Source organism: Dermacentor silvarum, chromosome 3, assembly GCF_013339745.2.
Source record: "Dermacentor silvarum isolate Dsil-2018 chromosome 3, BIME_Dsil_1.4, whole genome shotgun sequence".
Classification (NCBI taxonomy): Eukaryota; Metazoa; Arthropoda; class Arachnida; order Ixodida; family Ixodidae; genus Dermacentor; species Dermacentor silvarum.
The window spans coordinates 180596137-180856588 of NC_051156.1; the positions used below are offsets into that span (position 1 = coordinate 180596137).

Sequence of the window (260452 nt, forward strand, 5' to 3'; positions counted from 1 at the left end):
AGGTAAATAAGGAAACATTTTTAACGTGCATGGCCAGAAACATTAGAGGTAAACGCTACATCGAGTGCCTTAAAAAAATTTGCAACAGCTCACTTACTCACCAATTATCTGCAACAGCAAGTCCCACGAAGGAGGAAAAAAAATAATATTTTTTCGAGATCGATTCGCAAAACTAAGCGGCAACCGCAGCAACAAGGATTTAGAACGAGTTCAAACCTTTCCACCATAAGAGAAAAAAAGTGCCTGAGAGCACACATGAGTCCCATTCACAACAGCAAATCCAACAAACAAGAGCAACAGTACTAAAAAACGGAATAGGAGCAGCACAAGACCACACTACCAACCATAAACGCACTGCAAGGCATAAGGAAACGAGCTCCTCCGGGTTGTACCCAAGTGGCGCTCGTGATCGCAAGCTCAGAGACCATCCGGTTCTTCTAGCACAAACGACTACAAGTATATTCTAGCACACAATACATATATTATGTTGGCGTTAAAAACGAAAAAAAAAAGTAAACTAAATTACCCAGCCCGTTCACTTTTTTCTTACGGACCCATGGTCTAAGATTTCAGCAGTGGAAGCAGCGACGAACTTTCTTAATCTTCAAATTTACCGAAAAAAGCTCCAAAGTATGAAAATACACAGAGATATAAAAATTTTGTCAGACGACGAGAAACCCGAGGCCCCTATCGCATGGAACCTCGAGAACAGGCTTCTCGGCGGTACACCTTCGTACAAGGCTTGCAGCCAGGATGCCACGCTGTTGGCTCGGACTCCCTGTTCTTCAAATCCAAGTTGGTGAAGAAGGCCCGCAAAGAGATGACATACAAGCATGCCAACTCCTGCAGATGGTGAGAGAAAAAACATGGCGTCAACATGGTCAGCATTATCAACTTGAAGCTGCATGAAGGTAGCAATTAGTAGGGGCCACTCTTAAAATCAATCTCGAGTTCTAGATCACCCTTCTAGAAACTTCGCAAGGTATGTTTTATGCAAATATATGGTTGAATTGGAGACAAAATCGGTAATAAAGGGTGCTCACAAAATCTTATACAATTCAGGTGTTGGTGCATGGCTTAATTAAAAACATAGGCTGCATCGGTGATCTCGACAATCGAGATTTGCCAGTCACTATCGCGCTTCTGCAAATAATAAGGTACATTCATACAAGTGTGTAGGCATATAAGATATTTAGTGATCGCGTCGACAGAGCAGTACGGATAAAGGTGGCCCTTTCTTTCTTCCTATGTTTATTCATGTAATGAAACTACACTGCATCTTATTAACCATTCATAAACAGTTCAGAAATGTTATTTTGTACAGGTGCTTATTATATATATACATTGAATTCAATCAGAAGCGATGCATTTATCACAATGTTAAGACATAATACAGGCACGCCACTGATTCAGCCAACTACAATGCTATTTCAAATACAGGGCTTTTTGACAACTTCTTTGAACAACAAAAAGAAAAATGCATTCAACAGCTTGCTAAACCAAAGCCCCAAACAATAGGCCCTTTAGAAAAGTCAGCGCTCCAAGTGGCGGAAGCGCGAACTATTCTCGTCCGCCATTGGTTGTTCAGCCCAAACCACTGCCCACACGGATCAAGGCCTCTCCGCGTGGGGCTGTGCTGTTTTTCCGTCGTGCCAGGTTGATTTTCAAGGGTGCCAGCGCCGAAAACGCAGCTGAATAAGTAACGGCCTTACTTCAGCACACTACTGTCGTCATGCCATCGTGCTGTTGCGTGCGCTTCTGCTCTCAGCGTGGCGTAAAGGACGCGAATGGAAACAAGGTACATGTACGTGTACTTAACTACCGCGGCCTGCCACGGCTGCTCGATGAACGGTGCACCTTCGCGTTTTTGTCGAGCTGTCGTTGCTCAACCTAAAGGGATACGGACAAAAAAGATGGCGGGTGGTTTTTTTTGCCTCGGAACAAAAGTTGAACTGTTGAAAATGACGAATACAACAAGCTGCTTTGAAAAAAAAAAAAGAACGAGAAACATCTTTTTTTATTTGCGATTTTGTGTTGCACCTTGCCTCCAAGCAGCCGCCGACAGAACTGAAATTTGACGTCATAACACCCACGCGCGCGCGCGCGCGGCTAAGGTCGGCCACAGCCGTCGCAGTGTTTCCGGGGATGTCGGTTCCTTGCAGCGATTGTTTAACCCCTTTCGGCAATCTTCGCACACGGTCCTCTGAAACATCATGCCTGTCGGCGCTCCACGCTGGTGGTGCGTCTTACATGCGCCTTCCCGCGGTTGTCGCTCGGTATATTGACGCATTCGTCGCGGCGGAAGGAAGGAAACGCCCAGACATTGCTGTTATAACAGCATCATCGGTCGTGACACGCCGTCGCACACGTTTCCCAGAGACGAGAAGGTGCGTAAAATTCGGATACCTGCCATCAGCCATCACGCTCAGCCTGGATACCTGACTTCATTTGACTTCATTTGCGCGGACCACTTCGTCGACGGTGATTATGTGACCAGCCCGGCTCTGCTGAAAAGCCTCGGCACGCCGCTCAAAAGGCAACGCTTGAAGCCTGACGCTGTGCCATCGGTCTTCTCACGAAAACGCAAGACAGAAATGATCAGCGGCGCGTTTGAAAAGAGGAGGCGAAAAGGTGTCAGTACTGTTTTCGTTCAATTGCAGCCGTCTTCTGCAGTGTGAGGGCGAGGCTGGGGCGAGATGCCCGAGGCTGGGCACGAAGGCAGTAATGTCTTTAAAACTGTTGACAAAGCATAGTAAAACAATACAAGGCTAGTGCGCGCGAGCGCGACTCACGAGATCAGTCCTACATGGCAGCGGGGCAGACACACACACAGCTCTGCTTCTCCACAAGCTAAAAGCGGGCAAAACTGGGGAGAACGCCAGACAGGTGCTGCCATCCGTCGGGCGGCTGGCGAAGTGTACGTGAAAGTCCCGGAGGTACTTATAGCTCACAGCAGTTGCTCACGCCGATGGCATAAACTACTATTCAGTCATCCACGCAGTGCTGAAGTACCCCGCAGCTGGCTCGCCTGCGTGCGCTCTTGAAAAAGCAAGTTTACAGAGGAAAGGACAAATAATTCTTGCACAAGTGTCTGGTGCAGAGCGAAATCTTTGTGCTACGGTTCGCGAAAACCTGACCGGCACTTCCATGGCCGTCTGCTCTTCTTCGTCGCTTGACGCGGAAGGCTCGTAACCGTAAGCAGTGATATCTCTTGCCAAGTTGTAATGGTACTCGTCGTCAGACGTGTACTCATCGCTGGTAGAGGCACCAGAACTCGAATCCATGCTCGCGATGGCGGCGTCGGCGCGCTTCGAATGACCGCGGTTGGCCGGCTGGCTATGCGACGAGGGTGTCGTGACGTCATGCCTTCCAACTCCCGCGGGGCGGGCGGCGAGGCGCGCGCTCACAAAAACGCCAAAAATAAAGCCATTGGCTTAAAAATCAGCTAAGTGACTACTTCTTTTCAGTGTAATCACACACTGCGGATTCCTTTTCAGCATTTTCGTAAAATTTTCAGATTTTGTGTTATATCTTATATATTTTATCTTTTGTGTTATATGATTTTGTGACACAAAATCTGGAAATTCTACGAAAATGCTGAAAATGAATCCTCCGTGTGTGATTCAGTACCAGCATCTGACAAGTGAACGAAAACAGTAGCGACATCTACTCGCCTCCTCTTTTCAAACGCGCCGCTGATCATTTCTGCCTCGCGTTTTCGTGAGAAGACCGATGGCACAGCGTCTGGCTTTAAGCGTTGCCTTTTGAGCGGCATGCCGAGGCTTTTCAGCACAGCCGGGCTGGTCACATAATCATCGTCGACAAAGTGGTCCGCGCAAATGAAGTCATTTTTTAGAGGTCTCCAGGTTGGGCTTGATGGCTGACAGGCAGGTATCCTAAGTTTACGCACCTTCTCGTCTTACGCACCACCTGCGTGGAGCGCCGACGGGGATGATGTTTCAGACGGACCACGTGCGAAGGTCGCCGAAAGGGGTTAAACAAACGCTGCAAGGGACCGACACCCCCGGAAACACTGCGACGGCTGTGGCCGACCTTGGCCGCGCGCGCGCGCGGGTGGGTGTTATGACGTCAAATTTCAGTTCTGCCAGCGGCCGCTTGGAAGCAAGGTGCAACAGAAAATCGCAAAAAAGATGTTTCTCGTTCTCTTCTTCAAAGCAGCTTATTGTATTCGTCATTTTCAACAGTTTAACTTTTGTTCCGAGGCAAAAAAAAAAAAAAAAACATCCGCCAACTTATGTGTCCGTATCCCTTTAACCATGAGAGCACCAAGACGTAGGCGGCTGTTTCAAGAACTACATGACACGCACGTCATGACCTATCATTTATGCTCATCATACACTCTTGTCATACTATGCCAATTTTGGTACACACCAAGTTAACAAAACGACCATGAGAGCACCAAGACGTAGCGGCTGTTGCATGACCTACAGGACGCGCATCCCATGACATTCATGTCATGACCTATCATTTATGTTCGTCATACACTCTTGGCATAATATGCCAATTTTGGTACATACCAAGTTAACGAGACGACCATGAGAGCACAAAGAAGTAGGCGGCCAGATAGATAGATTCAAAGTGGCAAATGTTCGCCAAGAAATGCTTCGCATTTAAAACCCATGTGGGCTTACTGGACGGAACCAGCACAGGGTGTTTGTTTTCCGCAACCGAAACGCTGAGCAGACGATCAGGTAGATCTGGGATTGAAACATGCAAGCTGAGACGTCGTTACGGATGTATTTTTTGCTAATTATTAATTCAAATGTGTTTTGAGAACGTTTTGGTTTCAAAATGCAGTAAGTGTTGCACAACATCTTTAAATTTCGCGCGCTAAGCACACCGGCCGATTGCAGCGTACTCTGGTGGCGTCATTGTAGAGGCGTTCCACGTAGGAAGCGTCCCCAGTTGTCCCATTATTTTGCTGTACGGATGACACACTGCCCAGTTCCAGTACACTATGCTCACAGTTAATTGCAAATGGGCATCAAACGTCTAGTAGTTCGCGAGGCAGGACCGTCGCGCAAATCCGTCTCTTCAAATTTTGTAGTATGGCTGGTTTCCTGACTTGTGATGTCGAATCTTTTATGTGCCCTTAATCGCTATATATGCAAACTGCGAAGTTTTGGAAAATAAAGAGACCGTACATGAAATTTTATTGTATACTTTCGTCAATTATGTCTCCGGAAAATTTTACTCAACTCTGTGATTTCACTTGAATTGTGAAATCGCGTGCGATGGCAGCGCTAAAACGTTCATAGCGACAGCGTTCCGCGGCGAACCGCATACGCCGGTATATCTCAACCAGTGGCGCAGCTTGCCTCTGCGCGCGCCGATCATTGCCATCGGCATGGCCATCGGGTTGCATTTCGGCATTCCTTTCAAGCTCGGTAGTCTCGTGTTCAGTGGTTTCGTTTTCGTCTGCACGAGCTAAAAACACAGAAGTACAGTGATCGAGGAATCTCGTTGCTGTTGACGCTTTCGCTTCTCTTTTCCGGTCCTCCGATAAGCCGCCCGTTCGTTTCCGAGCGCCAGGTCTGAAGCCAACGAGGCACGTTAACACCCTGCGACCGTCCGCTGCGTCTCCCGCAAGTACGAAGAATGGAAGGTGAGTCAGTGCCTCGCTGAAAAGAAACGCAACGGCGCAGCCTGTGCGTCTTACGTTCATTTGTATCGAAGCGTGAATGATGGCTGATATCTGCCAGTGTGTGTGATTTGCGTGTGCCGTGTCGTTTTACCTGGCGGCAGTAGGAAACCGGGAGGCGGCAAATTCAAAATTGTCAGTCCACGCCCCTTACTTTACTTCTTGTCATTCGCATATTTCGGCGTGACACAATGACGTTAAGTAGTGCCGTAATGGGATTTGCAGACAATTTGTTGAGCCGTCTAGAGAACGCAAGAGAGAGAGAGGGAGCAGTTTACTGATAAGATCATCTGTTAGTTACATCGGAAGTCGTAAGAGGGCAGGCGTTTGTGTTGCTTTTATTGCAAAGCTGTTAGGGCGCGTTCACACCGGCGATGGACAGAGGTCGTGCGACCGACCGCGACTGGTGACCAAGGAGCAACTGAAGGCGATCGATGTTCACACCGGCAAGCTCGACCTTCCCGTTGCTACGCTGAAGTGTCTTATAACATAATGATGTATCGACGACGAAAACATCTATATTAGAGGTCGGAACACAGGAAAGCGACACAGTGCACTCTAATTTAGTGTATGTTTTGACTGATAAGAAAACACATACCGATGTGTAGAGATGTTATAGACAAGGAGTGAGGGAGAATGCGAACGATAAACATACCGCTAAGCTATTATCGCAAAAAGTAAATTTAGGCCAATTGCCCATTGCCGACAGCAGCTGTCTGGCATTTACTTTTTTGCGATAGGTTCTACTTTTTAACATCTTCAAGCGACGTACACGACCGAACTCTTCGACAGTCTCCACATAATGGCTAGAATTTTATAAAATGAGCAACTTAGGTCAGCCAGTCTCTTAATTCCATATGTATAATTCGAAATAGCGGCATGGTGTTGTAACTCCGATATATGGCATATGAGGTTGTATTGTGCATCGCTTGAGATCTATGTGTGCGCGTTTATATGTATGTGTGTGTGTGTCAAGGGGGAGAGGGGATTTCAGTGAATATAGTACCGTGAACCACTTGATCGGTGAGGAATCCGTCATTTCCCCTTTTAATACTAGTGCATCAAACTGTACAGCAGCTCGTCGAAATGATTACCCGTAAACTATCACCGGACGCATGCGTCTAGCGGCCCTTGAATTCGCACGTCCTCGACGCTTCGTGGCAGGATCATTGACCGACGCGTTGATACACATCCGGTGCGTTCGGCCGCCGGCTTGTGTTCCCGTCTTGCGTGAGAGTTCTGTGCAACACCAAGAGCTCAAGTCAACTGCCGCTGCAGCGTCGATCACCCTGCAACGCGCGCTGTTCTAAACAGGAGTCAAGTGATCGGCGAGAAGACGAACGCGAAACCACCACGCGAGCTTCCGATATGCTATAACTCAGTCTGATTAACTAGGGGCAGCATTACGGTAATGGTGCTAGGCAAGCGGATTATTGTGTAGTAGTGTCCTCTTCCTGCGCAACAATGCATTAATCCCAATTAGAGAAAAAGTTGGGCTAGTTGCGTATTTCATAATTAAGACATGATTAAACTAGCGCTAAGAAGACGTGGGACGTGTCTTGGGCGCTTCTCCTTCTCGATTTGAAGTCTTTCTTTTTTTTTTTTTTTTTTTTTTTTTTTTTGTTGCGGAGATGTTATACGCTAGGTTCTGGCGGTTTGTTTGCGTGGGCAAAAAGAGATGGCGGCCACTCCAGAGCTCACGACCGGCCGATCCCGGTGATAAAAACGGTGGTAAAAGCGTATCGCCGGGTATGCCCCTGGCCCCAGCTGCGTTAATCGCGAAAAGTGTCAAAAGGTATTGGTGATAAAAAAAAATATCGTAATAAAGAAAGTAAAACCGGAATAGACACTGTTTAGTATGGATTGCGGTTTGACGTCACGTGGTCTATAGGCAAGCCACGTAACCTTATCTCAGTTCCCTTCCACCCGTGCAATGAGTAGGCCGCGTGCGATGAGACTGTCATCGATGACGCGTTATCGGTCTTGTATAGACCTCACATTGGCCAAGAACCTTTCCAGTGTAGCCACAGAGCCACTGGCTGTATATCACAGCGATCATAAAGTCATAGTCACATTGGTGACCAAATAATAATTCCAAAAAAAGCAAACAACAGAAGGTTAAAATTAAAAAAAAAGCATTGAGTATGCAATTAAATAAAGCAACAAAAAATTGTGAAAAAAAAACTAAATTCATTCTGCTATGTGTATTTTATTTTCAATCAACATATTATCAACATATTTAACACCATATATACAGCTCCGCGGGTCATCGACCTTCACAGAGTGAAATGGCTCTGATTTTTTTTTTTTTTTTTAGCTGTCTCAATTCTGACATTATTCCCGTATTTTGAGAATATTATTCGTTGAGGCTCTGATGTTCCTGCGCTAAGAGAGTGTGCAGGTGAAAAGAATAAGGTAACTGCATCCAGTCGACGGAGTGCAAAGGTGCTGAGTGCTGGAGAAAGGCTCTGTGTGGCGATTTCTCCTTACGTTGCTTTCAGATAAGGCCGTGCCGTAGCATGCAGACCCAACAGTTTCGTGTCAGCTTGCCTCAAGGACCCTGAGTGAACGCAGTTTATCTTTCTAGTCAAGTTATACTTCAAGGGCAAAGCCGGCGAAAAAAAAAAAAAAAAAACCCTTGACGCGTTTTTAGTTTTCCGCGAGAATTGGTGCAATTAAATATTAAATGCGCAGTATAAAAGTGTGGAAAAAGCAGGTTGGTGAGCAAGCAATTGGCAACTACGGCATCGATTCTAGGGACACTAAAGGAGAGATGTTGGTAGAATTCGCGGAAAGCAATAGGCTCCGAATAATGAGTACCTTCTTCAGGAAGCGTAGCAACAGGAAGTGGACCTGGAAAAGCTCTAATGGAGAAACAAGAAATAAAATAGATTTCATACTATCTGCCAATGCCAGCATAGTGCAGGATGTAGAAGTGTTAGGTAGGGTAAAGTGCACCGACCATAGGTTTGTGAGCTCTAGAATTTATCTCAATTTGAAGAGAGAAATAGTAAAGTTAGTCAAGAAGAAACAGGCCAACTTATAGACCCATTAGCTTGCTTTCAGTATTTTATAAAATATTCACCAAGATAATTTTTAATAGAATCAGGGCAACACTTGACTTCAGCCTACCAAGAGAACAGGCTGGCTTCAGGAAGGGATATTCTACGATGGATCATATCCATGTCATCAATCAGGTAATAGAGAAATCTGCGGAGTACAATAAACCTCTCTTTATGGCCTTCATAAATTATGAAAAGGCGTTTGATTCAGTAGAAGTAGCAGTGGTCATAGATGTATTGCGTAAACAACGAGTGCGGGAGGCATACGTGAGTATCTTGGCAAATATCTGCAAAGATTCCGCAGCCACATTGGTTCTCCACGAGAAAAGTAGAAAGTGACCTATCAAGAAAGGGGTCAGGCAAGGAAACAATCTATCCAATGCAATTCATTGCATGCTTAGAAGTATTCAAGCTCTAGATTGGGAAGGCTCAGGAGTGAAGATCAACGGCTAATACCTCAGCAACCTTCGGTTTGCAGATGACATTGTCCTATTCAGCAACAATGGGGATGAATTGCAAAAAATGATTGAGGACCTTAACCGAGAAAGTGTGAAAGTGAGGTCGAAGATTAATATGCAGAAGACAAATATAATGTTCTATAGCCTGCCAAGGGAACAAGAATTCAGGATCACCGGTCAGCCTCTAGAGTGTGTAAAGGAGTACGTTTATCTAGGTCAATTACTCACAGGGGACCCTGATCACGAGAAAGAAATTTACAGAATAAAATTGGGTTGGATTGCATACGGCAGGCATTCCCAAATCCTGACTGGGAGCTTACCACTGTCGTTGAAAAGAAAAGTGCGCAATCATTGCTATTCTACTGGTGCTAACATATGGGGCAGAAACTTGGAGGTTAACAAAGAAGCTCGAGAACATGTTAAGGACCGTGCACAAAGAGCGATGAAACGAAAAATGTTAGGCCTAACGTTAAGAGTCGGGAAGAGAACTGTGTGGATCAGAGAGCAAACGGGGATAGCCGATATTTTAATTGGCAGTAAGAGAAAAAAATGGAGCTGAGCAGGCCATGTAATGCGTAGAATGGATACCCGGTGGACCATTAGGGTTACAGAATGGATATCAAGAGAAGGGAAGCGCAGTCGAGGACAGCATTAAACTAGGTGGGGTGATGAAGTTAGGAAATTTGCAGGCGCAAGGTGGAATCATCTAGCGCAAGACAGGGGTAAGTGGAGATCACAGGGAGAGGCCTTCGTCTTGCAGTGGACATGAATAGGCTGCTGCTGATTATGATGATAAAACGGACACAGACCGCAGGAATGAAAGTTTAAAGGAAACAAAATATGTGTCGGGCTCCAGTAGCCCACTGCTGTTAACAAGGCTCCCGTATATGGGAGCCGAAACGTCTTCTGTTTCTTTTACACTTTCATTTATATGGTCCGTGTATGTTTTATATATACTGTGCCATGATCGTCCCCGACCAGGCCGATTTTCTTCAAGCTCTAGATCTCATGAAATAATAAGCTTTACCCTTCCATTCGCCGCTTTATGCGAATACATAGATCGTATAATTCCTACGCACATGACCCCCCTAACAAACAAAAAAAGAAAAGCTTTGTACTCTCTCTGAGATTTGTATCCCAACAATAACCGTCATCGATTTTGCGTTAGCTCCCTTGATTCGCTGCGCTCGCTACTTTCCTGTCAGAAACGCTATGCCATGCTGACGTGCGCACGTCGTTCGTGACCTGAAAGCATAGCGTTAGAGTGCGTTATCAGAGGACTACAGTGCAATCTGATTTACACCCTTAATTAAGGGTCCTCAAGGGTTCAAATCGGTTTGCAGTCGAGATGAGCCCCAATAGGGGTAAATCTTTTCCTAGGATGTCATACGAATCACCGAGGTCAGTTTGCTGCGGTAACTGGCAGAGCTCGAAATCCCAGTTTCTTTCATTTCGTTTTTTATTTTCTTCCGTCAGAAAAGCCTATACCAGGGTTGGCCAGACAGGTATATGCAGAGAGGCATAAAAAAATAACCCTTTTGCTTAAGAGCCGCCGTAAGAAGGGGGGCGTGGCATGTATATATATATATATATATATTATATTATTCGTCCAACAAATTTGGTGGTCACAGTGAATGCTACTCATGCAGCGATTGTCAGCTGTGCCTCTGCATTGTGCTTCCCCATTCGTGAATGAGGCACCTTAAAGTTTGGCAACCTGTGTGTTTTTCTTTCTTTCTTTTTTTGCTTTGTGGGGGTGGGGCGTCCTTTCTAAAACATAAAGGAAGCTTGTCTTTAGGGGCAGAAATATGGGGGAAGAGGGGGAGGGGGGGTCTACAGATGCCAGAGAGTCGCGAGCCGCACTTAGACCCTCGAGGAGCCGCAGTTTGGCCACCCCTGGCGTATAAAATACCAAGTGGCGCCGCTGTAGCGTTCATTTTCTCTGTCCGTGGCCCCTGGCGTGCATGCAGCTGCAGCCGGTGACGGGGGCGCCGACTGTCCGACGGACACCACGCAGCTGCTGGACCGCGTGGACGCGCCATGCCTCAAGCACGAGGCGACAATGCGCTTTATGCGTACCCATGGCCGCCTGTTTGTCCTGGTGCGCGGTCCGCCCGGTTCGGGCAAGAATATCGTGGCCGCAGAGCTGGAAGAGCTGTACCCGGACAGCCGCGCCTACTGGTCCGACAAGCTGTTCAGCTCGCCCGTCGCCCCCGAGAGGAGCACCATCACCATACGCGAGTCGCACGACCTCTGCCTCAGCAAGTGAGTCTGCACACGCGCACCTTTGCTTTCGATGCCAGTGCTAGCTACCCAAGTTCTCCCATTCCCTAAGGTGGGCCACAAGCCGTTCGTTCGTACGTCAATTAATTCATTCATCGCTAGTTCATTAATGTATAAAATAAGTGAATAGAACTATCGGATTCGCGCAGGTCGTGTAAAACGATTGTAAAACGGCTGAAAGATGTCATGTAATGCACAGAGATTACCGGCGCTCTACGAAATGATCTACATACAGTAGTCAAACAAGAAATGTCACTGGTGCCAACGTTTGAACAAGGGGCCACTTCACTTTATTTGACAAAAACAAGCCCTCTTGTCGAAACATTAGCTCCAGCGACCATTACTTCTTCGACCGCAGTAAATCACTTAAAGCATCCATCGTCCCCTGAACTTCTGGCTTGCATCGTTGTCTACGAGTACTAAACGGAACGAGAGTGCTCTCGAGTCGGGTATGTAGACGGTTACGTAGTACTTCAGTAAACAGTTTTTGCTGAGCGTCGCTTACGCCAGTCCGCTCCGCTCACATTTCACGCGCTCAGCTATGCGCTGCAGAGAACTAATTTGATATCGCATATTCGATAAGCCTGTCTCCCGGATAAGCGAGCGACCCACAGTCAGCTTTACTGCGAAACCATAGAGAAAACAAATTCAACAAAAGCGGACACTCCCATCAAGTGCGTTGTCATCGAGCGGCCGTGCTCCCATAGAGCCCCGCGGTTGAATTGACTGTAGCGCACCAAGCGGTTGATGGGAACAACTGAACCACACTTCCGGTTTCGATTCTGGGCGCGCGCGGTTTGAACACTGGCTAGTACGTGTTACGCCGGCTTCGCTAATCAGCGCAGCATTTGTTTTTGCTTGTACTGCTCAACCGCGCGCTGTCTTGGGTCCGAACTGTTTTTTGATGCGAAAGCGTCAAATAACTCAGTGGGCGAAAAAGCCGGCGTCCGGTGTCTGTAGTAAACGCACGTCACGAGCGCGCCTCGACGGAGTTCCCATTGGCTGCGAGGCCATGGCACGATTGAGCGCGCCTTTACGGAGCAGAGCGGTCGAAAGAGAACACCTGCTGTACTAGTAGGACGCCAGGTGCTGCGTGAGGGGAGAGGGCATCAATCGCCGCGACGCATGCCGCGACACCAAACCACCCTCGCTCTCGCTCTTGGAAGCCTGTGTTATCCGCGCGTTCCTTCTCCGCGCAAGCTCTCGCCTGCGTCTAAACTGCTTCTCGGTAAGGCTAAATCAAAACGCGCCAAGCGTCTCAACATGCTGCCTTGCCCGCGAGGAGTTCATAACCCGAAGTACCCCTCAGCGGCGCTCAATTGGACATTAATGTTTTCGCATTCACAACTCATAAGTGCTTAGGTGTCCTTTGTGTGGTACAAAAATAGGATGCTTCGCGTCGTATTCTTTGAGCACTTGTTACCTTCCGGCAGCGCCAAGGCATTGAGCGTCATCCAGAAATAAACGCAATGTCTTGACGTGAGAGGTCATGGGTAAAGGCTTTCCGACGCAACTCATTCTGGAAATCAGAAGCTTTTGTCACGCATATGCAACATTTTTTCTGCTTTTTGAAATTCTTCAGCAGTCAATGGTCCACTGGCTTTGTTCAGATTTCGAATGTTGTGGATGTACCGATGGACCCATACGACTACTCGGTGCAGTCAGAAGAGCGCACTGATCGTCGTGGAGTTGACAACCGATGAAGTTGACACTTGTAACGCTACGGTCGCTGGCTGAGTCTCGTCACTAGCATCCTGCATGAATTCCAAGGAAGGATTTTGTTCTGTAGGCGTTAATTGACGGGATACAATCCGGGCCGGTCTCTACCATCAGGCTGTCGATTCTCGTGGTTAAGCAGATGAGATTCGACGAGTGAGTACTATTGAGCTGGGTTTTGGTATCCTGGAGATAGTCTTATTGTTCAGGTGAGGTAAAATTTCGGATTTCACGAACGTCTTCCAAGCGGAACCTTCCTTGCGAATATAACATTGATCAAAAGAGTCGGACCAAAGGTGCGTTTAATTGATGTTGAAGTCGCTGTTCTTTTGAATATATGAAATTATACGTGCATCTAGCGAAGCAGATGTCAGTGAACTGACATCGGCAAAGTTGCGCAATGTCATTCTGACTATACGCCCTCGTAAACCATGACCTAGAAAACGACGAATGACGAGTGATCTGACCTTGTCAAAGTCAGCGTACCATCGCGGGTCCAAACCTGTAAATTTGCAGCAAATCTATGGTGTTGGGCTGCTGAGCACGAGGTCGCGGGATCGAATCCCGGCCACGGCGGCCGCATTTCGATGGGGGCGAAATGCGGAAACACCCGTGTACTTAGATTTAGGTGCACATTAAAGAACCCCAGGTGGTCGAAATTTTCCGGAGTCCCCAACTACGGCGTGCCTCATAATCAGATCTTTGTTTTGGCACGTAAAACCCCATAATTTAATTTTTAATTTTTTGAGATATATTCTCTATAGTCTTGGAGAAGGACCTTTGCCACTGTGGTGAACGGACTCAGAAATCCTAGCAGGTCGAACATCTTCGCTCGGTTTGAACAGTAACTCGTTTTGTGGTCTTCTGTCCTGTCAAACACCCTGACTGAATTTTGAAGCAGAATGATTCATTAGTGAGGTCCCATCGCAAGCCAAGGACTTGTGTCTGAACAGGGCAGCGATACGTTGGAACAACCACCGATTGCTGGATCCAAAAACTTCTTGGCGACAGTCTTGTCATTCGTCATCCACTCTCTTGTGTTCATGGCATCCGTGGACGAGTGTAGCATGACGACACCAGAGCAATTACCAATTCGTTTGTTCAGTTTGTGTACTGAACTGTCCAGCCAGCCTTGCCTCAATGGCTTTCTTATTATACTCAATCGTATTCATTCTCACAATTGCGACGTTCCATAGAATCTGACTATAAAAATGGCGATGGTATCTGCAGTCTCCGGGGCCACACATAATTGAAAAACAAATTAGAGCGCAAATAACCCACCCGCCTACACACGCGATCACTCCAAAAAGACCCCTAAGATGTACGGGTGTGTTATTTGCGCTCTAATTTGTTTTGCCATAACGAGTTGCCAACTAACCCAACAGCAAGTTCGTTATACACATAATGGAGTTAACGTCGATTGAACTGCATCGCATTGCGTCGATGATCGCCTAGCTTGTCTGTGGAAAGAATCGGTTGACAGCACATTAAGTTTCTAAAGCTTCGATAAAACTGTACGTAGCTTCGCCATCCGAACTGTGGAGGAGAAAGTGAACTTTGTTCATTCAAAGTCTCGTGGAACTGTCTGCCTCCAGAAGCTCCTACGCTCAGCGATTATTTCTCAATTACTTCGTAGCCACGTCTTATGCATATGTGTTTCGTGAGGGAATTTCGCTGGCTTCCTCTGTCCAGAAGAACTCTTATTGGAGCAGAGCTACTCAATCCCCATACTTTTGTCGTGAGCGTCTGAAGTAGAACCAGCGTTCCGGATGTTTCGAGGGTAGGTTCACTGGAGCCGTAGTGACACGTTCCTCGGGCGCTATGTGTCAAGCACGCTCATGGAGGGCACGGGATGACGAGTGGAATGCTTGCAAACAACGCCTCTCTCACGCTGCTTTGAAAGGTGTCCTGGCGTCAAACATCGAAAGCAACGTCCCTTCGTTCTAATCATCGCCTTTTCCCCCCCGTTTTTTTTTTTCGCATTTACAGTCGGATTTACAGTCGTTTGCAAAATCTGGATTACTTGCGTCGACAAGTAATCCAGACTTTTCAGACTCGCCCAGTCCTCCGAGGAGACTCATGAAGTAGTGAAACTTTTCGGCGTCACTTAGCTCGCGCTTCGTGTGGACGGCAGGTTCAAATTGGCTCCAAAATTTAAGCCTGTCTCGGCATATCCCTCAAACTTAGCGAGTTCAAGCTTCGGTAGCTTCGTTATTCCGGAAGGCGCCGTGTTAGCGGTAGGTCAAGCTTCAGCAAAAGTTAGTAGTGGCTCACCGCTTGGCTCTTCTCTGGATCGGTAGTGAAGCTGTGTCGTGACCTGGACCTCCTTGTCACTGAATATCGTCGTGTCGGAAGTGTCTTGTTCAGCGAGGTCGTTAGAATTGTCTGCGCAGATTTATTCGTCGAATTTCTGGATGGATTGGAAAAGGCACTCGATCTTCTCCAAGGAAACCGCGCAGTCGATCCCCGCGCTCAAGTTCCCGGCTTCGTCCAGTGAGGCATTATTAGCTTCACTCATAGCTTAGACCTGCGTCGCAATTTCCTTTCCAGAACGGTCATCTTCCTGGAGAGAGGTTCGCGTCGGCATGAACCGTCGGAATACTAGCGGTCCCGGCCAGCGTTGATCTTCGCTGTCGTCGCATCCCGGGTTTCGCACCAATTGTGGGATTCGTTAGCCTTTAAAATATGCAGGCTTCCCTAATGCAGGAAAAGCGTCCTTGAGGTCCGATGGCTTTAAAGGTGACTTAAAACGGCAAGCGCGCATCGTCTTCATGCAGCAGCACGCTCCGATGGCTGCTGCGCTACTCTTGCAATTAGATTCTGAACCTCCTTTCCCTCTTGCCCGCTCATTTCGCTCTCGTGTGTGGTAGCAACGACAGAATTCAAAATACGTTGCCCGGCGCGCGCTTCCTCTCTCCATTACTGCTCGCCCCACTGATCTCTTCCCCAATCATGCGCGCCTTACCACCTCCTTTCCCCTGTCCTGGGCATGGGGAAGAGCGCTTTTCGGCCGATCGACGCCTTGTGATTCTCAATTAAAATATAAACGTAACATAGCTCACGAAAAGTTATTGGAGTTCATGTGGGTAGTTTAGCACTTTTGTTAATTTTCATTGCTCTCCTAGCCGGGCTGTCCGCGTGATGTTTGCAGCATTTCGTGAACATCAGTGCTCGCAAGTTACGATTCCGGCACGTATTTCTATTGCGATAGCAATCATATGGACACTCCAGACGAATTTCGTCGTCGCCGTCGCCGTGAGGTTCCGTATAAAGTCGAAGTGCGATAACATCGCGACAGCGCGCCTCATGTTGTAGGTGCGAGGGAAAGCTTGCGAGGGGGAGCCGAGAAGGATGGTGGCCATTGATGCGGCGGCGGTTTCTAGTGCGCGCATGGGAGGAAGGCCAGGATGGAGCATGCCATCTTTCCCCGCGTGCAAGAGGGGCAGCGGGGAGATGTGCGCGCGCTAGGAGAAGGCGTGACAGGTTAGTGGGCATCTCTTCTCCGGCTGCGGCCTCTGAGCGCGGCCGCCCTATCTTGGAGGTAATCTGCTTTATGTTCGAAAGCTAGGCGGCCTGAGATAGGTGATAGCTTCGCACGCGCTGTGTTCTCGCGCGCCTAGTTCGCATTGAGCCGAGAGGCAGCACGAATAGGAATTGACTCGCAGCTGCTGCCGCTCATCACCCAGCGTTCTGACAGCGAGCTTCCGTGGTCATCGAGTGAGATGTGCTCGTGTTTGCCTGTGCGCGCGTGACAACGTGCTAATTAATTTAGTTAGGAAGCAAATGTTTACAGCAGTTTATGCAGCTGCTAGGACTACTAACATTTACTTCGTATAGCTGTCTAATAATTCGCTATCGAAATCAGCATGCTTCGCCTTTCGGACGACACTGCGACATTTCTTTTTTCTTGATTTCTTTCTAATTTCAGAATCGAGGGTTTCATGAAGAGTGACGTGCCCATGATAATAAACAGAAACACGAACGTCATGGTGTGGGAGATTGCCAAGTTTCTGGTGCTGGCCTCAAGATACGGCTACACCGTCATTCTTGTCGACATGCCGCATCATTTCGTCTTGGATCCCAAGGTGAATGTCTGCGGAATTCGCAAGGCTTTTCGTACGTAAGGACGTTCTTGCCGTCGGCCAGCCGTCTTCGCTAATAATATGTCCAACATCACGATTGGCTGAAATTTCCTCTTACGAACAATTCTAGCGTAACAGGAATTTGTGAATACGGGCCCCGATTCTTATGCGTACCCGACCACCGAAGTTCGGAAGTTATCGTAAGCACCGAAGTCCCGTAAAGGGTGTATATCCTTGCAACTATAGTACACTCTCTCCGGATTCTCTATATGGGCAGTTTTAGTGTTCCCACAGGGAATTCGTGTTCACTGAACTGTTTCATTCTGTTGCGGGCATATTGGTTGCGAGAAAGCTTACTTTTGTTTCGCGGATCATTCTGCAGGACATGCTTACATCGACCAGTACCGTCATGTGTAGTTTAGTTTAGCCTTGTGCTCAAACTCCTTTTCTTTCTCTCTCTGTATAACTTTTCTTGGCCGTTGCACGTAACAATATATTTAAAGGGACACTAATGAGAAACAGCAGTCGACGAGAGGGTCCTCTTTTGCCCGCCGTCGCATCTGCCAGATCCGCAACACGACGCCGCTAAGGTTAATAGAGGCATTGCGTTACCTTTGGCAGTAGATACCACTGGCGTCTAACAGAACCGAAGCCTGATTCTTCGCAAGGATGCAAAGAAGGAATTGCCTCGTGTGCTTTCTTTGTATTATCTTTACTTTTGTAAATATAGATACTTTGGTTCAGCCTTCGTTAATAGAAACGTTTAGTCTTGAAGTGAACCCCACCGAGTACGCGTCGTTCTTATATGCAAGGCTCCTGCGTGGGTAGCTACACCTCCCAGTATAGAGTCTCGCGCTATGCGGGACGATCACCACACACGCGCAGTAAATTCCAGAGTTTTCGCTATAGTTCTCCCCACAGCATGCGCCAGCTAACTGAAGTTGGGTTGTTCGCCGTGCAGGTTCTTACGGCGACGAACAACAAGGGTCTGGGCGAGCCGTACATCACCAACCGAGTGAGGCAGTGGGAAGAGGTGTACCCGTTCGCCACGGGTTGGTCACCGAGACCGAAGGACGCGGCGCAGCTGCTGCTTCGGTTCCGGCAGCTCAGGAAGATGCTGCACGAGGAAGACCGTGAGTGAGACAAAAAAGGCCGTTGGCAGTACTCGTACATGCGGTAGTCTACATAATAAAGCCGGGGACGTAGACGATTGCAGAGACGCTGGTAACGTCTTGTGAGGCCGAGTTATAGCGCTATTGCAACAAGGGACTATGCAAACCTAGCTCCTGAACATAATTTTATACATTAGCTCTTTGTTATCGTTTTTTTCTTCGAAGGGAACATTTGTGTAACACAAGATTGTGCAACGCTTACAAGACTAGAACGATGCCGCCGGGATTGCAGCGTATTGCATGAACAGCGATATAATTAAAATATAAGTATGCATTGTTATGCCGGCTCAAGGCAGCCGCAAAGATACGTTTCACCAGCTTCGTTTTTATTTTTCGATTACCGGCCTGCCCGCGCTTATAGTTAAGAAACACGGCTTGCTGACGAATTTCCTGGAGCATATGTCGTCGCGACGGCCATGTGTATCATGTTTTCGCAAGGTTCTTCCGGCGAGTGCAACAATGTGATACGAGTACAGCTCGTGAGGAAACTAGTAGCTTCGATGCAGACGAATGCACCGAGGCGACTTTCCTGCTATAGTCGACGAACGGGAATCAACGACTATCTTGGCATGTTGTCGCTTGAGTGTATGCGACTTCCCGCGGGTCTGAGAAGACTTGTGCAGCCGTGTTATTCTGCGGCAGCGTAGAACGTTGAGAATTGAGAGCCATACATGCATACTCGTATTATTCTCTCTCTTGGAACTCCTATCTAATTATACACGGCTACGGAGAAATCGTTTTTCTTGGCAACCACTGCACCGATTTTGACGAGGTTTGTTGCATTTAAAAGGAAAACTTGAAATAAATTGACTGTGGTAAGTGTATTTTCAGTTTATGCCACATATTTTTCATTTAAAATCTTGAAAATGTTAAGCTAGAGAACCCAGGTGTCAAGTTTGCAACTTGATAACTACGTAATTTAAAACGATACCACAGTTTTGTCAACTGCGCCTACTATATTATACATTTAAAAGGGACCAGATTGATGGATTATACACCACTCTGAAGTGTACCACTAATTTATGAGTAAGTCTTTTACAAAACCCCCATAAACATTGTAAATTTCAAGTAAACTGTAAGTCCATAAATCAAATTTATCCGCTTTTGATGCTCCAACGGCTGCAGCTTACAGAACTGCGATATCTGTTTTTGATGCAGAGTTAGACTTGTAAACCTCGGGCATCAGTTCTTTTTCAAGCGAAGCTTGTATTGCCTCACAAGTGTCGGCGGCGGCGATGGTGGTGGTGGTGTCACGCTGAAAGCCGGCTGCTCCCAGAGTAGAGCAGGTGCGGGGAAAGCTGCGCCGGTGCCGGATCACGTGACGCGCGCTACCAGTCAGGGTCGTTTGGTGTGTCGCGGGGAAGGAAAGGGGGTTGGCGCGCACACCGCCGGGTGCCAACTGGCGCCCGGATGGGAAGGCATCGCGTGGTGCGTTCCGCCGAGGAGCAGGCTGCGTTTGAGCAACTGCACCGCGAACTCGCTCGGGAAAGGGCTCGTCGTCAACGTGCCGATTCTAGAGTGAGGGCTTTCGAAGCCCAGGCGAAGCGTCAGCGAAGAGCCGCGGACTCCGAGTTGCGGGAGCGCGATGTTGAGGCCAAACGTCAGCGAAGAGCTGCCGACCCTGAGTTTAAGGCAAACGAAGCGGAACGCTTGTGACAGCGTCGTCTTGCCACAAGTTTCGTTTACCCCTTTTTTCTTGACAGGGGGGAGGGCTGGTGGTTTTTTTTTTTTTTAGCCTGCTGGATTTCCTACAAGTTTTTGTGAGCACTTGCGGACCCGAAATCAACAGTTTGCTTACTGCATTCACTACAATTGAACTTTCTATCTCAAATGCAACATACTTAATTCAAGTCATTCCAACTGTCGTCTTATAAAAGCATTTCCACGTTTTACATGTATTTGAATAGGGAAGTAGGTCTCGGCCCCGAACTAGAGTCCCTCCCCCTCCTTTATTTGCCGGCGGTAATTCTACCGTTCTCTTTACTTTCCACGCATTTAGTGGAGGTGGCACACTTCATTTCCTCTCAACCGAAATACAGTGTGTGCGTTTGTGCACGTCACTTGAAGAGAGAAACTCTAATAAAAATTCAGAGAATACTACCCACGAGCCTACAGTCGCGAGGACAGGGAAAGCAAAAAAAAAAAAAAAGGGGGGGGGGGGGACAGATGAGAAATTATATGATTACTTACAGCTGAGACAAAGATGACTGCGCTGATTGCAAATACGCTAGAGCTTGTCAATTGAGGCAGTGTCTTGAAGGAATGAGAAAGCGGGGAGAGGCTTCAAGCTGGAAAAATTGCTTCCCGGCATTTCGTTTGTTTCGTTTACATTTATGTTCGTTTATTCTCATGGTCTTAACTAAAGTTTGGTTTTGCTTGTTTGTAGAATTATCTGCTGTGCGCTGCTCTTTTTTGTTCGCTGCCTTTTCTAAATCAGCCACTCTGGCCCCGAAAGACGTCGGCAGCAGCCACGTGTTTCCATTCTGCCTGGCAAGGGTGTGTGTCTTTGGGCGAACCACAGCGGAGGGCCATTACTGCAGCAGCGATAAGGTACAGTTCTTTTCGAAAGCTCCCAGACCCCCGATTGTGTTTCCGTGATTCCGCACCGAGCCGTGCAGTTAGGATTCGAATCACGTCCCCGTGCAACCTCTCACTATTGAGGGTGACGGCTCAAAGTCCTAGACATTTTCGCATTTCCTTTTCTTTTCTTTTTTTCTCCCGCTAGAACTGCCTTAAGAACCCCGTAAGCCACATTTCCCGGAAATTACATTGTTACAGGGCATGTTGGAGAGCGTTGCCGTTCTCTTTCGCGCGATTTGTACACATTACTGAAAAAAAGAAACGTTTTTAGAGCACGTAGGAATCGCGAGGAAAAAAAAATATCGCATCCGTCGCGTACATTGGCGCAATACCTTGCCGACGCGATCATCACCGCGTGGTCTACGCTCCGCGCTTTTCTGTTTTCATTACCCAAGCATTACGAGGGGCCTGTTAATAAATAAAGCCCCGGCCTCGCTTGACCAAGTACGCATAGCACAAAAGACGACGCACTTGGAGACTCAACTTCGCGTGGATAGGCCCGTTGCTTGGCCCATTTTCGTGCCCATGAATAGGCCCATTTTGTTTGCCGAGCATAGTGTGACAAACACATCAATGCAATAAGTACAGCTCCCACTCTTGTTGCTCATTTGATTGCATGGGCTCTCTCTGTGTCACGGTTGAGAGCGCTAAGGCCTAGACCTGACTTCGCGTTGTAATTCGTCAACGCACGCTCGCAGGTTAAAATGGCCTACGGGCGGAGCGACACTGTGCGCGTGTTCGGCTACGCCGTGACTGGCGGCTTCGTGTTCGCCATGGCGGAGCTCACCGAGGACCAGGCGTCGCTTGTCAAGGGCGGCGACGGCGGCGATGGCGGAGCGGGCGGAGTGGGCGGAGCGGGCGGAGCCGATCTAGAGGAGGTGGATGCGCTGACGCAGCGCATGCGTCTCAGTCTCAGCCCTCAAAACTGGGACGATATCGCCTGCATCGTCGATCTTGCCAAGTTCGCGCCGGAAAAATGCAGCGTGGACGGCGAGGAAGACGCCCTGCGCCGTTCTAAGGACAGGATTGATCTCAAGAGTAAGTTTCTTTGACTTCGTCAAGAACGTTCAGGACGTCATTCATCGGTTTGAAAATTGATGCTGCCTATACCAATAGTTTTTTTTTTTTTTTTTTGAAGATCGGGCAACTCGGTTCACGCCTGCGCAGCGAATGCAAACTACCTGATGATATTGTGCACGTGATGTGTCGCTGTCGCCGCTATATACCACCGCGTGGTGAACAGCAAAGGCTTTCCTTGGCATACTTGGACAGATGCATGCAGGCTAGGGATTTGTTCGGGACTTGCAACATAAGTGGGGACGTAATCCTTGCCACGGCCCCGTTGTTAATCTTGCACGTGTCCGGTCTTGCATAGACATTCTTTCAACCTTCGTTGTCAGCTGGGCTTGATTTGTTTATTTATGCTTTTTTTTTTATTTTGTCTTCTCAACCTCTTCTATTGTTACCTGTTTATGCCATGTCAAATACCTCATCTGAAGTAGCAAGCCCTGTATTTAGCAGGGCTAATATCTTCAGCTTCTATTACACACACACACACTGTCTCCTTGACTTCATTGCAATAATCGCAAGTGTCGCCCATGTGGCTACTGCTTCATTAATTTCATAGTTTTCCCAGAAAGCAATTTCACATCGTTAGTTCCCGTCTGACGCCTCTGCGTTGCTTTCACTGCATTGTGCCACTGCATTGCACAAGTGTATTGCGCTTTGGTGACATGCTTGTACAGTTTTGTTCGGAGTTCGATAAGATTTTTCGTTGCTAGCTTAAAAACTGCCCTTTAGTGATAGATCTTTTTTTGCACAGAAGACATACTTAGTGCCGCTCTTAGTGAAACATAATCAATGTTTTACTGTAAACAGCTCTTGTAAAGAGCTTGTCTATCAGCAGTCGTAAAGCCGAGTATCATTATTATATCAGAAAAGTATAATTTGTTTGGAGACATTTTTACGTTTCTTTCTACATGATGTTACGCTATTCTTGATGGTTCAGTGAAATTTAAAAGTAACGAAAAAGAAAACAGAAAGAAAAGAAAACATAGGTCGTGAAGTTTAACGTCTGGAAACCGCACAGTGGGTTATAAGGGGGACGTCAGAGTGAAGGGCTCTGAATTAATTTCGACAACTACGAGTTCTTTAACGTGCAACTAAATCTAAGCACATGAGCGTTGTTGCATTTCCCCTCCATCTAAATGCGGCCGCCGTGGCCGGTAGTCAAACCCGCAATCTCGTCCTCTGCAACAGAGCGTCATAGCCACTGAGCCACCACCTTGGCGGTTCGGCTTTGTGAAATTACTTGATCGGATAACTTCCGTGCTCGTGACCGATTTCTACAAATATTTTTGCAGTTATCCGCACACTGGAGCACGATGACCAGTCGTGGAGTGAACTATAATAACGTGAAATAAATTGTGGTCAGTTTTCAATTCGCTCGCTGCTGCGCTGACTCACTCCAGCGTTTTCACAGCGTGTTGGTGGTCAAGTCAAAGTTTGTGGTCAAGTTTGTGGTCAAATGCTGTGGTCAAGCTCAATTCGCTCGCTGCGGCGCTGACTCACTCCAGCGTTCTCACAGCGAGTTTTCGCGGTCATCGAGTGAGATGCGTTCATGTTTGCTTATGCGCGCCTGACAACATGCTTGTTAATTTAGTTCGTGTGCTTTTGTTTGGAAGTTTATACGGCCGATAAAACTACCATCCTTACATTGTATAGCTGTCCACTATTTGATATCGCAATAGATGCTTCGCCTTTCGGCGAAACTGCGCCTTTTTTTCGAACGAACATATTTATGTGGGCGAGAGCCGGACCGCTTTATATGATTTACTGTTTTGGTTGTTTCTACGATTTACTGTTTTGGCTGCTTCTACGAATGTGTTTTTAACCCGCCGGGGTGGCTGAATCAGCTAAGGCGTTGTGCTGCTAAGCACGAGATCGCGGGATCGAATCCCGGCCACGGCGGCTGCGTTTCGATGGAGGCGAAATGCAAAAACGCCCGTGTGCTTGCGTTGTAGTGCACGTTAAAGAACCCCAGGTGGTCAAAATTAATCCGGAGTCCTCCACTATGGCGTGCCTCGTAATCAGAACTGGTTTTGGCACGTAAAACCCCAGAAAGAAGAAGAACGAATCTGTTTCGGGTTCGGTACTATTACATGTGTGTCCTCAATGCTATGAATAGCGTTGGCCCTGTCGAATGTGAGCTAGCAAACAATTCGCTTTCCAGCGCCTTGAAACAAAATGTGGGCAGCTTGCACTAGTGGTACAAGGCTGGAGTGAAGAGCGGAGCTGGTGATTGACCTAGCTCCTTCCAGGTTTTGCTAGGATTGGCTAAGTTTTGCTAGGAAATGCTAAGTGCTGCTAGGCACGGTATTCCGAATCGGCTCGCCGCCGACGCAGAGAGTGTCGCTTGGCCGCGCGACGCGCTTTTCATGGTGAGTGGCTCCTTCTTCGGGTGTGCGGATCTTTGGTCATCCCATGTCAAGGCTGCATGCGCTCGGAAAGTGTAGAGGCCAAGCTACGCCTCCACATTTGCCGGGGCGTGGCTGGTCGAAACCTGCCGAGCCGCCGCCAGAGGCGCTGGCTGCAGTTTTCCCGCGTTCGGCGCGAACGCGGGGAAACGCGGGCGGCGTCGGCAGCAGCTCTGCGCGTTACCTCGTTGGTGCTGCTACAGTTTCTTTCTCTCTCGCTCTCATTTTCTCTTTTGCTCTTCCGAGCATAGCACGTGCCGCGCGCATGTTCTCCTTCCCAATCCTTAACGGCCCATGTCATGGCAACATGTGCACGGCACGGAGAGGAGGCGAAGCACACGCCGCTCCGGGAGGTGGTTGCTAGGCAACGTGCGGTGACATCATCGCCAGGCACGTTTGTTTGTTCGCACTACGTGGCCTAATCAAGAGCTCAAGCAGCTCCTTTGTTGTCGTAACTGCGCTTCACGGGGACATTCAGAAGGCGGAGCGTTGTGGGAACTCCCCGCTTCGCCGTAGCCTTCGCAGTGAAAGGCATTGAAGGAGTGGCAGCACTTCGGAGGCCGTGTTTGATTGCCAATAACTCCGTTTCTGCTGACCGCATTGAAGTACTTTTTGCGGCAAAGTATTTCTGAAATAGCCATTCCGCAAATGCATTTCTTCACTTCGATAAAAAGTGGTTCAGGGGGGCCCTTTAATTTATCGTTTCCACATTTCAGTTAAGAACTACGAATGACTTCCCCTATTGTTTTCTTGGCTTCATTATCTGTTGGTTTATATTATGCTTGATTAAACCTTCAAAAAAGTGTGGCAGCACTTCTTTGATGTTCATGTCCACCAACTCACCCAGCTCTCCGTTCCCACAAGGTGATATTCTGAATACGATGTAAAGGCGGCACCGCGCTTACACGTTTTTTTCACCTTTCAAGGCACACATCCGTCGAGGATCACCATCATGCCCCTGGGCTCGGTGGAAGGAACGGAGTACAGCTACAGCCGAGCCGTCGGCGCCCCGTGGGCTCGGCTTGCTTCGAAGCTGCGGGCCTGGACTACACCGACAGCGGAGGAAGCCCAGAAAAAGGTCGGAGACGTTCACGTCTACGCAGCTACGGCGGAAGCTGCCGACGAGGCCTGCTGCCTCCTGGTTGACGACACGACGGTGGAGCTGGACGTCGTCTTCACGGGCTACTACCAGCCACACACGACCCCGTAAGTTTCGTGTTCTCACTCTCTCTCTTCTCTCTGCCGCCAGTGTGGCGAGCTGCTGTGGTCGCGAGCGTGTTTCTGCAAATACAGATATCGTGTGCTGGTCTTATCTTGAAACCGCGCAAAATACTTCGAGGTGAGAGAGCGATAATTCAGCGACTGAATTAACGCAGCAAGCTGGGGGAGTTGGTAACTGAACATGTTCTTAGGGGCTCGCATAGTCTACTTCTTTGTCCTTCGTCCGGGTAGCCGCTGCTCACCGCTAAGAACAAATTCACTGACAACACACAAGCACAGATACGTGTCCTCATCCAGCGTGCATTTCCTGCAGCCTTAACGAGAGTTGCTTGCCACGAAAGCTGCAGACAGGTCTCGCCAGTGAGGTCTGCTTGCCCGGCCTCTTCTGTCCCGACGGTGCCACGCTCGATGTAAATCTAACGGGGGCTATATATAAACTGTGTTGAATGTGCCCAGGCTACTTTGCCAATGGCCAGTGAAGCCCGAAAGCGTTTGCCGGAGTTGGCTTCTCTACAATAACGGCCTGTGTGTGGGGAAGCCCGCTTCGCTCGTGTCCTTTCTTTTTTATTTGTACGTGGGCGCAACTTAGCGCGTCTTATAACAAAGGGTACGCTCGGTTCATAACAAATGGCGCATCAGGCAAAGTCAAACTAAATTCCAACGCAGAGTCAACTAAGCTAACTAAATTCTAAGGGTGTCGGCACCTGAATGCGCTAGAATGCGCTTCTGAAGATAGTACAGCTACGTTGTCACGTGATACATGATATCCTGACGGTACTAATGAAAGAAGGCGTACTCTATAACACGTGCCACGCGGCTGCTTGTAACATTTCACTTGAAGGTTACGGCAGCGAACTAGGAATTTTTTTGATAAACAGAAAACAAGGTGCACAGCGCCGCATAACGGGGTTGCGGCTACGTTGCCGTCACATTTCGTGAAAATAACTAAATTTACTGACGCGAGTTTTGATTGAAAAATTGGGTAATTCTAACCAAGTCAAATCGAAAGCTTCCCGACGGTTCACAAAAAGATAACACCTATATGCTAAATCACTTGCACACATACTAAAACCTACATAACAAGTTCCCTGTGACACCGGCCACATTGTGAACAAGGGATAGAGCCCGAAATACCAAGAAGGCATGGTTTAGACTTCGTCAGTGACCCACTTTTTCAACCATGTCTACCTGACCAGATGGTATTCCGTGAAACGCCTGCCTTCACCTCTTCGCTATATAGCGCCAGGAATTTTTCACGGACAAGGCAAGACACGACGTAATCGGCATTCAGCTCTCCTGAGGGGGCTAAGTTTCTTTTGATGTATGTCGTGCATGCGGGCTTGTGTATTTCCTCTTTTGAACACATCGCAGGTTGAGCCGAAACACCTGGTCACAGGCGCGAAACCTGGTTGGCGGGAAACCACGAAGGCGCAGCAGCTACGATCGTTACTTCTGAGCACGTCTCCAGCGCCGGGCGCCGAAGGCATACCGGAACCGTGACGGGGTAAAAAAAAAAAAATGTGCTACCTGGAAGGACGCCGTGATACCGCGGCGCAACAGTCAACTTTGTCCAGTATTCCGGGTGTTCCGGTCTGCTACAGCGTGCAATTGCATAACCTTCGTGCCTTCACTGCACCCTTTTTTTTTTTTTTTTCGCATTGACGACCCGGTCAGTTCTTCATTTTGCTTCAACCATATGTGCCAAATAAAATTTGCTTCTTCTTTGTTTTGATAATTTTTGTCTGTGCGCGGTTGCTGGTACTATGTCGCTGTACAGAAGCGTTTTTCAGGAGCACCTTCGAAGACGAAGTGATGACGTCGACAACGGGTTGCATATTTTGCGAAGCCCAGTGGCGTTAGCCATGGGCTATGACCAACGGCATGCGCTAAGCCTGAGACAAAAATGTACAGAGAATCGGCATTTCTATCGTAAAAAGAAATTAAGTATGCCTATGGGGCACGAATATTATTGCTGATAAGATGGAGATTTTCGAGATATATTAATGGGGTCTGTATATTGAAGAACAAATCTTGTCGGAATTTTAGGGATGTAGTGGTCGTAGTCTCAGGCACGCCAATCTGTTGCCAAGGTTGCGTTGTTGCAATTAACCTCTCAACTTTAACTGATGCCTCTTGGCGCTTAATAATTAAACGCTATGAAGTGATTTCCGTATGCCTTGCGCCTTTTCTTTAGCAGTGTATCCGAAACAGAAACTTGGATTAGTCTGTGTTCTGCATATATTTCCCCTTGCATTAGGCATTTGCACCCATTACAGTTATGACTGGAAAAACAAAAATGAAGATGTAATGTTTCCACTTTTATAAGGCTTGTGATTGGCTCATTCGCGACATGTGTGACGACGCTTCAGCATCACTTAGACTTAAATAAAAGTCGATAAATGGGTTTTGGCAGACTTTTTATCTGAAATAACATCGTAAACTCTCCGAAAGGTGTTCAGCAGCCGATAGCGTCCCCCTACTCTCTCTCTCTCTCTCTTCTTTCTTTTTTTTTTTTTTTTTTTTTTGTGCCACCACGGTAAAAACTCAGGCGCAATTACTACAAGATGGTCCGCTTGCTTTGACGCCAAAAAAGAACGCAAGCACTGAGGCTACTCAGAAGGGTTACTAAAAAAAAAAAGGGGAGGACAGAGTGGCTACTAAAAATTGCTGCACAGAACTCCCAATCTCTTGGTTCAAGTGTACTTTACAAACAAGGTTGAACGAGTATTGACATAAACATTTCGTGTCGCAGTTCTTTTTGTGTCGACGCCTGAATTCCTGTATAGCGAAACAAATAATGACAACAAATAATTATTTGCTTGCACCCAGTTTGAAACGTGCGCCAAGTGCAACGCTGTTCCGGACGTGAAAAGGCGTCACCAAAAGCGGAGGACGTGGTCACGTGGTATCAAAAACAACGAATGGGGGGATTAGCCAGTGCGGTGCGTTGATTTAAGTCTACACGGTGACCACGTTGCCGAAAGATGTCATACTCGCCGTTCCGAATGTGTGCTTCCAAGGAAACGCTCAAGAGCCCGCTCGCTGTCCGCTCTTGTCCCGTCGCGCTAATGTTGTATCTATTAATACGAAGTTTTGAAGACTGTGTATGCTACCCGGAGGCCGTGTTTTATTGCCAATAGCTCTGCTCTGGTGTTTAACTCCGGTGTTTAATAAATTTAAAAGAACTGCAGGCGTACGTAGAAAAGCAAAGACATTTAATTTCGACGTTTCGGCCGGGGTCCGGCTTTCATCAAGAGTGTGATTGCAAGCACACAGAGCTCAATTTATATAATGTCTCTGTAACGAAGGAAAAAAAAAAAAAACCTGGTCTATGACCACAAACACGTGCACATTGAGTGACGTCATGCATACCAACACATACACACATACATTGACTCATGTCAAACTTAACGGAAATAGGAGAAAGAGAAATCAACGTGACTACAAACTTCGGGCGCACATACAGTGGCGCTATAACGTGACGACAAACGTATGCGTGCATACAATGGCGAGAAAAAAAAAAACAAAAAAAACTTGGTACTTGGTTTATGACCACAAGCACGTGTACATCTAGTGACGTCATGCGTACCAACACGTACATCGATTCATGCCAAACTCAAAGGAAATAGGAGAGAGAGAGAGAGAGAAATCAACGTGACTACAAACTTGCGCGTGCATACAGTGGCGTGGGAAAAAAAAACAAAGGGAAGTTAGATAGGTAATCGACCAGGTACTGTGTGTGTTTCTTTTTTCTTCGTTACAGAGCCACTGTATAAATAGAGCTCTGTGTGCTTGCAATCGCATTCTAGAGAGTGCTAGAGAAAACAAGCACTCTGCATATATGCTATTCCTGGACATACAACAAGCTTTCGATTCCGTTCCCCATAAGGCGATTATTATTGCCCTTATGATTGCGGGAATGTCGGGTCGACTACTTCATTTCGTGCATAACTTTCTATCTGAGCGTAACATGAAAGTGCGCGTTGAAGGAGCAACAAGTGAACCTCGCCCTGATAAGTGCGGTGTACCGCAAGGCAGCGTCTTGTCGCCGCTTCTCTTCAACAGCGTACTTCCTGGACTTCCGAGCCGATTGCCTCAGGAACGTGACTTTCCAATATGCATAGTAATCTATGCTGATGACATTGCACTAGGGATCAGCGGTCCTTCGCACCACGGTCCACGTCTTCGTGGAATCTTCAGAATACTTGGAGGAAGTAGTTCTACAGATTTATCCACCTAAGTCAACCGCAATCGCCTTTCATCCAAGGCAACGCGCTCGTTGAAGCATGAGCGGTGCAAATCCCGGTCGCTGCTCAAGTATGTGGCCCCCTTGACTGCTAGGGGCGCTGGCTGCGACCAGACGACAGCACTTCAGGTATATCAATCATATGTCCTCTCCTACGTGATGTAAGCCTTGCCAGCCTTGAACGTGCCGCCAAATGTGATGTCTCAATTGGAACGGGACCATCGTGTTGTATTGCGAGTCATGTTGGCTTACCTCGTGAGGCGCAATCTGTTCCACTGCTCACAGAAGCGCACCAGTTGCCCCTGAGCTTGCAAGCAAACCAGAAAGCGCTACACCATGTACGCTTAAGTTTGCACCGAGCATCAGACGGCCAAACAGTCATTAATCGGCTGATTCAGCGCCCGTTCTCTCCCATGGGGAAGATGGCGGCATTGTTTGTGGACATTACTCGCAGTTCAGAAGACACGACTTCATTCACAACTCCTAAAAAGCACAACAAATGTTCCTTCCCCATTTATCTGCCAATTCCCTAAATGCACGAAAGGTCTAGCCAGCCTGTTTCGGCACTATTTCAATTGGCCCAGTCCCATCTATTTGAAAAATTTGGAGATTATATTAAAGTATTCACGGCCGCATCTGTAACCACGACGCTCAAGGCGCTTCTGCAGCTTTCTTTTGCCCTTCCACTGACATCAGACGGGTGTTTAGAACACTTCATCCAACCTCATCAACAACTGCAGAACTGGCAGTTATTGATGTTGCCCTGAAGTACGTACACGAAGAATTAAACGCAGACTCTCCGTGCTGCCCTCAGCAGACTGAGACAAGATGCCGATAGCCTACTTTTATGCAGTATCCAAGAATCTGCCGGCAAAATTACTTCGCATGGAGTGTCGCTCATTGCCCAGTGGCATTGCTCAGGGCATTGCCCAACATTGTTCAGGGGCAGCGATGCGCTCGCACGTGGGCATCGCTGGAAATGAAGAGGCTGATTGCCTCGCTTCAAGTTGTGCCCACCACGAATGTGACTGCCCTGACATTTCCTGTGTGTATGAAAACACTCGTCTTCTGAAACACCGACACCTCCTAATTAAGGCAACACCCAGACCGGCGTGTTGCAGACGGATCGTTCCCTTGCCCCGTCGTGCTAGAGCACTGTTATATAAGTTAAGCGTTGGATCTGTGTTGGTGCGTGAACGCCTGTACCGACAATGACGTGTGGACAGCCCGTCGTGTATACGTTTTGTGGCTCCTGTGAAACACTTGAACATCTCGTTTTAGAGTGTCCCGCATTTGTTGCGCAGCGCGCATTGCTAATTAAGGAATATAGACATATTGGACTAGAATGTGCGACCCTCGACGATTGCTTGTTTACAAGGGGGTGCGCTGTCGACGTGACCAGGCCCATCGAGCCCTGCTAACATTTCTCAAGGATACTAGCTGCCTTGGCCTCCCGTTTATAGCCATTACTTGTGCTTTTGTTTTGTTCTGCCTGTGTCTACGTCATTTGTTTATTTATTATTTTATTTCCTCCTACTTCCATTTCCTCCATTCCCTCCTCCTGAAAGAGTTGGCAGGCGTTGTGCCCCTATTATTATTATTAATAATAAAAATAATAATAATAAGGCCGGACCTAGGCCACAACTGTGAAGTTAAATGTTCTTGCTTTTTACGTGCGCCTGCACTTCTTTTCAATATATATATATATATATATATATATATATATATATATATATATATATATATATATATATATATTCTTTTGCGTAATCGACAGTTGCCATCCATTAGTAATGACTGAAAAACAATACAATACAAAATGAGAAATGTAATTTAGTGTAGTGTATAAAACCACTTTACTGAACCGTAGGAAGAACACGCGGGAAAGGCGGGAGATGGGAATTCAAGCTGATAAGCAAAGCGAGAACAAGGTGAAAGCAGGAGCCAAAGTTTGGACGAGTGGAAACGTGCGGTTCGCTCTTACGCGAGATGTCTGACGCGGCTTGCAGCATCAGCAGAAAAGTCAAGAGGTGGGTTGTGGCACAATATTTACCGGAAGGCTATCTCCTTTCCCAGCCTTTTAAGTCATTGCCACACGACCACGAAAGTGAGGGAACGTCTTTCACGCACGTCTTTGTGCTGTAGTTTTCGTTGCGGTTTGCTGCATTGAATCAGTTGTACCACACTGACGATACAGTTGGGACGCCTACATCATGGATACGCATCATGGATAGCGGATAACAAGTACACTTAGTTTGTACGTTTAATTTCCAACTTTGTTTTATAAATGTAAAATGCATCCGAGAGCGCGCGCCCGTGTGTGTGTGCGTGCGTGTGTGCGTGCGTGCGTGCGTGCGTGCGTGTGTGTGTTCGTAGCATCAATAAACTGCGTGCGTCCAGCTAGTTTGGCTTCCCAGTATTTCCCGGAAAGATCACGCCGGGCCGGTCGAGGAGACACACTGGGGTAATTGGTCGCTTACCTGCAGCTATTATTATTCCGGCGCGCCGCGGTGAGTCACGCGTCGGCCAGGCGCCCGGCTGTCGGCGATTGAGCGAACCCGGCGGGGAGGTGGGGGAGGAGTGCGCCGGCCGCCCGACTCCCACCCCAGTTTCGCTGGACGACGATGGGAGGATGTATGGGAAAGCCGCAGGTGTGGCTCCAGACCTCGCGGAGTATCGATCAAAGATGTTCATTTATCTTCATGATGGCCATAGCGGTTGATGAGAAAGTGATGGCCAGATTGAACGCGTCAGTTCTACCATTTAGGCCTGCAAAAAAAAAAAAGTAATGAATAGCCAGAATTCACGAAGCGGAGCGCTTGCTTTCGTAAGGGAGAGAAATCATTTAAATTGAAGCTTAAGATATTCTGGGCTGGCTACGTCACATGAGGTGTAAATTTGAATTAAGGCAAGGGCGAGAAAGTAAACAAAGGAAGACAAACTGGAATAAACAAACACATAAATCCCATATGACTGAGACAGGCGTCGTTTCATGTCTCTAAGGTTTGACTGGCGGAAGTATAACAGCGATTGAGTAAGAAGATTCCGGTGCGAACCTGCAGTCTACTACGAAAGCGACGCACACATTGACAGGGTCGGCTCTGCCCTGTCCATATGTGTGTATTTATTTTTGTGCTCGTCTGGTTCGCTTCAAGAAACCTCTTATTTATTGTAATGTTTACCAACTAGCCCAGCTGTATGCTCTTCTGGGCCTCCGTGGCTCGGATTGCGTCGACATTTCTGCCCCAGGGCTCTAAGGGTTTTCTCATCGTCTGGTCTGTTTCACTAGCATGTTCGCTATATTCGTTGTTATGAGCTGGTCTGCATTGCATAAAATACTTTGTGAATATGGGGGTTTCGTATTGCTTTCTCGCAAACTAAACTTTACGTACGTATCCAAGATAAAAGATCCGACAAGTTTTGTTGCCACAACCCAAATGAAGTTACGAACTCCTGTGCATTGTGACGATAAAGTACAAAATATATTACATTGAAAGTTATCGCGTGCTGTGGCGATGTCTCATAAGGATTATCTTTAATATTATCCCTTTTATTTATTTATTTATTTATTTATTTATTTATTTATTTATTTATTTATTTATTTATTTATTTATTTATTTATTTATTTATTTATTTATTTATTTATTTATTTATTTATTTATTTATTTATTTATTTAAAGTCCACGACGGTGTGCGAAACGTTGCAGGCTGTACACAAAGGAGATTCAGCGTCTTCGCAAAACTTGGATTTATCGTTGCAAACGAGATAAGCAAAATCATTAATTGCTCGAGCATGCAATTCACCTGCAGCAGGGCAGGAACAGCCACACAGAAAATAATAGGAGTGCAGTATGTTCTGCCAGCGTCTTTTTGGGCGTGTGCCCTTGATCGGCGCGAATAGGATAGTCTGAAAAGCATCGAGTAAGTAATTACCAAAAAAAAAAAAAATGCAGCACGAGAAAAGTCAAGTTCGTGACCTACACGGCACCCCCACATGAACTTCGACCCTGTCTAGGTTACACCCAATCAGACCCAGCCGAACAAAACGCAGGCCCTCATGACCGCGCCCCTCTCCGGCCACACCCTGTATTCCATGGCATGCCTGGTCGCATGCGACGTTGGTCGCACACCTGTGCCCTTTGATAGTCCCAGAATTGCGGGTTTCGGAGGCCAGGCAGCGACCTGGCATCTCGTTACTCTGGGCCTTCGTAGATGGCGCCAAGGCAGTGCTGCTATTAGTGCGCTGCTAGTGAACCTTTTTCTTTCCTTTCTTTTCTTTTTTTTCTTTTTTTGCCCCTTCTTTTTTTTTTTTTTTTTGGCCTGAGTATGTTTGAATACTGCTCACCCGTTACAAAGGGTACGGCCACAAGTTCAGTTCAGTTCAGTACTATAGAGTTACTGCATATTATCCGCTTGAGACCCAAGGGGTGCATGTGCATATACAGTATAACTCTAGCTAACTAATCCAACAGAAACAATATATTATATATGTCATAGGACTGTTTGAATAGTGAAATTTCCGAATGGAGTAGGAATATCCGAGATAGGCCACCTCCGAATATCGAATCGAATGTGGAATGTTTTATTAGGCCTTCGAGCCAACTCTTCATACACGCAATTTATCATGATTTCCGAACACCGTTACGTTGACGGCGGAGTGCCACGCGTTCCCGGCGTGGAAGCCCAGGAACCGGCACGGCAGTCACGCCTGCGTTCAAAGCCCAATACATTGACAAGTCGCTTGACACCACCTGTGGAACTTGCACCACGGGTGCGCCAGCCACAGCACACCACTTGCTATAGACATGTCGTGGCCTATCCTCACTGCGAAGAATCTGCCTTGCTGGGCTGCAGAGCTCAGTCGTCACACTCAATGACTGGATCCTTCCTAGAGGGACCCCTCAACACCGCAAAGCTATATATGACAGCTTGCTCACCTACCTTATAAAAAGCGAAACCATTAACTTAATCTAGGCACCTCACCGGAAAAACCACTGGGGTTGCCTTTTCATAGATGTACAATTTTCTATTTTTTTTATGATTTAATAAACGTCTTTCTCTCTCTCCGAACACCGTTAAGTCCTCTTGGTAAAAAACGAGTCTCACTGACATCATTTACATCGCTTATTTACAGGCATACACAGTGCCTAATGATTCCTTTTGCTCGATTCCTAATGATTCCTTTGCTCGAGGGGGGAGGGCTTCCTATAGCTGACATGGGCTGCTTGTATATACAGTCAGCCCCTTTATAACGAAGTGCTTAGGACCTCCAAAATCATTCGCTATTCAGGTACCTTCGTTGGTAAAGGTATCGTACCGCACCGCTCACACTGTATACAGCCAACTATAAGCACGTTCAACAAGGGTACACGTTTATTTAACGCGAATTCAAGAGGCGACCTAATGAAATAAGGTGTTAATTTATTTGCGCACACTTTGTCTGGCAGAATCGGCGACTTACTGTAGCCAACCTTAATGCACCAAGGTTCTTAGCATGCTCCGCGGCGAAACGTAGTAGCTATACGCAAATTAAAGCTGCAGATCGTCGAATGCTGCTATCGCCTGCATTCCAACCACATTCCCTGGTTCATTTGAGGCTCATTCACACTAGGCCGACACGACACCGATTTTGGTCTGCCGACTGTTGGCGACGGCTGTTTACAGGACGGGAAACGCTGTGACCAACGGTTTGAAGGAAGGAAAACGCTGTCGCCAACTGTCGGCAGTCCAAAATCGGTGCCGCGTCGGCCTTGTGTGAATAAGCCTTTACAGGATCTTCATCACTGTTGCCTTCGTTTACATTCGCGAGCTTTCCGCCTTAGCTGGCTCCGAATATGTCGTCGGCTGTCAGTTCCGATTACATCATCATCACGTCATCATCAACTGAGTCAGCCGTCGCACCCGCTGATGGGCTAGCTAAAATAAGCAGAGTACGATTTGAGCGATTCCTCGAGCAGTGCAGCCGGACCGTACTTCTGACATTGGCACGTTGTTCAAATTACATCGCTAGCGCTAGCGCAGATCACATCTTGGTGACGACTGCGGAGGCCAGTGACGGCACTGCTACGGGACGTTCCTTGTAAAGCAACAAGTCAACCGTCCGGGACGACCAAATTTTTTTGCTGTACACGCAAATTCGTCGTAGTGGTCTTCGTTGTAGAGGCGTTCACAGTAGTTATGAAAAATATGAATCCGACCGGCACTTAGTCCTTTGTTCTACAGATCATTTCGCTGTAGAAGCGTGCAACTGTACGGGGAGTTTCACTTCACTTGGGCCAAACTTAAAATATATGCAAATGGCTACGTAGCTGGACAGAACAAAGGTAACGTCGTTTGCCGTCGCTTGGAGGTACTCTGATTATTTCGCAGCATTTCTTGGCGAAAATTTTCCACTTTGTGAATCTATCTATCTATCTATCTATCTATCTATCTATCTATCTATCTATCTATCTATCTATCTATCTATCTATCTATCTATCTATCTATCTATCTATCTATCTATCTGTCTGTCTATCTATCTATCTACGTATTGGTGCTCTCATGATCATTTTCTTAACTTGGTATGTACCAACACTGGCGTAGTTTGCTTTGTTTTCGCTTTGTTTTCGCGGCTTAGTTTGCGTTGATGCGAGCGGCTGCACGAAGGTCAATTCGCTTGCTGAGTGATGCGTTTCCTCATACTAGTGTTCTGACAGCGAGTTTCGGCGTTCATCTAGTGAGATGTGTTCATGTTTGCTTGTGTGCTCGTGACACCACGCTTGCCAATTTCTGTTTCAGACAGCCATGTTTTACCTGTCAGACAGCCGCAGCAGAAGAACTGCTTTGGACTATGAGTTAGTTAGTATGCACATGTTTACAAGTTTATACAGCCGATAAATCTACTATCCTTACTTCGTATAGCTGTCCACTCGTGCCACTGCTCCCACGTTCGTCGTCTGCTACCACAGCTGACTGCGTTGCCGCTAATCATTCCAGCGTAGGATTTCACTTCTTTTCTGTCTCCGTAATGGCTAGGCCGCGTTTACGGGGGTATGAACTATTGCTTAAAGGGGTATGAACCATTCATTGTCTTACATAAAGGACAGATTCAATTTTGAAGCAATTTAATTACGAAGAATCGCAAGCGGCAATGGCAGGCAAATGCTGCTAACCACGCCACCGAGCAAACTCGAGAGATCGAATGCAAGCGACAACGGCGGACTGCGGGCGGCTGCGTTAGAGGGAACGACGTCACTGACGGTATGTCAGTGTGTGTGTGTGTGTGTGTGTGTGTGTGTGTGTGTGTGTGTGTGTGTGTGTGTGTGTGTGTGTGTGTGTGTGTGTGTGTGTGTGTTGTGTGTGTGTGTGTGTGTGTGTGTGTGTGTGTGTGTGTGTGTGTGTGTCAGTGACGTCGTTCTCTCCGTCGCAGCCGAACGTGTGTGTAACCTCATAATTGAGAAGTACTTTAATGAACCCTCGGATTTAACCCAGTGATAAACACCGGGGCCGCACGTTCCAGCTGCGCTGGTTAACCACCTTCACGTAGTGGAAGGGCCGACGAATTTTTTTTCCCTGTTGTATTACCTTATCTGCTTTTTTTTATCTGTGTATGACCCACTCCTGCCCAAGGTCTCATGTGAGAGACCGACAGTACTCCTGTCATAAATAAATAAATAAATAAATAAATAAATAAATAAATAAATAAATAAATAAATAAATATGAACACTAAAGCCGAATTTCGGCTGTCGTCGTCGCCGTGATGCTCCGCATAAAGTCCATATGCAGTAAAATCACGGCTGCACGCCGTATGAAGTATACGTGCGAGCGATAGCTAGCGAGGATGAGCCGAGTATGGTGGCTGGATGCGGCGGTGTCTTCTCGCGCTCGCAAGCGAGTCGTAGTTTTTGCGCCATCTTCTTACGCGTGCAAGGGTGGGAGCGGGGAGATGTGCCTGCGATAAAAGAGAGAGAAAGAGAGGGGGGGGGGAGTAGGTTAATGCGCTTCTCCTCTTCTACTGTAGCTGCCGCGGCTGCGGGCAGCCACGTATACGTCATATATTTTACAGGCAATCTGCGCTGGGTTCGAAGGCTAGCCGGCCGGATATAGCTGATGGTTTCGTGTGCGCCGTGTTCTCGCGCGCCTCGTTCGGCATTGAAGCGAGAGGCAGCCCGAAAGGGAATTCGCTCACCGCTGCTGCCGCTCTTCATCGCACCAGCTTTCTGACAGCGACTGTCCGCGGTCATCGAGTGAGGTGTGTTCGTGTTTGCCTATGCGTTTATGTAACTGTTAAAACGACTAATCCTACTTCATATTGCTGTCTAATAATTAGCTATCACAATCAATGATTCGCCTATCAGGTGAAACGGGGACTTCTTTTTTAGGCGAAGGCTCACAGGCTCACAAGTGTCGGCAGCGGGCGGTGGTGGTGGCGGTGGTGTCACGCTGAAAAGTGGGCCGATCCTGGCGATAATGCAGAAAGGGTCCAAGCTCAATGGCACATATCAGGGACAAAAGAGAAAGAGAGAGAAAGAGAGAAGAGTGAGAGATAGGGAACGAAAGAGAGAGAGAAGAAAGATAGAGAAAGAAAGAAAGAAAGAAAGAAAGAAGGAAGGAAGAAAGAAAGAAAGAAAGAAAGAAAGAAAGAAAGAAAGAAAGAAAGAAAGAAAGAAAGAAAGAAAGAAAGAAAGAAAGAAAATCACTACGAAGGTAAGATACACACACGACAAGCTTCGCTTACCCCCATTTTCTCGACAGGGGAAGGGCTGGTGATTTTTTTTCAATGCTGCCATCGGTCAGACGTTTCTAGAAGGCACAGGTCTCTCGACCAGGTTTCACCTGCCCACACATCGCCGCTCACGGGACCACGCAGTGACGTTCGTCTTGTGGCCTTCCTTTTCGTCCCCATCATACTTTAACCTGTTATAGTGGCATAGCAACAAAGCCGAGCGTGTCAAGCCTTGTCAACTGCTGCACTGATCGACCTTTGTGCTTAAGGGGGCTCACGGGTCAAGCCGCCGAGGTCGTTGACCACGCCGCAGAAGAGAAGAGCTCCAGGAATATTGGGAGTTCCCCACCAAGGGAGCTAAGGACAGTTCGCAGGCCTCCAAGTGTGTAAAGGTGAGCAGGCCCGTATCCATTTTCCTACACTATATCATCTCTCACCCTCACTGCGACACGTTTGGTTTTGCCGTTCAGCGACTGTACCTGCCTCATCGATTCGCACTGGGCGGCTGTAGCCAGTATCTCGCGGTCATCATACAACGTCGTAACAGACAGAAGTCTCGATTAAGAAGTTGGCGTTCGCGAATATTCGAAATTTCAGGTACGAATTCGGGAGTCGATCCTTTATTCGACTCGTATTCATTTCCGAGTATTTGACATTCCAATTCCTAAAAGTATTCTCGCTTGGACGAATATACGGTTTAGTAAGAAGCACAAATAAAAGGATAAATAATGGGACACTTCAAATGTCTGTTGTCAAACAAGCTTGACAGCGAACAAGAAGCCGTAACTACATTTCAGAAAGCATTGTTGCTAAGCAGAGGCACCGATTCCATGGTGTAACGCGTGCCTTCTCTTTTTTCTTCCTTGCGCTACATTTTGCGGTCCACTATAAGTTTAACTAATCAAGGATGTGTTTAGCCCTTGTGACTGTTACATAAACTTACGTGGACTATTCACCTTCACCGATGTTCCGTAATCTGCGTGGTCAGAACTTCGATCCAGGCCGATCTCTCAACTTTTACAGCCTAATTAACGCCTCCTCCTTCCTCTCTCTCTCTGGTTTTTGCGTCTTTGGTGGAGCTCTCTATGTTCGCATCACTGATGTGACATGGTCTGTTCTCTTATAATTAGTAGTCTATCTAAAATTTGAAGCCAGATTTCTGCCAATTATTTATTTGCGGCTCGAAAATTTCACTCGTCGAGTAATTCGAGTTGTTCACGGCTACAGGCTTGTTTTTGATGTATCTTGACAAGATCGCTTCTATTATTTATTTATTTATTTATTTATTTATTTATTTATTTATTTATTTATTTATTTATTTATTTATTTATTTATTTATTTATTTATTTATTTATTTATTTATTTATTTTGTTTTGTTTTGACTGTGGTACGTTTAAAATTCTCCCTCTAGTTCTCTATGTTGTTTTCTTGTATTCTCATATTTAATTTCTTGTATCCAAAGAACATCTAATCTCCTATTCGCCCCATCCGCTCTCTCTCTCTCTCCATTTCTCGTTCTTTCGTGGCCGCATCGTTGAGTGAAACAATCCCAATCTGAAAAGAAAACTGAGTTACGACGGCTCATTTTTATTTTCTTGATCTGCAATACTGCTACTCTCAGTTGAGAACATTACAGGTTCGTAGTACCAGTTGTTACAAAGTAATAAGCATGCTTGAGAAAAAGAAAAAAAGGAGGAAGTCAGATTGAGAACATCCGACACACACACACACACACACACACACACACACACACACACACACACACACACACACACACACACACACACACACACACACACACACACACACGCACACACGCACACGCACACACGCACACACGCACACACGCGCGCGCGCACGCACGCACGCACGCACACACACACGCACGCACGCACACACACACACACACACACACACACACACACACACACACACACACACACACACACACACACACACAAAACTGAATCACATCCGCCTGCGTTAGATTAAAAACAACTATAAGCTATCAATTCACTTCTAAGTATTTTTGCATCCAAAGAACATCAACATCATAAATAAAGGTGTAATGTTTGCTCATGATTTGCGATAATCCTTTAGCACGCTTCGTACATCACGCTACTCTATACAGGGATTCAAAGATAAATCTAATTCTGCAAGTTGTAGCCATGATTTCGGAGTGCATGTCTTGGCGAACTAAATACAGCCGCGTGCCACGCGCTGCGCGGATATTCATTTGGCGAGCTAGGAACTGGCCGAGTGGGGTAGGCCTACGCTATGAGCGCACATGGTGCTAGGAAGTGTAAGAAGGCTCAGCGAGGTCATAGAATTTCTGGCTTTAGTTCCTAATCGAAAACCAACAATGCCGTGGCTTCACTCACTTCATAGCCTGTCTGGCTTCCCGCACCCTGTAAATGGCGACGGTCTCAACGCATTGCCTGAATAATTGTTCTCCGCCAAAAGAAAATAGTTTCAGGAAAGAGCTCAGCAGACCCGACAAAAGTTTGTAGCAGCGCGAGAAAACCTGCACACTGTTTGCGGACGGACAACTAAGAGGGTCAGTTACTGATCCGTCTCGTTCCCCCGCTGTCGCCGTGGGCGCTGACTTCGTTATAAAGGAGTTCTAGTCGTCGACCGGCTAAGAAACTTGGGCGTGTGTCAGAACGGCCGTCACAGAACATTTAAACGGCTGCGCTGCTTCCAAATCGAGAAAAAAGGGGAAATGAAGCTATTCAAATAGCGGAGGAGCGGATTTCCTACAACGGAGTCCCGTTAGCACCCCTATTCATCGAAATTAGAGCTCACGAAGAGTGAATTCGTTATAACGGGTGTACCTCTCACCTCCATCCCCTCACGTCCTCTCGCTTCAATCGCGTCCCTCGGGGAGGCCGCACCACAACAATCGCACGGCCCCTTGCCACCGCCACTTCGACCGAACCTCGGGCATGGAGGACCAGGGGGAAGTGTTGTCGGAAGAAGGCGAAGAGTACGGGAGAGTTAATCGGAGGTGGTGAGAGAGGAGGAAAGGTCGCCTGGCGACTCGTCGTCGGTCGGTCGCCACCGCACCCCCTCGCCGACAACATCACGCCCCCCCCCCCCCCCCCCCCTTCGCTGCCCACCCCTCCTTCCTCTTGCGAGGTCTGCCGCCGCTCCTCCGGCGACGGCAGATGTTCCGCTGATGCCGTGTGCCACGGTTCGTACCGCCGTCGTGCTCTCGGCAGCGCCGTCGTTTCTGCTGACGCGCTGTGGCGTGGCGCGCTCCCCGCTTGGGCTTACAAGTTATCCGGGATCTTGTCCGATTTGCGCGAAGCAGAGGGACGGTGGTCTGTGTTAGAAGGACTCTGTCCCATGATGCCGTCTCGAAGGGGACCCATGATCGACGACCAACTCATTCTGCCGGCGAGGCCTCCGGCAGCCAAGCGGTGTCCAGTCTGCAAGGCATTCGGCTCCGAGCGGATGCAGGTGAGTCTCTCGCTTGCGACACGCGAAGGCGGCACAGGACGTGGGCAGCGCATAGTATTTTTCGGCAGCGCGTAGTCTGTTTGTGACGAACGTTATCCGGTCAGATTGCACGTTATCGAAGAAGTTGCGGTCACTGACCGAGTAGGGAATCGATGGACGTTTCAGGACTCGCCTGCGGTTTCTTTTCCCTCCCGTTTTTTTGATTATTTTTATTTCATTTTAATCCCATGGAATTTGCTGCAATACTATCAAGTGAAATAACAGACATATAATGAAGGTGTGCAGCCCCGTCTGATGCAACGATGACTTTACGAAATTGGTGTGTGACAAGCAATCGGCCTTTGGGCACCATGCTGCACTGACCATCACTGAGTTGTCACTTCAGAGAATCGATCTCCTTTCAGATGCATGCACAACTTCGCTGACTTACGGGTCGGCGCGTTCGATGCTGTAGTATTTCCCGCCTCTCGCCTTGTGTCGCATGTTCGCGTTTTACTGTCGTGTACATCCCTTCGACGGTTTTGCCATTGCGTCGCGTGCTCGTCGCCCTGATATCGCTCCGCTGTTTATCTCCCTCAGTATTTTCTCGCTACTTTCAATTTTTGACCAGTGAAAACAATTGCGAGTTTGTTAGAACTTGACAAGCAAACGTCTCCACACAGTTGTACGCGCGCGAACGAGAAAGACAGTGAAACAAGTTCACTTCAAAACTTCGAATCCGTGTCGTCGAGCCCATGCGCAGTAAAGAGGGCTATAAAGCATGAAAGATAGAATGAAACACCCTCATGGGACAGATGGAACGAAAGTTGCTCAAGCGACTCTAAGGTGCTTCTCAGACAAATGAATATATTTTTTCATAGGTGTACGAAAATTTCTCAAGAGTGTGCAGCTGAAACAAAAGCTAAAGAGCCATGCAAAGCAAGAGAGATGCGTTCACTCCTCGCCAACACATGTTCTAACGTGTTCCAGCACGTTCATTTATTATAGATGCAAATTCACTGTCACTGAGTATATATTCTGCGGACATTGAACCGTTTGTCAGTTGCCTAAGCAGAGGGAGTCGATGTTAACCGCTGGTTTACGGTGCTACTGCCTTTATGTCCATGAGCTGTCTGACTCTTATAGGCGAGCTTAATTGTGTTGATAGCTGGCTATTGTTAATCGTTCCCGTCCTCAGTTAATCCTTCTTTTTATGCACACCGTTCACCCCCGACAAGGATCTTTACTTCCCTTCACATGTTCCTTATCTACATATTTATCTTTGGATAAGCCACATAGTCTAACTGTCCAGTATACGCACTCCGTAACAAGACAACTGTTTATATACACTCTCCAAGAAAAATTGCCCACCCGTACAGGGAATGCACCCGCTACTGTGAGAAATCGATCAGCACGGAATGGGTGCAGCGACCGCCGCACAGCTGGCGCCCGAAGAGCCTTGTCATCCGGCATCAATTAGCGCTCCGCAAGGCAGACTCTCGGTCGCGCTATAACATCGCTCCACTCGTTTCAGACCGCCTGCGCGCCCATACAGCGCGCAGATGTCGCCTGTACATAAACACTAAAAGGCCGCACACGTCTCCTCAAAGGAAGGCAACGCAGCGCCTTTCTTCACTTGCGGTTTCGTTCGCGCCCAATTGCCAAAACATGTCCTGCGTCGCATCTGTTCGCAGCTGTCGCCTGCCTGCACGTAATTTTCATCAATGCCGAACACACGCGCAGCGTTATATTATTCGTGCCGTTTACGCGCGAAGCCCCGAGGAGAAATTTATGAGCGATGATAGCGCGCAGGAGCGACAAAAAGAAAGAAAGGAAGTTTGAAAAGAGCGGGTGCATGGCTCGTGGCGCCTGAGTATATAAGTTTATCCAGCTGTGGGGTTGCTTCGCCCACAGGAAGAAGAGAGGGTGTGGTTCATGGGGGAAGCACTGCCGCTGTTTCTTCTGTTATGCGTTACACACATTCATCCATCCATGCGGGTGCGTTCGCATACTCGCGACACGCGCACAGCGAACGCAGGAGGCAGCAGCCGTCGCTCGACAGCAGCAGGCCGGGACTTGTTTATACGGTTTCGGGGTCCTGCACTTCCCGTTCGTCGGCCCGATCGCCGGCCCCGCCCGCGTTCATCGGAGGGAGCGTCGGTAAACCAGAAAGAAGGGGCGGCTTGAAAGAGGCACGCTTGCTTCTTGTGGAGCCAAGACGTTCGGAAGCTCGCGCGCACGCGTTGTGCGGCAGCCAGCAGCAACGTTGAGCGAGCAGCTCGTTGGGCCTGCCGGAAGCGCGCTGGTGCATTCCGGGGCGGGAGACAGTAGTAGTAATAGTTGGCAGTCAGCCACCGGGAGCCGCTCTCTTTAACATTTCATTTCCGGAGAAGAGTGAATCTTATGGGAGGGCTGGTTCGGAGTTTGGGATTGGCCGGATGCTGTCAATTTGCGACTGATGTTTTGCGCAGTCATCCGCTCGTGGCTGTAAAGTTGTGTCTACTGGCGATCATCTTTTTTTTTCTTTTGCTCGTTTTGCTCGCTTTATGTATATATATATATATATATATATATATATATATGGCTGAAACTCATTACGTGGAGATCACCCGCAAGGAAGTTTGGGCTCGCGTGAGTTTTTGCAATGTAGGCTGCATGCAGACTTCCATGATGGCTCGCTCGCACGGGTTAGCTTGCTGCAAGTTCACCGAAGACACTTACTATTTCCGCGCTTTTTGGGCTGAAGCAGGAGAGAAACTCGCGAAGTCCGGCTATAGCAAAGCTAGCCTATAGCTCCGTTCGTACGTCAACTTGCGCACGAGCGTGGTCGGTTACATGGCCCCTTCAGAAAGTTCATCGCGACTGCAGGTGAGCGAAATTAAGCAATCGCGATTTGGGATTAAGCCGCAGAAACCATACTGAGTCCTCGTTCATAGCTTCTATTGCAGTTCTGAAGGTAGTTAGGTAGTAATTAAGCCACCACGTAGCTCTTCCGCCTGCAAATACCGGATGACCGTGACGACGTCATTGTTGTAGCCCCATAGATGCTCTACAGCTGTACAAATGGCCTCCGGCAGAATTCCGGCAGGAAACGGCACTTTCCGGCACCATCGTCGCTCCCCACCCCACTTTCCCTGAAAGTTCTCTAGCTTTCGTTATCTTCTTCGCTTCCTCTCCTCGTGACCAAGTGAAAACACTAGGCTCACGCCATCGTCTTCCTCCTCCGCGAGAGGCCTCTCGAACAAAGCTGCGCGCTCAAGAAAAACACACTCGCGCGCTCGTGCGTCGCCAGCAGACAGACGCGACCGGAAGCTGTTGGAACGACGACTTCCGGCGCCAGTCCCTCCAGCGAGGGCGAGCAACGATAATATTTATCCTTCTCTTTGTTTACGTTCCTTCCATCTCGCACTGCTAATTCTTCCTCGTCATCTGCACTATAGGTCGCACGTGCTGCCAGTGACGGCCATTACTGCGCTTTTGTTCTTTTTCTCTCTCTCTTTTTTTCTCTCGTGCTGCTTGCAGGACGTGGCAGCTGCCGCCGTTGCGTCGTCGCTCTCCTTGCCGAAACGTCGCTCTCCTTGCAGACAGAACGAAAACGCTCGTTAACGAAAGTGTGACCGACCTGTACACGCGGGTCGCACGTCGTGCACGTGGTGCCAACGCGACAACGACGGACACTTTTGACTCTTCTAACGGCGTCGTGCGTGTGCTTGACAGAGCGGCAGTAAGGGGGGAAAGAACGAAAAAAAAAAAAAAAAGGCATTTTCTGAGACCTCATCAGGCAGGATGTCGGACACCTCGCGTGTCGTGTAACGACCCTGCGACTTTCTTTTAATTTTTTTTATTTCGTATTTTTTTTCTTTTCTCCTTCGGTGAAAGCCGCAGCATGTGTCGCATACGCGAGGCATGAGCAGTTCGTCCTGCAAGCACTCGCCTGAAGTGCGTCTCGGAAACGAGATGCGAGACACAGCCTAGCAATTGACCGCAAATCTAAAATGGAAGCGGGCAAATTACGAACGAAAAGAGAGTGGAGCGTTGCTGGGAAAGTGAGTAATGAATGCAACGGCCCGTAAGGGCCTCCTCTTCGTCATCAACGCCCTGCCCCCGTGAAATGCAGCATGACCCATTTTTCAGCTTATACCTCGTTCTAGTATGTGACGTTTGAGGACATTTGCGAACAGGTAACGAAATGGCTCATGCCTTTTTTTTTTTTCTGTACTATGCTTTATAGCTGTTTGCCCAACAACATCCCCGATACTCGTATTCCAAGACAGTCATTATATGTGTAAGTATGTAGCGTTGTGGTCTGCGGACGAAGAGGTCGGAAACAAATTGCCTCTCAGGGCGTTTCAGGTGCACTTATGAGGCAAAGTGGTACGCGTTAAAGGAAAAAGCGAAATCAGAAAAACGGGCACGCATAGTTGCCAGTTAAAAAAAATGATTTAAGTGAGGGGGAAACAACGACAATTGCGAGTAATTGAATATACACCTTATAAGTGAGCGTGGCCGATGCAGGACTCTCAGGGTGTGCATTATTGGTCGCCTAGAACGTATATTCGTACAGCAATCGGCACCACGGCTGACCTCTGAGTATCACGCATGGCACGTCATGCGGTCGCTGGGATTTCCGCCGATACCTCGTCGTGTTCGCGTGCACACAGGGATCGATACAGCTGCTGCAAACTGCGACCTTCTGCTGCTCTGTGGGGTTCAACGCTCCCGGCGTAAACAGAGCTATAGTATTTAAGTACATATACGCATTCTTTGCTCTCTCCATTTAGTCGCCGGAAGTAAACGAATGAAAGGGGAGCGCCTTAAACAACACTAAAGGTCATTTTAGACTGCGACCATTAAATTGAGAACGTCTGCCGCGTTCTTCTCGAGTGCTCGAAATACGCCGCAAAAAGTAGAACGTGAAGGGGGGGGGGGGGGGGGGGGGAGAGGAAGAAAGAAAGAAAAAAAAAATCTTGGAAGTTCGGACACTCGTTCGCTTGTCAATACAGGAATTACTCGGACCGTGCTGACCAAGTCATCTGTAGCACAATACATTCCTGAAACGCTTTTTGGCGGACACAAGAGTTAGAATAGGCATTTGGGATAAGTAGTCTTTTGCAGTTTACGTATTAAACAGCGTTGTATGTAGGCTCCCTATTACGTATGAAGAAGTGTCGCGCTTATGTTTTGCACTATGAACGGAGCTGGACCGGAGGAAGAGTGTATGTTTCGACCTATATATATCCAATTAGTATACGTGGTGGACTCTTGCACTAATGTACAAGCACTACAAAGTGTATATAATATTCGGGATAGCGGCATAAACAGGCGTCCACGTGAACTCTCCGTTGCGGCGTTGCTATCTTTATTGCCGTCGTTGTCATTTTTTTTCATTAATTTATTTCAGTTTTATCATTATTTTTCATTTACTTTTCGCTGTATAACATATATAGCGAAAGGGAGTCGCATGCAGAAGTACTATTTACGTCAATCTATGATAGCAAGCCAAGTATAACAGAACGTATTTTTTAATGACTATATTCAATCATTTGGCAGTGACGGGCTTATTACTGTAGCAGATAAAATGACCGCCAGACTATCATGAATTTCGCGCCAAGAACTCAACGCCGGCGCGCCAGTGTTTCAAAGTATATTTATTGTGTAATTGGGCACTTTAGGCACAAGAGGGGTCATCGGAGCTTGTTATATAAGTTGAGTCCGGTTCATTTAGAACGCGATTCGACGCTTCTTCGCCATCCATTAAACAATTGACTATAACCCGAGTATGGACACTGTGACGTCACGACCATGACGTCACAGCTAGCTGGTTCTGGAAATGTCCGGGTGGCGTCACCATGTCCGTCTTCGGTCTTGTTGCATCTATTCAGGTCTATATAGAGCATCCTTCTATATAGGCTGCCTTATTGCTATCGCGGAATAATAATTTAGTGAAAAGATTAAAAAACGATATAGTTTCCGCGCCAACTCGCTGTGATGTCGTGTATTTTTGAGATCGTCTGCTCGATTTTACTATAGTCAACGTTTCCTGTGCCATAACGGGCCAAGTATACGAGCAAATATGCTGAAATCTGCAGCGCCACCGTTGATGTGCCGGCACTGCCGGGCATCGGCGCTACATTCTAGAAGGAAATAGTTTGAGTCCTCATTTTTTTCAACAGTTTCTTGCCAGATTAAAAGAATGTTTTGAAAGAACATGCTTTATAGGTGTATAAACTGCAGTTAGTACTGCTTTTTTGTTGTGCCTTTAACAACAGAAAGAGTTTAATTCCTGATATTTCACTGCAAATATAGACGCCGGCAAAGGGACAGCAGAGGCTGCAAAAATGAGCGCGCGGGGTCCGCGTACAGGCACGGTACGGAATTACGGGGCAAGAAAATGAGATTTAATTCGACACATTGAATCGTTTAATAAACGCGTATTGGGGCTGCTGTCATTGAAGTTTCATTGTCGTTATGGTCGTAAGTTGGGCGGACGAATGAAAAGCATGTTCGTGGGAACGATATATAAGGTTGGGCCCTGAGACGTGGCTTTGCGTTATAGACCATCAAAAACGCCGTGACAGCGTTGTCCGCTTCATTTAATGAACGGAGCCTTGCCTGTCAGCACAGCTTATTAAAAAGAAAACGAAAAAAAAAAAACCAAACAGCGATCAACCAATTTATTCGACAGGGGGAAAAAAGAATGTCGACAGGATGCTTCGGCGTCGGCTAAATAAAGAGGTGACGTCGACGTTGCCACAACATTCACTGCTATAACAGCACGCGATATACGGCAGGTCACAAGGATAGCCCTGGTGCGAAATATGCGCGAGGTGACGGTGAAGTTATTAGACAACAAAATAGTTTGATCGGTTGGCTACGTATGGCTCCATTGGAGAGTTAATATATGGTTGAAGCTGCTTTGGCAACATTCTGATGTTTTCAGAAGGTGATAGGAACAGGCGGGATGTGGGGAGACGTCGTAAACAGGTTACTTGACGTTAAGAATCGATGCACTAAGCTTTCGTGCGCAGGAGAAAGATGTTCGGTTCACCTGTGTAATTTCTTTTGCGTATTGATTGAGTAAGGTGTAGTTTTAGAGAATGCGCGTGTGTTTTGTGTACATTCAGGTACAAAAGTTTGTGAACCATAGGTATGCTGCGAAGAAGCCACGAAACGGCAGCGGCGACAGGCCGATCCCGAACTTCGAGTTGACCCCATGGCTGCTTCGCATACTACTCAGGGTTCCCCTACGGGAAGATGGTGTAATTTTTTTTATCTCTCCCTTCCTCTCTCTCTCTTTCGAGTAACACGTGGGTCAGAAACTGATGTCATCGCCTATGTATTTATTTGTCTCGCTCTTTTGCGCTGTAACAGCAACATCAACTGGCTCAAAACACAGATTTATGCGGTGCAGCATTGGAGATTGTATACTGAAACCATTGTGAGAATGTGAATGTGTTCCGTGGGTGGAAATGTCACTGCAACGCGACAGGTGATGACAGGGGCCGACGACGTGCAAGGGACTTGCACTGACCCCCCTTTTCTCTTTTTCTTTTTTCTTTCTATTCTTTTTTTTTTTTTTTGGTTGGGGGGGGGGGGGGGGGTGTATGGTCGCAACTTCGAAAGCCGCCGTTGACTGCAATCCCGCCTGATTACCGTAGTGCACGGAGAATATATCAACATTCCAACGCGAACATGCGACGTGCAGAGCTCGCCCTCGATACGGTTCAAGTGTATACACTGTTGCGTTCGCTCCTCGAGTTGAAGGAAGAAAGCAGGAGAAAGCTATATGCATGCTCTCAGCTCTCTACCGTATTCATTAGTATTCGCGCGCCATTGCGCACGACACCTGACGAAAGGTACAGGCGACATAAATTGCTCTACAATGCATGTCATGCCAAATCCGCGAAACAAAACTGAATGAGAAAAAAAGGAACGCAGATGAACGGATCGAAAGTGTGCCCTGCCTGGTTTGAGAACGGGTCAGACTCCGGAGGATGACGAAGTTTCGCAAGAACGTTCGTAATTCGACGTGCGGCGATCTGTGTACGAGGCAACGCGTGTCCAATGCATCATGGCCAATTGTCACGCGTCCATTGATCGTCCCAATGGGACGCACCGCAAAAAAACATTGCGACACGCAGCCTATATCTCTCTCGTTATCGAAATTCCTGTCATTTAACGACACCGTCGATCTAGCAGGCTCCGCGCGCCCTTCACCGCTCTATAGCAATTTGATGAGCGGTAATTTCTCGGTTACTCTATGCAGCATACTTTTGGTATAGTGTATACACGCTCTACTGCTAGACGTGCAGCCTTCCACGCACTGCAGGCAATGCGTGCCGCGATTCGACGAAGCAATAACTAAGAAAGAATGCACGATCTAAGCGAGGAATGGCGAAAGCGTTTTCAATTGTGTAGTTGATATCCCGCTTTTTCGTAACGCCCATGCGAAGATCTATAGATCTGTACGACTCCACACGGCGTGAACGCCGCCGCCGCTTTGCTTGAATGGCGCGGCTGGGAAAGGCGATCCGAGTCGCCTATACCGCATCGTTCGTATCGCCGCTGGTGCAAGGCGCGTTTATATACGAGTTGCGGCATATAGACGCCCTGATGTCTCAGTCACGCGTCATGCATCAACAATCCATATCCGTCGACCCATTCACTGGGTCATGAATGTTACAGCCGCCGTACAATAATCCGAGCCACAGCCAAAGAAGAAACGCAAAGGCAGAGAGAAAAAAAATGGGGGGGAGGGGGTGACAAGAGAGAGATACAATCCATCCGGAAGCCGTGTACTTTTATTGCAGAGAGTCCTCTTGCTTTCTTTTTTTTTTTTTTTTTTTCTTTTTTCGAAACTCCATAACGGTAGCCCGTCCCATGGTCGTTGTTCGAGCTTCCCCTTTGAGAGCGGTAGCGCAAAAGTGAAGGCGGAACCGAGACAAAAGGTTGCCTCAAATTCACTTTGAGGAAGTCTTCTTCTCTGCACACAGTACACCGAGCTTCGCGGGTTTGTATTATGCGCCCACGAATGAAGCCAAAGGAAGCGCTGCTGCTGGCGACGCAGAAACAATGGACTCTCCGCGGAGTGGCCCGCACGCGCGCATGGTACATGGGCGCTTGCGCGCGCACACACATTCACGATGCGTGTGCACGCCTGCTTTGTAAGAGAATAGAGTCGTCGTCGCTGGCCTCATTCCGGTACCCGGGGCGATGAGTTGTACGACCGGGTGACGTAACCTGCGCGAGACGGCGCTGCAACCTATGGGCGTCGACGCCTCCCAAAAGCAAGCCTCGCGGGAAAGCCGTGGCTCAGCCACGACCCGCTAACTGCAGCTGAGCCTCGCAGAGCCTCAGCACAGTCGCGAGCATGTCCTGTCAGCTGTGCCTGTATGACTGTAGTGAAGAAAACTGTAATGGTCTCTTTAACACGACGGACAGAACGGCTGATTCATTTCGTGAGCCGCGTGTGTTGTGAATTGGTGGCGCCGAATCCCGTCCCTATATAGCTGCTTGCCTTTGGAGCCCTTCTTGCGAGGCGTAAATTGGTGCCGATCAGGTCGGCGGAATGAATCTGCTCTGCAGTGTGTCGTGTAAGTGCGCGCTTTGTAGTTGATTAGAACGTAGCTAATGGGCCGAGTCCGGAATATTTTCTCCAAAGAGGAAGAGAAACAAGCTTTATTTAACAAAACAAAAGAACACTAGCCGGATTCATCTGTCTCCTCTCTTCCGACCAATTGCGCCAGCAGTTGCCGTCGTCAATTCAGTCGCCTGTATTCTTCGATCCCTTTGCATTCCGACTCTCTTCCGGCTCACCTCTGAAGCAACTTATACTTCTCAATCGCACTCTTTCTTCCAATAGTAAAGGAGATGTGTATAGTTCCCGACATCTTACATGATATATATATAGCTGAACATTGACCTTACATACGTGTTCTTTCCCCTGCGTTATCTTCGGTGCGTGACGCTTTAACTGGGGATGGTATATACTGCATCTGAAGACGCGTACCAGACAGGCAGACATACAATCATGGAGGCACCGGCTCGGCTCCTCTTATGTCGGCACTACGGGAGAATGGTTCGGCATAAACGACCTCGCGCCCTCGGATAAACACCGGAGAAACGCGCGCGCCAATCTATATACATAGTTTCGCCATGCTATGTAGTATGAAAATTTAACCTCGGCTAGCCATCTTTGTATCACGTGCACATACGTATCTCGACTGTCACGGAAGACAGACCATCGGCTGAATGACGAATCACCAGCGCGCACTTTTCTAATCACAGGGAGTCTTTCAAACTCCTCGGAGAAGAGCGCCGATAACGGGCCTCCATCAGACGCTTGACAAGCGCGATGTCTGCCCTGTCTGCAGCTGGCTCTGTCGCCACCAAGGACACTCTCAAGGACAGCGCGAGTGACTCAAACAGTTGAAGAGCTATAATCAGCTCGGTGTTTGCGCTTGTATATATGTGGTCAGCCGATGGTGCCACGGTGTAACTGGTTACAATGCGGCGAGAGTTACAGCCCACTAATTTCAATTCGCGCGGCACTTTCTTTAGGGCCGAACCAACGCTGAATTCCTCTGGGCTCTCCAGTGGCGGTCTGGGAAAGATCGCGGTATGCATGCAACGATAAAGACACCTCTGTAGCGGGCACGTACAAAGTGTTTGTGAAGGTCTTATCTCTTGCTGCGCCTGAGAAGCGTAACCATTACTCGGCGTTTGTATGCGTGGCATAGCTTTGGTTAAAGAAACGCTAAAGCGAAACAATAGGTCAGCGTTGTTGCCCTTGTTCCCGGCGCTTCAAGAATGGAGTGTTAGAGAAGACTTTCAAAAGAGCATTTGAGGGACGGTTTCGAAAAAGTGCTATGCGAAGTGATTCCACTCACGCCGATGTTCTGGGAAGGGCCGGCACCGTCTTCAGGCCAAATAGGTGTGCTTTATCTCGTGTTGTATCAAATTGTCTCATCTATACCGTCCTTCCCAGAGCCGTTCCAGACAAGAAAATATATAGGCAGTGAACCCGGAACACGGCCTTCGGAATGTATACGGTCCCTGCACGTGATGTACGCGAGGCATCGCAACGACCTCACCTGGACCGAACTTACGTATACGTACTGAAAGTCTGCGACCCCGGATCTCATTCTCGACAAGCTGGAAGACGACGATGAAGCCGTCACCTTAATTTAAGCTTGCGGACCCGCCATTCCTTGCCCGTGTGTGTCCGCATGCAGTTCTGTCGCAAGTTTATGGTTACACTGTTCTGAACAGAGGGGGGGGGGGGGGGGGTAATTTAATTGTAGGCTGCCTCGTGAACCAGAGTCCAACTGAAAGGCGGATATTGCGTGGGCGCCTTGTCGGCTAACGAAACAAAAAAAGATAACAATAATGCAAGGAAAAACAGGCTCATCCCCGACCGCCCGCTCTCGTATATCGGCGAATGCAGAGCGCTGCGCGCACAGCAGAGACGGGGGTCGCCCACACACAGCAAGCGTGCCGGCGCATGCTGCCAGCTCATCCATCTAGCACCAAGGGCCAGGCACCACTACGCGCAGACACGACCTCTTGCGGAGCACGCACACACGCACGTGTATAAACACGTAAACGCGAGGTCGTCGCATCTGCGCGCGCGCACCGCGGTCGGCGTGGGTTTTCACTTTGCCGCTCGCCGTCGACTCGGCTGTGACACCGTGTCCCTTCGTTTTTCTTCGCAAGCGCCCAAAGCTTTGTCCTTCGCGCCGAGTATACCGAAGCTGTTTGTTATGCTTCGGGGTGAGAATCCGTTCTTTATCGCGCGCGCGCGCGTTGGCGGTCGAGGTCGGGCTTGCATGAATATACGTATATACTGACGCCATCCAGGAATAGCCCAAGCCGTGCAGTGTTTTCGCTAACCCGAAACTCGAGAGACCCGCTGTCTCTTTCTCTTCTTTCTTTCTTTCTTTCTTTCTTTCTTTCTTTCTTTCTTTCTTTCTTTCTTTCTTTCTTTCTTTCTTTGCTTTTGTTAAGTGTTGATTGGAGAACTGCCGCGTGCGTGACACGTGGTTCGATTGCTTTGACTCCTACGCTTCAGCCGTGCGAGTGTGGTCCGGAGAAATTTCTTGCTTCAGGGATGGTGTGATTCAGGATTACTCGGTATTTGAGTCACAGATCGAGGAAGAACCGAAGAAAGGTGTAGGCGGACCAGCTCCAGATACTTTTTGTGTACTGGTACAAGGTCTGTCTGCACGAAGGACATGTACTACAATGGAGACGCGCTCACGGATGACGCGACGATGCTATATATGCTGTCGTTAGCAATGTTCAGACGTCCGCGCTCGGCATTTGCACGCTGGTGTTTTTAGATGTGATGATCGTGATAAGAAGAGTAGTGCCCCAAGCACTCGCCTTATGTGTATATCCTGTGAGAAAACGCTCCCTGGTTTAAGAGAAATGCTTGATAGTATTACCCCGAGACAGTCGTCCGTTCCTCTACAACGCGAAATTCTGTTTTAATAAGCTTCAAGTGGTCGAACTCTCAATATAGCGATCTCTGCAAACATTATCGCTTTTCTGAGCGTTTAGAACGTTAGCTTAACAATACCTTTTTTTTTTTCGCCCATGTAATAGGATTCGCGATAAGTAGGAAAAAGTTTCCAAACAGAGACTTTCCCATGTGTTCATATACCACGACACCGAACTGTAAGAAGTAACCGTATGCGCTTCTAATTAGCATCTGAAATATTCGCTTTTCACTCACAGTTTTCGTCGATGCTCACAGTTCTCTTGCAAACCACCAAAAGAAGCTTAGAGTACTGACAGATGTGAACTCCTCCGTTAAAGAAGACCGCAAAAGGGACTCGCAGCAGTGTCAGCGCAGCGCTGTAACAATCGATGGCCTGCGGTGGACTATTGTATGTACGATGCCTTGAAGTTCGTGCTGAGGGTCTAAGAAAATGCTGGCGTATGTCTTTACCGTCCACCCCGAGCGTGAAAGCTCGTGCGTCTATCCGCGTTCCTCGTCGCTAATACGATTTCCCGGTTTGCACACCAAGCGCGCGTACTATCACGCGTGCACCCACTGTCCTCTGTATACTCGCATTAGGAATCGGACACGCCCGCCAAAGCAAATGCACATGCACGTATATCGACGGGGCGCCAGGTTCTCCGTGTACATACATACACTGACGAAAGAGGAAGACTTCTGGGTACATCAAACATACTCGCGCAGCGTCGAACGCATTGTGAGTATAAACTGTGGTGAAGTGTCTATGTCGCGCAGTGTGTCGTAAGACTCGAAAGCGAGCAATTCTCAAGGCCGCTGTGCGGACGGCCGTGCACGCCAATATTCAGATCCACTGCGTGCGCATACATTGCGCCCGCTGACTGGAGACGACAAATACTCGGAGGCTGCTTCGAGTGGATTGCGTGTCAACGCGGAAAGTACACGGGGAGGCCGCGCCGGCGCCGACCGAGTCCGTGCCATTAGGCGCGCACATCACGTCGTCGAAGCTGCCGGCGTTCGCCGTGTAACTGCTTTTCCCGCCCACGTCGCGAACGCATCGAAGTCGTCGCGTAGGTGTGTCCTCGTCGATCGACCGCGTGCCCCGGAGAATCTCGCAAACAGCTGCTGGTCCGCGAAACGTTTCAGTGCGTGGTCCTCCTGGCACTGCGCGTGTTGGGTAAAGCGAGACAAAAGCTTTTTACGGGTATATACACGAAAGAACAGGTGGCTCGGTGACCTAAAGAAGGTGGGGGAAAAAAGGAAAGAAGGATCATAATAAGGCTAGCGGTGGGCTCTTGTTTCAGGGTCGTACAAGCGCTGCTGGGCTTATCCCGATATGGTTGCGGTGCTCCACCCGTGTTTCCTGCAGTGAGGTCGTATAGCCTTGTTTCTTTCATCCGCAAGTTATATTTGCCGTTTTGGAAAGAGGAGTTGTACTATCGGCACACATTCGAACGCCAAAAATTCCGAGACTATACAGCAATGCGTTGCTCCGTTTCCAGGTTCACCTGCATTTGTAACAGTGGCTCGATTCAGACTACAAAACGTGCACCTCGGGACCACTCCATGCTTAGGAATTGGGGCTACAGAGCGATTACACGTCGCACTTCGGTGTACTTACCTGTGACAAGCATTCTGATCGGTTGCTTGCTGTTTGCGTATACGTTGCAACTCATGCTCGACCATGGTACACAACGCGATAACGCAGGTGTGGAATAGATATACGACACTATATGCATATGCTTCCCTTGCTGTGTCCTATGTTCTAACCCTACCTATATATTTCAGTTGCCACTAATGCGTCGTTTCCTTGCGTTTAAGCCCACAAATGTGACACCTCCGAGAAAACGGACAAGACCATGCGCCGACAGGCAAGCTAGTACCCTGCTCCATTGTGAACACATTGCCAGTCAATGGAAGCTCATTCGGGGGCACCGTAAACAATATTCGCGACCATGTGTATAAGGTAACAATAAAACTGTCAAAACAGCCACAAGATAGCACAACCTTCTACGGGAAAAGCTTAAGTTCTTCGTTTTCGATGGTGCTTGGCGCCGCCAACGCACAGGCAAAACGCGTATGTGTACGACCCGACAGCGCACTACGCTGCAAAGCTGTCCCACTTTTATACATAGTCAGGGCGTCAGAAATGTTCAGTTGCTTGGGAGGGTGTAATGGTCACTCCCATTCTTCTTAGATGACTGGTCGCCGAGTGTCTGCAAAGCTTCTTGAAGTTGGAGTGGGTCGGAGGTCGGCGTGACCGACCGCTAGATCCCACACTTGCCATTACTCCCACGCATTCACCTTTTCTTGACTTTTTTTGTACTTTTTCTTGTGTGTCACGGCGCAAACATTAACGCCACAGTATGTTCTGTACATTCACAATCGAACGAAAGTGATACCATCAGACGAGCGAAGTATATACTACGACAAAGGTCTTACAACAAATATTTTCCGGAAGTGGTCGACGCTTTTATTTCAAGCGGATCAGGTCTGCATATATAGTGTTCCGCTTGAGCATCCACAAGGAAAAGCCTCACAAGCTTCACCCTGACCAGCAAGAAACCTACTCTCACACCCACGGAGCATACAGGCGCGCAGCAGCACCTGCCGTGAAAGGAAACGCAACAGGTTGCTGCCTCGTGTAGAAGCAGAAGCTCCCACGGAGTCTTCTTCCCTGTGAGAAAGGCACGTATAACGTTGCGCCAACCACGGATATCCTGAGGTTTTTCGCACGATGGCTGTACATACATACACCGGGTCAGGTGGCATCAGCCAACCGGAAGGCGGCCGGCCTGCCTCCTTTCTTCGATCCCAGACAACGCTTCCGGTCCCGCCGTATGCAGTGCGATTGTCTTTCCGGCGGCAATATGCATGCATATTCATGCGAGGCAGCCTCTCGGTTCTCATACGCGCAAATCAATCCCAGAGCTCCTCGGTTCGTTCCACGCCACATCGAGGCACCAACAAGGCATCCCCCCCCCCCCCCCCCCCCCCTTTCTACGGCAAGCGCACGTCTTTGTGTCCCGTACGCCGTGGGAAGGCTGAATAGCAGCTCTGCATTGCGACCATGCTTGAGGATGCCCGATCTGTGAATGTCTCTGAATATGTCATTTCTCTCTAGCCGCTCATAGATATAGCCATAACGCGGCGGTTTTGCGTGTGTTCCCTCCAATCTGATCGGTTGTGTTAGCGATATCTCAGCTCGTGGGTACGCTATATACGCGTCAAGCGTGCGGGACGCAGGGGTGCATGCTGGCGCAATCGCTAATTGCATAGATATTATAGTTCATCCAGCTTCGATTGTTTCGATCAGACCCGCTCACGTAGCGCCTGTACTAACTGCTATATGATACCGACCTGCTGTTGGTAAATATCTTATATATACATTCCCACATTTTCACGGAGAGATGAAAAGGAAGTTCTGTATGTTCTGTGACAACATCAGAACCTATAGTTAAAACGTTTACCCACAAAACGACACCGCATCCGCCGTCTGTACCTCCGCGCTCCAAAGCAGGTCCTGAGAACTATGCCGATACCGAAAGAAGTTCGACTATGCCGTAATGTCATTAAAGTGAGCGAACGTAATCGGTTGGCACGTCTATGCCAATTCTCACTGAGTTCGACAGCAGTGTATTGGCCGCTACATTCATATATGTCGTCAGGAACTATACATATTTCGCAGCATTTCCACGACACTGTAAGCACAATGTCCATATACATGGAAGAATGGTGAAAAGACTGAGATTTATGAAGCCGGGGGTCAGTATTATGGCCTTAACCTTAACAACCTCGGGAACGTCGTGATATTTTTATGGAACTGCGACTAGAATGTACGAGTTGCTCCCTGAAAATAAAATTAAAAAAAATGATAGGAAGAAAGAAAGAAACACTGAAGTAGCTCTCCTCCCCACGTCGTGTTTAGTGATCTTGATGAAAGCGCAGAAACATTTCTCTCAAGCTTCCATTTATTACCACAAAGTTACAAACACTTGATCCTCCGATAGTCAACCAGAATATAGAACACGACGGCCTGGCCTGATGGAGGCGTTAAAGGCATCGTGCGTGTCCGTAATTGCGCCCCCAGTCGAAGAAAACCCAAGTGCCTAAGTACGGATACGGTACCGGAAGCAAAGTGTAGCAAAATGTCACTCTTCTAGTTGTAAAGAGAGGTCGGAACCACTGTGCAAGTATTTTCGTGCATCATCTTTCTATCTCTGACACTTCATATATGTATACATGCAAAGATCGAAACATTCCAAATGGAGTCTTCGGCACATATGAGCTGCAGGCATCACACGGACTGCGTAGAAACTGTTTAACGGCTATCGCACAGAGAAGCTCTCGTCACCTCGCCGTTGACTAGTCTGCGCCAACATGCATTCGAAAAGTCTAACACCGCCTAATTTAACGAGGCGCGCCATAAGAAACAGGACGTCATTTAATTATAGTCTTCAGAAGGCTCGAACAGCGAGCAGCCGCGGTCCTTCGCAACCATTTTCTCCTTCGGTTGCCGGCAACTGGGACACCGGTCATTCCACGAGGCAGCCGTGGCCTCTCATGGCCGTGTGGGCGATTGAAAGAAAAGGCTACAGCTCGCAGTGGCGGCGTGCAGCAGAAGAGAGTGATACATTGTTCACTCGAACGCCTCGTCGACTGCCCCGATTAATAGATCGGCCCGCAGCACACACGGCGCCCCCTTGTTACACACACTCCGCATATATGCGCGGCTGCTGTGCAGCACAAAGCATGCCTACGGCCATGGACCTCTTCCGTTCTGGCCGCTCTACCAAGACCGATGATCGGCACGGTTCGTGTTCGTGCGGGCATGTGCCCGTCTGGCAAGCCAAAGCACGCGAGCGACCGATCCCATGGGGTCACTTCCTCGCGCCTTGGCCCCCTCTCTTGTCCCGAGAGACTTGTTGCGCGCATGCGCAACGGACGGCACCCTCCTCTTTAGACAAGCGTTGTCGAGAAAGAAAAGAGGTGCGCGATAGAGAGAGGGAGAGAGTCTCAAGTCGTATACGGTCACGGCCTAGGAGTCGTCGGAAGGCGAGGAGGGTCGGGTCCATCATCCGGTCGTCGTCGTGTCGATGCATTACGTGCGCGTGCTTCACCTTTTGCGCGTGCGCGTACGCTAGCTGTAAGTGAAAGACACGTGCGGTTGTCCTGGTGTGGACGCGGACGGATGGGTGATGCTTCCGATCCCGTTCCAGCACCCTCGCCTCGGATTCCTCCTAGCGGTTCCGAACGCGCGAGGAATCGTTTTTCTGCATGTCTTTCTTGTTCTGCGAATGCTTGATACGAAGGCCGACACGAAGGCGATGCGCCCGTCACGTTTTCTTCGTTCCTTTTTTACCAGGCGCTGCTGCTGCTGCTTGCTTCACGCGTGTCTGATTATCATCCGAGCTGCACGACACGACCTGTTTTTCAGTTGTAGCCTTGTTTTTTTCTTTATTGCCGATCACTCGTCGATGTTACACACTTTATGCGTGCCGCCGAATCGACGCGTAGCGAGAGGTCGCGGCGCCTCTGTTGCTCGAGCGAGTTGGGCGCGCGTGTGTGCGTAAGTGTGTGTGGGTCAGGCGGAGTCGCGGAGCGTGAGGCGATGAAGAAAGGTCCCGTTAGACGCGCAACGGGAGCGTAGAAAGGCCTTCGCGCCTGTGTGCACAAGCGTTTCACTGTTGGGAAAAAACGCGAGGCGCTGGACGTTTTACTTTATCTTCGGATGCCCTTACTTCCGCGCGCACTTTTTCTTTCTTTCTTACCTACTTCGTTCTTTTTTTTTTCCCCCTTTTTTTTTTCTGAGCGTCGTGTGTGTTCGTTCGCCGATCTCGAGGGTGCTTCCGCGCGCTGCGTGTGGTCAACCCTTTAGACGTGAATGGCGCGCTTTTATTATTTTTTTTTTTGCGCTCACTTTTTCCATTCAGCTTCCGCAATATGCACGTACGTAGCCCCAGTATCCGCACGCTAAGCTTATCTGCAGCTTTCAATAATAATAATAATAATAATAATAATAATAATAATAATAATAATAATAATAATAATAATAATAATAATAATAATAAGTTTGTGTGTGTTGAGAGAGAGAGAACATCAATACGTTTGCTGAGTGCAATGGGAGTTTTCAGTCGTTGCTTGACTGCGTATTACGCTCGGTGTAGCGATAAGACCAGAGAACTGTTAATGCGCGGTCCGAAGGCCCGCGCCCGATAAAATCACACATTTAATTGCGTAATAAAAGCAGCCGAGCTGCGCTTCTGCCGGACCAATACAAGGCCCTGTGCTATGAAAATTAGGCTACAAGATTGATCTAAGCAGTGAATATATATATTGTTAGGGGGATGTTGGGAGTATGGACTGGATGTACTTACAATATATACACAAGTAGGGTTAGCGTGGTCAAGATGGCTGGCCAGCAACAACACGCAGCAGCCAGTGTCTCTCGATCTTCTTCTACTTCTCTTTCCTCCTATCCTTCCGTAACAATATATATATATATATATATATATATATATATATATATATATATATATATATATATATATATAATTATTCACCACATTAAGACACAGTTTTCGACAGTCCAAACGAATAATCTTAAGCTAATCCCACTTTCTTTACACGCTGTCAATATATGCGCGCTACTGAACCCGCGTTAAGTCGTTTTGCGAATGGATTTGTGTCAGCCACATATGCCAAGTTCTACCGAATCGCCTTAGATTGCAACACAATCGTTATTCGGAGAGCTGTCGCGATGACTCCTTTCGACGGGAAAACTGGATTTAGAAACTTACATTCAGAAATTGAGAAACGCAAGGGTGCCTTCGCAGATCTTTAACAGCGCTTCTCCAATAAACATATTGCATTGCATGCAATGCAATGCAATATGTTTATTTAGCATCATAAGGATGTTGGGTGCGCCAGCAAAAAGCCAGTGAGAAGGCTTGACGAGGCCGACGTACCCTACAGAGGCTTCGCAGGGGTAAACGTACAAAAAAAAAACAAAAAAAAACAACAACATGAAAGCATTTTCAAAGAAAAAAAAACTTTGAGATAACAAAAGCAAGATAACAAACACCAGATAACAAAGTTGGCATTGTTTAGCTATACGCACATCGATTGGGATTCCCTGTTTAATAAATGCGGGAGAGTGTAGCCCAACATTTGCCAACCGTAATTTGTACGGGTCTTAGGTACAAACCATTTCAAACTCGTTCGTGTTGAGTACTTATGCTGCGTGGAGGCTTAGGTATAGTGGAGATTATGTATCAGGTCGCGTACGCCGCCGCTCCGGGCAGTTATTAGCGAGCTTGTGAACGAGGTCTCAAAAGCGGGCAGACTGCATCCGTTATAGACGTCTTGTTCTTCGTCTTTTATATCGCTGTACACTTCGAATCTGTTCCAGAGGGTCAGCTCTTTCCGGCGCCCTTATTTGGGTTTCAGAGCTGAATGGTTCGTCTTTTTCCTTTTCTCTCTCTCTCTCTCTCTCTCTCTGCGCGTTTTCTTCATATACGCTTCTCCGCGTGTGGTGAGTATATATATGTTAATATACTTGAGGCCACTTATGTGGGACTAACACCAGCACGCGAGTGTGGCCGGCCAGACAAGCGGTCCCACTGTGGTCCGCGACCGGGAGAGAAGGACGGATGTGGTGCTTGGAGTCGTGAGAACGACTTTCCCACGGAACGGAGGGAGCGTCGTCGTCTTCCATCGCTGCCGGCGCAGCAACAGCGGCGACACAAGTGGAAGCGCAAACAAGCAGCCGGCGTGTGATAATCCGCTGCGGCCGCGCGGAGAACGAGCTATAGTTTATATATGCCCTCGAGCGGTCGCTTGCAGCCCTTTTATTGCGGCAGGGTGCCGGGGAGACGGGACGGATTCGCGACGCAACCGTGTGGCTTTGGCGGTGAATGTTTCGAAGATACGAAGACCAGAGGCGCGAAGTGTTGTAACTATTCATCTCACTTTTTTTTTTTTTTTCATTCTAATTGGTTCGCACGGAGGAGCTCCCCTGCTATCGCCGAGATCGGGTCAATTATCGTGACGGATGATTTGTAAAGAATAAAAATATATGATAATAATAATGAATAAAATTTAAAAAAAAACGAGGAAGAAATAGAAGAATCTCTACCAAATACGGCCCCGAGGGAGCGTCGTATATGTTGCAACGAACCAGCTCGTTTTCCAGCCTTTTCGCTCTGCGTCATTGGCTTACAATAAATAGAAAAGAGGAGTACCTCAATACTGCCGGGAGGACACCGTTAAACTGTCTCGCTCATGGACGTACGCTAGGGGCCGAATTAACAAAGCTTTTTCGTCCTTAAGTGATGCTTGCCATTATATAGCCCGTCTTTGTCGCTATCAATATACATCCGACATCCCCATTGGCTGTCTGTTCTTACGAATTGTCTTGGCTTAATAATTTCCTTTTTTTTTCTTTTTTCTTTTTTAATGCGGGCGTTGCTCTTCTCGCATATAGAGTGGATGAACTTGTGTTTGCATTTGCCGCGGAGGACAACGCGCAATTTCGGGCTGCGCTTGTCTCCATACAGGACTCCTCCGAGACACGCGAGCGTTTCTCGACTATAAGTTGACCACAAGATCGCAATGCGAAACTCGGACTGCGCGAATGCCGGCTAACATCTTGCGAGGCCGTATTTCTTTTTTTTTTTTTTTTCACAGCTGCAAGATCAGCATGCGAGCATGAGAAAAATGACTGGAAAATGACTGGGCCTTTTATAAGATAGCAGTATAGTTCAGGTGAGCTTCAGCGCTGTTTGTCGCAGTGCATCCGCGAGGAGGGCTCGACTCGGTCGCGCGCCAAAGAACCCCACCTCTATATAACCCGTTTTGACTTATACGGTCACGCCAACCCCGCATAAGGCAGAAACCACGACCTGGCAGACGCGGGTCGCGGTGACCCTTAAATCAAGAACAATGGTCTTGTTGCCACTATATATGAACGCCTTGTCTCTGCACTGCAGTGGCCCCGCGCTCAAATTAAGCCAGAGAGGGGAAATAAGGAGAGAAAAAAAAGAAGGAGGGTAAGCTCAAGGACGCGCTCTTCATTGTGTTCACCTAATGAAGCTGGGAAAATAAAAGAACATGAAAGATGGTGCTGCATGTCGGGCACTTATACATTCCCATGCTGCGCACTTCGTAGAGTCGCGAACAGCAAGCCACGTTATCCCCCCCCCCCCCTCTACACACACACACATACGTGCACACACACATATATCCCTTCTATTCTTTCTCTATCGCTTCTAATCGCAGCATCTCCGTAACTTCCCTCGCGCTGTTGACCGGGCATATACACCGTGGTAGCCCAAATCGCAAGGGTTATCTTGACGTTCTACAGGAGTGAATTATACAGGCGCGCTCTTCGCCTCTATAGGGAGGCTTATACTCGTATAGTATCGTGACTTTCGCACGCCCCGAGATGCGTTACGAGAATAGCTGCGTGCTGACCTGCGAGACCATTATATTACATTGAGAGCCCGACCATGGTGCACGCGGTTCTCCTTTGGGAAGCCGGAAGAAGCTGCGCGCATGTCAAAGCGCTCGCTCGCTGCTGAGAATGCCGGCGCGCGTGTCTTCTCGTGTGCGAGATCTCTCAAGAAAGCCCCGATGAGCGCATCCATCTCGGGACGTTATAGTGAAGCGACGTGGTGTTCGAAACTTTTCGCGCGCACTTTGTGTCGAAAGTCAAACACGCGGCGTGGTGGAAGTTGTCGTTGAGAGTCGCGTATAGGCTTGTACTACTTCAAGAAGTGGGCTAATTATATGCACACAAGAGGTAGAGACCTCACCGAAACCGGATATATAAGTATTAAGTACGCAGCAAACTCGACTGCACGTTCGACTATACGCGTTCGATTCCCGTGCCACGTTCACAATGAAAACGGTCTAAGCGCGCGCGTGGTCATTATAGTCTTAGTTTTTTATCTTTTCGTTAATTAAGTTACCCGGCCCTTGACGTCGTGGAGTGCTTACAAGTAAAGATTATGTAACTCAAGTTGTCGCATACATTGTGCCTGCACGTGTTGCGCATGTGCCCCTGTCTGTACTGGCTGTACAGTGTATATGCACATTACTCGCTCGCTACGCTCCACTAGTGTATAGAGACCAATCACCGTTGCGTTTCCCAGTCTGCACGCATGGTGCATATATAGCAGCTGACGAGTCACTATATAAGGTCTGTTTCCCACCGTCACTCTTCGGCACCCTTGCGCGGTCCGCGCGGACAGAGCACGGATGGTGTCCTCCGTCGCGGCCCAAGACGTACGAAGAAAGAAACAATGTGCAGCTCGGAGAGAGACAAGAGCTCCTTGGACGTCGCCTGCGGCCTGTAGTAAGGCAGCGCATGCCACGTCTGCTTGCCCCCCTCGGGGGGTGTACGGCCACACACCGGTCGCGGTAATTAGGCCTCGTCCGTTGGCGCCACGACCAGCCCCAGGGGCGTTGTTTCGGCCGGGGTCAGGGACGAGCAAGAACAATGGGACGGCGCTCGGTCGAGCGGCCAGCCAGGCGTGGAATCGCGTCCGCCGACGACGCCGACGCCGCCGCGGCGCGGACCGACGCCTGTGCGTGCGCGTGCGTGTGTGTGCGCGTCCGGCGCCGTGCGCATCAAGCCGGCCGCCGGTATATGCCGGCCTTGCTACAGCAGCCCGGAGCAAAAGGTCGGACCGACCGCCGAAGACGTTCTTTTAACACGAAAGTGTTTTATTCCGGGGTCCACCAAGACTTCACTGACGTATTTCCGTCACGGAAATACGTCATAGAACATAATACAAAGAAAGAAACCAGAAGAAAAAGTTCCACAAACATGCAAAATTTGGGAATCGAACCCACGACCTCTCGGTCCGCGACGATAGATCGCCGAGCGTTTAACCCATTGCGCCACAAACGCATTCGCAGAGAGCTACACAGACGCGCCTTATATATCTAACACTCCTCCGTGTACCCGCGCTCTTGCTCGGGGCGGTGCCGCCGCCTACGAGCAGAAAAGAGAAGTACTGCATTATGACACTAAAGCCCGGGATACATGGAGCGAACTTTCTCGACGAACTTCACGCGTCAAGTAACGACGCGGCGACACGACGCAGGATGTTTGCTGTGTTGCAATACATGCGGCGAACGCCGCCGCGCGTTGGCCGCCGTGTTGGCGGCGGTCCCGGCCGCCCGCTTCGAACTGAATTTGGCGTTGTCCTTGTAGAATTCACTTAGTTGGAAGCAAATGACTGCGTAAACGGCTTTCGCTTAGTCTCAGGCCGCTTCGACGACAGAGTATTATGGATAACCTTGAGTAGTTTTCGAGATCGCTTCTCGTTTCGAACGCGTCTAAGCCTAGCGAAAGAAATATCCGATGCCAACGTCATCTATCGGGGAAGTCGGGAGATAGGCATGACGACAGCATGTGGCCTCTGAGATCAGAAGATTTCTGTTGAAGGTTGTTGTAGAGAGCTTGCACTGCTTGTCTGTTTCCTCGCAGATCAGCGGATATGGGATGTACAAATACAACGCGATTCCTGAGAGATCATACTAGGAACTACTCAATCGGTGCAGAGACATGCAGACACGGCAACACCAACGCGATTGCAGACGACGCGAAAAGGCGCGCGCGCGCGAAACACCAGCATGCATTGCGACCGGAACTAGTGCCTCCTGATTGGCTGTCGTCCACCGCTGCGCGCTAGACGCTTCCGGCGGCGGCGTTCGCCCGACGAAAATGTTTGGACAGGCAGATCGGCTGCGGACGGCAAATTTCTTGACGCCGGCCGTCGGACGTTCGCCGCCCGACGAAGTTCTTCGCTCGGACGCCGGTTATTCGCTCCATGTATTCCGGCCTTAACGCGCACCGACAGTGAACGCTTCGGTGGTCTCAGCACTACGACGCCTCGATGCCAGCATTCGAAGGGACGCTGGCATCAAGAAGCACTACCAACGCCATCTAGGTGGCGTTCATCGTACTCAGCACAGCGGAGCGTGGTCTCCGCAATTAGCTCTGAAAATGTTTCTGAAGTTGATCGCGGAGGCTGCAATTACGACGCGCTGTACGCGCTGATTTGACTCGGTGACGATTCAGTTACGTGCTTTGTCTTGCGCGTTGTATTATTGTGTCAGTTACGTGCTTCGTCTTTCGCGTTGTGCTAGCGTGTGCAGCGTAGTGCAGCTTCCATATGCACGACGGTTGCTCATGGTCATCGACGTTGGTAGTCGTGATGGAGGAGACGTGCCACCAGGCGTCAGCGTGGGTGCATCAACGCCTAAGGGCGCTTTAGCCACAAAACACCAATAGACATTATATATCAATGTGCAATAAACATTACACTACTTCTGTGAAGACACGTTTCACTTTCGTGTTCTATACCGATTCCTATATAAGAGGGATCAACCACATTTTTTTTTTGTCTCTTGATTCTTTTTTCTTCCCCCTTTATCTTCGCTCTGCTTTTCTTTTTTCTTTTTTCAATCTCCTAATCTTTTTCTTTCCTTTTCATCTGCGACAAAATAATTGGCGCCCGCTTGGTCGCATCCGCGTTCGCGGGAAGGTAGCGCGCGAATTTCTCGCGCATGAGCGTCGTGTATGTATATATATTTGAGTTTAAGCTGTAACTTGTTGTCCCAGACCGGCGTAGCGTGACGGATGCGCCCGGCACGACTGACCGCGGTCCTGCTGTGTGGACACGACGTGGACGGGGTCTTCTCGAGCAGCAATCTTTATACGATAAGCGATAACGAGTTCTCCGACAAACTGCCATACAGTTGAGCCGACTCTTCCTGTTCTTCAATTTTATTGCGATAGCAATTATATGGACACTCCAAAGCAGATTTCTGCCGTCGCCGTCGCCGTTGCCGTCGCCGTCGCCGTGAGGTTCCGTATGACGTCAATGGAGATGAAATCGTCTCCGCGCGCCGCCGAACGCTGTATGTGCGAGTGAAAGGGCGCGAGGGACGCGCGCTTTCACGGGGAGTGAACGCACGGCGGAGAACAAACGCGCGTTCTGTGCCGTGCTCCCTTAAGGGCTGCAGAAGTATGCGTCTCTTTCCTCCTTTACAATCACCATATATGTAGAGCAAACGCGCCTTCTTCTGACGCACGAAAGGCCGTGGGAGGGGGGGGGGGGGGGGGGGGCAGGGAAGGGAGGCGACGTTTAGCTGCGGCACCAAGTGCCTATTTATATCAGAGGCTCCGGCAACAGTCACCAACGCCGCACGCATTTTGTGCGAACGCGGGCAAAACACCGACGGCGTCGACAACAGTGCTGTGTGTTGCCGGTGCTGCTGCATGTCCAAGTTTGAACAGCGGATAAAACTACTATCCTTACTCCGTATAGCTCTCTACTAAGTTGCTATCGCAATTGATGCTTCGCCTTTCGGGTGAAACTGCGACAACTTTTTTGTTAATACCACGTTTTGCATAGATTAGCTATAATGGTCGCAAAAGATGGTCAATTCCTCGCGAAGTCACTGTCGGTCATAGCATACTTTGATGATTACAGACGCACACGCCTTCGTTCGTTTTGACTTTTTCAATAACTGAGCATCGCTAGCATGCGGCCTGCGGCTTTGACGGCAACGAAATCTTCACTTAATTGCCAGACAACATACGCGAATAGTGAACGTAGTACCTTACGTCTCCAGTCTGACAATTATAAATCTGCAAAATGGCATATGATGTGGGAGAGCCATTGCTGATTGACCTGAATCTTCACTTCCCGCTGTTTCTTCGATGGGGAAGCCCTCGCTCTTGAAAATTGCGTTGTTACTCTCCATCTGCGGACGGTCACCCAGTCGATGAAGACGGCGGCTTCACCACATCCTCAGCCTCGAGTTCTTGCACCTTTGCCGTCGCAAATAAGCACGCGAGTTGCAAACACCAGCTCAAGTTATTGCATAGGATGCGCTTGTCTGTCAGTTCTGAAAAGGTTAAACAAACACTTCCTGCAAAAGCAAACACTCACACACCTTCAAGGCGTCATAATTATAGGCACGATTTCATGGTGCCCACTCCGCTTTACCTAGTCGCGACTCTCACCGAAATGGTTTCAAGTTCGTCACAAAACCTGTTGCGCATTCCCTCGCTCATCCCTGCGTTCCCATCTCGCAATGGCGACGCAACATGGAATCACATTTTTGGTGCGCAAAACAAAACAAACAAAGCCATACAGCGTGAGTCCTCGGCTGCGGCTCGCCTAGTTTTCTTTTTCTTTTGTTGACTGCACCGTATTTCAACCCCATAATGGTCTCCGGTGCTTCAACATGCGCGCACGCCGCGAAAGAGCACTGATCGCGTGTCACGTGATAGCCGGCTACTCCCCGCTACCCGCCCCTCTGCTATAGGACATCGCTGACGCGGCGGCAAGGCAAGTATACATATATAACCAAAGTAAGCAAACAACCAGACAAGAAAAGCGGTGCCCGGGCCGGGAGACCAGAATAACCTCCTCCACGGTCGTCGATGCCGGCGAGACGAGAGCGAAGCGTTCAAGCGAATAGGCCACGCGAGCAGCCGAGCGAAGCCGAAATCGTCCGCATATGGGAGTGTACACATGCACACATGCACACTATGCAAGCAGGCACGCACACGTGCCGTATTCATGCGTGTTTAAGCAACCTCCTTCCCGCTTCCTGTGGTATTTTGTAAGCGAGCAACTGTTAAGACACAAACGCGACCCACGTCGGGAACTCTCAAGCGGCAACCATATAGAACGTTTTTTTTTTTTTTTTTTTCCACGCATTTTCGGTGGCCCCGTGTTGACCGGCGTCGGCTGCGTCTGTATTGCACTGCCTGTACGATGACAGTAGATATTTGTAGGTTAGTGGACGCAAGCCGCACCCAAGCCTTGGGGGACGTGCAACTCCAATGTGGGCCCTTCGCGCTTTTTAGTGCTCGCTTTGGGTTCTTTTGTATATACACCCGGTGGTCTGCGTCCCTCAACGCGTGGGTGCGTTTTGAGTCCCCTAACCGAAAACTCTCTTAATGATGTTTCTCCCTCCATTTCAAAATGTGTTCCTTGTGGTCGCCGATTAACCCTGCTGCACCGCAGCATGTTTCTCGGTGGTAATAAACAGCTTGTGGAAGAACTATTGAAAGCGTTAGCTTGGGACAGGGTTAGTTGCGAGGATTGACGGCGCATATATCTCAGGAACCTGGAACCTGTCTTGTTCAGCAAAGCTGGAAATTACTTACCACGAATTATCGAAGTCCAACAAAGTATGACAGGATATAGGTTCCAGTATTAATTAGGCAAAAGTCTATAAGGCAATGTTCGATAGCTTGGCAAGGGAACAGAATATCGCGATTTTTAGTCAGCATCTCGAAACTGTAGAGCAACTCCAAGCTGTAGGCAAGTCGGAACGCATTTGTTTTGAGAAGGACTTAAAAAAAAAAAAAAAAAAAAAAGGACACTAAGCAGGCAAAGACGTATCGCGGCGTCCTTGTTTCTTGTGTGTGTGCCTATCTCAACATGAATATATTTAAGCTGCGCAAGAGAACGGCTATCCATAGGGCAAAATAACATCAGTCTGGACATGGAAATTGACAAAAAGGTTTCTAGGGAAATAGAAATGGGTTATGAAAGGCAAGCATTTAGAAGTTATGCTATGACCGCTATTTTACCGATGTTCGATCTGTCCAACTTCACCGCAATGCGCCAGCATAAACAAATGGGCAACATTCTTAAAAGAGTGATATTTAATGAGATCGGCCGAATTTTAGCAACTTTCAATTAGCAACGTCCAGATGGTACTCCCTTCTGATAACATACAGATCATTTAAGGCACCTATAGACGTAGCAGTGTTTTGGTCAGGATTAATACCGCGCTATAACGCAGCAACAACTGGCATCGAAGCGCAGTTTTAAGCATTTCACACAACGTCTAACGAAAACTCGGCTCATACCCTATCGTTATTCGCGATGTCGCTAAAGAAAGAGCGCGTCGTGTGCTCTCCGAAGAGCAGGAACGCTTCATGCGCAACCGTTCTCAGAGAGATAAACATTCAACAGGGACGACGCCATTCGAATAATCGATCCCGACCTTCTGCATTCAAAGCATTCCGCTGCCGATACCGAAGTTCCCGGCTTTCCCGGCCACTGCGTGCACCGTCAATGGGCAGCCGATGAGGCTCGCCCGTCGTTCGCATATAAACTCAACTCGTCCTTGGTCGCCGCATCATCACCACACGGCGCCGCGCCCGTGTACTGCTGTGCTCTTATTATTATTATTATTATTATTATTATTATTATTTTTTTTTTTTTTTTTTTTTTTTGGGCTCCGTGCCGGTGTTCATACATGCGAACGGTAGCGAGGGCAAACACGGCGGTGGCAGTTCCCGGCCGTGGGAAAAGCGTCCGGCACGCGACGCCGCAACTTGCACATCCGCTTTCCGCGGCCGCAAAGTCGCCGTGCGCTGCTGATCTTCCGACCGGCTACGTGGTCTCAAGAAACACACACACTTGCACGCTATAAGCAGGAAAGGCCGCCGGCGTTCCTTTTTCCAATCTGCTTCTAGACCCATTAATCAGGGACGTTCAGAAACAGTCAATTTTTGGAACCGAATCGAATGGCGGGGGGGGAGATGGCTGTGTGATAATGGAATGGTAACGATGCGACGCAGAGGAATGGGTTGGTTCGATTTTGGCGCGGGCCAAATTGTATTCACGAACGTCTCTTACGGGAGCTACGATTTTATATGGAACTACTGGAGAAAATAATGTAATGAAGTGTATGTGGGCTTGTGGTGACCGAATGGCAACGATGCAATGAAGCAAACGAGTTTCATTCGAGTCGGGCACTCCATCTTACGAAAGTCAATTATAGGAGTTGCATGCACCGCAGGGCGTCAAGTGACACGTAAAAAAAAAATAGGCAACACAGTACATATACTCAATAATCATGCATGAAGGCTTTCTTCCATGATCGCCCATTTGTCGTTCGCAGTTTACTACTATATACACAAGCGAATTGCCTATATGCGAATTAGCAGGGGTTTCACAGCACCATTTGCTTTATATATAACTAGAGTAGTTTAATCTAGAACCACTTGATCGCGTGCGTCGCATAAACGTCCTTGCGGCGCCCAATTATTTCAGTATGCGTATACACACCTAGCAAGGTCATCTAAATTAAATTTGAGTCCGTGAGCCGTGACATTCCTAATTGGTTCGTATGTAATGTTTATAACCTTAACGTGGCACATATAGCCCATCGTCATATAGCACATATAGGCCATCGGAACGGCACCGCGTTGTAGCAGCTGGGTTCAAGTTGATCTTGAAAGACCCTTATTTCAGTGACATGTGCACCATTTCATGCTGTTCCCTCGAGTGTCCTCGTGCTACATGTTCTCTTGAAAGTTTGGGCGTTATTTTGGTAAGTGTTTTGCTTCGTGAGCGCTGTATACTTTGAGTGAACGCTAATCCCCTTGAAAAACCTGCCGCTTGCGCAACTGTCATTTCTTGCTTCTAAGACTCGCGTGGTACGTGTTCCGAGCGCATTTACGTCAGGCGTCACGAAGGCTGCGAATGCTGTATATCAACACTCGAAATGTGATGCGTATGAGGCAAACCTATCCGTTCCTGATTGTTACATCTTACACCTTCCCCGACGAAGTCCTGCGTGTTTTAATCCGTGTGCACGACTAAATACGAATCTGTATACAGTATATACACATGTAGCACTTCGAAGAAAGCCACGCTGCTGTAAAAATTGGCAAGAAACTCTGAAATAAATTACGGGGCGACTGGCATGCATATATAGGAAGCAGGCGACAACAGGAATATTGCGTACATTCATCGCAAATGAGTTGAGCACACGTTAGGTACGGGCAGGTATACGGAAAACACACGTTCGCACTCACACACCCACTGTCGTCGAGCCCGACACGACCAAAAGGCGCGCAAGTCATGAACCAAGGCCGCGTAGATGCGCGAGCGGCGGCGACATTTACTACATGCACCCGTCGCTCGTGCAGAAGACGCGCCCGGACGCCGCTAGCTGTTGACTCTTCCGCTGTCAACGACGCCCGCATCACGGATGCCACTCCCAGAGCATGCAGGCGCCGACGGATTCGCTGCATATACAGCCGACGAGTATAGTCGTCCAAGTGTGCGCTGTCTATAGCAAAAGGCTTCTGCGTTATGTGTAGGCAGGCGCGCAATTATTGCGAAGTGGCGCTGTTATATATACCTTCAGGGCTTATCGGGGAGCCTGTGTGCCGCTGTAGATTTTGCGCTATAGGCTCTCAAGCTTATGAGTCATAAGGCCTACAGTTGACGAAATGGGGTCAGGTAATGGCAGCCTGGCGACTTATTAATGCGCACACTTATAAAGCTGGTTATATGTATACTGCGCTGGGTCAAGCAACACGTATGAGGTCGAAGCGTCACGGCACAGAATTTAGCGCAGTTGTTCCGCGCAAACAATTGTACGAAACCAAGACCTCTTTGTACCGATATGCGTTCATTCTTTCATTGATTCATTAATTCATTCATTATGCCTGACGATTATGATGACGACTTGTATGATATAGTTACAGTCCGTCTGGATTCGCCTTGATGGTGCTCTGCGGAAGAGTGGGCAATCTCACGTAACTCTATCGCGAGATAGCTGTGTTTTCTTGGTATCGGGGGAGCATGTTAATGTGGTGTCCAGATCAAGGCGCCCAATTGGCGAATACTGTTGCCTTCTGCTTACAGGGCAGTCTTTGCCGCTTCGTTTTCACCCTTGCATGCTTCAGCAATGCGCTGCGACTTGGAAGTGCATGGAATGAACGGCAGGTGGCGCGCAGCTAAAGGTGATATTAGCACAGCAGTTGCGCTTTAATTAGCATGCTGCATCCGTAAAAATGCGTTGTTACCTTTGCTGGTAGTAGCATGAACTCACATGCACGCCGCCAGAGATCAGTCAAGTCTGCTCCAATGACGAAATCCAAATTCGACAAAAGGACGGGCAAACAGGGCGTTTGGACCGTTATTATACAACGAGTGGCTGTAGCACGTTCGTTCGTCATGCGATGCCATATTTAACATCGGTAACCCGGACCTCGTGCACAGGAAAAAAAGCGTTACGAAATCACGTATAGCGGACCACTCCCCGACACGGAAATCGATATAACTTGTGTCGCATACATCAAGCGTGAATCGCGTCACTGACTGCATGTGTGGATTAGCGGGCGCCTCGACTCAGTTGACTTCACGCGTTGCTGCATGCGACGGCCGCTGTGGCCTGTGTTTCAATGTCGTGCTTCTTGCGATGCGTGGCAACAGACAGGGCTGCACATTTTTGACAGCCCAAGCAGAGATGGAGCAGACCCTTGACTCACGCTCTCTAGCTGCCTGTCACTTCATTTCTCTATAGTTTTTAGCTTTTCTCGTCTATGAATCTATAGCCCTATAGAACATATAAAACCTATAAAACCTCCCTGGAAGTCAGAGAAAAGCTCATGATGATTTAAAAAAACTTCGCCGCCCCAATCAATTTTTTTTCTATTCTTTTGAATAGGTGGGTTACGACCATCATTACTGTAGTTATCGACACGAACGCAATCTCGTCAGTCTATACCAGTCATTGCCTCTATATGCGCTTCACAAATGCCATTCCTGACATTTGTATATATAGGTGCAGAATCAGGTGTACTTCCAGCGTCTGTATACTGGAACATAAACGTGTTTCTCGATCGATTCTTTATCTCAGACAGGAAGGGCTTGACCGACGGTCGTTATGTAAACGCGGAAGCGCCTGCTACCGTTAAGAAGCGGTTGTTCTCTTGCACTCTACATATTGAGTCGAGGAAGGACCTTGACTCGAGGACCTTCTGCAAATATCTCCCTCTGTCTCTGTTATTATCAGTGAGTGGCCAGCGACAGTACTTGAAACATGCTGACTAACGCAAAATTCCTATACACGACATTCAATTGCAGATCAATCAAAACTCAACTGAGGGCAGCAAAAAGTCAGTAGAAGAGAGAGAGAGAGCTAGATTGGTTGACAGAGAAGAGGAAAGCATGCTAACCGCATCGAACTTGTCTAACACGTGGCTGAAACCCGAACATCGGTCAGCAGTGTGAGAAAGCAGGAGAATTAAGGGACGGCAAGATTACAGAGATAGGGAGGAAGAGAGTGCTCGGAGCTGATAGCTCTATTAAAAAACACAACGAAATTTCTATAATGACTTTTGTACGGATAAGGTATGTTGCAAGCCGTAGAAGGAAAGAAAGAGAAAGCCCGCTAAGTCGCGGCTCGAGCTGACATTCTCAAAGTGAACTTACAATACGTGTCCGATTGTTCGGGCCCGAAACTGTGAACCTTCGCTGTTCATGCAAGCGGAGCCATCTCTACCGCGGGAAAAGCAACAACTCAGGCGGCGCGTTTGTTCGCCCAGCTTCCTTCCCGCGCACGTGTGCGCGCGTCGTTCTCTGCGGCAGCGATGGCCAGCCCAGTGGTTCCGACCAATCTCTTCCGCGTTCCCTTTCGTTTTCCCGCCCCATGACCTCACGGTGCGGCGGCGGCGGCTCGCAGGCACGTTCTGCTGCGAGCCTGCCTGTGTAACACCCCTCTCTGCAACCGCGCATCGACTGCGTTCAGGTTCTCAGTGAATGCATTGGCCGTGTGCAGCGAGAGAGTGACCCAGCGCGGCCTTGCAAGCGTTTCGCCCGTTTCTCTGCGATGGCGTTGGACGCTGGTAGGTGTGAGGAGGAGTAGGGGAAGGGGGGGGGGGGGAAGGGGGAAGGGGATCGGTGCCATACCTTGCAGTTTGCTGGATTATTTCATTAGTATAGCACACGCCCAGTGCTTCGGCAAAGCATTTCAAAAGAGTAAAATTGTTCATGCGCATCCGCTCCCCCTTTATCCTTGACTTGATTCCCCTATTTGCAACGTTCGTGCGACGACCGTATACGTCTCTGAAGTTAGCGCAACCTATAGCTTATCCTTGCTCGTCACGCAGCCACATTAAAATGCATTCCGTATTTTTAAGAGATGCCAGTTGTGCATAGCTCAGGGCAAGTGCCGAACGAGGTATCCAAGAAGTAAGAATGTTTGTTCTCTTACTTCGCTATTGCACTGCCACGTGAGTTGAAAACGTTAGCCGAGCTATTTCACGATGCGTGGGGCGCTGAACGCTTCCTACATACTGTACCGCTTAGCACGAATCGGAACACGCGCGCGTCTGATTCGACATCCTCGTATGAGAAGGCTTGGAAAGCACTTAGCGTGCAAGTGTTTGTCTATCTGTGATGTGTCTGTGAAAGAGAGGACGGGGTGCTCAAATGTTGCAACGCCACTACAAGCAACTCGTACTAGAGACCAGAATATATAGGAACACACAGCACGTCATCACCGTCCTTACAGCCAACAAAAACTTCCTTTTCTAGTGTTGCAGCAGTAGCACCAGCATCAGCAGCAGCAGTTTACGGCGAGATTAGCAGCAATCGTTTGCATTCGGATTCTCCAACTCTCCGTCATATCGGCGAATGTGCTTCTCGACTCGCATTACTGCCCTTCTCTTTCACCGCCGAGTTTCCTGTATGCTGTGTTTCACACGCACGGAAGACCTGCCGATAGATGGATAAGACTACATAGAGTACAGATGCGAGCCGTTAAATTTCGTCGTAAGAGAAACTGCGTACACTACACGAAGACCATGTAGAGTGGGGAAGGAACGGCTAGGAATTGCACGTGAAAAGAGATGCGAGAAAGAGCGGCTGGCGGAACTGCTTTCATATAAGCGCGCCTTCATTGACCGGGATTCCAAGCTCGCGCAGTGTATCGTATACCCTGACCCCCCAGCGTTTCTTTTACGCGCACGGCGGGTGCAAACAAACAAACAACCGCTCACAAGACGACGCGGAGTACACAGTCTCAATGTCTTCTGTGTCCCCCACGCACGAAAGGATACTGCATGAAAGAGCGTATCGAAGTGTGCGTCGCCAGGCTCGACCCGCTATCCCAGCGGCGTGGTTCGTGGCCGGTGGCGCGCCTACGCATTCATTACGCGCTCGGGGCGAGGGCGGATGCCCGGGCGGGGGCCATTCGAGCTCGGGGTGACCCCTCGGGCACAAACACAAACGCGGGCACACACACGCACCCGGGCGAAACGCTACACAGCCAGACAGATGGTCGCTCTGTGTCTGCCGGGGGCACTGCAGGGCATGGGCGGCTCGCCTTTTATTATTTTCGCCGCCCTTTTTTTTTTTCTCCCCCGGCTGCCTTTCGCCAGGTTCGGGCGGTGCGGCGGTGTGGGCCATTGTTGTTATTGTTGCGTCGGCGCTCCGTCTGACCTGCACCGACAACCGCGGACGGACGTCGGTACGGTCGTACGGACGTTGGTGAGAGCATAGAATGAGTGGTGAGTGCTGGGGCATAGGTTGGGCATGGTCTATGGTTGAGGCAAGAGGGAGGGGAAGCAGCGGTGTGTGTGTGTGTGTGTGTGTGTGTGTGTGTGTGTGTGTGTGTGTGTGTGTGTGTGTGTGTGTGTGTGTGTGTGTGTGTGTGTGTGTGTACGCGCGCGTGCGTGCGTGCGTTTACTGTGCTTCGAAAGAGTGGGGGTGGGGGACGGAGAGAACAGTCAAACGAAAGGAAAGCGTAGCGTGGCGACCCGGAGAAGACGGGCGGCGGTGAGAGGATGAGCGAAGGAGAGCCCTCCCCCCCCCCCCCCCCCCCCGGGCGACGGTGGTAATAATACGAGCGCCCGAAAAACCTCGCCCGCGCGCGGCATTCCGTTGGGCAACGTTATACAGGCGCGATCGGTGGAGCATAAGCGAGTGTTATGCAAGTTGGGAAATCCAGCCGGTCTCTCGACGGCTGATGCGGTGGTTGGCGGGGGGACTCGATCATCATGCATTGGCACGAAAGCGCGCTCCTTGGAACGCATTCCACAGCTGTCACTGCGCGTTTCCTGCCACCCCTCCCCCGTCTCTTATTACTTTCTTGTCCTTATTTCATTTCTCCCTCCTCTCTCCCGAGCCCATCTTCCTTTTTTCTTTCTTGCGTTTCTCTCTCCTCGACGTCGCTCCAGTAAGCGAGGTACAAGCGCAAGATGAATTAAACGCAGGCAGCGATCAAAATAACACGCCTGGCAAGGCATGGACAGATTAGCCTCGCTTCCTGTCACCCTCCCAGTTGCGTTGGTCGCCTGCATTTTTTTGTTTTGTGTTCGTAATCTTTCTCGTCTTCTGTCATTGTTCAGCTGGCGCGTCTCGAGCGGCGCTGAGCCCCTCGGGTGTCACTAGAAAAAATAAAAAGCTATTACTTTAGAAGAAGCCAGGAAAGAAAAACAGGAGCATATGCGGCGGTGTTCCAAGGAGCAGCGCATGCATTTCGCTGTAGTAAACAGACTTAAAAGAGAGAAAGAAGAAAGCTTTGCTTCGTTGATTTATTTATTTTTATTCACTAAATTCTGAGAAGTCTACAGGCGCTTCTTGCAATAAAAATATTTATACATAATGCTTTCAGAGGGGTGTATCGCCAAGGTCGAATTCCAAGCAATCGACCTATTTTGACACGGGGGGTTTGGTCGGTGACGGGGCACGTCGACGAGGTCGGTACGACTCTGAGTCATACTCAATGCACGGAAGTAATTTCTGAGTGAGTGAGTGAGTGAGTGAGTGAGTGAGTGAGTGAGTGAGTGAGTGAGTGAGTGAGTGAGTGAGTGCGTGCGTGCGTGCGTGCGTGCGTGCGTGCGTGCGTGCGTGCGTGCGTGCGTGCGTGCGTGCCTGAATAAGTCATTCAGTCGTTAGTGTACAGGCGAGGTTAGTAATGCAGAAACTGCCAACATTGCTACACCCATGTGTCTCGCGTTACGCATATGTAACAGTTTATAATGTTTACAGATGTTGAAAAAAGAAATCGCAATGGCAGCTAGTCAGCAAAATCGATCAACTTCAAGAACAACCGCTCCTACAATAACCACAGAAATGAATTTGTCGCCGTGACAAAGATGCAAAGTTTAAGACCTTGAGGAGCAGCTGAGGTAAATACGCTTTCACAAATATTATTCACCTGGCCACAAGTAACAACAGCGCTGGCAGTTTGAGGTCATCGCTCCCGCATATTGCTCCGAAGGACACAGCTTGCAGATGCGTAGCAGCAACCCCGCTGCTAGATCTCGTTGGTTTACAGTTTGCAAGCGCTATACGTTCTTCAAAATAAAGAGAGAGTGAGAGAATGAGGCACAGTACAACACACAGCAGCCGCTCTGAACTGTGTTCGCGCAGTCAAGCTTTTCGTAGATGTATACATACACGAACGGCCTCAGTTCTAGCCTCAGTACAGGTTGAGCTCGCCATAATGCATGAGGGTTATTAATGGCCTCCGCTGTGTGCGCAGGCGTGCGCGCTGTAGCCGTGACTCTGCGACGATGCATCGCGCATAAACAGTCAGCCCGTTTCACTCAGCGAAACAGCCCCCCGTATAGAGGGCGACTGTCAGCGTCCTGCCGGTCTTAAGTTCCTTATAACCTTGCAGGGTTCACGGTGGATGACTGGCTGCGGTGCGATGACGTCACGTTACATACTGGCTGAAGTTGCGCACGGCGCGAAGCAGCAAGCTAAACGATGGCTTCGAATTAATTCGTCACCATCAAGTTTGTTTATGATATAATTAATGAAGACATAGAGACGTGTAGGAAGGGTAGGGAGGGATACCACGCATGTCCGGTTTGCTACCCTACGCAGGTGGAAACGCGGTTAGGAGATGAAAACAAAGGAAGAGAGGGGAGAAATCACTGAGGGTGTTGCTTCGTCCGCAGGTGCACATCGAAACTACACGCAGTCGTTTGCTGAGTTTTGTTGACTTCAGGAACTGTTGTAATGCACGTGTCGCTTTCTGGGCTTGTCACGCGTGTGGCCACGGCCCAAGTACTTTTGTCACTGTGAATATGATCTTGACGAATCCAGGTGATAAGGCACTTGTCGTCATAGCGCGAGACAGATGCAACTGTCGCAGGAATGTGTGTAACTAATCCCAATGAGGAACGTTTTGAGGATGAATGTGCGAGCATGAATGAAAGCCTCTGTACGTCTAGTAAGGTATTGAAACCGGACTGGTGCATGCGCTTTCAGAGCTGAGACCGCATCCTTTAAATCAGCAGCAGAAGCGTGAATACAATGCGTGAGTAAATCGCGTCAGGTTATTTTCTTCGTTATTATTCTTATTATCATTATTATTATCTGTTCATTCATCCGCACTGGCATCTAGCCTAGGCTACGTTTCATTCATTCCAATACAGATTCTTCGCACGGGCGCCACGTAAACGTAACGTAAAACATGAAACGTTAACGTGAACCGTAAACGTGTGGAATCAAGATACATAATCTGTAAGCGGAAATTAAATTCGGCTAGGACACTCCTGAACTATGTATAGTATCCAATGTATCCACACGTGAAAGGGACGCAGAAAAACAGGAAATTTTTGCATTAATTGAAGTAACGTTTCAGCGTGCTCGTTATATATAGGGAGTTTTAGAAATAGGCGACCGAAAATTATGGGAAGCTATCGGCCTGGCGTACGAAAGAACACAAAATGCGCACAAAGTAGTCTTGTTTAGTACGCAAAGTCGCTCGGCGACGCTATTTCTAAAACTCTCGATTATCCGGCACTTATACAGGTATGTCGTACATACGTAAACGTGTCAAAATTTCGGGTAATATATGTAGAGACCAAACTGCGCTCGTATCTAAAAAATTATGAAGTGGAATTCTGGAACGGCAACATATACAGTGGTGACTGTACTTTTTTAAAAAGGGCTCGAACGAAAACGCCCGTTTGCACAGCCACGAACTTGGACGACAATTTTCTTGTCCCGCAAAAATTCTCTTTCGTGTCGAATGACGTCACACACTCGAACCAACTTCGGATAGATGGCGGGGGAGCGTGTGGCGTCGGTAATTCCTCACCTGGCAAAATACATGCACATAGAGCTGCAGTCTCTGTGCACATGCACGACAAAGTGCAGGTGCCCAATACACAGCGACTCCGTCGTGAACCGAAAATCAGTGGACCACTGCAACGGGCGGTGATCACTCTTCGCTCGCGCGCACTCCTGCCCCCGTAAATTATGCATGCGTCCGTGTGGGCAAGCGGCCGCGCATCTTAAATCAGAAGTTACGGCCGCTTTTATGTGCATACCTAAGAGAATGAGTGGCACTAGAAGGCAGAGAACACACAGAGTGATAATTAAACTGAGCATCTAAGACACTGGGAGAGTGTAATCCGAATGGTTTAGCCTATATAGGTCACTTGCAGCATAGTTGGCCGTAGCGTCTATAGCATATAGCGTGACCTCACCGCTCGTGACCTCACTCACTCACCGCAAAATCGTATCTTGCGCCGCGTTTCTTTAAATCTTTCTTTTTTTTCGTTGACCATCTTGGTTAGCCGTGACGTCGTTTAAAGTGAACGTTGTCTCACTTTCATTTCACGGTCCAATTTGCTAGCCTACACGTAGGAAAGGGGAGATATAGTTAACCTCCCTGCCATTTCATTCGCCCTATATCTCTTTATCTCTCTCTCCAGCATAGCTTATTTGCTATGTGAGTATACAAAGTTTCGCGTTGTAGTTCATTTTTAGCACAGCTTGTTCTGGTACAGTTCATTTTAGCGTGTGTCGTTTCAGCACGGTTTGGCATTCCACATAGAACATCGCAATACGTTGGGGCGAGAGGTCACGTGCCCATGCGCCGGCACAACTGCGCGTGCGCACTTCGCAGGCGGAGATCTCGCCGGCACTGATCGGGGTTGCATGCGCGCAGCAGGTTGCGCATCGCGCTCTATGCTAAAACGCTCTATTCCGTTTCCTTGGATGCCGCATTCCGACGTCGTCGTCGTTGCGCAAGTTTCCTAGTACACGAACCTGTTACTTTGAGCTGCGCAACGCACGAAGTGGGGTCTTTCGTTCCTCTATTCTACGTAGCTATGCTTGGTACGGCTGCAACAAGGATACAAAGCTGTACGCGAGGTTTTCGTAAAGAAATGCAAACACCTATTATAAGAGTTCGGCACCTTAAACCCGTTGCTCCGTGGCAAATATGCCGCATTCCGTCGCCTTTAGATTGACGCCCCCCTCGTCACTGTCAGCCCGGTAATTTGTAACGCGATCCACACACTCATTTCGCCTTATTCGGAGGCGTTGCGGTACTCGAACCTCTTCCCGCGAAAAAAAGCGAGCGGGCGCATCAAGTCATATGCGTCACAGAACGTTGCATCTGTAACAGCTAACAACCCCTTCTTTTCACTAGCTCACAATTCGCGCTCGTGGTTGTCTGAGAATTTTCGTCAACAAGAAGGAACGTGCCGGCGTGTTCTCAGGCGTGAACCGGAAGCCGTGGCTATATATGTATGTATATAACACAAAAGGAAGCATTCAGCCAAGCGAAACGTAGCAAGAAACGTAGCAAGTATATAACGCCCACCAAGATGACGACATCGCGCACTGCCTCGCGCGGTGGTGGCAGCACGGACGCGGGTTCGCCTTCCCGTCATGCATCACCCGGCTGACTCGCAGCTCCTCAGTGGTGCGCGTGCGTTACATAGAGGCACGCTCACAAGCGCGAATTAAGCCGTGACGTTGATTGCCCTTTGCGGGATACCAGGGAGAGGGAGAAAGAGGGAGGAGGAGAGGGCAGCGTATACTTACGCTGCGTACATGTACAGATAGAGACGTGTATAGGCCATTCTCGCGCGTTCACTGTCGCCTTCATCGGAAACATATGCAGAGAGGGGGGGGATCGAACTTATACGCTGGAATACACACTGCCGCTTTGACCGAGAAGAGCTGGGCTTGTTCTTTAGTATACAGGGCTTGGCAGCGCATGTCTTCAACGCGGCCTTGAACCACACAGTATACTGCTTGGAAGAGGCGGCATCGTCGTCTTCTAATCATCGGGGCCGCGCAAACGAGGCGACCGACCACCCACGTTGGCCGAGCGAGCGGAGAAAGCCGATCGGTTCCCCCCCTCCTTCTTCCTCCCAACAACGGACGCGCTCGGACTTGCGCACTCCTGATGAGCCGCAGAGCTCCTGCGGAGAGCGCCACGTTGATACAGTATATACCAGCAGGAAGGCAGTATATCCGGCGTCTCCGTGTATACGGATGTGCGCGAGAAAGAAAATGAACCTCTGGTCCTGTTTCTTATTGCGCGAAGTGTTCGCACACGTCTTTCCTCTATTGGCCGCGTGTGCCGGTGCGTGAGCGAGCTGGCAGTGATTCATGCTCTTGGCGCTGTGGCACGGTATATATGTGCACAGAATGTATATGAGAGTGAAACACGCAGCAATCTGGGTGACTACATATAGGCGCCTGCGGTAAATTGATCTGCTCTCTGCGAGAATCCGCTAAAGAAGATGTCGCGCACTGCTGAATACATTCTTTGGGCTTGAAAACGGACCGGGGGATATGTAGGTGTATAGCGTGGCCCCCAGGTTCCAGCGCGTTCCATTGGAGCGCGCGCACAGGGACACGGGGTTCCGTCGGCTTGCACAAATAACAACGGCGATGACAACATCTATTGCATGCATTCTTCATCGGAAGGACATCTGTAATGCAGTTCTGTATTGTTGAGAGAACAAGCATAAACAAGTTGCAAATACTCACTTCGCCTCTGTCTTGTTGATGTTGTCGAAGTCGTTTTATTTTAACGCTGAAACGGAAAGGGCGAGTCATGACCTACGGAAGTATTGAAGATAGGCGCCTCCAAATCCACTGCATCAGACTGTGAGGCTGATAAACTGCAGTAACTCTCTTATTCGGCCTAGATTTATTGATTCTATATCCATTTATCCAATATCCAATATAATATATAGGTTGGATTCCTGGACGAAAGACCTCGCCCGAGAGGCGTTTAGTTATTTCGTTTTCTGTTTTATTTGCCACTCGCATTGTAAATCCGTGGTGCCGTTTGCTATTACTTCCCCTCGATAAAATGTACATAGTTCCTGAGTGTCTATTGGTTATCTTGGCACTAATATGTATACATACACTTTTCCACTTTCCGGGTGATGTGTGATGTAAGGCCTGTATAGTAAAGTACAAACGCTGAATGAAACTCGTGCACACATAAGTCAAATCATATAACCACCGCTGGGTCCACCCGTACTCTTTCTTTCTTTTTCTTTCTTTGGGTTTATTAAAGGCAAACTCGGTACAAATTGCCTTGGGAGACACGGCTAAAGGCTTACTCATATTCACTTGTCAAGGAAAAATGACGAAATGGCAATGTGGCGTTGGCACTCATTATCGATACGAACTTCAAGGGCACGCTATTACGTGCCCCGGCCCACTAGCAATGCACACGTGCTGATTTTTTTTTGCTTATATTTTTAAAAGGCACGCCTAGTAGTAGACATCGTGAATAGATGTGACGTAATCGTTCAGGTATACTGTACGTATACTAGCGAAACAGTAAGAAGCAAAGTCGTGCCGAAACCTTTTCGACCGTACGCTTCACCGTAGCAGCTCCGCGGGGATCTGAAAGTTGCCGCACTGTCGAAATAGCTCTGGTCCGTTTTGTTTTCTTTCCTCCTTCGCACGGCCGCGCCATTCATTCAAAAGCCGGAATAAGCGCGAGATTGCGTAATAGGAGCGCGCGCGGGCGCTGCCCGCTTATACAGGGGTTGATTTCTTCTATATTCCTCTCTCTTTCTTGCCACTTGTTTTTCTGTCTCCGTGCTGGAAACACTCGAAAAGCTCGAAACTTCCTTCCTCCATTTTTATTATTTTTTTCCCCCTTTGTGTCGTGCGACGTGCGCAAGCTTGAGCGGCTGGCTGCCGGAGAGTTTTTTTACGTCGTGTCACGACTGCGAACCGGGTTAATGTTCGGCGCGTGTTGAGCGCGCACCCCGTGCGATGGATGATACGCGCTGTTCTTATAACCGTCGACGACGTGCATGCGACGTTATGTGAGATTCAAAAGAGAACGTTTAGCGCGCGCGCCTGGTAGATTATGGAAGCGGAACGGCTGCTATTTACGGTCGATTATGAATGGAGACAATGGGCAGTTGCAGCACAGCGGGAACCCGCGGTATACGGTATTGGATCGGAACTGTATACTGAGCGTGCAACGCGGGGTTGTGGAGGCGGTTCTGCGCATGCGCGATTACTCCGGACCCCCTTACAGGTTGTCTTATACCGGTACGGAGTTCGTGGTCCGCAGCAAGTGTTTAAAGATAAGTATAGGACATCGGGGCTTCGTACGCCATTTGTTTCCCGATGTGATCATGTGGCCGTGACGGCTATATATACATAGCGCGAGCAGAGACGGTATATAGCGTATAGTCGGTTGACATGACTTCGACGTGTGACATCTCGCAGAACGGTTCAATGGACATATTTAGCATAGTGGGGATATATACAAGCGCTGACGTATTCGGGAATACCAAATAGGAGCATGCAGGGCAAAGCTTCGTTGATAGCGACATCTTGTGGTAGTTGTGACGAAAGATAAATGGTTATATACCTGTTCTCGTGTTGCGTGATTACTATCTTCGATTAGAAGAAACACCTTTTTGTGATGGTTACGTTTACGATGGTAGATCAGTTTACGATGTGGTGGTTACGTTTAGATGGTGGATAAGTGGAGGACAGCCGGTCATTACAAAATCACTGTATAAACTTTGGCTGGACAAAGCGTCAAAAGGTGTTGCCACGGGCACTGCCGTTCGCGTCATGGCGATATTCACAGTATATGCTTACATGTGAGCATGTCCTTCGCTATCATGTAACTCCCAAATAACAAGTGTATAGTTTGTGGAGTAACTAGGGGAGAGAGAGAGAGACAGACTTCATCCACCTGCGAAAGATAACGGGGAACAGAGACAGACACACGGAGGGAAGGCACGCAGTATCCCGACGGGGAAGGGATTTTTGGGGATAGGGCGGCTTTTACACATTCCTCACCTGGGCTCTGGGGTTCAACACCTGTGTGCAGCTCCAGCATCTGCAGCGGGCATTCGCCACCCGTTATCACTTTGCCCAGGAAAGAAGGTATACTTGGGATATAATTCTAAGAGCTGCCAAGACTGTTATAGGCATTGGCTTATGGTCAATAAGATTGCTAAACCAGTAGCTACTACAACTTCGACACGAGGAGGGCCTCCCTCTACGCTCTTATTTAAGTACACATACACGCTGCAGGGCAACGTGTCTTCAGTTCAGAACGTATAGGCGAGAGACACTCACAGAAGGCACTATGTAGCTTCGAGGCATTTTCCTCCGGGTCACGGATGTTAGTTTATTTCCTTACGCCAGGGTGCATCCTCACGATCGACTGCCGCCGCCGTGAGCAGCTGGCAGGCGCGCATGACTCGTGGCGCGCGCACGCTTCGATCACCGCGGGGCGCGTGCCTTCACGGACCGGCGTTGAAGCAAAGCACTGCGGCGCGTGGCAGGCTCGAGCCGGCCCGCTGCCGCATGTGTGAACGCTACCTCTGAATTATTAAATATATACTTTTTTTTCACCAGTTCTCGGCACGGTCGTATCCTGTAATCGCTATTTTATTTTTTGTCGGAGGAGAATACGCTGTTCTCTGCGTCAGGCACCTTGCTTTAAGGACCCCTCTTGACTGAAAAAAAACAGAACAACAAACAAACGAACGCTTGCATTCCACACCGCTTCAAACCTACATGTTTCGAATCAAACGTTTCTGCGAAAAGAGAGAGAGAACGCGAAGGATGCGGACAAGAAGTCACTACACTCGACGCGCCGAAGGCGCCCATAAACAAGGGTCGGCGCGCGCCTGTCGCCCGCTCGCCCGACGGCCATCTGCCTCAGAAAGGACCGGCTGTGTTCCTATGCGGATTCAACAACGCAAGAAGAAATGAAGAAAACGTATAACATAACGTAAGGCCGGGGCGCCCTGGAGACAGGTGGCGCGCGCCGCCTCTCCGACAATTTTCCTTCTCCCCCTCTCTGTCTTCTCGGCACGCGTGCATTGACTGGTGGGCCCCGGCTTCTGTCTTTCACCCGTGGTCGCTCTTCGTTGTTTGTTTCTCTGTGCTTGGCTTTCTTCGTTTCCGACGATACCCCCCCCCCCCCCCCCCCTCACCTCCACACTAAAGCGGACCGAAGTTAAACTTCCTCCCTATACCCCTCGACAACAGTCGACCTGGGCACTTCGTTTTCCTTCTTTTTTTTCTCCTTTTTTTGTTTTTCTTACCTGGCAGAAGCAGGAGCCAGGATGCGGATGCTCGTTTTGTCCAGTGCGTGGCGCGTGGGGCACGTATCTTCGTGCCGTTTTGTTTGCGACCAGGTCGGCGCGACCGCTCAGCCGAGGAGGGAGCGCGACAGCGCGCGCGAGTGAGCTTGGAAGTGGTATCCACCTGTGGCGCAGCCTGAAGTCACCCCTCCTTTTGCCCGAACCAGCAGCACCATCACCGAAACCATCACTTGGGACCGCTCTCCTTTTGACCGAGCACCCAGCGATCAGCGAGTGACCTCCGCCGTCCGGTCGGGGGAGGACCGTTCTTGAGGCTCTTTGAATACTGCTTGCTCGTATGTGCAGTTCGAGGTTGTGCTTACACTCCGCCGTGTCACTAAAGAAAACGTGCATCATTGTGGAAGGTAGAGGAGGTGACAAAGTTGAAACCCGAGAATGTTGCGTCCAACTCAAGAGACAAATCGCATAGATGCACCAACCAATTACATTCGCTAATTTTGGTGGCGTCTCAGCGAAGGCGATCTTCCTTCATATCGGCGTCTCTCGGGAATCTATGTTTTGGAGCGAGCGTAGACACAGAGTACAGATGTAGTGTGGTTTTGCGGCCAAAGCTTGTACTGAACTCTTAGGTCGTCACCGAGAATAGTGACGGTGAGAGCAGATCAAAGTTTTGTGAACGTTGCTACGAATGCGCTCTTTGAACAGTCGACGAGTCGTAACGTTTTTGCCTCTCCCAATATCCAACGTTATCAAAAGTGGGGGAATGATGGTATCCTCAACCTGGAACCAACGCTTCGACAAGTGAACTTGTCTCCATGAAGAGTTACGAAGACAAGTACCGTTGCCGAAACGTTGGCTCCGGGCTGACGCTTCCCTTGTCGGTACATAGTTGATAACTTCGATTTCCTATGTTCCCGTTAACCCTTTGTGTTGTTTTCAGTGTCCAACGGCGCGATATAGTAAAGCTCGCGGCTTGTCCCGGCCAATCGCGACGTGTTTTAACACGGGCAATCAGATTTTCAGTATTCGTATTCAGGATAGTGCGTCATGATTAATCTTTCACGTAGTGGAGAGAAAGAGAGAGAGAGAGAGAGAGCGACAGAATGGAGGTTTATATCATTAGGAAAATATTGAGAGGTCGGCCTGAATGTAATCAGCGTTGGAGTAAGAGGAGAAGGAACACGTAGACGAAGAAGATAATGACGCTTCTGCCAGGGACGTCTTATACGCGCATGAAAGCACTCCTTATTAAAATCCATCGTTGAATACGCTCCTGACTAGAAACGCCGCAGTGGCCTTTCACTTGCGTGATGTAGCTTTCACCACACTGCATCTATTTGGTGAGAGGAAGCGCCACGCAGGAGCGCCTGCGCGCGCGTGTTACCGTTGCTTTCTGGCGTCTTTATGGTTGCTTGATGAAGACGCGCTCTCCCAGTCACTCTGCAGCCGGTCGACGTGTTCTTATTTTGTTCCTTTTTTTTCGCAACCATTGGAGAGGAACAGCTGCTCCCGCGGCATGCTCCTATCCCGTGCACGGACGGTGTTTTCCAGCGGCAGCGCGTGGCACCCTGCTCTCTCCCTCTCATTCCCCTTCCCAACATGGCCACCTGGCATCCTTGAGGAGCCCGCTGCGTGTAATCGGTGCTCTAAAGGATGCCTGCAGCGTATTCGAGGAATTCCTTTTGTGCACGAGCTCGGCGGGAAGGCGGCCTATTTGGTACCGCTGCTGGGATTGAATAAGACTGCGGAGTGCACCTGGAGACAGAGTTAAGGTACTCCGACGTGAAAAGCTTTAAATACGGTGGCTAAAAAAGCACGCACTGTTCTTTTTTATTTACGATTTTTGAAAAAGTCACAGGTAAATTAGGAGATAGGGACAAAGAGGACAGGTTTTCGCAAAGGTGGCACGCGCCATGCCTAACACGAAGGAACGGCGCAATTGAAGTAAAGATAGCGCACCCTTTTAAAGAATACACAGCAGATATAGAAACAAATGAAAACGCATCTACCAGGCATACTTTCCCTTTCATTACAACTGACTACACATGACAACCAAACACATTGTCTAAATAAAACACTGCCAACCTGGTTGCTTTGAAGACGATACGATTGATAATCTATTGGATTACTTTATAATCGTTTTAAGTGTGCACGAATTCCAGAGGATGTATGTTAGTAAAAGATTGCGAAACAATGAAGAGAATGTAATCTGTAAATAGGTAACGAGTCCCAATAACTTCCCCTTGAGCGGTTGAGTTGTAGCGGGGAATGGTCAAGTCCGCGACCGTTTGTACGTTTCAGGAACGTTATGGGTGATTATGTAACTATAATGAAGGTGGAACTCGGCGTGCTTTGTGAAGTACCTATCAGTCAGCGACATGATCGCTATTTCGTACTATTATAATTAACAAAAAAATTTCTAGCCAATTTCTCGCGCGCGTTAAGGAGCAATTGGTCGCCCGAGTTAATGGGGATGGTCTTTCCTGATAGCGAAAAAGAAGGAATAAAAATAGAGAGAGCGAAATTCGTCATCCGTAATTTCTGTACTGCTAGCGCAGTTCTCAATTTACTTTTTTCATACACGCTACAAGACAAATAAACGGCGAATTTATGCGTACGCTTGCGACTCCATCGTGAAAAGAAAAAGAAATAAAAACAGCCCTTTTAATTAAACGACCCTCTCGGATGATTACGCAATATATCGCGTATACTCGCCGCAATCGTCTCGTTAACCGGCGTTCACGCATAACATTAGGCGGCCACTTATTCCTGCCTTTATATTTTCCCGACGAAAGCAATTATACGAGACCGCAGCGGCGGCATTCAACAGACTCCACGCGTATACACAGGCACGCTATATATGCTGTATTAAGGCTGTCGAGGTGGTCTTTTGGCTCCCAAATGAAAGCAGTATTCGCGAAGTGGCTCTCCCCCGCGAGGACATCACGTCGCCACAACACTCGTCTAATCAACTCAACAAGGGGGGAGCAGCTTTTGCTCGAGCCTCCCGCTCTTCCTTTATCGCCGCCTCCTCCTCCTCTTTCAAGAGAGTTTCGGCGAAGAGTGGGCTCCGCGGTGGTTTTCCCTCGTCCGGCGGTCCCAGCGAATGACCGCGTTTCTAATCGACTGGGCCGGTAGGATGGTCGCGCTCTCCATCGTTCCATGCGTGCACGTGCGTGGCGCCGAAGCTATATGCTGCTGCTGCTGATTGTTTCTGGTGCGCCCTGGGTGCCGTATTTACCCACGTATAGGAAGCGCTCGCTACTCACTCACTCACTCACTCACTCACTCACTCACTCACTCACTCACTCACTCACTCACTCACTCACTCACTCACTCACTCACTCACTCACTCACTCACTCACTCACTCACTCACTCACTATCTATCTATCTATCTATCTATCTATCTATCTATCTATCTATCTATCTATCTATCTATCTATCTATCTATCTATCTATCTATCTATCTATCTATCTATCTATCTATCTATCTATCTATCTATCTATCTATCTATCTATTACAATATCTGCTTCCCCGTGCCACCCCTATTTCTCGATAACCACTCGAGGACCATCCCGTCTACGTTCGGGACGCCTGCGCAAATCAGACAAACCGTGAAATTCTGAGCGCTTCGCTGTTCTCGTCAGACCTAGATAAGTGAAAACGAGCAGTATCGAGCTTCCGCCAGACCTTGAAAGGGAAACCAGCGGTGACCTCCTAGTGCTGATGACCCTGATTGATTTATTTGAAATAAATTGGAAATTTGGGAAACTGCTTGTATTCACAAACAATAAATCGTTGATTAATCAAAGGATTATAACGTGAGGGGATGTGAACCGACAATAAAGCCCTCTCCGCGAAGCTTAAGCAGTCAATATCAAAGAAAGAAGAAAAAGAGAAGAGATAGACAGAGAGATGGAAAACAACAATAAAACGACACATTCACATATGTTGGCTGGAATGAAATATGACGACACAGAAATAAACAGACACTACGCGACACGACGAGCCATGGCGCCCCCCTGCATAGTGCCTGCCGGTTTCTCCGTGTGCTTGCCTTCAATCTTCGTCGCCAACGTGTCTCCCAGATCTATTGTTTTCAAGAATGCACGTAATGTCCAAGTCTCTGTGCCAGGATTCTCAGCCCTCTTCCGCAAGTTCAATGGCTTCCCAGCCAGGAGCTGCATGTGACTGTTCGACAGTCATGAACAGCCAGCACCTATGACAATGCATGGATATGCTGAAAGGGTGCATTCCACTTCGGCCTTGGTTGCCGAAAGCACCTAAACGTACCGACTTGTGGTTGCTAAACGCGTACGGAACTGCTTACGAGCGACCCGCAACGTACGTCGACGTGTGCAACTTGTCACGGAGGTGAATCATTGTTTTCACTGCGATGTTAGTTCGGTGGCTGCTACACCAACCGCTTGTGACTGCACGCCAAGCAATCACTCGTTTTGTTCCGGTGCTCATAGGAGGCTTTGAACTACAGAGGCATTGCAGAAGATTCCGATCACTGATGGTCTTCTCTGCCGACTCTAAACGCACGAGACGGCGGGGCACGTAACGGTTCTCCAGTGAATAACTGTCCGCGTAGAAAATCCATCTACGCTGGAGGTATCGGCTTGATGTCTTCGGTCGTTGCAATGTTGCATCTCCCGTTGTCGCTGCGGTCACACGGCATGCATTGCTATGTATCGTTCGTCGTCTCGGCCATGATTCACAGTACTATGTCGTACAACTATATACCGAAGGAACCGAAACAGTTTGCTATTTAACATTTGATAATTGTTTACTGGAACTGTATTAAGTTACTGCTTGGCTAACTATGCAGTAATTATCTGCCTCAGTAACCATTTACCGAACTTTTTTTTTTGCCCCGTGAAAGTTAGGTGTGCTTAATTTGCTCAGTGGCATTTACGTATAAATGGTTATAGGTATACTATCACGCCAGAATGAAAGGCGAACGGGATGAAATAAAGAGCACGTCTTACGACTGATTACTTCAAAGTGCGATGTACGCGTGATCGGGACGCGTATATAGCGGGGTTGCTAAGTGCGCGCTGGCCTCAAAACTAAAAGTTTATGTGAAAGAATCGCTCCGCGGAGTCACACACACAGTTGCTGAACGTGGAAAGGTAAAATTCGCCTTGTAGTTCACTTTCTCCTGTTCTTGCTTCATCCCGGCGTGACAGTTGGCGCCTGTGTCCGCGATGTGTTACAGCAATATGGTGCGATGGTGGGCATACCAGGGAATTAATTAGTTGCCGAAGCGCGCGCGTAACTTTCTAACCGCGCACACCTCGCCTCTTTCGTGCGTCTTCCACAATTGAGGCAAGGAAAGCCACGCGTGTTTCTTACCGCACTTCCTCGAAGCAGTATACGCACGTCTCCCGCGGACCTTCCCGTTCGTTCCCGCCCGTCAGCCCGCGTGTAGTTATACGCGACCAAACACGGCACGCGCGCCCTCCGAGTCGAGGGCATGCTCTCGGCGCGGGAGCGACAGAGGCCGCCGCGGCTGCAGCTGCATTTACGCGTTCCCCGCCACCCGCCGAGAGACGACGGCATACGTATATCTATCTATCTATATACACGGCGCAGCGCGCGAGGGCAAGGCGAGGGACAGCGGAAAGCCAAGCCGAATAAGAAGAAGAAAGACAGGAGGGCAAAAACTCGCTCGGAGAACTTGAACTCTCTCGAGGCGCCGGAGAAAGAAGGGCCTGGTGATGTAGCGAGAAAACGCGGCAATGCCAAGGATGCAGGGATAGAAAAGAGGAAGCCAGCGAGGAGATCGCGAGTGGTCCGACCGGCTTCGCGGTTCGTCTACGAATCTGCGGCTGTGTCCGTCGGTGCGTGCGTGTGCATGTGCGTGCAATCCGGTACTGCGCGAAAGGGAAGCAGCACGTATACGCACGTATGGAGGTCGCCGAAGAAAGTGAAAGTGCTGCACAGTGGAAAAACTACGTAGTACACGTACAAGTGGCCGGAGGCACGAGCTGTGCGGCTTGCGCAGTGTATACTGTATAGTATACCCGCGAAACATCGGCGCGAGATGGGGGGTGGGTAGTAGCTGACGTCGTAGGAGTAATTCGTGATCGCTCACTGAACCCGTAGAAGAGTCGAGTGAGCGATTGTGAGTCCCAGTGAGCGATGCCATGTCGGCCACGGAAACTGTGATACGAGTGCTTACGGGTGTTTCTACGCCTTAGAAAAGCAAGAACAAGGTAGGCAGTCCATATGACTGTGTGGGCGTCGTCATATACGCTACTTTATTTCCTTGCAGATTTTTCGCCTTGCCTCAGCAAATGAATACAGAAATCCCGCAAACAATAGTAAATGTGTGAAGTCATAAGCTCAGTTTTTGATGAAGGAAAATAAACTGGACTGTCCGCAGGTGAATCTATTGCCTTATAGTGTCCGTAGAAAACCACTGCAAACAATCTGTCGAGGCTTTACGCAAATATGTCCTGCTTATGAGAGAGAGCTTAGAGATAGAGAGGGCATTCCTTAATGAGTGCTCGAGATGTTGTTTGCCTTGTCGTGCGCCTAGCACGCTACCCCAGATGACACTGGGGATGCATGAAATGACCCTCTCACATACAGTATACGCACCCATACAACATGCTCAACATGCACAAGCACCCACCAGCACCTAGAACTTTCTCAGAACACTCAACTTACACAGGTACAACGTTTCATCCGCGTTGCCTTCATATATATAGGAAGCCGCACGGAAGCAGCTCGAAAACGTCCCATTTCCCGAGCGAAAGTTCCCGCCGCGCGTCGGGACGTCCCGCGCGCGCGCGCGGCCCTCAGCGGGTCGCCATCTTTTGCCGCTTCCTTCCCACGGAAAAAAAGCACGGAATCGGGTTGCCTCGGGTGATGTCTTTCTCACGTGCAGCACGCTAAACGACGCACTCGTATGTGCAGCCGTGCCTCTCGGCGGTTGAGGTAAGATAGAACGCCTGCGGAAGCACCTGTAGGGCATCGCGGTAAACGCTAGCTCGTTCTTCTGACAGGAGCGAAGTAAAGAGAGAAACGTCGGGGAACGCGAAGAACGCCGAAGGCGAAACGGATCAGCCGAACAGTGCGACTCCACTGAGGTGAAACGGGGCTAATACACTTTCTGTGAATACGCACGCGCGTGTGTGCTGCGTTCGTTCGTGCGTTCGTGCGTCGATCGCCGTTGGCGCGTACGGCCGTCAAAACCTGCAGACGCAACATGATTGATGACCCGCCTGTCGAGAAAGCGGCGGCTCTTTTGCTGCTGCGGCACTCGGAGCGCTTTCGGAAGCCGCTTGAGGCCTCTTTAGAGAGAGAGGGGGAGGCGCTACCCTCTCCCCACTCTTATGACCCTCGACATAGACGGTCACTTGCCCGCCTGAAACTGGTGTACGTTGCTCTTCCGTTATGCTTCATCGTTTTCACGTCGTCTCGTATAGTAGTGATTTCTGAAGACAAAATGGGAAGGTAAGCAACCATTATAGAGCCCGCTCCCGCAAGATACCTTGAAGACATTGAAACTACACATTTCGCCATAACTGCGCGCGCACACACATACCCCAAACACACACTAAGCACAGGAGGTGCTTTTTATATGCACCGGCATGCTTTAGGCAAAACACAATTCCGTGTCCATAATGCATTAAGAATAAAACAAAAGCTATTATACGCGTAACATACGAATTTCATCGTTCGAGTAGTCGTGACATAATACAATCGTACAGTTTATAATAATCTACAAATCAAATCAAACTATATAGCTTGCTGTCTACAAGGAATTTAACAATGTAGGCTAAAGCTCTTTGGGAATGTCTAAACAAAACGGAACAGGGAATGGGAAGAAGAAGAAAGAAAAAAAAAAAGGGGGGGGGGAAGGGGGCAGGGGAGGCGGAAAGGCGGGGGCGTAAAGAAGCGCTGAACATGCTGCGAGAAAGAAATACCCAAAATATCGAAACCACGTCTGCGTGATTTCCATTTAGAAATTGTCGCACAAAATATTAAAGGTTTATCATATCCTAATAGTCCATCGGTTATCCATCCTACGCATTACGTGGCCTGCCCAGCTCCATTTCTTCCGCTTAACGTCAACTAGAATATAGGCTATACCCGTTTGTTCTCTGATCCACACCGCTCTCTTCCTGTCTCTTAATGTTAGTCCTAAGATTTTTCGTTCCATCGCTCTTTGTGCCGTCCTTAACTTGTTCTCGAGCTTCTTTGTTAACCTCCAAGTTTCTGCCCCATATGTTAGCACCGGTAGAATGCAATGATTGTACATTTTTCTTTTCAACGACAGCGGTAAGCTCCCAGTCAGGATTTGGCAATACCTGCCGTATGCACTCCAACCCAATTTTATTCTTCTGTAAATTTCTTTCTCGTGATCAGGGTCCCCTGTGAGTAATTGACCTAGACAAACGTACCCCCTTACAGACTCTAGAGGCTGACTGGCGATCCTGAATTCTTGTTCCCTTGCCAGGCTATTGAACAAGAGGACATATAGATATGCAAATGGCGGAATAGTGTGATCGTCAAAACGAAAGCGGAAATTGCAGCAAAGCTCACTTTGGGCGCCATCTATAGGAATTAATGCGCCATAGTTTATACCGCGAGGCCGTTTGAACCGTTCTCTCCCTTCGCATTTCCTAAAGCTTTCGTGAAAAGTTGTAGCACGCTTCGTTTCCCAGTCACCACGAATGCGCGCTAATGCACCCATTTCCACCTCTCGTTCGCGTGCGCTCACCTGGCGCCGTCGCCTTTGCATCGCGTGCCCACATCGCTTCAAATACTCGCCGATTCCCAGAGCTGCATTAGCTCGTGTATACAGGGCGGATTACACGAAAACACAGCGACGCTGTCGAGAGCTGCACGCGGGCACGCAAGTCTTCCATCTTGCGCTCTGGCATGCAGGCGCGGGTCCTTGGACCTTTTAACAAACGCGACTTAAGTATATACGGCCGCCGCGCATACTCTTAACTAGGCGTCAACGTCTCCAACCGGATCCCTTTGTTTTGCACGCGTGAGAAAGACACCGATAAAAAATGTAAAAACAGTATACAAAAAAAAAAAAAAAGATTGCTGCCAGAGCTTATAGTTCCAAGCTACGTTGTTCTGCATGCTTTCAAGCGAGTATAATAAACGAACTCGCGGCGAAAGGGTTAGGACTTCCAGTCGAGATAACGATGCTAATGACCGCATCTGCGAAAGCAATGTGTGCGCGCGCCGTTGGAGGGCGCCGTGAGCTGCGTTAAAGAGGGCGCGCGTGTCGCTTTGAGCGCTCGCGTCCGCGCGTGCGCCGTGAGCGTGCTCTCCGTGTTTAAACGGTGCAGCAGTGTGGAATCCCAAAGTCTGAAAGCAGAAATTGTGCTACTCGTATATACGACCTTCGAAAAGTTGTGTTCAGTGTTCGCACCGAAACATACGGGCATGTTTATTGGCGTTGTCAGTCAGGACATCTGAGGCGAGATTATAAATCACGGAAAGGAACTTAAGTAAATTATACGAGTGTAGTGCTAAGCAGTGATTCGATTTATCGTTGTGCGTATTATCATTGCCTGATAAGCAACTTAACCTGGAATGGAAGTCAATTCTGTTGCCGATAACGCAAATCCCATTACGAGTCGTCAGTTTGCTTGACTTGCCTCATCGATCGACATATATCGAACTCCTTGTCGAAACGTTGACGCCAGCTATATTCCTTGTTCGACCACTGTCGATCCCTTCGTCTTCATCTTCCCGTTATCTTCTGTCTTGCTAGAACAGTAACTGTAGTTATTCCTCCGAACAGTGATTGGATTTACCCCGTCTTTGGACTGAACGGAATAGAGAAACACGCTTTCCGCCGTCGCACTGCACGTAACTAGAGTGTTATTCATCGTATACTGCACATCCGGTTATCTCCACGGCTTCCTATACTGAAAGCTATTCGCGAACGCTTCCGTTCGGGTAGGTACGTGTCTTAAGAAACGTCCGCGGGGTTCCAGAACGCCCGACCGAGAATGACGCATTATACTTTCGTTGTTAAGGGGCGCCTCGGTCTTGATGAGGCCCGTGCAGAGCTCGGTTTGGAGGCGACACGCTCCGAAGGTCGCGTTGATGGCGTCTGCCCGCGTGGTTCCGCCGTCCGTCGGTGTGAGACAATGGGGCGTTTAACTGCGAAGGCTGGACGCGAGACGCTATACGCGCATCCGCGTGGCGCGCGCTTGTGCGTTGTCGGCGCCGTCGTCGAAGGAGGTGAAGGAAGAGGAAGGGAGATGGGCGATTAGCCCGCCATAAGTCGACCGCGTGCACAAGAGACTCACATGCGGGCTTTGAGGAAGAGGCCGGAAAGCCGCGACAACAACAGAGAGAGAGAGAGACATTGACTCGCCATCCAGGCCCTGCGAACGTGGATGTCCAGCGAAGCTCTTGAACACCACCACTGCAACTGCTGAGAGGGTTATGCAATGCTTTGTGACTTTAGAGTAATGGTAGTAATGCTATTTTAGAGTAATGGGAGTAATGGTAATTTTGACAGCACGCCGCCGCCAAGCGGTGCTGCAACAACATTGAAATCAGTTGCTAGGCGCTGGTTATGTTATATGCGAAAGGCTAGGGACGTCATTCCCCACGTCGCAAGCTGCCGTCGCCGCGGCAGCTTGCGCAACAGTAATCGTTACCGGGAAACGTATATGCAGGGAGCGCTACGTGCTTTGCATTGTTATCGGGAGCGCCTTATCAACAATTAATTATGTGGTTCGGATTATTGTTTTGTGCTTCTTCTTTATTGAAACGTATATATGCTGTTCTGTGTGTCGCATGCGTGATGCCAAAGAATGTATGCGCTGTTCGCTTTACTTTGCTGAGTGCTTAATTGTAGTCTATGCTTTACGGGGGTATGAGCCATTGATTAGTCACTGCTTGTAGCCTCTGCCTTAGGGGGGTGTGAGCCATTGCTCTGCCCTGCACTGTCGCCGGTATCGGCCCACCATTGTTTTCTGTCGACTTTACGCCACGAAGAAATCCCGGGAACCTAGCTATAGACAGCTTCGCTATAAAAGAAAGCAGCGATGTAGGGGAGGGGTGTAGTTCGAGGGAAACTGACGTAAATATAAGGCGGTAGTGGAACCCTTCAAGAAGCAAATAAAACGAAAGAGGGGCGCCGTTTAACCATTCGACGCCAGGCAGGCACAAATGAATAACCAAGGACTCAAGCGACAGGTGAGGTATATGGATGATATAGAAGGACCAGAGTCAGTTATTAGGGGTTCTGGCACCGATTTGTGCGCACGCGCGTATTCTATAATTTCTAGCATTGTTCGCGCCTATTGGTGTGGTATGTTTTCAACGACTGCCGCAGTCAATTAATGATTTGGTCGATAGACGTTTTCCTTTCAATGTTACGCGTGTACAGATTAGAAATGTTTACGCGTGGTGATTATATATGTACAGAGGAGGAAGGTGCAAGTCGCAATTGCGCTCGCACTAATATTTGTCTTTTAACTGAACTTAACCAGAGATATTATACGTATACTGATGTATCACGCAAAGCGAAAAGCAGAAGAGAAATTAAACAATCAAAGCGGGAAACACCGAGTGTAGGAGCAGAGCGCTAACGAAAGAATGAATTGATGGCGGAAATGAAGAGGCGAGTGAAAGCGACTATCACACACTTATCAATCATGTTCACATAAGGCTGTGCTGTATGGCTGCACTGCTGAGAAGAGCGGAAGCAGAAAACCGCGGAGGCAATCTTCTTGTGGAAAACCTCGTGAAAAACGAGGGCGCCTGGGAAGCAGGGCCAGCCAGGCATCGCGAACCAGGCAGCGTGAGCATCAGGCAGTGGATGGATGTATACGGGGTGCGCTGCGGCGAAGCGTGCCCACAGTGCTCGCCGTGGCGTGCATAACGAGAGAGCGCGCACGCAGTTTGCGCACGCGAACGGATGGATGCGCCCTGCTTCCCGTCTTGGTAACTCGACTCGATAGCCAGAAGAAGCTTCCGTCCGCTGCCTATACCGCTGCCCTAGCAAGCTGCTGGTACCCTGCTCGTGACGACGGCTTCTCAGCCCCGGTTTATAGGTACTGCCTGCAGTTTTGATGACTGCCATTACGGCGACTGTATATAGCGAATAAGAGACTTGAGGAGGGGGGGAGGGGCGACGAGAAACAAGCGTATAGAACGAGCGCGCATGCTCGCCATAGCGTGCGTGGCTTGCTCGTTGCATTTGTTGGCGGGTAAGAGTGGCCGCGGTATATGTGCTGGTGTATTGCAAGAACGAAGAGCAAGACGACGACAAGGGCCGTCTACATGTGGTCGATTCCGTACAGAGCCGGCGAGTCAACACGGCTGCTGCCGAACTCGAGCTCTGTAACGGAAGGCTGTACACGGACTGCGTCGTTTTGAGGCTCGAGGTAGTATAGGTCATCACGATATAGCCTATATATAGCGTGCTCAATCACGAGCAACTGTGGGCGCTGTTGTACTGCATTATTCGTGCTCGAACCCGACCTTGGAAATCGCAAGATCGCGTGAGAACGCGCTTTGATCCCAGACTCACGCATGTTCACGGTATGCAGTGGCGTAGCCAGAAATTTATTTCGAGAGGACGGGAAGGCGGAGAAACGGGGGAGGGGAGCTGGGCAGGTCGCATACTATAGCATAAAAATTTCAGGGAGGGCGAGGAGGGGGGGGGGGTGCACGTGCCCGATGTGCCCCCCCCCCCCCCCGGCTACGCCACTGACCGTACGCATTTCGTGTGCATTAGTACACCGGCACATGTCTGCACAAACAATCTTCACGATATACGTCTTTTAAGAGCACATACGTGTGGCACGGACAGTCAGTTAAGTTATGCATTATACACGTTGCATAAGAAGAACGCGTTGAGGTGCGAGCGCGCCGTCGCCCGTGCAACCGCACGCATATAGAAAGTGGGATCACGGCTCCGTGAAGCCGCGTCTTGCACGGACCTCGAGCGCTGCGGCGGTTCGGCGACTTTCAACGACTTCGTATGCGCGCGCACGCGCGGCTGACACGCTCCGCGACCATACGCGTCTGGTCAGCGACTGCACGCAAGCGCGTCCATGTAGCTGCGATCCACTCGCGCGCCGCGCTCGCGTATAAACGCGCGCGTATAGCATGATCGGCCAAGCGGGCGTAATGAATTTCCTTCCTGCCGCCTCAGAAAGGTGCGCACCAACTCCGCGAAGCGTTGCGCACGCTGCAGCTCCACCGACGCGTGCATAGGAGTCCGCGCGTGTGTGTGTGCGTCGAGAGAAAAAGCGGCGATGATGCGCAGGAAGTGGCTTGCGACGCGTCACTGCTCCGAGATGAAGGCACGACGCGGCCGGTCGCCCTCGGCTGGTCTCGAAGACTGCCGACTTCACAACTGCCCTGCCGTCGCCCAGCTGTTGTTGCAAAGCAGGCGGACGTGGTGCTTTCGACGATCGTTCACCCACAACCAACGAAAGTCTCGCTTCCTTTTATTACGACATTTTCAGAATATCGCAGTGGTCACAGCTAGCTCGCCGTGCCATATATACGCGCTCTTCGAATGCACGAAGCATCCGGACATCCTTTCTTTACTTTCTTCTTCCTCTTCTCTTTCTTTAATAATTCGAAATTTTGGCTCTGCGGCAGAAAACGGGTTAAGCATCTTGTATGTACAAATTGTACATGCAATTTGTACTCTGTGGTGGACCATAGATCCACATATGGTAGTCAGGCTGCCGCTTGTATGCTGCCCCATGCACTTTCGACAAGTAGTGGCGCTTTGAAGATCGCAGCCCGGGACAGCTTCGCAAGGGGGCGGTTAATGTGCGAGGTCAGAAGGGTCAGGCCGCACCTGAAAGCTTGCCGACGGTCCGGAGCCCATAGACAGGCTGCAGCTGATGTCAATGCAGCACCCACGAGGATACTTGCGGCTCCAGGCTGCTAACGATCGCGTGACTCAGCTGTTCTCATTTACAAGTATAGCCTCTTCCCGTAGGCTATCTTACAAAATATCCCCTGAGCTCAAGCCAACACCCTCTACTCGGGTTTTCCCATACTTCTTCGGGGATATATGCCCTCGCATATCTATAGTCTCTTACCTCAGTGCAGGGTATAGCAAACGATATTCCTTCCAGGACATACCCTACTCCTTGCATTATAGTTGTATTTTTGTGCGCGCTGTACATATTATCGAATCCTCATTGCTCTGTGCTGGGTGGCAAACCGGACGCGCGCCTGGTTAAGCTCTCTGTTTTTCTTTCTACTCTCTCTCTCTCTCTTTATGTACGAAGCACGAAGTAGATGTACAACAGCGGCAAAATAATTCTTCGTCGGTGTATATGCGCCTTATAACTTGATATACCCAGTTAGCCGCACTTAATTCCTCTGACTATAGTTCAAATAAGATAGAAGGTCTACTTCCACGAAGAATACTATGACAAAAAAATGCTTAAGAGGACGTTTTTGTTTGTTCTTTAGCGTAAAATTATTGCATTACCGCGATTCCTTTATACCCCACCGGAAAGCTTCCGTGACGTGACACATACGTGCCCATGGGACACAACATTTTCACCGAAGTCGGGCACATACGATGGCGTTTGCATTATGACGCAAAACCTGAACCACGAAGCGAGCGACGAACTCTTGTAGTACGCGCAGTCTTGACTCGCTGCAGTGAATCATCCGCGAAGGGGGGGGGGGGGGGGGGAGGCAAAGGCTTCCGTCGTGTGCCGAAGTGAGTCGCCGAGCGGGGACGTCGTATACGCGAGGAATGCAGCGGGTGACGAGGAAGCTTGCGCCCGGCCGCACCATAATGTTCTTCGCTCTCTCGAGCATCCGATGTCACAAGCCCGGGAAGCGACCGCGTTGTCCCGGGAAGCAGTGCCGCGAGCGCGCGAGTGCAGCGGTGACAGCCATAGCCACAGCCGTAGCCTGTCTCGTTATCTCGGAGGCCACGTGGCAGCCACGGAGTACTACAAAACATTACTAGGGCGAACCGTGGCGCTGCGGTCGTTCAGCGATCACGGGAGTGAGGAGTGTATAGCGCGTGGACTCGTGGAAATCTTTGTTCTTGTGACTTTTATATGCGTTCTGGTGGCATTACTTATAACGGTTTGTCTGGTTTAAAATTCCAAACAATCACAATTTCCTAAATACAGCAACTGGCAACAAGTATATGTGCACATACATAGCCAATGCGAATTGTTGCACTTACACGGTAATATCCTGTTGGGAATTGTCGATTTTGCTAAGTAACAACGTCGGTTGAGACCAGGAATAAGTTTGACAAAACTATACTATATCCATAACTCTATATTAGATCCATAATTGACGTGCTTGTAGCTCCTGCACACAGTGGCGCCAGAGCACCATCTAGCAATTTTTGTACTTCCTTCGCAGATGATCCCGTGTTTGGAAGCTCGTAAATCACATAACGCAAGCGCTATATATACGACACCGCTCTTGCTGAGGACATGTGGTTGCTGGTGTTCCTTTTTTTTTTTTTTTTTTCTTGTGCTTCTTGGAAAACATCGTCGTCGTCTTAGCGTAGGCTGGAGTAAGCCCACGCGGAGGCTCACTAAAGTAAGCATCCAGAGGCGTTCTGAAAAATGAGTCATCCTATTCCCAAACGAGGGCATATACGAGCTAGCGCCTGACGCATCGCAGACTGCGCCATTCGCTTCACACGAGGAGGAGGAGGCAAAGACGGTGCCATCGCGAAACTGGAAAGTGACAGCTAGGCGTTGACGTGTTTGTTCCGTTTTTATGGGGAACTATAAACCTGAGAGGTGTATTTCAGTGACCAAAATTAATAATAAAAGGGGAGGACATGAAGGAAGGCTTCTGACGTTTGTAAATGTCTATTCCTGCGCCACATGAGAACATTACGCACTCATGACAGCGAATGGATGTAATACTCGTGTAGCATCCCAATCTAAAGCTTTCTTTCTTTTTCGAAATGTACCGCTGTAGAAGTTTCTCTTTGGTGTCCTTTTAGTAGCACCGTAGAGACGTATATATACATATACGTATATAGGAGAGAGCAGAAGGATGTGGTAAGCCGCAGGTTCCAAGCATGTATGGTACGTGCTTTGCAAATAGCACGCATCCGTTACGTATACGCGAAGGAAAGGAGAGACGGGATCGACGCATCAGTGACAGATTATACCGCAGCGGCGACGTAGAAGGATGCGGCTTTCGGCCGCGCCTATTTTTAACCAGCAGCCACATATTATCCAGCCAGCCAGCCAGCCAGCCAGCCAAGGAACCACGACCAGCTGTTCCTGCAGTGCTAGGCGGCAGCGCAAATGGACACGGCCATTTGCGAGAAGAACCGGCAGCCACGCGCCGCTTTCTTTTTTTTCCCTTTCTTTCGAAACCCCGAGGAGCCAATGACGGCTGTGTCTCGCGCCCATGCCAGGCTGCTCGCCTCTTTTGGAAGCCCCGCTGTATATAGTCGCCCGTTTCCATCTGCCCCTCTGGCACGCGGCGTGAGGCGACCATGAAGGAACGAAGAAATGCGCGCCGCTCGCAGATGCCGCCGCGTGCGTTTAGAAAGCAGGGAAGCGAGATGGTGGCATCACTCAGCTATACAACCACGTTACGCAAGCGCTATGCGGCCGTCGCTGAAAGTCACGGATGATGCCCTGTGCAACGCCGCGCCCATCCATACACGAGGTGTGTGCGTACGTATAGACGAGGACGTACGCAAGAAACGGAGAGCCAGATGCCTCAGAGCATATAAATAGCACGCCCGACCCAACCAATGCCACGTGTCGGAAGACAAATCACCGCCATCGAGTCACTGCACCTCAACCTCGAGGCTGCCAGGATCTCCAGCGGTTCTCGCCTTTGATGAAGATGTCCTGGAAGCGCGGCCCACAACGATATAGCCTCTCTTGCCAAGAGGCAGATGGTGATTCTTCATGTGAAAGTGATGTATCTCGTCATTCGATATAGGGCGTACGTTGGCCGAACCGCAAACACTTCCTATTCTATATATGCAAGCTTGTGTATAAATGCGAGTAGACCTTGGAACGCAAGAGTGTTGCTCGCATGGGGCTTCCACGAGAAGCAAAGTGAGCCAATTCGAAGTTGCGAGACATTTCGAACAATGTGACCACTTCTTGCGATGCGCCGCAACTTTGCGCGTCTCTCCTTGCAATCGCTATATAGCTCTTTGAAGATGCATATGGCACTAATGGCCCGGCCGATTGGAGGCAAGATGAGTAGGCCGTTTGGTCGCGGCCTCTATTCGGACGGCTGCGGCGCCGTACAGAGCGCAATCCGATGGCTCCTTTCACATCGCGGGGACGTTAGAGGGTGTCAAAGATTCGGCGAAAACGACCACGTTCTCTTCTGACCGCCTTGGCCCCGTCCTTGCGACTTTTTGTTGGTGCACTCGCGTGTGTGCGTGCGAGTGCGCGCGTCACTTAACTCGTTAACGACGCAGGGCGCGAGCGTGACGTCGCAATTCGAGAATACGGTGCAGTCGCGTGACTTTTCTCTATCTTTCTTTCTTCTCCGGTTGCGCACAGGCACCACGAAGGGCAGCTTGATTCCACCACAGTGAGAAAGAAGCGAAGCATTAAGCAGCAAAGAGCGAAGGAGAGAAGCTCAAGAGAAAGCAGCAGCTTACGATCCTACAGACGATGCCCTTAGGAAATGGGCGAGCAAGGAGCGTGGGAGAGAGCTCGCAAGAAGCCGAACGCAGGCCGAATGCGTGCGTACTTCACCGGCCGGCCGTCGCGAAGCTGTCGGGCGTTACGGTTAGTACTTTATGCAATGCCGCTCGGCAGGCCTGAACTGTGCGCCGAGACTGCTGCTATAGGAAGTCTGCTCCTTCGTGCTTTCCCCCTAGGGCGTTTCGTGCGCGTCGTTGGAGGCCACTCAGCTACTTGCCGTGCGCCGCAGTGACTAATGCACGAAGGAAAAGCAGCGGGCAATTCGTCACGGGCTTCTGTCGTTCCGAGGAAGGCTGATGCTCGCCGGTGTGAACGCATACCAATACGTCTGGGGAGATGTGTACTCATACGCGCCGTTGTTTCACCCTATAGTGTCCTAGCTTACTGAAGGATATTGAGAAAACACAAAGCAAGCGGGTCACCACCAGTATATACACCGTGGCTACAGAGTATACTTGAACCCTGCAATGCTCAACGTATGATATATTAAATGGAAAATGAGACATTCACCCAATCGTAGCAGTTGCTACAAAGGAGACCCATACGGCTTCCTGGAAAGAAAAGCCTCGCAGTTGAAGAAAAATTCGTCCTGGTCCGGGACTCGAACCCGGGACCACTGCCTTTCCGGGGCAGCCGCTCTAGCCATCTGAGCTAACCAGATGGCTAATGATATATTCTACGTCAAGTTCGATACCTCAAATTCTTGTTCAAGTGCGGGAAACCTAACGCATACCCTTATAGTATGCGTTGATACTCTGGGGCGAGCTTTCCGCAGGGGAGAGCTCAGCAAACTAATTACTAATAAACAATTACAAATACTATTCAAGTTTTAACTCAAATAACGTTTCATTTTTTTTTCTTTTACGAACGTACTCTCCGGAGAGTATGGCAGGAAATAAAGGCGTTCAACTATAGTTCTATTCTTCGTTAATGCCGGACACTGCAGAGTTAAGTGAAATGCAGGCGCTGATCCACAAAATTTAACTGAGACAGCTGTAATAATAACAATTGAATATAAAACGAAGACGTTCCGACTCCGCTCAGCTGAGACGCAATTACAAAAAAGAAAAAAGTTCAGTCGTCGAGCAGCGCACCGGACTTCTATTTAGGACCGAGTCGGAGGTATTGACAGCACAACAGCCTGCAAAGTGACCGAGGGAGGGGGCAGAAGTCGTGCACTTGCGTCTGTGTACCGAGGAGTTATTACGACTGGTAGGCGAAATGTACGAGAATAGCCGGCGAACAATGCATGGGGATGTTGCCAAAACTGACCTCCTCCGAACTCTCGTCTCCGCGTCGCCTCTTTTAGTATACTATAGTCACCACAAGGCCACGAGGGCATACCAGAGACCTCAAGGTTGACTGTCGGCTAATGGGGGACAAGTGCCAAGCGGAGAATGCAGTCCAGGGGGTCGGCGCTGAGGAACTAACCGAGCGGACAGCAGGAAAGAGTGGCAGAAAGAGATACAGATACTGGATAAACAGCTCTGCATCGAAAGTTTCGAGAAAAAAAAGGGAGAAACAGTCGCGACGCTCACGTGCGCTAGACACACAATGGACTCGAGCTGTTTCTACCCCGAGAGAACCTTATCAGCACTGCGGTATACGTCGTTGTCACGACTGTATGCGCGTGTGTGTTCTCCCGGTATAACACAAAGGACTCTAGGGGGCGGGACCGATGCGTGACCCCTGTCACCCACATGGCCGGACGACGACAATGCGTTCCAGTGGGAAAACGGCGGGGCCCCACGTGGTTCTTTTTTCCACAGCCCGCGCGCGCTATGGGCATCTCCGCCCGCGGAGAAAACTCGTGAGGATGTGACGACACGCATGACCGGCGCGCGTGCGTTGGGACTTGTGCCGTGCGAAGAACACCACCAAGATTCCCTTAGCCGTTTCGTCCACGCAGGAATGCCGCTCGCAATATGCGGCGCACTCCTCACAGATTGTGTATAGTGTCTGCGTATGCGCGCGAATGAAAGTATACACGTATACGAATGCGCAGCTGCGTGGCATTCACGGCCGTTTCTGTTGTGTTCGAGCAAACGAGAGAGAAAGATATTACGCACAAAGAAGGGGCAGCGCGCGACAGGCTTGGACTGACCTGGTGCCCTTGTGTAAAAGGAATGACGGAGCGTTCTTGCAACGCTGACGCTCTCTTGCACTCGAGGCGACGAGATTGGATCGCGGAGATCGAGGTCAAGTTGGCGCGCTCTTGGATTCAACCTTCTACATGTGCGCGGTGTGAGATAAAGGTTTACTTTTTGTGCATATTGAGCGTCGCAAGCGCTCGAAGGGAGAATTAATATTCCTTGCCACCTCGCATTTAATGCCGATGAATCGGCGACACGGTTTAGGTTCTCGCGAGTGATCGGGTATGTTCGCCAGTAAGCATAGCGAAACATCGCGCGCGTGTATCGTTCACTGAGGGGTTTCGTTGGTTGCATAAGGTGCAGACGACCATGGCAATGGCGCAAACCTGGGGACAGGCAGTCTGACCATGACCGTATATAAATTCGCTTCTTGAGGACGTCCAAACTGTGAGGTGACCAGCTGTTACACATGCAGCCATGAAATTTGCTAACTGGTTTCACCTTCGAGACGTCTTCGATAGACAACGCACCGATTTTGTGTTTAATATCACGTTCGTGGCTGTTCTGTGGTGTCGCTACTTAATCATGAAAGGCCAGCCTCATTTCCTTGCAGCCCTGAGCGCCAATCGTCATTGCGAACATTGTTGCAATTCTTGTCACGATTCATTCAAACATTCCGCCTGCCTTCGATTCCCCTCCACTATTTTCTCTCTCTCTCTTTTTCTGATAGAAATGACTGAGAAAAGTCTGCCGTCAAACGAACAGAGGCGTTCTTTTTCTTTTTTTGCGTGAAAATAATAGTTTTCGCTTTGTTTCGTTCTAGTTACCCAAAATGTTTCTCGTATATGCCAGCGCGTCAAAAACTGACCTTTCGCGCCCCTGTCTTGGTCCTCTATTGCAGCACGCGAGCCAGTGTCCCCTGGAGCCCGTGTACTGCGAGAACAAATGCGGCGTCAAGGTGTCGCGGCGGTTGCTGCAGGAGCACCGCACCAACGACTGCACCAAGCGGCTCGTGCCGTGCCCCTACTGCCGCAAGGAGTTCGTCTTCGACACGCTCAAGGTAACCACTCGCCACACTCCGACGGGCCCCGTGTGCAGTGAATAAAAAAGCCGTCGCTCGTCTAAGATGGCTTCTCCTCAAGAAGGGGCATTGTGGGGCGAAGCCCGCTTCTAGGCTTGTACTTGCGCGCCTAACAGAAAACAACGCTGCAACGACAACGGTAATTGTCGTTATAAATAAACAAGCGCACGTCAGCCGGAATCGAGTGTGCCCTCTACTCCAATTCCTTCTCTCGATTCGGTTCCGAGATCGGCGCTCGACCAATTGTGCTACCAAGGACATTATGCTTCCTTGTGCTACCAAGGAGGCATTAGAAAGGAGCACAAATTGAGAGGCTTCATTAAGTTTCGAATGAATGTCTACTCGATCAGACGAAAGCGCGAAGGAATAGCGCCTCTTTCAAACATATCAGCGACGTTAAATGTCCTACGCAGGATATAACAGCTCATTATCTCTTCCTGCATATTTTGTTCGCAGAACCACATTCCCAAGTGCCCGCGTTACCTGGTACAGTGCCACCAATGCGAGACAACGAAGATCCCACGCGAAGACCTGGAGCACCACCTCAAGGAGTTCTGCCCCGCTGCGGCTGTGGGTTGCGTTTTTAAGGATCTGGGCTGCAAGTTCAAGGTGATGGCGCGCCTCATGCACTTGCATGCTAGTACGCCTCTCTCTTCTCTCACTCGTGGCTCGCTGTGAACTTTTTTTCTCTCCGAACAATGAGACGTTTACTGAATGGCCTGGACACGCGCGTACCTTTTCCACTGATACTGCACTCGTGCATGCACTGAACATGACCACCAACCGAACGACTTACAAAGCATGTACACTATAATAGCAGAGTATCGCGGAATGTATGGTACCTCGAAGAGTGCTCCCTTGGCATCAGGCTTGCTTAGATCGAATGGCACGTGCTTGTGCAGCATGACGTCACAATGTTTCTTGTTTGACGAATATTCGTTTCTTTCTTAATACGCCTTCATGGAGATGCTGCGAAGTCAATGCCCGCGTTTCGAACAGTGCATCTACGGAATCAGTATATGTATAATGCACACCGAAAGTAAACGGGACACCACGTTCTGTGATGCGCTCATGCGCCGCAGCTGAGCTTCAAATTGCACAAGTTGTTGCGGCGACGACGCACTTCGATTCCAGAACTATGGGCTGTCTCCCTTCGGTGTGCATATAGTGCGGCCTTTCCGCACACGTCGTAGTAGTTAACATATACCGCTCTTTCACCTCTGCTGCAGGGTTCGCAGTTCGCGCTCGACCAGCACCTGGATGAGAGCAGCAAGAACCACCTGGGTCTGCTGTGCGGCATCGTGTCACGACAGCAGCAGCAGATCTCGGCGCTTCGCACCGCGCTCCACGGTCTTGTGGCCAACACCACGGGCACGCTTCTCTGGAAGATCTCCGACTACTCGCACAAGATGGCGGAAGCCAAGGCCCAAGAGGGTGGCCTCGAGATTTGCAGCCCGCCGTTCAGCACCAGCCCGTACGGCTACCGGCTCATGGCCACGCTGTTCCTCAACGGCAACGGCTCCGGCGAGTCGACGCACCTGTCCGTCTACATCAAGCTGTTGCCGGGCGAGTACGACTCGCTGCTACCGTGGCCCTTCGCGCACACGGTGTCGTTCGCGCTGCTAGGACCAACCGTCGACGCCCGACAAGGCGTGCCACATCGTTGAGAGCTTCGTGCCGGACCCGACGTGGAAGAACTTCCAGCGGCCCAGCCGCGAGCCGGACGCCCTGGGGTTCGGATTCCCGCGCTTCGTGTCGCACGAGATGCTCAAGAAGTGTCACTACGTGCGCGACAATGCCATCTTCATCAAGGTCACCGTGGACGAGAGCAAGATCATCGCCGTGTGATTGTGGTTGCTAGACTGTGCAGAGAGCAGACTGACGGTGCGCCGACGGTGACCTTCCAAAAGTGCTGAACGATGGCGTTGAAATGTGGCGGTGACTCGGCGAGTTTTAAAGCTACAATCGCTGCGCAGGAGAGGCTCTTGTCCCCCTTTCATGCTAGGTGCAGTCGGCCGCAAATGTTTACGAGACACGAGTTCCATGAGAATGTGGATTTCTGCCCTGTTGAGGCACGGCACTTTGGATTTAATGGATCACCTTGTAGGTCGCAAGAAGTGCTACAGACTGAAACTTTGAATTGGAGGCGCCGTGGGAACTTTTTCTTTCCGCAAAGCCCGCGTGCCGTAAACTTTTGTGGACGACTGTACATAAAGCTGATGTCTGGCGACATTGAAGATCAGATGCAGCTGCTTTTATATGCTAGAATGAGTTGCTGGGACCCCTCTCAGGTGTCAATTTTACACCTAGGCCGGCAAGACTCAAACTTTAAAACGGCGATGCTTAAACTGGCACGGTGAGTCGACAAACCTGAGAGCAACTATATCAAGCTATATAGCTGTGAAAATGGCTCACGATGAGCCATTTTGTTCTCGAGTGTACCGAATCATCGATGCCCGATTGCATTTAAGTTCGTGATGCGGCCGCTTCCTGATTATGCAAGCCAGCGTTGCACTGCTTGAGCATGTTGACACTGTCGGTCGAATGTCACACCCCTGAAAGTTGTTAAGGCAAGAACTACACATCGAGAAAGCATTATACACATTGCTCTGGCAACATATTTTTATGCTAACTGCTCACACCAGGATAAGCAAGGTGATTGCAGGCAGCAAGAGTATTGGAGGCCCTCAAGATGTAAGCAGCAATGAGTAACCTTATTACAGGCTGCAAATAAGAGTTGGTACAGTATGTCTTCTGAGAAAGCTGCAAGCCACTGAGATTACAATGATGCAGTTTGATCCAATTACGCTTTCTTCAAGGAAGCAATTCTGCCACTGCTCCTTGTATTGTGTCTTTTCCAATGTAAGCAAGATGGCAAGGTTAGGAATGACAAATCATTGAGCGGTGCACACTCAAACAAGCCAAGTCATGCCTTGCAAACTCCAGTGCACATTTTCACAGGGCAGCTTGCAAGCTTATAGGTGCAGACAACAGATGTGAAATGCTGGGACCATACGCAAGTGACCTAATGAGCACACAAAGTTGCTTTGTGCATGTTTTTAAGGTTGAAGGAAATATCTTTATCCACACTCAGGAATGTGCACAAGTAAAAAAAAAAAAAGGCATTGTAGAATAATGTGAACTGCTGCAGCTGTATCTGCTACACAAGACATCTCAGGAAAACCTTTCATGGGCAAAGTAATGCCGCCATCGAGCATCCTTTTCTTCTGGGCCTTGGGAACGAAGCTTAATTAAGTCTTCAAATTTCAACCATACTAACTTTACAATTCCACTGCACTTTTACACTTCCTACTTTTTAAGCACACTTTCAAGTAAAGTGGCACTATTTTGTCTTGGTAAAACAAATAAATATGTAACACATATTTACCTGTCTTACTAAAACAAAATAGTTCACTGACTGAGCACTATTTCACTATGAAACTGCAACGGCTAGGCATTTAACTTAACAGTGCTGTTAAAAAGGGGTTGTGTGTACTACAATTAGCAGCACAAGATGTCCTGGTATTACTTGTATGCAAGTTTCTGTCAAAACAATTATAAACTAGCTCTGTCATGTTTTCTCGCCATGTTGCTGTCATCTAATGAGTAGTATTTCTTTTCTTTAAATGATGCCCTCCTATTGACACTTTTCTCCTGACACTTGCACGGCCAAAGCTTTTTAATCACTATTTTTATTCCATAAACTGCCTTATATACCTTGTGCTGTTTTTTTGACATGCTTTATGTACAATTGATTTATAATAGCATACATATCCCTTAATATAATGATCTGTGTTTTTCTTCATAATGTATATACAAACAAAGGAATCTATACACATGTATGCCTTATAAATATGCATTTGTTTACAACGAAGCTTGTATGAAAACATTATTTGTACACTCCTAGTCACATGTCGTTCATCATGCTCATCCTCATCATCTGTAGATTTGTAGTCATATTGGAAAGTATGCACGTGCCTTCATTGTTCCAGCCTGAATAAAGACTGAAGATACTGAAAGTGCAAACAGCTCATATCTCTTTATGCCTTACTGCAGCAACAATGGACTTGTTGCTACACACAGGTCAACAGTTTTAAATGGCAGTCGAAACTCGTTACCTCCTGGTTGGCCATTGTTGCACTGAACTGTGCCGAAAAAGCTTCTCTACAAACTTTTGCTCAGTAGGGTGCTTCCATGAAACAGAAGTACGTGTTGTCGTGATGCTGAAAAATGTAGACATCGTATACAATTTGATAGTTATAATGATGGCTGCTAGGGCTATGTTGTGCAAGCTTTTGCCATTCTGTCCAGTAAGCACAGAGGCAATCATTGTGGGGCTTGTGGTAGTTGCCGGCTGGCCACCCATGGACCTGACCATCACTTCTACAATCATCAGTTCAATTCATGCCCGTGAATTGTAGACGATTACTGCTGAACATATTAGTAGAAAGCTACCAGCGACGGTTTGTCGCATGCCACCATGTGAATGGTTGCAAAGAAGGTCACTAGGCCTAACCAGCAATTTTTTTCAGGAGTCTGCATTTAAAAAAGCAATAATTTGGTGTTAAGCTGACAAGCTCTTCAGATTTTTCAGCTTACACATCACTACCGTCGGGACGCAATAGCATAGCTACAGCAGTGTATAGAAAGAAACTGAACAGCACAAATACCTGCTTTGTAACGGTTTTATTAAAGATATAAACTTTGTGCCCACACCCAAAGACCTGAGCTTCTTTCCATCGCAGTCTCTCTTTCATCATGACTAAGTTATTTCTCACTCTTCAGGCCACAGCATATTTTGTACACGTAGTGACATTGTTATGTGACACCAGCAAAGCTCAGAGGCTTGCTGTGACCTATTGGCTGTCGCAAAGCCACATCCCTGCAGCAGGCGCAGCTGCTGCTTTATAGTGAAGACATGGCCTTTGGAATAATTCCTTTTGCCTTTAAAAAATCTCCAGCGTTGGCCGCATACACAGTATCACCGCTATCACCCACCTGCAAGTGGACCGATATAAAGCGTAATCCCAATCACACAATGCCGTGCTCCTTGAGCAAGTTAGAAGCTATCACAATACGCTGCACTTCGCTGGTGCCCTCGTAGATCTCGGTGATGCGGGCGTCACGGTAATGCCGCTCTGCCGGCATGTCAGTTACGTAGCCCATGCCACCTAGTATTTGTAGTCCCTAAAAAGAAGACAAAAAAAAAAAGGCAACGATAAACTAGCAAGGAAGGAAACCAACGTTTGTGAAGCTTCCACACAACAATAAACAGTGCAAATGTGTGCATTTGCACTGTTGAACTAGCACGCATGCTCAGTGGTGTAACAGCACTTGTCAAATGAGATGACAGGTTTTCACCCGTGCAAATCACCAGGCACTGGTCAAGGATGCTTTAAATCAGTGCAACTTATTGTCCCAAATTGCCTATGATGAGACCCTGTCTATTAGAGTATTATTTTCAACACACTTAAGAACTTGCATAACAAATGTAAATGTAACAAATGAATTATAAAGCGAAAAGAAAGTTATTAGCAGTGGTTGAATAAGGGCTTTCTCAAGCTGGATCCAATGTTCTGACAAAGGGAGTTAAATCGTCTTTGTCAGGGCCCAACAGACAAGTATTCAAATCGAAATTTTAGCTGAGACATCATTTGCTCAACCACTGGTGATCACTTTGAGTCTCCATCTTCCTCTGGTCCCCTGTCTTAATAGGAAGCTTTAGCTTGTGGCCAACTCCGATGTTGCCTATTCAAATACATGTAAAACGCAGAAATGGTTTTGATAAAACATCAGGATCTATTTGAATTAAATTTGTTGCAATTGAGAGTAAAAGTTAAATTCTAGGAACTGTTCAAAAGTGGAATTTTTTATTTAGGAGTTGGAATTTTTTTTGCACAAGTTGCCATAAATTGGTATGCTTAAAAAAAAAAAAGCACAATGTTTACAAATGCGCAACTCCACACCCAAAACAGATATCGCTGTTCTGTAAACTGCAGCTGTTAGAGCATCTAAAGTGGACAAATTTGATATATGAATTTACAGCATACGTAAAATTGGTGCAATGTTTACGAGTGTTTTGCAAAAGTCCTACTCACGTAATATTGGTATATTCTATAGCGGCGTATAATCTACCAATTTTGTCCGCTTTAGATGTACTATTAGGTACAGTTTACAGAATTGTGATATTGTTCTTCATTGCCGAGTTATAGTTGTAAACTTGATAGTTTCACATATGTGTATTTTTAAAAATTTTGCAATATTCAAACAATTTTTTATAAGAAAACTGACGACCTAAATGAAAAATCTGTTTTCTACAGTCACTAGCTTTTTAACTTTTTCTTTTAAAAGTAGCAAAGCTCATAAAATTCAGTGCAGTAGTTGTCAAGAAAAAAGATTTTTCCTTTCCCACGTATTTAGAAATCAGCCCCCGAGCTAAAGCTTCCTCTTAAGTGACGTTCTGTCTTAAGAAGGAGTCACATTCTTAGTGAGGAGTACTGCATTTTGCTTTTAGCACCACTCAAGATCCTTTGAGACGAAACATTATTCTAGTGGAAAAAGGATGTGAGGAGGACAGGACACATGCTGACTCGTCATTTTCTCTACGCTAATCTATCCTTTTCCTTTAGTGGGCCCTGTTCCAGCGTGGGCCAAAATGAACCTCTCTGGGGCTCACGCAGACCTCAATTTACTGAGAGACGCTGCATTCTTGCTCGCGGAAGGGAACTAGGGGTTGGCTGTTTTATTGCACTTGGTGCTGTCCCGAGCACGATTTGTGACATCACGATGGTCATTCAATACCAAAGGCAGGCCTCACTCTGATTACCCGATGCTAGCAAATATTGAAAAAGACGCCATTCCCATTTCAGTTAACTAGTATGAAACGGAAAGAAAATGGTGTTTTCACCTTTAGAATGGATGTCTGCATCCAAATAGCAATGCTGCGAGTCCAGCTAATCGCACAACAAAGAATTTACCCACCAAGCCTGATCGGCAACTTATTTGTATTGTCCTAGTACAAAGCCTTGAGCGATGTCGTTGGTGCCAATGATGTTATGTCCGAAAGCCTTGATTGACATTTACTCCCGATGCACTGCCGTATGAGAAAATGCTTGTGAAAGTAGAAAAGTAAGGCAAACATACCGAATTATAGCGTCGGTTCGCAGGTGCTTCTGCCCGCTATCATTCAATCAAAGCCGTATTAAGAAAGTGCCAGGTCGATTAAATTATTAACGCTGTGCAAATCATGCAGTCTTGGTGTCGTTAACTTCATGAATGCATGTGGTGGTTGCGTGCCTTTTGGATCTGTTCCCAAAATACATCTGTACAATCTCACACCTTTTCTTTTTACTGCAACAGCAGTAGTGTGTTCTGTTTGGTGACAAAATTGTCGTTTTTCTCATCATACACACTGATTGCTGCACCAACACACCATCAATGTCTGAACTCGGCCACAGGCCACTAAAATCCACTAGCGAGCCACATGCGACTCGCGGCCTGTAGATAATCCCGCTCTGAAACAATGTTTAGTCGACCAGAGCCAACAATTCCAACTTTTCACTTTTACATCAAAATCCTCCGCCTTACCTGATGTGCTACAAAGGTCGCTGCCTCTGAAGCAGCTAGTTTTGCCATGGCAGCTTCCTGCAAAGATAGTGGACACATAAATGCTAAGTGGCATTCAAAAAGCATTGTGGGTATGGATAAAGCAGTATCTTGAGTGGGCAAGGCAACAACATGCTAAAACGGATATGCTGGCTGACAGACATAATGATGGTGTCAGGCATATATGGCAATAAAAGCTGTTATGTACTGCCATGAAATACATGTACTGCCAATCTCTTTATAGAGACCAAAGGAAGTGGGCCCAATACATGACAAGGAGTCTTAAATGAGAGTTCAAAACAATACAGAACAAGAACGCAGTCACAGATAACACAATGTGAACATAGTGCACAATCAGAACTACTACATAATCTAGTCGGCTCCAATTTAATATCTGATTTGTTGATGTGATTAAATGAAAAGCAACATGCTTGAAATTTCAATTTAAATCCGGGGATTCATGTGCTAAAATAATGATCCGATTAGAGGCATGCTGTAGCGGTCAACTCCAAAGTAATTTCGACAACCAGGGTTCTTTAACGTGTGCTTAAATCTAAGTACACAGACGTTTTTGCATTTCGTCCCTATCGAAATGCGGCCACCACGGCCGGGATCAAACTTGCAATTTCGAGCTTAGCAGCACAATGCCACAGGCACTGTACTACTGTGGCAGATCAATATGCCTGAAATAATTTCATTTTAACTTCCTAGTGAACTCATCACTGAGGAGGAATACATTGGTTTTGTTGTTGTTGAATGCTCTTATTTATTTTGGGTACCACATCAATATGAACTGTCTATATATGCAATACTGAGTTCAGCAGTCCTGTACCGAAGCATCAAGGTGCTGCTAATATTTGAAACTGCAATTTTTCTATGAAAATTTGCACCTGTCACATGCAAGTTTGCCGGGCAAGATGGTAAAGTGCTGAAATTTTTTCAATAAAATAGTTTTTTTTTTTTTCACATACAACACCTCAGCAGAAGTTTCAGGGCAGAAAATCCAGAATATCTGGCTCCTGCACGGCATTGGTCGTGGGAACTTTGACAGACTGTGCATTTTCACAAGTGCAAGTGGAAGGACCCACAAGTTGTTTTTGTTAATTGCTTGCAGAGATCTTGAAGCATTGAGTATATACCAAGCTAAGCAGTTTGTGTGACCATATTGCAAAGACACTAGTGGACTGCCCCAACCTTCCACCACCTAGCTCACCTTATAAACATACCTTACACCAGCACAATGATACCATAATGATTTCTTATTCACAGCTGTGTTTAAACCTGGTGTAACTTTTTCTGGCGCAATTTCTCAATGCGTCATACATCGCGTTTCATCAAGTGGCTATGGCTTTCTGCTGCTAAGGACAAGTCTAGCATGATGATGTGATTCAATAATGAGCATGCTACAACTTGTGTTAAATAAATGTGGCATTTACAACTAGGTTCCTAAATACAACCAGACACTTAAAGCACTACTCTGAAGCTGCGATCAATTATGGCACCTTGACAGTTTGTACACTAATAAATAAACCCAGTTGCGAGCACAATATTTTACCTACAGCCGTTTTCTTTTTAACCTCAATACCAGCAAACAAGTTGCCACAGGAGTGTACACAGTGTGAATGAAAATGGTGATTGTCCAACCTTGCCCCAATCAAAGGGACTGTCCAGTTCATATTTTTTAACAGCAAAAAAATTTCGTTCCTACTAATAAACGCATTATTTGATAAGAAATTTGATTGAAAACCGCCCTTATTGATTGACTGACTGATGGTGTCTAAGGTCCGAAGTCAACACAGGGACTACTGAGAGACACCACAGTTCTGAACCCCTTTGCCCTTGTTGTTAACATGCATCTACAGCTTCGCACAAGGAAAAGCATTTCTTCTTTTTCACTCTGCCTCCACAATAATGCAGCCACCTGGGGCTGGCAAGTGAGCCAGTAACTTCATGCCCAGCTGCAGAATGCAGTCATGACTGTACATAGAATGACATGCAATTTGGACATTGTTCCATGACTTCTTAAGAGGAAGCTCTAACTTGAGCCCAACTCCGGCACGGCCTATTCAAATATAGTCAATGTCCGATCTTTCGGATTCCCTAGGGGCCATGAAAACGTCCGAAAAAACAAATGCATGCCTTTTACTGCCCCCAAGGGCTCAAATCGCCACAGGCACGTCCTAAATGACTCTTAAGGCCTGCCAGTACATTTATTAGGTGCGTCAGTGCTCGCACTACGATAGGAGATGGCGGGTGTAAGTGTGTATAATTAAGGAATATATACCGTGTCCCATGACAATTGCTCCTTCCCACGCATGGTATGCTACAATGCAATAGTTCGTATGCTTCACTGCATAACACTGCTGTATTTAGGCAAAGTTGACTTTTGTAAAGCATTATGCAACACGCCGTGCTTTCCGAGCTTCCAATGCATTGGCGAGGATTACAAAGGCGGAGTGTCGGTGCGGTGCCATAGCTCACAGCACCGAACAGAAAGATGCTTGGTAACGAACGTCGAAGTAGCTAAGCCTAGCGCTGCCGCGGTGGTGGCTACGGCTGTCAGCGGATTTGCGTGCGAGAGCGCTGGCTCGAGCACGTGAGATAATCAAAATGGTGGCGGATGGTGGATACGATTAATGCCGTTTCGGAACTGCGGTCATGGCAAAAAGTCCAAAAAATTGAACGGCAAAGGTTATTTGTGCCATAAATTTTACACGTTTTTATACATTGACTCTATGGGGTATGGGCGGTGCCACGAAGGTGCCCGAATTATCGGGCATGTCCGAAAAATCCGGCGTCAGGAAAGTCGGCCGTTGACTGTACATGTAAAACAGAAACTGCTTTTCCGAGATAACCCCAGGACCGGACCAATTTTGATTAAATTTGTTACATTGGAGAGAGAAAGTTCAACTCTAGTGACTGTTCGAAGCCGAATTTCGATATAGGGTCTGAACTTTGTTAAAGAATTCTCAAAAATTCAAAAGTTAAAAAAAGAAGAAGCACGAAGTTTACAAATTAATAGCACTGCATCAAACAGATATTGCGGCTTTGTCAACGGCATCCATTAGACCATTCAAAGCAGACAAATTTGATATGTCTTACGTGAATTTGCTACGTTGTGCACAAGGGTTCTGCAAAAGCTGTATTTCCGTATTACTAAATTATTTTAGATACATGTGTAATATATCAATCTTATTTGCTTTAGAAGTACTATTAGATGCAATGCACAGAATTGTGATACCATTTTTCATTCCCGAGTTACAGAGTTGTGAACATGATAGTGGCGTTTTCTGAAAATTTGTGATTTTTGCCAATTTTTAATAAAACATTGACTAAATCAAAAATTCGAAACCAGCAGTAACGAGCTTTTAAGTTTTTCTTTTAAATGCAACAAACCTCGTCAAATTTGGTGCAGTGGTTGCCGAGAAAACCGAGTTCACCTTTTACACATATTTAGATAGGAGCACCAGAGCTAAAGCTTCCCCTTAAACAAAATGTTCCAACCATGCCTTCTTCCATCCTCTGTCACATTTCTCGAATTTCTTAAACTAAGCTTCACACCACATTTAATAAAGAGCAACACATGGAATGTGCGCCAATACATTCTCTTGCCGATAACTACGCAGTGTGTCCAGGAAGCCTTAGGTTCTTGAAGCAGCGCTGCCCACAACAGTGATACAGCCATGTGCTGCACTAACGAATCTTTCAGAGGATTTAACAAATGCAAGTGCTAGCATGCCCTTTCAAGTTTACCAGCGGCGACGCTACATAAGCTTGCCTACTACACAAGCATAGACACTGTATGCTTAAAATTTCATCTTTCTACATATTTGTACCGAAATGAGACTATCATTTCCACACACTATCTGTACGAATAATATGGAAAGCACTAACTCTAAGAATCCACAAGCATTTTCTTTAATACAATGTACATAGCCTACCTAGATGCTGTGTGTCAACGTTTGCTTGCGATGCAATAAGCCACCTATGACATTTCTCTTATGAACCAGTCCAGCCATATGGACTTGGATTACATACCAAAAACGCAAAGCGTGCTATCAAAGTTTGCAGGAGACTGGAAAAATAGCCGCTGGTTATTTTAGATTTAGAAAACCACGCACACAAAACTCTTGGAAATGTTCATGGTGCACCTACGTAATACACTCGCTTCATCTAATGGAACTCACCTTGGTAAACTTTTGGCCAGCATCTTTCAACATTGCTGCCCTCCACGTTAGCAGACGGGCACTTTCTAACCTCACTTCCATGTCTGCGAGCTTCATCTGATGGAAGCAAGGAAAAAGGTAGAAAACATCACTCTTGTAGTGCTACTGCCCATGATGACACTACTTGCATGCAAGTAGTTTGTGTTGATGTGTGTAGTTCTTGTTGTTACCTTTATTTTGCCTCCTCTAATTTTTTTTCGTTTTGGACTAGTTTATTAAAGATTATGGGAGAACTGGCCCTAAAGAAGCCTACCTTTCCAATTTGCTTCAAACATAAAAAAAAGGAAAAACCCTCACAGGTGTGTGCCAATTTGACCAACTGATACATAAAAGACAGCGAAGCTGTATAAGTGACTTCTCACACCCTTCCGAAGTACCAGAGGTCTACGTGCTGACTGTTCTTGGTAATGATTTTTGGTAATGATTTGGTAACGTTGCCTGTGCATTCTTACTGACACCATGGTCTGACGGCCGCCTCGAGGTTTCCACACTGGCAGCGCTACTGGTTGCTCGTTACCACAGCAGCCGTACAAGCCCCTAGGTGATCTCTAATGTTGAGTTCGTAAAATGTGATTTGTGAAACAAAAATAGCGAATTAGTAGCCAAAAAGACATGCAAAGAAGTTGTTGCCTATTTGTGTCAGGTAACTTTTATTAGGTAAGATAACGTTTCAAAGCAAATATTTGGGAATCCGATGCAGGATGTGTTGCCAACTGATACCGAGCACGCCACAACACAAGAACGGCTGTGAAACTCCCCTTTACAGATTCACTCTAAATAGGTAGGCATAAAAAACAAACTCACAAGAAAGATGCATTCTTTTTTTTTTGCTTCTTTTATAAGCATACCTCTTCAAACTACGGCTCTATGCATAACTGGTGCCACCCGGTAGGATGGCATCTCCCATCGAAAACTGAAAGTGGGAGAAAATTAGTTTTTTCTTACACTTTCCATTATTAGTATTACTACATTTATATTAAGAAAACAATGTCAATTTCCACCATGCTTTCTTTGGCTTCAGTGTCCCGTGCCTTCACATGGTTAGACAGCTCATGTTCTTTAAAGATCATTGCATGCTACAGGGCTTCATTAAGAGTGACTGCACTGTCATCCGTTGTAAAGATGGTCCAGAGGTCGTATAAGAATACCTAAGAAGGTAAATGTTGTGATGGTTCATACCTCAAGCCTTAGCACGCTAATGCTGTGCCACCGACATGATTCCTAGTGCAAATATGCATAGTAGATCTATGTATGCTAAAATATACAAACTAGCAGCATTCTTCACTGTGATTAGTTTTGCATTTTACGAGTTTCTCATTAAATTGAGCACAACCTGCAATCAACAACATTTTGTGAAGAAATAATAAGCAAGTGCAATAGCGAGAGCTTGTGGAAAGAAAGACTTTATAGATGAAAATAAAAGGAATGAAGAAAGAGTGCAGAAGCAAGCAACATCGGGAAGAGGAGGGATAAAGTGTATGTGCATACAATGGCATGAAATACAGCGTGTCACGTGTCTAATTAAACTATGAAATACATGAAATGTCTTGATACTGCACAGGATGTTATACAGAGTGCTTGTTTTTCTGCTATATTCAATTTGCGGTAGCCTCAACTGCATTTTCTGCAGAAATGCGAGTATAATAGATGAACCTGGTTATATATGCACTAGTTGCTTTTGGTCATCTCCACACTATCAGTGCCGGGTGACAAGCTTAGAACAAGAAGAAGACACTGCTCCATTTTGGATGCTTAGGCAGTTATCTAACAAAGGTGAAAGTCAAGCAAGGGAATAATAATACACACACGTAGAAACAAGCTGGGTTGAAGATGAAGAGGTTGAAGAAATGAAGATTTCAATTTATGTTTTACCTTCATTTTGCCCTCACATTTCATTTTCACTAGTGCTCTTCAAACTTTTTCACAACTTGCCCTTGTCTATGGACAAGTTCAACAAGAAAGCGAACAAGTCCCAATTCTTAATTCAACACAAATTTGTGTAGTGTATGGGAGAAGCCTAGCCACAATACAGTGCTTCTCTTAGTCTTGTACATGTTTCCTTCCAGGTTTGAAACGAGAATTTATATCTCAATTGTCATTATAGTGTCGAATGCTAGTAAGCTAAAAGTATCTTTTGATCTGCATCACAATTTTTGTACACATTTCTGGCTGCTTCCTGGTCCCGACCAGCATACCTGAATAGCCTGGAATTTGTGAAGGGGTTGATTGAAGCACTCCCGCTTGCCAGAGTATTCCATGGCACAGTCTAAGGCTGCTTGGCCAATACCAAGTGCCTGGCCTGCAATGCCAATGCGACCGGAGTCCAGCACGCTCTGTGGTTGGTGAGGAAAACTAGGTCAGTGGGCCATCTGTTTGTAATCAGAAGCAAAATCAATGGCAGACAAGTAACAACCTTTTAAAGAGCCCCAGTATAATGCAGACACCTCTTACCATGACCATGCTGAAAACAATGAACTTTCCTGCCAAAATAGAAAACAACAGCTTGAACACGAGATATACAGCAGTTTCTTTTCTTCTGATTGTATTACTATGTGCAAGCAAGAAAAGTTACCCTGTTGCAAATGTACAAGCAATCATAACAGCCCTTTGACTGCTGCACCATTAAGGTGCTCCTTCCAAGTTGCTTGTTGATAAATACTGGTGCAGGGAAGTTAACATATCCGCTGACAGTCCAGGTTTTGAGTTTGATCAGAACAAGGTGGCTTTGCCTTTACAGTACGTGTATGACAGGATGCACTTGACAGAGCCGGAAGACCTTCACAGGATGAAGCATGCTCACAGGTTGTAGCTCTTACAGTAATGCTATTGTCACGTCGTCGTGATGGTTAACAATTAGGTCGTGACACAAAAGCGAGTCACAAAACGAATTATTTATTGGGCACACCTGTGCCTAGAAAAACAAATTACACTTGGGCAGAACAATGGTGGCAAGCACATGAGTCGATTGATGAAACCTGACCTGCGGGTAAAGCGCGTCGGTTATTCCTATGCGGCTCATAAAGGTTCCAGCGTAATAGCTAGTGCTTGTGTGCCTTCCAGAATTTTCAACATTATTCGTGTTGTGCATGTGATCTGATTACACAAAGTTCGGTGACAACAGTTGAGAATGTTGCGATGGATGCAGGCATGCCTAGCGGCGAGTGATAACATAAATTGTTAGCAGGTGATAAACAATTCCAACAAAAAGACAAACAAGTACATGTGTCGCTATGTTTGAACAGTCTGCTACAGCAACAGGCTAACTTATGCATTATGGTTTACACAGTTCCTCCCAGTGATAAGTGAAATGTACAGCCACTGAACCACAATTAAAAACTAGCTGAGTGTGACAAACAGTAATGTTTTAAGTGCAGTCATGGACTTCATCGGCTTATTAACAACTGCAGATTAGGATGAAAAGCAGTCTACGTGGACAGCAAGGCACAATGCAGTGATAACATTCCTGTGAGTACATGCAAAATTAATGTGCACCACAAGATGCAGCAGATATTGTTCTAGCGCAAGCCAGCTCACCATGGCAATCTTGAAGCCTGCCCCATCTTCACCTAACCGGTTCTCCTTGGGTACGAGGCAGTCTTCGAAGATGAGCTGGGCCGTCGACGAGCCCTTAATTCCCAACTTGTCCTCCTTCTTGCCAAGGCTCAGACCGGGTGACGGCATCGGTACAATAAAGGCATTGATGCCCTTGTGCTTCTTGGACTTGTCCACCGTGGCCATCACCTGCATACGTCAATCAGTTGTTGCTATAGGCCACTTTTGGTATTTCGAAACAGAGACCCTAGGAGCATTTTTTTCTCGTCCTTTAAAACAAATTGCTAAGTTTGAACAGAATGAGAGACCTTAGTGGCCTCACCTTCCATTTCTTGCCTGCTAAATTTAAAGGGGCAATGACATCATATTTTCCACTATTCATTTTTTTTTTTGCATTAAATGAATGTCCTAGACCTTGAAACCCTAGAAAATATAGTGACAAGCCTCAGAGTGCCGTTAATATTTTCATATAATAGCGTTTCTACGGCCAGTTTCAGCTTCGTTGCCCAGGAGAATAGATACTGTCTCATGACATCACGACACAGTATGTGGTCCAGTGGGAGCTGGACATTGCAATGTTTTGACACGCACTCTGGCTCACTTGGTCGTCTGCTATGCTGGTACATTGTCCCTCCCTAGCAGCAGCACAAAAGGCAATCGAGTGAGCCAGAGCGAGTGTCAAAACGTTGTAATGTCCTGCTCCCACGTGCTCCTGGAAAACAAAACTCAAACTGACTGTAGAAAAGCTATTATATTAAGTTATTTAGGGAGCTCCGAGGCTTTTCACAATTTTTTATAGGGTTTAGAGGTCTAGGACCTTCATACAATACAATAACTCAAGTAGTCGAAAATAGTACAGTTAAACCTGCGTATAACAAACCTCCATATAACGAATTCCTGGATATAACAAAGTTTTTATATTCCCCGCCGTTATTCCACAGAAGCGCATGCATTTGAGACCTCTACGTAACGAAGGGGCAGAGGGAGACCCCCTCGAAATAGTGAATTTTCCCCGTGGACAACCTAGAGATTTCACCCCAAATTTTGTCATTTTTGCGCGAGCAGCAACCAGAAGCACCTTCTCCGCTGTGACGGAATGCAAAGCGGTGGCAACGCGCTTGGCGCGCTCGAATTCACGGCGACTGCGAGGTGAGAGCGAGCACACGTGTGTGAGCGTCCGCGAGGCGGGCATGCATCCCTCGTCCCGGTGATCTTACGGCCGTGGGCGTGACCTTTCCCTCTCCCTTCATTCAAACCTGGCCATATAGAAATGCCGATTGCGATATGGTAGCGAAAATTTAGGGTCGTACCCCTTAAATCTAACGCGCACTTTTTTTCGGATAAAACGGGTCCAAAAATTGCCTGCGCGTTAGAATCGAGTACGACCCTAAATTTGCGCTACCATATCGCCATCGGCATTTCAATATGGCCGCCTTCTACGCACTTCGAGCCTAGCTCCCGTAGCTTCGACCATGTGCTGTAGTATGTGTGCTTAGGCATTAGTCTACCAATTTAATTAAACAGCGAATGTTTACAAGTTTATACGGCCGATAAAACTACTATCCTTACTTCGTATAGCTGTCTGCTAATTTGCTGTCGCAATCGATGATTCGCCTTTCAGGCGAAACTGGGACTTTTTTGTTCATCGCAACTTGGGTGCATTGGGAGTAAATCCTGAGCGATAGTTGTATTTCTGTATGAAAGCATGAGGTGCGCGGTACTGTAACGGATTTTTTTCCCTCTCTTTTGGTCATGGAAAACGGGTGCGCGTTACAATCGAGTAAATACGGTAAGCATTTCTTTTCCAGATTTTCGTGCCGAACCTGCATATAATGAAATCCTCTTTATAACGAAGTTTTTCGGGAATTTGTCAATTTCGTTAGATCTAGGTCTAACTGTATGTCAGTAACTCCTTTAAATTTCACCCACAAGAAGCAAACTTTAGCTCCTGCCACCACTTTTGTATAAAATTTAATCAGTTAAGTGAATCGGCCTTAAAGCAAAACATGCAATGCAGGGAACATTAATGAGCTTGAGGCAGAAGGTGCAAATTTAATATTTGAGCTTGTTAAAGCATACCCAAAAGAAAAAAAAAGATTTTTTTTTTCTTGCACTTGAACACGTTCCCCTACCCTTAAAACACGAGGGGCTGAGGGGCAGAGGTCGGAGGCACACAACACTGATAAAGTGCGAGTCATAGGATCTATAATAACAAGCTGCATGGCGAGACATTGCAAACATGGAGCTGTACTAGCGGTAGGCAGGAGAGACTACTTTTCCAACTCACATACTTCTGACATAAGCTAGTGAGCATAATCAGTGCTGCTGTGACAATATTGAATTGACACGAGTTATCTCAAAGCCCAAGATTATCATATTGGGTTCAAATTGTTGGACAGCAAGAAAGACACAGAGAGTCCACTTATTTCTCTGCCTTTCTTTTTTTGCCTATACTCGTCTGATACTATTCAACGAAATATTTTCCCAAGGAATGCATTTTAGTGCTTTTTGAGAGCAATTTACTAGTATAAGTTCACAGTGTTTTGTTTTAGCGTCCCTTCAAACACAGCTTTAAGGATATACAGTCGATCCCAGCTATATTGAACACAAAGAGGATTGTGAAAGTTTGATATATAGTTTCATATATGATAACGTTAACGCCTACAATTTCTCGTTCCATCGTTCTTCGTGTGGTCCTTGACTTGTTCTTGAGCTTCTTTGTTAACCTCCAGTTTCTGCCCCATATGTTAGAACCGGTAGGATGCAATGATTGTACACTTTTCTTTTCAACGACAGTGGTAAGCTCCCAGTCAGGATTTGGCAATGCCTGCCATATGCACTCCAGCCCTATTTTATTTTTCTGTAACATCCGGTCTACAAGAAGACAAACCCAGCGGCACAGACATGTCCAGCTCTTTATTTCATGCCTGGAGCCACTCAGTAAAAAAGATAGTGTCCCCCACACTGGATGCATATCAGAGTGGGAGGCCTTTCGTGTTCCTGAAGCAGCAAGACAACATTCTTTTGCTGTTAAAGAATGGACGCAGTTTGCATGAGCCACCCCTATTTAAAGTGAGCAACACTGAGACATTGCTAATGTTTCCTCTATGGCATGTACTGCCCTTCAGATTAAATGTCTTGTTTGACAGCGTCTACGAAAACAGTGCTGTTTCATTGTCATGGACTACTTTTGATGGCATAAGTGATAACGGTACCATTAGGAGAAGTGCACTCACAGGGGCGAGGCGCAGCATTTGATATATTGAATGTGGCGATGAATGGATGTGCAATGCACATGTAGTACAGCACTATACTTTTGCACGGAATTCGCAATGAAATGTTACAACTGTTTAATATAGACAATAATTCGATAAGTCTGGGTTTGATATATGCAGGAACTACTGTAGTGTAATCAACACTCGAGAGACAAACTTACAGGTTCATTTTACAACATACCTACTATGCAGCACCATAACAGTAATGCTGTACAGAAACTGTTCATTTAGTACTTCACAATTTACTGCATAAAGACTAAACTAATGAAAAATGATGTTACTGATTGTTATGAATTTATTTGAGTTAATGCTAACAGCCATGTCGCATCACTCCTTTCGAAGATGCACTGACAGATAGTATAATATGTATGCAACATGTCTTACAATGGCGGCTTCACCTTCGTATGCACTTGTTATCCAAGCCTTGGTGCCGTTCAGCCTATAGTGGTCACCTTCCAGAACCGCTGTCGTGGAAGCTGCACCAGCATCGCTGCCATTGCCTGAAAAGAGTATATAAACACAGATAGCAATGAAACATTAAGCAAGATAAAACACATTAAGCCCTAGTTATTAGGCCCCTCTTACAAGTGGTTGCACCTGCTGTGGACATACTGCATCACACAATAGCAACCCCCAAGCTAGGCAGCTGCTCACAGGATTCAGTACAATTTTCTTAATCATTTAGAATATGCCCATGCACCTGCTGCAACCACTACTTGAGGCAGCTTTCAGTCCCCTGCAAAGCATATGGTTGCTGCCCACTTATTTGATGAGTGTACCACTTTGCCTAGGCATCACGATTGTCTCAAGTGCAAGATACTGTCTTTTCTGCGTATAACCCGCCCCGCATAACTATCTCCACTAACTACAACAACCTGGAAAGAAAAAAAAAAGTATATATATATATATATATATATATATAGTGCATATAACCTGCAAAATAGGTGTGTACAACAGCGCTCAAATCTTTCTTTAAACAGTCTCCATTTGCGGACGCAGGACTCAACCATATCATACATGGTTCCCCACCCTTCTTCGACAACACTAACAATTTCCAGCTTCTGCTGTAAAGGACTGCCATCGAGCGCAGCTCATCTTGATCTGAGTTCCGGTTTGCCGACACTGTGTGCACTGTTCGCTAACTACCAACACAACCAAAACGCAAAATGGCGACCCGAAAAAAAGGAGGAGAATAGGCAATCATGATAGGAAGAAGGGAGCTTCAACACACACGGATGGGCTTCCCTAGGAGATAAAAAAAACTAATTGGCTGCGAATTTTGCCTTGAGGTGTGGTTTTACAGCAGTGCAGCATAGAACCTACACCCTAAGGCAGAATTTCCATGTAACCCTATACTTCATAGCTAAATGAAAAAGAAATATTTGTTTCGGATCAGAGGCACATAAATATGGTAGTTGTGGCAGAAAACATAACTTCAGGGAGTGACGCTTGCGTCAATACCCCTTGTACAGCCCTTACTGAGAAAGAGCTTGAGCACTGTTATCTTCAGAGCATTGTGTCAATGATAGGATTCATCAAATTGCTGGTTCTAATTTTTACGTACCCTGTGCATATGTGATGACTGGATAGACAAATGCATACAGTGTGCTATGTAGCATCTTTCTGCAAATAAAATTGTTGGAAGTATGAGTACTGTGGTGTTCAGCTCCGTCTCTGTGTGTTTCGCACTGTTACATTTAGCAATGCAATACCAATACGCCCAAGCACCCTATCTTGTACATTACCTGAGAGCTCTTGGCAGGAATAAAATAATGCGTAAAGAACAACAACAAACTTAGTGAAATACCCTTGACATCCAGAAATGGAGAACAATTCTATTGCTTCAAAACAAAGTGGAGTGCAGTGGTTGCAAAAAGGGCCCTATCAAGTGCATAAGAGTTTGAGAAGATGGTGTTTAGAAGAAACACTCATCAGATGCTAGTTAAAGGGACACTGAAGGTAAATATTAGGTCAAGCTAAAGTGATCGATTAGTGCTCGAAAACCTCAGAGGTATCAACATTGTCACGAACAGAGCCTTAGCAATCGAGAAGTTGAGATAAATGCAGGACACGATTAGAGATTCCCCTGGGACATTCAAGTACTAACCCGATGACGAAGGCACTCATTATATTATTATACTGTCACTAGCACTCAAGCACTGGTAATAAGAGCATCACTGTATTGCATTAGAAGATGAAAGAACTCATTGACGTTACTCTTGACAACGAGAGGGGGGGATGAAAGGTTTGATTTCCTCCACTCTGCGCCGCCCAGGCTTTCGCGTTTCAGTAATTTCGTTATTGCGTAGTGCTGCGCTGGGTTTGCTAGCTCATGGAACTCACAAACTGCACTTAATTGAGAATGCCACATCCATGTGATATTGTGGGATTCCCAAACGATCAACACCACTTGACTGAGAGCAGCTGCAGCGGCAAATTCAGCACTCTGTCTTGCCTTGGTCACGCTATGCCTGCGCATTTGCATTTTGTACAATAAACAGTAGTGCCGTCTGTCTGGCGCCGCTTTCCCAAGTGACGGCAGCAAAGGGCGGTGAAGGCGTATGCAACATTACCAGTACCCTGATTGGGGAGCAGGAGATTTTAACTGTAGTAAAGGTATTCGGACCCTTCAGATGCAATTTTCTGGTAAACAATGTCTTTTCTTGGCACGAAACAAGCGCTGCGAGTTTTTTGGAATGGTATCTTAACAGTTCACGTCGACTTAGTATTTGCCTTCAGTGTCCCTTTAAGTCTATAGTTGAACCTCAATATAGCACATCATCAGATGTAATGAGGTTAGCCTACAACATTTGTTCCCATTATCAGCACATAACGAAGCTTTTTTTTTTTTCTTCTCGGATACAACTTTGTTATGGTGAGGTTTAAATGTGTTTTAACCAAAAGTGATGCTATGAAGTGACCACAATCGAATGCAGCTTTTGTTCAATATACATTTTATGAGCTGCTGCACTGCTAGAACACATTTCCTGTGTTATAAATGTTGCGGTACCAACGAAATACGGCATGATCCGTCCATTCCCTGTCCCGACAAATTAATCATATAGTCCACTTCCGTTAAATCAACCCTATCAGGACCAATGAAACTGATCGAATTAAACAAGGTGCAGAAGAAACGCAAGAACACACTGATTCATTTGCCAGTATTTGCTCGTTTCTAACAAGCCCCCAGAATTCTGTATGCCCAAAGTAGAAAACTAAAGTAGAAATGACATTAAAACTCCTCAACAAAGTAGAAAGCTAATGTGCACCTCACTTTCTCGCAAAATAAAAATAAAAAAGAATGTGTGTGCATGCACGTGTTTCCCAAAGGCAGTTTGCCACAGAATTTTCTAACCATTTTTAGGGTGTTCTATTAAGTTGACCAAAGGTGACCTTACTTTGCTTTTTTACGCCTTATAACTTCACTCCATCGAAAAATCTTCTAAAGCTTTTTCAAACAATTTGCTTCATGATTTAAGTGTGAAATACCTCATTTTACCTATTCACTATGCCATATACAGTATAGACCACTTATAACGTAATCGTTTATAGTGCAGAACTCACTACAACGCGGCCTTTTCTGACTCCCGTTTACCCTTCCATAGAACTCCATGTATACGCATACCGCTTACAGTGAAGCCGCGTGAGACGAATACCGGTTATAATGCAGCTTCCGCCGGAAAATCTCGCCGACAAGGGTGACAGCGAGCAAGCTTCTCAACAAGGTGCGTGCTGCCGGCCGGCGTATGCATTATTAATTGCAATCAAACTCTCGTTAATTCGGACTTATTTGGCCGCACCATCGGTTAATTCGGACTACTTTCGGAGCTTGGTGAGCGAGGAGCGTCGCAAATGTGCGACGCAAAAAAGCGTCCAACTGAAACGAAGCGGCGGAGTCTGCATCGCCACAGCAATCAGTTGAAATTGTACGTGAATGACAGCAACGCCAGAACTTTTCGAGCCTATTTCTGTCTTTGAAGCCTGTATTCTTGTGTTTACCGCCACGCATAACACCGCATTCGCCGCGGGCTTTCGTAACTAGTCGTCATCCACGATCGCGGGTTTCTCCGCAGCGGTTGCGGCGAACAGTAGTTTCGTTTTACTCGGTTCGCGCGTTGGCCGCGTGCCTAAAAAACTGCGTAGTCACCATCGATGATCGCATAGATAGCGACCGCAGTTTCGACTGCTAATTGTTGCAGCGAATGATAGTTAATTCGTCCAGACTCGGTGCGTGCGTCGGCCGCGTGCCTTCAGCAGCGCAAAGTCGCCGTTCATAATCGCGTCGATAGCGGTCACGGTTTTTTCCTGCAGCGGTTGCGGCAAACAGTTGTTTCGTTTTGACTCGGTGCAAAGCTGTCGAGGTTGAAGAGCACCGGCTACATCGCAATTATGTTTTCGCCAGCTCACTGGCAAAAACGTAATCGCGATGTGCACGCGATAGTACAAAGCGTGTCTACATGCTTGGTCTACATGTTTTGCATACGTGCAAGGCTTGAAAATCGTTGTTTTGGTTATAGTGTGGTACCGCTTCTAGTGCAGATATTCGCGACTCTGGCTACTTACGTTATAAGAGGTTTACACTGTATATGTACTTGTGATCGTCGAAAATGGTACAGACCTCATTGTTTCAAATATGCCAAAAGGCATAAATATTCCTCAATTCCAAGAACGTGGTCTTTAAGCACCTACAAAGTGTTGCCTTATGTAGTAGAAAACTAAGACTGCAATAAATGTGCCCCTCCAGCACTGACGAAATGGCTGCCATTGAGAACACGAAGACTGAGTCAACACAGCTTTCAAGGCACTGAAAATGTGCTGATGTCTATATAGTAAAACAAAAAAGATCGAAACACTAAAGATTTCCAACAATGGCACTGTAGCTGTCTATTAAGTAGAAAAGAAAACTACCTAAGTGGCCATGCTAAGTTCGTCTAAATAATTGTGAAAATGTGATTATTGCTATTGAGCTGAGCTCGTCCAAAACACTTGTGTGGTTAAAGTCAACTTTGCCGCAATAGATCTGTGGTGTGCAACAGAGCTAAGAACTTGGCGAAGGCGGTTTTGGTATTGTGTCCGACTGCACCGTGCCCAAGCAATTTTCAACCCAATGTTCTCGAAAAAAAAAAAGAAAGCAAATGCGTGCACCGTGCCCACAATTCTTTCACTCGCACAATAAAAACAGCCCAAACCAGAAAAACGCCTGCAGAAGCTATTTCAGGCTGACCACCTAGATGCACATGCGAAAATGAAATCGCGTGTATACCATGAACACCTGATCACGCAGAATGCACCTAATTTCCTCCCCCATCAGTCAGACTGCTGCACGTTCAACTGGGGTATAAAAAAGTTCCAAGTACCAAATTTTTAGTGCACCACAGGCTCTCAAATTCTGTCAGCTTGCTGTGGGATGCATACGGTTTAACATGCAATGCATAATTTAAACAAAAAAATTTAGTGTCATGGCACTTGACCTGACCATGACCCACAAGACACAAAAGCCGAGGAGACACATAATCTTCTCTACTTATGTGCAGTGCAAGCATCAAAGGAAGTGTGGTAGGATACAAAGGTCAGCTAGTTTATGAGGAACTGCAATTAAAAAAGCATGAAAACAGTTTCACCATTCAAATGTGCAGCGTGATTAGGCAATGACAGGCTGCTGTGTGTGTGTTATGTTCTTTCTGTCTTTTCGTCTAGCCATGTTGCACATTTTAATCATGACTCCGAACCAAATATCCCGCCAACATGCATTAGTGAAAACAGGACAGAAAGGAAGAGACAGCTCTGCATTCGCATCCTCGTTCTTGATCCATTTTTATGCCAGTCTTTTTTTTTTCCTTTTAAAGGAAGTGCACTCACCAGGTTCAGAGAGAGCAAAGCAGCCAACCTTCTCTCCTGTGGTGAATGGCGGAATGAACTTCTGCTTCTGAGCTTCAGTGCCGTACTTGAGGATGGCACCCAGGTACAAAGACTGTTGTCCAAATGAAAAACAGATTCATTCAGAGAAGTTAGATCAGTCAGTTATAGGAAACTGAACATGACCAGTTCCTTCTACTAATTTAGGAACCTGTTAATAGGCACTAAAGATGAATAAGCTGGACTAGTAAACTACACTTCTGGAATACAAAAATGCCTATGAGTCAGTAAAGTTGCAACTATGAAAAATGGGTAACAATGGCACCTAGAAGTTCCTACACTAGTGCCCTTTGACAGCGTTAATTTTTATATCATCTACTCGAGACAAGTTGATTGTTTATTGATAATCAAATGGCTACAATGCGCCGCTGAAAACATAGCTCCAAAATAAACATGCTATATTACAATTCTGCAAGCAGCACCTGTTATAGCACATTTAAATAGTCCTTTTAGAGCATTGTCAGAATGCTCCAATTGTTATTTATAACAATGATGAAGCTGTATAACAGATTCAAAGGACTTCAGCACCATTACCCTGGTTTTGCTAGCACTAGAGGAGCACGTAGACAGTCATATTAAAGCTTAGTTGTTTTGTTAAATCACTGCTAAAGCTTTTCAGCAGTGCTCAGAAATGACCAATAAAATGCGCCATTAGTGTGCTATGCTTCATCATTCGGTTGCAGTTCTGTCTGGAACAAATAGGAAGTGCATCATCTGCAGCAACGGAAGAAAAAAAAGTTCGCTGATATGAATGCAGCGCAATGGTAGCGCCATCTGTCATTGAGGGTCTGTCTCACTGAGGCTGCTAGTCGATCATTCGCATATAGCTGGTGGCTCCTCAACTGCCACTGTCCGAGGTCTCAGGGAGTCTTAAGGAGTCTCAGGGAGTCTAAGGAGTCTCAGGGAGTCTTAAGCCACTACCCAACTTAAACTCATCTTCTGAAATTACCGTCCCAAATTCTCAATGTTGGAAGCCTGCTTACATTGTTAACGCTCATGACGACCCCTGTGGAAGCACAACCCCGGCTGATTTCTTCCATTCCGATAGCATAGGCTAGGTAGTCCAAGCCAGCACCACCCAGCTCAGTTGGCACAGCTACAGCCATAAGGCCCATTTCACCCAACTTTTTGACCTGAAAACAGAGAAACGCATCCATTTTAAATAGAGGTGGGCGAATATCAACTTTTTCTAATATTAATAGTAAGTATCGAATATGGAATAGTCATACACAGACGGATATATTTATAGCAGGCATATTTATTTCAGTATAATTAGGTACAATGCTTGTAAAATGCAGTGAAAGAAGGACAGCCGACTTATTAATCACTAATTGTCATTAAAAAATGCACAAATAGCCTCTCAGCATCTTTAGAGCCTGCTTAAAAAGAAGCTTTTCAAGAATTAATTGCTGCTGTCTGAGTAGGTTTCCAAAAATGCCAATAAATGGCTGCCACAAAAAGGATAAAGAGTTGTAGAAAAAAAAAAAAGAAAGAGAAAGAAAGAAAAAGCTGCTGAAAGACCTGTGCCGTAGATACATGTAAAAGGGCCCTTTGCAAGGAAAACATCACTGGTTATAGCGTAAGAGATAAAACTGCTGCATAATTAGACTGCCAAAAACACTAAATGGCAGACTACAAGCAAAAATCACAGGTTGTCAGGTAGGCTTCCACCGTGCAACCGTAAACAAAGCCAGCATTACCCATTTTGTTCCGACACTGTTCAGACACGGTCACTTTATTGCATAGAAAATAAAAGCAGATAAAATTTTTTGCAAGCTCTGGCTGCAGAAGTGTAGAAATGCGAAGGATAGACGGATAGAAAGTAATGCTTTATATATACGCTGCGCCTGTCATTTGAAGCGCACAGAGGCAACAAAAAGCATGTAAGACCTGCACCAAGTGATGCTTTATGCCAGAAAAAAAAATTATATATATATATATATATATATATATATATATATATAGGAAGACAGTGATATATCACTGTAATCCATATATGTTCGTGAACGTTCAACAGAGCTTTTACCTGTCTAGCGCAGCTGGCAGGAACAGAGCTTTCACATGTCTAGCGCAGCTGGCGGGAGGTTGAATCATCTCGCTATTTCAAGAGCACTTTGCTGCTCCACAAGTTCAGGTAACTCATTCCACCCGCCGCGCAATCACAATTAGCCAAATTAGAATACTTACCTGCTCACGCGGGTACCGATGTTCTTTGTCAATGGTACCAGCAATAGGTTTCAGTTCCTTTTCTGCGAACTCCCTGCAGGTTTTGCGCAGCATTTCGTGCGTTTCTGGCAGCTGAACGTAAAGGTTCCGGACGGTCTGCCATCCTGCGTGTAAGGGAAGGAGTTCGGGGTCAGTAGCAATGACAAAGCTTGGAAATCTGATCACACAGGGGACAAACGTAACGACCGAGAAAAGAGTATAATGATATACGTTCTGAGAAAATACGTGCTGCGCAAAGCGCTTTTGAACCACTTTTTCGCTTTTGTTTGCATACGGACATTAGCAGTTACGCGTGAACGGCGAGTACCTTTTGTAAACAAGCGCAGCGAGAGCTCTGGCAAACTAAAAAGAAAGTAGACAACTCAAGGCCGACCGTCTCAACGGCGAGTTTACATGCTTTCATAGCGGAGCAACAGCAGGTGAAAATGCTAACCTTGTCAAGTGTTTACCGCACCTAACATTGCGGCACACAAAAAAATTACAAGAAGATGCTTTAGGACGCGTCGATAGCCCAAAATACACGGAAACGCTTGAACAATGTAGGCGTTACATTCAATCTGCTCGAGCAGTTAGGAGGCACTGGCTCGAGCTACCAGCGAAGTTCGATAAGTTCAGGAAAGTAGGCAGCAATAACCACTTACTATTGCACCCACTGAGGGGCCTGGACAGAACCTTGCGAAGCATTGCCGCTGACATGAATGACGGCTCCTTGTAGAATAATAAAACAGGCAGTCAAATTTACAGTTGCAAACTGTTTACCCCGCACCACAGTTCTGCGAAAAACCGCTTCACTGCAATGCTCACAGCGCATTGTTTCAAACCGAGATTTGTGTTGTCGCCGTTTCAAGCAAAAACTCTCCATCTATTCTAGCTCTCTATCAAATATAATCTCTTTGAAGTTTAGAAAAAAAATCTGAGCTCAAGTATCACATAAACATACATTTATGTATTGGACTACTTTAAAATTAGTTTCTCCTTCGTTTTCTAGTGTTCGAAGTCTGTGCTCTTGAAAGCGTGGCATGAAATACATAAAATAATTTTAAGTTGTTATAATGCACTTATAATAATTTTATTAGGCTTGAACTTTGTTTTGTTTCAGATTATTAAAAATAAATACAGTGAAAATTGTGCGGCAGTCATGCTAGTTTCGTAGCTTCGTCTAGTGAGCCTTCCGGTGCTCCCCAATCAAAATGCGTTTGTTATTGTCATGCGGCAGATTATTGTCAAAGTGTTTATCACGTCACTCTCGAGCAGGAGTTTGCGAATGCTTAGAGACGTTTCCGAAAGCACAGGTAGCGAGTTACTGCTGCCAGCCTGGGTACATAGTCTCTTTTGCGTCGCCAAGGCTAAACTTCTCACCTTTAGCAGCAGACGAAATATGCGACATGTGCGTATTCACGCTTCGCTTATCAAACTCATTTCAGGTCAAAACATGTTTCCCTCTCTTATGCATCGTACGAATCCACTCAAGCCGAGGATCAGAGGTCGCCAATTATCATCCTTCATGGACTTTTTGGCAGCAAGAACAACTGGAAAAGCTTGTCTAAGGCGATGATCAACGCGACCAAACGTAAGGTATGAACTCCATTTAGTACGACTCCGTGAGTGTCAATGGAGACTGAAAGCTGCGCTTTAGTTGGAAGTATGTGTATTACGTGGCACTCCCAGTCGTAATCTTTCCATTTGTGTGGTTGAAGGCAATAAATAAGCGAGTGCCGACTTTCGCAAGCAGTACCTATCACTTCGCGGAAAAGGCCGTCAACGAACATGCCGCCATTTGATCTAGCACTATGCTGATAAGCGCTCGAAGAACACGATCGCACGCTTACACGGCGACATAAAACGGGGCTCGTCATTTGTGCAGAATTAATCTTAGAATATTTAACTTTTAACGCACACAGTGCACAGCTGTCTTAGTGCAAAAATAATATCGCGGTTACCTTTATAGCATTAGCACGCCCAACAATATTAGATTGATTGGCTGAGTAACTTGCTGGTTGGTGGAGGCATGCGTATATACTAAGCTGCATTTTATTAAAGCTCAACCAATGTATTTGTGTTACTTAATTACTTACTTGTTTGTCAAATATACTTTTGTGACATCACACCAATTTGACTTTACAGCAAAGCATAACATGAAACTGGAGCATATGTAGAAATAATTAGTAGTAGAATTTATTTATGTGAAGGCAGATGTCAGCATTAGCTTGTGTGCTCTAACCGGCTACTCTGTATGCACGAAGAAAGGGAAAGGGGAATGAAAGAGAGATGGAGGGTGAGGGATGACAAGAATATTGGTACAGTGATGCTAGTCTTCAACACAGCAGCATATTCAATGTATTGAGGCGGTAGCCCTGTGTCGTGTAAAATTGGTAGCTTGGCCTGTTCTGTTATTGTAGCACATCTTAGGTGGGGCCAAGGGCCGGAAATAAAGTCCTCTGAGAATGACTTAGATCCCAGTTGATGTTGGCCAGAGAAAAAAGGCTGAAGTCCATTGGCTCCTGTCTGCGTTGGGGAGACATAAAATATATGCGTTAGCATCTGTGATACATATGGCAGCAGTCACAATCAAGGCTATTCTCACGGCCAATGAGGTGCACATAGTGTAGAAGAATTCCACATGAAGTTTCATCTTGTGCACCAAACTTGTGTCACAGCTTTTGTGTTTCGGTAGCACATGAATTCGCATTTTGGTGTCGAATTTATAGAGGCGCCTGTGTCGACGGTCTGGTTGGTATGATTGCATGTGAAGCTCCATATCACATAAGCAAGCAGGGAATTCATATCAGGTCTGGAAAAAACAATGTGTGCTATATGGTGCCATCATGCAGGGCAGCTCTTCCTTTGGTGTCTGCTATCCATTGCATTTTAGTGGGCAGCGCCCAGGTTACAATTGAAATTTAATTTCATGCATCAGTGTAGACATTTGGGCTTGAAGGTGTAACATGTTTGCAGATTTTCTTCTCGTAGCGCAAAAAAACACACGGACGTAGAAGAAGAATGAAGACACACACAGGCGCTATGCCTGTGTGTGTCTTCGTTCTTATTCTACGTCCGTGTTTTTTTAGCGCTACAAGAAGAAAATCTGCAAACATAATTGCGTGACTCATTTGCTGTGTGATGCGCTTAAGCTGTGCGATAATTTGTAAAGCAGGCTTAGAGTTGTAAATGAATGTAAATGCCTTTCAAGTAGCAACTATACTATGTCTCACAAGTAACTTGTAGCTCTACCGAAGGTACGACGAACCCACCACGGTGGCTTAGCATCTATGGTGTTGTACCTCTAAGCACTGAGGTCGCGGGATCGTATCCCGGCCGTGGCAGATGCATTTCGATGAAGGCGAAATGCAAGAACACCTGTATACCGTGCATTCGGTCCACATTATAGCACACCAGCTGGTAAAAAGTAATTCGGGAGCTCCCCACTACTGTGTAGCTCTACTGTTATTGTTATTTTGGTCTGGAGAGACAAGAAAGGTTTAATGATTATTAAACAGAACCCACCAGCATGTGAAATACTCGCTGTCTAAAAGATGCCATACCTGCCCTAACCATGATTACGTATAGCAACATGGCAGTGCCCGGACTGCCTGCTTCGATCTGAATTCGTACTTCTTGCTGGCTCTCCGCCCTGACAGCAAGAAATAAATGGTAAAAATTCCCCATCGCTTAGTCTCATCTCACACTGAGGGCAAAGTAACAGGTATGCTTTGTCATTTTTATTGCGATTAGCTGTTTGTTTTGAGGCTGTTAGTGGTGGTGCCGACATGCCTAAAAGTGGTTTGATTTCCAGTTAGCAGATGGCGCAACAGCATTAGCACTGGTGATGCCTTGATAATAAACATTTAATTGTGGGGTTTTACGTGCCAAAACCACCATCTGATTATGAGGCACGCTTTAGTCCAGATTAATTTGGATCGCCTGGGGTTCTTTAACGTGCACCTAAATCCAAGTACACTGGTATTTTCTGCATTTCGCCCCATCGAAATGAGGCCACCGCAGCTGGCATTTGATCCTGCGACCTTGTGCTTAGCAGCGATGCGTTGACGATGGAGAATGCTATAAAGGCCCAATTTTTCATTGCGTCAATATTTTACTACTCCACTATAGTATTGTACGTGATGACGGTGGTGAGCAAGGGCCAAATAGACACCGAGCAGATGACTTAGCGTGATTCAACATTTATAAGTTCGTTCGCTGTTACGACTGGCTAAGGAGGCTGCAAGGAATTGCTGAGAAAGCGTACAGATGAAGTGAAGCTCTGCAGTCACATTCATGTAAACGCAGCTTATTGTTACAACGCCAGCACATTTGTAGCGTCATGCCACCACCTGTGGAGCATCTATCAAGAGACAGAGAGAAAGGCAAAGGAAAGACAGGGAGGTTAACCAGAGATTATCTCCGGTTGGCTACCCTGCACCTGGGGAGGCGAGCAGACTCTGAGCAGTCAATCAGGCACGGACAAATCCTTAAGGTATTAGTCTCTCATGACAAAATATAGCTATAGTGAGAAGGTGCACTTCACTGAGAAGGTGCACTTATACAATAACCTGGATTTCAATAACCACTATTTTGCAGATAGTATTGTGTGCAATAAAATTATTCATTGTTGTCTGGTAACAGACATTAACGTACACGACATATGTAGTGTCAGGCATTTTGGAGGTACTGTATAGACGTTCAAGTTCCTGTAAGGTTACACGATGGTAGCACACTGTGCTGTTCATTGACAAATACATGCTTGCAACTTGTTCACCTGTCCATCTGAAAGATGAGTGCTAACTGCGCGTGCAATGCACATAATTTGTCACACTATCGCAAAGGCGTTAGTGGGAATTTGCCGAGGCGATACACTCAAGTTAGGAGTTAAAGCTTGTCTGCATATGCGCAATGCCTCTCATCTGCACATTTATGCAGGTCTATGCTTTGGATGCCCGTAACCACGGAGAAAGCCCGCACACTGAAGAAATGGACTACATACTGATGGCCAATGACGTAGATCTTTTTTGCAAAGAGCGTGACCTTCAGAAGGTTGCTATCATCGGACACAGTATGGGAGGCAGGACTGCCATGACTTTTGCCTTGACAAGAGTAAGAACTGTGGCTTAGGTACCTAATATGATACTGTGCTGAGAATGTGGGTGCATTTGTCTTGTAAATCTGTATATATGGGTGTTTTTGTCCACATTTTTCTCATACCCACTTTGCAAGTTGTTTTTTTCCGACTAGCATTGCTTATTTAATGGGAATGATTGTTACTCTTTGGTAGCTACAAGTGCAATTTCTGTGGGAATGATACTACAATATAGAACATTCACTTTTCTCTTGCAGTTGAACTTTCATGTTCTGACAGTTTCACTGCAGCATGAGAGTTCACTTAGCTACAAAAAACAAGGGGAAATCATGAATCAAAGCTGGAGCAAGTTCATACCATATCTTTAGAGGAGCAGTGGCTGCGAGTAGCCGGGTGGCCCCTACAAGAAGGCTTCTTGAGTTTGGCTTGTTGGTCATTCATCATTACAGGGGGAGCAGCACAGGCATCTGATGAAGACAGAGAGAGGCACAATGAAGACAGTGCTGTGTGTGCCTTCCTTGTGCCATTCGTTGTCTTCATCAGATTCCTGCAATGTTCCCTTGTTACATGAAAACATTACATTTTTTTTTTGTTATAGAAGGCAGGTGCCGGCATTGTTTTCGTGGAAGATTAGCTGCTAGGCAAAAAATGGATAGACAAATGTTTATTTTTGCAATGTTAAGCACCAATTCATGTACATATTGCAACTTGACAGAGAAGCTTAAAGATAATAAAAAACAAGTATTCGCAGGTTTCAATCTTCACTATTGGCAATGGTTAGGAACCTTATTGCAATACAGCTGAAATTCACATTCTGAGAGAGAGAGAGAAAATGATAAATGAAAGGGGGGGGCAGGAAGCGTTAACAAAGAAGCCATATGAGCTCTGAAACGTCACAGTGTTTCTAAACCTTGACTTGATCAATGATCACAGCTATTTCATCCTATCATTTTTATTATTTGTACGAGATGTTACAATTTTCAGAGATACTACAAACTTTAAGCTGTGACAGCTGATCTCTCTTTTCTGCTGCGTGCTGTGAAAGTTGTCTCAGTACTTCTCCTGCGAGCTGTGTCTTCCTTGGACATGCCTTTCATGCTTATTTCATATATGTTTAAACTTGCTATTTGCAGCCATCCATGGTAGAACGACTTGTGGTGGTGGATGTGTCTCCGACAACCATGCCATCCATTGTCATACACGACAACGTCCTTGTCAACCACATTAACTCCATGGATAGTGTTTTGCCTCAACTCTCACCGGACATGTCCTCCCCGGCAGCTCGTAAGGAAGCTGATCGTATCCTGGCGAATGATATACCTGTGAGTGTTAAATTTCTCTCTGGCTAGAATTTTGTGAAATTGATGAGCTGTTACCACTAACTGATCAAAACAAAGCTAGCCACTGTGTTGAACTCTTTTAGTTTTTCTATTTTCATGTCTCATTTATACGTTGCGTTAGTTTGTTAGTGAACTACTGTACCATCAAACACAATAAACAGCTTCGAGTTCACAGGCACGAAGCACACTGCTGCAAGAACGTTTTCAGAAATTATCTTGCTGTGCACACAGTTCAACATCAAACTGATAAAGAGCGTATAACAAATGCTGAATGCAATTCTTCATTAGCTCACATTATAAAGCTTTCTCACGCTAGGTTGTTTGTTAACATATCTGCATTTCTAGAAAGCATTTTCTAACGTAACTGGTACTACTTTGTTGTTAAGATAGGAGAGTTGCTTCAGATACAACCGCTGCAGCTTGCACAGTCTGTTCACCCTCATGTAAAATCCTGTCTGCAGGGTCCTTGAGGTATTTTCAATAAATAAATAAGTAAATAAATAAAAAGAAAATCAAGTAATGATAAATAAATGACTTAATATTTTCCAGGATACAACACCATAAAAGGGAAAAATTGTCATGCACCCAACAGTTGCACGAAGCTACAGTTCTGGATTATAATTTTTTCTCTTTTGTGAAACTTTGGGCCTTGTGGATTTCCACATAAATTATTTACCGTGACACAACCCCATTAATTTCCTCTTCACTGTAAAACTGCAAATTTAGTGGCACTGTGGCACAACTGGACATACCATTGCAACTGCTGCAGTAAATATGCTAAAAGATGAATTTATTTTTATTTACAACATTCTGCATACCCTCAAAACACCTCGACATCCCCACGTGGGAGGCCTAGGCCCAGCCAACTAAACTGCTGGTTTCAATAAAAGTTTGTTCCTCCTCCTCCTCCTCTGCATACCCTCAAGTTGAGCCCTTGCAGGAGGGACAGTAATCACAACAGCATAGAATAAATACATAGTATCAGGAAAAGTAGTAAGTCATTACAAGAGGAAGAACAATGAGTAACATACAGATATCAACAGCTAAGCAAGTGCCAATTAGGAATCAATGATCTCAACAGATTCAATGCTGCTCAGTGATGCTAATGGTAAATAGTTCCACTCATTTATTGTGTTAGGGAAGAATGAATATTTAAGAATCTTGCTCATGGCATTATAAGAGGTGAATGGTTGACTCAATGCCATGATTTCCTTCCTAGAAGGGGCTTAAGATAGTGCTGATGATTGATTGACAACTGTATGCTATCGAGAAAAAAATCAATAAAGAAACTTGAGTCTTTGCATCTTCAGGCACAGCTGAAGTACAGTGGAATCTCGATGATACAATCACGGCTAATATGAATTTCCGGATGATACGAATTTTTCTGTGGTCCTGGCCGAGCCCCATTACTTTGCAACGTGCTAGAGAACGGTTGTTACGAATCGATTTTCGCCCCGCGTCGATTGATACGAATAAACGCTGCCCCACCGACGGCCTCGAAAGAGAACAGCGCGCAGTCACGTGCTTTCTCCCTTTCTCTTTTGGTGCGGAGGCGCGGACGCGGCGCCGGACAGCGCGGAGGCCGCGACTGGGTGCGAAGAGTTTGAAGTGGTGGCACTTTTGTTGCTTTTGTGCTTTTCCTCCTTTTCCACGTGCCATCGGCCGGACGAAGCGGCTGCAGTGCTACGGGCCGCGTTCTTTGTGTTTGCGCCATTTTGCCTAGTCGCAGCGAGCTAGCTATGTCTACCGAGATGCGATCTCGGCTGATTCACGCGGCCGTACGCTGAGGTGCGGGAGCCTCCGTTGGCGCGTCTTCCGTCGACTGCGTTATCGGTGCCGATAGCACAGGGCGATTGTCGGTTTCGCTGCCGGAGTCACGAAAAATCGAATTTTCTCACGATTTTCGCGATCTGATCCCCGCATCCCCTCTTAATTTGGCTATCTTTAATTGCGTTTCGATGATACGAATTTCGGCTAATACGAATATTTTTCGTGACCCTGTGAGATTCATATCATCGAGATTCCACTGTATTTGTATTCCATGTTCATTAATTAACTTTGCTGGTGTGTCCGTAGTGTGATACTTAAAAAATCTAAACCTGGCACTCTTCGCTCAATAATTTCTAAGTGATAGTGAATGTTTTGTTTAGCACGTGGATCCTAGTGGATGCAAGCATATTTAAGTGTAGTTCTCATGACAGATTGGTAGGTTAAAGTTTCAGTTGCCAAGGGGCATATTTCAGGCTTGAAGCTTCAAAGCTGTTTCATACAGGGTGCGATTTTCCTTGTGGTTTATCACTTGCAATGCTGCAGGCGTGGAAAATGTGCTCTTGCCCTCTCCATGCATGCAATTTTTTGATGTTCAAGAGTGCTGAATTTCCCTGTGAAATAGCACATGTGTGCACAAGGAACCAATAGAAATGTGGATTGTCAGATGCATCACTGTGGCCTGCCTGCTTAATTTTTGCTTTCATGGAATAGTGAGTTAAAACAAGAAAGACTTTTGATGAAATGAAAACACTTCCTAGTTCATGTTGCTTTCTTTTTGCGAAGCATACTAAATAATTCCGTTTCAAGAATTAATTCAGTCTTGCACTAGGTGCTTGCAAATGCGAAAATTGCAAGTTCAGTGCATTTGAAACGGCAATGCAAACTCCGCATGTGTAAAAACTGCAGTGCAACATAGCTCTATGTGAAACTGTCTTAAGAAGATGAACGTACAGTTGACTTCCGTTAATTCGACTACAATTATTTCAATTTTTTGGTTAATTCGATTCCGACCTAACGTCCTAGCTGGCGCCCATGGATTTATATATGGGCCTGAGCTTTCGTTATTTTGATCCTAAAATTGGCCTTCCTCGGATAATTCAAACTTGTAATGTCATTACGCACACGCCCGACCCGTTGGGTGACTCCAATAGCGGCCCCTTCAATGGCAGCGTCTGTCTCAGCGGAGCTTAGGTGACAGTGAATGCGTTGAACACACGTCATCTCCCATCGAAAACTAACATTTTCGGGGAATATTTCAAGCAATAACTGTAGCTCACAATGTATGTTTACGATATTTACCCGATCATAATGTGCTCCTTTTTTTTTATTCCCAGGAAAATTGGGCCGAAAATTGCCTGCTCATTGCAATCGTATACGAAACAAAAACCGCCTTCGCGGTGTTCGCATGCTTCACCATATAACATGGATGCACTGCGGTAAAGGTGCTTTTAATAAAACTGTCCGGCGAAGCTGAGGTAAAAAAAAAAAAGAAATAATTATTCCTGTCGCCATTGTGCAACACATATTCCTTGCTAAAATAGAATTTTTAACAACACTTTTTCTTGCTAAAAATAGAATGCACGTTAGATTTCTACCTTGTTTTTGAGCTTTAATGTCATTTATATGTTAGTTTTCTACTCTGGGCTCTGTTGTGATCGGCCATTTACCCTTGAAAACAGTCGCTCACGGAGATAATTGTGAACGAGCCGATGACCCCGTCCAAGCCATCCCTGTCCATGACGACTCATGGCCGGCAGTTGGCTCTGCCAGGAGGGGACAGTCCTTCCCTTCACCCGTTATCCACCGACACTGCCGTGCCGGAGACGGGGTCTATGTGCTGCCCTCCTCCCCTGTTCATGCCCAGTGAGGTGCCTGTGTTCGGGATAAAGCTCTCTTTAGAGAGAAAGTGCTACCAACCTCCGGATTGGTGGGACATGATGACGTGTCTCGTGACACCAGATTATGGGAAGGCGACTGGACAAAGACAACGAAGGGGTTAAAAGAGGGTGCGGTCGCTTGGTGAAGGAGATCGGCAGCTTGAACTTGAATGCGAACCTCTTATGTTCCGTATTTCTTGAGAAACTTTTGTAAATATTGTAATATAAACTTGTGTGTAAATGTCTTGGGTGTCGGGTCCAGCCCTACGTTCCCTTACTCCACCTGCTGAATGGATAATACACACCTTGGACCCCCAGTTGCAACAGCACATAGAAAGTGGGCACACATTTGATTTGGGGGCATGTTAAAATCGCGCAAGTACTGCCAAATGAATCAGTAGTGTGTTTTGGCGTTTTTTATGCATCTTTTTTAATTCGACCTGCTGGATAATTGATCGATTTCGTCAGTCCCATCGAAGTCGAATTAACGGAAGTCGATTGCATATGATGAGCAGAAGCGATTATGTTGGATATGCTATGGGCATTACAACTCTATTGCCCGTTATTGCACAGGAAGTTGCTGTGCGACAATTTCTGCTGGCCAACCTTCAGAAGGGGGAACGCTTATACGAGTGGCAGTTCAACTTGAAGGCACTGAAGCAAAACCTTCCCAATATCATCCAGATGCCCGACTTGAAAGGGCTCACCTACGACGGAGATACCCTGTTTATCTGTGGTGGTGACTCTCCATATGTGAGGTGAGGAAAGCTGATGATGCCAAGCATGTTTTCCTGTCACACATTCTTGATTGTGCCTGATGTATCAGGTACTATGTCATTAACGTACTGTGCTAAGCAGGGTGGCCATATTAAGTTGGGCAAAAAAATGAATGCCTTCACAGAACAAGTGCAAATAAATAGCACAATTTGTCCTGGCATTGCGCCGCCTAAAAGTGAAGCATCTGATTAAAAAAATTCATGTAAATTTCCAGCCGGCCTGTCTGAGCTAAAGATATGATTTCTAGGTGATATTTACTTACATCGTTTGACGGGTGGCATAATTTGTTGAAATCATTGAGAAAAAAGGGTAAAACATTGGTCGCTGCGATCGGTTGGAATATTATCTTGTTTATAAATGATGGCAGTAGCTTTCTTGTTGCTTTTCACGTCTCTGGCAAGAGTTGTGTCTAATCAGATTTGCCAATCCTGGTTATTTAAAGTGTGACCACGTGAGATGTCTCGTTAAGGCAGGAATATAACTCAAGTTGCTATTCTTTGGAACAGAAAAGCTGTAAGCAATAACAAGTAAAGTACCACGTCAAGGCTGTTTTTCGAACGACACTGGGATAACCGAAAGCCCAGACGATGAAAGAAACGCATCGTTATAACAAAGGTCGTATCTGATACAAACATGCCTTCGTTAGATCCAATATTCGTTACATGCCGGTATCGGTGAGAAACCCCCAATCTTAGGCTTACTTCATTATTTCCGATTATTTGTTATATCCCTGTTTGTTATTTTGATGTTTGACTATGATAAGTCGATGGTAACACAGTCAAACCTCGTTATAACCAACTTGGGTCTGACTCGATTATACTTGGTTAAAAGACGTTGGCAGGCTAGTTGGTTAGAATCCATGATAGAATGTGTAAGCACGACTGAACGAGGACAAAGAAAGAAACAGACACACAGAGATAGCACTCTCTGTGTGTCTGTTTCTTTCTACGTCCTCGTTCAGTCGCGTTTACACATTCTATCATGGATTAATATAACGAGTTTTTCAATAGGGGCAGGTCGATGTTGGCAACTTGTGGTGGCCATGTTGTTTGGTGGCATCTGTCTAATCTGTTGTTTATTATTCAGTCACTGATGCCAAATCATCATGGCAAGTTAAACAATTGAGAAGCACGTCTAAATAATCAAACTTTATTATCAAAATGACTGTTCATTAGTGTAAACGTTGTGCGTTGCACCCGTTTTATGGCAGACGCGGTGGCCCTTCAAAGTCGACTCTCCGACGTTTGGTGGCCAAATTCGAGACGACCGGTTCGGTAAACAATCGGCCAACACCTGCACGTCAAATGAACGCCAGATAGGCCGAGAACATTGTCGCGGTCTGTGAAACTGTGCAGGAGAACCCGAGGCAGTCAGTTCCTCACCGTGCGCAAGAACTCGGCCTTTCGCAGACTTTACTTCGCAAATTTTGTGTCGGGACTTGGGCCAGCACTCACACAAGATCCAACTGACCCAGGAGCTCAAAGTTAATTACCAAATACAATGCCATTTGTTCGCTGAGTGGGCTTCGGAGTGTTTGGAAGAGGACCCCTTTGTTTTCCTGAAAAATCATCTTTAGCGACGAGGTCCATTTTTGGATGAATGGCTATGTTAACAAGCACAATTGCCGTATATGGGATGACGCCAACCCACATGAGGTTCACCAGGTGGCAATTCATGCACAAAAATGAACTGTTTGGTGCGGATTTTCGGCTGGCAGCGTCATTCGTCCATACTTTTTTTAAAACGATGTTGGTGAGGCCATCACCGTCAACGGCGAGCACTACAGAATGATGATAACCAATTTCTTTTGGCCCAAATTGAACGATATGGATGTAGATGACATGTGGTTCCAGCAGGATAGCGCTGCGTGCCACACAGCGGACGCCACAATGGACATTCTGCATGAACGATTTGAGGGTATGGTTATCTCTTGCAAAGGTGACGTGAATTGGCCACCAAGATCGTGTGATTTGACCCCGCTAGACTTTTTCTTGTGGAATTTTCTTAAGTCACAGGTCTATGCCAATAAGCCGCAATCGATCGATGCCCTTAAAGTCTACATAACCCAGGCCGTTGCTCAAATTCAGCTGAATCTATGTGGCAGATTCATGGAAAATTGGACCACTCGGATCCGTGCCGCCATGAGAAGCTGCGGCGGACATTTGAATGATGTTATAATCCATACATAATGGCATACATGGGCCTTTCAAATAAAAAAGGAATTTCGTTAATACCTCACACACAGCTCGTTTTATTCCATTTCAACATCGACCTGCCCTTATTGAAAAAGCTTATTTAGATTCAATTTTCATTTTAATGTATTCGTTACAGCTTACATCGGTGAGAAACATTTGATATGTATGTCGTTATCCCCGATGATTTGTTATATCCGTGTTCGTTAGTTGAACATTTAACTAAAGAAGAGAACAGTTTCGCCTGAAATGCAAATAATCAATAGCGACAGCAACGTATAGACAACTATGAGTATACGAAGTAAGGTTTGTTATTTTATCGGCCGTATGAATTGCAACAAACATTCGCTTACTAATTAAATTAACAGACATAGTGTCATGCGAGCACAGGCAAACATGAATAGGTCCCATACGATGACTGTGATCACTCGCTCCCACAAAGATGGTGTGATAAAGAGCACTAACAGGGAGGAGAGAATGTTTCTGCTGCTTTCTTGTTTCAACGCATCTTCTAAACTTCAGATTACGCGACCTCCAGCATACTGGGGTGCGAGAAGGCTGCGCACATTCAACCACCAGCCATCTTGGCTTACGAATCCTTGCTCCCGTCAGCCATGACCACCAAGATAGAGTGGGGGTGGCGCACGTGCTCGGCCGGTGAAGACAGCCATGCACAGCTAAAGCCGGGCTAGTGGAGGATAAAGTCCCTAGATTTTCTGCTCTTCTTAAAGCAAGAAATATCTAGGGACTTTAGTGGAGGAGACGCCTGCACCCCCCATTTTCCAGCGCGCACTTGACCGCAATACTAATTAGCAAATAATAATTTCTCATCAGTTCCATTTATTATCTTATGTGAATAATGCTGTATTGATTGACTGCACCGTGTATCACCGATCACCCTGGATCGAAAGTATTGATGATATCACATGGGTCTTTTGTAATCGCAGCGATTTGAATGCCCAGTATTTCTTCACATGTCATTGGGGAATTGCTGTCTCATCTCTTCTTTTCATTACATTGTTTCAGCAAACGTGATCATGGTGCCATCAAGGAGAAGTTCCCCAAGGCCAACGTAGTTTACATCAAGGGTGCCGGACATTGGGTTCACGCCGACAAACCTGCAGAATTCTTAAACTTGATCAAAGAGTTTATGGGTGACGGCACGTCGTAGTTGCTATCGTCATCTCGCACTGTTATGTTGTCACAGCTGCTGTATTTTGCCACTCGTTATTTGTACAGTAGTTGCTCGCTTTTTTTTAAGTAGAACGTATTGCTCAATAAATTTTGTATACAAAATCTTCGAAAGAACAAAAGAAGTCATATCTTTAGCATCATCGCACATGCATCTAGTAGTAAGACAACGCAGTTTATAGCATGTTTACATTTTTTTCCTCCGCGAGTACCGTGTTCGCGCAAAGGAACGCAACTTTTTTTTGTTTTCACTGCATACTTCAACGCCATGGTGTGCCTCGCGCGACATTCGGCACCATGAGCTTAAAACGAGTATACAGTTAAACTTGGATATAACGAAATCTGGATATAACCTGGATATACGGGACAAATTCCCGTAAAACTTCATTATAAAGAGGATTTCATTATATGCAGGTTCGGCATGAAAATTCGAAAAAGAAACGCTTGCCATATTCACTCGATTCTAGCGTGCCCTCGATTGTAACGTGCACCCGTTTTCCGTTTTCGTTAAGCACTCATCCTTGGAATGTTACACCAGGCACTGGATACGTGGGCGCGTGTCGTTTCGCACAAGCACGAGGTGTCGGAAACGAAGAGCAAGCGACACGATGGCGTCGTAGCGTCGTATAGTGTCACCTAGTGTCAGGTTAGTGAAGTGAAGCGCAGAGACTTGCGCAGTAACCAAAGAGTGGCGCTGCCAGCGCGTTGAAGAAAAAAACGTTTTTTTTTTTCCTTCGTAAACCTGAACTGGAAAAGGAGAGTGCCAGCTTGGCAGGCTAGGCCAGCTGCAGCAAGCAGCGGGATCAGGTTTGAATGAAGGGAGGGGGAAAGGTCACACCCGTGGCGGCAAGATCGCCGGGTCGAGGGATGCAGGCCCGCCTCGCGCATGCTCGCACGCACGCACAAGTGCGCTCGCTCTCGCCTCGCAGTCGCCGTGAATTCGACCGCGCCAAGCGCGCCACCGCCGCTTCGCATTCCGTCGCGGCGGAGGAGGTGCTTCCGGTTTCTGTTCGCGCAAAAATGACAAAATTTGGGGCGAAATCTCTAGGTTGTCGGCGGGGAAAATTCGTTATTTTGAGGGGGTCTCCCGCTGCCTCTTCGTTACGTAGAGGTCTCAAATACATGTGCTTCTATGGAGTAACGGCGGGGAATAGAAAAACTTTGTTATATCCAGGAATTCGTTATATGGAGGTTCGTTATAAACAGGTTTAACTGTATTTAACTGTATATATATATATATATATACTCGCGCCGTACGACTCAAGCCTGCCAAACATGTCAGCGCAGCCAAACAGAAGAAGAGTGCTCTGGCAGCGCAAATTCCGACCAATGACCCTCCGCTACCGCAAAATCTACCACATGACGTCCAAATGCTAGTGCATAAACGGCGCACTGGCTATGCTCAGAGAGAGAATGTGCTGGCCAAGTAGCGCTGTTACAAGAAGGGCTGTGCCATAACACCTTGGGTAGGGAGGAATCTGGATAAGTCCTGCATGCAAGTCGACGAAGCCACTCGGCTCGCTGGGCTATGGTGTTGCTGCTTCTACGACTACGGTCACCTGCTCGACTTGCCACACACCGAGTACGAAACACATGTTGTTGGAGTGCCCCAGGCTACAACGACATCCGGCAGAAATGCCTAAGGCTGCACATTACGACTTTTAAACACTGGACATTATACGCAACAGCGACGGTCGAGATCGCGCAATGCTGCAGTCCCTCTGGGACTTCGCACGTGAGGTGGGGATTGGCTGTTGTTTGTGATCGCCTCCTTTCTCTTATATTTACCCTGATTTATCAGTCAATCAATATATATTGCGCATTAGGCCCATCTGCCAGGCGCTCGTTTACGTGAACTTTCTCACACGACTAATATGCAAAGAGGCGCAGGGCTATCCAGTAGCAGCAGTCAGTCAGTCAATCAATGAATCAATCAATGTTTATTTGAATGCCCAGGAACAGCCGCGGGTATCGCAAATTGCTATGATGCTGTTATACAGTGCATGAAAAATGGTCATTTATTATTATTATTATTAATATTATATTGACATTTACTAAAATGATTCAGGCCGCTGCTCAAGTTGCGGTCTGTTATAGGGTCCTCCTCTGGATACAACAAGTGGATCTGTGAGCAAGACTAACATTTCAGGGCACCTTTTCAATTCCGTGCAACACATGGTTTCAAGTAACTGCACGCCAGCTGTCTTAATACTTGCCAAGGTTGAGGACTGTGCGTGTTGGTATAGCATACTAGGGGTTGGATTCCACAACATTTTGACGAGGCACACATATGGTCCTAAAGATAACTTTTATTCCACCATCAACCACATCTTTCAACAAAGCCTTCATGGAAATTGTTCTCGTCAGAAGTTTCTCTTCTGTGTGTGTTGTCGAAATGTTGCGCAATCCAACTCCTAGTGTTTCTTTATATACTTCGCTTTGTAGTACCCATTTTCTAGAAGAGAGAAAAATGAAAAACTCGAAGCGATGCAGAAAAGGATTGACGAGCACAGAAAAATAGAGCTTGAGCTGAGGCGCAGACAACTGCAATACTAGATACCGGGCAGCACCAGGAGTTGTGTTTTGTGAGGCAAGGAGCGCACAATGCACTGGCACTTGCTTGCATTGCGCGCATAAATCTGTTGGAGAAGCAATCATGGAAGTTAAAAAAAAGATGAAATAAAGGTTGCACGATATTGCCACAGACGTAGCGCGGCGTAACGGATCTAGTGCAGCAAGCGGGTGGAGGTGGAGGTGGGGTGTGCACTCTTAATTTTGTCAACGCAGAAGTCTAGGTACCTGTGTCTCGGGGGTGCAGGTGTGGGGGGAGAGGGGGATTAGGGCGCCTACTTTTGGATCCGTCAGTGGTACGGTTGCGTGCTCGTGCGCGGTCGCCGCGACTTCCCGTGACCGTTTCTTGCATTTTACTGTGAACTGGGGAGCTTATACAGGGACAATACTGTGAGCTGGCGCCAGCGTTGCTGAAATGTAGGAAGCTTCCGTCACCACGGGGGAAAAATAAAGGTGCAGTTTCGCCCGAAAGGCGAAGCATCAATTGCGATAGCAAATTAGTAGACAGCAATACGAAGTAAGGATAGTAGTTTTATCGGCCGTACAAACTTGCAAACATTTGCTTACTAACTAAATTAACAAGCATGCTGTCAGCGTGCACAGGCAAACAAGAACACATCACACTCGATGACCGCGTACACTGTCTGCCAAAACGCTGGCGTGAGGAAACGCGGCAGTAGCAGCGAGCGAAGTGACCGTGCTGCCTGTCGCTTCAACGCAAACTGCATGAGCGGCGAGAACGCTGCACGCACAAAGGTATGAGCCGTTGGTGCACTTAGACCCTGCCCCAACGCAGATCGCTTTCAAAAACCCGCATTTCCCCGAAGGGGAGTATGAGGAAGTGCGAAGCACGGGGTGATGCTATGAGGGGGCGCGCGCGACTAAACTGCAGAGCCGAGCGAAGGAGACGGCAGCGAGAGAGCACGCGCCAGCCGACCCACGGAGGTCTGGCCGTTTTTAAGTGCAAAGCACTTTTACTGATGATGATGATTAAGTGTAATAATGATTTAAAGTGTTGTTGTCATGATGCATTTGTACACACACACACACACATTTATATATGAAGTATTATTTATTTATTTTACACTTCACGCTTTTCGGAGACGGCAGCGATGATGAGCACGCGCCAGCCGACCCACGGAGGTCTGGCCGTTTTTAAGTGCAAGCACTTTTACTGATGATGATGATTAAGTGTAAATAATGATTTAAAGTGTTCGTGTCATGATGCATTTTGTACACACACACACACCATTTATATATGAAGTATATTTATTTATTTTACACTTCACGCTTTTCGTATGATGCATTAATGCACCTCGCGATGTGCGTCACACACACACACATACACACACTACACACGTCACTACAGACTCAGCACCTATTCGTGTATCGTTGTAGCTCACGGTTAGTACCAGCGCTTTGTGATCCGAGAAATGGACGGCGCGGACCGTACAGTTCCTACTGAACGACAAGTCTATGAAGCCACCGTTGACCGCGGAGCGAAACACGCCAGGCGGTTGGAGAGGGGGTGAGCGGTGGGGAGAGTACGCACACGAGGGGCTGTTACCGGGCGAGGAGGAGCTGTCAGCTCGAGGGGAGAGGCGACGGCAGAGGGTGAGTGCAAACTTAACGGTGGGGGGGGGGGCGAGGCACACAGCTGCATGGCGCCGTGACGTCACGGCGCGGAGAGGGTGCGAGGAGCCGGCGCGGCGCGCGCAGCCACGGCGCGGAGGCGCCAGCTGCACAACGCGCCGTGACGTCACGGCGCGGAGAGCGGTGCGGACCGCGCGCGGAGCCGGCGCGGGGCGCGCGCAGCCACGGAGCGGAGGGCGGAGCGCGCGCAGTCACGTGGGGCGTGACGTCGCTGCGCCGTTGCTACAGACGCTCCTCGCGCCGTTGCTAGGGGAGAGGAGGAGGAGCGCGGATGCCGGCGGAGTTTTCGGGGTCGCTTAAGAAGTGCATTCGCACTTAAAATAGGGCGCGCGCGGCATTGGAATACGCAGTTGCTGCCGGACATGGAGGTAAAAACTTCCTCCATGCTGCCGAAGTACAACGCCGTCCCCCCCCCCCCCCCCCCCCCCGGTGCCTGCGCGCGACGGAAGACGGCGCGCTCCCTACCTGCTTTCCTCCCTTGCGCGCGCGAGATTGAGCCGCGATCATCGTCTCCCCTCGCACGCTTTCACTCGCACATGCAGAATACGGCGCGCGGCGACGGTGTTATCGCCCTGTGACTTTATACGGAACATCACGGCGACGGCAAAAATGCGCCTGTAGTGTACATATAATTGCTATCGCAATAAAAAGAACCGGCAGACTTGTGCGCCCTTCCGGAATCGCAGCCAAAGTTCCAGCGAAGTAGGGTTAGAAACAGGTCGCGGCGACGTCAGATACATCAGATACGCCTCGGTAGATAGATAGGAAAGTAGACAGATAGATAGTGTGATGATGTGCGGGAAATCAACGTGGTCTAGTCCACGCCGCGCATGCATAGTCAAAGACAAAAGACGGCACCGCCGCGCGAGCTTTGTGCGCAGCGAACAACAACAAAGGCCTCAAATGAAGCTCCAATTATTCAAGCAAGAGCACGCGTGACTAGGGAAAAATAATAATAGAGAAGCATGAGAGAGCAGCTGGCAGGAGGAACACGTCATAATAAATGCATTATTAGAAGGAAATCTGAAGACACTATAGCAACAAACGTTGTCGGTTGCGACAGATACATCGAAACGTGGCCTGCAACATTGGAACATTTTGTCCCGCACTCGACTGGTCTTTTTCAGTAAGGCTGCCTGATTTTAAGCTTATTTTCCTGGCTGAGCTTATTGCAGTAATTCTAGCTCTAACGTAATAAATTAAGCCCTTCACAACTGCAATAGCTGATATTGTAACCGACTTGATCGCTATCTCCGTACGTTCCTCCCTTTCTGCGTCTTTAGTTATTCGCCCATGCTAAAACTCCTTCACATGCGAGTTCTTGCCCATCTACAAAGTGTTCATTTAATTTGGGTATACCTGATAATACAAGCTTTTGAATTAACGAAGCTGCCGATTGCGCGCACACAGCTGTTGTATTATATACGATAATGCAAGTAAAGAAAAACGAAATCAACTTTTACACGATATTACCGCCCAACGTCGGAAATTAAATATTTAGTTTTTTCCATGGGACAATAAATGGTGCCTCACACATAAATTAGAAATCTCCACAACAAAATTACGCTGCCGCATCCCACCATTAAATTTTCACCTGTACAGGTCCGGTCTGGCACCGTATACCTGAACACGTACGTTGACTACTTTCTGCTAACATGACGATTTAGAAACCACAGGAAAAAAGAATCGAATTTTAATTCGGAAAGCTAGGTATTTCTTTAAATGCTCAAAATATCCTCTCCTTCGGGGCTTCTTCATTGGGTTTCAGCCACAGGAACATATGTATGGCCATTTGTGACGGTCTTTTTGACACAAGAATGCAACCATGCTATTTGTCGAAGTCAATGATCGGATAGCTCATTAAATCGCTGATCGTGTGTTCGAAATTATTCTCGAAATTATTCTAATACCACCAAAAATACCACAATATTTGCGGTTTATATATAATTACAGTTAACTTCAATTCTGTATCAGCCAAATAAACCTATTTCCTAATTATCACAAATGTTCTACCTCACCGTGACGTACTTTTTCGTTTAAGTTTTTTATCTCTACCCCTTCCCTTTAACCACCGGCTTCTGGACCAATATAGTGGGTAAGCGCCACACGTGAAGGAACAATCAAGCAAGCAAGCCGCCCAACCAGTCGTGTTTTGCCACTAACAGCACACATCGCGGCGGCTAGATTTCGGATGCGTTCAATTATGAAGACATTATCACACCCACTATACTCATTGCTTATCCAGGTTATAAGCACTTGGCATTTTCCTGGCGTAACGAATCCTCCAACTCAAGGATGCTTGAGTTCTCCCTCGGGAAATTACGTTGCCGCATTCCCTATAGTTCCAGGATCTTTTACGTACTTACGCAGGTCAGGTTCAGTGCCTTCCATCTCTGTGCTTGTAGATCTAGATGTAGATCCTTGCGATGTACTAGCACGTACCCACTCTGGGGGGCTGGCCAAGAATCGGGTAGGTCAAGTAAAGTGTAAAATAAAAGCTCGGAATTTCATAATGGGTAAGTTAGAATCGAAAGATAGAAATTGGAGAGCCTGCATTATTTTATGAAAATGAGAATTCTACCATAACCTAAAAAAGAAAACAATTCAATTTGAGTCAAACTTGAGTGAGGCTTAAAGTTTTGTATTCAGAGTTTAAATGTCATTAAGCCTAAAAGGAAATCTTGGATGGCAGCGCTAATCTTCCCGGCGCTATGCCCAAGTGTAGAGGCACCCATTGATGGTACATTTTGAAGAGTTAAATCTAATCCAAGAAGGCGGAGTGGTCCTTCTAGGGTTCGTTTTCTTAAGCTAATAAATCGTCGACAAGAAATTTAAAAAAATGTTCTATGGTATCACCTTTTCTAGACATATGGCAGATCGGTGAGGGTGCCAGACTATTATAGTCCTGTGTAAATAAAAATTTAAAGAAGGTATGCGACAGCGAAGCCTACTAATAGTTACTTCAATTTTTCTTGATTGACAAATTACGTTTCCAGGAGCACAATAAGCGCTTAAAATCCGAGGAATTCGTTATAGATGGCACAGAGAATTCTCGCAGCATCATTTGCCTCTGAAAACTTGCAGCTATGGTCAATGGTGATATAGGGTGATTTGAATGGCTGGGCCAACTATCGACGCCTTCGCCAATGAATCCGCCGTTTCATTTAGAACTATACATAGGCCTGTATGCCCAGGTACCCAGACTAAATGGATATTAGTTATAAGTGTTGAGGAAGTAATGATTTAAAAACACGCAAAACCTGAGAATCATCAAGTGCTGTGAGTGAAATACACAAGGACAACGGATCAGTTACGATAACTACATAATCTATTGATGGGCCTAATTTTTGTAATAAGGACGAAACAATTCTGCTCTTCTTTTTATCTTGTCGCCGCTTTACTGCTCCGTTGGGGACTCTACTCCGGGATTCAGCCACAGGGATGTACAGTAAGCTCGCGGCTTACTGTAATCTCGCTAGTATGCGCCACAAGCGACACCTTCCCCGAAACTGTCAGGAAAGACGTCCTCTTCGGGGGCTTTGCAGGTATCCTATAGCTACCCCAAACGATGTCGTCCTCCGTGCCATCGAGTGGGTTCGATATGCAGCATTTCTTAAAGCCAGCCTTAATAATTTCCAGATTAGCTTTATTGAGGGTACGGCGGAAGAACTTCGTTAGTATGATACTTTTGCTAGCTTTGTTCACGAATACATATCGAGATTCTTCGATCACAAATATAGGTCGATAGCTCATCTTGGGAAATATTATCGAAAAAAAAAAGGTTGACCTATATTGGAATAAATACGATAGTCTACTTCAATTTTTCTTGGTAAATTTTCCACTTTACCTGGCTATATACTTTCCCTCAGGTCTTGTCTCCCCTCCTCCGTTTAACCGCCGGCTTCTGGTCTATTTCCCATAGTGGGTACGTATCCTATACAAACAAGCAAGCAAGGACACTTTACGATATATTATTCTTTCTTTTTCTAAGTTTATGTATCGGTCCTCTCAAAATCTGTGTCATCATTTTGTTGCCAAATGCTTCGTTTTTAATGTTCGCCTTTACTCATTTGGGCATGTTGTTAGGTGCAAGTTTCAATCCACCAATGTGGCTAGTTCCACTCGTGGGTACGAGGCTACGAGCCATGTTTTGAGGCAACAACAACAACAACAAAGCAAGCTCGTGCAGAGAAGAAGACCGCTGCTGGGGTGTGGAGGTGCGGTCATGACGGGCAACTGGACCCGAGCTCGTAGGACCTCCACACAGCCGCAGCGCAGCCAGGGGCGGATCCAGGTTTTTTCTGAGGGGGGGGGGGGGGGGGGGGGTCAGCTTCTGTCACTGATGATGATGATGATGACAGTAGCCTTTCTTATTTACCGAAATTCACCGTTTCTTCTCCCGACAAACCCGCGTTTCATACGGCTAGAGCAACACCTGTAGCCCGCCGTGGTGGCTCAGTCAGTCCAGGCGTCGCGCTGCTGAGCACGAGATCGCGGGATCGAATCCCGGCCGCCGCGGCCGCATTTCGATGGAGGCGAAATGCAAAAACGCCCGCGTGCTTCCATTGTAGTGCACGTTAAAGAAACCCAGGTGGTCAAAATTAATCCGGAGCCTTCCACTATGGCGTGCCTCATAATCAGAACTGGTTTTGGCACGTGAAACCCCAGAAAGAGGAAGAAGACCTGTAGCGGAGCCAGGTATCGGTTTCTCCGAGCTTATAGGAAAAGGACGTTACCCAATACAGCCATGTGCATGGCGGCTGTGCCTGATAATACAGGGTGTTCAAAACTAAGCTTTATGGTTTTCTTAAAATTAGGCACTGGGAGGCACGCGAAGACCACCGGTACAAATAAGTTTGTGGCCAGGGGGGAACAAAGTGAGATGATAATTATCGCTGTGAGCAGCCTAATTAACTAAAATTGAACAATTATTTTTTGTCGACTGCAGTAAGGGGGTATGTTTGTATTGAAAACTTAGAGGCAGTCGTGTTTCTACACAGTATCAGTCGGAAGAATTATTGTAGCGTGTCCGTGCTCCGAGATATCCGACTCCAAATTTCAATTGTTGTACTGCGCAGAGTTATCGAGTCGCCGCGAGAGCGGTTTATGGTTTCGTTGCTGTGGAAGGGAGGCATTTTGAACATTTTTAGGGCATTCACATCTTGATGGGTGAAGTGTTGTCATGAGATTTGTACATGACAACACCAAACTTAAAGCGGCAGTATGAAATATTCGTTAGCATAGCTAAAAAGGTTTCTGCTGTTGATGGTGCAGTTGGTGCTCTTGATTTCAATAAAACTTACCATACTTGGAAATCAGCAGTCACTTTATTTGCGTAGCCCAGGCAAGGACCATGCCCGGTCGTCTAGTCACCATTACGCACGCGCACTGCCCTCCGGCTTCTCCGCTCGCGCCATTATCTCGGCATGGCAGCTGCCGCCATCTTTACAGGCTGCGCGGTCGCGTGTTACGACAGCGGTTACGGGTTCTTCGATATATTTTTTTTTTCATTGTGCCAGCCGTGAGGGGAAGGGGGACAGTTATTATATTTGACAATGCCTCCGCCCCGTTGTCAGACTCAACGCCTCACGCAACAGCCGCGTCACATCAGGTAGGAGCTTTGCGCCGATCCTCACTCTCTTGCAAGTTGCATGCGTAATCGTGCAAACGACAATTAAAATTTGGAGTTGGATATCTCGTAGCACAGACATGCTAGAAGAATTCTTCCAAGTGAAACTGTGTAGAAACACGACTGCCTCTAACTTTTGAATACAAACATACACACTTACTGCAGTCAATAAAAAGTTAATTATTCAATTTTAGTTGATTCGGCTGCTAACAGCAATAATTATATCATCTCACTTTGTGTCCCCCTGGCCACATAACTTATTTGCGCAGGTGTTCTTCACGTGCCTCCCAGTGCCTAATTTTAAGAAAACCATAAAGCTTAATTTTGAACACCCCGTATATCTAGCCTGTATTGTTTCTTAAAATAAAATTTGGGATGATCTGTGGCAGGTTCGTTATAAATGCGTAAGCACGCGTCCGTTTGTGGAGTTCTTTTGGGACACCTTGATTTCCTTAAGAAGATCCTTGTGTTCGGCTGAGACACCTTCGTTTGCTTTGGAGGACTAACTCCCCTATTCTCAAACAGCCCTCGACTAGAAGCTCTTCCTCCACTCCACCTTGCTGAGCACAGCGCCGCCTCTCGACGGATAAAGACGCGACAATTTTAAAGAATTCCCGTGAATGGTCATGAAGCTCAGTAAACACTTCTTTGGAGGGATGGCGGTGCTATCTTTCCTCTTGAGTCGACGTGTTGTGTTGACTAGAGGAACGTTCTTGTATACGGGCGTAACGCCCCGCTCCAACGCGGCAACCACTACGCTGGGTGTTTACGATATGCGAATCACCGCGTATGAAGACTCACGACGCCATCTACAAGAAGAAGGATGTGGCGTGTTAGCCGAGAACGCGAGCCAGCGTCTTCATGTTTGTTTCCCACTCGACGTCATCCTTTTACACAAGGTGCGCATCTGCTCCTGTTTCTCTAACCACGCGACGCCATCCTAGACCAGCGCGCTCGCGTTGGCCGTTGACGTCACGCTCCCGCGAGAACGCTTCGCCCATGCTCCGCGAGAACGCCCACTCAGATAAAAGGATCCGGCGGGTTTGAGCCTCCTGTGCTTAATGTACGACAATAAAACTGCGAACTTACAATGAAAAACTTGTAGCGTACGAAAGGTACTGTGCTCGTGCTGGATATTGTCAACGTGCAACTGTGATCACAGTTTAAAAAATGTTGCCTATGAGTAGTTCTTAGTTTAGCTGTTAGTTGTTATTATTTATATATAAACACTTCAGCGAGAGATCTCTTTCATTAAGCAGGTTGGTCGCGGTACCGATGACATCCAATGAGGCAACCGATGACACCCGGGGGGGAGCTAAGTTAATCAGGTGCGAAGGCGCTCGCGCGCACATCGGCGTGCTTGGCAAAAGGGACGTCCCCTCGTTCATTCGACGCACGGCCGGCGCCAGGAGGTCCAAGGTGTTCATGAGAAACTACGGCAACTTCGCGACACCACACCCCTACGGAATACAACTAAGCTTGTGAGTGAGCTAGCTTTACTTCTACATGGCTGCTACAACTGGTACTCGCGAAAAATACTTTTGAAGAATGCTGGTGGCCATATTTTTTTGCGACAGGGCCATCCCCCTGTCAGCGAGGGGGCGATGCAGAAATCTGAGGGGGGGGGGGGGGGGGGTCAGGACATCCGGACATCCCCCCTGGATCCGCGCCTGAGCGCAGCTCCCCGACGACATGGGGCACGGCCCCTGTCTGTGAGGTGAGGTGGGCAGCGTGTCGACGACCAGGCAGCTGCGGGACTCAATCATTCTAAAGCGTCTGCGATCGTCGCTGTGTTGGCTTCGCCCTCCGGACATCTTCTCATCGGGAGGAACCTACAACCGGTGGAGTATTTTTAATGTTGCCATTTGTTGGGCGCCTTGGTTAACTGACCTTGAAAGTATATTTAGCGTCAGCGGACAAGGACGGAAAGGAGGCGACACCACAGTATGCGTTCCCTTCGTCGTTTTTGGCGCTGAGCCGTGCTCCCTCAAGGGCTGCAGAAGATAGCGCCAACCTTTCCCTTTCCCTCAAGAACCACTTATCATCGTCGTTTCCCTTCTGTCCTTGCCCGCTGGCGCTAAATATGGTTTTCAACATTTTTAATGCATTATCATTATTAGGGTACTTCACTCACTTTCCGGGGGCTATCTATCTATCTATCTATGTCCCATATGCATAGCGGAATCGAACCCACGTTACAAGGGTTCCTCAAGGACAGCAACCCGACGCACTAGCAGGCTGCGCCACAAATGCACCGGGATTATGCGGCTTTTCAAAGAGCGCGTTTCACGCCAACGCTTCAGCAAGCCGCGCCATGAATACACTGGGTACGTCATTATCAGCAGCCTATATTTATGTCCACTGCAGGTCGAAGGCCTCTCCCTGGGACCTCCAATTACCCATGTGTTGCGATATAGCTGATTACAACTTGCGCCTGCAAATTTCTTGATTTCATCACGGCACCTAGTTTTCTGCCGTCCTCGACTGCGCTTCTCTTGGCATCCATTCTGTAACTCTAATGGCCTACCGGTTATCCATCCTACGCATTACATGGCCTGCCCACTTCCATTTTTTCTATCTTAATATCCATTAAAGTATCGTCCATCCCAGTTTGTTTTGTTATCCATACCGATCTCTTCCTGTGTCTTAACGTTAGGCCTAACATTTATCGTTCTATCGCTCTTTGTGTGGGTGGTCCTTAACTTGTGCTCGAGCTTCTTTGTTAACCTCCAAGTTTCTGCCCCATATGTTAGTACCAGTAGAATGCAATGATTATACATTTTTTTTCAACGACAGTGGTAAGCTCCCAGTCAGGATTTGGCAATGCCTGCCGTATGCACTCCAACCCAATTTTATTCTTATGTAAATTTCATTCCCACGATCAGGGTCCTCTGTAAGTAATTGACCTAGATAAAAGTACTCCTTTGCAGACTCTAGAGGCTGATTAGCGATCCTGCATTCTTGTTCCCTTGCTAGGCAATTCAACATTATCTTTGGCTTCTGCATAATAATCATCAACCCCACTCTTACACTTTCTCGGTTAAGGTCCTCAATCATTTGTTGAATTTCGTCACCGTTGTTGCTGAACAGAACAATGTCATCTGCAAACCGAAGGTTGCTGAGATATTCGCCGTTGATCCTCACTCCTAAGCCTTCCCAGTCTAAGAGCTTGAATACTTCTAAGCATGCAATGTATAGCATTGGAGAGATTGTGTTTCCTTGCCTGACCCATTTCTTGATAGGTCACTTTCTACTTTTCTCGTGGAGAACCAAGGTAGCTGTGGAATTCCTCGTAGATATTTGCTAAGATATTCACGTATGCCTCCTGTACTCCTTGATTACACAATGCCTCTATGACTGCTGTATCTCTACTGAATCAAATGCCTTTTCATAATCTTTGAAAGCCATATAGAGGGGTTTAATGTACTCCGCAAAGTAAGTCTTGAAGCTTAGTGAGTCTTCCTAATTTGGTTGCACCTGTACTTGTATAGCCTCATTGGCTCACGCTTTTTTTTTTTTTTTTTGCTGGTGTTAGGCGCCACTCCAAGCCTGAAAATGTAGTGGACTGGAGGAGGATTCGAACTTATGATGTTCAGATTAAAAGCCCGGTGTTTTACCTCTGCTCCACGCCACCACACCTGGGTATGTGCCGCTCTTCAATACCCGAGGAAGCAGAGATAAAGCAGGCCGACGCCAGGCTCCTACACATGTGGGAAGCGAAGCAAGGCTACAAAGACGACTGAGCAAACAAAAGCTAAATCGTAACTTACGAAGACGCCTCGCAAGGCTAAATCAGGACCAGTGTTGTACACGTTTCTCCAAAAAAAAAATGAACGAAAGCTCGTTCGTTCCTCGTTCCTTCCCCATCTTGAAACGAGTTCTCTTTACAAGTTCCTTTAATGCGAGAGGAACGCGTTCCAGTTACACTTCGAACATTGGAATGTTTCGTTACGTTAACGTTACATTTTATGATTATTTAATTAAAATATAGTGCCAGATAATCCTGAGGTGAAATAAAATGAGCAATTTAAAACTCACACTGAACTATGTATGTTATATGAATTTGAACATCGCCGGCAGCAGACTATCTGGAAATAAAAATCAGGTAAGTTTGCACTCGGTCGCGCAAAGCTTAGGCGCAGCGAATTCTTGCTGGCTGCTACTGCTAGGTATGAACTTGGTTGCTGCTAGGTCTTAACTTGGTTTAACTTAACTGCGCATGTAGGAAGGTATTCTCGAGCGATCATTTTCGGAGGTACTATCGCGCTCAGTATGAGCTACACCGCGGGAGCGCGTGGCCAAGCGCACTGTAAGGTTGTACAGTGGCGCCGATCGGGACATGTTTTCGAGTTATCAGTGGAGGGTTTGGCTGTTCTTGCGAGTGCGCATCACCTCCACTTGCTTGCTTTCACCCTCGCCTTCCTTTATTTGGAGAGCCAGGCTAGATATCACCGGTCTTGTGAAGCTCGACTTGTCGAGCACGAAGTTTGGGCGTCAAGCCACGGCGTCAGTTATCATTTTCGAAGCTGGTATCACCACAGGGCGAAGCGAAGAAAGGGTGAAAGCAAGCAAGTGGAGGCGATGTGCACTCGCAGGAACAGCCCAAACCTCCCCTGATAACTCGGAAACATGTCCCGATCGGCGCCACTGTACAACGCGCTTGGCCCCGCGCTCCCGCGTGTGTATAGCTCATACTGAGCGCGATAGTACCTTCCCTTTCGCGACATTTCGCGTGACTAGCGCTGGACGCGTGGGCGCCTACGAGCGACAGCGCTCCTGGCATGCCGCAAACGCAGGCAGGCTAACCAAGTTTGCTACAGTGCCAAGAATGCTGTCGCTTGCCGGCGCCGAACGCGTTGGCGACATTTCGCGCGACTAGCGCTGGATGCGTCGGCGCCTACGAGCGACAGCGTTCCTGGCACGCCACAAACGCAGGCAGGCTAACCAAGGTGGGCACAGTGCCAAGAACGCTGCTGCTTGCCGACGCCGAACGCGTTGGAGGCTAGCCGCTCGATATCAGTCGGTCAACTTCGCTGTCTTTGAGCTTTGCGCGGCCTAGTGCAAGCTTTCGCGTTCTTTTTTCTCCTGGCTCAGCGCGCCGCGGAGAGAAGAGAGGCAGGAGTCGGGAAGGCAGGGATCTGGCGAGGAGGAGACCACGTCCTTCTCCTCTGGGTTGCCATGGCTACCACGCGGCTACGCACCACAAATTACGGCTGGCTTAAACAGCTTCGCTGTTAAAAGTATCCAAAGAAACATGAATTCTTTTAGGGAGCACCAGACATACTCCAGACATGTATAGTAACTGCAACTTTGGTGCTCGTCTGTTACAGGTGCAACCATATGGCACTTTCCACTTGGATTTTCAATTGCGCATGCAGTCAGGATACTGCGCTTCAGATGTGCAAATAGAAAGTTACTCACATTCACCAATATAATTAAATTTATTGCACAAGAAACCACATTCAAAGAAACAATAGATAGACGATTAATGAATACCAATTAATATTGCAGTATGAGTCGTAAAAAGAAACGGACGACAGAAAGGTTGCGAACGCGACTGTTCACCTCTCGGTGACGGCAAGTGGCTGGACCATTTCGTGGCAACGTCAGGATTCTGTGGCTGTGCTGCAGATAGTGGCTCAAAAGGGCTGCGCTCAATGCGGCGAACATGGCCAAAGGATGGAGTACGTTGCGGGAACGACCAGCGGTTGCTACAGTAGTGTGCAACGTGACCGACACGTACGGCGGCAATTAAAGCAGAGTGGCCGATCGTCTTCAGTTATTCAATCAGTGGGGTTCCGAGATCGTGGAGCGAACCGACGATAACGAGGGAACGATGTCAAGACCCCAGAAGCGGACGACCACGGCGCAAGCACCGTGAACCCCGAGATTCGCGAGTTCGTTTCGGCTTGGACGAGTGAAACTGCTGGTGTGTTTGAGTCGCCGGTGTTATAGTTGGTAAAGAGGCTATAGCTGGAGCCGGTACTTTCGATTTCGCGGAGAATAGTCCTCGTCAATTTGACTGAACGCGGTGAAAGGTGAGGTGGCGGCTGGTCTTCACACGAAGACGTCGCGGCGGTGTTGGAAAGCCGGGAGAATGGTCGTTCGATACGGTGGCTTTTGGCCTGCTCGAAACGCTGGCACTCCTCGATCATGGCATCATCGGTAGCACAATTTCTGCACAGGAGCAGATTGAATGCGTCGTTCAGTTTCCCCTTTAGGACGTGGCCTACCTTGTCAGACTCTGGCATGTCGCTACGGCATAGCGCCGACGCATCCTGTATGTACGACAGGTATGACTCCGTGGACGTTTGGGCTCAAGTTGACAGCTGTTGCTTCGCAGCGATTTTTCGACTGGAGGCCTTACCAGACACTTCACGGAGCTTTTGTTTAAACGTACCGCAGCTCCCAAGGTCGGCCTCATGATTGTCATACCACAACTTCGCCGCTCCACTAAGATAAAATAACACATTGGCCAGCATGACTGTCAGGTCCCAGTGATTATGATCGCTCACCCATTCGTATTGCATCAGCCACTCCTCAACGTCGGTGCCATCGGTCCCGTCGAACGTTCCAGGGTCTCGAGGGAGGGATAACGCAATCGTGGCTGGCAGCAACCCGTGGGTCCCGCTTGGTTCGTGGAAAGGGGTCTTCTCTTGACTCGCACAGTTAGCGGAGCGCGCCCCCACTCCCCTTCCGTCACGCATACACACAAAGGGTCCCGTAATCACTGCGGGCGCCAGCCAGACCGGGAACCATTGGTGGCACCCTTAGCAAATTTGGGATCCATCCTGCGTTTCGATTAGGCATGGTCTTTCGATCATCCTTTTTGCACGGGTTGTTACATGCCAATCGTAACATTGCACAGGCGGACTCGGATATAGAATAACAATTACTGAAGTGTGGCGGCCGGACAAACTTCCGCAGAAGCAAGCCTGTACAGAGAGAAAATAAACTTTTATTGACAAAGGCAAGGCAATTCTTCCTCGTTGGGTGGGGCCCTCAGTCCAGGGCTCGATTGCGTTGCGCGACCCTGCGAGCCCGCTGGACGAGCTTTTGTAAACGAAAGTCTAGGTACGTACGCGCTTGCGAACACGAACAAATGGCTATAGTCAAGGGAGATCGCGTTCCCGACGTGCGTAATTAAACCTCCGCATGCAAGCACCCTCGCGAGCCCGAAGCAAGTGACTGATGCAGGAGCGGGTGGTTGGCCTCCGTATTAATACGAAACTGCATGATAGCATTCCAGCGAGCGGTTCATTGCCAAGCACTACCTCTACCTTTATGTCAAAACTGCCAGTGATGTGGCCTTTGTTATGAAAGAACAAATACGCGGATGACAGTCTGCGCAACGAAGCTTCGTGCAAACTGTTGCAGCAACTTCAAACCAGATGGTCTCTGGCGTGTAAAACAAATTATTAATACTGACCGCCCGCGTGTGTAGCAAACCTGTGGCTGTGTATATGTGCTTGCCAAGCATTTCTGTCGGATAGGCGAGTGAAGGACTCGAGTTCCGCGAGGGGGAGCAGCGGTCTACAGGTGTTGCTGCTCGCCACCTCAACGGTGCATAGCTATGTTCAGTCCTGTAGAACAGCATTTCCATTCGGTTGCGTATTTCTATTCCGTCGATGGTGAGTTTACTGGCGTTCCTTGCGCAGATGTTGCAGCGGACTGTTAAGCGCGCGCAGTGTTCGCTCTCTCCTCCCCCTTTCTTTCTATCATTTTACGCCGTTACCCCTGGTGACTTCCTGAACATTACCTCTCCTTCTGTTCTGCTGTTGAACACGCGGTCGTGGGTTCGATTCTTGGCGGCGGCAGTTGCGGCCGCATTTCGATGGAGGCGAAATGCAAAAACGCTCGCGTCTATATTCAGCTGCGCACATTATACAGAACCTCCGTGTGGTCAAAATTAATCCGGAGCCCTCAACTATACGGCGTCCATAATAAACCACATGTACACATTCGGGACGTTGAACCCCACAATATAATGAAATTAGTTTCTATTTGCTTTTAGGGAGACGGCGAGGTCGCTTGGACTCTCACTAGTTTATTGAATACTCCGAGTCAGGGCGTGGCGTCCGAGCTCGCGTCATATGCTCTGCCTTTTTGGATGGTTGCCGCTGGTTATCGCTGGTTCACCTGAAGTCGCGGTAGGGAGCCTAGTAGCAGGGAAGGTCCGTTTCCCTGGCGCGTTATTTCGCTAAGATGATTTGCCCGACGATGCATGGGACTTGGGTCGGAACGATGGCAGCATTGGCGTCGCTAGAGGGCGCTTGCGGCGGTGTTGTGAGGACAATGAGCACAATGTATCCAACGCACGTAGTGAGGAAAAAAAAAAAAAAAAAACCTGGCTTTGCAAAGTCGTTGCAGGCTTTGATGGTGGTTCATCAGGCGAGATTTGTGGAGTGCGTCGGATCACATAGCTGTGTCTCCCGTCGGGGCCGCTACAGCTGCGCGTATACTTGGCAGAAGGGGTGCGCCACGATTGTTAAAAGCTGCATCGACGCCGACGCAACCACTTCGATTCGGTTTCTAATCTGCGCGCGGTCTTGCTTTCCAAGACCCGACTTCGCGTCCGAGGCGAAGTCTTGTCGAGAGGTTAACTAGGCGTATACCGATCATCGACTGGTAAGCTCGGATCATCGACTGCTAAGCACGAGGTCGCGGGATCAAATCCCAGCCACGGCGGCCGCATTGCGATGAAGGCGAAATGCAGAAAACACCCGCGTACTTAAATTTTGGTCCCCGTTAAAGAACCCCAGGTGGCACAAATTAATCCGGAGTTCCCTACTATGGCGTGCCTCATAATCAGAGCATGGTTTTGGCACGTAAAACACCATAAAAAAAAAGAAAAACAGCGGCGGTTCATCGTTACTAGCGGGAAACCCACCGTGCCTTGGAATTGCTCCGGTATACGTGGCTACTCTATATGGAATAGAAAGAAGGACGCCAAGCACAGACGATAGTAAGGTCCAACCATTTTTTCTCAGGAAGGGCAGACATGCTCAGTCTTCTAACCTCTTCTAACCTTTTCTTTTTTGAAGAAAAGCACCTGGGGTCGAATTCACGAAGCTTCTCGTTCGTAAGCGTTATTTGCTGGCTGCCTTCGTTAATAGTATGTCAAGCATCAGGAATGGCTAAACGGTTCTCTTACGAACAATTCTAGCGTAAGAGGTGTTTCTATAGAGGTGTAACATGTATATATAGTCATACGATTTGCTTTCCCTGGGAGAAATTTGTAACGTCTGCAGCATGAAAGTACCTTTTTCGTGCTTGGTGCGTTTCTAACATTCTTCCATTGTACAAACTCTGACCTTGATAAGTGAACCATCTCGCATCTATTTATTATGGCAGCCCGTAAAACAGTCAGTGCTCCAGAGATAACGACAACTTTTTGTGCACCTGCATTACTTCAGCGGCTGCGTGTGTTTCTCGGCGTGTTCATCCGTCTTTGCATACGCCATATGCAGATCATCGCTTTCCGAGTCACGGATGTAGACAGGCGCACAGGACTGTTTTGTTGTATATGACTACTCATGATGTAAACGTTTAATAGTTAAGATTTATTGTTTAGGACGTTACCATTGTGACGTCAGATTCGCGTTATGTGTCAATTCTACGAAACTGAATCTGTGATTCGTGTTGCATCCACCCACTGCAGGGAAGTGCTGCTCGCAGCATGGCTGCGACCCGAGGCCTTCAGCTGGTGCGTGCGCTGTCCACGACGCCTCGGCATCTTTCTTCGGGGAGCTTCGCGCAGTCCCATGCGACAGTGGTTACGAGCAGGAGAACGTCCATGGGTTGTCGTCGACACGGAGCCGCCCGTTACTGTAGCCAGCCGAGGTGCGTATTTGCTTTGTACACAGACTCTGCCGAATGAAACGAAGCCACAATACGCTGTAAGACCACTTATTTCATTTCATTTTTCATTTTTATTTCCTTAAAGACACCGCAGTAGGGGTATTACATAAGGGGTGGGAATACAACAATACAAACAAGTGTTACAATGCTTTCAATTCGTTAGATAAAAACGTTGTTACATCTTGAATGAATTGTGATTAACAGGTGACCGCAGCGACTTGATGAGGAAGGGCATTCCAGTCTTTAGATGCTCGGTAGAAAAACGAGGCTGAAAATGTATTTGTGCGTGAGTTTGCTTGTGCTACCTGCAGGGGATGGCCAATGCGTTGTGACCGGCGTGATGAGGGGACAATGTATGGTGGACGATTAAGCGTCGAATAGCAGAACCTATGGAAGAGGGAGAGGGTGGCAACGCGGCCACGAAAGGATAGAAGCGATAAGGAAGATTCTTTTTTCAAGTATGAAATGCTGACGTCGTAGGTGTATGTAGAATGAATATACCTGGTGGCGCGATTTCGAACTGCCTCAAGGGCTTTGGCGAGATATGCTTGATGCGGATCCCAGATGGAAGATGCGTATTCAAGTTTCGTTCTTACTAAAGATTTATAGGCTAACAGTTTTACATGCAATGGAGCGAAGCGAAGGTCGCGTTTTAGAAATCCCAATGTTTTGTTAGCCGATGAAATTACATTAGTAACATGCACATTCCAGGTTAGGTCGTTAGCCAAGGTGACACCTAAGTATTTGTAGGATTCTACTAATTATATATAACTTACATTCGCGCGCCCTTAATTTACGCGAATTTCGCGATTGCACACGACATTTTCAGGGTAGGAATACATGAACGCCATGCTGAAAACAGGAAACTTATTTTGCCGGCTAGTTTTGCTGATTGTACCCCTTAAAAAATGGCGCATTAGATTTATTTGGGTGCGCAAACTTGCGCTATGCCGCAAACAAGATTGTGTGCTAACGAAACAAGGGGATGCACGCAGGCACGCCCAACTGATATTGTGCAGGCAAGCTCAGACATCCATCGGATGAGAAGTGATGCATGAGAAGTGATGTAGGAAGAACGCGTGTAATTAACTGAAGTACCACGTAGCAGGCTAAACAGACTGCGCGTTGTCCGACAGACAGAGATGGTAAAAAGAAAAGTGCGAAGGGAGTTTTTGTGACCCACGTGAGACGTACGGCGCAAGCCCGAACTCGTAAAGTTTTGTAGCCGTGAACAGGTTTAAAGTCCCCGTTTCGGGAACAGTTGGGACCGTGAAAATATATAGCATTTTACAGTGTAAGACCATGCGTGCTGTTTACTCTATTGACTGCGTGAATTTTGCGCCTTTCGGAACTCGTGGCGCCGGTGATATCTGGAGGGTGCGCAATTATCAATATCTAAAATTAGAAGACTAAAATAATGAGAAACCTCGATGTTTGCGGATGCAGCAGGAGACTGACCGAAGGACAATTCATTCGGCATGCATTTTTATGGGGAAATCGGAGCCGTGGGGGACATACATTGAGTTAAGTATAGGCAGGGTATGTTTCAGCGAACACTTTCAAAATTTTTTAAAGATTGCCTTTAACAGATAGCACAATTCTAGTCCATGAGCTGGTCTACACGAAGAGGCGGGCACTGATTGCGCGAAAAATTGAAATGCATAATTAACTAATTAACAAAAATTCAATAATTAAGTTTTAAACTAATGCACTTCTGACACATGTTGCAATTTACAAATTCTAGCGGGGGAGACTGCGAAGTAAACGCACTTGAAAATAATTGTGTCGATGACACCATTTACGAGGTATGCGCGCCGTCAAACTTGGGGTAAAAATGCACTGTCGTTCCACTTACTTTCTTAAGAAAACGTCGTTTTATGCATTGAAGCACAAAAGTAACTTCAACGCCAATGCACTTCTACGCAAAGTTTGGAAATTACATTCTCGAAACTGGTGTCATCCTGAGAGTTCGCTGTGATCCTTATAGTGATACTTATGGCGACTGTGCAATCAATCGCTACAGTAGTATTTTAGTTACATACGACATACACCCGCGTGTATTTAGCTGTTTGTGATTTATAGTGTCATCTGAATAAAGCTCGCCCGCTCTTCGCCGAATCTGTCCTCTCCTCCACCTGCCTTACGAACTCCGCGACTTGAATTTGTAAATTTCAATATTCAGTTTCAGTTTATTAGATTGAGTTTATTATTCTATAAATACAGTGAATGGGTTACAGATAATATACAGACGAGGGTCCCAAAGTCGGAGACTGTAACGGGACCCTCGGTTAATAATAACATTGAAAAAAAAAAAACGTATGAAAGTTAGTCAAGTTACGCAAACCAAACAAAAAACAATCGCGTAAAATACAACATAGAAAAATTAAACAAAACAATTTGTTAGTATACAATCCTATAGTGAATAAAAATGTTGTCAATACATAAAAATAGCAAACATAGCGTGATTATTGATGTAATCTTAGTTATACAAGTAAAAAAGCTTAAGGCCATGATTGAATGCATGAAAGGATGAATATTTAATGGTGCTCGGCAAAGCATTCCGTAGTTTTATGGCCGTGAATGACGATGTAATTTTTCCATAATTAGAATGAGCCATAGGTAGTAGAAAATTGTAGTTACGTGCAAACCTGGTATTGTTATTATTAATGAGACAACTGCAATCAATGAATTCGTAAGAAAGCTGTTTATTAAGTAATTTATAGAACATACTTGCGAGATGATATCTGAACAAGCTCGTCACAAGAAGGATGTTGTTTTCACGAAGTAATATATTAGCACTCGCGAAAAAACCGCTGCTGGTGATAATGCGTATTGCTTGATTCTGTAAGTGCTGAATAGACGAGATATGACAGTAATATGCATTTCTCCAGGAAACAATGCTGTAAATAATGTGACTGTGAATGAAGGCAAAGTGTAATGCCAATAACGCGTCTTTGGAAAAATACGCTCTTGATTTGATTAATTATCTGATGCCGGAGGCACACTTTTGCTTAATGAAGGCAATGTGTTGGGAAAACTTCAGGTTAGAATGTAATTTGATGCCCAAAATGATACGCAGTCTGAGACGGGAATGTGATGACCATCTAGAGTTATTTCAGGCATGACAGGTAGTATTCTTTGGCTTGATCTGAAAATCATGAATTGAATTTTCGTAGGATTAAGAATTCAATGATTGGAAGAACACCATGCAACGATCTGTTCAAGCTCATTGCTTAGTTTAAAGTTTAAGGTTGCTAAAGATTTGTCACACAAGGAGATGGTAGTATCGTCTGCATAGAGTACGGAATGTGCAGATTTAAGACACTTGTACAAATCATTAATATAAATGGAGAATAGTACGGGACCTAGCATGGAGCCCTGTGGTACACCTTCATTGATAACTTTAGTATCAGAGTAAGCACCTCCTGAAAAAATACTGCTTGTTCTCTATCATGCCAATAACTTTTTAAAAGTTTTAGTACTGCACCGGTAATTCCTAGGGCTTCTAGCTTAGTAAAAAGTATGTTATGATTGATTATATCAAAATGCTTTAGTGAAGTCCAAAAATACCGAACCAACGAAGTTACCAGTATCTATCGAGTGACGAATGTAGTCGATTAGGGATATTAAAGCTAAGTTAGTTGAACTGCCAGCGCGCAAACCAAATTGAGGAGATTGCAACAGATAAATTTTTAAAGATAAATATTTAGGCGCTTACAAAATAACTTCTCAATAACTCTACTAATTGACGAGAGAATAGAAATAGGACGATAGTTTAACACCTCCGTTTTAGCACCTTTCTTAATTATGTACAGGAATAATCTTAGCCCGCTTAAGCGTACTTAGAAAATTACCACATCTAAAAATATAAATTATAATACAAAGTAGATCAGAAATAAGTGGTGCAACAAGTTTTAGATGAAATGTAGATATGTTATCTAAGCCAGGGCTAGTATTCTTCAGAGCTAATACCACGGAGCATACCTCATCAGCAGTTACGGAGAAGAGAAAAAAGGATTGATTGGATCGAAACATGGGAAAAGTAGAGGTCAAAAAGACGACGACGCTCGAGCCTGTGCTGATGATGATAGTTTTTTTCTACACGCGGACATGATTCTGGGGAACCTAGCCCTTAACAGCTTCGTTCTAAAAATACAGGTAGGACATTAGGAAAAATAAGAACAAGAGCTTGGTGGCGCAACTCACCACCCCGTTTCAAAGGGATAGCATCCATCGGCGTCCATCAATTCATCCATCCATGCACGCTCTGTACTACCTCCCGACGCGGCGTGCAAGACAGCCACAGCAGCAGCAGCAGTGAAAAAGTCGAAGGAACAGGCAAAGCAAACTTCGCTTTAAAAAAGAAAAGAAATGGTGCCCAAATACCCTCACTGCAATAAATATGCGCCTTCCAGTGCATCAGTTTATCTGTTCATTTATTCGTGGTACGAGCACCCAGTGACACTCTTTTTATTGCGCAGCAAATTCCGGTTAAGGGCCGACTTCCAGTTTGTCATAGAGCTGGGACGAAATTAAAAATAAATCATAAAAATAAAAACAGGTAGATATCGATGATGCTACTTATGGTTGATGATAAATATGACATCAGAGCACAGGTTTAGCACTGTAAAGAGCTAATTGTCAGAAATAATCAGAAACAATTAAGGACAGTCTAATTGCCGTGCACCAAAGCACACAATCGTACACTTTAGATACCCACCGCATGAGTACAGGTTCCCATGAAACTCCAAGAGCAGAAGTGTCGTCATCAGTGACGTCAAGCCAGGGGTATACTCGCTCAATACTTATTAAAATAAAAACAGGCTAATAAAAACGCACCACCTGACACAGTGTGAACGCCTGCCTAACACAGCGGAGGGGTGACGTCACTCCCTCCTCTCTCGCTTCTCCTCTCCCGGCGCCTACCTGCTGCGTCGCTCGTTCGCGCGCCAGCTGCGTGCCGGCGCTCGTTAAACGCTCTCACGTCAGCGGAGGAGGGGGATGGGGCGTAAGATGCGCTTCGTGCGCCGTCCGCTAGGGGGCTGCGGGTCACGCAATCCTTCGCTCCCTCGCCCGCTCCTCTGTGCGTGGAGGTTTCTCGCCAGTTCCGTTCGCTCGCTTCTCCTAGTTCGGTTTCCCGCCCTTCACCAGTGTACACCAACGCCGAGGTGCGAGTGCCATTGCAGATACCTAATCAATGATTAGGGTCATTTATTATTTATTTATTTATTTATTTTCAGGACCGGAGCCGTGCGCCTCTCTTACACTCTTCACGAATCGGACGACGTCGCAACTGCGTCCACGCTGCCGCCGATTGTGGCGCTGGAAGGACTGTTTGGCCGCAGGGAGAACCTGACCGCTGTGTCCAAAGCGCTGGCCGCTGCGACGGGTCGTAACGTAATATATATATATATATATATATATATCATTGTTTGTTTTTGCTTTCTTTCTTTGTTTTCTTTTTGTCTGCTGTGCGGGAACTACTCGCTGTGATCCTGATAGTGATATTTATGGCGACTCCGCAATCAATCGCTACAGTAATATTTTAGTTATATACGACGTGCGCCCGCGTGTATTTAGCTCTTTGTGATTTATAGTGTCATCTGTATAAAGCTCGTCCGCTCCTTGCCGAATCTGTCCTCCATCTGCCGCTGTCCTCCGGCTGTGCGGGGGGCGATTTTTGCTAAATTTCTCAGGAGCACTATAAACATGGTGACTTTTCTAAGGATTCGCATTGCCACCTTTTTATGGGTAACCGCTATCTCTCTCTCTCTCTCACACGCAAGCACGCACGCACACACACGCGTGCGCACACACGCACGCACGCACACACAGCTTATGAAAAAAAATTTCTAGTTTTTTTTTTGCTTTTTTTACGTCCCCAGGGTTTGACGTGTCGGCTGTTTCGCAAAGTTGGGTCGGTCCCGCAAACTTTGTGATCAAAGTTGGGTGACTTGGGGGTCCGAACTTGACAGTGCACAATATGTGCTTTTCTTTTTTTTTTCGCATTTTTAATACATGTATATATTTTACGCATTTACACAGCGACTGATTTTAGGCCTCTTACAGCCTTGTTATGCACCCACAATGGTTGTGACGAACAAAAATCGGACCTTTCGGCCTCCCTCACGTTCATCCACGATTCCTGTACTATTATCAACTCAATATTACCATGTGTCGGGAGCTCTTTGGCCAGAGATGGCATTTGCGACAAGAAAACCTATTAATCACTGAATCGATTGACTGCAGAGGAAAGAAAGAAAAAAAACAAACGGAGAAAACAGGACGAAAATAACAAATAACGATGAACAACATAAACTGTTCACAAGCCCGATGTGCGTCGTTTCAAGGATTTTAAAGGGAGACTAAACAGATGCACTAAACCAGTTTAGGCTAATTAATAATTTAATTGTGATAGCAATTATATGGACATTCCAAGCGCATTTCTGCCGTCGCCGTGATGTTCCGTATAAAATCCAAGCGTAATAACACCGTCTCCGCGCGCGCTACGCTGTATTTGGGAGTGAAAGCTTTCGAGGGTCAGCTGACGATCGCAGCTCAATCTCATGCGCGCGAGGGAGAAAGGCGGGGCGGAAGAGCGCGGTCTTCTGTAGCCCGCGAGGCACGGAGAAGAGGCAAGCGAGGGGGGGGGGGGGGGGGGGGGGCGCACGAGCGCCGTATCTTCACAGCGACCTGCGACGTACACAAAGTGCGCGCCCGCGCGGGCCTCATCTTCAAAGCGATGTGCGCTGTGGACAAATTATGCCCAGTGCTGGTAGCTTCGTATACGTTGTGCTCCCGACATTTAATTCGCGTTGAAGGCAGATACTGCACGAAGGTCAATTTGCTCGCTGCTGCTTACGCATTTAATGACTGCAGCGTTTTGACAGCGAGCTTCTGTGGTCATCGAGCGAGATATGTTGATGTTTATTTGTGCGTGCCTTGACACCGTGCTTGTTGAGCTAGTAGCGAATGTTTGCAGGTTTATATCGCCGATGAAACTAATATCCTTACTTCGTATAGCTGTCTGCTAATTTGCTATCGCCTATCGATGCTCCGCCTTTCGGGCGAAACTGCGACCTTTTTCAGAACTATGTCTTTTTTTTCCTAATTTCGTGGTAATATGTTGATTATTGGTAAAGAAAACGAAAGCTGAACTAAATTCTTTTTTTTAAACGTCGCTCCGGAACCCCTGCGCCGGTACGCCGATATGACGTCACAGATATGAAAGTATTTCTTTTTTTTTTTTCGTATATCGGCCGTCGTGGCTCAATAAAAGTATTCTTTACGTTCAGTGTTCGGATCACTATAGTACAATGTAGTCCATAGCGGCCGGTAAAAAATTTACAGGGCCAGACAGATGCCCTCAAAATCCATGACGTCGTAGCGAGGGCTGCCTCGGGAAATTCAAGGTGGCGTTGCCATCCGTTTTTTTAAATATTTTTTTTTATCTTTCCGTCCTTCCTGGCTCACCAAGCCTCTTCTGACGATTATATTTTTTAGGGGGGGGGGGGGGGTTGCAGAGGGGGAATTGTAGAAGACTAATTTGGTAATACAGATCGAACAATCATTTTTAATGTGTTTTGTACCGTGGGCCGATCCTGGAACCACGCAATCAAAGACGGGGGTGGAACGATTCTTATATGAACTATAATTATATAATAATTACAACTTACATTTACTATAAACATTACCCATAATGAAATGAGTATTACCTATTATTTACACTGTACACATGGCACTTACGCTTGACATGTTCCATTCGCCCACTATGGTGTTGGGCTGCTAAGCACGAGGTCGCGGGATCGAATCCTGGCCCCGGCGGCCGCATTCCCATGGGGCGAAATGCGAAAGCCCCCGTGTACTTACGTACGTGAAAGACCTCCAGGCAGTCCAAATTACTCCGGAGTCCCTGACTACAGCGTGCCTCATAATTAGATCGTGGTTTTGGCACGTAAAACCCCATAATATATATATTTTTTCAAATTTAAGTTCCACCCCCCCCCCCCCCCCCTGTATTGCCCTGCGATGCCCTTAGGGTACTCAAATAAATAAAAATAAATATAATTAATCCGGAGTCCCCCACTACGGCGAGGCTCATAACCATATCGTGGTTATAAGGCTCGCCATAGCGGGGGACTCCGGATTAATTATTTTTTGAAGTTATAATTCATTTGTGTGGTATATTGCAGTCTTGCTTATTAGGAAAGGCCCTTTGGAGATAGCTGACTCTATAAACAAGCCCAATTTCTGACTACTTGAACATTATAACATTCATGTGTGCGTGTATAATGATGTTTTTATTGCACAATGGGCGTCAGCTTCTATTAAATAATGCCGTGTGCACGAGTGGTGCCTCCCTGGTTAGCTTTATTTTTGTAGCTTTAGCCTTTCTTAGCTCCTTGGTCAGTTTTGCACCGCGGGCGCCGTCCGCAGCGGTGTGCTGATCCTGGGGACTGCACAGTCCGCAGTACCCATGAGTATGTGCCGCTGGGTACATGCCACTGGGTTGTGCGTGCCATCGTTGTCATCCAATTCTCTTCATACAGTCGTCGCCAAGCCGCCGTCGTCACGTCATAGTCGCCACACAGGCGTCGTCACCCCATCATTATCATACACTCGTCGTCATAGTTCAAACGAGAGGGCTATAAAACATCCTTTACACTGCAACGTCATGGAAGAAGCAGGACCTTCAGACGCGGAAGCGATTCGGTGAGCTCGAGATCGGAAGCCAAAATGCCTAGCCCACACCACAGCTAACGCTTACACATTCTCGTTACGCGCTCGTAACCGTCCTCTGAGTTCACTTAAAGGGAAGCTTTCTTTCCTCTGCTCCAAACTTTCCGGGCGCTAATGCTATGGCCTTCCCGTGCGTGCCGCTGGGTTTCTTGAAACACCACCAGATGACGCTCGCCTTCGCGTATCCAGGCCGACGCCGCCGCGGGCCGGGATGCGTAGTCTGTGCTATTAAAAACGCAGGTGCTGGCCTGCAGAGGTCGCGTGCTGGGCTGTGATAGTGTAAACGTTACAGTCGCCCATAGCGCGAAGAGAACGCTTGGAGCTAGCGTCTCAATAGGGTGCTGGTCACGCCGCATGCAGAAGGAGCACGTAAACACGCGCCAAAAAAATGGCTTCAAAGCGTGCACTCAGCGTCGAGGACACCCAGGCTCGAAAGAAGCGTTGCGCGGTACAGGAGCGTCTTCGCTACTCAGGGAAACGTGGTGCAGACCGCGAATGTATGTATACAATGTGCGCATGCAGTTTTATAATAATTAATTGGATTACGTACAGCCCCATAATTCAATTAAAGTTGCCATGTGTCACGTGAGGCAATGGTAATTAATGCTCAACTCTCTCAGAGATTACGAACAATGACGCACAACAACTCAAGCAAACACGTCTCCCCGTGTGTTTTGTGGACCACGCAGGCAAACGGCAGTGGTGCACGCCAGGTAACGCTTTACATCAACTCACCCCTCTCGCATTGGGCTAAACGCCCAAGAAATTACACATTCGGCGCCAACATCACCGCTAGTTATCGCCAATCAAAGCAAACAGCATACAAAGCTTCTCTTACATCGATTCCCACAGTGCGTTGGATTCGGCTAATTCTTTAAATTGCTCCTTGCCGCTACGTTCGGCTTTAAACGAACACTTTTTTTTTTTTCAGTTTTGTGTGCAGCGACATCAAATTAACATGGCCATGAAACACCGATCGCACATCCGTAACCCAACTTTCATACATACGAATCAACTGTAGTACCGTTCATTTGGCTGTTACAGACAAAAAACTGCAGCGTTAACAGCCCATGGGGTGGCGAGGCCCAAACGCTTCAGTAAAACAATCTGCTCTAGTGTAGCCTGCCTTCGCGTTTATAATTAATAAACAATAACACAACTGCTACTACAATAACGTTGCTCTTGCACAGCCAATCGATCGATTAATCAATGAATGAATGAATGAATGAATGAATGAATGAATGAATGAATGAAAGAATCAATCAATCAATCAAACAAGCTTTTTGTTATGTTTCAAGAAGAAGCTGATAGCCCAATAAGGCTCTTCACTTCTGGGGAAACCCTCTAAGCGCAGGTGTTCGCGGTGGATCTGCGCAACCACGGCGACAGCCCCCACACGGACGACATGAACTACGCGCTGGTATCCGCCGACCTGGAGCTGTTCCTGCACGACCGGGGCCTGAGCAGGGCGGCCTTCGTAGGACACAGCCTGGGCGGACGGGTGGCCATGAAGCTCGCCGTCACCAAGGTCAGCCAGCGCCCGCATCGCACGTCGGCGTGACGTCACTTCCAGCGATCACTTCTCCAGTTTCCTGCGGGGCACATGCTTTAATAAGGTCCTTTGGAGTTGTCTCAGATATCTGAGATATGTTCTGGTAGTGTGTTCTTCCTAAACAAATCATCTACTCCTTATCTTTCGTTGATATTCTTGTTATTTTATTAGTCTTGGTGTTTCTTGCCTTTCACACTAATCGTCTGGAGAAACAGTGGGGTTATGCAACACATTTAGAATGACATCTCCATGTTTCATTAGACTCTCTTTTTCCGAATTTAATGGGTAATGCGGGCACATTACTGCCTCTATTGAAACAACCAAGTTTCGTTATCACGCATTAACTTTTGAAGGACATAATGCGACGGCCGATATCTCCATCGATATGCAATCGTTGAATTGGCACTGCAAGCAACGCTCATGCTTGCTACAATCGTTACGTTCGTTCACAATCCTTCGTGAACACGTTTTTACCGCCGAGCACGCGAGAGCGTCACTAAAAAAAAAAAAAAAAAAAAAAAAAAATGACAGTCACTGTAGCTTACGCTAAGAGGGTGAAGGCGAAAGCCTGCGCGCTCAAGGGACATTCATTAAATTACTTAACGTTCACATTCGAATGCATTGTTACTTCTTAGTACTTGATTTTTTTCGACCAAAGGTCGCGGGTTCGAGTGCCTAAATTCACGCTACCTTAATTAACTGTGCCTTAATTAACCTCGCCACACTTAACACCAAAGGTAGTGGGTTCGACTCCCATCAACGGTCGTGCGTTCGAGTGCCTTAATTAACTCTGTATTAATTAAATGTGCCTTAATTACCTCCGCCTTAACGCCAAAGGTGGTGGGTTCGACTCCCACATAAGCTCGAGCGTTCGACTCCCACCGAAGGTCGTGGATACCGAGTGGCTAAATTAACTCTATCTTAAGTGACACAGCGACGACGGTGACCCGCGCAGAATAAAAAAAAAATGGAGGTTGCTAAAGCTTCGCATTTAAGAGTGGAACGCGATAGCATTCAAAGATCCCTGAATGATTGTCGGTCTTCCCGGCAACTGCAGCTTTCTTTTTCAAGCGAAGCTTGTATTGCCTCACAAGTGTCGGCGGTGGTGGTGGTGTCACGCTAAATAGTGGGCCGATCCTGGTGACAGTGCAGAAAGGGTCCAAGCTCAATGGCACATACCCCTATGAGCTCGGGGACCTGTAACGCTTACGAAGCCCAGGCGAAACGTCAGCGAAGAGCCGCAGACTCCGAGTTGCGGGAGCGCGATGTTGAGGCCAAAGGTCGACCCTGAGTTTAGGGCAAACGGAGCGGAACGCCTGCGACAGCGTCGTCTTGTCACAAGCTTCGCTTACCCCCATTTTCTCGACAGGGGAAGGGCTCTGTTTCTACACACTCTGTCGACGCGCGCACTTTTGGACAGAATCACGTCAGAACTTAGCCATATACAGCTTCGCAGCAATAAATTGGAGGACGCTTAAGCTTCGCATTTAAGGGTGGAACGCGATAGCGTTATCGGGCGCCGTTCACATCACATTTTGTTTGAGTGCGCTGTACTGCAACACAGAACGTGAGAAATCCAGCTTACAAAGACCAACCTTACACCGATCGCCTTAAAGTCGGCTTCACTTTTAAACAGAAATGCATTGCTGGGAAGACGTTTTTCCAGGGGCAATATAAGTCGTCTTCCATCTACTCTGTTATCTCGTGACGTCGTGCACGTATCCCGGTTGAAAACTTACTTTTCCGCCACCTCCTCCTCGTGTAATTAGTCTGCGCCGAGACAGCACTCCGCTTGCCGGGGAGGTTAGATTTTACGAACCACCTCCTTGGAATTAACGAAAGACGACGATCAGCGGGACGTTGCACGTGTTCAGCCATCTTGAACATCTCTAAATAGCCTGTTTATATACCATGCTTCTCTTTTCATCTATTTGACACCCGTCACAATATGAAGCGGCTGCGAAGAGCGCTGCATAATTCGCTTAATGCAGCATAGGCAGTTTAGAATCGCCCGCGCTCCCTCACAAAGACTGTGCGCTGGTGGCATTCGAATAAAAATTCGCTTCATGATTTCTTCCTAGACTGCTCGTTTTTACAGCGAAGTGGCTAGGTTCTGACGTGGTTCTGGCCAAAAGTGCGCGCGCGTCGACAGGGTATGTAGAAAAAAGTAGCGTCGACAGAGAAAACAGTGGGCCGATCCCGAAGATTGTGCAATACTGGGCCGACCCGCGGTGGAGGTAGTCTATCCGCCAATCCACCAATTAAGGTGGATGAAGGAGGATTAAGGTGGATTAAGTCTGACGAAGGCTGGTTAAGGTGGGTTGAGGTGTATTAAGGATGATTAATGTTGATTAAGGTGATTAGGATGCATTAATGCGGATTGAGGTCGACTAAGGCGGATTAGGTGAATGGAGGAGGAATAAGGTAGATTAAGGAGGACTATACGGTGGATTAATGTCGATTAGGGTAGATTAGGGTGGGTTAAGGTCGATTAAGGTTTATTTAGGAGGATTAGGGTTGATTGAGGTTGATTAAGGTCGTATAAGGTGGTATAAAACTGATGAAGGAGGATTAAGGTGGATCCGGGTGTCTGTCTTGATGCTTTAATTGCATATATATAGTCATACACTCACAATTTTGTCATTTTAGAAGAACACATAACAGCTTCACTGGTCGTCCTTCTTCACAGAGTGGAAGGGCACTAAGATATTTTTCTTCCTTCCGTTTTTAATCGCGTTCTTGTAGCTCAAATTCATATTCTCGCAGCCCTCTACGGTGGAGCGCCTGGTCGTGGTGGACATAGCGCCGATCGCCCTACCGAAGTTCCTGGTCAGCCAATGGTTGCCTTGGCAAATAAACGCAATGGAACACATCGCGTCGTTGCTGTCGCCAGACATGAGCCTCGACCAGGCTTTTCAGCTGGCCGATGAATACCTCAGCAGACAAGTGACCGTGAGTAATGCCACTTCTCGTGGTAGAGCAATTGGCCGCGAGCTTGCGCTGGACTTCTCATAAACATTGGTAAATTATCGATCAGGCCGAATGCGTTGATTTAGACGTGCATCACCTAAGCAGAACAACAAAAGAACACTCTTTATGTTGACGTACAATAGCTGATGCTGTCAGGTCATAAAAAATCTGAAGGCGTTTCTTTATTTAGGTGTATGGTGCAGGAGATGAAGACATCATGGGTAATGCCTAGCATTCTTCTTGCTTTTCGCCCAGCCAACCAATACGTATAACAAACATGGGCCTGATAAAGTGAACTTTTTGCCGCGTTATAGATCTATCGTAGCCAGCTAGCGCGTGGAGAGAGACGAAATAACGAAAAAAAAAACAGACAATGACGAAGCGCTTCGTTCGTATCTGACTTTGGCGCGTGACTTGGTGACTTTCCAACACGGACTACAACATCAAAACCGCATGCGCTGGTGTGTGCTACTAGAGACATATGCCCTAAACGAACATGCCAACTCTCCCGAATTTTTCGTAAAGTTTACGAATCGGGGTACGTTTCACGATTTTAGGAATGTGTTATGTCGAGTTTTAAGAAATATCACCAGCCCTTCCCCTGTCGTGAAAATGGGGCTAAGCGAAGCTTGTCGTGTGTGTATCTGACCTTCGTGGTGATTTTCTTTCTCTCTCTTTATTTCTCTCTCTGTGTCTCTGCCTTTCTCTTTCTCTCTCTCTTTCTCTCTTTTTGTCCCTGGTATATACCATTGAGCTTGTACCCTTTCTGCACTATCACCAAGATCGGGCCACTTTTCAGCGTGACACCACCACCACCACCGCCGACACTTGTGAGCCTATAAAGCTTCGCTTAAAAAGAAATTGTGCTCGCTAAATTGTTTCGCTCGCGTGGGTCTCCGAACCTCCAGTAGGAAGTCGACTATCTTTATTTGGAGGGAATGGAGGTCACGTTAGGCGCGATGTGTAGGCCAAGTTCTAAAGATAGTTAATTGGCTAATAACGGGTATTGGGGATAATTACCCGTCATTCTTCTTTTCCCCCACTTCAGTATGAAGCGCGTAGAATGTTGCCCGTTGTCCCGGGAGACCTGGACGTAACACCGAGTTTACATTGGGAGGAAATGGTGGAGATCCATGTTATGGAGTTGCGCGTACAACGTTTAAGGCTTAGAAAGCTCCGAGGGCGATTGGGCTGTCGTTCTGGAAGCTCGCACAAATCGGTTGTGATAATTTTCTTTAAGATGGCGTTCTGGAATCGTCATTAGATATGTATACTATTTTCCTGCCAGAAACCTTACGTCCGTAGCTTCTTGCTATCGAACCTACGCAAAGGACCTCGTACGTACGAGTGGCAGCTCAACCTCAAGGCCATCGGACAGAACCTCCAGATATTGGGCGATCCTCACTACCTCAACAGCAAAATCTCCCACGTGGAAGCACTGTTCATCTCAGCCGACGAATCTATCTACATCACGTAAGAGCACATTGTACAAGAACAGTGAATGAGTGTCGTTTGAAGCTTCTTTTTTATTTTTTAATGAAATTAACTAATTATTTTTAGTCTGCCTTCTTTCTTTTTCGCTTTTTTTATCTTGTATTTATTTTCAGTTCCCATTTCAGCCTAATGATCTGCAGTAGTATGTCAGGCATTTCGCTAGGCTAACATCTCTAGTTCACTTTGAAGTTAGCTCATTTTGAAGGCTAACATCTATAGCTCAATCTGGTCGCCTTCGTTGCGCACTCAGCCCAACTTAATATGATTCGCGGCTCTCACCGCGGTGTTTGCGTTGTAACGTTGTAATGGGAAGTCCAGCCCCCGTGCCAAAATTTAGTGAGGGATGCGTGTGTGAGGGCGAATTAGAAGCACCCTAATCACAGCTACGCAAGGAAATCGGGAATTTATTGTACCTGGTGTAATTTCTACAGCACTGTGTCGTGAACTTCTAGAATTGCTGCCACCAGTGAACAGCGAACTTTGCAATAAACAGAGCTGTCTAGAAGGGGCTGAACGTTAATCTGTATTGACAATTGTGAATTTGTTGGCCCATCTAGTGTAAGATTTCAACCTTATACTTTTGGCAGTATCTTTGCTACTTTGTACGCATGTTTGTTACTTTGTACGCATCACAATGTTTACTTGGCTTTGGAACAATGGTCTGCATGGGAGTTGTAATCAATAACTCTACCGTTCAAATGATTATAAAATGAAACTGAGAAACTGATTCCGACGCTGGGTGAGGACACGCTTGGTGTCTCAACGAATGATATAACCGGGACTGTCCAGATTATAGAGTGACCTTGATCAGAAGTTTTCTGCCGCTAGCACTGTTGAAGACCTCTCGGACCTTGCCACTGCAAAAAAGAAAGGCAGAAGAAAAAAGAAAGTTGGAAATTTGTGGTAGATGCCTGGAAATTGTCAAATCAGCATCGCCAAAGTTGTGGCCGAGTTATTGCAAACGTTATTGCAAATATAGCTGAAATGGGTCTCTCCTGAGAATATTTGGCACCCACGTAGAAAGACAGCCCATGGAATAGACTATTAGAGTTCAGTTTGCGAACCGCCAATTCGAGCGTGTCAGTTTTGCCTTGTGCGTGCACCTGGGCTTGGCTTGGATAAACCGAAGGCCGTTTCGTCGTTTGCAGGGCCCAGGACCTCAAAGTAATCAAGCAGACGTTTCCCAAAGCGCGGGTCGTTACCGTGAAAGACGCCAACCACTGGGTGCACAACTGCAAGACAGAAGAGTTTGTTGACTTGGTCAGGGACTTCATGACAGCGCGTCGGCCGGAAGCGTTGGTGAAAAGCCTGTCCACCGCTTGAATTCAAAAGAGACAAAGAGGACAGTGCGAGACTTGATCGCGACTTGGGCGGTGCTGAGCGCCGAACAAGAATCAGTGTGACTATAAAGTTGGGGCGGCAACACCCCTTTTCACCCATTGCATGCACGAGTTTCGCGCAATATTATTCCTTCTTCAACACTTTTGCTTCAGCATATATATAAAAGTGTACCTTTAAAGACTGATGTAGCGGTGACGTAATGTGGAGAGCGGTGTTTGATCGTAAGCCATTATGCCGCAGCCTCATATGTTTCTATGTTTGATTCTGTCCTTTGTGAACACATGCATGATCCAGGCGTATAGTGTATTGCCGACTGCTTCCCAGGCTTGCCACCTCCCATTTCACCCGGGAATAAAATTGCTGGCTGCGATTAGATTGATGAACATGAAAATAGAGACCGCTCACAAGTGCATAGTCGGAAAAAAAGAAATAAAATAATGGAGCAATCCTGCTTACGCGACTTCTCGAGCATTATAGGGCTCTTGCACGTAATACCGGTTCGATCCAACGCGATCCCGTTGACGAGAGGAGAAAGTGAGATACATGAAAAAAAAAGAGACTACATTTAGTAAAGGGATTTCAATAAATAGCTGTTTCCGAGTCGCATATAGGCTTGTCTGTAAGACCCTCCAACAGCAAAGTAAATCAGTGGCAGTTGCGTCTTTTAACGTAATACTGCTGCCATATTGCTTGCTGAATAGCTCACAACAGGACAGCACACGCATAACGAGTCGCCTTATACGCATAACCACATGTACTATACTGTTATGTAGATGTGCCTGCGGCTGACTGTTTTTCACGGAATCACGCAACGAAACACAATTCCGGAACCTAAATATATTCAGTGCAACAAATACAGTCAACCAATACTTTAATAGTGCCGCGCGAGCCTATAGCCAGTGCCTTTTAACGGCGCGGAGCGACGAGATCAAGAAGAGTAGCGCATGCGTACAAAGTTCACTCGAAGCTCAAGTATCGTCTGTTAGGCTCTTCGCACTAGCACAGCGTCAGCCCCTGCTGCGATTAATTCGGTGCGCGCTTTCCGGCTTATTTTTTCAACGGCATCTCTTCAAGAACCGAGGAATGTGCACCAAGGAATGTGCTAAAATTGCGAAAATGAAATCGTTATTCTCCGACAAATGTGCTGCGTGAACTATTTCTCCTTTTTCGGCGTGCTTCGTTCTTTATCTTACGGTGCATCTGGACTACAGCGGCATATCATAAAAAAGACGCGTCCGGTTCACGTGCACTTGCTGTTTCCGGTTTTTATAGCAACCGCCGCGGCGTTTGTCGGCGGCGTTGCGGGCGTTTGCGCATTGCCGGCATTGCATCGCCGGAGGAGCCGGAGGAGCGTTGCATCGTATATATAGAAGGGGCGGCTTGGTGGCATTCGTTGGAAGATATGGAAAGTGAGTCGGAGAGACTGAAAGAAGCCAGGCTTCGTCGTCGGAACGAATCCAAGAGGAGGCAGCGAGCCGAGGAGACGCAGGAAGAACGAGTCGCACGCCTCGAGAAGCGTCGTAAGTACGAAGCAGCCAGGCGACTGCATTCAGATGAATATAGTTCGTCGTCTAGTTCGGCATCTCGTGCCATGGCCGCGGATCAACGACGGAATGAAACGTCAAGATAACCAATAACATTAACCGTACGTCTCGATACGCACACCCAGGCATAACTGCGTTAAGCCAGAGCCAATTTTTTTCCGTTTCCGTGATCGGAGGAGCATGAGACCAAGCTAAACAATAACATTAATCGTACCTCTCGCTACGCACATCCAGTCATAACTGAGTTAAGCCACAGCCTATTTCGTTTCCGTGATCGGAGGAGCATGAGATTTCAATCGCACGCATATACTTAATCCTTTCTGCCAACGCCATGAGGCGCACGTGTCCTCGCGAGAGAGCTTTGTGGATTGTGGTCGGTGATGCCGTCGTGTCGCGCTTTACCGTCTCCTCCTTGGGTGACGGTTTTCAAGACGCGCTCGTCGCGCCGAGGTCCGCTTTGCGTCTATTGTCTACATGCGCCGTTTGAAATAATTAATAAACCTTTAATCGCACTAGATGGCTCGGGACTTTTGTGGCGTGAAGGGAAAGCAGCGAAAGGCACACCCTTGCCATTTTTAATAATGTCGCGCGAGCGTCGACCACACAACGTGTTAGCGGCCTCGTAGTGGCGAAGACCTTGCGACGGTTATTGAAAAAAAAATGCAATAGTTTACATCCATGCTAATATTGATTTTCGTCTCGCCGGCTCACCGTGGCTTCGCTTAGACGGACTCGCACAGTGCATGGTATCTGCATGATTTATTTTTCGGCCTGTTGAGTGAAAGAGAAAGTGAAACCAAATCTTCGGCGTCTTAAAGGAGCATTTCCGTAACTTTTGACGGACATAATTTTGCCAACACTGCGCTGCCTTCAGAAACGAGCGGGAAGGAAAAAGCACGAACTTGAGCAGGGTGGCCAAAGTGAGCGTAGATTTCTGACTAAATTTCCAATTAAATGTAGTGGGATATCACAAGTAGAGCTACATACGGAAAGAGACGCTGTTTCGTCCGAAGGGCGACAGCATCGATTGCGATAGCAAATTAGTGGACGGCTATACAAAGTAGTACCCGCCGGGGTGGCTCAGTCAGCTAAAGGCGTTGCGCTGCTGAGCACGAGGTCGCGGGATCGAATCCCGGCCCCGGCGGCCGCATTTCGATGGAGGCGAAATGCAAAAATTCCCGTGTGCTTGCGTTGTAGTGCACGTTAAAGAACCCCAGGTGGTCAAAATTAATCCGGAGCCCTCCACTACGGCGTGCCTCATAATCAGAACTGGTTTTGGTACGTAAAACCCCAGAAAGAAGAAGGAGAAAGAAGCTATACAAAGTAAGGATAAGTAGTTTTATCGGCCTTATAAGCTAGTAGACATAAGCCTAGTCCGCCCTCCCTCCCATAAGCCTAGTCCGCGCATGTCGTTAAACTTCAGCTATCATGATAGCGTCACCTGCACGCGACGCTATCATGCAAAGCGCCGGCCAGCAGCGGGTAGCGAATGCTTCGTCTGCCTCTCGCTCGCCAACGGGTCTCCTAAACTCGAGGTTACGCAAATACTAAACGCGCGGGAAGACAGCTTACATGATGCCATGCCGTCTCGGCACGCCCACTCCTTGCACACGTGGTCGATTACCTCTAAAGCAGGCTGCGCGGTTGGTATGGGCCCAGCCGCGCTTGCAGTCATGCGCAGCCAGGGGCGAGACGCGCGCCAACGCACCCAAATTCAACAAAATGAATTATTTTCTCAGTGAAATTTGCTTTTTTCGATTGCCTGATAATTGGGAAAATTTTGCGGCCCCTTTCCGTGTATTATGCATAAAATTTCGATACAACGAAATTTCAATATAGCGAAGTAAATTGGCGATTTTAGAGACTTTGTTATATCGAGGTGTAACTGTAAACGAAGGATTGATTATGTCGCGGCCGAATTCGTATCTTTTATGTGTACTGTGGACGCATCTATAACGGAGACGACTACAATGAATTTGCCTGTACAACGAAATAATTTAGGCGCCCCGACGGCTGATTTCTTGCTTTGCATCGAACATCACGTGATCTGCCCTCCGCAGGCGGCACTTATAGCTTCCACGCTTGCGCTAACGGGAGCATTTGCGACACACTCGACGAGCGTGCCGATGTCAGCGAGTGTTACAGTCCTGCTGCACCGCTTCAGAAATCGCTCAACTCGTAGGCTGCTTGTCGTCTAGCACACAAGTGTGTGCGGCGGCTGACGAATACGTCGCAGTTGACGACGATGTGACAACGTTATCATAACTGACAAACGAGGACGTCCTCAAAGCCGTCTAGGGCAGACAGGTTGTGGAGCCTCTAAACGGACAACGAGTTTTGACACAATCAAGGAAGGCGATAGCTGCATTCAGTTTTGCAGAGCTCACGCAAGTACCCCGTTTGGGCCGTCGGACTTAGCCTCCTCCCCACCACTCCCTTACCCACTCCCAACAGATCCCCTGGAGGCGCCTCCAGACCCGCTCTCTCCCATCCCCTCAGCTGCTCTCCCACTACTGTGGCACCTCCCCTACATGCTCCCTATACGGCGACCCTCACGCCACACTCTCCCACATCCTTTTTATTGCGATAGCAATTATATGGACACTTCAACCGGATTTCTGCCGTCGGCGTCGCCGTCGTCGTCGCCGTCGCCGTGAGGTTCTCTATAGATAAAATCTTCGTCGCGTGCCGTATGCCCGAGCGGAAGCGTGCGGGGACGCGCGCTATCACGGAGAGCGAACGTAGGGTGCCTCGATGCCCAGCGCCACTGGCATCGAGGCACCCTAAGCGAACGCACTCAATCTCCCACGCGCAAGCAAGGAAGCGGGAAGCCAGCGCCGGAGGGAGCGGGGGGGGGGGGGGGGGCGCACTTCCACTCTGCCAACAACCGCGCTCGTCGCTCGCTCGCTCGCACCGTCTCTTATCTCCACACGGCTCTGACCTTTATGCGCCGTGCATTCGCCGCTCAGTTTCCGTTGAAGCGATAGACCGCACGTACCTTCGCCGCTGCGGCGTATCCGCTTGCTGCCAGAGTTTTGACGGTCGTTGTCTGCAGTCATTCAGTGTGATCTATTCATGTTTGTTTGTGCGCGCTCACACCACGCTTGTTCATTCAGTTAGTAATAGTCGGGCCACATTTTCCAACGCACGCTACACATGCAATGCTGCCCGGATCGGCAGTGCAGCGCTACAGGTGTGTCCCTTCGCACGCGCTGCCCACGGGAAGCGCTTCTCATCAACACCACCGTTTCACACGCGCCTTCTCGTGGTCATCGAGTCTCTCTTCATGTCGGTCTACTTACGCCGCAGCACACCTGCTTACTTAATCAGCTCATGTTTACTACAATTCATATTGCTACCAAAGCCGCTCACCTTACTTCGTATGACATTGCTGTGTTGCTATCGCATTCATTGCTTCGCCCTTAGGGCGAAACTGTGACATTTTTTGGCTGCCCTGCTGATCCTCCCCCGCAGGGTCAGCCCGCCATCTCAAGTTGGGAGGACTGTGAGGCCCTGTTCTCGTCTACGGACCCGACACCGCAGCTTGCTGCGGTGGCTCGGGCTGCCGACGTCATGAACAAAAGGAACATGACCGTCTCGACGTAGTGTGGGACCGTGCGGTGGTCCAGGGACCTAGAGGACTCCAAATGCACTTGATACCAATAAAGCTAGTCGTCCGTCAGTCCGTCCGCCCGTCCGTCCGTCCGCGATCTGCAACTTTGCTTGACGTCGCTTCCGTGTTTCGTGGAGGTGCATGCCATGAACCTCGTTGCACTGAGGTCGCCAACAGTCGCACATTCCGCCAGACATTTGATGTGTGCACGAAACATAGCGACTGAAGTTTCTATTATTTCGTGTTAAATAAAGGTTTTCTCTTCTCGAACGCGGCTACAGTGCTCTATTGGGAGTGATACGGTGCACGATCTTTGCAACGAAGCGACCTATGAAACGAAGGATTTCGGAGCTCCCAAGCACTTAGTTATACAGGGTGTTTCAGCGAACACTTTCAAAAATTCTTAAAGGTTGCCTGTGGCAGATAGCACAATTATAGTTCATGAGCTGGTGTACTCGAAGAGGCGGACATTACTTCCACAAGAAATTGAAATGCATAATCGAATAATTCACAAAAATCACTAATTAAGTTTCTAACTAATTACCTGATGGCCCATATTGCATTTTACAAATTGTAGCCGTGGAGTTGGCAAGGCGGATCCACTTGGAACGAATTCTCTGGATGACACCAGTTTCGAGATATTAATCCCCGAACTTACCGTGCACTGTGAGGTTCGTGGAAGCTGAGGGGCTTGCGGTAAAGCCCCTCCATCAGCTTGCTTTCTTTAAGTAGCGCCAACCTTTGAGGAGCCGCCGCCGATTAACGGTTCCGCCGCATCCGGTAGGAAGTTTCAGCGCTACTTTCTTCCGTGCTGACCTTCCATGTTGTTTCCGTGCTCACCGAGAACACGCACGATCAAGCAGCGGCGGCGAAAAAGCCATCATGGCGGCACTTCCGCTTCCGTCGGTTGGAGATGGGGGAAAGAGAAGAAGGGGAGAACAGGTTGGCCCTACTTTACTGACAGCGGTAGTAGTATGGATGGGTACCAGTAGGAAGTTTCTGCGCTGCTTTTTTCCGTACTGGCCTTCCATGTTGTTTCCGTGCTCGCCGAGAACACGCACGATCAAGCGTCGTTGGCGAAAAAGCCATCATGGCGGCACTTCCGCTTCCGTCGGTTGGAGATGGGGGAAAGGCAAGAAGGGGAGAACAAGTTGGCGCTACTTTACTGACAGCGGTAGTAGTACGGGTGGGCTTTAGCTTGCGGTAACCGGTGCAGTGCATTTTATTGCGATAGCAATTATATGGACACTCCAATAGCATATTTCTGCCGTAGACGTCGTCGTCGCCATCGCCGTGAGATTCCGCATGACGTCAACGGCGATGAAATTGTCGCCGCGCTCCGGACGCTGTATGTGCGAGTGAAAGGGCGCGAGGGACGCGCGCTTTCACGGGGAGCGAACGCACGTCGGAGAGGAAACGCGCGTTCTGCGCCGTGCTCCCTGAAGGACTGCAGAATTAAGCGTCTCTTTCCTCCTTTCCATATATAGAGAGCAAACGCAACTTTTTCCGTCGCGCGAAACGCTGTGGGGGACGGGAGGGAGGGAGGGGAGGCGACGTTTAGCTGCGGCACCAAATACGTATTTATATAAAAATGCCGCGCGCGTTCGGTGCGAACGCGGGCAAAATGCCGACGGCGTCGACAACAGTTCTGTTGCTGGTGCTGCTGCATGTCCAAGTTTATACAGCTGATAAAACTACTATCCTTACTCCGTCTAGCTCTCTACTAATTTGCTATCGCAATTGGTGCTTCGCCTTTAGGGCGAAACTGCGACAAATTTTTTGTCGATCTCGCCGCCTTTGCTGCCAACAACTGCACGCGGCGAAATCGTAAGCTTCCCGTTCATTTTCAGCGAATGGCTTGGAACGCGCCTTTCACAGAAATTACTAAACGCAAACGCCACAAACCCTACGTTCGCGCGGGACTGTCAACTTTCGTTCAAGCGAGTTGTCTGCACAAATTATACAGGCAAAGACAAAGACGCAATGAGACACACAGACGGGCACTGCGGTAGCGGTCAGCAAAACATCAGTGAGGCCGCCATCTTGCGCTCCGTATGAGGAAGGTAGAGTGTACTAGATTGGGGGAGTGGGTTCAACGAGGGCTCTGCGTTGAGGCATTTTTTTATTGAAAATCCAGGTGGCGCCACCGTCACTTTCTTCCGAATGAGCGGCCCCGCTCGCCAACCGGACGCTTGTCGCGTCGGAGACCCTACCACAGCTGCATGGAGCTTTGACAGGCGGATACTCGGTGACGGTGACACTGAGATTATTCTCCACCGATCTATTGTAAATAAAATGAAAAACGAGCGGCGGAAAGAACGCAAACTACGCAACAACGACGGTGCTTCGAGCAGACGACAGCTACTCAGCCCGCGAGCTCGCCTCAGCCAATGAGCGCTGCCGAAACAACCGGAGCCAACGGTTATTGGCCGGAGATACGGAATAAGGCAACGGCAGCGCCGCCACATTTTCCGCGTTTTAGGGGCGGAGCTCCTTAGGGTGTGGGCCTGTCCCTACTCCGTAGTATGTAGTAGTAGTAGTAGTCGTAGTAGGTAGCCCCGTCTACTTTTATGAAAAAAAAAAAAAAAACACCGCATATCCACGGGGTGAATGATGAGTGGGCGAAGCTCCGGAGGGAATCAACGGTAAACCGTGAATCTTCCGTGTAATTCGCCCAGTCTCGCCGCACTAAATCGAACGATTGACTTCCACCAATGACACGCGTCATATGTGACGTCATTCCTATTTTATAACAGCGCCCTTCATTATAATTGCACCATCTCCCGCTTAAGGGGACGCTAGCACAAACGCGTTAGAAACGTGCAGTACTCTCTAGTAAGGGGGAGAGGCCGCAGCGTCTTACGCAGCCGTTTACACATGCCGGAACGTGCACCGCGTTCGCCGACGCCATCACATGACTGCTGAGAGAGTATAACCCCCGTATTCATAAACGCTTCTCGACAGAAGATAGCGCCAACCTTTCCCTTTCCCTCAAGAACCACTTACCTACTTGAACTTGACTTGCCACCGCCTTCAACGCGTTTCGAACGCGCTGCCCAAGGTGGTGGCAAGTCAAGTTCAAGTCGAGGAGCGTTTATGAATACGGGGGTAAGGCGGAGAGGCCACAGCGTCTTACACCAGCTTCTTACACGGGCCGTAACGCGCTAGCACAAACGCGTTAGAAACGCGGTCTTTCGTTAATGTTGGGTATTTATTGTCATCGTGGTGCGTGTGTCCATGTGCGCTTCGTGGCGTAGTGGATAGCGCCGCGCGTTCGGAAGCGAGGGGTCCCTAGTACGATTCCGCGCTACTTTCGGAATTTTTTTTTTATATACCACTACGCCACGAAGCGCACATGGACACACGCACCACGATGACAATAAATACCCAACATTAACGAAAGACTGCGCGTTTCTAACGCGTTTGTGCTAGCGCGTTACGGCCCGTGTAAGAAGCTGCTGTAAGACGCTGTGGCCTCTCCGCCTTACCCCCGTATTCATAAACGCTCCTCGACTTGAACTTGACTTGCCACCGCCTTGGGCAGCGCGTTCGAAACGCGTTGAAGGCGGTGGCAAGTCAAGTTCAAGTCGAGGAGCGTTTATGAATACGGGGGTTATACTCTCTCAGCAGTCATGTGATGGCGTCGGCGAACGCGGTGCACGTTCCGGCATGTGTAAACGGCTGCGTAAGACGCTGTGGCCTCTCCCCCTTACTAGAGAGTACTGCACGTTTCTAACGCGTTTGTGCAAGCGTCCCCTTAAGCGGGAGATGGTGCAATTATAATGAAGGGCGCTGTTATGAAATAGGAATGACGTCACATATGGCGCGTGTCATTGGTGGAAGTCAATTGTTCGATTTAGTGCGGCGAGACTGGGCGAATTACACGGAAGATTCACGGTTTACCGATGATTCCCTCCGGAGCTTCGCCCACTCATCATCATTCACCCCGTGGATATGCGGTGTTTTTTTTTTTTTTTTTTTTTGCTTCACCCTCGGCGCTTGCTAAGGCGTCCGCTGGATCCACTCCCCCATTCTAGTACACTCTAAGGACCCTTAGGGTTTCGAGGAAGCGGCGGCAGCCGAATCCCACAAGTACATAACTGCATATTTGTCGGCACTTTGAGTGACAGCGCTATTATGTAATTTTTAATACGTTGGATGCCTTGAATACTGTTACCGTTGCAGATTCTTTTGTTGCAATCGATGCAAGTTCATATCGTTCGTGACGTTTCCGCAACTCTATAGCCAATTGCCGCACGAGGTCGCCATGAAGTCATCATGGGTAGGGTTACTGTATATGCTATACAGTAACTCTAATTATGGGCAGTTTCGATGGTGGGGATTAGATGGAGCCGTAGGCAAGGATTACAGATCTTTACAGTGATATCGTGCGCTTCTCGCTGCATGTAAGAGAGTATAATATTTGGCTCAGGTCTTCGCCAAAGCCAAGCCCCGCGTCCAGTACTATTTATTTGCCCTGCTCAAAAAGTGTTGCAGGGTATCTTTAAAAGTGTGCTTAAGCAACGATGGACCTCTTTTGTAATTGAAACGCTAGCCTCCTGGCAGCGTGAAGTAGTAATGTCAGAATGGTGGCGTTTGGAAAAAGCGCTCACGCGCACAGCTGTCGAATTTAGTCAGTTACAATGGCACATACGCTCTCCTGCAAAATTGACGGGTACAAGAAGGTTCATCTGGTCCTTGTTTGAAAGACGACTGGGACAGGCCCTACTGTGGCGATAAATTGCGTTGCAAGAAAGCGGATTGACCAGTTAAGAAAACTGTGCTCTTAGTAGTGATGCCATAAGGGGCTCTTAAGTATATAGAGTTTGCAAGCTGCACCGGTTATCTCAGAGCCCACGCTCTGCTGTGGGAACCTGCATGGATTTCGTCAGAAGCCCCGCACACGGTGGACGCATCTCGCAATTTGCAAATCACGTTGTGAGAGCGGAAGTATCACCCCGTAACATGTGCTGCGGAGCCTAAATAAATATCCAGACACCTTCGTTTTCTATCGTTTAAGAATGCAATGTAATCACTTTTTTGCGCTAGGCAGTTGCTAACACCTTACCTATTAACAAAATATTCTATATATCACGTGGAAAATATTCTATATACCGTGTAACTATGGCAGCACCATTACTGCGTAAGCATTTTCTCTCTTGCCAAAGCGTTGTTCCAGGTAAAAGTGGTACTTAATTCCGACACTCGCAATACTATTATTTCACTTTAATATGTTTTTACCGACAAAGATGTATCCCATGTAATTAGGAACTATACCATTTTGCTTGAGTGTTAACAAATAACAGTGATAAAGAATGCCGGCGGAACCCATCTCACGATGAATATCGACCTGAAGTAATGTTGCTGCACACCGTATTGCCACTGCAGATATTCGTCATGCATGAGGCGTTTCTGCAGCCGGGCCCGTGCGATGTCCGTGCGTGGCGCGTGTGAATATATGTTCAGACAAGATGGTCTGAATATATGTAACGCAGGCTTAATCCCGCCCCGCGCGGAGACCCGGGTTGGCTTTAAAGTGGTTGGTTGAAGAACGGCGCATACCCAGCGAGGCAAGTTTGTCCGACGGTTTGCTTCGTACCAGGTTCCTTCAGCAGAGCCGCTTAATGTTCTACCCATTAGACAATGAATAACCTAGTGACAGAAGTTGGCAGGAAAATCATTCGAGGTCCAGCCCAACAGAAATGCAGCCCCCTAAATGTGTGCTAAGTATCCACAGAACGCTAATCGCATTAATATTACTGGCAGGGCCCATCTCACGACGAAATGTCAATGGTTATGCAATTAGCACCTAATCAATGTGGTGACACACCGTATTACCAAATTCTTCTTTTTTTTGTGTAGCCGACTTCTTCAATTTTCTGTTGGGATCTTAACTTTTTGTCGTTCAATGCTCATCGCTCATTGTACGGTCTGGTCCGTTCTGATCACTTATACACTCGGCTGCTTTTCATGCTCACTTTTTCGCGTCTCGTTTCTTGTTTTGCTGCAGCCATCATTATCAAGGGAATATCGGGCGCGGCGGTTTGCCTCTTGGGCACGTGCCCAATAAGAGAAGAGGACAATCGTCAGAACGTGGGCTCGGGCTATACATGAACTGCAGCAGCTTCCACATTGGGGTACAGCCACCAGAATGCTTGCACTGCAATGCAAAACTTTATCATTAATTCGAATCGACTGCCTTCCTAAAATAGTCAATTATAATAAGTAATTAGAAGACCAAGCAGAATTCATCTTCCTTTTTTGTTTTTATCTTTTTCTAATTTTATTTAAATCCATTTTCTCCAAACCGCCCAATTCTTGGCCGATCCCCCACGGTGGGTATGTGCCATTGGTGCTGTGGATCATCATCATCATCATCAGGCGGGCAGGCGAACGGCGGGCGGGTAAGTCCAATGCTCCTTATTTCACACCATCTTGTTTGTAGGCAGCAGCTCCAGTTACGGTTAGGTCACGGTGAAGCACGCAATTGCCCGGTGTCACATATGGCTGCAGTAAAGAAGAAGGCTTACGTAGGTTTCGTTGTAGTCTGATGCATGGAATAGCGCAAAATGACTCTGAAGGGAAACATTAGCTTTCTTTTATGTCATAGATTGCTGCTAAGTACCAATGAAGCGTCAGTTTTACGAAGAAGAACGCATTTGTTAACGAATTCCAGCCAATTGATATTCCTTCGCTCCTTTAAAATCCTAAACCAGTACTTTTCTTTTCCTCAAAAACAAAAAAAAAGTTCTTGCACAGCACGGACATTTCCCGGGTGAGTTTGCATGTAGTATAGCGCCACCAAGACGACTAAACATGCTAATCTAGTGACTGACAAAGTTGAACATTGCTTGACTGAGCTGCCCACCAGCTCCCCCCAAAAATATCGCAGTTTCACCCGAAATACGAAGCATCAATTGCGATAGCAAATTAGAGAGCTATACGGAGTAAGGATAGTAGTTTCATCAGCTGTATAAACTTGGACATGTAGCAGCACCAGCAATGCGCAGAACTGTTGTCGACGCCGTCGGCGTTTTGCCCGCGTTCGCACCGAACGCGCGCGGCGTTGGTAACTTGCCGATGCCTCTGGCGGCGGCTCGGAGGTTTTCGACGAGATCAGAACGGGACACTCGTCGAGCAGCGTCGGAAGTCTTTACCACCTTCTCTCCTAGCTCGTAACGTTTTATTGCGATAGCAATTATATGGACACTTCAACCGGATTTCTGCCGTCGGCGTCGCCGTCGTCGTCGTCGTCGCCGTCGCCGTGAGGTTCCGTATAGATAAAATCTTCGCCGCGCGCCGTATGCCCCAGAGGCAGCGTGCGGGGACGCGCGCTATCACGGAGAGCGAACGCACTCAATCTCCCACGCGCAAGCAAGGAAGCGGAAAGCCAGCGCCGGAGGGAGCAGGGGGGGGGGGGGCACTTCTCTGCCAACAACCGCGCTCGTCGCTCGTCCCCACAGTCTCTTATCTCTCCCACGCGCAAGCAAGGAAGCGGGTTAAGCCAGCGCCGGAAGGAGCGGGGGGGGGGGGGGGGGGGGGCGCACTTCTACGCTGCCAACAACCGCGCTCGTCGTTCGTTCGACCGCACCGTCTCTTATCTCCACACGGCTCTGACCTTTATGCGCCGTCCATTCGCCGCTCAGTTTCCGTTGAAGCGATAGACCGCACGTACCTTCGCCCGCTGCTGCGGCGTATATATGCGCTTGCTGCCAGCGTTTTGACAGTCGTTGTCTGCAGTCATTCAGTGTGATCTATTCATGTTTGTTTGTGCGCGCTCACACCACGCTTGTTCAATCAGTTAGTAATAGTCGGGCCACATTTTTCAACGCACGCTACACATGCAATGCTGCCCGGGTCGGCAGTGCAGCGCTACAGATGTGTCCCTTCGCACGCGCTGCCCACGGGAAGCGCTTCTCATCAACACCACCGTTTCACACGCGCCTTCTCGTGGTCATCGAGTCTCTCTTCATGTCGGTCTACTTGCGCCGCAGCACACCTGCTTACTTAATCAGCTCATGTTTACTACAATTCATATTGCTACCAAAGCCACTCACCTTACTTCGTATGACATTGCTGTGTTGCTATCGCATTCATCGCTTCGCCCTTAGGGCGAAACTGTGACATTTTTTATACAAATCGCCTCCCCTCCTCCCTGCCGTCCCCCCACCGCCTTTCGCGCTACGCAAGAAGCCGCGTTTGCTCTCCGCCGTGCGTTCGCTTCCCGTGAAAGCGCGCGTACCTCGCGCGCTTTCACTCGCACATACCGCATACGGCGCGCGGCGACGATTCGCCGTTGGACGGTTATACGGAACCTCACGGCAACAGCGACGACGACGCCGTCGGCAGAAATCCGCTTGGAGTGTCCATATAATTGCTATCGCAATAAAACATGCGTTTCAAAGTTTAGGGAGAGCATTTTAACGTTGTATAAGTAGCACAGGCACGTGAACCATTTGAAAGCTTGCCGAAGAGGGACATCATGCGCTCAAATGTGGCCGGTCAATTAAATTGTCGGAATCGCATTACATTGATAGAGGCCGTGTGCTGTTGTTAAGGCAGTTTTCTAACGCTGTAAGTTGTGTGCGGCGGTATGACAGCAGCCGAAGTGAAGGTCAGTTGTAGAGAAATGGCGAGCACCGTGAACCCACTCAAGGCCGTTATGAACACGAGGTAACGGGTGCACGTACCTTTCTTAAGTCGGATAATGCATACTTAACCACGCAATCAATGTAAATGATGTGCCACTAACATTCATGAAGTGTAGGGTGTATTGATATTTTTTTTTGTGATAATCCTGTGAACTACTCCTTCATTAACATGACAATGAGCCAGTGGTATAGGATACGGGTCACGGTCAATGCAGCAGGCAACATCGGAATTTATACGTTGCATGCAGCAGTAGTTTGGCCCGACGGAGAGTCACTCGTATGAAAAGATATTTCGACATAATAGGAGAATGTGGCAGACAAATTCAGCGTCAGCAGACAGCAGGTCCGGCGCAATCGACATCACCAGTGGAAAACTTGGAAGGTTAAGTAGAGGGTACATTGAACCAGATGCTTGAATAGACGCTACTTTGTGTTCCTGAAGGCGTCAAGCTGGGTTGGCGGCACCTTTTATTTATTTATTTATTTATTTATTTATTTATTTATTTATTTATTTATTTATTTATTTATTTATTTATTTATTTATTTATTTATTTATTTATTTATTTATTATACCCTCAGAACTCAATGGGAATTACAGAGGAGGTGGGTACATGGCTTACAGTAAAGAAACTCTTAACCTTGCACTCGGCCGCGCAACGCTTGAAACAGCGAAGCTGGGCGATCGTAGACCAGCATTTTCCGGAAGTGCGCGCGAACTTTTCATCTTAGTACTCATGATGATGATGATAATTTCTTTTCGCGCGTCTCGGACTTACGGCCGTCACTGCGCGTTGCAACACCGACACCGCGTTCCAATGCCGACACCGCGTTCCAGGAGACCGGCTCCGTGAATGAATCTCTCTCGCGGTCTCATAGCGCGCAAAACCTCTTCACTATCGCAGAGCACGAGCGTACGAACGCGCCAGCTGTGCACGAAGACGACGACGCTCGAACACAATCATATGGTTCGCATAAATGCATGTTCAGCAGGCGTGGCTGTATGTGTATAACGCCAGCAGCGAAAACATCTTTCTTTAAGCTGCACACTTCCACCCTGCCAGTTAAAACATGGCTTCATGAGAAAGGATTATATGTACCGTGGAATACAAATTGTAGACTGTGCAGCCAACCTGAGACAATAGAACATTGCTTTATTCTTTGTCGTGATGCATTTTATTTTTGGGACATTTTACAAAGAACTATCAAAAAAGAATTTCCTCTAACACCTTACGGTATCCGGTTCCTTCCTTTCAAAAAGACAATCAGTAATGCACCATATGATTTGTTTATGTTATAAGGACTGTATTCATTATGGAGAAGCCGAATGATCGACAGACATGCCGAGCCACCCCGCTCGACAAGGTCTGTCTTTCGAGAAGAGGCTGCTCAAGTGCGGAGTGCGGTTGCAACCTTTGACCCCGTTCCTGAATGGATTCCGTATCTGGACGCTTGTGTTTGTTTACCCGATTTTTGAACTTTCATTGGACTGCCTAGCGTGTGTGAATTTGTTTTTCATGTATGTATATATGTAACACAACTAATTTTCGCATATAACTACTAATATTTCCATGCAATAAAAAAAAAAAAGTGGTTGCGACGGTCGCTTTGGGACCGGGGATTCGCGGGTTCGAATCTCGCCTCGCCTCGGCAGTTTTTTTTCTTGGTAGTTTCTTGCTACGCACCACAAATTACGGCTGGCTTAAACAGCTTAGCTGTTAAAAAAGAACATTCAAGCCTATAAGGACAAGAATAAGATGAACAGGCAGCCACAACAGCAAATAAAAAGAAATGAAAAAAAAAAAGCCTGCAACGTCATTTCAAAAGGTTCTCTGTTACAGCAGTCTTGAATGATGATGCATCGGATAAGGTGGTGATAGAAGAGGGAAGGTGGTTCCACTCGGAACAGGTGCTTGGCATAAAAGAGTACAGGAACATGTCAGTGCGACAACAAAGAACCTTATCGCTGTGATCGATACGGGGTGGTATACGTACACTGGCTGTGAAATGAGTTGCTGTTTTAGTGAACGGTGATGAACACTTTGTGAAATAAACAAAGGCGCGAGATGTTGCGCCGAGTTTGAAGGTTAGGAAGGCTAAGTGACGATTTCATCTGCGAGACACTATAGCGGTACGTAAATAGTTCGACATGATAAAACGGGCTCATCGATTCTGAAGAGATTATATGGATTGAATGAGAGTGCGGTGAGTCGTATCCAAAACTGCACACGCGTATTCGAGTTTCGGACGAACAAACGTTTGGCAAAGCATTAATTTTAATGCTTATATGCTTTTAATGTTAATATTCGTATGTTTGGCAGCAGTTGCCATAAATCCATAATGCTGTCGCGCCCACTGCTGGGAAATGCAGGTGGTGTAAAAAGGGGGATGTTGCCACACTAAGACGTGTTTAATACGTAGATATACGCAAACTGTTCAAGGACGCGTCTGCTTTCTGCCAGTGGAAGCGGTGTCCATCTTCGATAACTGCGTCGAATGTTGATACATGTTAGACGAGCAGGTTGAATACATCACCAGCGATACCTTCCAGCATCGTCCAGCATCATTGTCTCAGTGATGTGCGCGTTATAGAAGGTGTCTTATTTATTTGTGCCGTAAAGCTCAACTTACATCCGCACACGGCCGCATAACGCATTTTTATGCAGCGTGCCGGCAGCCCTTGCGGCCACTGAACAGTTATATAGCTTTTGATTCATTTTCCCAACTTATGAGTTTATATATTCGTATGTTTTGAAGCAGAATTGACGTGTGGCACCTTTAGTTTAAACAATGCATTTGCGAACGTGATAAGATACACCTGTTGTTGATGTTGATGCATCCGTGCAGGTTAGAGACCTGGTGACAATGGGCTTTGCCTTGAAAATCATCGTCTACTACTACCCCTTCAGCGGTATTGTTTTAGAATGGTACGTACGGTCCAGTGGTAGCTCCGTGACGAGCACAACGAACGTTACTTCCGCCTAGATGTTATGTGATGTAGACGAGAGGCGGTATACATAAAAGACAAGCAAATATTAATAACCGACTCAAAAGCGACAGTTCGTGTCAGCTCAAAAAAATGTCACAGTTTCGCCCTAAGGGCGAAGCAATGAATGCGATAGCAACACAGCAATGTCATACGAAGTAAGGTGAGCGACTTTGGTAGCAACAACACGCAGAACTGTTGTCGACGCCATCGGCGTTTTGCCCGCGTTAGCTCAAAATGCGTGCGGCGTTGGTGACTGTTGCTGGAGCCTCTCATATAAATAGGCACTTGGTGCCGCAGCTAAACGTCGCCTCCCTTCCTTCCCCCTCCCCCACGGCCTCTCGCGCGTCTGAAGAAGGCGCGTTTGCTCTACATATATGGTGATTGTAAAGGAGAAACGAGACGCCTAATTCTGCAGCCCTTAAGCGAGCAAGGCGCAGAACGCGCGTTTGTTCTCCGCCGTGCGTTCACTCCCCGTGAAAGACGCGCCCCTCGCGCCCTTTCACTCGCACATACAGCGTTCGGCGACGATTTCATCTCCAAATGACGTCATACGGAACCTCACGGCGACGGCGACGGCGACGGCGACGGCGACGCCGACGGCAGAAATCTGCTTTTGAGTGTCCATATAATTGCTATCGCAATAAAAAAAAATGACAGCAGATCCACGAGGTGAATGATGATGAGTGGGCGAAGCTCCGGAGGGAATCATCGGATCTCCCGCTTAAGGGGACGCTAGCACAAACGCGTTAGAAACGTGCAGTACTCTCTAGTAAGGGGGAGCGGCCACAGCGTCTTACGCAGCCATTTACACATGTAGGAACGTGCACCGCGTTTGCCGACGCCATCACATGACTGCTGAGAGAGTCATCATCATCATCATCAACCTGTATTTATGTCCACTGCAGGACGAAGGCCTCTCCCTGCGATCTCCAATTACCCCTGTCTTGCGCTTGCCTATTCCAACTTGCGCCTGCGAATTTCCTAACCTCATCATCCCACCTGACTTTCTGCCGTCCTCGGCTGAGAGAGTATACCCCCCGTATTCATAAACGCTCCTCGACTTGAACTTGACTTGCCACCGCTTTGGGCAGCGCGTTCGAAACGCGTTGAAGGTAAGGTGGAGAGGCCACAGCGTCTTACACCAGCTTCTTACACGGGCCGTAACGCACTAGCACAAACGCGTTAGAAACGCGCTAGAAACGCGGCCTTTCGTTAATGTTGGGTATTTATAGCCATCGTGGTGCGTTTGTCCATGTCCGCTTCGTGGCGTAGTGGGCTAACGCCGCACGCTCGGAAGCGAGGGGTCCCTGGTTCGATTCCGCGCTACGGACACAACTTCGGAATTTTTTTCTCATTTTTCTCAGACTGGTTACACACTACTACTACTACTACGACGGGAACGGAACGGGTGCCGCTATAAGGAGCTTCGCCCCTAAAACTGTCGCCGTCAATCACAGAACCGATTGGCCTCTTTCTCGTCAATGGTGCTGGTCCGTGGCAGTATTACGGTGCTGTATGTAACTGCGGAAATCTATAATTTTTTGTCAGAGGCTGAGCGATTCATCAGATTACTGCTCGTTGTCTGACAATGATAAAAACAGGAACCTTTAAAATAATGGAATTTTACATTTTGAGCAGAGCTTTTCAAGCCCCATTTCCGTCTTGCTGGGTATAGTCAGGGTCACGTGGCGATTTCGGCGGAGTGACAGTAACAACCATACCTTTTACTTAGTCTCACCCAATAAGTACATGCAACCCACAGCACCTTGAAAAGACGAAAATGTTTTGCGTTTCTATCATGACATAACATTTTCTCGTTTTTTTCAGCACAAGCGCAGCCACTACCTATTATTCCTTGGCTATTATAGGTGAGACATATTTTGTTACTTTGTGTTCTCTTGTGTAGTTAACTACACGCGTGACTGCAAGAAAACAATAACCATTTAATTATTAAGCCTAATGTTCTACGCTTAGCTGTGACCAAGCGATGCTTTGGTCTTTCAAGCGTATCGGGTTTGGCGGGAAGGTATGTGACATGTTTCAAATAGAAATCTTGGACAGCACTCAACAAAGAAACATATATCGAGAACCCGTCGCGATAGCTTAGTGGCTATGGTGTTGGGCTGCTAAGCACGTGATCGCGGGATCAAATCCCGGCCACGGCGGCCGCATTTCGATAGGCGCGAAATGGAAAACACCCGCGTACTTATATTTAGGCGCACATTAAAGAACCCCAGGTGGTCGAGATTATTCCGAAGTCCCCCCACACGGCGTGCCTCAATCAGATCATAGTTTTGGCGAGTTAAACTCCATTAAAAAAAAAGATGTCGAAATTCAAATACGCGCAGAAGTACGCACACCTGCAGATCGAGCTTAAGCAAAGTTCTCGTGAAGCGAATATTTAAATTTTACAGAACTTATTGCGATCCGTTGAATTGTGCTAATAATATACGGTGCATTGAAGAATGCCATGTAATATTTATGGTTATTTTCTTACGAATGTCACAACATATAATTCATGTTACACGTGTAATTTCACAATGTATAATTCATGTTCATGTAATTTCGAGGTTTATGCGTTAGATCTCCACTCACAAGCTACCCCGAAATCAAGACATCAAATCACACGAACTAATAGTGTTGTGGTTGGTGCAGCCGTGTCACTCATGAGGATGAAGGCGATAGTAGTTTAATTATGGCGTTTTACGTGCCAAAACCACAATTCGATTATGATGACGCACGCCTTATTGGGGTGCTCATGAGTAATATTGGCCAGCTGGGGCTCGTTAACGTGCACCCACTGCATGGTACACGGGCCTCTTTGCATTTTGCCTCCAACAAAATGCTTCCGCTGCGGCCGGGATTCGATTTACGCGGGCGGGCTTAGCAACGCAACAATTAAAGCCACGGCGGGTGAAGGCCATGTACGATGTCTGTGGGGGGAATTTTGGCGAGTAGTGTATTTGGAGATATTTATCTAAATAAATCCAATATTTCCATGCCACTTTTGCCATAGACTGTTGAAAAATGACCAGCTATACCGACTCCTCAAATTGTAATGGGATATTCCAAATGAAAGATTTCTCTGTAGCCCAAATTCGGCTTGCAATGCTACAGTTGCTAGAAATGACCAATCTTTCTTAAATTCAACGACTTCTATTCCGATCATGCCAGCGGCTCTCAAGAGGGGAATTTCTGCGTTGTACATGCATTTAATAAGGAAATTGTAGTTGGGCCCGAGCTAAAGCTTCCTTTAAAGTCAATGTTGAAGTCCACACTCACAACAGGATGCACGACGCATTGGGGTGGAGCAGTGGAGCTTTCGGATATTGTCTTCTTCTTGTTTTTGAGCTGGGTTTCCCTTAATGCGCCTGTGAGTCAATAATTAAGGGGGCAGGGAATATCTATGAAGTGATCCTTGCTGTAATGAGGTATCCTCAGGTAGCCCTTCTTCCTCCGCCATACGAACTTCTTGCAGTGGTAACTGCTATTGATTATAATATAGTTGTGACCATCTTTGTCCCTATCCACGGAACCTCTCGTGTGGCTCTTGTTACAGCATTTCGCGCGCTGCATTGTCCACGGAAGAAGGGGGTGTCGGCAGGAGATGTTGGTAAGGGGGAGGCCGAAGGCAAGGGCGCGCCCTTCCCGCTAAGCTGGTGCTGAGAAAAGCAGAGCGACTGGTGCTCGGACAAAACGCTCCTTTTTTGGGCAAACGAAAAGCTGGAAGAATTGTCCGTAGATGAGTTTCTGGCATCAACGTCGGAAGAAACTCTCGCTGTGGTGCCATACTAGCGCCCGTTCGATTTGGAAGCTCACATGTGCGAGAGCGGTGAGATTAGGAAGCAGGTATCGAGATATGGAGCTGGGCATGCCATGTAATGCGTAGGGTAGATTACCGGTGGACCATTAGAGCTGGATACTGAGTGCCAAGGGAAGCGAAACGCAGTCGAGGATGGCGGAAAATTAGGTGGGGTGATGAAATCAGTAAATTTTCCGTTGCAAGTTAGAATCGCCTTGCGCAAGACATGGGTAATTGTAGATCGCCCTGAGAAGCCTTCGTCCTGCAGTGAACATAAAAATAGGCTGATCGAGTGGCCGAGTTCACCTGTCTAAACATACGCATCCTTGAGGCACCTGCTTGCGCGACCGTGGGTGTTCTATTGTAGTTCCTTCCAAATTCTATGTTCAAAGCTTCTTCAGCACACACACACACATCGTCAAATGAATGAAATAACTTCTTACATGTAATTGGTTCGGAAAAAAGTCTCTTAATTACAGTGAGCAGTGTTAGTAAAAAAGATTTTGTGTTAATTACAACACGGGCAAAAATGTAATCCCCTACAAGTCATTACTTACTGTCAATATTTACTTACAATTATGGTAACTTGGTTGACTTACAAAAATTATTGAAACGTTTCATTTTGTTATCCTCTCTAAATATGCACCCATGCTTCTAGAGAAGGCTGACTCCATGCATGCAGTATTCTTTTTTCTTTACATTTGTTTGGGGGCTTAGGTTTAGCAAACTTTTCAATTAATTTTTCTTTTTCTAGAACAAATCAGATCTCAAGAACCCTTGTATTTGAAATCGAAGCGTAGTTGATCGAATAAGTGGCGTGCATGTATTATGTGTTAATAATATCGATAACGCATCCCTTCTGCATGAATTTAATTTATGCATAGATATTGTAATGAACATACAATAAGCAGTTGAATAGAAGAGAAGAAGAGAAGAACGAAGTGCTTGGAGGCCGGATTGCGCGGTCACCATCATCCATCTTCTGTAAATAAAACCATCTCTTCACAACTCTCCGTAACAGTTGTGGTCGAAGGTGCTGGGTAATCGACATCCGAAGACGGAGGTTACCTCGCAAGTTCTTCGTCGAAGCCGCCGCCTTGCTGGACTTTCACCGAACCCAGCGGAATTGGAGATGTCCCGCGACGCGGAAGAGGAACTGCCTGTCCCAGCCCCTGCCAGTTCCGTCCAACAACTACGAGATGCACTCCCTTCGCCGTAAGACCATGTGAAGACGTCGAGAAATGTTAGCATGTCGCTAGCGCCCTCCCTCTGGAATGGACCTCCCTCGGATTATGGACTTCCGCCTCGACAGCCACCACTTGTCTACGAAAGAGGCTTTCCCTCTGACGCTCGATCACGATGGGCAGAGCCACGTTATTATCCTCAAAGGCCCCGTGACTTATGATGCCGGGACGCGACCAGAGCAACGTCGACCCTACTACCAGGTTCCAAATTACTACCGATACAACCGATCCCAGCGAACACTAGAGGCGAGTTAACCCAAGGAGAACGAACATACTCGCTTACCGCCCACAGTGAACTAGCATTGGTTTTGAGGAATATACAGTGAACCGTGGCCCTCCCGTGTGCTACAGCTGCGGTTCCACGGGACACATTGCTCGTTACCGTCGCCAGCGCCATCAGTCACGAAGGACACCGGCGATGTTCTCGCCACCTGGAACCCGTACATCGCATGATCCATGTACAGTTCACTTCCCAAGGACCGTTTCTCGCGCGAGATCAGATGCAGCGATTCGCCAGCGACTGACCGCAGTCTGACACCGCCAGTTAACCGCCCTCGTCGTTGTTCTCCGTCCCCTCGGCGCCGTGTATGCATTTGGGATCGTGCTTACTTTTTACTAATGATGTGAAATAGTCGTTGAAAGAGTTCGCTAATCGTGTATCTGTTAATGTGTCTCCTTTAATGTTAATTGATAAAGTGGATTTTTCTTGGGGGTCACCGTGGAGCACGTTGTTCAAACGCTTCCACACAAGGTGTGGCCTTTTAAGTACCTCGGGAGAAAAAAGATTACTGAGGTAGGTCTGTTTTGCTCCACGGAGCTGTTTGTTCAGTTTATTCCGGAAACGCTTAAAGGCAAGCAGGTCTGTCAGAGCTCTTGTTTTCATAAAAGTTTGGTACAGTTTGTCTTTTTCTTTCATACTCTTTAGGTGTTCCCACGTGACCCATGGTTTACGGGCTTTCCGAGCTCGCTTTCGTAATTTACGTGGAAAACATTGGTCATATACCACCTTGAAAACTTTTATGAACTCAATATAGGCTTTCTCTGGTTCAACAGTTTCTAATACTTTGCTCCAGTCAGTGAGACGCAAATGAGAGCGAAAACGTTCCAGAGTGTAAGAATTTATCTGCCTGTAAGTTTTGGTAGACGGGTGCTGTAACGTGTTGGAGGGCTTCATATATTCCGATAGAAGATAAATCGGTAAGTGATCGCTCACGTGAGAACTGATAACACCAGCACTGAGATGCTCGGAGGGAATATTGGTAATCAAGACGTCTAGTAGTGTCGAAGAAGTTGGTTGTACTCGTGTCGGTAGACTTATTGCGTTAATATAATTGTTCGCATCTAATATTCTACAAAATTCTTGATTATTTGATGATTGTTGCAAGCAGTCAATGTTTATGTCACCTCCTAGAATGACAGTGACACCATCATCATTGAAATAGCTAAGGTACCTCTCTAAAAATGTAAAGAAATTCGAAACACTCGCGTGGGGCGGACGATACATCACGGTGTACACTTTAACGTCATTTCTGACGGTGAGCACTTCATAATCTGAAGTGATTTCGGAAAATTCTTCCACAATAACACAACTCGAACTATTTTTTACTAACAGCCTGACACCGCCTCCTTTTCTTAAGGTACGGTTTAGAAAGAAAGAAGTATATCCTGGAATTTTCAGCACTTCTGCAGCATCACGGTACCATGTCTCGGTAAACATCAGAATATCAAATTGAAAATCCATGCGCAATAATAAGCATTGTATTTCTTGCTCTTTATTTCTAGCGGACTGGGTGTTAATATGCAGTACAGAGGATGAACATTTGTTACGTGATAACCTGCGAATTTCTGAAACTGACAACAGGCGGTTTTCTATGTTCACTTATTGAAATGATTTGCACGTGCTTGCTTACTCTATCTTATCTAGGTCACTGAGCTTCGTGACGCGAAGCACACGTGACGACTCATTTTTCCTTGCAAAGATTTTGCCTTCTTTCGTCCAGCAGAAACGCCAGTTCTTCTCATTTTTCTTGGCTACTGTTTTTCCAAGTAGCACTTTCAATGTGGGGCAAGGATGCTCATTTATATAGATAGGCTGGCGATCCTGGTGTCCGATGTCGGCAGTGGTTACGCGTTTTTTTCGTGCCTTTTCAAGCAGGGCATTCCGTTTTGAGCGGTTACGGAACTGGACAACAATGTTATGTCTTGAGGTGTCCCGTGTTGGTACACGGTGGCAAACTTCAATGTCACTTTCTGATACCGATTCGTCCACTGCATTGCCAATAGCTGCAAGCACGCTCTCGAGTTTTTCGTTCTGTGTCGTAGGAACACCCTTAATCTCGATGTTCTTATTTCTAGAGTATGTTCTAGTTGGGTGATTCTAAGTTCGTTCTCAGTCACTTTGTCTCTTAGCAGCGCGCATTCACTCGTGAGGGAGCTGTTGGCTGCCTTCAGTTCGGCGTTTTCAGTTTCAACTTTTTTCAGTTGGTTTGCCATGTCTTCAAAAGCTTTATTCATGAAATCAAGAGATGCCTGATCTCGCGATGCTCTTTACGCAGTTCCTCTCGAGCGACTGGCGCATTCAGTCATGTCTTAGCTCCTTCACAAGTTTGCCCACTTCAGTACGGGTAAGCTCATGGCAAGACAGCACAGTACACTTTTGATGGCAGCAGCAGCAACAGTGAAAAATTAATGCACTAATAAATCGCGGTACAAGAGAATTTCAGACCTGCGATCAGTAGAAGGATGATTGTGAGCGACGTTGCAAGCCTGCTGCCGCTGCTGCCAAATGGACGGTGCCAGCCGATGGTCCTGTAGGTCATTCTCAGATGACCTGATGGTCCCTGGCGGCACAGTCGCCTTCTGGAGTGACGCCACAGACTCTTAAGACCGTCGCCGTCCCCCAGGAAAAAACGAGTGATGTTTGCCACCAACTTCTTCACGTACGTATCGCACTGGTGGTATCTGCGATCAGTAGAAGGTCGACTCGCGTGCTGGGCGCGGCGCGTTCAGGAACATCACTTCGTGGTGTCATATACAAGAGCGGACGTCGTCATGCCGACGCAGACTGCCTTTCTCGCATTCCTATTGCGACTTCCGACTGAGAAGCTGAGAATTTTGATGACTATCTCGCTGCCATTACTCGTACATTACTCGACGCGGCAGACTTTCAGAGAGAGCAACTCAATGATCTGAACTTGTATCCGCTGTTTTCCGCCACTCGTACTTCTCAAGGCAACGGTCGCTTCATCATTCGTGATGAGTTGCACTATAAGAACAATTACTCCGGGAATGGAGCGCGTTTTCATCTAGTTCTTCCCAAGAATATGCGCTCTGACGTTTTACGCGCCATTCATGACGATGCGACATGTGGTCATTTCGGTTTCGTGCAAATGCTATAACGCACGCAAGAGCGATTTTACTGGCCCAACATGTACCAGACAACCAAACACTATGTCGCTAGCTGTGAAACGTGTCAGCGTCAAAGCGACCAACCACCGCTGCACCAGGTCCCCTGCGGCCACTGACACCGCCCCGTACACCTTTCGAGCAAGTAAGGCATTGGCCTTTTGGGCCCATTCCCGTTATCTAACAATAAGAACCGTTGGATAATCGTTTGCGTGGACAATCTCACACAGAAGGCGGAAACTGCAGCCATACCATCTCTTCCACCGCTGCCTGCGTGGCGCTCTTCCTGCTGCGTTCCGTAGTCCTTCGTCATGGCCCGCGCGTGTGACCGCCGCGTGTGATCATCTGTGACCGTGGTCGCCAGTTCACTGCAGACGCCGTTGAGAAGCTACTTCGTCTGTGCACTTCCGAGTTCCGTCACTCCACGCCGTCTCCAATGGCCTTGTTGAAAGGACAAACCGAACAATGACCAACATGCTTCCATGTACGTTTCCTTCCACCATAAGAAGTGGGACGACGTGCTGCCCTTCATAACTTACGCAAACAACACGGCAAAACACGAAACCATGAACCGTTCGTGGTTTCGAATGGGCTGTAGGCTACAGCCCATTCTTTCTCCTCTATACAAAGTTACCGCGAAGCCCTCTCGATACTTTCTTAATTTTTTCTCAGCACGACGACGATTCTGTGTCAGAGACTGTGTGCCTCGCTGAAGAAGCCCACCGAATAGCCCGTCTTCGTACTTTGGCCTCGCAACACCGTTCAAAGAACCATTACGACGAGCGTCGCGGACCAGTATCGTTCGCCAAAGGCGACTTGGTGCTTCTTTGGACACTGCAACGCAAGCGGGCCTTGTGTCAAAAGTTGCTGTCCCACTATTGCGGCCCATACGTTGTCCTGGAGCGTTTGAGTGAACTTTGTTATGTAATAGCTCGCCTCTTGGGCAATGGCTGGCGATCAAGCAGAATGCAGGTGACTCATGCTGCTCGCCTGAAACGTTTTTACCCTACTGATCCCTCCTGACTCGCCTTACGGGCTTCATATGCTTGTGGGGGAATGTAGCGAACATACACGAAGAAGTCGAAAAGATGAGAAGACGAGAAGAACGAAGTGCTTGGAGGCCGGATTGCGTGGTCGCCATCATCCATCTCCTGTAAATAAAGCCATCTCTTCACAACTCTCCGTAACAATATATATAACTATAATAATCACAAAATAACATTTCGAAACTTTTTAAGAATAGCTAATCAAATGATCTGTAGTTTCATCATGTGAATAAATATAGAAGAAAGCAAAAGCCACCTTTACCCGCACTGCTCTGTCGACGCTATCAGTAGAAATATTATATGCCTAAACGCTTGTATAAGGTACCTTAATATTTGCAGCAGCATCATGCTTTCCCAAAGCGGCGCTCTGACTCAAGCGCGCGATAGTGACAGCAAATGTCGAGCGTCGAGAGCACCGATGCAGCCTATTTTTCATTTGGCCTTGCACGAACAACTTAAATTAAACAAAACATTGTGAGCACCTTTACTTCCCAATTTTGTCTCCAATTAAACCCTCTGTTTGCATAAAAATTACCTTGCGAGGTTTCTAGAAGGGTCATCGTGCTCTCGAGATTGATTGAATATATTATGAGTGGCCCTTCCTAACTGCTACTTTTATACAGCTTCAATTTGAGAATGTTGACCTTAATTAAAATTAAATTATGCTGTTTTACGTGCCAAAACAACGATCTGATAATGAGGCACGCCGTAGTGCGGGACTCCGGAAACTTGGACCACCTGGGGTTCTTTAACGTGCACCTAAGTACACGGGTGTTTTCGCATTTCGCCCCCATCGAAATGCGGCCGCCGTGGCCGAGATTTGATCCCGCGACCTCGTGCTCAGCAGCCCAGCACCATAGCCACTGGGCAACCACGGCGGGTAATGCTGACCTTAATGATGCCATGCCTTTTCACTCATTATTTGCAGGTGCGGCTTTTCTTTGTTTTATTTTTCGAGTCAAGATTTCGCACTCCGCAAAGCTCCGGTGGTCAACCAGTGAAGGCGTAAGGATTACTATTCCTACCCCACGAGAAATTTGTCCGTCACGTAATACATTGAACGGCCCATACCAGCGTAAGCAAGCATAGAATGGCTCATACCCACGTAAGGCAGAGGCTACAAGCACTCCGCAAAGTGAAGCGAACAGTGCATACATTCATTGAAATCACCCATACGACACACAGAACAGCGTACGTTTCAATGAAGAAAAAGCTCAAAAAGAGCATCAAAACCTTCAATAAAGCATTGTATACCCCCTCCGCAAATGTAGTGGTGGTTTTGCAACAGCTTCACTAAATTAACCCTAATTCACCTTAACACAAATGATGGTGGGTTCGACTCCCACCAAAGGTCGAGTGCCTTAATTAACTATACTTTAATCAACTTCGGCTAATTAACTTCTTCAGCCTATTTAATTAAGTCCAGTAGTCGTGGGTTCGAGTGCGGTAAGGAACTATATCTTAAGTAAACCTGCCTCATCACGTATCGTTATCGAGCATGATATGCGAACGACCGATGGGCTTGATAAGGGTTTATAGTGGTCGGATGAATTTCCATGGCATTGATAATGACTGCGGGCTGCGTGGACATGAGCAAGTGGCACAATGCTTAGACTTATTTGAACAGCTACCAGAGGAGTTTCTGAGTGAATGTGTTGCAGCGGGAGAGTTAGGCGAGTGAAGGTCCTTCCAACCATATTAAAAATCATGATTGTCAGCTTCACGTTCAGCGTCGTCGCCGAGGTATGGCGTTAAATCACGTCGAACAGGTGCAAAATCTCTCACAAAATCTCTCGCTCTGAATGGGACTGGAAATAAGAAAATACATCGGCTCCATTCGTGGTTTTCTAATTGAATTTTTTTTAACATGTAGAATTAACCCATATGAATATTTATTGCGCCGGAGTTACATCCTCGTGGTTACAACCATTTGAAGTGAGCGATGAACTTTAGATAAAGCACGGCGCCTAAGAGCGCTATCTGCTAAAATGGCCATTTTAACAAAAAAGTGCTTTATGCTAGGTTTCACGAATGACATCATACAGCGGATGTAACGGATCTGGCGTCGGCTCCGGCGCCGCCATCTCGGAGCCGTGAAGCGAAATACTGCATCGCGACACTAACAAGCACCGACAGGGAGCGCTTCGGTAGTTAAAGCGTGAGGTGGTGCGTGGAATCTGGAAAGGAGTAATGGTGCCAGCGCTAACATTCGCAAATGCCATTATATGCTTAAAATCGGATATATTGGCGGGTTTGGAAGTTAACCAAAGATCAGGAGGCCGGTTGGCTTTGGGAGCACACGGTAATACGACAAATGAGGCAGTGCATGGAGACATGGGTTGGGCCTCTTTTGAAGTCAGAGAAGCACAAAGCAAAATTAGTTTTGAAGAAAGGCTCAGGAACATGGATGAAAATAAATGGGCGGCTAAAGTGCACAAGTATCTCTACATGAAAAGCGTGGACACAGAATGGAGGAAGAGGTCAAGGAAGTTGGCAACTAAGTACAGGATAATCGAAACTGTAAATAGACAACCAGGGGTCATCAGAAAGAAAGTGAGAGAAATAGAGACCGTGAATTGGATGCAAAGAATGAAACGAAAAGGACAAGCGACCTTCGTGGGCTTGACGAAAATCAGGCTCCAATACTGCTCACTGAATTCTAGCACGCGTGTAGCCATAGAATAACTAATACTGCTATGTTTCACTGAAGGCGTTTTTCTGCAGCATTAAAACAAGTGTAAACTCTGCTGCTTCAGACAGTGACATTGCGCTGCTGCCAGTATCGCGTGGACAACTTCAGAACGCGGCCTCGTGTAACTGTACTTAAAAAAAAGGGGGGGGGAAGCGCTCATGCCTCCTGCTCGCTGCTCAAACAGGCAAGCTGAAAAAGATCGGCGACGGAGCTTGCCAGCCATATGCTGAAACAGTTCAAAAGTTCTAGTACACTCTAGCTCACGAATGACATCATACAGCGGATGTAACGCATCTGGGAGCCGTGATACTGCATCGCGACACTAACAAGCACCGACAGGGAGCGCTTCGCTTGTAGCCATAGAATAATAATAATAAAAAAAAACAAGTGTAAACAGTATCGCGGACGCGACCACTGCTCGCCTGCCATACGCTGGCAAAAAGGGAAGTGTAGCTTGCATGGAAGTTCAAACAGTTGAAGCTCGGCGTGTTGCACCTTGCATCCCGTGGATGGACCGACAAGCCTTCATGGCTTGGGCTGACCGGTTATTGAATTTGTATTATTTTCATGAAATAAAGAATAATATTATTTATTAAAATGTAAGGCCGTATTACAGGCTGTTGGCGCAGGAAAATAGCCCTTGACATCCGTACCGACACGAACGTTCTGCAACGTAAATTAGCAGTAGCCAGGAAGCTATGGGAGTAGTATATAGTGTAATGTGGGCAACGCTGTGAGATAAGGTTGGTTAACGGGCTACCATTTCTCTACAGCCTGAGCCATGTTGCAATAACTTAGAATGCGCAGTGTCCGCCGAAAGTATACGTGTCACTGGGAGGGAGGGGGGGTGGAGGGGGGCGTGTTGGAAGCGCCTGCAGAACTGTCCACGCTTCGGGCCTGTGGTGAGCGAGGCCCGGATTCTCCCGAATTTTAACGCGACAGCGTTAAGGGCCCCGTGTCGCAGAAAACCCGGCTTCGGCGTCGGCGTTAAGCCCATCGGTGTCTGGCGGAAAGAATCATGTAGAACCACATCATCCCGAACCACCCCGACCACACAGGCCCTCCGCGTGTCGCAAGGCGTTAGTGAACAAAAATTGAATTTGGCAAAGTAAAATACGTCAGGCAAAATCGTATAGTACAACCACAACCTAGATGCGTCATAGCGACGGATTAAAAAGCCTGATAAGCAGCCAGGGATCTTTGAATGCTATCGCGTTCCACTGTTAAAGGCGAAGCTTAAGCGTCCTCCAATTCTGATGGTGTTTCGCTGTACTTTAGTTCTAGGCGACATTGAGGGGAATGTTGAAAACCGAGCCTTTCTAAATTTTGGACACGCGCGCGCCTCGTGGCAACAGCAAGCAATTAATAAAATCAAGAAACGGTCCTAGGGCCTTCACGTTTTGATATAAGACGGCTTAAATTGCTCCTGTAAAAATGTCTTCCCAGAAATGCATTTGTGTTTAAAAGTGAAACCATCTTTAAGGGCATCAGTGTAAGCTTGGTGTTTGTAAGCTGGATTTCCTACGTTGTGTGTTGCAGTGAAGCCTACTCATAAAGAAAAATGTGATGTGAGCGGAGCACGATAACGCTACCGCGTTCCACTCTTTTTCAACAACGTCTGAATACGGGGGAAGAAATATGTTATGAAGTGAATTCGAGTGAATAGGAAAAAAAACAGAGAAGTTGGTTTACAAATACCGACGGTCTCCGTATGTTCAGATTTTCACGCGCACGTTCAGGCTTTCTTTACATGCACTGCTGTTTCTTTTGCAGTACAACCCTGAGTGGGACTCGGCTCTTCCAGGTAAGCTTATGCAAGGCCTGACAATGCCTGCATATTCTGGCTGAATAGATGGCATTTAATGTGCGTTACGGCCTCGTGTATCTATGACTGACGTGGCAATTCTTTGCTTGACGTAACGTTCTGACCCCCTTTCCTATTTTACAAATGAGTCAATTCCCGTTTTCACATCGATGCGTGTCCTGGCGAGACCGAAACAATTCACACTGGGTACACAATAACCCATATATGCGTCGACCCTTCACTAAATTGCTTCCACAAGGGCCTTACGTAATCGGCTTGCCTGCCAAGATGCGAAATAACTACTTATTCAGGCTATTTTCTCCGACAGCTCAAATAACTCGTAGTAAACGATGACCTTGTGGAACGTTAAATTGAATTTGTCAACGCGACTACAAAGCTTGAGAAAGGAGGCAGTTGAAGTGATTTTACCACGTGCTCGTCTATCCTAAGTGACACAGAAATCAAATATTATGTGGGTCAGTCCCTACATAGCCAATTTTTGCATCCATTCAGTGGTTTGTAAGCCTCTGGGGAAAAGGAAACTTCTTAGAAATTATTTATATGGCGCATGTTATTTTCGTCAAGCTACATTAAGTATCTAGTTGTCGCTCCTCCACGACTCTCAGTGCCAAAGTCGTTTTATGTAAACGAACAAATGGCATTGAATTTGGCACTTCACAGTTTTATTAGGAAGTATCGAACTCGCTTGCTGTCGAACTTGTCTGCTCAATTGACTGCGTCGCAGTGCCAGGGCCCCATCCCGTGAAAGTGGGCAAAGACCTGCACGTGAGCATGGATCCGCAGCTGGAAGAGTCAGGGCCGGGTCGCAAAGTGGGAACCACCGAACAGCGCGTGGCATTTCAGCAGCAGCAGCAGCAACTGTCGGCGCCCAGGCCGACCGCTACCAAGGCTCCCAAGAACCCAAGCCTCGCACTGGAGAACAGGCTTGTGGCTGGAGTTAGAGCACTGCACGGGCTGATTTGGCCTGCCCGCCCGAGCCCGACCAAAAGTTTTATGGCGAGACCCGGGCCCGGCCCGGGAACGGCCATAATCTACGTTACCCGCCTGACCTTGCCCGCCACCCATTTACCTTAGGCCCGAGCCCGGCCCGGCCTGGACCGCCTCCTGAACCTAACCCGGCCCAAGACTGAAAAAGACCACCGAACGGCATTTAAAAATTAAATAAAGAAGAGAATGAAAGGAATTTATTCTTAAGGCTTAAATATACATGTCATATGCAATTACGAACACCATTTGAGCGGTCTGAACGCAAATACCAGCGCGCGAAGTAGTACGAGTGACCCTGCTGGACAGTATCGCCAGCAGTTTTCAACGGTGCAACCTTGATGCGGCCGAATCCACATCTATCGCAGCGCCGGCTCAGTATTTTCAACGTCGGGCGCCTCACTGCAAAGCATGCGCCGCCCCAGCCGCTCGTCCCACTCAACCGTATTCTAGTACACTTTAGCCGAAGCGCAGCCACGGCCGGTCGTGAGCGCAGCGCATGGATGGAGTAAATGGAGAAAAAAAGCTTCTCGTTCCACCACGTGCAGCGTAATGCGCTGCTGCAAGGCGGCCGGTTGAGAACATGCGTGCAATCATGCATGGACGCAGCGCCGTATTTCATCCGCATATGCGAATTATCTTACCAGTCTTCGTTTTACCAATTCGCCTTTGAAGAACCAGCAAGTCGCGAACGCGCTTACACCGCGCTGAAAGCATTAATTACATTGATTTAGGTAAAGAATACAATGGCATCCTTTGGGTTGAGGCGACTTCGGACTTTCAGGACTTTTACATTCTGTTCAAACAGCGCAAAATACGATGGAAGAAGAAAAAGGAAGTACACAGGAGTAGCACTGCTAGTTTCCAGCTGTGCCGGGGCAACAGGTTTTTCAGAGTAGAGACGCGCGAGGATAACTCGCTGTACGTTACATGAACACCACCAGAAAGTCCGAGCCCGGCCCGGGCCCGCGTCATAATACCCGAGCCCGGCCCGGGCCCGGGTCAGAAAGCACGTGCCATGCCCGAGCCCGGCCCGAGCCCGTGAAAAAAAACTGCCCTACCCGGCCCACGGGCAGGGTCGGGCCCGGGCTTTCGGGTAAGCCCGAGCCCGTGCAGTGCTCTAGGTGGAGCGTGCCAGTATGTACACGGCCCAAGGCACATGCTATATCACGCCGCTTGTGCGAGGCACTGGCGCGGTAATAGGGTGACCAATCGGAAGGCGCTGCCAGCTGTCGTCACTAAGTGTTGACATACGCTGCCTTGTGAAAGCTATAAGTCGGAAGAATCTGCAAGTTGAAAGCATCTTGAGTAGATCTCTTCATGCACATGCACTAACGACTTATACTGCGTGTACTTCATAAATGTATGTTGCTTCAATGGACACTTTCCATGAATCGCAAGCGCACATCTCTGCACTGCACATTTGCCCAACTAATTGTTTTTGTGCTTTAAGTGTTTTTTTTTTCTGGCCACAAGTTCGTCCAACAGATAGTTCAATTGTTAGCTCACGCTTTTGGCAGTATGATTTTTCAACTTCACTACAACATGACAGTATCAATTCAATTTACACTTCTCGAAATGAATTCGTCGAAGTCCCTAACGCTCGTAAATGTAATCTTAGCTTTGACACATGGAATCATGCCAAAAAGGCTAAGGGGCGGCGGCCGTGGAAATATAAAGTCTACTAGGAAAACACTTGCGAGCACTGCCGACGGTATTATTTCTGCAGAACTGAGGTTTCCTTAAGTGATGATGAACAACAGATTGAGTATAACGTATGAATAGAGCAGCTTACAATCATCATCTTTCATGCATTCCAAGAAAAAAATAAGCGGTGAGCTACTAGTTAAGCATGCAAGATATTGTGATATTCTGCGAGGTAAGTTCCTATCTGGGGACGTTCTTGTCATGCCGCTATCACGAAAAGAGACATTGTGCTTTTTGTGGTCTTAAATTCTATTCCTCTTTACGCTAAATTGTGAAAAGCTGTTCAACAATGTGCCACGTACTACTGTATCGGAGCACTGCATATTCCAGAGGTTCCTACATTCTGTTGCAGCGATCCACCTGTTCGAGCACCTGATGGCGTTTGCCATCCGAGCACTGTCTTACGAGTTGCAGTTTTGACTGAACTGATGTACAATTAATTAGATACGAGGGTGAAGTTGGCATATCTAGCATGCTGATAATGATGTGCAGTAGACCTTCGCGCATTCACCGCGCACAGTTATTACAGCGAAAGCTTTCTCTGTGAACCCTGCCGGAATTTGCTGAGCGTCGCAGCTGCTGCTGTCTTGCTGAATAGGCAAGGCAGCAGCAGGCCGGACAGTCCTCGTATAACGAATTATGCTTATACAGTGTGTCCCAGCTAACGTTTGTCAAGCTGTTCAACGAAAAAAAAAAGATTAGGATATCACGGTGCAAGATAAGATTATAACACCTAGGGTGTCTGGTCGTCACAGGTCCAGCGACCAAACACCATATGTCTTAAAATTATATTTTGCATCCTGTTCTTTAAATGTTTTTTTTTCTTATTTTTCTGTTGAAGATATTGGCAAACGTTAACTGGAGCACCCTATATGTAGCCACATCTGTACTACCTTTACAGATATCCTAGTTGCTGACACTGTTCTCTACAGAATTACTCAAGTATTACGCGGATCCCACGCACTGTGGGAATCGATGTAAGAGAATCTCTCTGTGCTGTTCACGTTGACTGAAGTTAATTGGCGCTGATTTGACGACAAATTTTTGAGTTCATCAGCATTTAGTGCAATACTGTAGGGGTGAGTTCATGTTAAACATATACTTTGCATGCACCACTTGCGTTGGTCTACGTATTACACAGAATGCACAGCGAGACGTGCTTGCTTGAGGCGTTGTTGTGCGCCATTGTTCATAGGAGAAGGTTAGCCTTGTTATTGCCTCAAATGGCGCAACGGATCGTGGCAGGAGTGCCAAGCCCACATTATGATTCTGAGGCACGCGGAAATCAGGGATACCGTTTTAATTTTGACCACCTGAGATTCTTTAGCGCGCAACCACATCTGAGTAAATGAGAGTTTTTGAATTCCGCTCCCGTCGAAATGCGGCTGCTGCGGTCGGGGTAGACTTCGTGATCTCGAATGCAATTGCCTGAAAACTACCGGGGTCGGTAGAGAAGTGTTGATTGGATAGGCAGCCGCTTCTGTAGTGTCGTCTAGACGCTGCGGTGATTTAATGCGGCTTTGCAACCCCATGCCCTAGGTCAGTTGTCCACTTGGCAATTTTTTCAAGTTGTTTATTTTTCAGAATTAGTGGAAACGTACCGCAGCGTACCTAAAATTTAAAATTTATGCAGTTTGTCTGTACCTGCTGCCGTGTCTAGTATTCGCATTTCCTTGCCTTCTTGCTTCAAATTTTCCCTCTCCCACCCTCCTCCCCATGTATGCGAGATGCGAGCGAAGAGTGGCAAGGCTACATTTATTCACTAGTTTCGCGACTGCGTCGGTCCTACCCATTCTCTGGCTCCTCTACCAACTTCATCTCTCTACCTCCCTTCTGGACACGCTGCAGTTCTGGAGTGCTTTTGTTGGGGTCACGGATAATTGCAAAACTCGTGCGGGTGTCTTGACGACGCCCAGGGAGCTCCAGAGGGCATTGTGGCGACATGGTGGAAATGTCCAACCGAGTTTTTCGCGTCACCGTTCCTCACCGCCACGCTCTTTCCATGTATATCGTAGAAGCGCGGCAGAAGTTGTACAAGCGCATCGCCTTTCCATGATAGCTGAGAAAATGCTGCAAAGTATAAACCCCATGCCGCGGAACGGTGACAAGTGACGTGTGACAATCGGTAGTACTTTACTGATGTACAGTGAACCACAAAATATTACGGACCATGAAATGTAAGAAAAAGCTGAATATCTCCGCAGCATCACAATGCAGCCGGGTATTTGCATTTCGGGCCTCGACTAGAATATGCTAACAATATTGCCGTATACAGTTTTACTGGCTACTGCTACAGCCTGCTCGTGAATTGAACGTGTTGTGAGATCCCGTTGTTCTTAAGCTTTTGGGGTTGACTGTACATCCGGTTCTGGCCTCGCGTTATTGGCTAGTCTCTCATACCACTTCCGGCTGACGAGCGATCTGTGCGCACGACGGCCCGTTACGTCGCTCAAAGCCGTCGCTCGTCGCAGTCGCGCGAAAAATCACTGTCCAGGAGTTTCGGCTTAGACATATCCGAAATTTGGAGGATATTGGAGGTTTGGTTGCAGAAAAGTAGGGAGACCACAAACAACGAAGGCGTACAAAAACAAAGTTCCGAAAAGTGGTTCAGAAAGTTTAATACTGGGAATTTTTCGGATTGATTTTTACAGCGAAGCTGTTAAGGGCAATGTTCCCCAAGATCGAGTCCGCGTGTAGAAAAAAAAAAAAAAACTATCTTCATCAGCATTGGCTCGAGCGTCGTCGTCTTCTTCCAGCAGCTGTCTTGTAGGCGCCCCTCGGTTTGCGCTCGTGCCGTTGGATGCCGTGCCAAGAACGAGCACGTGCTCGGCACGCGCAGATCGCGGCCGTAGACCGACCGGCGTGTACACCAATTGCGGCTCCATGTTCGTGGTGGTTTGGCTCCATATGCGAGGTGGTTTCTGCCAGTTGTGCAACTGTCAAAACGGATGACTAACATGATTGATAGATCATGACACCAATGACATCACATGGTCGTCAATTACGTCACGATTAACGATAATAAAATCAAGTGTGGCGCATACCCGCATTGGATATGCGAGTATGAGACAGGGACAAGAACGGAAGGATATAAAGAAAGAGAGAAACAAAGAAAGATGGAAGGTAAGAAAGAAATCAAGTGTGGCTGATACCCGCGTTGGATATGTGGGTATGAGCAACACCCCCTAGACTAGAGAAGGCCGCAGCGCTCGCTCCGTGACGTCACGAGGTGGAGGCGGGTGCGTGTCGGCGGAACACGCGCAGAAGACGACAGCTTGTACAAATTTGTACCCATACTCGCGTACAACTTTCTGTGGCAATGAAGGGAAAGCTACGGGCGCCTGGATGCTGCACATATGTTACCGCGCCAGTAGTCCGACAGCGTTTGACAGTGCTTTTGGTTGTTCGGAACAGACGCTGAATCGACGCAGCTTCCACTGCGACGGTTTCGCGTTTGCCCAGACGAAGAAGATAAAAGCCGCAAAATAAGTGAACTTGTGCACTCAGTGGTGTGTTCTGCATTATTTAACTGTTGCTAATAAGCAGTTTATGTTTTCTCTTCCCCAGGCTAAACCAATGGGGACTAAAACGCGAGACTTTTCAGAAGCGCTCTCACTTGTGCGCGCTTTGCCTCCATAGCTTTCCCTTCATTGCCACAGAAAGTTGTCCGCGAGTACATTTTTTTAACTAAAAATTAAAACTTCTTTATCGGCACTACTGGATATTTTCCAAGAATGTGCATATTGCCCGGCAGTTGTTCCTCCTGAGCGTCTCATTATAGGCCACAAAGGCATTTTACAAGTCGTCCATCAAATCAATGTCATGAATAAATGGGAGCAGAATGATTTAGGTCTACTTGAGTACTGTCCTTTGTCTCTCTGGGAACGTCACTCGCTGCATACTAGAACTACACTTAAGAATAGACTGGTGCACTTTATAGACAAACGTTTGAAAGGCCGCGTGTATTATGGAAATCAGCAAGAGCTTTAAGCAAATGGCCCGTGGTGGCTGTCTGGCTGGTAGGCATATTTTGTACCATTTAATGCGTAATCTCACTCGTCAGTGTCCGCATGGACATCCGTCTTCCACAAAGACTTTTCTGACAGCAGTAGTAACACGATATGCGGCACTTTATCATGACAGGTAAAGTTAGGCCCCGCTTATAGCTCTTACGCGAGTATGCTTCGTCTACGCACTCGACAGCTCTTCCGTACTCCGAGAAGTTATCGACGAGTTCGTATGAAAAAAAAAGAAAGAAAAACAGAAATACGCAATCGTCGATCCAAGCGCGATAACTCTTCCGCTAATCTCTCAAACCAACTGTCGCGGCGCCCTTCTTGGGGAGTCTTGCTCGTTATCTGCAGTAGTCTGCGACGTACGGCTGCTACGGCATATACATGCCAGGGGCAGAAAAGGATCGCATTTCCCACCGAGATAACGCGGAGGAATTGACCGACCGGTTATTCTGAGCAGACGGGGCAGCCTTTCAGCATATAGAAGGTGGCGACCAAGATAAGTTGGATAGGACACAACTCACAATACAAGCGCCATAGAATGCACAGCAAGTAAAGCGCAAGAAACGTACACGGACAAAGGGGGGACACGACCCATGCGCTACACGAAGCCTCGCGATAAGAAAAATTCGGCAGACACAAGGCTGCTTACGTGTGGGAATGCGACAGCATATTGTACCGTTTGTATACCTCGGAACGGCATCAACGCGTTTATGAACGCGCTCATGAACGCGTCATGAACGCGTCATGAACGCACGCACTAGGCACGCCTTCTTTTTTTTTTTTTTGGGGGGGGGGGGGGGGGGAGCCATAATCGTGCAGCCGCCGTGGCGTCGGGGAAGCTGGCTAGTCTCGCACTCAGACTAAAATGTGTGTATCAAAATTGGCATAGTGTGAGAACAGCGTATGACGAACACAGAGGATGGGTCATGACACCAGTGTCACGACATGCGTGTCACGTAGGTCATGAAACAGCCGCTTACGTTTTGGTGCTCTCATAGTCGTTTGATTAACTTGGTAGGTACCAAAATTGGCATAGTATGACAAGAGTGTATGACGAACGTGCAAGATCGAGCGGCCGTGGTAGAAAGAAGTCATAGTCATAAGCATGACTCAGCAGAAAGACAGTGACTCAGCGAAAAACGATTAAGACTCAAAAACCAATTGAATGGGTTCGAATAATGTACTAAGTGATGGAAAAGGCTAAAGGTTGATGGTCGAAGTCATGAGCATGACTAAGGATTTCGCCTTAAGGTATCTTCGGCGTAGCTAAAGGAACTCCTTAGGCCTCATGACATGAATGTCATGACATATGCGTGTCCTGTGGGTTGTGAAACAGCCGCCCACGTCTTGGTGCTCTCATGGTCGTTTCGTTATGTTGGTAAGCTCCCCGCACACTGCTTCGCATAACATCGATTCCCACAGAGCGTGGGATCTGCCGACATTGAAAACCATTAATTAACTTTGTTTACAAGAACCTCCCTGAGAAATGCGACGTCAATCCGAGCATTTTTTGGCGTGTTTTAGATGCGAAGCAGCTTATGGTCGGGGCTATGTCACTCCCTCCCTCCCTCCGCCGTGCGGCGTGCACACCCCTACTGCGCATGCGCATCCTCCTCCCCCTCCTCTCCTCTCCTTGTCACATCTTCTCTCCTCTCGGCATTCCTCCTCTCCTCTCCGACGCTCCTCTCCTCTTCGGAGTGCGCAACGAATGGCATCACCTGCGGCTCCGCGCGCGATAATGCGAAGCAGCTTAGGTGAGAGGCGCGACGGTAGGCGCCCCAGAGGCACCGGCAACAGTCACCAACGCCGCGCGCGTTCGGTGCGAACGCGGACAAAACGCTGACGGCGTCGACAACAGTTCTGCGCGTTGCTGGAGCTGCTGCATGTCCAAGTTTATACAGCTGATAAAGCTACCTTGAGTCGACCCCATGGCTGCTTCGCATACTACTCAGGGTTCGCCTACGGGAAGATGGTGTAATTTTTTTTACGCTTTGCGGCATCGGCCATTTTTGGTAGCATCTTTCGGTCATGCCCACGGATTTTCGCGTAATGGGGCATATAATGCTTTCGCATGAGAAAAATGTCGCAGTTTCGCCCGAAAGGCGAAGCATCAATTGCGATAGCAAATTAGTAGAGAGCTATTTGGAGTAGGGATAGTAGTTTTATCGGCTGCATAAACTTGGACACATTCGCTTACTAACTGAATTAACAAGCGAGGTGTCAGCGCACACAAGCAAACATGAATAGATCACACTGAATGACCACAGACAACGACTGTCAAAACGCTGGCAGCAACTGCAGCCGCCGCAGCGGGCGATGGTTCGAGTGGTCTATCGCTTCAACGGAAACTGAATGGCGAATGCACAGCGCATACAAAGGTCAGAGCCGTGTGGAGATAATAGGCGGTGCGGGCGACCGCCACAGCCGGGAAAGTACGAGCGCATTTGTTGGCAGAGTAGAAGCTGCGCCCCCCCCCCTCCCTCTCGTACCGCCTTCCCGCTTTCTTGCTTTCGCGTGGGAGATTGAGTGGCCAGTTCCCCTTGCGCCCGGTTGCAAGATAAGCATTTAGTGAAGCAGCAAAGCGTCGCCCCGCCTCCCTCCCTCCCATACCCCCACAACGTTTCGCGCGACGGTCGCGTTTGCTTTCCGCCGTGCGTTCGCTCCGTGATAGCGCGCGTCCCCCGCGCACTTTCACTCGCGCATACGGCGCGCGGCGACGATTTTATCGCCCTTGGACTTTATACGGAACCTCACGGCGACGGCAGAAATCCGGTTGAAGTGTCCATATAAATGCTATCGCAATAAAAAAAGAAAGAAACATAGAAAAGAAAAGGAGAAGTCATCCTAGGATAGTGTGTCTCTACCGAATGTGTGGCAGAACTTAACTTGGACAAACGCACATGTGTGCCATAGTGAAGTAAAATCGGTGTACCAAGAGTCGTGCATGGTCTGAAAAGCTCAATTTTCCGGCATTCGGCTTCGAAACGCAGTCCGGTATTTGCAGGCGCGCTACACGGGCTCTCCACATTCGTACACTTTGGAGTTGCAACAGCTTCGCCGGCGATAAGGCAGGCGCCAGCACGTTGCCGTTGAGCACCGGACGCGCCTGTTGGAACGCAGCTCAACATTAGTATCTAATAAACGTTGACGCAGCTCAGCCGCTCCAAGCATCCGCTTGTAAATAAAGCTTCAGACAGGTTCGTCAGCCTGAAAGAGATAACTGACTGCAAGTTCTGCACTCTTGCGTCTGCGATTGGACGTATTACCCCTGTCAAGCGGGCAAGTTGAGTGCACTTACGGGGAGTGCACTTCGGGACCGTGAGTGATACTTCAGGAAACGCGGTTCTTAACGGGAAAACAGAGCGCACTCGCAGTAAAAAAAAAGAAAAGAAAAAGAGAAAAAAAAATGACGACAGACTGCGAGAGCGTTTGGTAATGTTGTAGATTAAAAAGAAAAGTATTTCTGGAAAGTGATTGTTTCACGTTGTATTAATTAAAAAAAAACTTAATGTATGTTCTTTTAACAAAAAAAAACGAAAAAAAATTTTTTTATTATAAGAGTGTGGCAAGTCAATGCCGGACAAGCAAAAATGTCTAGCCAATCCAGAACGACATAGCGGCGTGCGACGAGGCGGCATTTGATCCTGCGGACAACTTTCTGTGGCAATGAAGGGAAAGCTGCGGAGGCAAAGCGCGCACGTGAGAGCGCTTCTGAAAAGAGTCCCGCGTTTTCATCCACGTTGGTTTAGGCTGGGGAAGATGAAACGTAAACACCTTATTAGTAACAGTTAAATAAAACAGAACACACCACGCAGTGTAAAAGTTTACTCATTTTGCCGCTTTTTCCTTCCGCGTCCGGGTAAACGCGAAACCGTCGCACCTGGAACCTGCGTCGATTCAGCGTCTGTTCCGAGCAACCAAAAGCACTGTCAAACGCTGCCGGACTACTTGGCGCGGTAACACATGTGCAGCAGTCATGCGCCCGTAGCTTTCCCTTCAGTGCGACAGAAAGCTGTCCGCGACTATAGAACAGAATATGAGCGCGTTTTAGGCTATTATCTGTGCGCAAGAGCTGTTCAACCACTAAAATGGACTTATGTGTCCCTTTTTTATGCATTACATTTTGTACCATTGAAACGGTCGTACAGCTCCGACGCCTGTCGTGCATAAAACCAAAAGTACGCCAATTGCCAAGGCTCTCACGACGCATCTTCCAAGAATTGCCCACATGCGAAAAAGGAGATAAAAGCCTTGAAGCAAATGGTGAGGGATGATTCGACGCACAGGGAGGCTGTCGCTAAGGTATAACGTCGGCGTTCGCATCACCGGAGATCTATAGGAAATTCACTGCTATTGCAAAGGATGCATGGCGTCCACCGACAGTCCACATAATTCCACAGGCAACTAGCAATACTAGCAGCGATGATACCACGCAGAAAGTCTCTAATGTCATTGGCTCATGCAAGGATTGGCCACCGTTGCCAAGGCTAGACCAACCAGCGGAGAAGCAACATGTAGCACGCTCGCCGAATCGCGATTCACCTTCGGACAGGCAAACAAGACGACGACAAACAAGTTTTCACCATGATAAGGACCCTTATGAACACGCTTAGGGTTCTACTGACTGCCACACACACTCCGGCGGCTGGAGGGGCGTTTCAAATACTGGATACGCTGAATCTGGTACTGTCCAGTCTTGAGTAGCACCATGGCTACACCTCTGCACTGTCAAGGAAGTGTCTATCTTCCAGTGGAATGCCCGTGGCCTTAAATCCCGCATTTTGGAGTTTCGTCCCTTTGTTTTTAATAACACTGTAGCCTAGCTGCCGTCATGCAAGAAAGGAGACGTTGCCGACGAAGTGTTTAGCCGAGAACCGCCACAAGCGTTTATTGCAAGCATATATAAAGCAAAAGGGGAAAGAGGCAGGGCATCTGTCGAGCGAACAGAGAAAACTTGGCGCATGCGCATTGACAGCGCGCACATGACGCGGTGGTTTGATACCGCATTTTACAACAAACACTGTTCCAATTATCGACATTTGTGGGCCATACACTGAGAACGCTATCCGCTTATCATGGATATGAAGCTTTCATGACAGGCACCTGTAGCGACCGCAGCAAAGGCATCGTTTATGTCAGATGCGAGTTCGCTTATGTTTTACACCCATATGGCACATGATGACGAGAATCAGTACGTATGCTTGACCGTAAATGCAAGAACGACACATTCACGCTCATCGGTGCCTACATTTTATCTTCGAACCAATTTAACAATGCAAGACTAAGTACAATATTCAACTGCTCTTGGTTGGCTACAGCTCTTGTCAACCTCGGTCAAACAGCCCGGCATGCTCGTCTGGACGTCTACAACAATGTGGTTCCTGCTGCATGGAAGTCCAGCCGCCGTGTGCCTCTGCTCAAACCAGGCCGAATCACCTCTAGACATGACGTCTTATAGTCCCATTTCTCTGGCCGTTGTCAAGGAAATGTGATTGAGAGGATGGTGCTGGACACGCCTAGAGTGGTATCCAGAACAGTACGATATATACCCTGACACTATGACAGGCTTCCGATGCGAACGCTCTTCTATAGACAATGTTATAGATCTTGTCTCGTCTGTGCAGCACGAAAAACGCCCAAGGAGGCTGTCAGCAGCGATGTTCCTGGACGTTAAAGGCGCTTATGGCAACATAACTCATCCAGCCATCCTGGACACTTTGTGCGATGTCGGCCTAGCTGGCCTTGTTTTTCGATGAATATTCAGTTAGTTGAAGGAGAGGTCATTCTTTGTACAAACAGAGGATGGTGTGACATCGCATCACAGCACCTACCGTGGCGTACCACAAGGTGGAGTATTGAGCTCCACTCTATTTAATCTCGTGCTAATCAACCTGGTTCATTCCCTTTCGCAATCCGTCCATGTGTCGATCTATGCGGACGATATGTGCATTTGGTTATCAGGAGATACGTGTCCCCAGGTGCGCTCCAGACTCCAAAAAGCGGCCACAGTAACATCAGGTTATCTTCGAGCATGAGGTCTGGAGGTGTCGTCAGAGAAGTGCTCTATGGTCGCTTTCACGCGCAAGGTAATGAGACCGCACGTTGTCAGAATTAATGCGCAGCCAATCTCCTACGAGAAGACGCAACGCTTTCTAGGAGTGATAATCGATCGAGACCTCTCCTGGAGTCCTCATGTTTCCTACCTATAAAAGAAGCTAGCCATGGTAACCCACGTCCTCAGATTTCTCGCGGGAAAGCCATGGGCTGCATCTGTGAGGGCGACGCTCCAACTCTATAACGCACTCTTCCAGGGTCTCCTACGATATAGCTTACCTGTAATGGGTGGGACCGGGAAGACCAACCTCTGTGCCCTCCATTCTGTGCAAGCTCAAGTTCGTCTTGGCCTTCCCAGATGTGCATCCACGGCAGCAACAATAGCCATCGCGCATGATCACCCCATCAATACGTACATTCAAGTTGACGCTTTAAGGATGCACATCAGGCACTTCGCCCGACTTCCATCGGATCATCTCACCTCCCTTCCTGCCGCTGGATCTTGTTCGGCGTTTAGCAGGATCATAGCCGCCAACCAAACTTCACCGTCGAACTTCACTGCCGCAGCACGACCATCTCTACCACTGCGCGATGCCTGCATCCAATCCAAGCCCTTCTTGTAATTCCCGGTATCAAAAAGAAACCGGAGATGTCATCATTCGCCCTCAAACAAACCGTGCTTTCATTCATGCATGAAAAGCAGAGAGAATGCATCCATGTTTACACGGACGGTTCTGTATCCTCCAAAAGTTCAGCTGGGACAGTGGTAATTCCCCCGAAATCTGTCACCATCCAATTCAAGACGTCTCACATTACATCATCAATGGCTGCACAACTCTCAGCTATCCGTGCTGCTCTGGAGTTTATTAGTCCCAAATCATCACAGTCGTGGTTCATCTTTTGTGACTCGAAGGCAGCTCTCCAGTGCCTGCTGTCCCCTTTCAACCACGTCTGCAACTCTGTCTTCCACCAGGGTTACCACGATCGTAAGCAACACTTCTGTGCCACCTGTGGCACAGAAGCCAGGCTATTCTCTCGGAAATTATATTGGTGAAAATTTTATACAATACTGAAAGCAAGCTAATGGGCGTATAATTCTTTAATTCTTTAACGTCGTTCTTCTTACGGATTAGTATAATGTTGGCATTCTTCCAGCTATGTGGTACACTGAAGTCGTGAGGTATTGCGTATAAAAATCACGAGCATTTCAAGCGTAATATCTCCTCTATCTTTGAATAAGTCGACGGTTATTTCATTTTCTCCTGCCGCTTTTCCCCGAGACATGTCTTGCGATGCCCTTCTAACTTCATTACTATCCTCGCAAATGCCTCAGAAGACATGTACATCACCCGCGGAAGCCACTGCTGTTGCGAGTTGTCAACATTTGGCAAACGCAAAAGACGTGTATACCTGACAAAGCGAGCACAGCGGGGAAGACGGGGACATGAAAAAGAACGACACACGACTCTGACTTCCAACAATGTGCATTAGTGAGGCAGAGACCGTAAATAACGAGGCGAACGCAAAAAGAAAATGATATAAAGAAAAGCATCTTATCGAACGAGGTAAAGGCTATAAAACTTGAAGGCCACGTATGCGGTACTTCTTCCGCCGCTGGAAACCATGGACGAAGCTTGCGGAATAATTTTTTTGTAGAAGCCGCTTTGTTTATTCGCGTTTCCCTTAGAGACATCTCTCCGTTTAATAAAGACCCCCGCTGTGTTTGTCCACGCTATCTTTCTCATAACAAATTTCACAGAAATCCAGCCGACTGCGCCTGCGGTCCACGTGAAGGAACTAGATCCCTGCCGACCTCCGCAACATTCCTGCTGCTTGCGCAGATATAACCAGTGCAACTTGGCGATAAAAATGACTCCTCGTGGGCGCTCGAGGTTGTTGACCGTGGTCTGCTGATTCACCTAGCATCTGAGACCGGGGCTGAAAGGGTGACAGATAGAGCAGAAAGCATGAAAGAAGGTGAGAGTCACCGCGTCGGGACAGTAAGACGCAGGCTCAAGAGTCATTGGCACAGCGAACGCGGCCATGTTTGCACACGCAGAAACGGTACCAACGGCTGGCTTTTCGCCGAAACAACGCGACGCCGGTGTATCCTCGTGAGTATATTCTCGTTTTGCGCGTCATTCTCGCGATTTTACGATGACGGCTGTTGTGAACTCATTCGCGTTGTGCCGCGATAGACCTCCGGTAGTCCGGTCTTCAGTGTGTGCAGGGGCAACTTTAAACAATGTATGTCTATAGGCAGCTGAAGAGTGCGAGTTCAAAGTGAGCGTGTGCAGACACTGGACGGTCCAATAAAGTTCGTTCGGTCAAATATTGGAGCCCGTAATTCATAAACAAATTTTACGGAACGTTGGATATAGTACCTGGAAAATCCATGCGGACCTTCATGCTTTCATTTTCAGTGTCCGTTGGCCTTGATTTACCTACGCACAACTAAATATAGCGTACTTCCAAAAGCAAATATTTAGCGTTTGCATACTTATGCTAGATGTACATTGTTTTTGCAAATGCTGCCCAACTCCCGTCCAGGTTGACCATCCTATAATACCTTTCCTCTAAGTAAGCATTTTAAGCCCATGCAAATACTGACCGGTTAAGGGAGGGGGGGGGGGGGTTCGATTAAACACAGGCTCCGCTTAGTACACCAGTCAGACACTCTATAGTTATGAGATACTTCAAGTTTCCAGGTGTTTTGACATGTGGAGCACTAGCGTAAACACCGAACAATCAATTTCATTCATCAATATGCCAAGATAATGATGATATGAACTGTAGGACATGAGTACATCGCGACCGATTATTTATCCAACGAATACGTCCGTTCTCGAGATTTGAATATGGTGTGTTGTATTTCCCGTTGCACCATTAGTGTCATTGTTCGCGCCACCACCGTGCTGTCCTGGCATCGATGGAGCATGCGCTGCGCGTGCGTGGAGGATTAGTAGAAGTCAGCCAGACGTGCGCAGCGCATTTGACTGCGAAAATGACGAAGCCAAGTACTCTGCCCTAACGGCTCTGCCGGAGACTTGGCGGTGCTCTGGCTTCCCCTGCTGGCATGAAAGTCGCGTGGTGCAGCACCCTGGCACGCACACTGGTCTGAGCGGAACGAATAGTAAACGTCAAGCTAAAGTTGTGAACGTCTGTCACAGGCCGCTGCCGGCGTTCTTCATCGCGCCAGCATTGTGGCATGCCTGATATCACAATGCCGTTCCTGCTATAGTAGCTCTATGGTTCCTGGCGTGCAGCAGCAGTTGTCCCGTGTGTTGCGTCGCGCCATGTCGAGCGCCATGTATTCTGCGCATTGTTAGAACGTCCACCGGGTGAAGTGCACGCGCGCAGCGCTAAACATTGCTGTCGCTTTGATAGCTTTGCCTCCGCACGAAGATGCGAGGTGTTTTCTTTTTTTTTTACGCAGTGATAGTGCCACGCGCTTATGTTGATACGTGCATGTCATCATCATCATCATCATCATCATCATCATCAGCCTATAATTTATGTCCACTGCAGGATGAAGGCCTCTCCCTGCGATCCCCAATTACTCCTGTCTTGCGTTAGCGTATTCCAACTTGCGCCTGCAAATTTCCTAACTTCATCATCCCATCTGGTTTTCTGCCGACCTCTACTGCGCTTCCCTTCTCTTGGTACCCATTCTGTAACCCTAATGGTCCACCGGTTATCCATCCTACGCATTACATGGCCTGCCCAGCTCCATTTCTTCCGCTTAATGTCAACTAGAATATCGGCTATCCCCGTTTGTTCTCTGATCCACACCGCTCTCTTCCTGTCTCTTAACGTTAGTCCTAAGATTTTTCGTTCCATCGCTCTTTGTGCGGTCCTTAACTTGTTCTCGAGCTTCTTTGTTAACCTCCAAGTTGTAGTTAACCTCCAAAACTAATCAACAAGAAAAAAGTAAGGGATATTCGAAATTATAACGTGGGAAAGATTGAGGAAGCCGTAAAATATGGACGCAGCATTAAATCAGTAAGAAGAAAGCTTGGCATAGGACAAGGCAAGATGTATGCACTGAAGGGATAAGCATGGTAATATCATCAGTAATTTCGATGACATAGTAAAAGCAGCGGAAGAATTCTATACTGACCTGTACAGTGCCCAAAACAGCCATGGGCTACTTTCATTCAAAATAGTGATGAACCGGATACAGAGGCTCCTTCTATAACTAGCGCTGAAGTTAGAAGGGCCTTGAAAGACATGACCAGGGGAAAAGCTGCTGGAGAAGATGGAATAAGGGTAGATTTAATGAAAGATGGAGGAGATATCATGCTTGAAAAGCTTGCGGCCCTTCATACGCAATGCCTTAACTTCATGTGTACCAGAGAGCTGGAAGAACGCCAACATTATACTAATCCATAAGAAGGGAGACGTTAAAGAACTGAAGAATTATAGACCCATTAGCTTGCTTTCAGTATTGTATAAAATATTCACCAAGATAATTGCCAATAGAATCAGGGCAACACTTGACTTCAGCCAACCAAGAGAACAGGCTGGCTTGAGGAAGGGATATTCTACGATGGATCATATCCATGTCATAAATCAGGTAATCTAGAAATCTGCGGAGTACAATCAACCTCTCTACATGGCTTTCATAGATTATGAAAATGCATTTGATTCAGTAGAGATACCAGCAGTCGTAGAGGCATTGCGTAATCAAGGAGTACAGGAGGCATACGTGAATATCTTAGCAAACATCTACAAGGATTCCACAGCTACCTTGATTCTCCACAAGAAAAGTAGAAAGTTACCTATCAAGAGAGGGGTCAAACAAGGAGACACAATCTCTCCAATGCTATTCACTGCATGCTTAGAAGAAGTATTCAAGCTCTTAGACTGGGAAGGCTTAGGAGTGAGGATCAATGGCGAATATCTCAGCAACCTTCGGTTTGCAGATGACATTGTCCTATTCAGCAACAATGGAGACGAATTACAACAAATGATTGAGGACATTAATCGAGAAAGTGTAAGAATTGTGTTGAAGATGAATATGCAGAAGACAAAGATAATGTTCAATAGCCTGGCAAGGAAACAAGAATTCAGGATCACCAGGATTCAGGATCGAATTCAGTCTGTAAAGGAGTACCTTTATCTAGGTCAATTACTCACAGGAGACCCTGATCAGGAGAAATAAATTTACAGAAGAATAAAATTGGGTTGGAGTGCATACGGCAGGCATTACCAAATCCTGACTGGGAGCTTACCACTGTCATTGAAAAGAAAAGTGTACAATCACTGCATTGTACCGGTGCTAACATATGGGATACGTGCATGTAATTACACTGAAATCTAAACTTAAAGATGTCCGATTGGAGGAAAAGAGAGAGAAAGTTAACGCTTTATTATGGATGGTACTTCGGCCTAATTGAGTAAGGAAGCCCCTCCCCATCACTCTACCAGTCGGTCAAGTGCGTGGTGCTTCACTACTCCCCCCCCCCCCCCCCCCCCCCCTTCCCAACTCCCCGACAAATATTTCTGACTACGCCAGTGCACGTCGGATACCCTGTACGGGGAGAATGTGGGATAGACAGAGAGGATAAGCACAAAGCTCTTGATCAGCGCAATTTTAGCCCTCTGCGTCGAGTTCGTTTGGAAAGACTGGCCTAGAACTTTCCGTTCTGATAGTGGATGATTGTCCAACGTCTGTCCAGTGCGCGCAAAAATGTTTCCATGCGGGATTCTCTCTCAGTACAATCGCTGCATGGAAGCGAACAAATTCATGAACTCGGCCGTATATTGTAATCTGTCTTTCTCTACCTTTTTTGTGTATGACTGAGAGTGCTTCGATTCAACCATGCTGACTGATTCGTTTTAATACCACAAGGTTATGAGAGACATGGTAGTTGTGAGATTTAGGGTCGGCTTAGGCGACCAAAGTTTCTTGAACTTACGCCGTAATGCCGACTCCAGGACACCTTTAATTTCACGTTTCTGTTTCAGATCAAGAAGCGTGCCGCTGTCCTACACGCTTTACGAATCGGAGGAAGCCGAGTCGTCCAAAGCGCCCCCTGTTATAGTCCTGGATGCTATCTTCGGCGTCAGAAGTAATTGGAGCGAGCTTTCGCAAGCCATTGCCAGTCAGACGGGACGAAATGCAAGTTAATGCTTAGTTGACCTCATTATTTGTTTTTTTTATTTGTGTGCGTGTGCTTGCGTGCGTGCGTGTGTGTGTGTGCACGTGTGTGTGTGTGTGTGAGAGAGAGAGAGAAAGAGAGAGACAGTGGTTCGGTAACAGTGGTACGGTAAACGTGGTTCAGATTTATAGCCTTATTGGTGCATGCACTTGCAAACTTGGTCCTCTGTAAGTTACTTTTTTATGAGAGCAATAATGGCGGCATACGTACATTTACCCTACTTGTTATTATGTGAGCTTTCTTGCCTTAACAGTGCTCATTCTCTCTTTCTCTCCCTCTTTTCTTGTTTCTATTCCATCTTTCCCTTACCTCCAGTGCAGGGTAGCAAACTGGAGGCTTGTCTGGTTGACCGCCATGCCTTTTCTCTCTGTTTTCTCTCTCTCTCTCTTCTTGTCTGGAGGAAATTATTTCGTTACCATCTGAATTATCCTGCATGTGAAGACACACAGGGAGCGATAACTTTAATAGCAGGAGGTGGAGAGGTCGGCCTGTGTGAAGTGCCTCCAGCCTGCTACTCCATGCAGGGGAAGGGTGTTCAAGGGAACAGAGAACATAAAAAAATAACATTCGCAACATTTCCTATCCAGCGGCGAAATGTGTCGGCTAGTTAAGACAAAACTTAAACGGAGGTCTGGTGCGAAAAAATGCCTTTAAGTTTGCGCGTTCTCTCGCATTTTTCTTTCTTTTTTACTTGGTACATGAACCGTCTCACATCACATGGATGAGGCAACCGCAATTAAATTTGTGCACCTGAATGGATGCAGCCGCACGAGTTTCTCGGGATGTTCGGCCTCGTTAGAAACACTGAACACGGAACGTTGTTTTGGAAGTGAGAGATCATCACACGTGTTCTTTGTACACCTACACAAATACACACATAATTTAGTAATGTTAAATTTCAAAATAAAAAGAAAGGAAACGAGCTCGTGTTTGCGATGGTCAACTCCTTTAAATAGTCAGCAGCACGATGAGTGCTGCTAACGGATTGGCGTGTCGACTGGTTGGTGAATTGATGGATCGCTTAGTCCCTCCGCTCGTTCGCTGGGTGAACCGATGAAGAGTTCGCGGCCGATTTTGACGGGTCGATGCCATTCGCAGGTGTATGCCGTGGACGCGCGCAACCACGGCGACAGCCCGCACACCTCCGACATGGACTACGCGCTCATGGCTGCCGATATGGAGCTCTTCATGCGCGAGCACGGGCTGCCGAAGGCGGCCTTCGTCGGACACAGCATGGGCGGCCGGACGGTGATGCGCCTCGCACTCAAAACGGTCAGTGCGCATGCATCTGCTTTTGGGAGCTTGCGCGGCATCGTGGTGGCATTTGCGTGCGCATTTCGGAGGCCACATCAGGCACTACTATAGTGCCTGATGACGAGAACGACGTTGTGGGTAACGCACGGAATTTTCCCTCGAAGATGCGGTGGTATCCGCTGTGATATATGGTCTGCTGCTGTCTCACTAAATGCAGCTCAGAACTGTAGTAATCGGAGAAGTCTGCTGTTTCCTACAGTTGGGAGTGTGCGTGTGCGTGTGCGTGTGTGCATGTGCGTGTGTGTGTTCGGTTGACGTTGCTTTCCTTTACTCACTTCTCACCAAGAGTTAGGTAAGGCAGAGCGAAATTAAATTTGGTCGGAGGGGGGGGGGGGGGATTTCAGTCAGTGAGAAAGTTTGCTGCATAACGACACAAAGGGCTGCTTACAGCACCCATACCATTAGTACGTACAGTCGCGCGCCTCATCGGCAGTTTCTCCTTTCAGTTTCCAAACATCCTGAACGACGAACACAGAGCAGGTCCCACAACCGCGCTCTCGCTGCAATGTATGACTGAAAATTCAGCAGCATTGAAGAGTGGCAGCTAAAATGACGAATCAAAACAACGCCAAGGAAGAAGCGCAAGAATTAAGAGCTCTAGGACGAGCGCTTCGCCACTTCACTAAACCGCCGTGCTTGTCCGTTTACCATAGACAATTGTTAAAGCATGTTGCCAATTAGTTGGCCTCGTTAGATCAAACACCTCGTTACAAGTGTCGCCACCCAACGACGTTTCCTTCAGACTGAATGCTAACGCGCGAAATGCAAAAGGCGAGGTCAGAGAACGACTTTGGCGCGGAGACCGCGCTGGGCTTAGGGGAAGGGATTAGGATAGGGCTGGAAGAATAACTAGGAGTTCGGAGGTCACGTGCATACCGGAGGTCATGCGCAGGCTTCGCGGTGGCGGCGCTAGATGGCAGGGAGTGTTCTTAGGGAAGCGCGAAAGAGAAATCACGCTGCGCTACACGCCTCATACATAACTCGTTTCGACTGTGGCAATACGCGGTGTCGCTATATTAGAGAGGTTTAGCTTGTCCAGTAATCGGGTAAACGCGGGCGGACCGGGCGTTGGGGCGCGTTGGCGGAACCGTAAACGTGAGCGGCCTGTATGGTGCTGCCACCTGGTGGCGCAGAGCTCAAACAGACAAAAACAGCTAATATTGCAGTAACCAAGTGTATAACCAAGTTTCATGTAAAGATTCCTTACGAATCAAGTCCATGGGAGTCCTGTGTGCACTCGTAGTTTTATGTAGAAATTACAGTGAGAGAGAGAGAGAGAAATAGAAGAGAGAAAAGGCAGGGAGGTTAACCAGACGCACGTCCGGTTTGCTACCCTGCACTGGGGATATTACAGTGAACGAAACAACTAACCCTTCGGCTTCATTTTGGGCGCAGGCTATCTTACTTTTTCAGTTTTTTTTACCGGCGGCGTCTAACACCCCCCGAAAAATATTTCTGGCGACGCCACTGCTGGGCTAGTTGGTACGTGATAACTGGTGTGAAATAGACGCGCAACAACCACGGAAGGAAGACGAGAAGCCCTTTGCTCCGTGGTTGTTGCGCGTCTATTTCACACAAGGTATTAACACTTCGCATGTGACCTTGTGTTTGTTTTAATTATTTTGTATTATTTGATTGAATTGATTGATTGACATGTGCTTAATGGCAGAAACTGCAGACCGTATACCTTTTGTTGGTGTTTATTTTCTACATTGATTGTATACGCACCTATAAGTACGTTCGATAATTGTGCCTTATTGTCGGAACGTTTATCACATCACGCTGAAGAAAAAAAATTAGCATAGCTTGCACTGGAGGCGCTATACTAAAGAGACAGCGCAACTGATGGGTACCTAGCTAGTCCTGGCTTTTGGGTTAGGCTAAGCACTACCAAGTCATCCCAAGTTGGAATTTATTGATTACTTATCGATTAGCTATTGATTGGCTATCGATTGGCTACCGCAAGTTATTGGACACGTATTTGGGCTAGGCTAAGCACTACCAAGTCATCCCCAGCATTTTCCGGAATTTATTGATTATTGATCGATTATTGATTAGCTATTGATTGACTATTGATGACTGACTAAGCTTAAGTAGTCCCAACTATGCTTAGCTAGACTTAGCCTAGGCTCAGCTTCGCTAGTTCACAGGGATATGTGCCATTGCGCTTGAACCCTTTCTGCACTACCACCAGGATCGGCCCACATTTTTCCGACACGCCACGGACTAACGGCCGGCTTAAACAGCTCCGCTGTTAAAAAGAGCCAGAAAATGCGTAAAAAGAAAGGACTGGTGGCGCCGCAACCTTGAACTTATCGCACCACTTCGCCGTGACGTCATGGACTTTGACGGTGTCTTGTCGGGCCCAGTTAATTCTTTTTAAATGCGAAGCATTTCTTGCCGGCGGCTCTGTCCGTCGCTACCGCGGTGTCCCACACCCCACAGCGCATGCGCAGTCCCCTCTCTCTCCTTTCCTACGCTCCCCCCTTTCTCTCCTCTAGGAATCCTCTACAGGAGCGGCGCCTGCGTGCCACACCCCCACAGCGCCTGCGCGGCCCCTCCCCCTCTCCCTCCTCTCCTACGTCCCCCCCTCTTCTCTCCTCTAGGAATCCGGAGCGGCGCGCACGACAGGTGGTGCGACAGCTGCATACTCCGGTGGGGGGGGGAGGGGGGGGGCGCCACGGTAGTTCCGCGGTATGAAAAGGACGGAGTGCACGCGCCTCATTCTCTCCCCTGTGCAGCGCCGCGATGAGTGCTCGGGCCGGTGCCGCGAAACCATCTCCCGCTCAAGCTAACCATCTCCCCGCTGCTTCGCATCCACACATGGTTCCTTTAGCGGGAGATGGAGTAATTTTTTTCTTCTCTGGCCTAGTTATTTTTTTATTGTTGAATATGGAGCACATTACATTGTACAGAAGCAAATGACTGAACTTCGCAAATTTCGAGAACATTTACTCCATCGAGAATCCCCACCCGCTGTGGTTGCTCATTGGCTTTGGTGTTGCGCCGCTAAGCACGAGGTCGCGGGATCGAATCCCGGCCGCGGCGGCCGCATTTCGATGGGGGCGAAGTGCAAAATCGCTCGAGTACAGTGCATTATGTGTTCGTTAAAGAACCCCAGATGGTCAAAATTAATCCGGTGTCCCCCGCTATGGTTTGCCTCATAATCATATCGTGATTTCGGCACATAAAACCCCGAAGTTAAATTTTTTTAATGCCCAAACACGAAAAAAATACTTTGAAATCAGTGACGTACGCAGTGACGTATCGACGTTGGGGCTTCCGCTCGAAGTTCAAGAAATTAAAGCTTGACCTTCACTTTCTGTTCTATAGTAATGAAACGCTTACTGCGCGAAATTAACGCAAATAGGGTCGTAGGCTTCCCAAAATTTTCTCCTTCCTCCCCTTCCCCCTTCTCCCCCTTCTCTCCCTTGAGCCAATCGCTTCCTTCCTACCACCATGGAGGGCCACGTGATGGAGTGCCCTCCTGCACCCCGAACGGAAATGGAGAATCCATGCACTGTCCCCCCCAGCGTAAAAATCACGGCACCGCTCCTGCTGGTCAAAGCAGCCTCACACAATCGCAGATTTATGCTCAGTTTTCGTCCGAAGCCTACCAAAAGGGTCGAAAATATTTCTCATAGTGTCTTGATTATGTTAAAAGACAGGTAACTTTAGGAACTTCGCCGTGTGCGTTGGTGAACTTAATTGAGTGTGCCGGATAGTGCGTGTTAGTTTCCTTCAGTTTCATTTCAGAAAGAAAATATTCTTGATCGGCTCTGTTTGGGATTTCTGGGAAGTTTGCAGCTATCTAATACTACACTAACGCTAACGCGACTAGTTCAAGTCGATGCAGTGTGAGGTGGGGAGGGAAGGCGGTGGGGCTGCCCCCTTCCCCCGACCACCATGCTCGAGCTGGTTACTGTCAATTTGCTGTGTTCTCCCTCGCATGGCGCAGCCGTCCCTGGTCGAGCGGATAGTGGTGGTGGACGTCGGCCCTTCTTCAGTGCCGGCCATCGTGGGCAACTACCTGGTGCCGCAGCAGCTGGACGCCATGGACGCCGTCCTACCCCGACTCTCTCCGGACTTGAGCGTGGAGGAGGCCCACCGAGAGGCTGACCGCATGCTCGCCGGCAGAGCGACCCTCGAGGTTTGCTCTCTCTATAGCGATCGCCACTCTTTTCGCATAGTAATTGGGACGCGACGACCATCCTACAGTTATCGTTCACTAACTTCACGGTTAAGCGAGCGGTTCTTTAATGCAACTGCTGTCTCTTTGAAAACGCGGAAAGGAAGAATCGCTGCCGTTTCCGTAACATCGTCATTGGGCGCGTTGTTCACAGTATGCGTGCGTTCGCACTATGTTCACAGTATTGAGTTCTCAGTACGTGCGTGCGCATAATGTGAACTTCTCTCCTCCTCATGTTTAATTCGTCTTCCCTCCTTCCCCCGTGCAGTGTAGCCCACAGGGGTCAGCCTGGTTAACCTTCCTGCGTTTCCCTTATCACTCCTCGCTTTTTCTCTCTCTCTCTTTCACTCTCTCAGCCGCGCACACCAATCATGCGGAAAATTTTTATAATAACACATCTTTAGATTATGTGTATCCCGGACTGTAACATTTGCAGATAAAAAAAAACGAAAGAATAAAACGCCACCTTTATGTGAAAGAAGCACAAACATAGATTAGCCGTGTGGCGCCGTACGTCGGTATATATGTTCCCCAGCTGCTGGTTTCCCCCATCCTAATTTAGCCTTTCGATTATTTTTCTTTCGCAAGAACTACATACTTTCCTAAAGAAATCCCGGGCCTTAAAAAACGAATTTGTCATTTTTATGTGAGTAATAGCCACACCCCGAAGTTCGCCCTGAATGTTTGAAAACTTGGTAAGAAGGAAGTATAATATAGCATAGTATGGCGTAGTATAATATAGTATAATGTCGTGTAGTATAGTTGTAGTACAGTAAAGTATAGTATTTTATAGTATAGTACAGGGTAATGTAGCACAGAATATTACATTATAATGCATAGACAAGAGTGTACAGTACATTATGTAGCATTGTTTCGTAACCAGTTTAATGATTATTGCAAAACCTCAAAGGATTGGAACTTCGACTGGCAACTTCCTCCAAGAGAGGAGCAATACGTGCCGGTACGGCTCACTACAAATGCTCCAAATACGAAAGTCCATAGCTAAGCGTCTATTTAAAGGTAGCCCGTGGTCGGACCCATTCTCAGAAGGATAGTAGAACGACTACAAGTTACGCGAGTAGGAACGGATTGACTATAAACGCGCGAAACAGCGAAGGCACTTGCGTATTTGTCGTTGCCTTGTCGGTGCCTTCGTTCTATTGTGCATCCTTGATAAGGTCCTCGAAGGACGTCGGCACCTCCAGCCTTCGCTTTCCCGGGAGTGACTTGAGTACTGCGTGCACTTACGTTTATACACGAACCCGCCGTGGTAGCTCAGGGGTGATGGCGTTGCACTGCTGAGCCCAAGGTCGCGGGTTGGACACCTGTCGCGCGCGGCACCCTTCCGGGAGGGGGGGCGGGAGGGGGGGGGGGGAAGCCAAAAAACGCCCGTGTACCGTGCATTGGGTGCACGTTAAAGAACCCCATAGGTAGTCAAAATTAATCCGGAGCCCCCGCGCCTACGGTGTACCTCATGATCATATCCAGGTTCTGGCACGTAAAACTCCACGGGACGTATTCACAAAAAGTTCTTACGCTATAGTAAACTTCGTATGGACAATAACATTTCAATAGGGACGGCAAACATATTATTAGTGAAGTCCGCCGACAAATCACAAAAAATTCTTGCGAACAAAAACATTCGTGAATTAATTCGGCTTCAGGGCCCGAATTCACAAAAAAAAAAAAAAACGTCTTACGCTAGAATTTTTCGTAAGAAAGAATTTTAGCCAATCCGGGTGCCATACAATAGCGAAGGCGGCCAGGCAATGGCAAAGCAAACTTACGAAAGAAAGCTGTGTTGAATCCAGCCCCACAATCTAATGCAGTAATCATAATCGCGCAATGCAAAATGCGTAGGTTTATCATTTTTTCTTTGATGTGCAAGTTTTTGAACTTAACTGATTAATACATTTTTTGAACATAACTAGTGAATACGTTAATTGATCGGCTATGTACTGGCGATTGAAACGGTGAAAGTTTTTAACCGACGCTCAACCATTGCATCAGTAATCGTGAGCTGTACACATGCTGACCAATGGTAGAAATTCCGCGAGCTTCTCGGCGAAAGGGGAGTCAGAGCCGGATCTTGATGACGAAAGCAGCAATTTAGAGCGGCACGTAAGGTAAAGGTTGCTCGAGAGGGCAGCTTTCTGCTGCCTTTTCATTCTGATTCCGTGTGATACTATATCTTTGCGGCATATTATGCGTGCATCGGATAAAGGCGAAGCGCGCCTTGCGTACAATGGACAAAGGGTCTAGTTGCCGATATCGACGGTTCGGGAAGATTATAAGTGAGATTACACTGAGTGCATGCAAAGAAAAAAAAAACTTAGAGTAGCTTGCACTAGTGGCGCAAGGCTAAAGAAACAGCGGAGCTGATCGGCATCTAGCTGGTCCTGGACTTACGGGTTATGCTTTTCCGTGTTTTATTGATGATTGATCGATTATCGATTAGCTATTTATTGGTTATCGATTGACTATCGCAAGGTATTAGCCACGTATTTGGGCTAGGCTAAGCACTACCAAGTCATCCCCAGATTTTTGCGGAATTTATTGATGATTGATCGATTATCAATTACCCATTGATTGGCTATCATATGGTGAAGCGAGGTACAGCTGTGCGCAGTGACGTCATCGCTAGACGAGTTTTTGCGAACGCTACGCGCGGAAACGAAAAGCTTAACAGCTCCGCTGTTCAAAAAGAAAAATATATATTTCTTTCTTTTTTTTCTGCTCCCAAAGCCCGCACACACGCACACACCGGGAAAGGGAACGATAGAGAGAGAGAGATAATACTTTGTCTCCATGAGTATACCTACATGTGTAGGATCATATATAGCGTATTGGCAACGTGCAGTTCGAAATCGTAGATTTTATTCGAGGTGTAGATTAAAGGTGGAAATGAATTGTGAAATTCAGTGAGCAGGAAACTACGCACACACGGATAGCAAGCACCCGCAGGGAGAGGCCTTCGTCCTGCAGTGGACATAGATATAGTTGGTTATATAGCGTTTAATGGCGCAAAAATAACTGACGCTACGATACGCCAACCACAACCTTCGTGTGAAGGTTAGATTTATCCTGAAAGAACAATGAACTTTGTTTTGTAATATTTAGAAACGCGGGAAAGTAAAAATGAACGTACCATTACTATGCGTGATGTCGCGTTTATGACGTTTCTTCCTTGTTATCTTCGTTCTTGGGGCAGAATCCCTCCATACGTTCGCTCCTGCTGGCCAACTTGCGACGGAACGGGGACCGCTACGAGTGGCGAGTGAACGTGAAGTCCGTGAGGGACAACCTTCCGAAGCTTGTGCGCGCCGAGGACCTCAAGGGCTTCACTTCCGATGTCGACGCGCTGTTCATCTGCGGAGGGCAGTCTCCATACGTCACGTAAGACATGATGATGCGTTACTAATCAAACCCCTTAACACACCCGGGGGCTTGTGAAAACTTGCGGAATCACCACGCGTTGTATCCAGCAGTAAGGCTATTATGGTGCGACAAGCGCGATGTGAAGCGATACGTCGGCAACTTCGAGAAAGCTGGCTGTTATGGCAAATCAGCTGTGAAGAAATCTCCACAAGACGGAGCAAGTTTCATGAAAGAGAAACTGTCAGACACCCGACAATATAGCACGAAGATACACAGCACGTTTATACGGTTTTCTCAGAAGAAAAATGATCACAGCTAAACCTCCCCCCCCCCCCCCCAAAAAAAAAAAAAAAAAAAAAAAAGGGCATGGTCCGCGTATCGAAGTTGGGTGCAACGCATATTACCGGGGCGGCGTTCTATACTATATATGCTAACCGACCTATTGGCGAGATCGCGCAAGCATTTCGCTTTCTGAACGTTCATTTTGCCTCCTGTCTCTAAGTAGGCGGTGTTCGACTGGCGCTCCTGCCTTGCCGCACTGACGACCTCTGACGATGATGATTTCTTAATTAATGACACTTGGGTTTGTGCCATTAAGTAAGGAATCATCATCATCATCATCATCGTCGTCGTCGTCAGTGCGGCGAGGCAGGAGCGCCAATCGAACACCGCCTACTCAGTGACGTCGGAGGCCACGAACTGGGTAGGTAGTATGACGAAAGCGCGGCGCCGGCGAATCACGAGAGCGCAAGCGAACGTTCGGAAAGAGAGATACCAATCACGCGTGAGATACCTTTCAATTTCCCTTTCAATTGGCGGTTACCTAAGCGCGATTACAAACAGCCCAAATCGTTAGAGAGGGATGATTTGTGACATGCTCTATAGACTATCGATCGCATTACCGAAACTAACGACATTGTAATGCGAAGCATTCCTCTCGAGTCAAGCCAGTCTTTCCGTATCTCGGCGTTTTCTTGGGTCAACGAGCAGACTGCTACCGCCACCTAAAGTCCTTTAAGCAGTACTGCCCGCGTTTAAGTATAGTAGTTCCACTCCCAATCTTCGCGTCACGAATGCTTCAACATTGGTTTGCTGACTGAGGTAAGCACGGTGCAATTTCAGCATGAACGATGACAGTGCCTCAGTATCTAGGTTGCCCTCACCGACCGGTGGCGCAACCTTGCAATCGCGAGCGTTGACTTCGTATGGACCAAACGGCTAATTACAGAAACGCTTGCATATATATGGATACATTATTATTAAGCGCTGATATATTTGCGGCAAGTGATATAGCCTAGCACGCGTTCCAAGTTCTATCTGTCTCTCTCTCTTTTTTTTTTCTTCTGCGAGTATACCTAGGAGCAGTAGACCATTCAGTCGATTTCACTTACCCTCATCAGTATGACACCTACTTCTCTTCCCCAGTGGATAGAGTAGCAAGCCGGGTGCTGGTTAATCTCTCAGCCTCTCATTTCCAGTACTCCTTTGTCTTCGTCATCGTCAAAATCTGTCGCATGATCGTTATATTCGGCTATGACTGGTTGACGTTTTCCTTAGTAATCGTTGTAGTTGTATACCGCACTACGAAGTTACATCTGCAAACGACAACGAACCCCATCTCCCTCTTCTTCTATGACTCCATTTAGGAACCTTACCCTATTTAAGCCTCTAACTTCCTCTATATACGTCCTGAGTGGGCCAGCCGCATGTCTCTCACGACCATCACGACGATCGAAGCACGTAAGCCTTGCTGGGCGGCAGAATGTATACATTCAAAGGTCGCGCGCTGTAGTTAGAATGCATTCTAACTACAATTCTAACTACGAACTAACATGTTAGTTCGTTGAACACTGTATAGCATTCGCATGAAATCGTTTACTTACTGCAGCTGTATAGTTTCCGCTTCAGTAGCACGTTACTGTTTATGAGATTTAGAAATGATGGGCTTAACAGGGTGATATTTATTTATTTATTTATTTATTTATTTATTTATTTATTTATTTATTTATTTATTTATTTATTTATTTATTTATTTATTTATTTATTTATTTATTTATTTATTTATTTATTTATTTATTTATTTATTTATCTATCTGAGGCCTGCTTCGGCCATTACAGGCATTGCAGCAAGGGAGTACAATTCAACCAAAAACAGGCGATCACTTTTCTGAAGCGTGGAAAAAATCACCGTTAGGAGTAACGTTAACAATATTGGGCGACAGAGCGTCCCACACACTCTTACTGACCGCGCAAAAAAAAAAAAAAAAAAAAAGCGTTAGCGAAAGGTGTCGCCTCTAAATGGAATCTCGCATATTTTCAAGTCATGATGTCGTCCTTCGAAGGCATAAGTGGGCAGCTTAAGGTACAACTCTCTAGCAATGCTAGTTTTAAAGCAACATACATGACGAAAAATTGTTTATCTATAGATTTTGACGGCGGTCTTCCAATTTGTCTCAATTTTGCTGCTTTTTCACTATCCGTCGTACTAAGTTTACATCCAATCAATTTTACCAAGGACAAACTCCGGTTTAATTTTGTCTGCCCTGTTCTGCACTTTTTCATACTTGTCTGCGAACTCAGCACAGTGTGTGAACCCAGTAAACGCTCCCATAACCCACCGCGGAGGCTTAATTAGCGGCTATGTTGTTGGGCTGCTATAAGCACGAGGTCGTGGGATCAAATCCCGGCCGCGGTGGCCGCGTTTCGATGGGCACGAAATGCAAAAACCCCCCACGTCCCGTCCATTGGGGGGCACGTTAAAGATCCCCTGGTGGCCAAAATTAATCCAGAGGCCCCCACTACGGCGTGCCTCATAATAAAATCGTGTTTTTTTTTGTTTTTTTTTGGCTAGTAAAACACCAAACTTCAATTCAAACGCTCCCATAATCTAGTACACTGCGCACAGGGGTTATATAGCCTTCATATCAGCCCGCGCCACCGGGACTCCTTTGTTTGAGAGTCCCGGGTCCAAACCACGGCTCGTTGTTGTTGTCGTCGTCTACCGAACATTTGGCTCCCACCTACTATGGGGGATTGGCCTACGTTAGTTGTTTGCGACCACGTCTCCACGGTTCGTCGCCTCCCTTTATACTGTCGCTGCCACTTGGCTAAGAAGGGATCGCTCGCGGATAGATTGCGTACACTTCCCACAATACACAAACGCAAAAGATTAAGAAAACAGGTCGACAAGGCCAGTTTGCTGCAACGGGCGCGGGAAACACCTCGCGGATTTTACCCAACTATATATGTAGCACTGCTCGTAACGCTAGCGTTGACTCCGCCTGCCAAAGTAGTACACGTTGCATATAGGGCGTCACACGCGGTTTTCATGTTCGACACGTGGCAGGGTCAATGTAAACGACGGCAAGAGCAGCTGTAAGCTATATCTCTGTAACGTGTTTCGTACCTACATCTATACTCCGAAGTGTATTATATAAAGTGTACTTTTTTTTTTTTTCATTTTGCTTTGCAGGACTTCGTTTTTTTTGTTTTTTTTTTTGTCTAGAATGCTTCAAGCACGCTAGTTTGGGTCGTCGCACCTGTTATAGCGCAGTAATAACCATACCGTCCTCCGTAATTTATTAGTCAGCAAGCTGAATGCGAAAACACAGTATTATTCGGTACGCCGTTTGCCGCAATAAATGCATGGGCTGCTATCTATATAAGTACAATGAGTGTATATCGGTCCGCTTCGCGGCCTTCCCGCCAGAGCCCTTGACCGCCTAGGTACATCTCCATACTTGGAAAACCTGTCGAGAACATGCTTAGGCCTTCTTTCGGCGCGCTTATCTTCCTGACAGGTTGTAAAGAATGAGTGCGATAATTTCGCTCCAGCTTTTTCTCAAGCACTTTCTCATCTAAGAATGAAAGAAAATAAACAAATACATAAATAAAGAGAGAGAGAGATACCCTAACGCGATAAGTTTACGCGAGGGGTAGCAGTAGTAGAAGTAAAGGCGTCTTCATCTACGCAGTTTTTAATAGCCTCTGGACGGCCCATGGTCGATCATGGGAAAGTACGGCGTGTCTCGCGAATAGAAAGGGCTCCCGTTTGTCCACCCACAAAAACGCGGTGCAGCTGCCCACCTTCACCTCTGAAAGAGAGCCGACCCACCTAGAGTCCACTCACAACTTACTCACCTTGCTCTGCTAATGTAAATGCAGGGCTGATTGTAAAATGAAAGATCGTTGTTCCAAGCTAAAATGTCACCTTTGGCTGAGCCGTGACATCTGGATCGCCCACACAACTTGCTCGAGATATTCATGTTTGATCTTGAAACCAGTGACACAAAGACAGATCTGTATGGATAAACGAACGGCTGTTTTAAACATGCAATACAGCTCTTCGTCAAAAAAAAAAAAAAAAAAAAAAAATGAGCGAGCCTGATTGTGAGTGGACTCCTGCTGGGGCGGATCTCTCTCAGAGGTGAAGGATATAGGTAGACTGCGTTTTTGTGGGTGGAGCTTGTTTGCAATTTTAAGGTTGTCGACGACTATATTTAATGTTCAAGGCAGTGCAGTTCGCACTGACATCGAAGCTATAGCGGCCGTAAACGATCGATGATGAGCGTATTCTTAACTAATTCAGTACAATAATTCGCTACAACACAATATTATTCTGGGCGAGGTTGCGGGTTCGATAACCGGTTGCTTCGGCCGCATTCCGATGGGCGAAGATGCACTTGCGCTTAGATTTAAGTGCGCACTAAAGTACACCCCAGGGGGTGGTAAAAATTAATCAGGAGCCCATCAGTGTGGTGCCTCTCATCGCCACTGTGCTTCCTCGGGATGCTAAAGACACCACTCAGTCACTAAGTGTATGAATAGACGAATGAATGAACGAATAAATTAATGAATGAATCAATCAATCAATTCTGTCAATTTGATAACGAAGGAACAGTGAAATAAAGAAAAAAAATAAATGAATGACTCAGTCAGTGAATGAACGAACGAACGAACAATCAATCAACAGAAGAAGCCACCAGGTACTCAGACAGTCGGTGGGTCAGTCGGTTAACGAAGGAAGGAATAAATTAATTTTTTTATCGCTCTCTCTTTTCCGTTTCAGGAGCGTCGAGCACGGGGCCATCCGGCGTGCGTTCCCCAACGCCCGAATCGTGACCGTCGAAGGGGCGGGCCACTGGGTCCACCGGGACAGGCCCGCGATTTTCCTGAACCTCGTCAAAAACTTCGTGGCGCGGCAACAGTAAAAATTATGCCTCGGCGATGTCGCTGTACCACGTCGCTCTAATGCTTTGCACAAACCCCTTTTTGGAGAGCGATGGGTGCGCTGATAAAAATGAGCAGTGTCTCCTTTAACATTACGCAATGGTGCGAAGGCACCGCAATGTTACACAGCTTGGCACATCGCAGTGCAACGATGTTACAGAGGACATTGCTCGTTTTTATCAGCTACAGTGTAGTCTATCGCTCTGAACGACGTGTGTTGCATTCAGGGCATTGCTGCGAAGAGTTTGCTGTATCCGAAGGGATCTTCCTCTGTGGGCACGATCGTATGCACAAGGAAAGAAGAAACCGCAGACCTCCTCTTATTAAACATATACCTCGCCTTCACTGCCGTGTTCTTTTTTTTTTTGTCGGTAACAATACATACATAGTTATCGAAGAGCAATCTACCGGTGTGCTCAGATTCAGCTTATATATATATATCTTCGCACGGGGTTCATGTGTAGTCTAATTCTGGGATCACGGCTGGTTACTTGGTCAGACAGTCACTGACGGCTTCCTTAGAGACACAAACGATGTATTGTGATAGATTTCGACGAACTATAGGTATACTTTTCACGATTTGCCGAGTTCTCAGACTGCGGCGGCCTGCCGGCCTCGAAAACTTCACTCGTGTTAATGCACAAGCACAAGGAGCGCTAAAAAAAAAAAAAAAATGTAGACAAGTGCACTTAAATCTGAAGAGCCACCCGTGGCTTTGAGCATGCATCTCTTGCGCAAAATGGCAAGTATATTAGTTCTGACTCTTTGGATACGTCTGTTTGGCCACCACCGCTGACCTCGAGCGCCCCACATTTAAATGGCGCTAAAGTCAGTTCAGACTTATAAAAAAAGCATTCTTTTTAATATTCAATTTTCGCTCATTTGGCCGTAATTAAGAGGTTGTTTACAAGAGAAGGAAATGAGAGAGAAACTTTTTTTTTTTTTCAATTTCACGACGTCCCGGGGGTCAATATGTCCCTTGTATTTCAGCCCATCTTGGCTCCGCCGTGCAGTGTTGGAGCCCCTTCCACCATGGCTACCGTGTTTCAGCTCATATTGAACGCAACGTTACACACCCCGTCGCAATGATCGAGCAGCCCTTGCGAAACGTCATATCAGAAAGCCACCGCGAGAACGTGGCATCGAAGAGGAGATACGCGGGAAGTTCTCTCGCCGTTAGAAGGCAGCGATAGCCCGCGGGGGTCGTCGCCTCTGCACCGCGCGGTTTGTCGTCGCGCTGACAAGATTTACGAGCCGAAGAAACGCGAGAGGAGGGTCACGGAAGTGTACAGGAGCGGCCGGGCGCGACGCCTTCAATCGGCTCGACCTTCTTTGCGAGTGCATTCGTCTCCAATTGCTTCGACGCGTGAATTTAGCATAGAGGAAGAGAAGGGGAGAGGGGCAGGCGGGAGAAACGCTTCAAAAACATGGGCCGAGTCGTCGCAGTCTATTATAGGAGGCCTCGTGGCTGGGCCTTTGGATATGGTGACGCTGGTGCGGTAGACGTGACCTCGTGGTATATACTATATAGTTTCGTTTGCAACGATTACTGGAGGGGAAATGGGGTGCTAATGCCCCCCTCCCTCCCCTCCCCTCCCCAAGAGCCGTGAATATGGAGGCTCATGTATTACTTTATTTTGTTTGTTTGGTTTGCACACATTAAGAGAGTCACAGAGATAAGGAAGATAGCTTTACTGGCAACTGCTTCCTGGAGGGGCACAACGCCTGCCGAGCCGGCTCCACTAGCCGGCTCTAGAGTCACTAGAGAGAGAGAGCGAGATACATTTATTTCATTCTGGCCTCGTGTGAGGCTTTGGTGAGAGGCTGCTGGAGATGGGGGTGAAGGAGCGACGTTGGTGACGTCGACTCTTGATTGGGTTTGAACCGCTTCTTGGTGGTACAGTGATCCCAAGCACCGTTGTTATAAGCTCCGTCAACGCGGCCACATTAGGTGGTATTGGGTCAGCTAGCCACTCCTCAAGTGTTTGCGTGGTCATTTTGGTAGTGTCCTAAGTATAGAATTAAGTGCGTGTTGACTCCTCGGGCAGCCCCAGAGTGGGGTGTATTGGGGTATCCCCCGCACTGTGTGCACTTGGGGGAGCCGTCTTTTCCGGCTATCATTAGTGCAGAATGTTTTGTGTGGGTAGACAGTGCGTTTTGGGCTTGGCGCCAAGTGGCAGTGGCCTCGCGTGTTGTGGAGTGAGCTGGAGCTGGGAGAGTAGTATCTTGTTCATGTCATTCCTGTATTTTTTAGGCGTCGCATATTTGAAGCTATTTAATTGTTCATTCTGTGGGAGTTAATGCGTCTGTCCACTGGAGAGGAGGTCCCGGAATATTTTTGCGGGATAGAGCGTGTGCCTTTTCGTTTCCCTCGATGTTACAGTGGCTAGGTACCTAATGAATAGTGATATTGCGTACCGATTTATTCGTCGTATATCGACGTAGCGTTTCGTGAATCGAGTTGGGCAGGTTTCCAGTGAGGAACGCGCGGCATGCTGCTTGACTGTCTGTGCGAATGATGATGCTGTTGGGTGAATGTTGTGGTGCTGGGATTGCTTCAGTTATTGCCACTATTTCAGCTGTGGCTTGGGTTGGCAGACCTGTGTGCAGGCCTTGGGTATACGCAGTGGTCACGGCGTTGTATGTCGCCGTGCAGTGTGTTGTGGGGTACTGAATACCTGGGGATGCGTCTGTGTAATGCACAGCTGTGCCTAGGGGGGTCATGTTGGGTGTGTTTTGCGCGCGCTTGTCTTCTTCCTTGGTCTGTTTGCGGGTGCATATTGCGGGGATTGGCAGTATGTGAGTGTTGTAAAGCGCTTGCCACGGTGGAGGTGGGAGTGCTATTCGAGGCATGTTGTCTTGAGGATGTCCAAGATCTTCAAGCAGTGTTTGATCTTGGTGGGATCGTTTCAATCTATTTATCTGGGATTCTATGTGGACATCTACGTGTTTTCTAAGATTTGGAAGTATGTCGGTTTGGCTTACTTTGTGATTTGGCGCGCATCCTGGAAGCCCTAAAGTGATTTTGGCGAGTTGCCTGTACAGGTTGTGGAGATTCGTGCGTTGCGTTTTTGTGAGGTGAAGGTGTGGTAGCTGGTATAATGTGCTGGGTACTGCAAATGCTGTAACTATTCTGCATATAAGGTGTTCGCGAATTCCTTTGTTTCGCTGTACGATGCGGTATAACAATCGTTTGAGTTGATGAAGTTTTTGAGTAGTTTATCGCATCCAAGTGTCGGCCTTGGATGTAAACATTCGTTCATTTTCAATTCGAAGATGGATGAGGTTGCGGTAGTGGTTGGCAGAGTGACCTCTTTGGTTCGTAACTACGATATATTCTGATTTTTTCCTGCGAGATTGAACGACCAATTTGTTTGAGATGGCAGTGTATGACGTTGATCGCTTACAGTGTGTATTCGATGTCACCTGGAGACACTGTATGTGCCCAGAGTGTAATGTCGTCTGCGTAGTCACTAGAAAAACAAGTTTCTTTGTAGTGACTGTAGGCGGCTGTCGAAGAGAAAAGGTACATAGAAAAAGAATAGTGAGTGAAAAACAGAAGAGAGAAACAGGGAGAGAAAATCAATGCATTTCAGAACGAAAAATCGTGATGGTGGTTCAAACTATATGAAAATTATTGATGAACAGCGCATCGAATTATCACTTGACTTCGTTAACGCAGCTTTGAGCTCGTTTTCCTCTTCTTTTCTATTTTTCTTTCTTTTAGCTAGTTTATCTTTCTGTGGTCTATCCGTGGCATATAAATATATAGTTTGCTTTAAGCTTAATTTAGCCGCTATAATTTGAGTTTTCATGGAGTTCTACGCAATGTAAAATAAAAGAACAATATTGTTAACATATACGTGTATAAAAAAAATACCGTCCACGGTGAGTGAGAACAAGGAAAAAGTGGAACCTACTTTTGTACGGAAATCAACGTGATAGACAAGCTTGGCACAGACCCATAGAGTTCTTTTTATTCCTGTGTTATGACATTTTCTTGTTACAAAGTGTTTAAAGCAGAGAGCTAGGTCCAAAGTAAAAACGTGTCAGAGGGCCGTCCTGATAAAACATGTATACAATAAAGAACGTACGGTTAGCAACACAGTAGACATGCTTATAGAAAATCTTGAGAAATTCATTAAATTGTTTACAACCTTTAATTAAATTCTGTTATACGTTCCAAAATCACGATATGATTTTGAGGAACGCCGTAATGAGCGGATCAATTTTGACCACCGGGCTTTTCTTTTCTTTCTTTTCACGTGTACTTAAATCTTAGCATTCGAGCACTTTTGCATTTCGCCCCCATTGAAATGCAGTCGCCGCGTCGGGGATCGAACCCGCGACCTCGAGCTAAGCAGCGTAAGGCAGTAAGCTTCGGTGGCGGGTAGTCGTTAGCAGCGCAGCCGGATGTATACATCTAAACACGTACTTCTTATTTTATACATCCGTGTTGCACAATGCAAGAATCAAGCCCTCTCATGAACGTCCTTACATCGGTGATAAGAACAGGTCCGGATACTTTGGCCGACACATTGGCAGCATCCGTGTGCTAAGGAAACCACAAGTAAACACGTTCTTTATCCGATAACCTCGCACCCCAGTGCTTCTAATGCGCTGAGCGCCATACTTACGAAGTCCTCGCCCCCCCCCCCCCCCCTCCCCCCCTCCCCCCTTCCGCAAGGATGCATCCGCTACATGGAATGTACAGTACATCACACTGTTAAAGGGAACATCAAGTTAGTTCAGGAGTGATTTCAGCGCTGTTTTGAATGGAACGCCTCTGCAATAATTTTTGTCAATACTGGCCTACCGATAACGCGTCACATCAAGAACTTTCTTCTATGAGGGTGATGATTTTTCTCCTCTGATGATGATTTGAATACTATTCATATGTTCCCTTTAACAGTGGACTGCGCTGTACATGAGCAAAAGCGCCCTTATACATATATGCCGCCCCTTCGGCAAGCGGACTTGTCTCCGTCAGGGCAAATTTTCGACTAGTCTCGTTGTCCAAACGTGGCTCCAACGTCGTGTACTTCATTCTTTGTTCGTTAACTTCAAGCCTCCGTCTTCATTGTTGATAATGCGTACATCTCATAATGCGTACATTATGAGATGATTAACGAGATTAATTACATTCGGAGATCCAAGAGTTATGAAACTGTCAGGGGGAATCTCCCATAGAAGAATACGTACGTATATATAGTATGCGTAAATTTCAGCATGGTAGTACCATTCCATGAATAATATACGTTACAGAATAGCGAGGGGAAAACGCAAGAACACAAAAATAAGAGCAACAGCCAGACGAAGTGTGACAAGAACATGATATCAATAAACGATGGTGTGGATATTGGTTAGCGTCGGTCTAAAACCTATGCAACTGAAAACTTACAGCGCAAGCAGCATGAAATCACTGAAACAAGAAAGCAATAAATCGAAGAACAAACAACTCTATAAATCAATTAAACAATCTATAGTACACTCCTTCCAGATACAATCCTAAAATAAACGGGCCAGTGTGAGTATCAACAATGGTCCTGTGAACTTCTGTCTTGTTCGGACTTGTACAACAGCTATAACTTATGACACATATACAACAGCTATAGCTTAGGACACTGCATGTATACAACATCAACAAGGTTGAGGAGGAAATATCGCTGTACGACCGTTTGAATCTTCTCGATTAACACTTTGCAACAGTTAGCAAAGTGTTTAAACCATGGTGGCGCCCTAATCAATCTAGTGGACAATTGTCTCGTATAGACCGCCCCTGAACGATATTTGCAGCATCTGTCTGCTGTCAGCTGTCTTGCGACTTTTTTTGTGTGTGCATGTATGAATTGTGTATGTGTGCGTGTGTGCATGCGCAATCAGAAACAACGACGACGATAAGACGAATGCCAACGAAAACAGCAAAGGCAGATATCGCAATTCTGTAATCAGCATCTGATACAAGATTTAAAACTTCTAAAACCAATGCGTTACTTTTTCTCGATCTCAAATTTTTATCTGGGCTTCATGGTCTTTCCGAAATCCATGTTTACTAAATTCGAATACATATTAAGATCAGGCGTAGCGCCATATTCTGCAGGCTTGTCCTGCTGCTCGTGCACTCGCCAAAGCTCGTAAAACACGTCATATACCGGGTGTTTCTACAAAGACTTCAAACAATATTTAAAAGTAGCCATTTTTGAAATAATAGGATAGTTCCTTCGAAGAGATGCCTTCAGGGGTAGTGACACGTGGTAATTAGTCACTAATTAACAAATATACATTAATCAATTTTTAACTTTTAATTTCAGTGGGATCGTGGTAACTGGGAAATTGAAGTGAGACATATTCGTACAAGTGATATCAAACTTTTGTATCTGTAAAAATGCGAAACATGTGGTACTGTGGCGCGACGAATTTCGGCTATGAGAGCGTGCGAAACCGGAACTGGGAGGCTGCAGCGAGCTAAAGCCCCTCGAGCCGACGTTCTGCTTATGTCACCCAGCAGCGGGCAGCCAACCTCATCTAGGAGGTGTTGAACGCGGCTTCGCGCTCACTGCAGCCTCTCAATTTCGGTTTCGCACGCTCTGATAACCTAAATTCGTCGCGCCACCGTCCCGCGGTTAATCGAATTTGTCGGGATCCAAAAGTTGATATTGCTTGTACGGAGAGCTCGCTTCAGTTGCCTATAATTATGATGACCCCGCCTAAATTAAAAGTTCGAGCGTTAATTAATGCGTTTTGTTTAATTAGCGACTAATTACAACTTATTACCCGTCCCCCCGTGGTCTCCACCCCTGACATGCCATGTCTCAGAAGAAACTCATTTTATTTCAAAACGGCTATTTTTAAGTATTACTTAAATCTTCGTTCGTAGAAGCACCCGGTATATTGAATTGTCCTCGGTACAAACCGCAAAGAACTGCCGTGAGGACAGCCCTGATGTCTTTTTAGAGCGCAGCTGTTAGGCGCCCTTTGCTACGTTGAGCGTCGGCGTAACCGAGCGAACGAGCACAGCGAAGAATGAAAGAGCGAACGCGAAGCGCAGCGGGCGATGAAAGACGGCGATAGCGAAGAGGGCGCGATTAGAAAAGCGGAGGAGGGGGTATGGCGTAAGCGTATACGTGAGAAGAAAAGCGTAGTGCCGTGCAAGACGGTCGACGACCGCTACGAGATAGCGCCAGAGTAGCGCGCCGTCGTTTGTTCACCGATGGCATACGACGAGGGCGTCCAACGATATACCATATACGGAAACAAAGTGCTGCATGAGCGGAGGACTGTCTGCGGCGGCTGCTGCGAATCGCGCCCACGCGTCACCCACGCGCTGCCTCTCGCGATCTCCCGATTAGCGAGGCAGTCGCGCCACACCTCGCTCCGTTTGCAACGTGCCGCACGAGACAGACTGTCCGCGCCAGCCCAATTTATCACGAAATGAAAACACGTATTGAGCTGCGCTCAAATTTCGCTTTGGGGATTATCGTAATCGTCGGTAAGTTTTTTAGTGAGCACTCTTTTGCATATCGTACACACTATCTGAGTGGGTAGCAGAATGACACGAAGGGGAAACAGATGACAGCGAGATTGTGCAACGGTATGGACGTCTTGTATACATTTGTTCGCGATACTGCTTACATGCTGTGCTAATTTCTCTTTTTTGTACCCGTCGTTCGTATTTGCCGTCCATTTTATTTCAAGTACAGGTTTATCTCGCGTTAGGCATCTTGTTCGCTTTTTCTGTGGATATTTATGTGCCTGTGTAGTAGAAAATAGTTGTTGTTTATGTTAGGGTTGTAAGCGCTCACGCGCACACGCACATTAATTCATGTTTCGCTTTTTTAGGCGTGTTAGTAGAGTTAGCTTTAAATTAGCTTGGCTTCATTTATTCATTTGATTCACATATCGTACTTGTTCAATCATTCCACAACTCGTTGTCTTGAAGAGCCCGGTGACCTCCAGCTGCGCGCCTCCGCAATTCCACTACTATCGATTAATCAATCGCTCAATAATTCGATGAAAGAAACCCTTCCAGCACGAGCGCAATCAACGTATATATGAAGGCGTCGTCGCGGTCGCGCCTCTCTGGGGGACTTCGCAATAATCTATTTATAGGCAGAGACGAGCGACGCGCCGGGCGCAGAGTATATGGCTCCGTTTCCTTCCCGTAAATAAACTATAAACTGCGGAGACGGTTGCGCAATCGCTGTATATTTAAACATATAGAAAGAGATCTCTTTAGGGGTCTGATTGCAGGTTTCACAAACACGTCTGATTGGACTCCCCAGAAGTCGGTCAAAATAAAACTCTCTTACCACGCCGCATCCGTGGTGCCGGCACCATGGCGCGACGTGCGACTCCGTCGCTACGCGAGAGTCGCACGACTCACACGCGTGACCAATCCTGACTGTGACGTCGCCGACGTCGCCTTATTGACGTCATCCTTGTCGCCGTTGTCGTACGTCGAGCCAACTATCGCTGTCTTTCGGTAGTGCTTGGTGCATTCATTTACATAGCTCTCCACATTTTTTTTTTTGAGCTAACAAAAGTTATTGACTATACGCAACAAAATGTGTTGCTTATTCGTTCCCATGAATGACGTGGGATATCGGGGAACGATATGAACAGTCGCGATCTCCCACGTGTTGGTTTTGGACTTACGAAGAGCAGGCGATGACTCAAAGAAGCCTTCCTTTGCTAACAGATGTGTGTCACATTTTGCTAAGCGTCGCTGCTTCTAACGATTTTTACCCTCAACCCCTTCATCTACGTATCGCTTGTTGAGCGCCTCGGTTTCCAGGGCAACCTCAATATGGCGCTCTGCCTCCATTTCTCAGGCCGGCCATCTTCTATTTGTTCCTCGCAGTTCCAACACTACTGCCTTCTTGGCGATGCGGAGCTCGTCTCCCCATCCTCATTACGTGGTCAAAGCATCTTACGTCTCGAATCTTGCATGGCTGCGGCGTCCGCGACCTTGGCCGTCCCGGTAATGTCGTCGTGCCGCACTCAGTATTTCCTCGACACTCCACGCGTTCGGTGTCGAGCGATTTCAGTGTACTCGTTCCAGCTGCGCGAAACATTTTGAATGGTAAAAGTTGCTCGCATAGGAGGAAATGTTTCAGATTGTATCTAACAGGGTCGTTGGATCGTATACATCGCTGTTTTCCCTGTGTCACTTTGATGCACAGAAGATCGATTCACTTGGCTTTCCTTGCTTTCACAAACTTGTGCTTCTCTTTTTTCAATTACCCGCTATTCGGCATCTCATGCATCATTTGAGCAAGTGGCTCATACCCGGTGAGCAGAAGAGTTAATGTCCAATTGATAATCGCGTTGTACACACTCAAAGAAGACATCACCGCCAGCGTATGCAATGAAGTCCGACCTCTCCTAAAAATATTTCCAACCACAGCTGCCCGGCGTCAACAGAATCTGCCCTATATACGTGCCCATATTGTCGTCACGTTACTATATCGCTTCGTTACTCTATCATCACTCTTTCTAAACATGTTGTATTCTACATTCGCGTTTTGTTCTTTTTCCTTGAAGTGCAGCCTGCCAGACCCCCTGCTTCCTGTTGAAGCGTTCTACGTTGTCTACAGCGAAACCACCACTTCCTCGTGAACTCTATTAGATTATAAGCTATATATATATATTCGAGTTTGAATTTGCATCCACGCTGCTGTTCGCTTTTCTGTCTCTTTAAGTTTTGCCTGTCCGTTTATCCCCGATTTCCTGTTGCGCAATCTTGACGTTGTCCTTCTCGACAATAAAAAAAGAAGCACAAGGCAGGGAGGATGGCCAAGGCGAAGCCCCCCCCCTTGTCAGCTTACAATAAACCTCAGAATATTAGGGATATGTGAAAATGTCAGTAATATATAGGCGAAATCGCCTGTGTCCAGAAAACTATCAACATGAGCCTTGGATGGAGCGTCGACGTCTTCTTCCGCAGCTGGCTCGTCGGCGCCCCTCGGTTTGCCCTCGTGCTCGTGCTCGGCACGCGCTCGTGCCACTGTTCCCGCGTTCGTCGTCGTCGTCTTCTTCCACAGCTGGCTGCGTGGCCACTCCTCATTCCCGCGTAGAATTTCACTTCTCTTCTGTCGTCGTAATGGGGAGGCCGCGTTTAAGGGGGTATGAGCCATTGCTTAAGGGGGTATGAGCCATTCATTGTCTTACGTGACGGACATATTTAATTTTGAAGCAGTTTAGTTTCGAAGAATCGCAAGCGGCAATGGCAGGCGAATGCTGCTAACCACGCCGCCGTGCAAACTCGAGACATCGAACGCAAGCGACAACGGTCGACTTCGGGCAGACCGTCAGTGACGTCATTATCTCCGCCGCAGCCGAACGTGTGTGTAACCTCATAATTGAGAAGTACTTTAATGAACCCTCGCGATTAACCCAGTGATAAGCACCGGGGCAGCACGTTTCAGCTTCGATGGTTAACCATCTTCACTGAGTGGAAGGGCCGACGAATTTTTTTTCTCTCTCTCTCGCTAACGCGTGTCTTTACCTCAGCGATTTATTGCGCTTCGCAAAGGGTAGACGATGTAGTTCGTAACCTGTGCCAGCGTATAACCTCCCTTAAACTCGTGGTTTGAGTGTCTTCTCACGACCCGTATTTCTCATTTCATTGAGAAAGCGAGTTAAAATATAATAAATCTTACGAAATAATTGTTGCCGCTGGTTTTGAATTGTTGCCCGTGTTCAGAGACTGCGCAACACAAGGCATTATGCTAAAGTAGGAGCGCACCATAAAAATTCCTACAGGCAGTGAACGCCGATACTTTATGGCGAGAGTCCCTTCCCTATCATTGGCGACCAGGTCGTAGGAGGAAAGAAAAAAAAAAAAAAAAAAGGTTAAGTACGCTTTTTTATCGAGCTCCCCGCTTTGAATTCCAGCCGTTAACGTTCGTTACGCAAGCGCCGAAGGCGAAATACGTCGCTCTCCGCCTTGTCTGACGAGGACTATAAAATGCTGAGTCACACACTACACGCGCTCGCTCGCGTGTTGTGTCTGACAAAAAGTCACGACGCCGCAAGGACACCCACGTACGCGCACAAGCACGTATTTACGCAAGCACTGGATCTATTACAGGAGGTCAAACGATATATGCGTGCCCCCAAGAGTCCTCCCTCGCCGCCGTTTCGCCCGCAATGTTCGGGGCAACGGTGAGGCGGAAATGTGGTCACTTGCACCGGGGCCGCCGGTGTAACTTCCTCACGCCGTGCACAAGGAAAAAAAGGAAACAAGAAAGTGACGAATAAGAAGCGGCAGTCGACGGAGAGCGTACGTGCGTCGCTGAAGCATGACATCTATAGCAATTCTGCGTGACGTCAACAGACGAAATCCACAAGAGCAGTGACGTGGCTGACGTGGCAAGAGCAGAGCGCGGTGTATTGGTGAGATGATGGGGTGGTGCGTGCGTGCGTGTATTGTTTGTTTGTTTGTCAATTAGAGGTTAATAGAATCGTCATGTGCGAGGAGTTCACCGCTTGCGACAGTAACATTGATGCCTCATTGTTCCATGCTAAAATCGTCATGTGCAATGAGTTAACCGCTTGTGAGTGCAACATTGATGCCTCATCGTTCCATGGTTTCTAACATGGACATATAACGTTCAAAAGGCACGCATGTTTTTCCTAGAGCGGATTTTAAAACCGGGATGAAAGCGAGCGGATCATTTTTATTTGACGAGTTTATGACACGCCCCGTTTACCGGATATTGTGCCACAAAATATAGTTTTAACTAGAGTAAAAAAAAAGAAAGAAAGAAATAACAGCAATCAAGCAGGGAAACGGCAACCCGCACAAGTAGAATTCTAGAAATATACTTCCAGTGTGCAGCCTCGCGTTTGTGACAGACTTCAGTGCGCAAGTTTTACACAAAACAACTCAATGCATGAGGTCATCATGTTTGTGCTGGAACTTTTCTGTCTACTTACGCCAGTCAAATGTTGCTCCATGAAGTGCAATGACCGTACTACTGATACTGGCTCCGCGTGCACTGCCCGATATGAGTAGCGCCAACATCGACTCGTTACAAGTGGGCCAGCTCATGTATGCTAGACCTCTGACCCGTTTAAATACGTTTCCTTCCCACAAACCGGAGCAAGAAGCTGGCACACTACGATAACATGTCTAAAACACACCATGCGACGCTTCCGTTTCCGACTCCCGGTTTCGGGCAAATAAGCTGCGGTTATA

General features: G+C 47.4%; 6 protein-coding genes and 1 long non-coding RNA gene across 10 annotated transcripts; 6 read left to right on the forward strand and 1 right to left on the reverse strand.

Annotated features, from left to right (window-relative positions):
• The first annotated feature begins 5322 nt into the window (after nucleotides 1–5322).
• Nucleotides 5323–27447, forward strand: LOC119446167 (uncharacterized). Its single transcript, XM_037710525.2, has 8 exons — nucleotides 5323–5626; nucleotides 11153–11447; nucleotides 17110–17266; nucleotides 18225–18396; nucleotides 20873–20985; nucleotides 21714–22053; nucleotides 25418–25697; nucleotides 27084–27447. Exons 1-8 carry the CDS (start codon nucleotides 5620–5622, stop codon nucleotides 27166–27168), a joined length of 1449 nt encoding a protein of 482 aa, XP_037566453.1. The 5' UTR covers nucleotides 5323–5619; the 3' UTR covers nucleotides 27169–27447.
• A 14391-nt stretch (nucleotides 27448–41838) lies between these two features.
• LOC119446169 (TNF receptor-associated factor 4-like) lies at nucleotides 41839–111605 on the forward strand. Its single transcript, XM_037710526.2, is given in 5 exon segments — nucleotides 41839–42125; nucleotides 107397–107555; nucleotides 108033–108185; nucleotides 108806–109201; nucleotides 109203–111605. Coding segments are annotated over 5 exon segments (1044 nt in total). The 5' UTR covers nucleotides 41839–42011; the 3' UTR covers nucleotides 109425–111605.
• Nucleotides 111606–112245: 640 nt separating this feature from the next.
• Nucleotides 112246–135535, reverse strand: LOC119446170 (short-chain specific acyl-CoA dehydrogenase, mitochondrial). The gene is made up of 10 exons (XM_037710527.2): nucleotides 135018–135535; nucleotides 134338–134480; nucleotides 133134–133283; nucleotides 132094–132205; nucleotides 126619–126734; nucleotides 122942–123148; nucleotides 121603–121740; nucleotides 119369–119464; nucleotides 115164–115220; nucleotides 112246–112763 (listed from the first exon to the last, which is right to left on the reverse strand). The coding sequence occupies exons 1-10, from the start codon at nucleotides 135070–135072 to the stop codon at nucleotides 112608–112610; spliced, it is 1230 nt and encodes a 409-aa protein (XP_037566455.1). The 5' UTR covers nucleotides 135073–135535; the 3' UTR covers nucleotides 112246–112607.
• A 30-nt stretch (nucleotides 135536–135565) lies between these two features.
• LOC119446171 (protein ABHD11) lies at nucleotides 135566–148705 on the forward strand. The gene is made up of 6 exons (XM_037710528.2): nucleotides 135566–135694; nucleotides 135801–135951; nucleotides 139294–139467; nucleotides 140584–140772; nucleotides 145011–145195; nucleotides 148433–148705. Exons 1-6 carry the CDS (start codon nucleotides 135567–135569, stop codon nucleotides 148575–148577), a joined length of 972 nt encoding a protein of 323 aa, XP_037566456.1. The 5' UTR covers nucleotide 135566; the 3' UTR covers nucleotides 148578–148705.
• Nucleotides 148706–153862: 5157 nt separating this feature from the next.
• LOC119446173 (protein ABHD11) lies at nucleotides 153863–185551 on the forward strand. 4 transcript variants are annotated; one of them, XM_037710529.2, is made up of 7 exons: nucleotides 153863–153947; nucleotides 168112–168293; nucleotides 173552–173708; nucleotides 178405–178578; nucleotides 181369–181554; nucleotides 182861–183045; nucleotides 184215–185551. In XM_037710529.2, exons 2-7 carry the CDS (start codon nucleotides 168130–168132, stop codon nucleotides 184387–184389), a joined length of 1041 nt encoding a protein of 346 aa, XP_037566457.1. In that variant the 5' UTR covers nucleotides 153863–153947; nucleotides 168112–168129; the 3' UTR covers nucleotides 184390–185551. The 4 variants fall into 4 exon arrangements, with proteins under 4 accessions (XP_037566457.1, XP_049519916.1, XP_037566458.2 ...); XM_049663959.1 differs by lacking the exon at nucleotides 153863–153947 and adding an exon at nucleotides 160125–160291; XM_049663958.1 differs by lacking the exon at nucleotides 153863–153947 and adding an exon at nucleotides 165998–166081.
• A 15486-nt stretch (nucleotides 185552–201037) lies between these two features.
• LOC125944572 (uncharacterized) lies at nucleotides 201038–216364 on the forward strand. Its single transcript, XR_007466282.1, has 4 exons — nucleotides 201038–201139; nucleotides 203029–203069; nucleotides 215164–215194; nucleotides 215940–216364. It is a non-coding gene; the product is annotated as an uncharacterized LOC125944572 (long non-coding RNA).
• Nucleotides 216365–229935: 13571 nt separating this feature from the next.
• On the forward strand, nucleotides 229936–248580 carry LOC119445060 (protein ABHD11). The gene is made up of 6 exons (XM_049663961.1): nucleotides 229936–230090; nucleotides 233947–234100; nucleotides 235239–235412; nucleotides 239413–239604; nucleotides 242855–243039; nucleotides 248090–248580. Exons 1-6 carry the CDS (start codon nucleotides 230020–230022, stop codon nucleotides 248229–248231), a joined length of 918 nt encoding a protein of 305 aa, XP_049519918.1. The 5' UTR covers nucleotides 229936–230019; the 3' UTR covers nucleotides 248232–248580.
• The last annotated feature ends 11872 nt before the right edge of the window (nucleotides 248581–260452 follow it).

Excerpts from the sequence above, each read along its gene's own strand:
- LOC119445060 (XM_049663961.1), top strand. The coding sequence starts at position 230,020 with ATGTTTGCACACGCAGAAACGGTACCAACGGCTGGCTTTTCGCCGAAA. Across the intron at positions 230,091-233,946 it reads CGCGACGCCGGTGTATCCTC|ATCAAGAAGCGTGCCGCTGT; the intron begins GTGAGTATATTC and ends TTTCTGTTTCAG. Across the intron at positions 239,605-242,854 it reads CCGGCAGAGCGACCCTCGAG|AATCCCTCCATACGTTCGCT; the intron begins GTTTGCTCTCTC and ends TTCTTGGGGCAG.
- LOC119446173 (XM_049663958.1), top strand. Across the intron at positions 168,294-173,551 it reads CGTTACTGTAGCCAGCCGAG|GACCGGAGCCGTGCGCCTCT; the intron begins GTGCGTATTTGC and ends ATTTATTTTCAG. Across the intron at positions 181,555-182,860 it reads ACCTCAGCAGACAAGTGACC|AAACCTTACGTCCGTAGCTT; the intron begins GTGAGTAATGCC and ends TTTTCCTGCCAG.
- LOC119446170 (XM_037710527.2), bottom strand. The coding sequence starts at position 135,072 with ATGTCAGCGGCAATGCTTCGCAAGGTTCTGTCCAGGCCCCTCAGTGGG. Across the intron at positions 132,206-133,133 it reads TCGTCATGAGCGTTAACAAT|TCTTTGTACCTGGGTGCCAT; the intron begins GTAAGCAGGCTT and ends TTTGGACAACAG. Across the intron at positions 126,735-132,093 it reads CTTTGCTCTCTCTGAACCTG|GCAATGGCAGCGATGCTGGT; the intron begins GTGAGTGCACTT and ends TACTCTTTTCAG.
- LOC119446167 (XM_037710525.2), top strand. Across the intron at positions 22,054-25,417 it reads GGACAGGATTGATCTCAAGA|GCACACATCCGTCGAGGATC; the intron begins GTAAGTTTCTTT and ends TCACCTTTCAAG. Across the intron at positions 25,698-27,083 it reads TACCAGCCACACACGACCCC|GTTGAGCCGAAACACCTGGT; the intron begins GTAAGTTTCGTG and ends AACACATCGCAG.
- LOC119446171 (XM_037710528.2), top strand. The coding sequence starts at position 135,567 with ATGCGTTTGTTATTGTCATGCGGCAGATTATTGTCAAAGTGTTTATCA. Across the intron at positions 135,952-139,293 it reads TCAACGCGACCAAACGTAAG|GTCTATGCTTTGGATGCCCG; the intron begins GTATGAACTCCA and ends ACATTTATGCAG. Across the intron at positions 139,468-140,583 it reads TGACTTTTGCCTTGACAAGA|CCATCCATGGTAGAACGACT; the intron begins GTAAGAACTGTG and ends TGCTATTTGCAG.